A 288,358-nucleotide genomic window follows, 5' to 3' on the forward strand; every position below is an offset into this window, starting at 1 on the left:
AACACTCTGCTGGGCCCCACCCCCAGGACTTCTGATTCAAGGGGGACCCCAAGAATGTGCATTTCTACCAAGTTCCCAGGTGATACTGCTGCTGCAGGTCTGGAGACCACACTTCGAGAAGCACTGACCTAATTTAGCTTCTCCCAACTTTCCGGAGAAGCCAGCCTCCTCGGGGGGGCTTCCCAGTCCTGACTGTCCGTTTCCTTCCTCTCCTCAGAGCTGGAACTCAGCTGACACTTTGGGATGGGCAATACTTAGTAAAATAAGAGACCAAGACACCAGGATCTTGTTAGCTGGATATATTTCTTTTTTTTTGTTTGTTTTTTTGTTTTTGTCACAGAACACTGTTTGCAGTAGAGGAAACTGGCATTGCAGTCTGGTGGTAAAATGGCTTGTTCACATAAACCAGTACATGTTCATCCTTTAGCGCAAAAAGCCCTAATGGCGCGTACCCTATGGAATTTCAGGACATCTCCAATATTTTCTCTCTCTGTTTTTCTTTGTCTTTTTTTTTTTAATAAACATTTTCAAGGTTTGTCCAAAAGAAGGCCATATAGGTTCTTGGCTAGCGGAAGACAATTCAGAACAGTTGTTGCACACTTGGACTGTCACCTTCTCCAGGCTGGCAGTTGATATCTTATTTTTTTTCCAACTCATTTTTATTAAAAAAATAAAAAAATGCTCCAACTATCAGTTTTACAAAATCTCTAAGGGAAACACAAGAGCAAGGTGCTGAGGTAAAAAACACCTGAGGTAGCTTTTTTTTTGTGTGTTTTTCTCGATAAAAAAATCTGTAAATTTAACGCCCTGGGCCAACGACCTCGTGTAAATTGCTATTTTTCTCCGTATTTTTTTTTTAAAAGAAAGAAATCATTTCGCTGAATATTGATGGCTTATACACCAAAATGCAAAAAGACAAAATACGTTCTTTCTTTGCGGAATTTTTCTTTGTTTGGTTGGTTGGTTTGATGGGTTCCTGTTTTCCTCTTCCAAAATGCTAGGACAAGTACCATTGACTCTTGTTCTTTTGAGTAACCAAGTGTAAGTTGAGGCTGGTTTGTGTGTTTCGCTTTTGTTCCTTTTGTGTGATGTGATACTCAGAGCACTGCTTTGCCTGGGGGGTGCGTAGATATGGGGAGTTGAGACAGAGGGATGAGGGAATTAAAAAGAATGGGGATGGAGAAGGGGCAGGGGGAGAGGTGGGGGAGAGATAAACAGAGAGAGACAGAGAATTATATAGCAGTATGCAAAAACCAGTTTAAAACCTGTGAAGCAAAGAGAAATGGGTGTGTGAGCTAGACAGGGATGAAGAGAGAGAGTTTCCTCTTCGGAGAGACGGTATCCCTTCTGTTGACATACACAGGTGATCCAGAACTGCTGTGAGTGTCCTTTTGCCGAGATTTCCCTCCGGGTGAATTTTGTGTGGGTGGCCTTGAAGCTCCTTACTAAACCATTAGACCTCCCAAAGAAAGACTTTATTCTTTAAAGTCTAGAAAAGCCTGCTTTCTCTTTAAAAAAGAAAAAAAATTAATAATTGATTAAAAATTGGAGTTAGTTGAGTTATTTGATATATTATTTCTAAAATATATTAACGCTGCAGGCACCCTGTGTAACCCACAGGCCACATATCTTAACATCTTTCCCCTTCTAATATGTACACACATGTACAGAGACAATTTTCCACAAAAAGAAAAGGGTGTGAATTTTGCTTTGCTTTGAACACGTTCACCTATGTTAGTTCAACTAAAAGGGATAGCGTGGTGGGAGTTAAGGAGAGATCCGAGTGGATGGTGAAGTGGATGGCTGGGAAGCCTGCAGAGGCCCCGGGGGGAGGCAGGAGGCTGGGCGGTGAACAGTCTGCCCTCCCCACCTCCCTCCTGGCCCCGAGGATTCTCAGGGCCTCTGCAGAGCCCCTGGCGCCTCCGCAGACTTCTCATTCCTCAGGATGGTCTTTGGTTTGCTCCCGAGCTGGCTGGCTGTGTTTGGTCTCATTCTGTCAGGTGTTGGAAGGGCTACATTCATCCGTTGTTTTGCTGGTGCCTGTGGGAGCCTCACTTGCTGCGCTGTGAGGCGACTCCCTGAGGATATTTCTGCTCCTGCTGCTTCACCTGTTGTACAATTTCCCTGATCTTGCGCTGTGCAGTCTGCAGCAAGGGAAAGGAGGGGACGGGGGAGAAAAAGGAACCCAGTTCTGAGGATAAGCAGTGGGGGGAGAGGGGCTTGGGGCAGGGAGATGGTAAGCTGAGTAAAGTGTCATCTACCCGCTGAGGCCCTTACTCTGGGGGCCTCTTCTACCTTGAAGTAACGTGGCAGCATCATCCCCCTCCCAGCCCCCCAAAACTGCTGGGTAGAAGATAAGGAGGTGGGACCCCAGAAGCTTCCAGTTAATTACTGGACAGATAGGCTGGGGAGCAGAACCAGGGACCCAGTGACCAGGGGGCCCTGCAGAGGTGAGACAGCATCCTTCCAACTACACACACACCAGCTTCCAAGGCTGCCCCACCCACCTTCCTAGAGTTCCTAGGAAGAACGTTCGTGTGACTGCTGGGAAAGATGGACGTGAATGGGATGGGGATGAAGTGAGGAACAGGCCCAGACACTGTACCCTGAACAACTGGAGAAAACCGAAACCGCGTGGACCCAAACCTGACCCCTCTGCCCACCCCACTGCTCCCCCTGTGCGGAGAACCCTGCAGACTGAACTCCTGCAGGCACCTAGCAGTTCAGACACATCCCCAGGGCACTGGAGGAGCTGGGATGTGAGAGCGGCAGAGCTGGGTGTGGCTGGGGCTGGCGAGGCTCTGACTGTAGGAGGCCCAGGTAGGAATCTCCAAGGTCACAGGGGAGCAGCAGCATGGCAGGTGCCTTTTCCCAGACAGTCAGCGTCCCGGCACAGGCACAAGGCTGGGAAAGCCAGCTGAGCGCTCAGAGAAACCTCAGTGTAAGCTCAGACTGCCTTTGCTGGTTTAGGACAAGGACCTGGACTGCTCCATCCCAAAACCCAACCAAGAAAAGGTATCAAAAAAGAGCCAGGCCACATGATGCCAAGTCACCAGCCCTTCTGAATGAAAGCAGCAGCTGTGTGGAGGTCGTGTGTCCTGATGGGGGGGGTGTCATGGTGAGATGGAGAAGGAGAGGAAAGAGAAATGGGGGCCTCCTGCAATGATCACTTAACCTGTAATGGGGAGATTCTGGCACCCAGGCAGGTTCTCAGAGCCTGGCTGGGGAACCCCAAGGGTGGGCCCTTGCCTGGCATGTGGCTCCCGGCAGAGCAAGGCTGTGACTGAGGCCTGAGTAGGAGAGTGAGGGAAGCGGAGACCTCACACTGTAGCATTTCAGGGGGCTTGAAACAAGCTTGGCTTGACTCCAAAGCTCTACACTCTTCCTCCTCTTCCTCAGGCTCCTCTAGCATGCCTGGGGGAGAGCAGTGGTGAGGAGGTGGGGGACAATTTCCCCTGCCTTGGAGGCAGTCCCTGAAGAGCCAGGGAGGAGTTCTGTCCCTGTGTGGGGTCCGGGTAGGGGGTGTGTATGTGCAGGGCCTCTGGCTACCCGGTGGGCCACCAACAGCTTAAACAGAGAACTGAAAAGATTGTCAGGAGAGACCGGACCTCACAGCACAGGTACCTGGCTAGCAAAGAAATGCCCGATAATTCTGACGATGACTTCCTCATTTTCATCTGGCGTTTGGTCACGAGGCACGATGACTTCTGCACTGGTTAAGTTCTGCAATTCATTCACCTGGAAGGGAGAAAAACAGGTTCAGGAGGAAGCGGGAGAGGGGAGTGGTGGAGGACAAGGAGGCCGATCTCCTTTCCTTCAACCTAAGATACCTCTGGGGACTTGCCTGCCGCTGGTCACATGGGGCCATGTTGGTTTGGGCCCAGCAAGGCTCGATGACAGAGAGCGAGTCCAGCCCCTGACTCTATGGAGCCGTTTCTGGGGCTGAAGTCTCTCATTCTGGAGTTCCTATCAACGCGGTTCCTACACATGGTCACAGACACCCCGGGCTTTCCAGTAATCCAGGGATGAAAGTCACTACCAGACATGCTCTCCTTGATGCCAGTCCTGAACTGGGGACAACGTAAACTTTCCTTTCTAATCAGGCCCTGCTCTGTTCCTGTTTGCTCCAAGTCTTGCTTATGCTGTTCCTACCCCTGGGTTGTCATCTTTTCTCCCTGCCACTTAAGTTGTATCACAGGCCCACCTCCTCTGGGAAGCCTCCAGCCCCTGCTGACCTCCCCTTTCCTGTACTCTGGTGTTCCTCCTCACAGGTCTGCTTCCCAACAAGACCACACTTCCTGGGGGTTGGCCCCTGACGTAGTGCCGAGCACACAGGTGGCGTTGGCAAGTGCTTAGTGGACAGTCTCAGGAGTGCACAGAAGTCAGTGACGGGTTCTAAAATAACCAAATAGGACATGAAGGGCTCAGGATTCCACTCCCTCATCGACTGTCTGCTCTCTTTCCTACTACACTCCAGCTTGCCTAGAACTCGCAGGGTGTGCCCTGGGATGTTGATCACATTCCTGGATACGGGGAATAATCTGCATGCCATGCAGCTTTATTCTTCTGCATAAAAGTGACTCATTCTATCTAGAACTTGGCTTTGATTCCTCTGTAAAAGTTTCCATGTAAAGAAAACAGCAAACACACACACACACACACACACACACTCAGGACTAGAGAGACCCCCAAATTCCTGCCACCCAGCACTGCCCCTTTGCCAGGGTGCACAGGCTCTACTGGAGATTCTCGGGGGTCACGTCCCCGCCAGGTGGTAAGTCATGCTCTAGAACACACCTGTGTCTGACAATCTGCTCATTCCTCCAGGCTTCAGAGCTGATTCTCTGGCACTTTTCAAATCACATTGTGTTACTGCCACCTTCAGGTTGACAACCTTGATTCTTTTTTAAAAATGGTTTCCTTCTCACCCACTACCCTATTGCTGCGCTGTAGCAGATGGCCAAGTATGGGAAACAGCCAGGAGGCAGAGCATGGGAGGGAGAGTTAGGGCCCCTGGAGGCATCTGTCAGGAGAGTTTGAAGAGTCAGAAGAGAGTGAAGGACATCAGACCTCGCCGGCCTCTGAGCAGGAAATTCAGAGATGACGGTGTGCCAGGCAGGTGTACTTGGGGTGGGACTCTCCTCCCTGTGATTTCCTGCCGCTGGGGGTGGGTACACAGCGGGCAGGAGGCAGCCCCCCTGTCTTCAGGGAGGGGAGACCATTTCCCAGCGCGTCGCTGAGATGCAGTGTTCTGGGTGCACGACCCTGGTGTTTGGGGGCCTGGTGAGCACCATCGATTTGGGGCCCTCAGCTCTGGAGGGATGCTAATTAATTACATTTTTGTCCTTGAAGAGCCAACGGGGGTCTGAGGGGAGTCAGGCCAGGCCGGGGCAGGGAATCCAGCTCAGGAGGTGAAGCCAGCTCGGAGCAAACTTACGGTCTTGCCGCCCTTGCCAATCACCCGGCCAGCCGTAGAAGAGGGCACTCGGATGTGGGCTTCCAGCTTCACCTCTTCTTTGGGGTTAAAGAAGTTTTCTTCTTTCAGTTTCCCAAAGATCCGCCCCTGGGCCTGAGGGAGCAAGACATGACTGGTGACTCTGAGTCGGCTGCCAGTCAACCCACTTTAGCAGTGCTGCTCCGGGAACTGGTGAGTCCAGGCAACGCGCTCACTCAGGCCAGATGGAGGGAAGCTGTATGTCCGCCCTGCTTCAGCTGCTCACAGACCTGGCGGGGCGCCGCTCTGGCCCCACCCCAGGACTCCACTTTGCAAAATGTGCACCAGGCACTCCTTTGTCTTCATGGTTGGCACACGAGCGCCTCCTCTAGGAAGCTTTCTGTGTGTTGGGTTGGGGGTGGCGGTGAGGGGGCAGAGCTATATGTCTCACTTCCGTGTCCCTAGCACCTATAAACGTCGAGTTGAATGAATTTGTTCAGGGAATTCTGAGCTTCCCCTCCCCATGGTATGTTCAGACCTCTGGTTGTTAATGCGTGGAGGTGGGGGCGGTGGAGATGGGCTCTGATGAGCCTCATCCTGCTCTTTGATGTCTAACTCCAAAGCCAGTGTAGCCAAGAGGTTATTGTTCTTTTTAAAAAAACTTGAAAAAAAATTGATATATAATCTATATAACCTAAAATTCATCATTTTAAAGTGTACACTTCAGTGGTTTTTAGTATATTCACTATGTTGTGTGAGCATCACCACTTCCAGAACATTTCTATCCCATCCCCCAAATAAAAACCCTGTACCTATTAATAGTCAGTCCCAATTCCTCCCTACCCCCATCCTCTGGCAACCACTGTTCTACTTCCTGTCTCTATGGATTTGCCTGCTCTAGACATTTCATATAAATGGAATCACATAATGTATGTGGCCTTTTGTGTCTGCTTCTTTCACTTGGCGTAATGTTTCCATATGGTGCTGTAGTGTGCATCAGAATCTTTTTATGGCTGAATAATATCCTGTTGTGGGGATATACCACATTTTGTTTATCCATTCATGAATTGAAGGATTATTGTTCTTGATTGGTTCCACATGTGTTAATTTTGTCTTCTCAGGTAAATTTTAAATATTTTAAATGATAAGGATTATATTTCTATAAATAAACATGTTTTTGACTTTTAGAAAACTCAAGTTATAATTTTCCTAGGGGAGAAAAAAAGGCAAAAGCAAAACAAAACAAAACACCGTACGAAACAACTTCCAACAAACTGTACTACTTGCCCTTACACCCCATGTTTATGTCCCCATAGCTTGAAGGGTGTAAATGACCAAATGAGTCTGAGACCTCCATCCTCAGAAGGATGGCTGAGGGTCAGAGACAGCACAGAGGAGGTGCCATTTGAGTTGAGCTACTTTTCCATGGGAGGAGGGAGGGCTCCAAGCAGAGGGCAGGTGGGAGGTGGGGAGACAGGGTGAGTCAGAGTAGCGAGCAGGAGCAGGAAGGGAAATGGAAGAGCCTTGAACATGCCTGTGGGGTGGCTGCCGCCTGTTAAAAGGCCCTCGGCTCCCCAAACAGACTGCCCTGTGCCCAGGGCCTGCACAGCTGAGGTGGCCCTTGGCACTGACCTTGAACTGGGCTTCAGGTGGGCCGGTGATGATGACCATCCTTTCGCTGACGTCTGGGCCTTCCGCTGGGGCAATCTGCAGTTCACAAGGAAAGAGGAAAGTGCTGCTGCTTGCCTGCGTTCCCCAAGCCCCTCTTGTCTAAGTGGATGGCACACACACTAGCAAGACATACAGGGCTTCCGCCTGTGTCCCTGGGGCTGCCTCTGACCCCTGCTGTCTCCACTCTGGGGCTTAGGAAGTCAGGACTGTAGTGCCCACTATCAAGTTTGGGTCTTTGGTCGCCCAGAGAGACCTGGAAGCAGATCCGTAGTTACTGCCTGTCCCTGCCCTGAGCACCAGCAGTGGCGGCCTGCCTTTCACCAAGCCAAGAGAGTCAAGCTCTAGGAAGAGGGAGGTATACCGGCTCCTCCAACCCACCCAGGGCCCAGAGGGCAGAAGGGCTGGTCCACAGAGGCAGTAAATGGGAGCAGGAAAGGTAGCCCTGGTTCTAATGCTCAGCTCCCAGAGGTGGCTGGCTGCAGGTGACAGTTGCACTACAGCAGGTGTGGTGAGGACCAGCTCCTCCATGGCACACCAGTCAAGTGTGCTAGCCCCAGGGCAGGAATGAGGGACCCTGGTTCCAGTGCTGGTTCTGCAAGCCCCTCCCCCCCTCACCTGTGAAATGTGGAGGCTGAACCTGGCCAGCTCAGAACCTCCTTCTAGCTCTCATTCTCTGTGAGTCTGAGTTTTTTGGTAACACAATTCAAATGATGCACCAAGCAAACATTTTTTTGTTAGGAAAATCCTCATTACCTATTTTTTTCTACACACCCTGCCTTATTCCAAAAACCTTTAAAGTACCTTTAGAAACAAATACAAGTTAGCAAAATTAAAGTAAAATGAGTTAGAAGTACACCGGGTATTTAGAATGAGCCAGGAGTGAGGTTAGTACATAAATACATCTTATAAAGTGGGTTTTTTTTTTTGGAAGATTAGCCTGAGCTAACATCTGCTGCCAAGCTTCCTCTTTTTGCTGAGGAAGACTGGCCCTGAGCTAACATCCGTGCCCATCTTCCTCTATTCTATATGTGGGTGACCTGCCAAGCGGTGCCGTGTCCGCACCCGGGATCCGAACCAGCGAACCCCGAGCTGCCAAAGCAGAACGTGTGCACTTAACCACTGAGCCACCGGGGTGGCCCTCATAAAGTCTTATACACCGGCCTCAGGTGGGCCACAGACTGCAATCTATACTTACTAAGCAAGTACAAAACAAGAAACGTGATCAATGACAGGGTCACAGTGTTCCTAAAGCAGAACACCACCAGGGGCTCAGGGGAGGCATCATTCCTGAGACCGAGCCTTCAGAAGTGAGTTATTCAGAGTGAATGTGACTCACCACTGATGGTGCATGTATGCAGTTATCATCTCTGAACCACTGCATCTCACTCTTAGGCTCCCCCAAGAAGACACCCACTGTCACGGGTTTAAGTTAGTTTTCTCTCAGTATATGCCCGGAGCCAGGTTCTACCTGTGGGCCTCAAGGCCCTGTCTCAGCTTTACTGTGAGGACACATCCAAGGTGTGCTCTGACCATGCCCCACTCTGGAAGGAGGGATCCTTCGACAAGATCTCTGAAGAGGTCTCTGGCCTTGATTACTTTGGGGCATGAAGATGAATGTGAGACATGGGGCACCAACGACTGAGCTTATTAGGGGACTTCCCTTTGCTACGGGCAGACCACCTACCAGCCTTCTACTGCAGGGCAATGGCCTCTGCCGAAAAACACATATCGCACTGTGGCCAGGGGACTGAGACCCTCCAGCAGGCCGCACACAGACTGGCCCTTGAGACCACTGGGGAGAACCCTCTCCTCCACTTCTAGATCCATAGCCAGCATTAAATCTGGTCCTTATCTCAAAGAGTAAATAAGAGAGACCGGACCATGGACATGGTGGTTCCTAGCTCTTACCCACCCAAACCAAGAAGGGCTGAATGGTTAATTCACGATTCATGTCGACCACATCAGTTCTGCTGCCGCTGTCCACCTCCTAGTGACTCACGGCTGCCTTGCTTAGATTCTGATAGAAAACCCCCCCTCGCTCTACTGTCCAGCATTCACCAGCCCAGCCCAGAAGCCTGAGAGTCACACAAGCACTCCTGAGTTTTGGAATGGCATTCCACAGCAAACTCCCTCAAGAAGACCAGGAGTGGGGACCCCCTTCTATGATGAAGCAAATGGGACCCAGAGAGATGAGATGACTACCAAGAGCATAGGGTGAGCAGGAGCTGGAGCAAGGATCAGGAACCGAGTGTCCCTGCCTGGCACTGTCAACAGTCACGTGTGGCATCCTGAAGCCTGCTGACCGGACGCTCTGCAGGCAAGGTGAGCGATGGGAGCTCAGCTCTTCCTGGAACCAAAGCATCTCCTGGGGTGCACCTCCCCGACCTCAGCTCCGTGCACCCCCTTCTGGCACTCTGCTCCTGCGGGTTAGTGTTATGCTCTCTCCTGGCCCCGGCAGCATCGAACGTGCCTCTAAGCTGTGGATCCAGAAGGCTGGCAGAGCAGAAATGGGGGCTCTCTGGAGCTAGTGAGATTATCCATCTCCCTTTAGAGACAGATGCTTTCAGAGAGCTGTCAAGAAAAAGGGAATCTGGCAAAAACCAGGTTGATTTTAAAAAGTAGGAAATTTCTCTCACGACTACTTGGCTTCCCTGGTTTTCTCCTCTTTACTGCTCTGGAGAGAGGCAGGGGCTGGGGGAGGAGACGGTCGCCGGAGAAGCAGGTTGTTGGCGCAGCATAAAAAACGTCTGGATATTACCAGCCTGCAGAGCCCATCCTGTCTCCCCAGTCCAGCCCTGCTGTCCTTGCCCATCACAGAGGTCATGAGCAAAGTGACATGCCACCATGCTACCTTGCTGAGACAAAGGGGGTCTATGGGGATGTGTGGGGTGAAGCCCAAGGGGCTGATCTCTCCCTCCTTATTTTCCTAAAGGCCTGCTGGGGCTGATTCTGTCAGGGTACTCAGGTTGCTGCGGTGGAAAAAAACCACTGGATCAGAAATAGGATAGCCTGGCCGAATCTCTGCTCTCACGTTCTTTAGCTTTGTGGCTTTTGACAAGTCAATGGAGCTCTCCAGGCCCCCGTTCCTTATGGGCAACGGTAAATGAAAAGTTACTGCTGCAGTTAGCCCGGGTAGGTGCTCAGCATCCCACAGGTCAGCGGAGTTGACATCGAAGAGCCAGTCCCAGCGCTGTGTGCTTGGCCACATGTGCATTCCTCTCTGAGTCTCACGTTGCTCAGGGAAAAAAGGGAGGATTTCATGAGATGATCCCACAAGTTCCTTTTAGCTGAAATCTGCATGGCACCGCGGAGCACAGGACTGAACCCTGAGACAGGCCCTCAGGGCACAGCCAGCCCAGCGGCCTTCCACACATCACCCGTCCCACCCCGGGGGCAGGGCCTCACCTGCAGCAAGCCTGCTGATGCAAAGGCCCCTGTGTGCTCCCCGTTTGTCCCCCCATACCTCGGGTCTCTCATCCAGTCTGTCCACTTTGTAGGTGACATAAGTGAAGCCTAAGAGGGGAAATGATTTACCTAAATGAAATTCTTCTACGGTCTCACTGCAACCCTTGTTCTGTACTACTCAGAACGTTTTGTTTTTGTTTTTCCCCAGCACACTTGCTGTGGGAGAAATTCCAGCTCTTCTTGGGGAGAAAGTGTAAGCATTCTTTCTCTCCAAGTCATGAGACTTCTCGTTCGGAATTCCGGGTTGTCCCATGGTAGCAAATTATTTTACGTAACAACGGAAACTCTGTTTCCGAAAGTGCTTCACGGGGCTCGGGACGTGCTCAGCATTCTGCCCGTGAGTCAGAGCTGATAGCTGGGCTTGGAGCAGGACCAGGGCCGAATAATCCTTCCCTTTCAGCTTCTCTGACGATTCTTCACATTGTGCTGGAGGAGGCAGGATGTGGGTATGGAACTGCTGCTATGTCTGCACTCGCGACCATTTCCATAAATCAAGGGCCTTCCTTCCTCAGCCTCCTCTGCTCAGACCTAGGGCTGCATATCAGGTTATGTCACCAGCTGCTGTTTACCTATGGTTTTGTCATTGCTTTTCAAAGACTTTTTCATTCAAATTATTTTTTCAAAGTTCCAGGGTTTCTGAAGTGGAGACTAATTAAAGCATCAAAGAACTGGTAACTGCTAAGTATAAATTATCACTCCACTTAAGTCCACTGCCTTGACTTGGGAAAAACCCTCAGCCATTCTTTGCTTTACCTTCTTGAGAAGAGGACAGTGGTAAACCAAAGAGGACCAGGTTGGCTTATCTGTTTTTTCTATTTCATGTATTTTTTTTTCTTTTTTTTTTTTAAAGATTGGCACCTGAGCTAACAACTGTTGCCAATCTTCTTCGTTTTTTTTTTATTCTTCTCCCCAAAGCCCCCCAGTACATAGTTGATTATTCTAGTTGTGAGTGCCTCTGGTTGTGCTACATGGATGCTGCCTCAGCATGGCATGATGAGCGGTGCCATGTCCGCGCCCAGGATCTGAATGGGTGAAACCCTGGGCCGCCGAAGCAGAGCACACGAACTTAACCACTCGGCCATGGGGCCAGCCCCTATTTTTTCTAATTCAGTTGTTAGTTGAACAAAAAAGGAATGAGAGAGATAAAGATGAGAGCAAATGTCCTGGGGGCAAATTTTCCAGGTCCTGTGGGGTTCAGTCCCTGGATGGGACTGACAGAAGGAACAAGGATGGGGGGTGGGGAGGGATGTTGGAAGAGGTGGGATGAAGTGGCTTTACCTTGATGGAGGCACCGGCGAATCTAGCCAGCTGTTTAATGTGTGCCCCCTTCTTCCCGATGATGGCCCCCACAGCCTGGGTTGGTATGAAGAGATTCACAATCTCCTGCTCTGGATACTGTAAGGGCAAGACAAGACAGAAGACATCATTCCCACTGGGGTTGCTCCTTCAAGGCACTCAACAGTTACTGAGCATCTGCCACGAAGCACGTAGTAGGGAGGCCACACTACCCAGGAAATGGCCAAAATGGTGCATGGGATTCTTCTGTGGCCTGGGCTCTGCAGATGTGAAACTTGAGAAAGGAACCTGAACACAGGGAGGATGGCAGGCAATCAAAATGCAAACTCCTCTTGAGCAGCTCTGAATTTGCCGGATACAGAAAGCTGTCTGTTCACAGGTTTTCTGTCATATACAAACGTGATATGTACTTCTCCTGTGTCTTCATCCAAGAAATCAATATAGTAATCAAACACCCAAGGCCTGAGGACGGGGCCCTGAGGCACTTGTTAGAGGGAACGGGAAGCTGCCCACCTGACACTGTAGCCAGGAATGGCATATTCGCGAGAGCGGTGTCATATTCCAAACAAGATGGCCACTAGACCCACCCTGACGAGGCTGCATGGTGACAGCCCAGAGAGACATGGGCAAGGCCACCAGGGGTCCTCGCTATAGGGTTTGTGGGAATGACATGATCCCATTTGCTAGACTTTGTTCAGAGATCTCTAGGAACCCTGTTCTTTAGTCCAACATCACCTCCTACTTTGACCTATGATGGCTCATTTGCACCAGTTTCCTGCCACCTATGGGATTTGTAAGCATCAGCAGGACTGCTGAACGGGACAGCACCAGCACTCTGAACACCTATAGTCCACTTGAATGCTGGGTAGTCTGGTGTGCTTATGCCCTCTGATGTGTCCCTCCTAGGATGACCCAGAACCACAGCACCCAACACTCACACTGTGAACATCCACTGGCCAGTCTGCCAAGGACTATGTGGTGTCAGGCACAGGAGAGGGAAAAGTGGTGGATGGCGCTGAACTGAGGGGCACTTACAGAGTGATGATGCGGGAACGGGCTGAACTGGTGAGGGGGGTACAAGCTGGAGAAGTATCCGGAGTGGGTCTGCAGTATGAGAGAAACAGTCAGTCAGCTGGTGCTCTCAAAGTCATTCACCAACCTCATGGAGGTAAGATTCCCACACGTGACACAGGTCTCTGCACCATCACCTGGCTCCACTGTCGCATCTGCACACCTGTCCCTCTGCAGCTCAGACCTCTGCTCCACTTCCCCTCTGAGCACTGGGCTGGGCTGAATGTTGATCACTTCTGGCTGAGCCATGCTTTAGGTTTCCTAGCATCTCTCCATGGGAGTGATAACCTGCCACACACTCTTTTAACCTGTCCTCAGGTCAAGAGGCAGGACCAGTGGCTTCTATTTTCTGGGGGCATTATGAACCCTGGATACAAAGGAGCAGAGAGTGCTAGGACAATAACCAAGAGTTATTCGGAACAAGCAAATGTGCTCCTGGGAAGTCAGATCAGTGAGCTCCATCAGAGTCTCAGAAGGAACGGAGAGACTGAGAATGGAGAAACTGAAAAAGAGCTTGAGGGGCCGGGCCTGTGGCCGAGTGGTTAAGTTTGCGTGCTCTGCTTCGGCGGCCCAGGGTTTTGCTGGTTTGGATCCTGGGCGCGGACATGGCACCGCTCATCAAGCCATGCTGAGGCAGCATCCCACATAGCACAAATTGAAAATACAACTATGTACTGGAGGGCTTTGGGGAGAAGAAGAAGAAGAAGAAGGAAAAAAGAAGACTGGCAATAGATGTTAGCTCAGGTGCCAATCTTTAAAAAAAAAGAAAAAAGGTGGAGAAGAGAGAAAGAAAATGAATGAATAAATATATTGTGTGTGAGTGTGGGGAGGGGGAGCATGGGACAGGAAGGCAGATGCGGATAGAAGAAAACAGAGCTATTAGAAAAATAACATTTTAAAAGTAGCTGCTTTTGATTGAATACCTACTGTGTACTAGGCACTGTGGTAGAAACTTTCTATCTATTCATAAACTCTTTTCATCCTCACAATAGTCTGCAAGGCAGGAATATGTCTGATTTTATATATTCTTACGGGCAAGCCATTGACCAGTCAGCACAGTCTAGTTAACTGCACTTTACATAAGGCCAAGCAAACGCTGACGTGCCTGTTACGGGAAAAGGGGTTGAACGGCTCTGAGCACCATGGGCCCAACCCCTCAGGTCGACCCTACGACACAGCCTCCCTGGAGGACCGTCCAACAGTGGTCAGACGAGGGTGAGGCTTGGACATACGGGACCTAGCTTTCATTTGAGGGCCCTTTAAAAAGTCTTATGGTGTCCTTCGTCCCCTGAATCTCTAGCTGAAGTCTGAGCTCCAGATCACAACTTCGCCTCGTGACTCATTACGGACAAAATGAAACTGTTTCCCTTTCTGAGCTTGGAGAGTGGACTTCTGGACTTGGGGAAGAAGAGATGTCAACACAGTGGGGAGTGTCCCCCAGGGGTGCTCTAGGTGCCCAGAGCACCTCCGGAGGACAAAGCTCCGCTTGTGGAAGGGAATCATCACTATAGCGCAACCCTTTGTTGCAGTGACACCTCACGCCCACAAGAGGGTGCTATGATATCAGCGTTCTCCTGGCAACCTCTAGTTTCGAAAGGAAGCTGAGTGAAGAGGTTTGGCTTCCTTGGCCCCGTCTCTTTCTTGAAGAGCCTCAACTCTAGACCCTTCTCTGTGTAGATCCCTGTCGTGGGCCATGGGGCCATGGAGTGTGGGGGGAGAATTCCTGCAGCTTTTTCGCTCAAAGCTCTTGGGGAAAGGATGCTTCTGCCCTCCTTGCCTGGAGAGCCTTTCCTACAGCCCTCATAGCAGAAATAATTCTTTTTTTGTGTGTGTGAGGAAGATTCACCCTGAGCTAATATCCACTGCCAATCCTCCTCCTCCTTTGATTGAGGAAGATCAGCCCCGAGCCAACAGCTGTGCCAATCCCCCTCTACCTTGTATGTGGGACGCCTCCACAGCATGGTTGATGAGCAGAGCAGGTCCGCACCTGGGATCCGAACCTGTGAACCTGGGTCACCAAAGCGGAGCATGTAGAACTTTAACCACTTAGCCATGGGGCCAGACCCAGAAATAATTGTTTTGAACTGTGATTTGGCCTCACTTGTGTGAGGCCAAGAATATACTGGCCACAGTGTAGATCTTATTCTGAGTTCAAATACTCCTGACAGAAACACTGTTATCAAATTTAGATCTACCACTTGGGTTAGGGGAGAGAATCAGCTGTAAAAGGATGAAATGGACCAATCCCCACTCCCCTTTTCATTCATGAGTTACAGCTGGGAAATTGTGAGGAAAGAGCCCTGAACTCAGCAATCAGAAGCTCATTTCTGGCTGATTTTCTGCCACTAGACTTTGTGGACATAAGTTGATTTCTGGAGCCAGAAGACTCAGAAGACCAGAGTCTGCATCACTAGCTCTATAGAAGGGAACAATTTATTCAGCCTTCCTGAGCCTCATCCACAAATGGATTTTTAATATCATTATGCGGTTCATTCAATTATTCATTCAAAAGATATGTGAGCATCTACTATGTGTGAAGCACTGTCCTAGGTGCTGGGCACAGAGCTATTGAGACAGAAATGGTCACTGCCACCATGGGACTTAGGTTCTATTGGGGAGGCAGACAGTACTGTGAAAGAGATGAGCAGGACGATGTGGGGAAAGGGAGCTGCAGAGATGAGGGATGGGATGGCGACTTCGGCTGGAGTGGTCAGGGAGGACTCCTGGAGGAGGTGACCTCTGAGTTGGGACCCACAAAGGAGATGGAGCCCTGTGACGGCACTGGGGAGGGAACATTCTAAGCAGGGTTCTTGGAGGTCCAGAGGTAGGAAAGGGGTTGGCCTGTTTGAAAAACAGAAAAGAAGCTGTTGTGGTGAAAGCAGGTAAGAGTATAGCAGGATACCACAACAGGGAGGCAGGCAGGGTAAGACCACGCAGGGCCTTGTGGGCCTTGTTTTGGGCCTGGATTTGACCCTAAGTACAAGGGCTGCCCCTGAAGGATGTTACATAGCATTCAATGAAGTCACGGGAATGGAAGACTCTATCATTGGGCATCATGTGGGCTGAATCAATGCATGTTAAACGAGTACATGTTCATAATGAAGTGTGTGTCTTTTCAGAGCACGCTTTCTTTTTCCCATCCCCCCCAAGCTTACATGGCGTCTACAACCTCCAACGGAAGCGAGAGCTTCCAAACATGCCTAGTCATGATGATTAGAAGAGCTGTTGATGATCTGAACAAATGTTCTCTAACAGGAGCAGGTTGTAGCCATCTGACCAACCAAAAGCCCTGAGAGGAGGAGGTCAGTAGGTAACCCCAACCCCAACATGGCAGTGGGGCTCACTGTCCTAGTTTGAGAGTCCCCAGCTATTTTATGAGGGAGAAGCTACTTTATTTTTGAGTGTTTCAAAAGCATTATGATATTGGGGAGGGAGAGAGGAGGTGTCTGGTGAAGGCACCCCTGCCAGGTGTGCGCCCACCCCCTGCCAACAGTGACGCAGCAAGGTGGGGGGTGGGGGGGTCATTATTATCCCCTGGTTCATTTCAAATTCTCAGTTGGAGGGAAACTGGTATCTGCTTTTCCTCTACACTGACTGCAGGGGTAGGTTGGTGCATACACCAAACTTGTAAAAACTGAAAAGGGAACTCAAACAGTTGGGCCTGCTTTTCCTGGAAGAACTGCCAGATCCTCAGTTCCAAGCTGTTACGTGTGACCATCGATGCATGACTGAGGTAGTACTCTGAAGCATGAAGAAACTGGGGCGGGAGGAGTGAGGGGTGGGAATGGGGTAGTGGAGAGGGCAGGGGTTAAGACTGCAAATTATGCTCAAATACTTAAATAGCTTCAATGTAACGATGCCTTGTTGCAAAGATGGCAGGGGCTCTCCCTAGGAAACAGGGATCTGGGCGTGGGCCTGGACGAGGGCAGTGGACTTGGCCAGAGAAGTCAGTGTCATGGGCAGAGCTTTCCAAGATTCAGAAGGGGCACTGTTCTGCCCCAGCTTTTCCAAGTGCCTCCCCACAGCAGCTGCTTATCCACCTGCGTGCTCTCATAGGACAACCTCCAGAGCTGATGGGGACTAGAAACTGGTGAGGAAGCAAGAGGCAGAGCTAAGATTGGAGCACAGTCTCTGTGTGTGATCCCGCAGCCCAGGATCTTAACCACCACATCCAACACTGCCCTCACCTGGAACATTCCGAATTCACTGGTTCAGGAGGGGCCTATGGCACATGTTATAATAAAGCCCCCCTAAGGATTCTAAAATGCCATCTGTTGAGTGTATTTAAAAGGATGAATGGACAATTAAAATTCATATATGGAGAATGAGCAGCACGAAAGAGGGGAGATTCAAGAGGACAGTGCTTTAATATGTGAGTAGACTGCTATGAGTTAAGACCAATCAGAGAACTAGATTGATCTTGGAGATTAAAAACGTGATCAGTGAAGTAAAACTCAATAAAAGCAGGATACATAGAAGAGACACTCCTGCAAAGTCAACGTGTGCATCAGAAGATTAACCCATGGAAAACAAAAAGAGGGCATTAGAGACATGAAGAGTGGAGGGAACAGATCTTCCATCCATCAAGTGGGACCTCAGGAAGGAAGAAATGAAGTGGAGGGAAGAGAAGTGATACGAAAACTAATTACAGAAGCAAAAGATTTTCCTGAGCCAAAGAAACACTTGAATGATCAGATCAAAGGGCTCAGATTCAGATTTCTGAATTCCAAGGGGGAAGGCAAAAAAACCTTGCAGACAGAAGAAAAAAGAAGTTACCTACAAAAAAAGAGAATCAGGGTGAAAGAGAATCACACTTATCTGGCAAAGGAAACACTACAAGTAATGTTTTCTGAGTTCTGAAGGAACAATGACCCTAGAATTTCTGGACACCCAGTTGAACTTTCCTTCATGTGTGAGGGGAAAAGAAAGCCATTTTCAGAAAAAGAATGGTTTAGAAATTATGTTACTTACATATTATTCCTGAAAAAAAAGTTGTTTGAGGAAGTACTCCAGACAAAAAAAAAACCAATACCTCAAAAAATGAGAGGATATGGAGCACAAGAAACTGTCTGCAGTGAGCAAAGAAACCAGTAAAAGTTTAGTTAATTCTAAGTAACTGTAGATTATGAGACTGTATATTCATAATGAAAGAAAGTTTTATAATTTGGACTAGAATTCCACATTATTTCTAGAATTATATGATCAAAACCCACTAAATAATATCAGTAAACTGCTCTCAAAATTTAGTAAGTCGTATTGATAAAAAATTATATAGAGGATCTGAGCCACCAATTAGAAGCTTGATTTTACAGCTATAAACACAACTTTGAGCCTGTCAGAGAAGGTTATCTTTCCAAATGTCAAGAAACCATTTTGAAAACCAAATGGTTTTCAAAAATTGATGATGCAAAAGGCCACAAAAATCACAAATGTTCCAATAATATTCTCTGAGTACAAAGTACAGGAAATAATTTCAAGATAACAAAAAGAAACCCTCGAGTACTTAGAAATTTAAAAAATAGAAAAATCCCCAGCAAAGTTGATCGAGGAAAAAAAAAGAAAAAACACAAATACATGATGTTAGGAATAAAAGAGAGATATAACCACAGGTTTGGAGATTTAAAAGGGAACAGTCTGCTTTGTACAACTTTATGCCAATACACATGAAAAGAGAGATGAAATGAATACTTTTATAGGAAAATATAAATAACAAAACCAAGTAAAAAACTTATAAGAAATCGAAAAGGTTATAAATGATCTTTCTCCAAACAAAAGGGGCTAAGTCCAGATGTTTTACTGATGGGTTTTATAAAATCTTCAAGGAACCAGAAAATCCCTATCTATTCTTTAATTTTCGCAAGTGTAGTAAAAGTTGGCCTTCTTTCCAATTCATTCTTTGAGAAACAAATAACCCTGCTGTTAAAACTGTTGAAGATAGTATAAAACTACAAGAAGTGCAGTGTAGAGAGATGAATGGAATGGAATAGAGTTCAGGAATATGACTAAGTGGTAACTTAGTGTATGACAAAGCTGGCATTTCAAATTGTTTGATAAAATGGTGCATTATTCAGTAAATGACTTGGGGAAAACTGTGGAAAAAAAATAAAGTTAGATCCCTATCTCAAAGTATAAGTCAAGACAAATTCCCGATTACAGATATAAATATGAAAAACAATCCCCAAAAACCAACAACAAAAAGTTACTATAAGAAAACACGGGAGGGGGCTGGTCAGGTGGTGTAGTGGTTAAGTTCACACGCTCCACTTTGGTGGCCCGGGGTTCACTGTTTCGGATCCTGGGTGCTGACCTACACACCACTCATTAAGCTATGCTGTGGCAGCGTCTCACAGAGAAGAACTAGAAGGACTTACAACTAGGATATACAACTATGCACTGGGACTTTGGGGAGAAAAAAAAAAAAAAGCACAAGACTGGCAACAGATGTTAACTCAGGGCCAATCTTCCTCATAAAAAAGCACAAAAAAAGGGATGTGTCTGTGGTAGCAGGGGTTCTTTAAGAAAACACAGGAGAATACTTTTACAGTCTTGGATGGGAGAAGGCTTATTCCTTAGCATGTCATCAAAGGCCAGAAATCCATAAAGGAAAACGTTAGTTAAATTGGTGGATTTAACTACCTTAATTCTTAAAATTCTCCATGAATTCTGTTGTAGGGAAATCTGTGAAAATTTAAAATGCATGTACCCTTTGACGCAATAATTCCAGTTTTAGAAAGAATCTACTTCCAGACATACACATGTGTGCAAAGACTTATGTATAAGGATATTCGTTTTGACACTATTTGTAGTAGAGGAAACCTGGAAACAATCCAAATGTCTAAAAATGTGCTCAGTAGAAGAATTATAGTAAATTCATACAGTGGAATACTACGTAGCCAGTAAAGAGAATTAGGTCTAGCTATGGAAAGATGCCCATAAGAAGTAAAAAAGAAACTTGTAATTCACTAAGTATAGCATCATTCCATTTGTATTTCTGAATAATATCATTGTACATATGTTAAGAAAACATTTTTTAAAAACTGTGTAGACATAACAGTGCTAAACTTCTGGGGTGTGTTGTCAGGTGAAATCTGGGTAAGAGAAGGAAAGCTGAAGGGAAACATCGATATTTTACTTCATATAATAGTTCGTTTGTTCAAAATATGTCTATTTTAAATTATTATGGCATGGGACATCACAAAATAAAGCAAAGAGAAATGACAAGCCGGTGGAAAATATTTACAATATGATAAATGGTTAACTGCCTTCATATTTACTTAGCTGTTACAAATCACTAAGAAAAAGATGGGGGGGAAAAGACGATAATGGCAGCTAGGATTTACATGGCAATTACTATGTGCAGGTTTTAACGTATTTAATAACTCTCACAACAACCCCGTGGTATGTGTACGATTATTATCCCCATCTTACAGACAGGGATGCTGAGATGCAAAGAGGTTTAGGTGCTTGCACAGGGTTAAAAATAACAAGTGATGATGCAGAGAGTCAAACGCAGGCAGTCTGGCTCCACAACCTATACTGCCTCTCAATAGACTGACGGGCAAGGGATACAGAAAGACAATTTATTAGCAAGGAGATAAGATGGCAAATCAACTCAAAAGTGTTGAGTCTCATAATAACAAAAGAGATGTATATTTTAATGTACTAGATTGCAAGAACTAAGTATATTGGTAGTGAGGATATGGGAGAAAAAAATCCCTCTGTCACATACTCTTGATGGGAATGAAAAGTAGTAAATCCTTTATGTATCAAAATGTATACATTATGTATCAACATTTATATATTTTATAATGATACACTCTATATAAAATGTATACATTATTTGGCTCCAGCAATTCTATTTCCAGGGATTTATTTTGAGGAAATAACTGGATAAGAGAGCCAAGATATATATACAAGGATTTCCACTGTAGACTGAAAATTTGGAATATATATACCATATATATAAACAATTTGTATAGAAATAAATTGTATTACACACACCCACACGTATACATTGAAACAGTGGTTATCTCTAGACTAAGAAAAACCTTGCACTTTCTATATTTCTCTATTATTTACTTCTTAAATACTATGTACGTATTACTTTTGTCACCAGAAAATAATAAAAAATGACTTTTCATACATACACATATGCATTAAAAATTCCAGAGTTTCGAGACCAACCCACGCATGTGTGAGCCAGCTGTAAGGAGGTACACAGAATGCCTGACCCTTGGATGCCAAGAGCAAAAACAGTAAAGTTTTGCGATGTCTAAGTGCAACGAAGAAATACCCTAGTCCTTTGAAATCTGAATGGCTATGTGACAGGAAAACAATATTCTATAAGTATTTAATGTATCCCCACCACCCCACCCTACCCTGTCCTTCTCAGGTGGGCTGGGCCCACCAGGGAAGCCCACTCAGCCCGTAGTGTAGACTCTGCAGGTGTGGCTTTGGGGACCTCTCCCGGTTCCACACAAGTGGGTTGCAATGGCCACCTCCAGGCCTTGGGCCTGCGCTTCTGCAAATGCCTGAAGGGGACGTCTGCAGGAGCCATGTTGTCACAGAGGCTAGGCAACTGCGTGCTCTGGATCAGAATCTAATCTTGATCTACGGGATCAAGATCAGAACTGCATGGCTTTTAGCTTAAATAAGAGATTTTCTTTAAAATCTAATTTATAAAGAACAGACACTATGTTTTAGTAAAATACTACTACTGTTTTAGTTTAAAATACTACTTTTAGTAAAAATCTCAGATGTAAAGGAAGCTTTCCAACTGGCAAAACTTATTGGCGAGTTTAGAAAATAGTCTGCTTTCACATGAAAACTCCTCCTCTTGTTTTAGTTTTGGGGTCTGCAAAGTTTTTCTGTAAAGGGCCAAATAAATATTTTAGGCTCTGAGGGTCAGAGGGTCTCTATCACATCTACTCCACTCTGCCATCATAGCAGGAAAACAAACATTCAATATGTAAACCATTTGGTCATGGGTGTGTTTCAATAAAGCTTAATTTACAAAAGAAGTGGTGGGCTAGACTCGGCCCATGGGCTGTAGCTTGCTCACCTCTATTTTAGATGATCAGTTTTAGATGTGGTCTATTTTATTATACCTTTTTTCTCGCACCACTTATGTTATTTAGGTAGAGAGGGTAGCCTGGCTTTTGATGTTTTCTTCTGTGGGCAGTACATATAGACTTTCTCCCAAGAAATGAGATGTGCCTCAATGCCATTTAATTGTACCAAGCTCGGTCATTCTCAAATCTTACAGGAAATGTATGGGGACGTGCACCTGTCATAGTTGTTCTTGCTCCTTGGAGCAGCCACGTGACCATAACAGCTGCCACGTCCCCAGCTCTCCCCAACACACACACCCCCCCCAAACATACACAGCTCAATATTCGGCCTTATCCTTCAGTTTAAGGGAAAGTGGATGTAACTCTAATGAAATGGCCTGAAGATTTAGAAATGACTCAGAAGAACTGTCTATAAACAAGATTGTATGTTCCTGAGACTAAGGACACGGGTGCCAGTTCACGTCTGTATTTTGTTGGCAGAAAAGCACAGTGGGTTCATTCCAGCTCTCTACAGATAACCCAAGGAGCTCCTAGGAATTCTCACATGGCAATGCCTACACTGGAGACCACCTTTCACAAGAAAGGAGTGGATGAAGTAGAGTTCACCAACCTGATTTTTCCCATTTAAACAGTATAAACATTGGGGGAAAGACAGTTTGCTTCAGAAATAAGCAATATGTGTGGGGAAGAATTAGGAAAGAAAAAAACCAACCTGTTAAGTATCCTGAACCCCAATTTGGTAATGTATTGATCTTGAATAATGCTTGTGAATAGGAGCAACAAGTAGAAAACTCCTGAAAATCGCATTTCTTCTTTTGTTATTAATTGTGACTCAAACAATAAATACTTATTGAGAACCTACTAAATGCCAGGCATTGTGCTAAGTGTTGAGAAACAAACCCTGTATTATTTTCTTTTAAAAACTGCCTACTAATAAAATATAATGCAAGTGACTTGTAGACAGAGGTGGGAATTATACAGATATCTAACTCCCAGAGTCATCCAGATACCTTAATATTTTAATAAATGAACAACACTCAGGAAGGTTCTTATTTGAGCTAATGGTTTTTTCCAATAAATAGGCTTCTAGTTAATGAATGTTCTAGTAGTTTCTTTCTTTCTTAGATATGATATATACTACGTTTAAGAGCACACATTTAGAGGACGGTTTAATAATATTAATCTGTCCATTAGGAAGAAGTCCTAAGAAATGCTGGATTCATTCTATAATCAATTTAATCACGAGCATGGCCTCCAAAGTAAAGCTTTAGCTCTGATCAACACAGCAGAGTAATGCTGCAGCCTGGGGGTGCCCAGCGCACGAGCAAACCTCTGAATGCTGAGCTACTTACAGCGAAAGGGTGGTAGGGGGGAGCGGGGGGAACTCCTCGGGGCCCTGCTGGTGGAGGCAGCATGGACAGTCCTGTTGAAAAGATGCCAAGTGCGCTGAGGTTCAACCCCGGGATCAGATTGGCTTGTTGCTGGGAATAGAAATGGAGAAAAAGATGAGGGGAGGAGACCAGAGAGGCCCAGCTTGCCTGGGTCAACCTCTACCTCTTTCTGGTTGGGACCAGAGTCTCCTAATCAGCTCCCCCCTGGCCCGGTGGACCTCTTCCCCACTGTGCTGCCGGGGTGGGCTCTCCAAACCTCAGCCTGACCACAGTCTTCCTTCAAAGCTTCTCTGGCCACCCTCGAGAGCGTCTACACGTCGTAACACAGCAAACAAGGCTCTTCCTGGGGACTTAGGTGACCTCACCAGCCTCTCTCCTGCTAACCTCTCATCCCCATCCAGCCCAATCCTGCTCCTCTCTCACCTCTGGACCCCTGCACATGTTGTCCACCTTGCAAGGAATGTGCTTCTCCCCCTGCTCACCTGGTTAAGTCCTACTCATCCTGTGGATTTCACATGAGCTCAGGTGTCCCATCATCCAAGAAGCCTTCTCTCACCCCAAAGGTCTCAACTCAAGTGCCTTTTTTGTGTGATCTCAACACTCCTATGTTTCCTTAAAATAGCACTCATCACATGGTATGTGAATCAGCTGTGTTGTTACCGCTTCCCCTTTAAAAGCATAATTTCCTTGTGGATAGAAGCTATCTTACTTAGTATTGTGTGCTCAGCGCCTGGTACATAGTAAGTATTCAATAAATATTTGTTGAATGACTATGTTTAAAACAAACTGGATTAACAGTTTTTTTCCAACTCTATCCAGGGAAAGATCAGACCCCTCACCAGGATACCACATATGTAAACTCCATTACCCGGATTCAGGATTGTTCACAACTTTGGCTTTTTCACCATTTAGTTGCCATCTTCATGATTACCTTGCTTGCTTATTTCACATTTAAACACGGGATGCTTACATAGGCTGGGGGTGAGTTTTAACCACACAGTCCTTCGGAGGCAGAAGGATGGAGCAACCCACCCAGGCCTGTGTCTGACCTGCCCCCACCTTGGTCCCCTGAACACTAAGCAGTTCTCTAACATTTTCTATTCTATCTGTGGCCAGGGTCACCGAGTAACTTGTCTTCTTTTAGAATGTTTGGAATACCAGAGGTGGAATCCTTAACCTTTACCCCATTTGATATATAAGATCTAGTGATTTTGTTACTCATCTGTCAATGCATGACTTCGGTACAGACATGAATGAATCTAAGTATATGTATGTTCAGGTGAAGGTGTGTGGAGCACCCAGACCCTTTTGTAGATTTTTCAGGTGTTCACAGAAAGAGATGTTCATATAAGACATCAAGAGCCCAAAAGAAGAAAACGAGATCACTGGATGATACTTCCACAGCCAAATACACACAAATGGGGGGAGAAGGTCACACTGCAATCTTCTCATCATGTCCCACAATTACGATGTGATGTGGGCTGCTGAGCTGGGGGCCAGGGGAAGGTAGGGGAGAGGACACTGACGTGAGTAAGAGGGTCCTGTGGAACAGGCTACATGAGGGAACTGGGTTTAACCTACATAGCTCTTTGTCAACACTTGTCCCTCTATGAAATGTTACCAGGTCTAGGATTTACTTCAAAGTCATCCAAGGCAGGTGGGGAAGTGGATGAAGGTTCAGATGAAATAAAACAGGTCATGAGTTGATAATGACGGAAGTTGATAACTATATATCTATGAGGGTTTATCATATTATCCTTTCCTCTTTTGTATATGTTAGAAAATCATAATAAAAAATGAAAAAATTTATTCTGAGCTGAGCTGAGCTTGGGTTTTGCTGATGGACAAATATTTTTAAGATTTCTCAATGCCAGACTGGTGTCTCCCCATTATAAAATGGGAACTAGGTAGCAGTAACAGGAAGGACAAACCCAAACCAGTTTGCTGGAAGTATTAGTGAGAACTTAGGTGGTTGACAACATTCATTGTGCAATCTAAAAGAGCAGATCAATAAGCAAGAGATGAAAATCAGAAGTTAATTTTAAAGTATGTATTTTTAAAATTTAAAAAGTAATAGGACAATATTATATAAAGTTTGGAAAGGAGGAAAATAAAATCCCACTTTCCTAACAAAGTAGCTATTTTTATTTTTTGTATGAAGTCTTCCAGTCATTTTGATCCATGCTATTTTACATAATTGTTATCCTAGTTATATACACTTTTACATATTCTTTTCTTAATTAACATTACATCATAAGCAATTCCTCATTCTTCAAAGTTATGATTTTATTATGAGTTATGGCTTCATCCTATTTTGTCCAGTGCATTTATCATAATTTACCTGGTTGGTTTCCTGATTGTTTTAATGCCCTTGCCTCAAAAACACAGGAATAATTCTGCATACCTATTCTAAGGTGCTTCTTTATTAGCTGAATGACAATTACTCTTAAAGAAGCTTGGGTCCTGCCTGAAAACACACGTGAAAACCAGCAGAGAAGAAAGCATCAGGCACTTACATTAACAGCCAGCATATCATTTTCAAAGGCCTCACGCAGCTTCTTCATAATCTCTATCTCAGCATTTGCACAGGCCTCAACTGTGCCCTTCACAGTGATGGTTCTTTCAGGGTTGTATATGCTCAAATCCTGCAAGCTGGCCACCGGGGAAAAAAGAGAAATTTCCTTTTTTCAAAAGGAAAAATAAAATCTCAGAAAGATCGCAAATAAGTCTTGGTGGAGGAGGTGAGATTCCCTCACTGCACACTGTGGTACGGAATACCTGCCTTCTTATCTCAAATCACAGTAGTGACTTAGATCTTATCCACAGTAGAAAAGGTTTGACTGGTAACTATTTATGTACTTGTTTTGATGGTCTGGGAGATAATTACATCACTTATATATTCCCATTTTATGGAAAAGCAGATGAATGAGTTGGGCATATTAAAATGCTTAAATTCTCTATTATTGGGCACAATTAATCTGATGGGTAGCTTACGATGAGATTGTTATCTTGGTCCCTGTCTCATGTTCAATTTTCTTCAAATTTCTGCCTTCTTTTCCAATCAGTCTTCCAACCAAGCCATTGTGGGCCAAGATTTTCAGAGGAATCTCTTCAGCTCTAAAAGAGACAAAGAACAATTTAACACTTAAGGTGGGCACAGTGGTTGCCTCCCAAAAGCTATTACCCTGCTTTTTTCTCACAGATGGAAGACTTTTTTCGGGTACCAATAGCCATGGGCTTTCGGAGAGGCTCAATCCCTCACCTATCTCAGAGCATGAATTCTGATTAACATAAGCCAAATCATGGTTATTTTACTCTCTTGTTGTGACTGGCTGGAAGTGGGTCCATGAGGCAGACCTGGCCAACGAGGTATGAGGAGAAGTCTGTTGGGTGACTTTAGGAAGGTTTTCCTTGCTCTTAAAAAAGGCACAAGGGAAAACGATATTACCCAGATGGCAGACTAGGAAGCTACAGATCCTCCAACCCCAAAAAGATATCAAGTTAACAACAATGGACAGGCCAGAACACCTCTGTGAAAACTCTAGAGATTGACCAAGAAGCTACAACACCCCCAAGCCATTAGAGAACCCAAGGGATTCCAGCAAAAGGGATCAGAATATTTGTGGCATTTGGCAGGCACGTTTGTGCTCCTTCCGCTATCTAGCATAACAAGGAGCAAGCGGGAGGAAATCTCCCACACCAGGGCTTCTCCCTTGGGATGGAAACAAAAGATTGAACCATGAATTCAACATTCTGGCTTGTCTGGGAGCTGCCTGAGAGATTCGTTTCCGTCTCGCCTGACTCGGAGGGCTGACAGGACTGGTGCCAGAATCTGGAAGCCACGGAAAACAGAGTTGAACAGTATGGCAGAGCTGCAGTTCCAGAATCAGAAGCCAGGTGAGAAAGAGGTCAGAAGTTTGAGAGGTGAAGGTATTCACCCGAACAAAGCCAAGTAGGCAAAGACTGTGAGAGGCGGTTGTTTTTCCAAAGGTCCAACTCCCAAGAAAATATTACAAGGCATACAAAGAAACAAGGAAACATGGCCAAATCAAAGAATCAAAATAAAACTCTAGAAAGCGACCTTAAAGCAACTCAGATCTATGAGCTACCTGACAAAGAATTCAAAATAACTATCATAAGGATACTCAATGACCTAAAAGAGAACACAGACAACTAGGTGAAATCAGAAAAATGATGCAGGAATAAAATGAAAATATCAACAAAGAGAGAGAAACTATAAAAAAAAAAAAAACCTAACAGAAATAACGGAGCTGAAAAAATACAAAAACTGGACGGAAAAGTTCATTAGAAGGGTTCCACAGCAGGCATGATGAGGCAGGAGAAAGAATCAGCAAATTTGAAGATTGGTCATTGGACATCATCAACTCAGAGGAGGAAAAAAAAAGAAAAGAAAAGAAAGGCTAAGAGAGACTTATAAGACACTATCAACTGGGCCAATATACACACCATGGGAATTCCAGAAGGAGGAGAGAGAGAAAGGGCAGGGGGCTTATTCAAAGAAATAGTGGAGGAAAACTTTCCAAATTTGAGGAAGAAACAGACATATAGATTCAAGAAGCTCAAAGATCTCCAACTGGGATAAATCCAAAGAGAATCACACTGAGACACATTATAATCCAAGTGTCTGAAGTCAAAGACAAAGAGAGAATCTTGAAAGCAGCAAGAGAAAAGTGATTAGTAACCTATAAGGGAGTTTCCACAGGATTATAGGCAGATTTCTCAGCAGAAATTTTGCAGGCCAGAAGGGAGTGGAATGATATATTCAAAGTGCTAAAAGAAAAAGCTGTCATCCAAGAATACTGTTCCTGGCAAAACTGTCCTTCAAAAATGGAGGAGAAATTAAGACTTTTCCAGATAAACAAAAGCTGAGGGAGTTCATTACTATTATACCTGCTCTATAAGAAATGCTAAAAGGAGTCTTTTAAGTTGAAATGAATGGACAGTAGACAGAAATACAAAGCTTTATGAAAATATAAGGTTCTCTAATAAAAAGAAATACAAATACAGTAACCTGCACTATAGCAATCTGATGGATAAAATTTAAATGACAAAAACATTAAAAAAGACAAATCTGTGTTAATAGATATACCATATATAAAGAGTAACTTGTGACATCAGCATAAGGGGGAGTGGAGTTGTAAAGGAGTAGAGTTTTTGAATGCAACTGAAGTTAAGCTGCTATTAGTTTAAAATAGAATGCTATAACTTTAACATGTTTTATGTAATTGCAATGGTAACCACAAAGAAAATATCTACAGAATATACCCAAAAGGAAATGAGAAGGGAATCAAGGCATATCACTAATAAAACCAAAAACAACAACAACAACAACACTAAAGGAAGGCAGTAAGAGAGGAAAGTAGAAACAATAAAACTACAAGACCTACAGAAAACAACAAAATGGCAATAGTAAGTCCTTCTCTATTAGTGATTACTTTAAATGTTAAGCAATTTAACTCCCCAATTAAAAGACACTGATTGGCTGAATGGATTTAAAAAAACAGGATGAAAGACTTCAAATCAACAACTTTACACCTCAAGAAATTAGAAAAAGAATAAACCAAACCCAAAGCTAGCATAAGGAAGGAAATAATAAAGATAAGAGCAGAGATAAGCAAAATAGAAAACAAAAAAACAAAAGAAAGGCATCAATGAAAGTGGAAGTTAGTTTTTTTTAAAAGATCAACAAAATTGACAATTCTTAAGCTAGATTAACTAAGGAAAAAACAGAGAACACTCAAATACCTGCTATTAGAAATGAAAGAGGGGACATCACCACTGATGCCACAGAAATAAAAATGATTATAAGAGAATACTATGAAACTGAACAGCAACAAATTGGATAATCTAGAAGAAATGGATAAATTTCTAGAAAGACAACCTACCAAGACTGAATTATGAATAGGAAATCTGAACAGATCAATAATAAGTAAGGAGATTGAAGAAGTCATCAAAAACCTCCCAACAAAGAAAAGCCCAGGACCAGATAGCTTCCCTGGAGAATTATATCAAACAGTTAAAGAAGAATTAACACCAATCCTTCTCCAATTCTTCCAAAAAACTGAAGGGTGAACACTTCCAAGCTCATTTCTATTAGGCCGGCTTTACTCTAACACCAAAGCCAAACAAAGACACTTCAAGAAAAGAAAACTACAGGCCAATATCCCTGTTGAATATTGATGCAAAAATCCTCAACAAAATACTAGCAAACAGAATTATAAAGTACATAAAAAGGATTATACACTATGATCAAGTGGGTTGTATTCCTGGAATGCAGGGATGATTCAACATGAAAATCAATCAGTGTAATATGCCACATTAACAGAATGAAGGACAAATACCAAATGATCACCTCAATTGACACAGAGAAAGCATTTGACAAAATTTAACACCCTTCATGATAAAAAATATTGAGCAATCTAGGAATAGAAGGAAATTATGTCAACATGACAAAGGCCATAGTGAATGTCATATTCAACGGTGAAAGACGGAAAGCTTTTCCTCTAAGATCAGGAACAAGACAAGGATGCCCACTCTCACCACTTGTACATAGTATTGTTAAGTCCTAGCCAGAGCAATTAGCTAAGGAAAAGAAATAAAAAGCATCTAAATTGGAAAGGAAGAAGTAAAATCATCTCTGTTCACAGATGACATGATCTTATATGTAGAAAACCCTAAAGATTCCACAAAAAACTCATTAGAACTAATAAACTAATTCAGCAATGTCGTAGGATACAAAAATGAACACACAAAAATCAGCTGTGTTTCTATACACTAACAACGAACAATCTGAAAAGGCAAGTGAGAAAACAATTCCATTTACAATAGCATCACAAGGAATAAAATACTTAGGAATAAACCTAACCAAGGAAGTAAAAGACTTATACACTGAAAACTACAAAACATTGCTGAAAGAAATTTAAAAAGACAAAAATCAATGGAAAGACATCCTGGACACATGGATTGGAAGATTTAATGTTGTTTAGACATCCATACTACCCAAACTATCTATGGATTCAATGCAATCCTATGAAAATCCCAATGGCATTTTTTTCTATTTTTTAGAAAAAGATTTTCTAAATTTTTTCTAAAATTTTTTTGGAAATCGAAAATTTTTTTCTAAAATTTATATGGAATCTCAAAGGAACTTTGAGAGTCAAAACAATTTCAAAAAAGAGCAAAGTTCGAGGACTCACATCTCCTGATTTCAAAACATATTACAAAGCTACAGTAATCAAAACAGTGTGGTACTGGCATCAAGACAGACAAATAAACCAATGGAATAGAATAGAGAGCCCAGAAATAAACCCATACAAATATGGTAAAATGATCTTTGACAAGGGTGCCAAGGCTACACAATGGGGAAAGGACAGTCTTTTCAACAAATGGTGGTGGGAAAATTGGATATCCACATGCAAAAGAATGAAGTTGGACCCTTATCTTACTCCATATACAAAAATTAACTCAAAATAGATTAAAGACCTAAATGTAAAACCTAGAACTCTAATATTCCTAGAAGAAGACACAGGGGAAAAGCTTCGTGACAATGGACTTGGCAACAGTTTCTTGGATATGACACCAAAACACAACGGCAAAAGCAAAAATAGACAAATGGGAGTCCACCTAACTTAAAAACTTTTATGCATCAAAGGATACAATCAACAGAGTGAAAAGACAACCTATGGAATGGAAGGAAAATATTTGCAAGTCATATATCTGATAAAGGATTAATATGCAAAATATATAAAGAACTCCTACAACTCAACAACAAAAAATCAAATAACTGTTTTAAAAATGTGCCAAGGACTGGAATAGACATTTCTCCCAAGATGACATAAAAAATGCCAGCAATTATATGAAAAGATGCTCAACATCACTAATCATCAGGGAAATGCAAATAAAAACCACAATGACATATTGTGAATACAAAATATTACCTCATATCCATTAGTTTGACTATTAATAACAAAATAACAGAAAATAACAAGTGTTGGTGAGGATGTAGAGAAACTGGCACTCTTGTACACTGTTTGTAGGATTGTAAAATGGTGTAATTGCTATGGAAAACTACTTGGAGGGTCATCAAAAAAATTGAAAGTAGAACTGCCATGTGATCCAGCAATCCCAATTCTGGGTATGTATCCAAAAGAATTGAAAGCAGGGTCTCCAATAGATATTTGCACACCCATGTTCATAACAGCACTGTTCACAATAGCCAAGAGGTAAAAGCAACCCAAATGTCCATGAATGGATGAATAAATAAACAAAATGTGATATATACTACAATGGAATATTATTCAGGACTAAAAAGGAAGAAAATCCTGTCACATGCTATAACATGGATGAATCTTGAGGACATTATGCTAAGTAAAAGCAGCCAGTCACAAAAAGACAAGTACTGTATGATTCCACTTATCTGAGTTGTTCTAAAGTAGTAAAATTCACAGAAACAGAAAGTAGAATGGGAGTTACCAGGGGCTGGAGGGAGAGAGAAAAGGGGAGTTGCTGTTTAATGGGCATAGAGTTTCAGTTTTGCAAAATAGAAAATTCTGGATATTTGTTTCACAACAATATGAATGTACTTAACACTCCTGAACTGTACACTTAAAAATGGTTAAGATGGTAATTATGTTACGTGTTTTTTTTACCACAATAAAAAGTTGAAAAAAAGAACAAGAAAGGATGCCCTCTCTTTCAACTTTTGATTATTTTTCTGTGGAGACACAAGGTCTGAAATCACCACAGCCATCTTGTCATCACCAGGGGATTATCAGACCCCCTGAAGAAGGTAAAGCAGAAAGAAAAGTCGTGGGTCTTTGAGTCTCTGATTCAACTGACCTTGGAGTCATGCTACCTTAGGACTTCTTGTTATGTAACATAATAACTGTTTCTTAGTGCTTAAGCCACTTATATGTTTTCTGTTACTTGAGACCAAAAGCATCTAACAGATGCTCAAGATAAATGAATGCTTGAAGCAGTTCCACTAGAGTGTAACTTTCAGAGGTGAGGGTTTTTTGTTGGCCTTGTTCACTGGCACATAGTAGGTACTCAATAAATATTTGGCAAATGAATAAAAAGGAAGTTTAGGATCCCTCTTCTCCTACATCCTCCACCTACTACTCACCCACCTCAGGGCTCAGCTTAAATGTCACTTACACAGGGAGGTCTTCTCTGAAACGCCCTAATCTCCTCCTGTCCTAAAACCTTGACAAGGGTCTCCAGTTACAGTGTAGCACTTCTCACAGCCTCACTTAGTAACTTACTGGTGTAATTATTTGTTTAGCGAATGTCTCTCCCACTGGATTGTAAGCTCCATGAAAGCAGGAACTGGGTCTTGTTCATGACAGTAGCCTCAGCCCCCAGCAAAGTACTTAGCACACAGTGGCAACACTTAGGAAGATTTTCTTTCAAAGATATTCAAACTCTATCTTGGCTCTACACGAAAACTTAAAAATCCCATCTATAAATTAGGATTTTTTTAAATTATTTGAATATTTTAAGTTGCTTGCACTTGGGTCAAAGGACCAAGGAGGGTGTTATTTATAAAGTTCTCAATAACTTAGATGAGGGAGGGGCTTCTTCCAATTAAGCCATGGCATTCGGGGGTTTCAAAAGCCCCAAGTAGAGTAAATAAAGGTTAGAGCTCCTTAGGAAACTTGAGAAGAGATGTGCAATGTTTTTCTTTTAAGGACTACTTTCACCTTCTTGGTTTTGGAACACTCTTATTTGACATTATTTGCTAAATTAACTTTATATTCAATTCATCCCCCACTGCTTCTCTATAAAACTGCCACTACTGCCCTTAAGCAGATTTTGCCAAACTGACATAAAGCCTTTTTTATTAGATTGTCTATTCTAGTACCATAAATTCATTTATAATACAAAGTCAACCGGTTTAGTAAGAACTGTGTTTGCCATTCAAACTGGTGCAGCTCTCATCAAGCTGTGGAATCCTAAGAAGTATTTTGTAACAGAAAGAGAGAGTGGGAGAGAGAAGAAAAAAGGAAGGGTAAAGCAGCCACTTGGATAGCAGTTTCCACTACTTAAGGAAACGTAATCCAATTTTAAAGGAGAGCAAATAATTTAGGAGGATGGTGGCAAACACCTTCTCCAGAACAGTTAATCATGGTTTTGATGACAACGTACATCCTATACCTGCACCATCCAATACGATAGCCATTAGTCATACATGTGACTATCTAAAGTTGAATCAAAATAAAATAAAATATTCACTTCCTCTATTGCACTAGTCACATATCAAGCACGCAATAGCAACATGTGGCTAGTGGCTATCGTGTTGAACAGTGCAGATACAGAACATTTCCATCATTGCATGACATTGGTCAGCATGGGCCTATGTGTTCCCACCAATAATTATTACCAATGAGTGATGGAAGCATTCAGATCACCAAGAGAAACACATGAGGGGAAAAACAGCCATATTATAAATGTAAAATATCTATTTCTCACTGTATTCTCCTTAGGAACAAATTTCTTAAAAATAATGCCTTCCTGGGGGCTGGCCCCATGGCCTAGTGGTTAAGTTCAGCCTGCACGGCTTTGTTCGCAGCGACCCACATACAAAATAGAGGAAGACTGGCACAGATGTTAGCTCAGGGCAACTCTTCCTCAGCAAACAAAACAAAACAAATAATCCGTTCCCTGCTCCCTTTACTAAGTAACAGATTTACAGCTTCATAAACATTTCTTAGGTTAAATGAATGAGAACCTACTCTTATTCTCTGTTGCGTGATCTGGGCGTTGCATGCAAACTTACAGTTTGGTCTCATCAGCCTCTTTCTGCATGATTTCAAGAATCATGCGGCATGCTTCAGAGGTCCCCTCTGGGGTGGCATGGATGGTGACAGGCTTCTCTGCAGCCCCAGAGTTCTCCTTTCTATGGATGTCTACCCTGTAGGGAAAGAATCAGGAGCCATAGCACGACATCATCTGGGACAGGATCCTAGTCCCAAGAAAGCGTCACACCAGCCAACGTACAGCAAGGACGCAGACAGACAAGGAAGTGTCATTAGCACATATGCAACCAATGCCATTCTCCAAGAAGGCGGCAAGCAGTGCAGGGGGTCTTGTGCCAAACTTGAATTCTTTGCAGCTCCATTTAGAAGGGATTATTTTTTACAGGAGTGCTGTGGGACGAAGGCACCAAGCCCACTTGGTGAGGGAGCCGGTTTGGTAAATGAAGGATTTTGTGTAGTCTTTCAAACGATCGTCGAAGTAAGAGTAAAGTGAGAGGGGTAATACTGCACACTGGCACAGCGCCGGGCTCTGAACTGATTGCAGCTTTTAAAAGCCACGTGTTAATCCAAATCCAAACACCGAATTCAAGCCAACTTTATATATTCGAGTGTGGACAGAAATGGGAGCCATGCCCTCTCTCTGCCGAAGTTTTTGGTTTCCTTGCCACTGGCAGCCTGCCTTCTTCCAGGCTCTTAAAACTACTGTCTCAAAAGCCTGATGACTTTGTCAGACTTCTTTGGGTAGTTGTGGCTCTCCTTGTTTTTGTTAACTTTCACAATCACATAAATTGATTGTATCCCCTTTTACCTTGGCAGTTAGACAGCCCAGGTCCAAGTCTTTGGCCCACTTCTAAAAGAATGGGCACACACTTTGAGAACTAACCTCGCTTCTATTTAAACTTGTTGCATTCTTAAAGCCACTTTAAACAATTTTTGGAACAAGAAGACACATAAATAAACATCACTTTCACCATGAAGCAAACTTGGAGGGGAAAGAGAAAAGGGCTGATTTTTAAAATAAAAGGAACATTAGAGAGTACTTCCCCTCTCTTCTATCTCATCATTTCACTCTTATAATTATGAACTCTGGGACTCACATAAGTGTCTATCATTTGGGAGTAACTCAGACACTTCGAAGAAAATAGCGTTTTCTCTTTTAGGCTACAAGACAATCAATGATCTGAATAAAACGCTCTAGGCATGTAAATAACTAATATTTGTCAGTAATTTGGTGCTCTGCAACTTAAGTGCTTTCATAGTAATTATTTCATCCAATCTCCCTGTCCTAATTCTCATAATGATCCTGGCTTATAGAAGGAGCAACTGATGCTCAGAGAGGTTAAAATTTTTTCCGAGATCATATACCCATTAAGTGGTAAAACTTGAACATGGGTCTTTGTTTTCAAGTCCTGTGCTTTCTTCGTTACATCATGCTATGGTCTGATGAACACACAATAATGACAACCCCACAAGTCACTTTATCCACTATAACTCCTACTACCAATCCAGTCTCCTTAGACAGAAAACTAAACATGGGCTAATGTACTTTATTTCTTGCTCAATATAGCAGTGACTCACCCACCTCCTTTACGCAGCAAAGTGACACCATCTAGGAGGTCTCAAAGAATGACTACCACCCAGGGCTCTGACTCAGGAGGGGAGGTAAGAGCTAAGATATGTGGGTTCTAGGATCCCACAAAGTTCAGCCACATACCTCTGCTGTTTTATAAACAAATGCATTCATAAGCATCAGTCAGCTTATGAGAACAGTTCTTGGCTGTGAAGTTATTAGTACCTTCTTTGTGAACCTGTAGTGTTTCAGGGTATGACCTATAGGCCATTGACACGAAAGCTCATTAAAGCCCCGGCTTTATGTTAGTCTGTTAGTTCTGTTTAAAGAAGCCACCATCCCATACAGCACAGCCCCCCACTGCTGATGCAAGCAATAGCAACCTGAGGATGGCTGGGACCCACCAGCACTCAGGGGACCCCTCAGAAGGAAGCAAAGGAAGCCCCGGAGGCACGTACCGGGACTGGGTCTGCTTAGTGATGTTCTTTATGGTCAAGCCCTCCTTTCCGATGATGGCACCAACAAACTGGGTGGGGACCAGGATCCGCAGCGGGAAATCAATCTGTCTGGCCTGAGAAGAGCCCCCAGGGGCATGGCCTTGCTCCCGGGAAGAGTGGTCCCCACGCTGGGCTCGCTGAGGGGGCGGAGGGGAGCTCACCTCTTCATCCGGGATGTAGGAAATCTTGAAGGAGTAGTTCTCAAACTGATGCCCGCTTAGCTTCTCGATGGCTCTGAAATGCAGCAGGGGTAAGCAAGCTTGGTGAGCTTGGTGAGAAAACAACGTCAGGGAAGACCCTCCGGGTCAGTGGACTGGGCCATTGGCTCTCGGTTCCCAGTTCCTCGGTGAGTGACGTGCTCGGCACTGAGGATACGGTGGTGAGCAGACGCCACCTCTGCTCCCTCAGAGCTCGTGGTTAACAATGAAACAAGTCATCACAATGTATAGGCCTGGTCAGACTTGATGTGCAATTTTGCATTCTGCGTTTCTTCACCACCCAAAGCTGTATTCTCTTCTTCAAAAACTCTTTGTAAATATGGGTATAAAATTATGACTCACTTTAATTATAACTCATAGTTATTACTGAAAATTCAGAAATAGATAAGGATAAATAAGAAAAAAATCCTAGTCTATCCTATATGTTTCTTGTCTTTCTTAAATATAAATATACCTATAAAAATGGATTAATACTATACATACTATTTTCTAAACTTTAGAAAATAGTTAACACTGTAAACATTTTTCCAAGTCATTAAATATCTTGCAATTTAATTTTTACTGGCTATTTAACATTCTATTGATTTACCATAGTTTTGCAACTGATTCTCTATTGTTAAATAGATATATAATGCCCAGTCTTTTACTACGTATTGCATATAGAGTTGCCATGGGCATATTTGCAACTACAACTTTGCACACAAGACAAATTCCTAACGGAATTGCTGGGTCAGAGAGTATGTATAATTCTAACATTATTAAGTATTGCCCGGTGTCCTTCTGGAAAGGTTTCAACATTTACTATCCAATAGCAGTTAAGAGAGCATTTGTTTCCTCATCCTCAAAAGCACAGAGTATTATTTTAAAAGATTTATCAATTTGATAGGGAATAAATGATATTCCACTATTGCATTTTAAAAATTATACATGAAGTACAACAATTTTTTCGCATGTTTTTGGCAGCATTTGAAAACAATAATCGTATTCTCAGGTTACTGTTTAGGGCTTGTACCTAAACATTATAAACCCGAATTTATTACAAAGCAGTGCCTTCTGAATTTAATAAAAGCAACAAAGTAACATCATGTACAGAGGCCCTACCTAACTAGCACCTGGACAAGAACTATAAAGGTGACCTGTTGGTATATATCTTGCTTACATATGCATGCAAATGTCAACAGCAAATGAACTATTACCCTTTTCAATGCAAAATTAACGTTTTGAAAACTAGCAGTATGCGAACAGGTTAAATGTCTTCATGTGTATTGAAACCTTGAAAAAGAAATAAAGCTAGGGCCAGCCCAGTGGTTAAGTTCATGTGTTCCACTTCAGTGGTCTGGGGTTCACTGGTTCAGATCCCAAGTGCAAACCTATGTACCGCTTGTCAAGCCATGCGTGGCAGGTGTCCCACATAAAATAGAGGAAGATGGCATGGATGTTAGCTCAGGGCCAGTCTTCCTCAGCAAAAAGAGGAGGATTGGTGGCAGTTAGCTCAGGGCTAATGTTCTTCAAAGAAAAAAAAAGAAAAAAAAGAGAGAGAGAGAGAGAAATAAAACTATCATGCTGGTATGTCTAACCAAGGTTATGCCACACCCATAAAGCATGACCACATGTGACCATGTGACCACACAGATTATGTGACCATAATTCTAGTTACAATGACTTGACAGGCACTTCAAGGACCTCCTACAAAAAGGAACTTGTTTTTGTTGTCGTTTTTTTAAAAAGTCAATCCCATGTTCCTTAATAGCCAAGCTCAAAATTAAGCATAACTGAAGCAGTATAGTCATGAATGGGGACTAGGAAATAAATGGAAGGAAAAAGAACCCAAGCCAGGTGCTCTTTAATTACCCACTTCCAGACAATTCTCCCTGCTGCTAATGCCACTGAGGTGGATCCCTCTCTTAATATTACACAGAGGAAAAACTGATATTTCAGTATCTCTTCAATGAGTGTGGACAGAAATAGGCTTGTGCTTCTCCCTCATGGTGCACGGAGGAAGCTCCAGATAAAAGTGGCTCCCAGGGGGGGCTGGCCCCATGGCCGAGTGGTTAAGTTCGCTCGCTCCGCTGCAGGTGGCCCAGTGTTTCGTTGGTTCGAATCCTGGGCGCGGACATGACGCTGCTCATCAAACCACACTGAGGCGGCCTCCCACATGCCACAACTAGAAGGACCCACAACGAAGAATATACAACTATGTACCGGGGGGGGGGGGCTTTGGGGAAAATAAGGAAAAAATAAAATCTTTAAAAAAAAAAAAAAAAAAGTGGCTCCCAGGGGTTGGCAAAGCAGAGTCTAGAGGACACAGTGTCACAGAGCTGGTGCCCTCTGTTCCTAACCATGTCAAGACACAGCCCCCACCTCCAGTTTTGATTCCAAGGCTCAACATTTTTCAAGATAAGTCTCTGATACTCAACAAAACAGACATCCTGGTATGAATGCCCTGGAGCTCCACTGATAAGTCAAAGACTTGCATCTTTCCGTAAAAGGTTTACAAACACAGGACTCAATGGAATTCAAAGACAAGCCTCCCACACATTTAAAAGGTAACAAGCTCAAATCCACTTACGTTTTTGCTTCTTCTCTTGTTGTATATGTGACGTTGACAACGGCAGTTTCTGTGTCTGTGTTGACTAGGAAAGAAGCAAAAGCTACATTGTCATAGAAAAAAAAACGCTATCACCCTCTGGCTCAATATAAACAGATTTACTTTAGAGAAAAATGCACAAAAAAACCCATCATCCTAACTCTAGAGTTAGTTGAATCTGTCTTTATTCATATGCACTTACAGTAATTTGTAATCAATTGTATATACACATTTGTAATTAATTCTATATACAACTCAAAGCAAATGTTCACTTATTTTATCAACACTTTTGCATGTATAAATGTATAGTACATTTTCTTTGTATTTTTCACTTTTAATGCCTACATAAAATTGCAGTAAGTAAATGTGCCATGATTTTTGCCTAACCATTCCTCAATTCTTGACAAATGGGTTGTTCCCAGGATTTGCTCTTCTAAACAGTGTTGCCAACAATCACCTTTGCTGCAAACATCATTTGATTTGTGTTCTTCTGAATTACTTTTTTAGGCTAAAATCATAAAAGAAAAATGATCCAATAAAAGACCATAATGCTTTTAAACGCATACTTTCAGAGTACTCTCCTAGAAGATTGTATCAATTTATTGTACCACTTATCAAGGTATGAGTTTTAATTGTTATGATTTGCATTTATTTTTAAATAATTGGATATATGTATAAAATAAGAAAGTATTTTAATTTTAATTCTTCATTCATTGATACAGTTGAACTATTACTGTTTTTCCCTTTGACTGAACTCCTTGACTATGTGAGTTAATCTAGTAACTGTGTACAATAAATAAAGCTGACAATTCCAACTCACTTGGCTGAGGAAAGAACATGTAAACTCTAAGAGTGGCTAATAAAGGATCACTCTTGTGAGTTGGCTTATCTTGGTTCATAATCGCTTGCCTCTTCTTCCAAAGCCGGAAGATAAAAATAAATTCAAAAGGCAAGATAAAACTTTCTCAATCCAAGTCAGTAAATTTAAACCAAAAATACTGGTTTTCCCAAAACAAGTAGACACGGCTAAACCAAATCCTCCCTTTAAAACATTTAAGCTACTGGGAGACAAAGCAACAACAAGAAGTTAAGGATACATCAAGAAAACCACCATAAAGCTGCTTTTTAAAGTAATAATAAAACCCTAGAGGGTAGGGATTCTTAATCTTGGATTCACACTAGAGCTTTAGGAATTCTATAAACTAACCCCCTGTTCCCCACCCCACCAAAGATTCAAATTTATGGACATATGAATTTTTCTGGTTTATAATTTCCATAAGATTCTCAAAAAGGTTAAAGATCACTGTTAAAAATATTGTTTATCCAGGGCCAGCCCAGTGATGTAGTGGTTAAGTTTGTGCACTCTGCTTCAGTGGCCTGGGGTTCACAAGTTCAGATCCCGGGCACAGACTTAGCACCGCTTGTCAAGCCACACTGTGGTAGCATCCCACATAAAACAGAGGAAGACTGGTACAGATGTTAGCTCAGTGACAATCTTCCTCAGCAAAGAGAGGAAGATTGGCAACGGATGTTAGCTCAGAGGCAATCTTCCTCACACACACAAACACACACACAAAACTCTTTATCCAGTAACTTCAAAGTGGCTGCAGCCTTTGCAGAGAGGGGATGTGTAATCCTTAGGAAAGAACGGCTACCGAGATTTTCATGTCACAAACGCTGACCTCAGCCCTGGCCTTTGCAATTGATGATGGCACTTAACAGGGCATGTGTAGTCCCCAGCCTTCCTCTCTCAGTGTTGACACATACAATGCTACAGAGGTTTCATATCTGCTGCTTTCTAGTGCTACAGATGAGGCTGTAGACTCCCAGAAAGGGAGAAAACGGCTAGGTTTGAACCTCCTGAATAAAGCTATCCACTAGGATTCTCGGATTTTGTTCTCACTTCTTAGTCATATTCTCTGTTCTTCAGAGAAGTCTGTCTCCAGGAAATCAGACAGTTCTGTGATTCTAGAAAGAACTGATCTCCATTCAAATAATACATTTCATTGGATAGGAAAGCTCTATAAATCTACTTAAAACTCTACTGAAAATGTTTTCCTGCTGAATCAGGAATCACCTATGAAACAGAACAAAACAAAAGCCCAATACTTGTATCCTGTAGCTATGAGGCAGCTGGACACTGGGCATTCTCCAGGGCACAGGTGCCGTAGGAGCTGTAAACTGCCCCAGGGACTTGGAATAGTTGATCCTTGCGTGGCATTGTCCTGGGTTTATAACATGGTCTTGGCTGGCAGCTTTTACAGGTTCATGTGCGTAAGGCCATCTTGCCTACTACATCCAATGCTTATCTTCTTTTCCATGTTGAGGGAAATAAGAACTGAGAAATAGAATCCTTATAAATCATGTCTTCTTTCTGGGTTCTTTTCCTTCACCTTTGGGCATGGGTAGTCAGCAGCATGAAACTGAATAATAATATTTTTAATATTCATGGAGTGGAGAACATCTGAATAATTACTGCTTTAAAACTACTATATTAATTTTATTGGCAGATAGAACAGATACTGGCATATGAGAAAATGGGTTCTCTGTGGTTTTTCCTAAGTGAACCTTAACAATCCCTTGAGATTATATATGACTTCACTGTCTACAAGTAATTATACAGGTTCTCTTTGGGTGCTACGACTATTCAGCGATATAGGAAGGGTAAAATTATTCTCCCCATTTTACACATATGGAAACTAAGTCAGTGAGGGTAAGTGACTTTTACAAGGGCTCACAGTCAGTAAATGAATTCACATTCTGCTTTCTAGGCCAATGCAAAAATAATCTTTATCACATGTACTGCCTGTCATATCAGGAACTTGGAATCTATTTTTCCAGGACTCTTCAAGAGCTACATAAGATACCAGCTTCAGGGGCGGCCCCACAGCCAAGTGGCTAGGTTCGCGCGCTCCACATCAAGGGCCCGGGGTTTCACTGGTTCGGATCCTGAGCGTGGACATGGCACCACTCGTCAGGCCATGCTGAGGGGGTATCCCACATGCCACAACTAGAAGAACCCACAACTAAAAAGATATATATACAACTATGTACTGGGGGGAAAAAAACCAGGGGGAAAAAAAAGATTGGCAACAGTTGTTAGCTCAGGTGCCAATCTTTAAATAAAAAAAAAAAGATACCAGCTTCAGGTACCTTAAATTTTCTTTTTAAAAGCACAGCATTTCATGTTTGAGAAGATAAAAATGAGGGTGGCAGGAAGAAGAGTATGCATTTTCTGGGTATTTACAACATTGTTCCTAAGACAGAGACTCTCAAATGAGTACATGTAAAAATCACCCGGGGGGGCCTGTTTAAAATATGGATTTATCAGGGGCCGGCCCCATGGCACAGCAGTTAAGTGTGCACATTCCGCTTTGGCAGCCCGGGGTTCACTGGTTCAGATCCCAGGTGAGGACATGGCACCGCTCATCAGGCCATGCTGTGGTAGGTGTCCCACATAATAAAGTAGAGGAAGATGGGCACAGATGTTAGCTCAGGGCCAGTCTTCCTCAGCAAAAAGAGGAGGATTGGCAGATGTTAGCTCAGGGCTGATCTTCCTCAAAAAATAAATACATAAATAAATAAAATTATATATATGGATTTATCAACTCTTCCCCCAAAGAGTCTTTTTTTTTCTATTTTATTTTTTATTGAGGTTGATAGTTTACAACCTTGTGAAATTTCAGTTGTACGTTATTATTTGTCAGTCATATTATAGGTGCACCACTTCACCCTTTGTGGCCATCCCCCGCAAAGAGTCTTATTTGTAGGTCTGTCTGTGGTGAGCCAGGAATCTGCATTTTCATGAGCACTCCAGGGGATTCTGGTGTAGGAGTCCTCCTCCTTGAGAACCACTCAATCCAAGACATTAGTGATCTGTTTTCTTAGCCAGGAAGAGGAAAGTTGTAATAGTGTAAATCCAATTACTTCCAAGCGAATTAAGCTTATCCCAGCTTGACAGCATTTGTCCAGAGCTTGAGCACATTACAGAGTATAAAAAAAACAGCCTGGAAATCATTCCTTGAAGAATAAATCATACAGCTACGGATACATAGATATAGACACCTCTCACACACAGACAGACAAACATACACTCTAGGAAGCTTGCCTCAAAGGAATAGGAACTTATGATTTCTCCTGGGATTTGACCCAGCCTATAAGAAAAAACCAGTAATACTGCTCTCAAAATTCAACAGGCTAATTTCCTCATGTATTACCTTGTTCCACATTCTCCACTGTCCCATATTGAGCCAAAAGTCCATCCAACACCTGAAAAAAGAAAACTTCCATGTCAGAACTTCAGGTCTTCCATAAAAACAGTTAGAACTAAATACGTACATGGGACTTTCAATTGCTTATTGGCTCCTAAGTAATCTGTTCACTGAGGTGACACAGCAGAGTTTCGGAGTCTTACCAACTGTTCACCATCACACTCATCATGATGGTTTGAGCCCACTTACTGCTTTTGAAATGAGAAGCAGAATAAAGTGCAAGGATCACTTCTTCTTCTTGGAAGATTTAACCATTCCTTTAGGATGTACATGTTTGAAATTTTCCATAATAAAAAAATATTTTTTTAAAGTAATGAAAGTGTTAGACAAAACATTCTGTTTCCTTTAAGCCTATTTTGATTTTGTCTGGGTTGGGCAATATGGGGCAGTTTGTTTTTAAATAATGCATAAGGCCACTCCTCATATTCTATCTTATTTTAAGGTAGCGAACTTACAGGAAGTTTTACAACTCCGAAACTATATCTTAACCATTACTCCTAGCAACTAATTGAAAGAGAAACAAAAAACTTGCTCAAAGAACTTCTATTTTTATTGGTTTTTCCATTGATTTTATTTTTTCCAAAATCATAATTTGGAAAAGTAAAAATCTTTTACAAAATCATGGATAAAAATCACAAGCCAAGTAAACATTTGTTTCACAGTTTGTTCGTTGGTGCTTGGTGCTTGAGAAGACAGAATATGAGAGATCAAAGTGCACACCCTACACGATGAAAGGGACAAATGTGACCCCAAACTCACGACAGATCATGCAGATTAGGGTACTGGAAAAGGAAGAGGTAGGACCCACAGGCTTTGTGGGAAAAGTCTGAGGACCTCTAATTCCCAAATATGAAAGGGAACTAAAAAAGAGAGAAAATGTCTTATTAACCCATTAAAAAGTAAAATGAGAAAGAGAGCAGGAAGATAGTAAACACAGAAGTGACAATGCCTACCTCCCACTGCAGGTGAGGAGGGATGTTTCGAATCTGAATTTTCCTGCTCCTGTAAAAATAAAAGTACAGACGGTAACACTCTCCAGCATACAACTTCAGCAAATAACAAAAACAGGCTTCAGACCACAGTTCGAGTTAACTTTCTCACTGTATTCACCAAGGCATCAACAAGAGATTCTGATTGTGAATGAGGAGCATCATGTTTTAAGGTTTTCAGTTACTTTGGGGAAAAAGTAAAGAACAAAACCAAAAAGTCCAAACAAGCTAAACAAATGGTTTAAATGCAGATTTGCCTTTCAATTTCCTACCAAAGTATTTAGAACCTGCCACACAGGTTCTAAGTACAGAATTATCCCTTTCCTCCTCAAAATATAAGGTCCTGCAACTGACCCTACCCCAAAAGGAACCTAGACTCAAACATGATAGTAAAGTCACATAAACAGTAGGATTAAACAAAATCAGATTTAGTTTGCCCCTCATCTAACAATGCAAAACTTGCTTTTAAAAAGTGATTTTTATTTCTGAATAGGTAATAGAGTCATAATTCAAAAATCAGAGCACTGTAAAAAAGTATACTATGAAAAGTGTTACTCCCATCCACCCTCTTCCTTAGCAGAAATAAACACTAGTTGCTTTCAGTTTCTTTATGCAAATAATAGCAAATACAAAGTCTTATCTTTTCCTTTTCTTACAGAAATATTTGTATATTCCACATGCTCATTGTATCTTGTTTTTTTCACATAACAGGAATATCCTGGAGATCTTTCTACGTTGGTAGACAGAAAGCATCCTCATTCTAATTTATACTACCTGGATGCACTGAGGTGCATTTATACCATCCCTATTGATGGATATTTGGGCCTTCTTCTGCCTTTTTATTCAGAGGATTTTTCTGTTTTTCCACATAATTTTGTCTGAGTGATTTAGATTGTTTCTTGTTTTTACTGAAGCATTAAAATTAGATAGAAAAAAGAAGAGAAATATGAGGATAAGAATTTTTCTATCTTTTGAGAACATGTTAGATCCTGGAAAGAAAACACAAATCAGCATTTAAATATAGAGAGGTTATTTTAATAGAAGGGCTTGACATTGAAATCCCATTAATATCCACTTTGGGGGGTTGGAAAAGAAGGGATGTGATGGCCAAAGTGTACCCCCATTACTTTTTCTTTCCTTCTCGTGTGAGAGGTAACAAAGAGCTGGTCGTTTCTCCACGGCTCTAACCTGGGCGAGAGCTCCAGAAAGGAAGGTTACAATTCACGCAGAGAAAAAAAAAGAGACAGAGGGAGAGGTACACAGGTAGAGGAAACGGGGAAACAAATAACAACATAAATGAGGGCCTACAGTTTCCTTTCTATTGAATGAATAGGGGGCCACTCCTCTGTCTAGATCCCATACACTATTTCTGTCTTGTCTTAGTTTTGAAAAATGAGAATGCATTCATGCTTTACCAGGGCTGTTCAAATGACTAAACACGCCAGTCGGTAGAACCTCTAATCTTGTATCAGGATAGGAGAAGGAAAAAGAACTAAGAACTAATTTCTACTATGCTATGAAGGCTCTTTCCTGACACTGCTGTTGGCAAGAGTTCATAATAAAACTGCTGACACCATCCCATACAGTGGCTACACAGAATGCTCCACAGATGATGTCACAAGCCTAACTATTTATAGAAAAGACATCAGAATTTGCAAGAAAAGTGAATATTTCTAAAAAAAATTTTTTTTTATCATCTCCAAGCATAAACACTGACTCCAACTGCTAACCAAGAATTTACTGGTAGAAATCCTCTTGGAAGACACTCATGCATGAACACAAAAATTTGAACAAAGACAGATACAGCAGCAACAAAGATTGCAAACATTCTAAATATCCATTAACAGTAAATCATAGCATAGCTATAATAGGGAACATTATATGGCTTTTAAAAAGTGTGAGGTAGACAGACATGCGTGCTTGGTCATGGGACACTCTCCAAGGCATGTTGTTACAAAAAGAAAGCTAATTACAGATTAGGTTGATCCTGTTTTTTAAGAGCACAAAACGACATGTTATTAAGTGTATGTATGTGTAAATGTATAGAAAAAGGTAGCTACAAACTGATTTGGTTGGTAAAAGGAGACATACACTTTTTATTTTAGCTACTTCCATCGTCTTTGCTTTTTTTAAAAATGAGAATGTATTCACGTCTTACCTTACTTGCTTCTAAAAATTAACAATTAAAACTCCTACTATGGCTGCTTTAATGAATATACAAAATTTATTTTTTTTAAGTATACTGGAACGTAAGTAAAAATAAAAAAAGAAAGAAAAAACCAAACAACTCACTTTTTCCATAATTAGGTTAGGTATTCTTGAAATCTTATTTAGCAGAGTATTAATTTATTTGGCAAACCCCCTTGTTCATAGTGCCTATGCAGTCAGACTCTGCCCAGTCCAGATTGTCCCAAACCCTAACTAGATGGTCTAAAACAACGTTTCCCTGTAATATCTCATGTAAAGAACGCACATGAGGCAATCAGTGCAGTAATTAGAATGTTCGTTAAGCAGGATTCTAGGAGAAATCATCTCTACAAGCTAGTGTGTATGTAGCATCTCTAATCTTAGATCAGGATGGAAAGGAAGAAAAGGAACCCAGAAGTAAAAGAGGGAAATGGAGACCACTACAGTAGAGCCAATTAAATCAGAGCTCAGTCAGGTTATTTGGGAGAATATCCTGAGAGCTCTGTTTCAGGATCTCTGAGATCTGTGAACTCCCACAGCATCACCTGGCCGCCATGCCTTCTTGTCACGGAGCCCAGGATGCCCATCCCTTTCCCCTGGGAGGGACTTCTCCATGCCCTCCAAAATCCAGTTCAAACCTGCAGATATTTCTAGGGCATCTCCAGGCAGAATTGTTTCTTCTGCACTCTTTAGCTTTTATAACAGCTCACGTTTTGGTATAATTATTTATCTGTTAGCACTGTTGTCCCACTAGCCGGTGATTTTCTCAAGGACAGGCTCCTTGTTTATTAGTCTCCTGTCCAGCAAGGGGCCAAGTGCATAGCAGAAAAGGAGAATGTGGAGCCCCAGGGGCTGGGGAAAGCACTCCCGTAGCTGCCTGCAGTCTGTTTATGATGTGGACCCTGACCCCACCCAGGAAGGCAAACTGTCCTTTTCTCCTTTGCCAGGTGGTCAAGAGGAGAGGGAAGGGGGAGTTCTTTTTCCTGTTTCCTTTAGAAAAGAAAGCCAGTGTTTGGCTCAGTCTCGAAAGAGAAATATGGATCTTTTTCCCTTTGAAATCCATAAAAGTGTGCCCTGCTTTAAAACAAACCAAAAGTAGGAAAGTGATTGGTTATACAAAAATTAAAAAAGAATAATTTCACAGTTCCTTTATTCTAAAAAAGAAATCAAGCTTCTCTAAATACATGTAAATGACATCGCTCATCATCAAGGCCACAGAACTATTACCACAGCCTCCTAGCTGGTCTGTCCACCCTCCCCAGTCTTCCTCCTCTCCCATGTATCCCACACTTGGCCACCAGTGACTCTGTAAACCACACATATGACTGGTCACTCTTGCCTTCTTTGAATGACTCCCTGTCACCATGTCCAAATTCCCTCTCACGACCCCGTTACTGCCTCCAGCCCATCGCTCATCTTTAAACCCTCTTGTCCCACCGAACTGCCCACGCTTTGTGCGCTTGCCTCCTCAGCAAAAATGTGTTACACCTGTAGTTTAAATGTGTGCCAGGTCTGAGCCTTCAACATGCTCAGTCTACTTCAAAAACAAGAATAACAGGGCAGCAAGGAGCACAGTCTTGTTTTTTTTCGTTTTCATTTTAACCAAAGCAGAATAAGACCTGTAGTCAGGCAGAGGGCGCCCTTTGATACAGATACACAGGATCTTTCCCTGTGGCTTTGCAATTTAGGAACTCACAATTCCCACTCTCCTATTCAGGTAAGCTAAGCGTTTTGGGTGAGAAAGGGCAAGAAGCTCAGGTTTCACACCACCAGGAAAAGGATAATATAGCCCATAGCCATCTTGCTTGGCTGGGGAACTGGCCACTTTGATTGTGTATTCTGGTTAACTGGTGATGAGCATGCACGTGTAGACTATCAAATCTTCAACAACTACAAAACAAAATATACTTAATTAACCCCAGCTCATCTAACTCTAATTTAGTTGATGGTTTGCAAGGCTTTTCAACATATAAATACCTCAGGGCACTTTTTTTTTTTTTGAGGAAGATTAGCCCTGAGCTAACTGCTGCCAATCCTCCTCTTTTTGCTGAGGAAGACTAGCCCTGAGCTAACATCCATGCCCATCTTCCTCCACTTTATATGGGGGACTCCTACCTCAGCATGGCGTGCCAAGTGGTGCCATGTCCGAAACCGGGATCCAAACCGGCGAACCCCAGGCCGCCGAAGGAAAATGTGCGCACTTAATCGCTGCACCACCTGGTGGCCCCCAGGGCACTTCTAATGAATATATTACTATCTTTGTACTGTAGATGCTCAGAGGAAAGAGAAGGTTCCAACTGAGTGAATTTCAGATAAAACTAGATGTCGTCCATTGTTATGAATTTCAAGGGCCTGGCAGAAATTATTTTGTGTGGTAGAATCTGTTGCTTAAAATAAGTGGGCAATCATCTGGGGAAACAAAATCATATTTAATTGTCAAGGAATCTCTGTGATTCTGAAGAACGATTTCACCTGGATTAAAAAAAACAAAGTAAAATGCCTGCTTGTATGTGAGGAGGGTAAGGCCACAGTTTTCCGGCTTATGGTCACTGAGCCACAAGTTTGATCAGCCACCTTGGAAACTAACCCAAGCCTTGATCTTGCTGGGGCCTTGAAAGTTAACACAAACTGTGGGAAGCCAGCTCAGAGGATCTCAAGTTCCCTTTGAAAATTAGGCCACCTAAGCATCGGAGAATTCCCCAGGTAAACTGGGGAAGAGGGACAACAGAGGGAGCAAAGAGTCCTGAGAGAGAGTCCTTTGGGGTTTAATGAGGGATTCTACTCAACCAGGTCCCATGCATTTCCATAGCAATTCTGAGCTCCATCAGACAACACATGGTCCTCATCTTGGAGGGAAATCAGAGCACCACGGAATGCGCATTATCTGCAAAGAGAGGCTGGTGTGCTAACTGACTCCAGGGACCAAGAGTGAAACCACCAGAGCTCTCACCCCACCACCTCTAGCACCGTATTCAGATTCCACTGCATCCCATGCGCTCATTAGTATGTATTTGAGGCACTTTATCTCTTTCCCATTCCTCACTAGTTGTGAAAGTTCCCCTTAAAACTTCTGGACATTCTGTCCAAGGGACATCCTGTGCTAAATTGAACTAGGACCTAGGGCTGCTGGGGGAAGCAAATGAATCACCGGTGACAGCCCAGTCTAGCTCTCTACCCAACTGTCCCTTAAAGTCCCCGGCCCCTCCTCTCTCTCTCACTCACAGAGGCAGGGCACAGGGAATGATTAAGAGTCAATAAAACAAATTGTTTAGTCACTTTCTTTGTTACAAAATTATTAAGAACAATCGTCTCTGCCTCTATGGAATCTAAAATAAACGTATTACAATAGTTGTTAGAAAAATAAATGACTTCAACATAAAAACTGTTGAAAAATGAACAGAAAGAGGTTTGGCGTTTTCTTAGAGAGAGAAAAGATGTGATCAGAGTAAAGTTCTTGTGAATATTAGCGGTCTGGGCCAAATCACAAAAGGATTAAATCAGATATTACTGTGGTGACCCGCGGCAAGGAGTTTCGAGCCAGAAGAATTGCAGTTATGAACCCAGTAACTTCCCTTTTTCTATAAACTCATGTCCACAAAACCATAAATCCCCCAAGCGGCCCTAACACGCTCATGCTTCCTGAGCATTCAGGAACAGGGGCTCATGGAAGTCCATTGCTTGATTGGACAGAAATCAGTTAATATGATAAGCAACAGTCTGAGACTTTAGAGCCCATTTATTTACCCTCCACCCCCTTCTCGAAGAGTTTACTAGCTCAGAAAAAGGCCGTGACTTTTTAAGAAGTTGCTAAGACAATTCCAGATTTCCTTTCTGAGGAAAACATCAAGGATTCTTAATTGTTGTTGAAAGAAGCTGAAGGGAAAAGAGAAAAGTCAATGGGATGATTAGTTGATAATCAGAGGTTCGTGAGAGACGAGTCAGACTGCTATTTCCTGTGCAAGATGGTGCAGGAATCTCCCTACTGGGAGTACAGTGACTAGAATTTGCATTCAAAGACCATTAAGTTTCATTCCAACTGCAGGATTCTAGGAATCTTCTGGAAAGAGGTGTGAGAGGAAAGTGAAAATCATCTCCCATTAAAAGGAATCAGTATGTTTAACTGTAGCTTGAAACCACCATATGCTGTTCTAGAGAAACTTTCTCAGAGATTCGATATTTCAACTCTTTAGAAATAAAGTCAATACCTAAAATTCTCTCTCTTTTGATTCATATTCAATTTTTAGCAAAAGGGCTTCTTTTACTGGAATAGTGGTAAACAGTAGAACTATTTTAAGGAAGACTAAAAATCTAAATAATTATTTGGGGAAAAGACAATATTTTTCTCTGTCAAAGACTTTTTTAGGAAATTAAAATAAACCAAAACAAAAAAATCCCTGAATACAAAAACTGTGACAACTCTCATGAAGACTTGTGGGCCGGCCCGATGGCACAGCGGTTAAGTGTGCACATTCCTCTTTGGCGGCCCAGGGTTGGCCAGTTCGGATTTCGGGTGCAGACATGGCACCGCTTGGTAAGCCATGCTGTGGTAGGTGTCACACCTATAAAGTAGAGGGCCAGTCTTCCTCAGCAAAAAGAGGAGGATTGGCAGCAGATGTTAGCTCAGGGCTAATCTTCCTCAAAAGAAAAAAAGAAAAAGGCTTTTAAAATGTTACTCTGGGGGACGACCCATGGTCCAGTGGTTAAAGTTTCGTGCACTCTGCTTTGCCAGCCAGGGTTCATGGGTTCAGTTCTGAGCACACACCTCCTCCACTCATCAGCCATGCTATAGAGGCATCCCACATACAAAATAGAGGAAGACTGGTGCACAGATGTTAGCTCAGGGCTAATCTTCCTCAGGCAAAAAAAAACCCCCAGATGTTAGCTTAGGGTGAATCTTCCTCACCAAAAAGACAAAAACAAAACAAAACATAACAGTTAACTCTGGAACTGTCAATTCACCAATAACAAAATTTACATTTCATGGATATACTTCAGTTCAATGAATCCTGGACAAGATGTGGCCCCCTCAGGCGAATACTAGGAAAACGGGTCTTAGGAATAGATTTCTAGCTATTCAGTGTCAACCTCATTACAGACTCTCTGACAAAAATATCTCCTTAGGAAGGGTTATTTTAGAAACTTCACCATAGTGGCCCACTCTTTGCTCCTCAAAAGAATTTACTTAAATATAAATGCCCATTAGAGAGGGTAATAAACGTATTAATAAGGAGCACACTCCTCCACAGGGTCAGTTGACTCCCGGTTGACAGTCAAGCTCTCCTGGCCCATGGCTGGGAGCTGTCCACACCTGCAAGGGCCTGAGGGTGGGACGGGGCACGTGAGAAATCACCTGCTTCCCAGTCTTGCTTATTAATATTGGTTCCAACCAGGGCTGGACAGAGCCTCACGGGGCAACATAAAGTTCAGAACCCTCCCAAAATATGGATTGCTGAACGGAGAAGGGCAGAGCGAGTCCCAGCAGGCAGACGAAGTCCTCAGAAGGCTAGGAGACTCATGTGTGCCTGAGTACGAACAGGCACTTGGATTCAGGAAGGGGAGGTTTTGAGAGGTAAGTCTTTGCAAGCCAAAAATCTGCATGCCAGCTTCCAACTTTTTAAGATCTAAACCAAATAAGAACTGAAAGCATTTTCTCTAATGCTTTTATTCTGCTGTGATGAAGATTCCAGTTAACAAAACCAAACTGTGTTTCTAGAGAAGTGATTAGTCACCCTTCTAAGGCCCGAAACTCATGTGTAATTAGGATGAACCAGGGTAAAAACAAATATTTACACATCATAACTTGAGCCCAGATAAAAAACATACAAAAATACAACGCAACACAAGTTACAATCTGAGTACATAAACGTTTGCCTGGTGTGGCACATGAAATACAAAATCATCTTTGTAAGGGCAGAGGGAGCCACATGCCCAGTCACTAACACCTGTATCCTTTCAGTATCTCTTCATTTTGGAATAATTGTTCTCTTTAGTTCTCCAAACAGCATTCAAATCTATCCCTTTCCTCCTTCCTACCTGTGCCTTTTTCATTTTTTTTCCCTCCTCAGTCTATGAAGCGTCTGGACCAGAGCAGGTGCTCAGCAGTCAGCAAATTCACCAGGACTATCTGTGGCTGACAGCTGGCTTCTTTTTCCTGGCCCACTCCATCCCATAATCTGTCTTCCAACTATAAGAAGAGCACATGCTTACTGAAGACACTGACTGGTCTTCAACCAAGCCAATTTCTTTCATGCCAGTTTATGCTCATCAGCTCGAGGAAACCGGCTGCTGACTAGAAAACGGACGGGAAGACATTTCTTGACCCAGTAGCCACTGCATACATTTCCTGTGATTGGATGTCATGACTCACACGGAGGTGGTGTTCTTAAGACAAGAAGTACAACGGCATGCCTTGACCCACTGAAGAAAGTTTCACAATTAACAAAATCTCAAGCCAGAAGCTGTGAGTCCTCTGTGTCCGGGAATGAGTAATAAGCCAACAGCATTTTACTTCTGAAAAGAGGGAACTACTCCCAGCGGTTATAAAAGACTTTGATCTTATTCATTATAGTCATGATGATGATTAAGGAAAATTAAATCTCTAATATAGTAAGTGAGCAAGGCAAGAGAGGGTTGGCCAAATCACATACGCCTTCCTCACAAAGGAACTTGGTCCCCCTGCCATGCAAATCAAATAGTGTTCACCCTCTCCCACAAGAGTAACATCTCGCCCACGCTGAGGGCTGGGGTGGTGTGAACCATCCAAACCACTCATAATGTTTGGACTGGAGGTTAAATATTGAACATTTTATCTGATTTTGGAAAACAGGATGATTTCTAAGATTGAACTAAAAACTTTCCAAATTCATTTAACAAATGTTCATTCACTAAGCACCTATTCCATGCCAAGCACTCATTTCAGGTTCTGGGTAGACCAGTGAACAAAACAGAAATGTCCTCTCATGCTACTTACATTCTAGGGAGTAAAAAAACTAAAACCCAACATCGACCTCAGCAACCCTTAGAAATCTCTACTTAACTTCAACAAAACAACAGAATGTTCTTAGATGTTAGTCGTTTCCTTGATCCAAAGAAGACTTTAAGGAAAAAGGCTATCCCTGACTTTTCCTAGCTCCTATTTTTAGGTTTTAGCTAGAAGTAAACGGATATACTTAAACACCTATTTTTTATATATACATATTTCTGCACAGTATCCTTATAATGTCACTGCAGCTAGTCAACAGCATCACATGAGCCCTTGTTTCCAAGAGTCGTGGGGAAGTTAAAGTTGGGGCAGGTATTTCGGTGTGTAACAGCAGTGGGGCACCTGTACCACCAAGAGGGGCGTGGGCAAGTTTCCTCCCCACTCAGGGTCTGCTCCTTGGCACTTAACCCCTTGAAGTTTTCTCTCCAACACGAAGGGGCGCTCTGGAGAAGATAAAAAAGATCACACTGGAAAGGACTCAGAAAAATAACTTCTTATACAACACCAATAAAAAAAAAAAAAGCACTTCACAGCACACAAAGAAAAATAAGTTAGTGAACACCCCTGGTATCTCATAAGGTGCTGATGAAAGAAGAAAGGAAAATCACTGGATCTTAGAGTTAACGTTCCATGATTTGAATACAATGAAATTCATTTTTTAAAACTTCAAATAGCCAACTTTAAAAACAGATGAACGGACTGGGGAAAGATGGCATAGAAATTATTCTTATTTTAAAAAAGATTCACTGTCTTAATGGAGATTCATCTTAAGATCCCTTTATATCAATTCTGAAATGAGGCAAATTAGTAGGGAGGTAACTTCAAATATACAAATTTGATTTGTAACCAATTCTAGGAGACTAGACTTTTGCACAGAGAAATTTTACCAGTAGGGCTGAGAGAATTGCAAGATTCATGAACATCCTTTCTGAATATGTACATCCTCTCCCTACCCCTGCACATCCACAGCTTCTAACCTGGTGACACATACACAGCAGTCACTCTGAGTCTGATGAATGAATGAATGTACATGACAGGGTTAACGTCTCTGGCACTTAAACACAGAATTCCTTCCAGCTGCTGATTCACACTCTCTTTTGAGTTCCCTGTCTTACAAAGACAGTAAACAGAGCATCTGTCTCAGTTGGTTCCTGGCTTTTCATCACTTCCTCTCAAGCCAGCAGCATTAGCTGGGTGGCCCCGGCAGGACCCATCAATGGGAAGTTGCATATAGGAGTCAACATCTGACTCGAATAAAGGTGAACCACCTACCTGGCTCAGCAGGTGGCCATAGGAGGTCCTGCAAACACAGCTTCAAATTCTTTTTCCTGTCTCTTTTCCCTTCCCTGGATGCAGTGCCGTGTCGCCCCCTACTTCTAGGACCCTGCTCCTTTGTTTGCTGGGAGCCAGGTCCTCAGCAGTGTGACTGAGGGAAGGAAGAGAGTTCAGGGGGTACCCTTCTCTCAGCTGTTCACAGGGTCCCAGTCTCCTTAGTATTGTGATGAACTCCTGCCCTCTTGTCTCATTTGTCTCTCACCAAATCCCAGGGAATTATGAGAAAGTTCTCCATAAACTGCAGTGTACCCTACACATGTGGACATTAGGATTATTTTGATAGAACAACATTGTCAAACTCCCTTTGCATCCTTCATTCTCAGCTTTGGTCCTGATGTGCCCAGAAGAGTTTGTGCCTGGTTTTCCTATGACATGTGAACGAATCTGATTTCACCTGATGAGTCACAATTAACTAATGAATCAGAAGGCATTGCATGGAGCCAGTACTGAACCAGGAGAGAAGGAACTGAAATTACACAGAATCACCTGTGGATTCAGGCTAAAGACCCATTTCAGGATAATTTCAGAAGCTGAGAAGTACAACAGGCAAACCGATGGATTATGTTTCTCCTTCATTAAGAGTACCTTGATTATCTTGCTGAACTAAGTGTGAGTATTTTTGTTCCTTGGCAGGAAATACAAAATGTAATATTCAGGCATAGATACTTGTGGAAATGCAAACACTTTCATTTGCTAATGTTTATAAGCAAAGCAAAAGGCCTTGATTTCTTAGGGAACAATGATTTAAGAAAAAACAAATTTAAATACATTCCCTGGATTTTCTAACCCCTAATAAAACATTTTATTGTTACCAAAGGCTACCACTATTTCAACACAACTGAGTGGCAGAGTGGGAGCCATGCCGACCTGGGAACTGGAGACCAGGGTCGGAATCCCGGACCCACCTCAGACAAGCTGTCAGACAGAAGTTAGGCTCATCATTTAACCTCTCTGGTTAATGCCTCAAACATGAGGGGGTTAGACAAGATTCCTTCCAAATCTAAGATTCACTTCATTTTGGCAACAAAACCGTCACAAAGAGAAGGAGCAGAAAGTAGAGGTATCACCATGGCCCTTAGGCTACAAATAAAGACTGAACTAAAAAAAAAATCATTTCAACAAATCTTGCAATTTTTGGGGTCAAAATTTTGAACAACCCAATAAATAAGTCACATGACAAAGCCCATGGTATTTTATAACTGGATAGCTTAAAATCCAAACATATTGGCTTTGTGACTCGACTTGCATCACAACCCAACCTACAGCTACAATTTATCCCATTTCTCCCCTTTTCTGCCTCATGGCAGGAAGCTGTTCACACCTTCACCACTGCCAGTGTTACCCTCGTACAATCTCTGGTGTCTGGAGTTTGAAGATGTAATGTTATTTCATGAAATTTACTATGAACAGACAGTACGGCACAGCTAAGTAGGAGCTCGTCCATTTCCTACAGGTAGGTCTTGGCGTGGGACTGTGAACGAGAAGACTATAATTGTCTCCCAGGAATTTCACTGATGTCATAAACCACCGGATCAAAGTTTATGTTTCCACTACATAGAAACAGAGCTCTGGCCCATAATTCAGATGTTGGTTAATTAGTATTGTAGCGATACTCTACTTGTTATTGCAACTTTGATCTAAACACCTCTGTAAAGCCCACATTGATATTTTTAAAATAACACGCTTTAGCAGCAGGTGAGAGAAATTAAGCCATGGCACATTTCTTGGAAAAGCAGCAGTGTTCTGCTTGATTTAGTGGAAACATCGCTAGATAGTTGTCCAAAATCCTTTCCAGCTCCAATGGCCTAGGTAACAGGTGAGTAAGAGAAACTTCAAAGGCAGGGGGACAGAGGGTGGGAGGGTGTAGTGAGACATCAGGATGAAAAGTGTTTATATACATGGAGCTCCTCCTAGTGATTTTTAGATGGTGATTCTGCAGATCTCAGCAAATCTGAACACACATCTACCACTCAACTGGTTTCTTCAAAACAAATTTATTTTTTAAAAATAAACACTACATAGTCTTTGTATAAAGTTCAAAAGATAACAAAGGGTATAGTAGAAAAATTTTCACTGCTACACCTATTATTCAGTCCTCTAGATCTCAATATCAGTTTTTTAAAAATCATTCCAGCACGTTCTATACATAAGCATAATGTAGATATTCTTTTTCCCCCCAAATACAAATGTTAGTGCTCTGTATATGCTTTTTTCACTTGGAAATTGCTTCATATCCATACATATAGAGCTATATTATTCTTTTTGATAGCTGTATAATATTCAGTTTTATGAATATACCAAAATCAATTTAACTGGTCTCTTGCTGACGGACATATGATGTTTCCAATCTTTTGCTATTTCCAAAAAAGTGTTGTAATGAATATCTATCTATCTATCTATCCATCTATCTATCTTAGTTTTGCACACATGTGAGTATATCTTGGAAGACAAGCTCCTAGAAGTGAAATCACTAGGTCAGAGGGCTGTGCATTTGTAATGTTAACACACAAATGCAGTGTTGTTTCCCAGCACGTCTGAAAACACAGTTATCAAATTTTTTTATTTCTGCCCATTCATAGGTGAAAATTATACTATCTTTATTTATGAATGAGGTTGATCGTTTTTCATCAGTTAAAGAACCTACCCATCTCACCCATCCTGGGAAATGCTGCAGAATTCTTCCCTGCTTTTCTTCAGTATTCTGGCAGGTGACTCCTGCTTTGATTAACTTTACTCGTTTCATTTATTTGACGAACTCTTACCGAGTATTTACTATGTTGGACATCAGAGAGCTGGGTGAACAGCCTGTTCCCCACCATGAGGAGCTCATGGTCTCATGGGAAGACAGTCGAGTAAGCGGTCAGTGCACCCCGTGAGCTATGCCACTACAGACGGGCCTGTACCCTGTGGGAGGGTGCCGAGGTGGCCAGGCAGACAGGAGGGGAACCTCGCAAGGCCCCCAGGGAAGATGACGCCACAGCTGAGTTTTGAACAGTAGGAGGCAGGGTGGGCCAGGTGAGCAGAGGTAAGGGAGAGTGTAAAGGGGTCCAGAAAGGCTTCCAAGTTAAGGGAACGAGGTACACAAAGGCACGGTGGTCAGGTCACTTGGTTTGAGAGGATCAGAGACTGCTTCCAGTGCAGGTCAAGAGAACAAGCTGAAGAAGCTGGCAGGAACCAGGAAAGGCAGGAAAGAACTCCTATTTCCTGAACTGAACCATCACCAAGACCCAGAAACAAATCATTACGCCCGTGCAGGGTCAGTGAACAGCAGGTGAAACACTGGGAGACATGTAAACATAGTCATCAGCACTAACTTTCTTTTCAGAAGCTGTCTTCTCCTTACTGACTCCCTTCCTGAGAGAAGAGAGTTTTGTGGCTCTGAAACTTTGGGTGTAAGTATAATCTACCTTTCCTATGGCTGTGTGCCTCCCACCATTGGGGCAGTCTGCTGGTGACTCCTCACTTCTCTGACATGGGGCTGCCAGGTACACTTAACCAACAAATTAAGTGCCTCTTTATATTAAAATAAAAGCATCTCGCCAACTGCCATTATAATACTCTTCTGTTCCCAGCAGCAAACAACTCTCGAGAATGTAACAGATAGATAGATCTATCAAAAATACTAAGAGTGTTTTAGGTTAGTGGAAGGAATGATTAAATAACATGATTGATTTTTTTAAACAAACACACTAGAACTTTTATTTTTTTAATCCACATGAATAATGCCTCCATCAAAGTAATGCCCTTAGAAGACTATTTACTTATTCCAATAATGATTCTTCTGCCCAATATGTTTTTGGAATTCTTTATTGATATTTTCTGCAGCATCTATGCAATAAACATTGATTTAACTGATTTGCCTTTGGTCTGTAACGCAATCTTATGAATATGATCTATGTTGAAACAGAATATGCCAATTTTCCTTCCTCTTCCTCTTTCTATATTCAATAAGAACAAAACAAAACTCAGAGGCCTCTCCTGGTGCCTCTGTTAACAGCAAAGAGCACAGCTCTCTGGGGAGTGGGCTGCCTTATTTTGTAGGCCTCCCTTAGATGCCAAGAATGCTGGTTAGCCACCATACGCAGGCCATCAACCTATTCTCATAAGGCATTCACCTCTTACTTTCCTTTGGGGGGGGGGGGGGGCGGTGGGTGGAGAGAAGCAGAAGTAGTGCCAGGAATAATGCCCTTGTCTGTCTCGAGCTCCCTGGTCTGGTTAAGGAGAGGGTAAACTCAGGGCCATGCTGGTGCATGGGGAAGCCAACCTCATCATTGCTGGCTGATCATCAGAATGACGGAAGGGGAACAGTCTTCATTCCAGGTTGTGTCTGGTTAACATGAGGTGCCAGGATCAAAATTTCACATTAACTGAGGGTCAGCACTCCCACAGCCCTTAGCTAATGCCTTGTTTGTGGCATTCATCAAAACCCTCTGTTTACATCTCTGCTGCCCAGCCAGACTCTGCCCCCTGTAATTTGTTCATCTCACCATCCAGCACTTACATGCTCGAGGGATGATTATACACAAGTAAACAGATAGCAGGTGTGGTTGCCCTTTGAGTCCATGTAAATGGGCCCCTCAATTCAACCCACTTTGCTCAGGCCAGGTCATCTGAATGTAAAGGGGACTCTCTGTCTCTAACCAGGCTCCTTGCAGCCCTTTGATGGCCACAAGGCTCTGAGAGAAAGCTCATTCCCTGACAGCCAGATGACATTGACCTCCCATCTATTGGGAGGTCGCAGGCAGAGAGTTAGACTAGGCATCAGGACTGCTGAGCATGGGGCCACCACCTGGATATGTGACTGTGGCAGGCCAGTTCATTTCTTGGGGCCAGAGGGCCTCTTTCTATGATCTTCCTCAGTGTTAAGGGTTCTCCAGTCCTGCCTGCTGTCTTCCCCAAGGACAGGACAGATGTCTCTTCATCCCATAGAAACATGTACAAGGACTAAGTTACCCAGGCAAAAAAAAAACCTTTGAAGGAAGAACTTCTTCTGTGCTGAGAGTGATTTATTCTGAGACTAGGACTCAGCGAAGTTTTAGAAATCTTCATTCAATGACATAGATAGACAGACTTTAATCTGTGAGCCAAGAAAAATGGTTTGTAAAGGCTAGAAGAAAAGAATCCCATGGCTAAGAACTTGTAAAAACATCTAGAACAAACAAAAGTTCTAAGGGAAAGACCGTGAATCAGCAGGATCTCGGGAGGTAGAGAGTAAGCTTTGAAATGGCAGAGAATTAACTGGCTAAAGGGCAAAGGGTGCAGAACGCGGCTGCAGGAGGTGATGCATGTGGATCCAAGCATCACCTGGAGTCATCAGAAGACAAGCAGACACATTTCATCCCTGGCCTGCACCAATGGGGACAGCCTAGTCCAACACACTCGCATTTCCCAGTTGAGAAGTAGAGACCGCTGAGATTCGCTAGAGTTTCTAAGGCTGAAAACCCCAGTCTTGGGAGATGGAGGAGAGAAGGAAGTGAGAATGACCAGGAATGACATTTTCCATTCCCTCCACTGACAGTTTTGCACTGTGCTAGGTAAATGTCAAGGGGTGATCTAGATAGAAGCCCACCACCACAGTCTCTGCCTTCCAGGAACTCAGTCCAGGAGGCAAGGAAGACAGGACACAAAACCTACCACCCAAGAACAGCCAATGGTAAAACTGATGCAGACTTTACCATTAAAAAGCATTTTTACATGTCATCTCACTTAATCCTCACACTGGTCAGCAGGCCAGAAGAGAATTTAAGTAACTTGCCCAAGGTCTCTCAGCTGTTAAGCAGTAGGACCAACTATAGAAACTTCACAGATACTACTATAAGAACTGTGAGAGATATTTTGAATTTGCAAGGGTTCCGAGGACAACAGTGCCCATCCTAGGGACAGGCACTGTGATGGGGTTTACAAAGACCAACTCTAGTGCCTAAAGGAGCCCCACACTGGTGCCTAGATAGTCAATACCTAACTCCTACTTGCTGCATGAAGGAAGGTGAGGTAAGTATTACCTGTTTCCACTTTGCAGTTGGGGAATCTAAGCTGAAGTCAAAAATCTGAACACAGGTCTAACGCCCAGGTCACTAGTCCTTTCATTCTGGCAGTGTTTTTAGGTGGCACTTGAGACACAGAGCTCCATGCATTGACTGCAGGAAGTGAGCAAATACAGCAATAAACAATGCATCACATTTCATTTATTTTCTAATATTTCTTTTTAAATCAAGGAAAAAGTCTGTTTGCGCTGGACTTCAGCACCTCTCCAATACTAATTCTCTTCCCTCTTTAAAAAAGGAGAAGGCTTTAAGTTTAGAACTTCTCAAGCAAGCAACAGTAGCTAGAATTTAATAACAGCACTTTGTTTCCAGTGTATTTTGTTTTTATGGTTACTTTCTATTTATTGTAAATGGTACCAGTTTTCCATTTACATAAATGATATAAAGTTTCTTTTTGAATTAAACAAGTTTTTAAAAGGGGGATCACTTTGAAAGACACTATTAAGTAGTTAGCACAGATAGCAGAAAAACACGAAAGCAGTACACAGGTAGTTGAAATTTGGGAAATGTTGCTCTATGTCATACTGGCTCAGAACCCCAGTACTTCTGCCCAGTTTTGAATCAGTGCTCCTTTGTAGGTAGAGCAAATGGGACCAGTAATATTCTCTGGAACCCTCAACTCTGAGGCTGCAGGATTCCCAGCTGAGCATGTCCCAGACATGACCTCTTGCAGGGCTACACTAATGAACATCACATATTCAAGCTAGCAGTCAGTTACATGAACAGGCATGAGGAGTGGATATTACCAAGTATTTGACCAGAGCAGGAGTCAGAAAAATATGGCCCCTGGGCTACATCCAGCCCAAAGCCTGTTTTTGCAAATAAAGTTTTATGGAAACACCCATTTGTTTACATACGTATACAGTTGCTTTCCCACTACACTGCAGAGCTGAGCAGTTGTGACAGAGGCCACATGGGCCACAAAGCCTAAAATATTTACTAACTAGCCTTTAACAACAACAAAAAAAATTGCTAACCCTTGGACTAGGGAGGCCAGACATCAAAATTGAGAAGATCAGGGCTAAGGGAGGGTGTATGAGTGTAGTTCAAAGGTCAGAGCAGTAACTCCACCAGAAAGTAAGTCAGAAGCTCCCTCCCAGGAGTGGCAGATGGGTAGGAAGAAATCTGAGTGAAAAACTGAAGCAGGAGGAGGGGAAGAACAAAGTCAGGATCAAAACTTGAGAAGCAGAGATGAACGAGGTGGCAGGATAATACCAGAGATAATGGTCTTCCATCTTTTAGAGTCAAGAAGCACCCCTTTGGGGAGTAGGGAATTGGTCAAAATAGGTGAAGGGGATTAAGAGGTACAAACTTCCAGTTATCAAATAAATAAGTCATGGGGATGTAATATGCAGCATAGGGAATATATTTAATAATATTGTAGTAACTTTGTATAGTGACAAATGGTTACTAGATTCATTGTGGTGGTCATTTCATAATACACATAAACATTAAATCACTATGTTGTACACCTGAAATTAACATAATATTGTATGTCAATAATACTTCACTTAAAAAAAAAAAGAGAGAGAACCACCCCTTTGATGGGCTACTCTGGGCTTCCTAGACCTTCCCAAGGAACTGCCTCTTGTAGCTTAAGGAGCCATGTCCTTGAGAAGGCAGGGACTCAATCATGCCTTGCCAGGTGGTATTTAGTGCGGACCACGATAGGATTGTGATAGTCAGAGATGAGCTTGAGTGGGGAGAAGAAATGACAGATTGTATTTGGGCAAGGGCAAATGGGGTTTACCTAATGGGGGGACAGATGAGTACTAAGTTGGGACAACTGCAGAGGCATCACTCAATGGGGTGAAGAGTTTGTGCTAATACAGTAGGCTATGGGCGATCACAGCAGGTTTTTGGGCAGGGCAGTCATTTGTAATTTCAGTTATTTGTGAGGCAAAGATAGTGCGGTATGACAAAGTTCTACAGAACTGTTGGATACTACCTATTTTTGAGCAACAATAGTATAAAAGACAAAAATGGATTGGGTTTGCTAGAATAAAGGTGCTAATAAGATGGCTATCACTAGCAGTGTGAGAATCTGCTGCAGCCACAGGCTCAAAACATCTATGCCAGCTCTTCTTTCATGGGCTTCATCTCATTTGCACGAACATTTCTATGAGCTAAACAGAAGGAAGGCAGTGATGACCTTGAAGGAGAGTTGATTGGGGAATGAAGGTTGGAGTACAAAAAAGTGGGCCTTGATAGAAACAAACTCAAAGGACAGAAGCAAGCTGCACAGGATCCAAGGGCCACTAATACATACTTACATTTGGCTGGGGGGTTGGAGGGGAGCATTTTCTAGTTGTTGCCAATTTCCATGGTGTAAATACTCTCACCAAAGCTAATTTAAAGCTACTAACATGATGTCACCATTTGGAAGTTGGAAAGAGATGCTCGCAATTGACTCTGGTGAGCTGAGCGAGCCTCCTCCAGCACATCACTAGAAAGCCAGCATTTTGCTCACAGCTGCTCTTACCTGGATGATGTGAGAGGACAGGGCACTGCGAAGTCATGCTGCTGAAGCTACTCCACCCACCCAGTTATTGAGAGACTGACGTCTTTCAGGGGGCATTCTCAAAAGGTTTTTGAAGAACCTCAGTTTTGGATCTCCGAATAACTTCATTTTGCAGATAAGGAAACTGCAGCCCAGGGCTACAGCACTGCTCACCTTGGGCTACATGGCAGGGCTAGGATCATGCTTTGCATGATCAGAAACAAATTCGGAAACCAAACAGGGAGTAACCATAGAGGGAGAAGGTAGTCCACAAATGGTCAAGCCAGATAAAAGTGCAGCTGATACAGGGCTGGCATTTACTCCAAGGGTAGTCCAGTCAAAGAAGAGAAAAGAAAGTCACTTGGATGCCTAGAAGCTGTGTCTAGAAGCACATATACACATGCACATGTGAGTAGGTAGATACCACAAAGCACTCCCAATTGCGACTTTCTATGCACTGTCAATAGAGCAAGACACCCCAGGCGTCTTATTTGAAATTAAAAAAAAAGTAGTGTGTGAATTTTAACCAGTTAATGTCACATGTGAAAGGAGAGGCTCATACTTCCTTCTTCTTCCAAGTGGGTTTTCTTCCTCTCTCTTATTTCTACAGTTAAAACTTCTAATTTTGCTACCTGCTCACTCAGCAAATAAACTACAAATTTTATTGGAAATCAATTCTTCCTCTAAAAACTGTACTTTCATGCTGGTTTTCTTCAGACTAATAAAATGCTGTTTATCAATCCAAACCTCAAGTAGGTCTCTCATGCACCTGTCTTCCTCCTCCTTTCTGTCCATCACCCCCTCCCCTTCATCTGAGAAGACAAGAAAACACCCACCTGGTTAGTTCCCTCTGTCATCAGAACTAACAGACCCCGGCGAAAATTCATCCATGTTAGCTTTCCTCCTGACTCTTCCTGCTTACAAAGAATGCTCCTTTGGCAAGTCAGGGCAGCCTTCTGGTCTGTTTGTGAGGCGCTTTGCTTCTGGGTGGCAGATAATGCCTTCTATTTTACCAACCATTCGCTCACCACTAACCAGCCTCCTTGGCGCCCCTTAGAAACTTCCAGGTGGCAATGTTTGTTTATCCCCATTTTGTAAGGGATGAAACTGAGGCACAAGAAGAGGAAATCATTGTCAGGACATGCCACAGGTGCAAGATACAAGATAAAAGTAATTCACCATCATGGATTATTTTTATTTTAGTTTTTATTTTTGGTGAGGAAAATAAGCCCTGAGCTAACATCTGTGCCAATCTTCCTCCACTTTATATGTGGGTTGCCTCCACAGCATGGCTGATGAGTGGTGTAGGTCCAGATCTGGGATCCGAACCTGCAAACCCGGGCTGCCAGAGCAGAGTGCACAGAACTTAACCACTACAGCACAGGGCTGGCCCTCACCATGGATTATTTTTAAAAACTAAAGAAAGGATTGCAACAAGACCTGAATCACACCTTCATACAGCACTGCCTTCCTTCACCAGCTCCTTCACACTTCCTTCGCCAGCCAACTGTGAAAGGAAACCCTAATGAGGGGCAACACTGACAGATTTAAGTTTTCAATTTTATGTCATTTTGTGCTTTCTGAAGGCAGTATAGTGAGCTTGGAAATAGGTGATGTGGTAGGAGGGTGGAGACAGGGAAGTAAAGTGAGAGGCTTGTACGATCCAGACTGGGATAATCAAACTAAGAGTAATCAATCTGGCAGAGGCTGCACAGAGACTCTAGGAAACAAATCTCAGCTGTACTCATGGCTCACTGGAAAACTGTAGGAATGGCTTCTGTACATCAGGGCTGGTGAGTAGAGCGCTCAGGCTTCATGCCGTATAATTATGTAAATATATGTATCTGTGTGTGTGTGTGTGTGTGTGTGTGTGGAGAGACACACAAAGACACTACGTATACGTATACATATACATAAAACCATATACATTTATATACACATAATTATATACAGTTATGTAATTATAATTGAGTTATAAGAACCTACTATGTTAGGGTGTTTTCAAGATCAGACTTCATTGTAAAGGAAAACTGTCAGCCATAAAAGCATTGTTTTGTCTTGTTCCCAAGGGGTACATCCTTTGTCTTGCTTTTGCTAATTAAGAGTTGAAAATTGTTGGGGCCAGCCTGGTGGCGCAGCGGTTAAGTGCGCACGTTCCTCTTCGGCAGCCTGGGGTTTGCCAGTTTGGATCCTGGGTGTGGACATGGCACCACATGGCAAGCCATGCTGTGGTAGGCGTCCCACATATAAAGTAGAGGAAGATGGGCACAGATGTTAGCTCATGGCCAGTCTTCCTCAGCAAAAAGAGGAGGATTGGCAGATGTTAGCTCAGGGCTAATCTTCCTCGAAAAAAAAAAAGAGTTGAAAATTGTTGAAAGGTTTCTTGTTGGCTAAACTGAAGAGAAGACAACAAAATTCAATGAAGACTTGTAAGTCTTGAGAATTAGGATCCACCAAGGTTTAGGTTTATGTGGGAAGGGGAATGGGTTTGTAGACATGGACACGTTTATGATCCATCAGATCTAGTCAGCCACAGTTCCCCACCAGGGGCACAATCAAAATTGTGCAAATAACTGAATTTCTATCCATAGAAATGATGATATTAGAACTCACTGCTTAGCTCCATGACAGTCTACAGTCAAAAGCTTATCAGATAAAATTATCTTTACAGAGTATTAGCGCTGGAAAGGTCCTTAGGGAAACCTCTTCATTTCTTAAATAAAAAGCATTGCATCCGAAAGAAGCAGTTTGTCCAAAGACACACAATATGTTCTGATTGAGAAGCCACATCTTCTGAGTCTCAAGATCCCTGAATCTTCTTCCCACCCCAATCTCTCTGTTGGCAGCATCCACCCAGACAACCCATTAACAGACATGAACAAGCATTGGTGTTCCAGGCATTGTGCCAGCCACCTCAGGAGGATCTGAGCATCTTTGATATGCCCAGCTCTTAACAGGCACTGAGGGCTCCAAGATGAATGACACACAGTTTCTTCCCTGCTGGAGCTCCCAGGCTAGTGAGGGTCACATGGAACTAAACAACAGATGAGTACAGAATGTGGTGAAAACCATTCTAGAAGAATGTACAAGAAACCACGGGAGATCAGAAGAGGGGCTGTAACCAGCCTTGAGGGAGGGGGACGGGAACCTGACCTGAATCTTGAAGGAAGAGCAGGCACTATCCAGGTAAGGAAGGGGAGCAAAGAACATTCATTCATCCTGCAGAGAAAACAGGTGGGAGGCAACCCCGGGGAAGCAGGTTCAGGATGGACAATCCCAGGGAAACCAGAGCAGCCAAATCCAGCGAGAAGCCAAACTACATGGAGAAAAGTCTCTCTAACTCTAAGAGGGGCTGCAGTGAGCAAGAGGTCAAAGCAAACACACGGTGGTGGCAAGGAGTTTCAAGAGGGCGCCATGACCAGGAAGGAATGAACATACCAGGAGAAAGCAGGAAGAGGAAGCGAGCTTCACAGAGAACACAGGAGCAAAACAGCCTGGCTAAAGCCTGAAGAGGCAAACACAGAGGCAGTCACCGAGATCACTCCCTGGGTGCTTCTTGTCCCCTGGGGCCACATGTGGTCTGAGGACTAAGCTGGCTTGAGCCATCGGCCAACAAGAGTCTTGTTTCCCTAGAGTTGTGAGCCATCCAGGACTGGAACTGGACAAGCGGGGAAGTCAGAGTCTCAACTACAACGAATGCCTAGTAGGGTTTTGCAACTGCTGTTCTTCTCTGCCTCTCTCCTGGCACCTGGGCTTTGGTCCTGATGAAAGTCAAGATAGTAGAGCCTGGAGGTTAACAGTGGAATCAAAGGTTGTACACTCAAACGTCACCCAGCTAATTACTAACTGGATGACCCTTGACAAATCTGCCTCAACCTCCCTGACTCAGTTCCCTCACCATCTAAACTCTCAGAACTGTCGATGAGATGAGGATGCATACGAAGTCTTTCAACACAGTGCCTGGCACCAAGAAAGTGTTCTGTGAGTGGCAAGTGCTCTCCTGTTCTATTTAAAAGGTAAGCTGCGCCATATTTCAAAGGAACTTCCATCAATATGGGAGTCTGAACTTTGTGACGGGCTGTATTTTCCAAAGATGACAGCAAAAAAATCACCCATGTGCTCTTCTTAGGATGTGACTTTGACACTCCTCTCATGGAGAGATGGGGTTCTGTGTCCCCTCCCCTTGAATCTGGTCAGGCTTGTGACCCCGGCGATACTGACAGTGTGTGGCTTCTGAAGCTAGATCATACCCCGCCTCTCTTAGGAATGCTTGCTGTTGGAACCCAGCCACCATGCTGTGAGAAAGCACAAGCAACCACACGGAGAGACCACTGTTCCAGCTGACAGCTCCAGCGGAGGTCCCAGCCGACAGCCAGCATCAAATCGCCAGAGATGTGAGTGAGGAAGCCCTCAGATGTCAAGTCACCCCAGCCTTTGAGTCTTCCCAGCAGAGGCCCCAGACATCACAGAGCAGAGACAAGCTGACCCACTGTGCCCCTTCCAAATTCCTGAACGAGAGAATCTGTGAGTCTAAAAAAAATGGTGATTGTTTTACGCCAGTTACTCTGGCTTTGTTACACAGCAAAAGATAATCACTGCAATTGTTTTAAGGAACAGAAGGCAATGGGAAGGTTTGAGTGTGGTGAAAAAGAGATTTCCAGAAGGCTAACCTGATTGCAGTGGGTTGAGACTGGTGGCAGAGGGACCCAGCAGGAAACCACTGATACAATATGGCAGGCTCTATGTGAGGCAAACCTCAATACTGTGGTGTTTACAGGGGACACACTGGATGTGGGGGTTGAGGAAAAGAGTTCAAATGACTCCAAGGTTTGAAGTCATGGTGGAACCCCTGGCAGAAGTAGGTTCATCCAGAAGGCGGACTAATTTTTTTTCTGGGGGGTGGTGGGGGGATGGGAGAGAAAGTAAATTCCATTCTAAATATATTGAATCTGCATAATGTCAGGACAATCTAAAAAGTGTCAAGCAAGAAGTCACACATTTAGGACTAGAGGTTTTGGTTAAAACCTTGAAAATGGATGAGATGACCTCTGAGATTACGGTGAGAAAATGTCTTAGCCTCAGCCTATATTGAGGGGAACGAAAGATCAGAGGGATCAAGTTTGGTCAATCATGAGGCAGAATTCTGGGACTATAATGTCACAAGCAAGTTTTGGAAAGGTGTGAGGATTATTAGTGCCAAATGCTGCAGAGAGGTCAACAAGACGAAATACTGAGAAAAGGGACCTGAACCAAAAAGGTGTCCAGAAGGGACCCAGGATCAGAGGAGGGCATCTCCACCCCTGACCAAAAGTGGACTCAGACACACAAACTGAAGAGTGAAACAACACAAAGCTGCTGAGTCCGTCAGTCCTTAGTCTCCACTCAGACAGACAGCTTCCTGTGAGTCTGGAAAGGGGACGTGGATAGGAACTGTTAAAGTGAGATGGTGAAACGCACATTTCTAAGGGTATAAAGTAGGTACAGGAACACCTGCCACTTATCCACCTCGCAAAGATCAAGTACAGATTAGATGCCTGTAAAGTGCTTTTGAGTTTTCTGGCATTGTAGTAGATGCGATGTCTATCTTTCCGCCTTTCAGAGGAACAGTTCTTAGCGTTTGTTGAACTCCACCACATTCCTGTGAGGTAGATGTTATCATTGGATGAGGAAACAAAGGCCACACAGCAAGTCAAAAGCCAAGGCCCGATTAGAATGGGGGCAGGGATTAGAATGGGGCCTGCCTGCCGCGTGGGGAAGGTCAGTTGGCTGGATTCCTTTTGTGTCAGTAATACGTTCTTTGATCTGTAACACGGAAGAGGCTTGTTTCTGAGGAGGTTGTGAAAATATTCATTAATGACCATCAAGTTCTCTGAAACTCACTGAGGGGTATATGGAAAAAAAGGTGCTGCCACCCAGATTCTAGAAACAATAAAAGCAATTCCAGGAACAATGGGGATTCTAGGAAGAGCGAGGGAGATGGGGGCAGTGGGGAAGAGTCAGTCAGTCTGGGTGGTAACCAGGAGGGAACAGTTTGGGGAAGGACCTTGGACAGGCAGCTGTGAGCCAGCTGTTCCACACGTATCTTCCTTCTGCCTCTTCACTCGGGGCAGACACAGCATCAAAAGAAAACAAGGGCAGTACCTCGGAGCAGAGGGGGTCTGGACCTGAGCACCTCAGGGGTCCCCAGAAATAGAGAATAGGAGCGGTTACGGTTTGGTGAAATATATTACTTGAAATCCCTGGAGGAGAAGCAGCATCCCAACACTTTCAGTACTACATCCACCTTTTTCTAAAAACTCAATTTCTTTTCCTTTTTTTTTTTTTTAAGGAAGATTAGCCCTGAGCTAACTACTGCCAATCCTCTTCTTTTTGCTGAGGAAGGAAGCCTGGCCCTGAGCTAACATCCATGCCCATCTTCCTCTACTTCATACATGGGATGCCTACCACAGCATGGCATGCCAAGCGGTGCCATGTCTGTACCCAGGATCCGAACCGGTGAACCCCAGGCCGCCAAGAAGCAGAACATGTGAGCTTGACTGCTGGGCCACCGGGCTGGCCCCTAAAAACTCAATTTCTTAATAAAAGTAAAAAAGCAATGAGGACACTGTTTGAATAGTAGTTAGGGCCTTATTATAAATTATCAGTGATGGAGTTTAGATAAATGAAGCTGGCATGGGGAAGGTAATGGGCATTTATTGAGCACCTACCAGGAGCCATCTATCTCATTTCATATTTACAACCCCCTCATGAGGTACTGGCAGGACCATTTTACAGAGATTAAACAGGGGCTTAGAAAGGTTCAATCCTTTGCCCAAGGCCACACAGCTAGTTTATGACAGAGCCAGGATTTGAGTCCTGACAAGCCTCATTGCAGAGCTCATGTTCTTTTCTGTGCACAGCACTGCCTACTTCCCCATAGTCACAAGTTCAACATTAGTCAGGTCTGAACTAACGAGATTTACTGGACTGCCCCAGAGATGACTCCAGGGAGAACTGGAGAATGCGTAGGGAGGGGCACGGTATTATGTATGCCTGAACTATGTCTGCAATTCACAAAAGGGAAAGAAGTGGCCAGGACCAATCGCAACCTATGGGACTCAAAGTAACTGTCATTCCTCCCCTCCTCAGAGAGCCCTCACTCAGCACTTTCCTGCTATGCTCTATCTGTCCAGTGGACCCCTCAATGCTCTGGACCTCCCCCCATCCCTTGTCCCTTCATCAAGCACTGTCCTTCTTCTTCTCCATTCCTTCAGAGCCTTGACTAGTTGGCAAGAGTTGTTAGGTTAATTAGATAAACCAAGCCCTGCTACGTTGTTAGCCAATACATTATCCCTTCTAGGATATGGGTTTTAACTCAGTTACTACGTGCTTTACCACATAAGTGTACAAAAGAGTAATTATAATGGTGGACATTTCAGGCATCCTGGAAGATGGACAGAGGAGCAGTTTCTGGGCAACCCAGCCTTTGGGCATTTCCCCAGATAACCAATCAATCAGGTACTAAGTTTTATCAATACCCACTGATGGGTTAACTATTAGGCAGATTAACTCATTTAATGAGATAGGTTCTATTATTATACGTATTTTACAGAGAGAAAACAGCCACAGAGAGGTTCAATATCCTCCCAAAGCCACACAGCTAATCAGCAGAAGCAGGATTCAAACCCAGGCAATCTAGACTCTGAGTCATGCTCTTAACCACTAACCCACGTGGTTCTCAAAGTGTGATCTGCAGAACCTTGGGATCCCCAAGACTCTTTCAAGGGTTCCACAATGCCAAAACTATTTTCCTAATAATACCAAAATGTTATTTGCCTTTCTCACTGTGTTGATTTTTGCAAAGATGGTGCAGAAGCAATAGTGGGGAAAACCGCCCGAGCCTTAGCGTGAATCAAGGCAAAGGCACCAAACTGTGCTAACAGTCATTATATCCTTGCTGTTACGCAGTCTCAGTAAAGGGGTCCTTGACAAGCAATAAAAATTACTAATTTTTAAAAATCTTGACCCTGGAGTACCAATCTTTTAAAATGTTCCGCGTGACAAAATGCAAAGTACACACAAAGCACTTCTGCATACCGAAGTAAGACGCTATCTCAAGGAAAGGCACTTGTGTGATCGAGTTGTGAGCTGAAATAGCCACTTTCTTCATGGAATACCAATTTTACTTGAAAGAACAACCGCTATGGCTATTCAGAATTGGGTATCTGACATATTCTTAAAAATGAATGAAGTGAGCCTATTACTTCAAGGAAAACAACTGACAGTGTTTGTTGCTAATGACTAAGGATGACCTCTCAAGCAAAAATTAGAATTCTGGGAAACTTGTATTTACCATCATGGGCTTGCAGCTTCCCAATATTTAAAGACCTTGGGGATGAGATTGGTCATGACAGCGATGATTGTGATTTTTTCAGGCTGTATAATGCAACATGTCAACATTTGGAAGATCTGAATAACCCAATGAACCAATATTTTCCAAATGACTAACGTATGACATTACAAAATCCTGCATTAGTAAAAGATTCTAGTGTAACAGAAGATTAAAGTTCATTCATATGGTTTCAGACATTATACAGCAACTAACCTTTAAGAAACAACTACCTGTCAGGTTTTAGCATAGTATCAAAGAAGATCCATAATTATCTGAAAAGCCTATTGAAATGCTCTTCTTTGTTCCAACTACATATCCGGATGAGCCCAGATTTTCTTCATATACTTCAACCAAAATAATATACTACATCAGATTGAACCCAGAAGCAGGTATGCAAATCTATATGCTTTCTCTTAAGCAAGGCATTAAAGAGATCTGCAAATACAAAAAGATAAAACAGTGCCACTATTCTCACTAAGTTTTTTGGCTTTATAAAAATACAGTCATTTTTAATAAAGTATTATCTGTGTTAACATGTAATTGTTTTATTATTGTTATTTTTAAGTGAATTAATAAATACTTTCAAACTTTTTTTTTTGGTGAGGGAGATTGCCCCTGAGCTAACATCTGTGCCAGCCTTTCCTCTACTGTGTATGTGGGTTGCCTCCACAGCGTGGCTTAATGAGTGGTGTGGGTCTGCACCCGAGATCTGAACCAGTGAACCTGGACCCCCTGAGCAGAGCATGCAAACTTAACCACCATGCCACCGGGCCAGCCACCAAACTTTCTTAGTTTTAACTTCAGATATGGTAACTATCTAAAGCTCTTTGGAGTCCTCAATAATTTACAAGAGCATAAAGAGACCCAGAGACCAAAAGTTTGAAAAACCACTGCCAGAGAGCATGGAATCTAGAAGCAGAGAAGCCCAAAGAACAGACCGAACAGGTACATTACTTTCCAGGAGAGAGAGAACCATGACTAGCCTCTACGAATTTCACGGACTTCTCAGCAAGTAAGTTTCAAGGAACCAATTTCTCACCAGGCTTTATGGCTTAATGACAATCAGTATGAAAGATCGTTCTCAACTCCTTGCAATTCCCAGACTACAGTCATTCTCGCTCTTGTCCTGGGACACGCCTATGCTCCTTGAAGGAGGTCACAGTAGGTGCCCACCTCTCCTCTCTGCCTCCAAGCACCCTGCATATCCCTCTTCTATAGCACTAAGCACGTGGCTCTGATATCTGCTTACGTGGCTCTCTGTCGGGAGTGTGAGGCCTTGAAAGCTAGAATTTTGTCTTAATTCCAGCTCTTTGCTCAGTACTTGGCACAGAGAGTAAAACTAAAAATAAAAATCTGTTCAATTAATGTAACCAATGAACTCCCCACCAAGCACCAAGCAATCTTCCAGTGGCAACCTGACCTCTCCAGGGGAAGAGTGCTGGCCAGCCAAGAGGAACAGTGTAGGTTTTTTAGTGCTTCTCAGTAGGTTATTCAACTGACATTTTGACTCACTGTCAAGTCTCTGGTTAGCAGGATTGGTGTGAAATCTTGAACTTGTAAATCTGAGACGCAATGCAAGGCAAGCTCCGCCTGCACCCTCCCGACACTGAAGGGCCCTCCCCATGCAGACACTGGCGTCCCTCTGTGATACCGGTGACACAAGCTCTCTAAAACCAACAGAATGCTCTTAAGCAGCCAGATTTGAAGACGAAAGTTTTAGTAAAATGAAGAGCATATAAAGCCAATTATAAAATCATTGCTGTAGTTTTAACTGCTACATGATCAGGGACTTCATAACTCAATTAGAGAAAAAGATCTTTTTCCCAAATTTAATGTAAGCAATGTGTGGGAATAAAGGATGTTGAGTCAGATAATCCCCTGTGAGCATCACAGACAATACACTGTGTATAAGTTACAGAGAATTTTCACACAGCTCAGGATGTTACAGCTTCTTTCTGGAATGCTGCTACCGTCCTGTTAATCCCCCCCACCCCCAACACAATGATCTCTTATCCTGTTGTTCATCCTGCCTCTTCCCTTCCTTCTGCTCTACCTTGTTCTGTTACTTCCTCCGTCTATTCACGTAGGAACTGAGGGAGGGTAATAATACAGCTGATAGCCATAAGACATGCCACAGCCTCTGCAGGCTCTGCCGAAGAATGGGATCTTATTTCCTTATCCCTACAGAGTAAGAACCTTGGAAATCACCTATTTTCACCCCTCACATTACTAGAGAGAAAATTGAGAAAAACGTTAAGTGACTTAAACATCATACTTCCTCAATTTATTCCTGCATGTTTCAGGAAAACTGATAGCAAGGAAAAGGGGGTGCCCACAGGTAAAAGGGGGAATGGCTGAGGACTGCTTAAGAGGACCGTCAGCACCCACTCAACACCATTTACTAAGCTTCTACCATATGCTGCATGCCAGAGGCCCCCGGTTAGCACAGGCAGACAGAGAAAGCCTGAATTGAGCATTAAAAATTTTTACAGACACTAAATCAGAACCAAAAAAAAAAAAAAAAAAAAAAGAAGTAAAGGCAAAAAGCATGAAGGAAAGCAAAATAATACAGCAGTCTAGGAAAATTAAACACCTAGCAAGGCTCTCTATGAATGCAATAGGAAAGAAATGGAGGAAAACACTACACATTTATTCTGATTGGAGAAAAAAATGTAATATCTCTCACTCTAAGTAAAACTGGGTAAAGACTAAGCAATTTATTCATATGGCATTTAAAGATCTGTTTAGAAAGAGCGTGTACATTCATTACTGGGAAAGGATTTCTGGTGACAATTTCAAAAAACCCACAATAACAACATTCAAGTATTTTTCAGAAAACTCCCTTAGCCCCCTCACTTCGCCACAAGAGGGTGCACACTTCCTTATTAATACAGTAACCAAGGGAAACCCTCTTCCGTTCCTCCAGGCAGCTGCACACCTCTGCTCAAGCACCTCCCTGCCCCACCCCGACTCAGGGGTAATAAGCATCTGCACAGTGTTATGCGAGTTAAACCCCTTTCACATAGATTATCTCACATAATTCTAACAATAGCTCTCTCAGGGTGTCCAGGGTGAAAAGTATCAACCTCATTTCAAAGAAGGGGAAACACACTCAGAGGTGAAGTGACTTGTCCAAGGGCAGAGAGATAATACTGCTAGAGCCCAAACTCAATCTAACATCTTCTGAGTCCCAAATCCTACATACACTTTCCTTATTTTCCTATAAGAGCACAATCAAAACAAACACATACCTCAATCATTCAGTGCCTGTATCCTTCCACTCTACTTTTTCTGAGCAAAGAATCATACACTGGGCAGATCACGCTTTGCGAGCGCCTTTGCAGTATTAAAGCTCTTTTTTAAAAAGTGTGTGTTAAAAACTGGCAATTATTTTTATGGGTTTCCGATGAAGTGAGAAGTGCGCTGACACCTGTCTACAGTATTCTACGGCAACGTTAACATGGACTAGAATTATTTTAAGTGTTGCTTACAACAGGGAAATTAACTGTAAACTCCAGTTTCTTTGGACAGATCTTATGAGATTCAGGCTAAAACATAACTCCAAAGGCCTTCTCTTGGAGAGATGGTATAGCACAGTGGTCAATGATGTGAACTTGGCAGCCAGACTGCATGAGTTCAAATCCAGATTGTGCCATTTACCATGCGACCTTGGCCAATTACTCGACTCCTGCATCTCCGTCTCCGCTCCACAGAACAGAGGGCAGAGTAGCACCTACCTCCTGGTCTAGTACAGAAGACACAGTTCTTACATGAACGAGCATACAGGAAGCTCTCAAGCTCAAAAAGCAGTCCTTTTTCTAAAAGGACAGACAAAATTATTAATTATGGTATTACTAAGGAAAACATTAATTTCCTGTGCTTTATGTGACAGTAGAACTGTATTTTATGACAATATGCACATTTGAAAATACATTTAAATCCCTTCACAATCTATGTGCACAGCAAATTATATCTACCTTAAAGAATTTAGAGCATAAACACAAATTGCTAAGGAGTATACAATTCTCATAACTTTGCTTTTATGTCATTGTTTGTCTTATCTATGGTTAATTTGACGCCATGTCCTTGGTCAGGAAAGAAAAACTAAATTACAGAGTTCCTCTGGGAGGAGATGATAAGCTTTACACAGCAGACGGGAAGGCTCCCTGCCCTAGAAACCTGAAGACCCGGTCACAGCTCTGCCACTGACCAGCATCCCCCTAATCCCACAGCCATAGCTCCTAAGCATCTCTAACAGTCCACCTTTTCCTCTTCAACTCTACCACCATGGTTGTAATTCATATCCTTATCATCGTGGACTCCTAACTGGCCACAGAAGTGGGGCTCAATAAGTTTGCTGAATGAGTGAATAAATGGGGCTGGAAATAGTGACACTAAAGACGACTGCAAAAATGGGATCAGTTTACAAACTATACACATACACTTTGCTAACTCAAGTCCTAGCTCAGCTCTGGCTTGCTAGTGTCACAGGCCCCACAGGAATCCCAGATCACCTTTTTCAGTCCTGTTCAGTTTGCCAGATCAAATTCACCAGATCATTAAGGCTGGCTGCTCCTGCACTTAGCTGAAGCCACTTTGGCACCTCTAGGTCTAAGACAGCACTGAGCCTAGTCTCACTAGAGGTCACGTGGGCTTGGAAGTAGGGTGGTCCACTCTTTCCCAGGTCTGAGTGCCTTCCAGCTGCCTTCCAGCTCCTTTCAAGGGCCCCAACACAGACCTCTGATCCCTTCCCATTCTAAACATCACACTCCTCTTTTTAAGACTGCTCTCTAAATTCTTGTTTAGTTTGGAATAAAAAGTACCAAATACATAGAATAATGTAACCACTACTCCTAATGCATCACCAGATTTGTTAATAATATGTGGAGCAGAGATAAATCTGTAGCTACATCCCAGTGAAAGGTGAACACACCTTTTACAGCTTTGACCTCAGATTTTATCTGAGGTCCCCGTAGGCTCTGGTGCCCCTCCTGAGGACACAACCTCACACACACACTATGTGCAAGATCACGCCCTATCCACGCGATGGCAATGTCTGATTGCATTCAAAGGACGAGGGACTGCATTTCCTCCTAGGTTCCCTCAGGAATGTTCCCACTTGCTTACCCACTGTGGCTGTTAATTTTACAGGTAAGGAGGCTCTTCTGTATCTTGGTCACGACCTGAAATTTCCAGCAGGAGGCACCATGGAGGGAGGAATCAGTCACCTTCTGATGGCAGAGTTAATCAGCTAAACTCTTAGGGTTTCAATTTAGGCTTCACAGACAGTCTGCAAGGTTGGACAGCATGACACTAAGGACGTGCCCAAGTCTGGCTTCTATGAGATTGTAACAAGACTCTTCCTTTTGACCCTGATATGCAAAACTGTGCAATCAGAACTGGGTGGCAAATCCACTCTAGAAAGGGCCATGATCTCAGCCATCAAAATTAGAACTGGAAAAGCCCTCCCCAAATGTAGGCAGGAGAGCTCAGTCGTAAATGCCTCTATATAGGGCTTTTGATACTTCTCTTGGGATTCTAATTCACAAGCTAACAAGTCTCTCCATGAAAACAGCTTTTCTTGATGTTTAACATTAATTTTTATTTCTCTGTATATACTGCTTTGATTGGTTCCAAATCCATTTTCTCTTTCCATGATGTTTACATCCTTCACATTCTTAGGGACTGTTATCATATCCCCTTTAATCATCCTTTGGCCAAGCTATACATATTTAGCTCCTTTCATCTCTCCTATGTCCTTCCTTCCAGCAGTGTTGGCTCCTCTTTAAATTCCTTCTAATCTGTCAACATCTTTCTGGAACTGATGCACACCCTCCCTTAATAAACATTCTAGGTACTCTCTCTTTCCTAAGAGTCCCCCAAAGACTCCTATAGTAAAAAGAATAATGGACCAGAAGTGAGAAGGGGTAGTTGTAGTCCTGGTTCTGTTCCAAGCCTCAGTTGTTCCTTCTATAAAACGGGAGCGATACCTCTCCTGACTTGATCAAGAGAACATAAAATATGAAATAACTTTCCAGATTATAAAATACTGTGCATGAAGGCGATGTGCATATATTACTTGCATAATTTTAAAGGCATAAACAAAGAAAAGCAAGATTGAAACAAGTATGTCAAATAATAGTTGTTAAATCTGGTGGTAGAATTATGAGTTAATGGTTACATTATTCTATGTATTTTGTGCCTTTTATTTCAATTTAAGGAATTATTCATTCATTCACTCACTAAAAGTATTTATTGAAATTGTACTATATGCAAAGCAATGGGCTGGATGATGTGAGAGAACATAAAACAAGAACTTCGAGAAGTTACCATTATTATCCCAAGTTCTTAGGAACTCACTGCTTGGTTTGGATCACATAATATCAGAAAGCTGTTCCTGCTATACCTTTAAAAAGATTTTTTTATTGAGGTATAATTGACATAACTGCTGTACCTGTGATTATGCTTTATGTTATAACATTGGTATTATTTCTTTAGGTTAAAAGAAACAGAATTACTAGGTCAAAGGGTATACTCATATTTAAGCCTCTAATTTCCAACTAGTTTCCCGGAAAGAGTGTGCCAATTTATCCCCTCATTACCAATATATAAGTGTCTCTTAGCAACCATTGCCAACACTGCGTTTTATTTTTTTTCCCATCGAATAGATTGCCTTTAGAAATCATAGACAAAAACATGAGAAAATCTAAAATAAATTCATTTCTACCACACAAAATATCCCTATTTGGTACTTACTTTGGTATTGCCTTTCGGCAGTTGTGTTCAACAGAATCTTTAAGTGCTTATTACTTTCTAGGTAATATACTGGGGGTTAGATCACAAAGATGAAATAGACCCAGACCCTGCCCTCAAAGGGCTCATAATTCAGTGAAAAGATAAACAACAGTAACTATAGAACATTGTGGAAGGGGTCCTCCCTTTGAGAAGTACATGGAAAGTGCAAAAGTAACACAGAAGATGAAGCCAGGTGCAGTCAGGGAGGCTTCAAGGAAGCGGTGACATCTGAGATGGGTTTTGAAGGATGAGCAGGTCTTGACCAGAAAAGAGAGAACAAAGGAGAGTAATCCAGGCCCAGGAACTAGCTGTTGGTCTTTGCAGCCACTACAATCCTCTCCCAGAAAATGTTTTATTATATAACTTTTTAGCAATCTCGATTTAAGCCTCACAGGTAGTTTTATTGTTTTCCTCTCTCTTTATCACTTGCAGTTGCATTTCTGTCCCCAGAAAAAGCAATCAGCAAATCTTCCCGCTACTTCCTGAAGACTACTCCTGGTTTCTTCACAGCAGACGGTGTTTCACAAAAATGGGTAGGAAGCCATTTTGCTGAATACAAACTTTAAAAACTAGACTGTCAAGCTTTAAGAGGATCTTTAATCCTTAAAGATCCTTAAACAGTCTCTCAAGTAAGGTGGGAACGTATATACATGAGATGAATAACTTTCCTTTCCACTCCCAGAAAAACAAATCAATTGGATCTATACAAAATCCAATTTAAAACCAGTAGAATTTATTAATGGCATCAGATCATTTTTAAATAATAAAAGTGCCCTTAAAAGCTGCCCTTTTATGTGTTTTCACATGTCATTAGTGGTAGATATAAATACCACATCTGGGATTTAACTTTTCAGATTTCAGCAGCATACTCTAAAAGGGCGGGGCAGGGAAGGGCGGGGGGGGGGGGGGGGGGGCAAGTGCAACTCTAAGAATTAAAAGCTTCTAACTTATCCCAGAATTTTCAAAGCCCAAAACACCTCTCCAAGTCACTAATCCTCTGGTGTTTAAACTGCAGAGGATTTAAACAGAATTGGCACAAAATCACATACAAAAGGGCCTGTAGTCTTTTATAAATTATTAGAAAATGGCTTTTGAAGGACTTTGTCAATTATTTTCATTTAGACTTAAGCCCTTCAAATTGTGCCCAATTGACTCAAATATCCTCCTAAACATTTTATTATCAAAAGGCAAACAGATGTAAATGACAGCCTGGCTTCCTAGGAATCCTTACCACCTGCAGAAATGCAGGTGAGCTTGTCCAGGAGCAGACATTTATCTCTTATGCTGTGCCCATGATGGGGACAGCTTCTCTGGCCAGGGAGCTCTAGTGGAAGGCTATGACCCCAGAGCCCAGGTAAGCAACCACATGGACTTTTGATTTCTGTCCAGCCCCACATGCTGCCCAGATCCCAGCTCTGAGGCTCTGGGCCATCTGCCACCAGCTCCAGGATTCACAGGTCAAGCTTGTGTTCAGATTTGGAAAGTTATCAGTTATCCCATCTTTGTTAAAAATAAAGATACCACCAGATTTTCGTCTGTTTGTTTTTTTTGTTTTTGTTTTTTTTTGGTAAGGAAGACTCACCCTTAGCTAACATCCATTGGCAAGCTTCCTCTTTTTTTTTTTTGCTTGAGGAAGATTAGCCCTGAGCTAACATCTGTGCCCACCTTCCTCTAATTTGTATGTGGGATGCCTCCACAGCATGGCTGACGAGTGGAGTAGGTGCATGCCCAGGATCCAAACCCGTGACCCTGGGTCACTGAAGTGGAGCGTGGAACTTTAACCACTTGGCCATCTATCTTTTCTTTTTTTTTCAATTGTCAAAAAGTAAAGGGAATCCTCACACACAGAAAACCTCATACACCCAAACAATTTTTATTGGATGAAAAATATATCTTTTAGTTTGTTTTCAAATTTAGAAGGACAGATATGACACAAGGTGAAAAATAAATTATTTACCTATTTATTTGTTCATCATTTAATCAACAAGCCCTACTATGTGCTAGACATTGTGCGGGGCTGAGGACTGTACACAGAGTTCCTGTTCTCAGGACATTCAGTCTAGTATAGGCTAACACCATTTTCTCCTTCGTATTTAATTTCTATCTGCTAGGTTTCCAACAGAACGAGACTAGACTATTTCTTATATTAATCTGATAATATGTTTATTATCAGATTTATTCCCCTTCCAACCTTACAAACATGGTCATTTGAATTCTTTTTTTTCCCCCCATTTTATACTAACAAGCATAACAGTTAAAACTGAATGCCCATTTTGTATTAAACTAACCCATTTTCTGTACATTGTTAAGCATAATTCTTTGAGCTGGCTACTCTTATTGCCTCTTCACAAGTGAGGAAACCAAGCTCAGAACCACAGGTGACTTGCCCAAAGTCACGTAACCTGTAAGAGGTAGAGGGAGGATGTGAACTCAGGGCCGCCCAACCTCAACTTACGCTCTTAACTACCAACGTTTGTGGCCTCCACTCACTTAAGAGACTGTCAAGATTAGCTGCAAATGGAAAGAATTTTTGAATATTTTCTGAGGAATTGTTCCATCAAAGGCACAGGAGCAAAACACTCTAATAGCCTCTCAAAGAGAAGTTCATAAAGTTATTAGTTTGCAAACATCTTACCAGCCCACTGATGATTTTATAAGCCCAACAGTAACATATGGAGAATACCTTGATTGCCAGGAGAAGTTAAATTTTAAAGCTACTTGTTATAAATTTTGATTTTTATTAAACTTCTTCAAGCCCAAGAGCCTGGCCTTTTAGACTCAGCTTTCCTTCTTTCCTGTTCAGGATCCATGGGCTAATGTGTCTGACTGATAAACACATAATGAAAGAATGAACTGGTATCAATAACAAGCAACACCTTGTACCATGGATAACTGCTATTTGTCATTGTCAAAAAACCTGGAATTTACCCTGAACAGAACTCTGGGCCCCATGGGATTACAGATAAGGAGGCGTCATAACCTAGAACAGAAAGCCATGGGAAGGGCGACAACAAGACCCAGTCATCAGGATTGCAAAAATAACAATAGTTAGGGCCAGCTTCAGGGGCATGGCGACCTGTACAGTCACACAGGGCCCTGAACTTGGTTTAATGCTCTCCTGTCACCACATAGGAATTCTTAATAATTTTGTCTCTGAATCTGTTTTGCAACTAAAGTCCAATGGAACAATGGAGCATGGGTGTGAGCAGAGGAGATAAGTGCAATGTGTATGTTGTCATTCCTTGCCACCCCATTTCCATAGAGCATTCAGGATGCCCTATGAACACAGGATTCTGGTGGACCCCCAGTGTGTAGGATTTCAGCAAGACTCGGAGCAAGTACAAGGTAAGCATGTGATTCTATGACTAAGTACAGCCCCAAGTAGGCACTTGGAACCAGAACTTGTTTTGAAAGTAGAAAGAAGGCAATGGCATTCTAAGAAACTGAAACGACCATGGAACCCTATAATATCCCTTCTTACTCATGTTACTTTCCCATGTTAGCCAACCACTTACACTGAAAATGATGACGTATGATGTGAAAGGAAAGGAATACATAGGGCAATCCACAGTTCCTTTTCTGTTAATCTTACTATCAGTAAGGCAAGGATAGAGTTGGTAGAAGACACAAATATTAAGTGAAATGAAAACAGCTGAGTTAGTTTGGTACAGCATTTCCCACTACTATGGTAAGAACAATGTGTGAGTTACAAAATACAAATTGTGTAATTTGGGTGATTTTTGCATATAAGCTAAATGCTCTTATATTTGCATTTTAAACTGGCATTGCACAATATAAAGCTGAATATTAAAATTCATAATAACAATTAAAACTTTTAATTTTACTTAGAATGACATTAAATAGCAAATAAAATATACCATGATGACTTGCAACTAAGATACACAAACTATGTACTGGGGCTTTGGGGAGGGGGAAAAAAACAGGTTTCCTTTAAAAAAAAAATCTCTAGATATACCATGACAAGTCAAGATAAAGAACATGGAAGAAAGTAAAAAGCTTTATATTTTAGTACCTTTAACAACACTTTTCTCCTGTTGTTTTCAACAAGGGATCCCACATTTTCATTCTACACTTGGCCCTACAAATGATGTAGCAGCCTGGAGAACACTAACAGATGAAAGGATTAAATTATGATTAATTCATTGCCTGCTTTTAATCAAACTTCAAATCAAGAGGTGAAAGACTGGATAATTCAATAATAAAACAACAAAAAAATTTTCTGCCTGCAATTCCGACTTTGGTGAAATCAACTTGACACACACACAACCTTCTTCCACCATGTGCAACAACTCAACCCAGGGAATCACGGAAAACCAAGAGTATTCAGCCTGAAATGGAGGAGAGAGGTTTTTACATCAAGTCAGTTGCGCCTCAGGGCTTCCCTACGAGGGAAGAACATGCATTTAGGACAAGAGGTAAAGCTGACACATTTACAGTGCACATCTCTGCATGACACAAGCAGCCTCAGACGTCGGCAATGACTTCTTGCTTTTGTGCACCTGTCATATTTGGCACTTTAAAGGAGAGAGGGAACTCCTTGAATTTGATGGAAGTTCTAAGATTTAATAAGCACAAGCACTTTCATATACCGTTTTACTTTATTCCTACCACAGCCATGTGAGGGACTCAGGAAAAGTAGTTTTTAACAAAATTTTTATTGTCAGTATTCCAGTGATAAAAGTAATAGTTGACTTGGATAGTGGTTACTCGGGTATTCACTTTAGACTCAATCATTAAACTTTATATATGTCTTTTATGTACTCTGTGTATGATATAGTCTGTAGCAAAAAGAACAAAAGGTAACAAATGTTCACTGTAGGAAATTAGAAAAGAAGGTTACAATCTCCCATAATCCCATCAAAGAAACTATTAAGGACTTGATGCTTTCCCTTCTTTGTTTTTAAATTGGAATCATTTTTCCATTTTGCCTCTTTTTCTTCAATGTACCAGCATTAAAAACTAAACATAGTATTTCGTAACAAACATAAACTCCAGTTTATTAACCAATTCCTACTGTTGGATATTTGGGTTGTTTCTAACTTATTTCCACAATGACCAAAGGGCACTTATCTCTCTTTCACGGGAAGGGGAGAGCTCGTGGAGGCTGCTGGCCTTACACTGCAGGGCCAGGAGAGGCTGTGGCTCACTGCGTTTGGAGGTTTGTTTCTCTCCCTCCACTGCTCTGCACTTCCCCTGATCACAAACCAGACAAATTAATGGGGAAAGGAGTGAAAGACAATCCGTCCCTGATCCTTTCCCATGAACTCTCTCTGGCCCTACAAAAGAGCACAGTCCACCACGTTCAGAGTTCAGATCAGGAAGGATGTGTTTCTGCGGGGTCAGGTCTGAGATGAAGGGCACCATCGCTGTCCCTCTGAGGTATAATGCCCGAGTCCAACCAGTTACTTGGGAGGCCAGGGAGGGAGAACAAACTTTTCAAAGGTACAAGGTTGCAGGGTTCGAGGTTAGTAGGGATGTTCTATAAATATTTACTGAACAAAACTCTGCCTGTTAACTGGTGACACAGAGCAAGGTGTGGTTTTCCTTCCCACCCCCGGAGGCGGCTGGGAAAGTTGGTCTGACAAACTAGTGGGAAATGCTGCCCAGCCAAGATGGAACCAAGAGACGCAAGAATGCCTAACATGATTCAGGAAATGAAATGAGTCCAACCATCTTCTGTCTGTCCTCAGCCCCGAGCCCCCACAACTCCCACCCCTAGTCACTAAACCGGAAACCATAGAGGAGAAGACATTCATAAACAAAACACTGGCCACAAAAATGAGAGCCTGGAGTAGCTACCCAAACAAATAGCTCTGGTCGCAGTACACAGCTTAGCTGTTTCTCAACAGGTTGAAATATCACTGGCACCAGTTAATACTGCAAAAGCCACTGGGTGGCAATAAAAATCATGAGCTATGGGCAGGCTGTACATAGAAAAAAAGTCCTAGCCTGCCTCTGGTTTGGTGGGTGGTCTGAAAGTTCTCTTTTTGGCAAGGCACCGTCCATTCCTTTATACTCCTTGCTAACTGAAGCAGCCAAGAGCCTAGGTCTGGGAAGATGACGTTCCTTCAGGTAGAACCATAAATAAACCACTCCAGACTTAAAAGAATCGATCCTATTATCTAAGGACCCCAGAGACAATGATTCCAAAACCCACTGGAAAACACAAAGATGTTTAGCTACAGTTTTACTGGGAAATCCACCCCCAGCCCCGAATCAATTCTAATCAATCCCTGATTCTAGAAAATAAGCCCATTTTTCATATAACAAAATACAGTCTAGGTGGCATGACAAATTTTGCTTGAAGACATCCTGAATCAGTGGGGGGCATTCAAAGGGAGAGGAAACCATGTTCCAGAGCTGCCGAAGCCAAGGTGCATGTGACTGCTCACAGTGGACATCAAACCTGCTGGTTCCACACATCAGCGTTCTCAAGGGCAGATGCTCCCAAAGGCATGCACTGCTCTGCCACGGAGCTGCTTCTTGCATGGACAACTCCATGTCCTTCCAGTAACAGCACGGATTGATCTGCTTAATGATTAATTATTTTCCTGAGCAACACTGGGGAGGCCAGCCAGAGTATCATACAGAAGGACTAGCCACTCTAGCACTGGAACCCTACTTCAAACTGAACGTCTCTCCCTTCTGGATCAAAAAAGTCAGCTCTCATAAACATGGGTATTGAGGCATAATTTGATGTATAAGCTTTGTGGGCCTCTATGAGGAAGACTGTACATGGGGATGGAGCAGAAGTGAGGATAAAGCCAACAAGAAGCATATATTATCTTATGCAAGCAAGATAACCTATTTATTTATAACTTTTCTTTAGATTTTCATTTAAATGATAGATTCTTGAGCTAGGATTCCCGTAGAAATTACTTAAATATTTTACAGGAGAAGAGAAAATACTCCAACATTTGGAAGCAGGACCAGAAAAGAATCTCTTTGATGCTTTAAGTTGAAAAGCTAGGTCTGTAAAGATCTAGGTATTCAAATTTGGTCCTGCTAAATTTGAGTGGGGCTCTTTTTCATTTCTGGACTGCCTTCTTTTAGAAGTATGATTGGGTAAAAATCAAAATCAAAAACAAAAGCAAAAACATAAGACACATAAATATGTCAGATACTTAGAAAACTCCAAAATTAATAATTTCCAAATTACTAGGAGTTAAGGGTGATTACCCAGTTATGTATCAACGGAATCACCATGTTTTAACTTCTAGGATTCTCATGCTTCCAAAATTAATTATCTGCTTGCTTGTAGTTTCTAACTTACAAATTATAAAAAGGTATCCTTTTACTGCATTGAAGAAATTTAGATTTTAAGATGTTAACATATTTAAAAGCTCTGAAACCTAGTCATACCCTGACATCACTTCTTCTCACTATCCTTATGTTTTGGCACAGTTACCATCCCCGGGCTTGGAAGTCTTTGGTATTTACGGTCTAGGTGCTCTGTTCTTACAGGATTTAAAAATATATGGACAATGACTACTTTAGTTTATTTAATAAGTTGCGAATGTCTCAAAGGTAATCATAAAGTTTCCTTCCTATCACTTTTTTAGGGGGTCCTATTCAGCCTGCTCTCAGCAGCAGCAAAAAAGGCAGAGGAATAATGGGTTGGCATAATGGACACACCGTTAGATACATGATGCACTGCCTGCCTGTGCTCAGTGTGTCAGTAAACAAGTCCTATTGCGCCTTAACACCAGAAGCAGCAAACGGAAAAATATGCCACAAAGCCTGCTGCTGTTACTATCGTGGGAAGTCAAACAGCAACCTTTTCAAATATCAATTTTCTTTCCCCTCAATAATAGGTTATACAGAAGCTCTCTTCCAAGTTATAGAATGCATTTCTAAAAATTCCCAACCAGCAAATTCTAGAGCAGCAGTAGGAACTGGTAAGGTACAACATGCAACAATCGTTGGAGGCTGAAATCTCCACCTCTTGATTTAGAATATACCAACCGTCACCCCGACCCCAACCTCCCCACACTGCATGCACTGTGGCAACCCTGTTCCAGAAGGTCTGGCTGTCTCCTACATAATTCAAAAATCAGCCTGATAAGTCCCATTTCGTGAAACCTGCTCCTCAAGTTCTTGACACAAAGAACTCCAATGTCATTGATAACCTCAGAAATTCCATAAGGCCCTCTTACCTCTCTGTGGCCATTAAAATTATTTTAAAATATGTATAGTAATTCAAGAAATTCTTTTTCCTGCTTGATTGTAACAAGAATGGTAACCTAAATACGTACATGGTCAAGACTATCTTATAAAGGATAATTACCTATCAGTTTATACATTAGACTCCTGGTCTTTTTTTTTAGATTTTTTTTAGATTTTCAAATTTTTCCTTTTTCTCCCCAGAGCCCCCTGGTACACAGTTGTGTATTTTCAGTTGTGGGTCCTTCTATTTGTGGCATGTGGGACGCCGCCTCAGCACGGCTTGATGAGCAGTGCCACGTCCATGCCCAGGATCCGAACCGGTAAAACCCTGGGCTGCCAAAGCAGAGCGTGCGCACTTAACCACTTGGCCACAGGGCCAGCCCCAAAAACTCTTGGTCTTAAAAATAAATATCAGGAAGGAAAAAACTGAGAAGGGGTCATCACTTGAAGATTCAACTCACTTAGAGCAATTAAGACACATAGTCAATTACTGATTAGACACTAATGATTATAATGTATGCTGGAGTCCATAATACAAACAAGCAATTAAGGTTGACACAAGAAGTGTAAACAATTAATGAATGGGCTGATTACTCTTCTGAATAAAGACTGGCCTCTATCCCTCACACACCCTCTATGACAGCCTGTGGTAACTCCCTCATCACTTCCTCCCAGGTACACATTGAAAAGTTCTGAAAAGTAGTAATACTCTGAAAACAGGTTTCTCTCTCATGATTATGACTTCTTCCTCCAGGTAATTTTGAGAAAAAACTTCAAGTTGTTTTAGTAACCAGTTGGGGGGGAAAATAGGACTTACAGTCAGACTTGGAATTAGCCAGGATATGCTCTCTCATTGAAAGCAAAGGCACTACTACAATTAGCAAAGTTGAAGCGTGTTAAAAAGGTCCCTGACATCAAGCCAAGAACATGAATTAGCTTGGCTCAGAGAGAAAAGAGCCTGTTCCTGAGATAAATCAGGCAAGCACACATCTTTAACAAAAATTAAAAGTACACCAAAACTACAATAGTACCTAGGCTTTTTTCACTCGTGCTGATCTAGTATGTGGCTATAAACTCTTTAAGAGTGGGGACTATATTCTAGCTCAGCTGTACCCAACTTGAGCTTCCATCAGAACCCCCCGCCGAGGACTTGTTAACAAATAGGTTGCTGGACCCACTGCCAGAGTTTCTGATATAATAATCTAGGGTGGGGCGTGAGAATTTGCCATTTCCAACAAAGTTCCCAGTTGATGCTAAGGGGACAGTTTGAGAGTTGCTGTCCTGGCTTATATAATACATGGGGTATACACAGGTGAGAGGATGCTTACTTTTCTGTGGGGAACATTCTTCAACAGCATTGGAGAGCTGTGCTGTGAAAGGATCCTTCAGGAAATGCCCATATAGGCCCGCACTTTGCCTTTGACATTGGGAATTTATTATCTGTTGATCTTTAATCTACATATTATAAACCTCTCCAGAATTTGAGACTTTCCAAAGCAAAAGAAAGCAATTCCCTCAGCCTAGGAACCATCTCACCTGAGGTAACATGCAACCCATCCCCTAGAGGTACAAGCTCTTGTCAGATGCACCTGGGTTCAATTCTTAACTCTTACTTACTAAACTGTGAGCCCTTGGGAAAGTTACTTAGTCTGAGCACTGTTTCCTCTTCTGTAAAATGAGAATCATAACACCACCACCCACAACTCATAGTGTGGGGTTGTGAGAATTCAATGAAATAATAATATCTCTACAGCTCTTAGCCCAAAGTCTAACTCACAGATGTCAATACTATTATGCCTAGTCTTTGCTGAGCATTTCTAGAATTCTCTACCCAGATCACTTGTAATCCAGGAACTCTTCCTCCACTGACAAGTCCCACCTACCCAGACTTTTCAACAAAATGCCATGATAGGAGAGAGAGCTTTCTCCTGAGAAAACATCATTCACAGTCCTCTTGGATCTCTTGGCCATCCTGTCATCCTTACATCTCTGCTCCAATCCAGACCCTCTGCTCTGTATATGCTGGTGTATGGAGTCTATCTGGTGTACTTTCACTTAAAGTCCTCCAGCCATCCTAAATTCTTTCATCACTGGTCAAAAAAAAGTCTTTTTGAATGAAGGGAAGAAAGGTGTGGGCATCAATTCAGCTAACTAAACATAAGCCAACCATCACACCACCTGAACTCACGTATTTCCTTTGAAATTTATGTAATTCAGAGCACATTCTCTCTTTTTAAAAAATGTTTCATTTTTATTATAAAATAAATATAAAAAGAAATTAGAAAATTAAGACCACTAGTGATTCTATCACAAGATAACCAGTTAATAATTTGATGAATGTTATTACAGTTGTGTACATATTTATAAAAACTGGATCATACAATAGTATTACTGTTACGCAATCTTTCTCACTTAGTATATTGTACAAGTCTTTAATTTTAATGGCTGCAAAAGGTTTCATGGCATGACGGGGCAATAATTTAGTTAACCCCTTGGAGCTTTTTCACTCTCACACAAGCTGTGTATGTTTAGGATCCAGCAGAATGAACACGCGTATTTACAATTGCTGCTCTCCATCACTAGGTCATGTGCAAGAATAGAACTGTTGGATTGATGAAGCTAAAGGAATTATTACCTAATAAACCTGCAGACTGACTCTCTTAATCAGAGAAAAACATTTAAATTAATTAATTAAAAAATACTTCTATGGGGTCGGCCCGGTGGTGTAGTGGTTGAGTTCACACGCTCCACATTTGGCAGCCTGGGGTTCGCAGGTTTGGATCCTAGGCGCGGACCTAGCACTGCTCATCAAGCCACGCTGTGGCAGCATCCCACATAAGACAGAGGAAGACTGGCACAGATGTTAGCTCAGCGACAATCTTCCTCAGGCAAAAAGAGGAAGATTGGCAACTGATGTTAGCTCAGGGCCAGTCTTCCTCACAAAACAAAACAAAACAAAAAAACTTCTATTCATTTTCTGCACATTCTAATGTTGGAGAGCAGGTGGCTCACAAACTCCTTCCCTTTTGTACTCCAATGTAGCTGAAACATTTTTAATTTTGTCAATAAAGTTAAATTAAACCAGAACATATTTTATATACATTCCCTAGGGTCTAAAGACAGTAAGAGAATTTTAAAGTTGTTTTGTTTTTGTTTTTGTTTTTGTTTTTTTTAATAAAAGAGGGAGAAGTAAGACTCATAGGGCCCATGGCATAGTGGTTAAGTTTGGTGTGCTGTGCTTTGGCAGCCTGGGTTTGGTTTCCAGGCGTGGAGCTACACAAGTCATTGGCAGCCATGCTGTAGTGGCAACCCACATACAAAACAGAGGAAGACTGGCACAGATGTTAGCTCAGGGTGAATCTTCCACAGCAAAAAAAAAAAAAAAAAGACATATAAGCTATTTACTGTGCTTCAATGCAGGGGGCTGAGAGTGGTCAGGGAGACAAATCTAAGTCTAACCCTATACGTTTTCATTAGTTAATGCTGTTAAAGAATCAAAGACCACATGTGAAGAAAAGTCTCTTTTTGCACTATGCCTCTCAAAGTGTTCTTATAAAAGTGATGATCGTGAGTGCAGGAATCACCTCTCCAACACGGAGCATTCACCTCAGGCAGCATGTACTAGTCGTGGCCTCCACATCCAGCACTGATACCACTCCCGAGGACTAAGTTCCTGCAGGGTGCACTCTGCTCCAAAGGCACTGTGTGCCCCGTCCACCCAGCCCCTCCAGGTCTGTGCCTTCTGCTTCTCATTTCTCGCTAATTGCTTCAAAGCATACATCTTCCTGCCCATCTTGGGAGGACCAACATTACTAGGAAAGATTATATATATTATCTAGAAAGAATCAACTCACACACTTTTATGAAAAATTAAATTATCCCTTCCCATAACAAGTTATCCTCCAGGGGGACCCGAGGGTCTGCCGGTCTGTTATACGCAGATAAAGCAATTGCCCAATCTGAAGAGACCAGCGGGGCACAGTCATCCTCCCCCACTGCTCAGCAGACATTTCCTCTTGATGTCCCAGTGCCTCAAATTTAAAACTTTATCTCCTCAAACCCACCTTCCTCTTCTGATTCCCACATTACACTTAATAAAACAGGAGCATCATCACCCCTCTCCCAAGATCCTCAGTTCAGGACCACTGGGCCATCTTTGATGACTCCTCTTCCTTACCTTCGCTGGACTTGCATATCCAGTCACTAAGTCACAAGTCCTGTTTCTTCTTTCTTCACAACATCTCTTTCACCTGTCTCTTTCAGCTTCCTCAGCTGATATCCTAGTCCAGGTCCTTACTACCCAAACATCTAAACATATCTGTAGCCTCTTAACCTGCTTCCCCACCCATCAGTCCATTCCATCCATGGCCACTTGTTTTGATCACACCTCTCTGCTGATCAGAAACCCAGGTGGCTACAGAATAAAATCTGAATGTCTTCGTCCAGCACTCAAGACACTCCACGGTTCCAGCTAGATTTCTGGTCTTGTAAAACTGGTCTATTCCATTCCCAGGGCACATCCATAAGCACACTTTTATGTTTCCAAACTACTCTTGACCCCTTTCCCTGCCTTTGGAATGTCCTTTCCACTTTGCCACTCTTCTCCTCTTCCTTCAATTTTATTCCTACTTGAGTGTCCAGCTTAAATCCAACTTCTACAAAGCCATCAAAAAAGCTTCTAATCTCTCTCCTCTGCCTTCTCATTCATTCAAAAAATATTTATCAAGTTCTAATGATATGCCCAGCACTAAGCTAGTTGCCAGGTATGAGGAGGTGAAAAAAAAAACAGAGACATGGTTCCTGTTTTTGTATTTTTCTCTGTGAGTCATATCTACACCAATTAGGTGTAAACCTTTGCGAGGCTGTATCTCACACTTCTTGTTTTTTTTTAATCCTTCAGCACTTCTAGCATAGTGTCAGGTATGTGGCACATGCTCAGTAAATGTTTGCTGATTGATTTTTGATTAGCGCTTATAGATCCAACCTGTCCACACATACACACCCTGACCTGCCTGTGATAGCAGCTATTTATGCATGTAAGCTAACTGGCTTCTATCTGAAGAGGCTAATCTTTATGAACACCATGCTCCAAAACCAACTAGGATAACTGGCCACATGACCAAGAGCAATAATTTTCTTTCCCAGAGAGAATGTGAGCAGTTTGCCTTAGGCACTGAGAGCACTTCGTGATGCAACAGCAAAAGGCACACTTCTGATCGGCAATGGGAGACGGTACAGGTGGTCTCTGCCTTCATACGTCCAGGCAACAAAACACGGCTTTGTTCAAAGATTCCCACTCATATAACGCCTTTGATATTCCCTACAGACTCATAACCATTTCATCTCATATAAATTTAGGAGATATGCAAAAGATCTGTCAAGCATCCAAAATATGCATCAATTCAGCAAATATTTACCAAACACCAAGAACAGGCAATACACTTAGAGGGAAAAGCATGGGCTCTGGAAATAAGAAAACCTGGGTTTGATTCCTAGATTTACCAAACTAGTTGTATGGAAAGACCCCTGACCTTGCTCAGCTTTGGGTTCCTTCTCTGTAAAACAAGGACAGGTCCACCTATCTCACAGAGTTGCTTTGAGGTTTAAATGGGATAATGCATGCAAAGTACGTGGCACAGGTAGCTGTTCAGGAGGTGGTAAGCGGTTGCGATGGCTGAAGGAGAAGAATGGCAGGCAGCAGTAGTGTTCGTAGTTCTGGGCACTGTGCTTAATTAGCACTGCTGCACATCCAACAAGACAAGCTCAAGGGAGACCCTGACCTGGTGAGAGAAATAAGACGAACACATAGAAAACTATCTTATGCCTTGGAACTCCCTGTCCGTCATTAAAGTCTAAATAATGTGGAGATTCAGATGCTTCACTGACATCACAAGCAACATTATCCCAAGGCATTTGTGAGCACTTAGCGCTCTCATCTATTCAAACTGCTTGTGGGGACATAGGTCATAGGTAGAACATTTGATTGCACTTCAAAGTCCTTTTACCTATTTTACCTTGAGCTAAATAGCTTGTAAACTCCTAGAAAGCCATCGTTGTTCCAAAAAACCAAAGCTGGTCCTCCAGGGAGGATAATGCCAGGAATCCAAACCCAGTAAGAATTCAGCTCCTGTGCAGGTCCTTGTAAAGAGGGCACACCTAGCAACAAATGTTTACTGAACATAAGAACGAGCTTCAGTTACAATGAACCTGCACATCCAGTGTAATGGAACACCTGGGATATCAGTGTAATAAATGTTTCTATGAATAAGAGTTCCAATCTTTAGCGTCAGAGAAGGAAATATAAATTCCTAGAACCTCAACCTCTCTTGAGAACAGTGTACCTGAAAAAGGTATTGAAACATAAGCTGGCATTTCACTCATAAACATGTGACACTGTCAACGTTATCCCTTTTTGTCCACAGTCTCAGGGGTGAGTGTGTGCACGTTTTAGTTGCATGGGTTCCAAGTTCATATAGGAAGTTAAGGATAAATGCTATTCTTTAGCATCTTGCTAAAAAATTTAGCTCCCCTCCCAGGAAAACATTAAATTTAGGTACTTTAGCACTCAAATGCCACTAAAGAGCAGGGAGAATTAGGAGTCAAAGAAATGTAAAGGGCAAAATTACCCTTAAAAGATAAGGGCATTCACTGCCTTTCTGAAGAGTGGCAAGTCTTACTTCCATAACTCATGTAGCAGTATCTGAGACTCAGAGGGAAGGCTGAAAAAGCTGTGGATGACCTTACTAGAATTTCATGCTTACTTATACATGTGACTTAGAGCCAGTACCCAGGCTTCCAATCTCTCAGAAGTCACCCATAAATCAGCAAATGAGACAAGTGCTGCAAATAGCAAATTTCTCATGAGCAAGAAGCCTTGCTATGTTGCTAGATTTTTTTTGTTGTTAACAGAGAATAATAAAATCTGTTTTAACATTTTATCATGGAAATTTTCAAATTTACACAATAGAGACATAGTGTAATGAACCCAGCTTTAATAGCTATCAACATATGGCCAATCTTGTTTCATCTATACCCTATCCACTCAATTATCTTCAAGTTAAACCCGGATATCACAGCATTTTATTTAGAAACACTTCAGTGTGGTATCTCTAAAAGAGAAAGACTTTTAAAAAATCATCACAATGCCATTATTATACGTTAACAATGAAAAGTAATTTCTTTACATTATCAAATATGCCATCAGTGTTCAAAAACGACCCAAATGTCTCATAACCTCATTATCTTTTTACAGTTGGTCAAAAATTGAATGTTCACAATGGAAAGAAACTTACGAGACTGCATAGTCCAATTTCCACCCAAGATGACCCAATCCCCTTAAAGCAGTACCTCATCTGTGACACTGCCCCTGAGAAGTGTGCGTCTTATGGAAGACATGAATCTTAGAATCATTAGTTGAGTTTTTTCCAGTATGCTATTTTACCATCTTTTACAATAGCAATTTTTCAATTTTTTAAAAATAAGAGCTTTATTGAGATATAATTCACATACCATAAAATTCTCCCATTTAAAGTGTCCAAGTCAATGGTTTTTAGTATATTCACAAGGTCACACAACCATTACCACTTTCTAACTCTAGAACACTTCCACCACCCCAAAAAGAAACCCCGTATCCATTAACAATCGCTCTCCATCTCCCCTTCCCCAGCCCATGGAGACCACTAGTCTGATTTCTGTCTCTGTTGATTTTGCCTTTTCTGGACATTTTTACTCCACTCTCATGCTCTTTTAAAACTGTCTGGGGGTCTGCTCCCTCCCCTCATCCCACTAAGCAGGAACTGCCCTGGGAGGAGGATACTAGGGGTACCTGACACTCATGGGAACAAGATTCCCCGGCAGGGGGCTCCCCCAGTCTCCCCTAATACAGGAGCAGAGGATCAACTGTTTCTTTTTGCTTTAGCTGTTAGAAAGCTCTGAGTTAAATTCATGGTCCAACTTTCATAACTCTGTAGCATACTATCATATACATTTCTCTGACCAAACTTTCCTTCTGTTCTACTTTAGTATTCTACTTAATTTCCCTTTTGTTTTGTTCGTTTGTTTTTTGCTTATATTTAAAGAATTTTGGGGGCCAGCCCCATGGCCGAAAGGTTAAGTTCGCACGCTTCACTGCGGCGGCCCAGGGTTTTGCTGGTTCGGATCCTGGGTGCTGACACGGCACCACTCGTCTGGCCACGATGAGGCGGCATCCCACATGCCACAACTAGAAGGACCCACAATTAAAAATATACAACTATGGACTGGCGGGCTTTGGGGAGAAAAAAAAAAGATCGGCAACAGTTGTTGGCTCAGGTGTCAATCTAAAAAAAAAAAAGAATTTTTGTACTTTATCTCAAATACTTTTTTGGAACAAGAAAGTATTTAGATGCATAACTTTTCTCTCCAGACATTCTGGTACTATCCTATCATGTCTTCAAAGCCCTAGGAAAATCTCTCCTATTTGGCTATGATTATTTTCTTTTTGATGATGGATGCTTAGGCTGGTAGTCCCAAAAATAGGGTCCCAGGATTCCTACTAAAGGGTATGGATGCATAAAAGGTGACTTGAGTGAGGATATGTGAAGTTTATTCCTGTACACACAAAAAAGAGGTGTACATGTGGGGACAGAATCTGTGAAGAAAAAGTTGGTAATTCAATAGTTTAGAGAACTAAAAATAAGAGGTGATGGTCAGGAAAAATAGAGAGAAAGAGGAAGAGATATGGCAGGTATCACCTGCGATCCCAGGCTGGGACCTTAAAAAAATATTATTGCATTTACTGGGGAGGGGTGTGTGTGTGTGTGTGTCTGGTACCTTAAAAAAATATTATTGCATTTACTGGGGGGGGGGGTGTCTGGTACCTTAAAAAAATATTATTGCATTTACTGGGGGCGGGGGGGTGTGTGTGTGTGTACTTCAGAAAACAAGAACTGCAGCTTTACTGCTAGAAATGTGACTTACTCATCCCCATTCCAAGTGTTGGCTACTTAGCACATTTTACTTGGTGGTATTGGTTGTTTTGCTCTTGCCAAAAGAAAAATATCCTGTACCAAGTAACATTAAAACCTAGTCTTTCCCAAGGAAAGGCTGGCTGGAAAGATCTCACAGGCAGAGGACATTAATCCTGCCCTTGATAGAGTTCAACAAAACTCTTCCGGTGCCCAGGAATGCAGTGATTAATCAACTAATTTCGACCCAGGTTTTGTTTGTACGTTCCCACCGTAAACACTAATTGCTGTATTTCCATTGCAACAAAATCACTTTGGTTTGGATTTAAACACAACTGTTTGACAACATGCAAGCATGTTTGAAAACACCAAAGCACAACTTAGCAAAATAATACTTCCTGGATGAAATGCAAGGGGGCACACAGTGGAAAGCATGTTGCTCTAGGTGCATGTCCTTCACAGCTAGAGCAGGGTACTGGGACTTCCTTTTCCAGGTAATAAGCTGCAGTAGATATTCCACTTGGCCCTACGGTTTTAGAAATGCTTGCATGAAGAAAAATTTGCTTTTTGGTGTCTGTTTTATTTTGTTGTTGATGGGTGGTTAGGTTTTAACATGTGAAAAAGAGACACAAATGTGGGTAATCCCATGTCTGGGAGTAAGCATATTTTTGATAGTATTTGAACAAGGGTCAAACCCCTGGAGGAAGCTTCGATATAATAATAGAGGGGAACGTGATAACATAGCTTGTCCGGGCTGTATCCTATTTCAGTTACTGCTCCAGAAGAAAACAGCCTTTGGGAGGAGTAAAAAGTCTGAGCAATTTGAGATGCACAAATGCTATTTTCTTAATAGAAGCTAACAGATTAATTTTATCCAACTGCTTTAAAGTACATATAACAGAATGATCTGTACCAGCTCTTCTCATCACCACCAGAACTCTCCCATCCTCAAGATGACAACCTCCAGGTTTCTCCAACGTCATAGCAAGACATTTACTTTTTTTTTTTTTCTTTTAAAGGAAGCTTTCTCTGCCTAGATTATGGTTCTCAAGCCTGGATGCAAATTAGAATCACCTGGACAGCTTTTTCAACCAGCTCCCTCATCACCCAAGATTCTAATTTAACTGGTCCGGGATTGAGCCCAGGCATTGGTATTTTTAAAAAACTTCACAGTGATTCCAACGTGGGCCAGGGTTGAGAGTCAAGGGTCCATATAGATGCCTCAAATAAGCATTTCCTTCCTTCAAGGCTCAATCTCCTCCATGTAATGTACCAAAATGGTCCCACCTTAGTAGGACCCTGCTCATTTAACTATTCCAGATACACCTCCAATAATAAAGCTTTCGTATTTTTCCTGTGACTTACTATTTATGGATATATCCAGCATTACATTCATAATGTAACCATCATGTTTGTGTTTGTTACGACGGCTTGTGCTTAAGCTTCATGCTTGTGTTGTCCCCTCATTTGATTTATTAGATGATTTCGGATGGCTTATTACGTGAAAGTCACTACACCCACAGCCTGTGGAGGGTGCAAAGATGAAAAGTCGCTCTGGTAGCTACATCTGCAGTGAAGAAACTTAAAATCCAGCATGGAGATAAAACAACTATGAATAACAACACAATTTAGAATATAAAGTCTATAACAGACATGGAAGATGTGTAGACCACGCCCAGCTGCACAGCTCAAAAATATTTCGGACAGACATATGTCAAAATGTTAACAGAGGTTATCTCTAGGAAGTGGGGTTAAGGATTTTGTTATTTGTGTTTTTCTATGTTTTTCTAAGTCTTTTCCAAGGAGCATGTGATGAAAAATACTCTCTAGAAGAAGGCGAAATCTGTTTGAAGAAAGGAAAATTGATAGGTAGAGAGGGGCATAAACAGAAACAAAGCACCAAATGCGTTTGGCAACGTGAGTAGCTCCATTTTGCTATAACTTGGAGTATGGGGCAAAGAGAGGCAGAGGTGAGGTTGGAGAGACTGGAGCAATATTGCAAAGGCCTTGAATGTTGCGGTAGAGGGATTTATAATCAGCAACTGGGAGACACTGAAGGTTTTTAAACGGTACTTTCTATCATTATAAATATAATGCTTTTCTCAAAAAATAGTAGTATAAGTTTATTGTGAAAACAGTTGGAAAAGACAAAAACCATAAAGCAAATAAAAGTTATCCCCAAGAAGAAACTCATCACCAGGAGAAAACCATTGTTAATATTTTGGGACATTTCCTCCCAATCCTTTCTCTATGTATATAGTTATGGAAGTTTTTGAGCACGATTGTGACATTATCAGGGCAATGCCTAGGCAGGCTGGTTTATGAGATGGCCTGAGGACAAAGTGGACTTTGTGGGAATGGAAGTGACCAGCTGAGGCTTCCTCACACAGATTCATGGCGTCTCCTGCTTACGTTTCTGTACCTGCACAAGCGAGGAGAGAGTCTGGCTATTTGAGGAAGACCCACAAATATGTCGTAAAGGGCAAATGGCACCTGAGGTAGAAGCCTAAGGCCAAAGCCTAGGATAAGCATTCCTAACAATATTCGGCAAAGCCGAAAGACCTCGATGGAGGTGGAGCGAGCAATCTGTAAAACACCAGCAGATTTTCAGGAAGGGAAGTCTCTTCTCGGGAAGGAGATTGTTTCACAGCACTGGAGAAAGCTTTCCTAGAGACCATCCTCACCACGCACGATTCCCAGTAGGGAAATACCTAAAAATAGGCGATTACCACATCTAGAATGTGATAATTATATTACGCTAAAACAGCTCATGGCTATGACAGCTACTGCCTCTTAGTCAGAAATCATGTTGACTCTGAGATCACAGCCCCAAGAAGAGGTTGACCTGTGTCAAAACTCACTAACAGGCTTTACTTGCCAAGTCAGTTCTCACAGCATTGAGCCGTGCCCTCTACTCAGAGACAATGGGGCTCTGTGCAGGAGCAGAGGCCAAAAACTGGAAGGAAATTTGCATGCCTCTTCTACCCCCACGAGGTGTTTATTATTTGCTTCCAAATAGGTTGAGTCCAGTGTCTGATTCCTCCCCCTCCTTCCCTTTGCTAATTTTAACTCAATTTCAAATTAATATTTTTCAAGAGATAACTTAATGCCCAGCCCCTCCTACCGGTTTATGACTTAGGAATGAACGTAAGCACAAAACATCTTGTGATGGCCTCAAAATAGAAAGCAGGTTTAAAGTTTTATTTTTCTGTCCCAAAGCTGCCAAAGCTCTGGCGTGTTTTAACTTCTGCTCTACACACTGTTTTCTCCTTCCCTCCCTCCCACCCAGCTATATTTAGTAAAGCCCAAATAAAAGGGATACAGGCAAAGCAAAATTAAATATAGTTTCTTTGAATCAGTAAACCCCAGAGTTAGTCTAAATGGCAGCGGCTAAGAAAGCGAGTCTCATATGAACACACATATCCTCATGAGATGCTCTGTCCTTCTCCAAAGGCGGCCGGCAGCCTCCTGAGTCACCAAGCGGCAGGTGCATCCAGGAAGACACACACCATCCCCATCCCCTCAATCTCTGACCACCCCTTTCCCTTCTTGCTCCCACATCTCCCCACCCACTACCTTCATTGCCACCGCCATCTCTCTGCCCTCCATTTCTAGATGTCACTGTGTGTGCACCACCCTCTACTCCCTACCTGCACCTAGAAGGAAAAGAGAAAAATTGAGAAGGGTAAATTTAAATGAAAGGAAGCAAGGAGATGTGCTTAGATGACCAAGGAATTCTAAACCAAGCTAGCTCAGGAGCATCACTACATACGTTTTTTACCTCAGTTCATTTATTTAAAACTGATCTTGGGCTTCTGTTGACTGAAGGAAATTCTATGGACTCGAGGACAAAAGAAACACTCTGGTTCTGGTTTTCCAATAGGGATAACGAGCCTACAATGGCAAGAAGTTTTCTGGAGAAAACTTCTTGTCCACAAGGCAGCAAAGCTATAAATCTAAATAGAGAACATTCCAAAGGAAGAAACGGGTGGGTTTGAGGAGCACAGACTGTGGGCATGGAAGAAGGGGAATAACACCAAATGCAACTTTAGCTTTTCCTATAAAAGAAATACCCGATTGCCCCATCTCTTTCCCAAAACCAAAGGCATAGAAGATGACAAGGGAGAAGATGTAGAGATTCTAAGAACCTCATGGCTGGGTACAAACCATTCTTCCCAGAGTATTCTCACCTAAATGCATCCCATATTTCCAGACATGCCCACTAAATTAATTTAATTCCACTATCAAAAGGAAGCTATTATCGGGTCCAATCTGAAGAGCAATAATGATCGTACGCTCTCTATTTTGACAATATCATCAGAAAAAGCCCCAGATGTATTTGCTTCTACATCAAGGCAAAACATCTCTACAGTTTAAAACATTTTAAGTATCATGTTCTATTAACAGGAGTTAACAAACTATGGCCTATTGGCCATATGCAGCCTGCTGCCTGTTTTTGCACAGCCTGCAAGCAAATGTTTTTCACTTTTTTAAATGGTTGAAAAAAATCAAAGAATACCATCCATGACATGTGCAAAGTAGATGAAATTCAAATTTCAGTGTCCATTAATAACATTTTATTGGAACACAGCCACGCTTAGTCACTTACATATTGTCTATGGCTGCTTTTGCAGAGTTAAGTAGGTGTGAAAGAGAGTATATGGCCTAAAAAGACAAAAATATTTACTATCTGGCCCTTTATATAAAGATTTTGCCAACCTCTGGTCTAGAGACAGCTCTGGGATATAAAAAATACCTTTCACTTATTTGACACTTTATAGTCTTTCCAGGTACGTTCATTCATTAATTTTATTTTTTATCTTTACGCCAAGTCTATGAGTAGGATAAGGAGGAATTATTACCCCTTCTTTAGAGATAAGAACACAGAAGCCTGCAAATGGATTTGCCCAAGGTCATAGGGCTGCTAAGTGGCTGGGCCAGGGTGAGACTCCAATTTTCTGACCTACATGCAGAGGTGTTCTCATTACACAACTCTGTCTTCTTGGTCGTCCGCCAACTGTGGCTACCCAGTCTTTTAAACATTCTCTCCATATTTGAGACTTTACCATAGTGTAAAACCCCTCCTTCCTAAAACAGGAGCCAAAACACTACACTTCCCAGCCCCATTTCCTGCTAGGAGAGAGACGCAGGAATGTGGACTCTGTGGTTGCCCATCACGGCAGAGGCAGCTCTGGGGAAAGCTTCCTGCTGGTGGCAGAGGCAGTGGTTCCGTTGGCAGACCAATTCTGTGGAATTCCCGGAAGCTCCACCTGGAGTTTGTTTCTTCAGCCTCCCCAACAATTCTGTACTCTACCTACATACCTCAATACATTCTTTTCAGCTTAATCAAGCCACTGTGGGTTCTATTTTCGAGAACTAAGATCACGAACCAATACAACTTAAGTTCAGAAGAAACCCTTATAATACTATAGTGGTTCCTAAAGATTTCTCCAACAATTTCCTACTACCATCTTCCAAAATACAGTCCTATTTCCATAAGACATTACCAGATGTTACTCTTAAAAAAGGATTCTGTAATTAAATAATAAAATTGGGAAACACCAAGTTAAACAGATTTCTTTATTGTAGGACTTCTCTGAGCTTTAATATGTATGTGTGCTTCATAAATCTCCAAGAAAGGGGCAAGTATGCAACATCTGAAAAATTTACTGGACCATACCACCTTTTTTTTTTTTTTGAGGAAGATTAGCCCTGAGCTAATATCTGTGCCCATCTTCCTACACTTTATATGTGGGATGCCAGCCACAGCATGGCTTGCCAAGCGGTGCCATGTCCACACTCGGGATCCGAACCAGTGAACCCTGGGCCGCTGAAGCAGAACACATGCACTTAACCGCTGCGCCACCAGGCCGGCCACCATTCAACCATTCTTTAATACAATATCTAACCAGGATAGTAATACATTTTGGGAAATATTGATCAACACATCCTCTACCTAGAAAAAATGTTTATAGTTCTAAAATATGAAAAAATTAAGGCTGTCGAAATGTGGAATCCAATTCTGGAGTGTTACAGTGAAAAGAATACTTTCATACACTACTGGAGGGGGTATATTATTAGTGCAACCTTTTTAGAAAGTAATTTGGCAATAATTAGTGAGTATCCTAATATGTATACTCTTTGACTCAGTAATTCTACTTCTAGGAATTTATCCTAAAAAAAATAATCTTAAGTGTGGACAAATGTCAGATCCTTAGTTCTTATGTACACCTGTGTCACTTTATGAGAAAGAAAAACAATATACTCTGACTTGAAAAAAACACAAAAGGGGCTGCTTCATCTTTCTATTCAAGTGATAGAGAAAGGACTTCCTTACGGAGGGAAAAGAGACAAGGGCACTGTTATATTCTTAGTGGCATCATGACACTATATAAACATTTATTTAGCTCTTTACCTTCTGCAGAAAAAGGAAGAAGGAAAGTTGAAAACTTTCCCAAGAATATCTCTATTGTTAATTAAAACATCTTAGGCCAGACACACAGTATCCCCATAAATGAAGCAGGGAGAAGAAACGTGGGTGACATAGATAGACATGTAGTTGGAGGTGCTATGATGCTGGGCTAACCCAAAGGCTGATGACAAACCACAAAGCTTTGAGACAAATTTTTTGACTCCAGGATTCAGGTTGACTGGGTAAAGACCAAGACAATGATGATAAAGAATTATATGTTAGGTATTTTAAGTTAATGTAAATACTTTTTAAAAGATCATTTAATATTACTTAAATACAGTTACTTATCGTATTTTGTATTATTGTATATATTTAACATATATAATGAAATAATAGAAATTTTAAGTGGAGGATGGAAGGGAGCTTCAAATTCAGCAATTTGTAGGCTCAGATCATGTGACTAAGGCAGCAATGCCCCCTAGTGGTGGAGCACCACACTTTCACTTTGAGGCTTTTTGACAGATCAATAAGCATCTTTAAAAGGCTGAATCCACAAAAATGAAGTTATGAAGAGATAGCAAACATTTCTAAGAACCTGTAACTCTTAAATGGTGAAGACCATGACCAGAGAAGGGTATTCAGTTTTAAGGCCATTTCTTGATTTGCTCAAGTCCATTTTACAGATAGAGAAACCAGGGCCTCAAAAGATTAGAAATGATTTCGTCTCAGTCATGAAACCACAAGAGGGCTATGTTTCCACCTAATAGGAAAAAACTACAAACTAAAGACGCAAGAACGATCTTTTGATATTTTACATCTAACAAAGTGCCAAGTGCCTATAGCAGCAGCCACTACATTTTTCTTTCCAGAGTTTAGCCCCTGTGGACCAGAGGCCCACACAGACTGTGTAAGGTCCAGCTTCTCCCAGAAGGGAAATGACTCCCTTCTCCACGTCCCTCAGTAAGTAGAATAGGGAGACTGGTTCCCTTTTAGGCTCAAATGCCAAGAGAATCTGTGTCTCATAAAAAAAGGATGTGGTAGTGGGTGTATAATTGACATCAGAAAATGAAGCCTATATCTTTGTTCTGCAGGAGCACAACCACAGAGTTAGGATTCAGGACTGGTGAAGCAGGACTGGCCAACCCCAGGGAACAGATCTAGTGATTTACAGGAAACTCTCTAGTTCTCTCAGGGAAAATAGGATGTGGTAGGAGAGGCAAAACCAGAGAACAGAGGTCATGATGTTGTGGTGGTGGTGGTTTATATTTGCAGAGTATTTTATACATTGCAAAATATTTTCACAAATATTTCACTTGCTCCTTTGGTTATGATCATGTAGAGAAAGGACCTTTATTCCAAGGTTACAGGTTAAGAAGGGAAGACTCTGAGAAGTTAAGTGGCTTGTTTGTATAACCCAGCAAGCTGGCAGACTCAAGATTCACCCGGAGGTCTACTGTGTTTCCCACAGCACCTGTGACACCCAAGCAAGAGGTGGCTTAATGAGCAGCAAATATAAATTATGAGGGAGGAGTCCTTTAGGCAGTCAGACAGAGCAGCAGAAAGAGACTGGTAACAGATGACACTGTGGAAGGGCTTCTCAAAATCCACGGAACAGTCACAAAGATTAAAAAGCAAAGAAGTCTGAGACCATGTAGAAGAGGTACAAACAGGTCTACAAAACTTGCAAAGAGCTAAGGTAATCACTGTATTATAGTTAAAATATGTTCATGATACTCTATTTAAGAAACAGGAAAGTGAGAAATCCATTTTAGAACGACTGCTACTCCGAACTGCCAAACATTTGCTTAAGCAGGTAAACTTTCCACTTTCCCAAAACCTTCCGGATAACCAAGGTTCTGGCTAAAGTCTCTTCTCAACCATTTCAATCAGTCAATTTTTTTCTCTTCTTTCTGTGCTCTGATTTTTCCTTCTATTTACTTACAGTTTGAATAAGCAGTCTTGTATTTGGAGTTTCTAAGACGGCATATTTAAAATTCCATGAGCTCACCTGCATTGCCGAACTCATCCTTGGTAATGAAAGAAAACAATGGAGCTGGAAAGGTAGAGAGCCTATAACAGACACACTTTGGAGACTTTACGCTATGTCTCACAACCTCAGGAACTACCTCTTGATCCCAGGTGTGGGCTCTTGGAGGCTAAGTTTATATCCTGGAACCCCGTCCCTGTGGCCATTTCTGATTGATCAGGAGGAGACTTCTGTCCCCAACAGAGCCGATCAGAAACTTCCCAAAGCAATTCCTTTTGCTAAAACCAGCTTGATTCTGTTTCTATTATGTGGAAACAAAAGGTTCTAACACCATACATTTTATGTATTTATTTTCTGCTTCCCTACACTACATTGTTCGCTCTAAAAGAGCAGAAACTTTTGTCTGTTTTGTTCACGGTTATATCCCAAGAGCCTACAACACTGCCCGGCCCATAGTAGATATTCAAAAACGTTTGCTGAATAACCAATATTGTGAACCTTTCTTTAGTTTTCCCCACTGTAAGTTTTATTCATTGGATGCATTCCATTTGCTTGAGAGAGGAGGCTCAGCCCTGTAGAGTTTGGTTGTTACCACACTTCCACACAGCACCTGAAAGATTTTCAAATTCACCCTTTCCCAAATATCTATTTAGCATAGCTGGAAGAGTCTCATCTTTCCTTTATACATTAGAGCTTTAGTACAACAACTATTGTACACAGTATACTGTATTATCATCATCATAATGGGATAATCCCTACATCTCCCTTTCTTCCCTTCTCTTTCATCCCTCCAAATGTCTGCTCTCAACAATGTCACTGGCCGGGCCATCTATTAATGAAGACCTCGTTCCGGCTTCACAAGCTCCAGGATTTAAACGATGCCAGAAAAGGAATAAAGAGGTGCTCAGGCAGGCCTGATGACTCTATTACGGTATCAATCAGGTTCCTAAGAGCAGCAAAATGTGTGATTGCTACCCAGGAGGCCAAACAATGTCAATACACCTCCAAATCCTGTCACTGAGGACCAGGGGAGCATACAAACCACAGAAAGACAGCTGGCCAATCTTTACACCGCCTAGATCCTACAGCTGAGCCATTTAACCACTGTGCGTCGATTAGTCGAACAGATCAGTCCTATTTCTCTATGTTGTGAGGAGGTAACAATCACCATTATAATCCCCAGACTACAGAACCTGAGTGTTTGGCTAAGACCAAATGATCCATTAGACTTAAGTAATTTAAAAAGCAGAAGTGCTAAATAAATATAAACTGTTCCTATATAAGGTTCAAGTCCAGATTACACATTCAAATGGAGACATAACGAAGAAGTAGATAATTTTTTTAACTAGAAAACTTCCCCGAATACATGGCTTTAAAATTCAATGTTATGTCTAAAATCACTTAGTTAAAAAAAGCAAAACAAAACAAACTTTGGGGAGGTTTAAATTCCCAACATTAACACCAAGTTAGGGAAATCAAGGAGGGGCTTATCTATAAATTAGAAAGAAACATCACAAATGGATAAATGAGCAACTGGCTTTATCCCCATAGTTTCTTACAATTCCTTTTTTTACCTCATCTTCTCATGCCACATTCTCTTTCTTGTTTTAATTTCTTAATGTAACTCCTTAGGCTTAAATACTTAGAATTTTTTTCATATTGTGGCCATTCATTAGCTCAATCTTACTTTCTCGCCGTCTGAGTGTTCTAAAAACAAGTACTCTAAAGCCCTTGTGTCATACTTGAAGGTCTTGAGCACACTCATGTAAGTGATCTGACAAAGGCAAATACTCTGTCAGTTCCATTCACCATCTCAGAATTCTTCTCACTTTTGGCCCTCCCTTCCAGGAAGTCCTGACTTTGCTGATTAAGGGGAGAAACAAATCTCTTTTGATACGCTGGGGTGAGAGCCGCCTGCCGCTCTCCACCTCTCCTTAATACAGTACTGAACACAGTTTTCTGGAGGAGCTCCAGAATGTGTGCTTTCTAGAAGAACAAAGAATTGTGGTGGCATCCTTACTCCAGTTCACACAGCTGAGGAGAGTGTGGAGGGTCCAGAGCAGAAGGGAGGGAAGCAGAGAGCCTGATACATGAGGCTTACCTGATATCAATGACATTCACCAGGTTTCAAATGCCCTCCTGTTTTTCTCCACTTCTGCAAAATCACAGACTAAGAAAGTAAAAGTGACTTCAAGAAATAAATACTGGGCAAAGCCCTGCCTTCCCACAGATAAACAAGTAAGTCTCACAGACAGTATATGTGATGGTTAAGAAGGAGCCTGGGTTCAAATCTTAGCTCTACCGCTTATCATCTGGGTTAACTCTAGTAAAGTACGTAAGCTCTGTGCCTCAGTTTCTTCATTTGTAAAATAAGGATAATAACACAACTGACCAGAAAGGATTGTGCAGATGTTACATGAGATAAACACGTAAAGCATTTAGAACAGTACCAGGCATGTAAGAGCTCAATAAATCATGGTAGTAATAGCTGTTGATGTGATTACTATTACTAGTGTAGTTTTTCAGAACGTTCCAAGAATTGCAATACCTTCATTTGGCAAATATTTCTAATGAGCACTTACCATGTGCGTCACGTATACGGTGCTAAACACTGGAGATACAGGATCAAAGGTGCAGTCTGGACCCTCAAATAGCATCCAATCAAATGGGACAATATATCACAGAGTGGTAAGATCTATAACAGAGATGTGAACAGGATGTTGAGAAGTAAGAGGCCTGGAGAGGACTGAGAAAGGGAGAATGAGCCGAGTTTTAAAAGGCAGACTGGAACGCACCAAAGGAATAGAAGAAGGAAGACCATTCTAGGCAGTGTTGGGTAACAGCAAAACATAAGACTAATAAGCTTAGCAGAGGCAAGTGTATGAAAGGCCTAACTAATCTGAACGTCAGCCTGAAGATAAACGTAGATCCTTGATTTCAGGGCAAAGGGTCGACGGGAGTAGGGGAATAAAATGGGAAGGTCACTGAGTGGTGATTACTGCAATAACAAAAACCCCAAACTGGGCAAGGACAGATAAAAACCCGAAAGGGTCTTACAGAAAGGATGGAGCAGAAAGAAAAGACCCCTCAAATATTTACAAGTTAAAGTAACAGATCTTAGTTGCTGATTAGATGTGGAGGATTAGAGAATGGGAAATGTAAAAAAGTGAGCACCAAGTTACTAATTGGAGCAGTGAGGTGGATGGTGGAGCAATGGGATCCAGGCAGAGGGGGTTTTGTGGAGAGGATGCTGAGCTTAGTTTTGAACATGTTGAGTTGAGTACCTGTGGGACATTCAGATGGAGCCATCGGTAAGAGAGAAGTCAGAAGGATGGACATGCATCTGTGAATCTGAGTGAGGCTGGAGACAGAGATGAGCCAACACTGCTCAGGATGCAGCCAAAGCCACAGAGAGAAAAAGAGGGGCTGGAGGTGACAAAGACGGATCAGTCAGGGAGACAGTAGGACCAGGGAGAAAAAGAGAGAAGATTCCACAGCCACCAACATTTTCTCAGAACTATGGCACTATTTTCAGCCTCAACAGTCTTGTCATTAACAACTTTTTCAAACATTCCAATGTTCTTTATTTGTATACCATCTGTTTCACAAATATTTAAGGCAGCTTATGGTAAAGACACACAATAACACAGCAAAATAAAAATGAAATGAATAAATCAGAGCAAGAAAATATGCAATTATATTAGGAGGTCAAGACAGAGACAGGTTGGGAGAGAAAATAGGATTAGAACACAATTATGCAGGCCAAAAATGACTACACAGTTGCAACAGTAGAGCTGCAAGTTTGGCTCTGAGCTTCCCAGTGGCCAAAGTAAAAGAGAGAGAGAGAGAGAGAGTCAGTTACCTCCATAAGAAGAAACTATACTCTTCTTCAGGACTAACTGATTTACTCAAGATCACCCAGTTAAAAGGTGAGTGGCTTCTACTCTACCAAGCTGTTTCAACATGCCAAACTCTTCAACATAGTTAAGATTCCCTTTATCAGGATAGAACTGTAGAAAGGGAATTGGACTAGGAATCAGGATACCTAGTTATTACAGTACTAGCTCTTCCGATAATCATGAACCCAACACAGATCATTTAAATTCTTTGTGCCTCATTTCTCAAAGTGAGCCAGAAATCAACCAATACATAGTATTTGTGCTATCATTTTCCAATCCAGCACACCTTGACAGACACTGCTAATTAGTCACAGAACTTTTTTCTGCTGAATCCTGAAAAGACCTCAAAATCCTGCTCAACACGTTCCAGGTAATCACCAATCAATCAACATGGGCGTCTGACCCTTGAGGTTCTCTAAAGGGCCTCCAGCGCCATCATGCTACCATACTCACTATCGTGCTGTGATCACGGTGTGTCTCATTCTGTAGCATCTTCTCTGAATGAGGAAGGCCGAGGGGGATTTGACTGCAGCTGCTGAGGTAGGCAGATATGGAACAAAGCTCTTTTTAAAGTTATTTTTAAACTTCTAAAAATACTTGGATATGTTAAAACTAAAACTCACCTGAGTCAAAATACACTACTAATTAAAATAAAATGCTTCCAAATCACCTACCAGAGGAAATCTAGGAAAGGCATAGCAGCGTGTACCAAGCTGAAAATCTTTAGGAGCAACTCAACTTTCAAGGGATCTTTCTTTTATTTTTAAATTTGTATTATGAGCACTGCTACAAAATGCTCTACAGAAAAGTAGAGTGAACAGTACAATGAACCTATACGCAGCCAGCATCCAGTTTCAACAACCATCGACATTTTGCTATATGTGTTCATGGGATTTAACACTAAAGGTCAAGCCTTCTAGGACTAGAGTTCAAATCCTTAGGGCAAAACACGGCTCCCTCTGGAAACACGCTCCTGTCCATGTGTTAACGCAGACACACACCCCTGAAAACAATAACTCCCAGGCAATCTGCTGCAACAAGCTGGAGGGAGATTTGTTCTCTAGATTCTTGCTACTCAAAGTGTGGCCCCTGATCAGCAGTTATCAGTATCACCTGGGAGTTTGCTAATAATGCAAAATCTTACGCCCCCATTTCAAACTTACTGAATCATACTTTGCATTTAAAAAATCCTCAGGTAATTAGTCTGCACAGTAAGGTCTAAGAAGCACTGGTCTACTCATAACTGTCCTCTGCAAATCCTTCCCTAATTAAGTGGCTCAAGGTAGTCAGGCAAGAAACTGAAGTGTGAAAAATAATGTCCATTTTACTTGGGAGGGCAATTGGCCATTAACTAGTCAAATTTAAAAGTATGTAATTTATGACCTAGCAATTCCACTTCTCAATACCTACACTAGAGAAATATTCACATATATGCTCAAATAGGATATTACAAAGACATCTATCACAGCATTGTTTGGAACTGGAAACAACCTAACTGTCCATCGATGGTGAATGGTGAAACAAACAGTACAGAACAGTAAGCAGAGGTTAAAGTGAATGAGCAGGATCAGGGAAAAGTTCTCCTAGATATGTTGTTGAGTGAAAAAAGGCAAGTTGCCTAATGTTCCACTTAGTATAACAACATTTGTTTAAAACAAAAGAAAAACAAATGCTTCATTAAGTCTTTTCTCTGGAACATATATACATGTGTAAAGGAAGAGAAAAGGTCTGGAAGGGCAGATACCAAAAGGAAACAGTGGTTACATCTGAAAAGGGGTGAAGGGGACTGGGATTAGGGATGGGAAATTAAAGGAGGATTACGTTTTCTCTATTTGCTTATTTATGGAAAGGAAAATGCATTCATTCGTATACCACTTGTGGGACAAATATTTTTTAAGTAGCTAAATAGTTTCTTACACTAAATGAGTTTATGCAGAGAAAATATGGTCAGGTAAAGAAAATATGATGGACCATTTTTTTCTCCCTGTTTTTTTCAACACATGCATTCAGCTGGTACTGTGCATATTTTGCACTACTTAAAAATGTCTTCAAAAGTGGTAATGTTTGTTTTTCTGTGCATTTTTGTATTTCCTTCATTTGTCTATGAGCCACTTGAGAACAAGTTATATCACATGATTGTTTTTATTGTTGCATATTCCAGTTTCTTAGTTCAACAGATGATGCAGCATACTACATAAATGACTAACTCACCAGTCTATGTATAATAATAATAATAATAATAATAATAGCTAAAAAAAAATCCCTAAGAGATAGGCAGAACACACACTGTCCTCATTTTGTAGCTGAAGAAACGGGCTCAGAAAGGTTGGGTGATGTGGCCAAGGACCCTTTAGCTAGTGAGCAGCAAAGTCAGACCTTGGCTCCCGCTTTGTGATTCCGAGTCCCCTGCCCTTTGAATGATACTGCATTTGCCATGCTGCCATATTTACATATGACACTTGCCTACACTTTAGGCAGTTTTTAGATGCTTCAGACTGCAAACTCTCAGGAGAAATACTAGAATGCAAATAACAGATACACTTTTGGGATCTCATATCTAATTATCTGTTTTGAGTTTCTTTTCTTTTCCAATACCTTGCCTTGAACAACCCAAGAAGATGAGACTGAAAAAAATACTACTACCACCCCATTCGCATCATAAAGTAGAAAAAGGATGAACTGTAGCTATTCTGAGTTTTTAATAATGTCTGTTCTAATTGATATGGAAGAAACAATACAAAAGTAGACAGCTACCCATCTCCCAGCTTTAACAATTATCATAATCCATTAGAAAAATCCATGTGACAATATAAATAGTGTTGGGGGGTAGGGCGAAATCTAGTTGTCTGTCCTTAATAAAGGAAAGTGACAAGACACCCGGAAGCTTTTCATGTGAAATATTCTCAGTCTGACTTACAGGCTTTGTGAAGTTAACTGTTTTTTTAAAAAGTTTGGAACGAACAAGGTTAAAAGGTCACACTGGACCTTAGATATCAAGATAATACAACTGACTTCTTGATCCTCTTAAGCACTATGACTAGAGAGGAGCAACTCTGGACACACATGCATGCCTCTATTTATAGCAGCAAGCACCAAGTCTTATGGGAAAAGCTCCTAAACCATTTAAAAATCAAACTATTTTAAGCACCTCACAACTTTCTAAGAATTTTGTTTGTTTGTTTTAACATTGTTCCCAAAAGTTGGGTCATAAATTGTGTGTGTGTGTGGACACGCATGTGTGTGCGTGCTTGTTTTTGGGAAACGTGCAAAATGAGGTTAGTGGGTTTGAAGCATTAAAGGCTCCATGAAGAGCTCTAACCAAGGCTGCATTCGTGGGATAAGGTCCTGGGAGTTCACAGTATGACTAAGAAATGAATTAGCTGCCTTAAAAAAATTTTTTTAGAATTGGGAGGAAGATATATATTGCTTAAAAATATGAATCAAGTACAGCTCATTTCAAATATTAGGCATATTTCCCATAACCATTTGAAACATATATGTAATGACTCTGGGATCCTGCTAAATTTAAACCCTGACTCAGTAGAATAAGACAAGTCCTTCCCTCTTCTTTTGGGGAGGGAAGAGTAGAAGAGAATGCCCCAGCAGAAAGGACTCCTAAAAAGAGCCTCTATGTGCCAGGAACTTTTAAATGATGTAGAGAATTATTAAACTCTCCCCCTTTCTTTTGGATGAGTAAAAACCAGCTGAAGGGGCCAGCCCCATGGCATAGTGGTTACGTTCAGGGCACTCTGCCCTGGCAGCCCAGGGTTTGGGGGTTTGGATCCCGGGCGTGGTCCTACACAATTCATCAGCCATGCTCTGTTGGCAACCCAGATGCAATCAGAGGAAGATTGGCAATAGATGTCAGCTCAGGGCTAATCTTCCTCAGCAAAAAAAATCAAGAGAAAACAACCAGTTGAAGACATTTATAACCTACTTAGGATCACAGCTAATTTGCAACAGTGGTCTATTTGACTCTCAAATCTACCCCTTTCCCTCTCTAACACACTGACTCGTCTAGGCCAGCAGCACCCTATGTTTGCTTCAGAGAGTCTTGAAATAAGTTTTACTGACCATCTCTACTTGGAATTGATCTTTTGATCATGGCTTTCTCTAAAGTACTATGTTTTAAAAGTTCACATTCATTTATAAGGAAGTTATATTCCTGCCCACTAATTTTGAGAGAAGGCTTGAAAAGGGCATTCCATTACACCATGGCACTTAGAAGGTGGCCATCAAAAAAATAGTTATTGCTAGTAATTTTATTCCATCACCAGAAGCTCAGAATGTAAATTAATGGGCACAGCTACACTGGTCTTGTCTGAAAATAGCTGCGTAGCTGCGTGACTAACTGGGTCCATACAGTGACTAGAATAAGTCAAAGTACAAGACATGGGTTGCAGAACTTTTGAGGAGGGGAGCCACCATGAAGGTAGACCAGGATCCCACATTGAGGGCTGGGAGGCAGAAGTCACTAGCTTAGTAACCAAATAGTACCCACTTGAGATTTTTACCAAAAGTCTTGCTGCTGTGATTGTTTTAAGTCCCATCTTAAGGAACACATATGAAGTAGTAGTTATGCAGTAGGGATTAACCACCTGTCAGCTGTGGGCCTTGTGCTATCAAGTTACAGGCTTGATTCAATGAGTAGTTGTAATTAATTACATAATTTTTAGTTCAAGTTTAATTCCACTAAAATGTCATGGTAAGACTGGGCCATTTCTGAAGGTTTACAGATATAAGGATAAGCTTGAAGGTTATCATACATTTGATACAGATTTGAGACACATAAGATACTCGTAAACCAGGAGTGGAACCTCTTGCTCCCTGAACAGCAATAAAAGTAAATGCATCCCTCACATATATAGGTTTCTGAGCATTTGGACTCTCACTGAAAATACACTGATGCCTCTGCTCCGAGAAGGCCATGAATGGCCTATTCCACCCTGGCCCTCAGCAAGGAGAACGTGGTGGGCCCTGCCAGAGCTGCCTGGAGCTTTGCAGACGTGACGGACTTACACTGGTGGGGAGCCCCAGGGCCACTGTGATTGCCAGTCACCAAAAGGCGTTCTCATCCTTGAAGGCAGGAGAAAGGGTTCCCAGAGATTCCAACCCAGCAGTTGATTATAAACTCAGGGACATAAACCAGGGAGAGTCTAAGAGGGCTGTTGCTTTGTCACTCTAACCACAGGCCACTGCCTCTGTACCTGGTTCTTGTTTTTTATCACTTTACCGGAAAACACACCTCAGCTTCCAGGATTTGACTGACCAAAGTTTGTGTTCAACCAACAGGCCGGCTATGCTTCTCCATATACGACGTAAGTCTTCCCAGGGGTTCACAGCGGTGGGCTCAAGGAAAAGGATGAATGTAGCTCACTCTTGTGGAAAATCAATTCCATGTAAAGTTTTAAAATATTTTTAATATTTTTAAATGAAAGCAAACACGTGTACGGTGGAGTACATTTCTAGAAACATACAAATGTTAAGAAAAAATACAACAGGAGACAAGTTTTATGTTCACAGAAGTCACTTTGGTGGATATCTCCTGACTCCCCAGGGGAATTTTTGTAGCAATATTTGAGGAAGACCGGCCTGCTGGATCTCTAGGCAGTTCCCTCAGACCCCCAGGCTAGAATGGAAGATCCATCTCCCCAGACACCACTTCCAGCTCCCAGCCCAGCAGAAGGCATGAATCCTTGGCACTGCCTTTTCCAGTTCCCTCCACCACACTATGCTATATGTCAACAACGGAACAGGACACTACTGCATCAGCACTGGTTATGCCATGAAGACTTTCCCTGTGCAATGAATGCTGTTTGAACAATCACATGCTGTTTGTCCTCATCGAACCCAGCAAGAGTGGTGGAAAGACCAGCTGGCACTGGGGACCAAAGTGAGTCAGGGGAAGTGTTACCTGCAGGAATGGGTCTGTGAGTGAGAGCAAGCTGAGGCAAAGAACAACTGCTGGTAGAAAGAACTCCAGGGTACAACGAGGCATGCACAGAAATGTCAGCAGTACAGCCAGTACCAGAAACACATTTGCTAACCACCTGCCACGTAGGCACTGGGGATACAGGCACCTAAGACACAGTCCTTGCCTGTGAGGTGAGATCTGGAAGACCTAAGTTCCTGACACTTCAGTGACCTGCTGTCAAAATCTGCATATTCTAAATCACATGTTGTTTTCAGGTAAAATAATGATATAACTTGTGTTTTCTTCCCAATTTAGAGTTGACATGACTGTGAGGAGCCTTCCATGGAGCTTTAGGGTTAAAGGTCTTTACACCCCAACACCCCCAACTCATTTTATGGTGTCAATAACAAACGGATGAAAAAATAAGAATAAATAAGAACTCTAGTCTAATAAGTAAGAAGCATCTGTCTATCAGAGAGAGTACTCATTTGACAAACTTTTTAAAGGTTAAAAAGAAGTTTTTAGGGGCCAGCCTGGTGGCACAGTGGTTAAGTTCGTGTGCTCCACTTCGGCGGCCCAGGGTTTACCGGTTCGGTGGACCTACACACTGCTCATCAAGCCATGATGTGGCAGCATTCCACACAGAAGAACTAGAACGACTTACAACTAGGATATACAACTATGCACTGGGGCTTTGGGGAGGGAAAAAAAATAGCAAGATTGGCAACAGATGTTAGCTCAGGGCCAATCTTCCTCACCAAAAAGAAAAAATAAAGAATTTTTAAAAATTTTCAGTGCATAGAGTTTGCTGTGAAAGCAATTTCTAGACTGAATGGGTCATTGAACTAGATCAGGGGTTTCATTTATTCAACTATGCTGTAACAAATTTAATGAAGAACACGTTGTAGATCCTCTGCTAAACGATAGCATATTCAGTGGCTAATAAAACATGGATCCTGGGGCTGGCCCTGTGGCTGAGTGGTTAAGTTCACGCGCTCCGCTGCAGGTGGCCCAGTGTTTCGTTGGTTCGAGTCCTGGGTGCGGACATGGCACTGCTTATCGAGCCACGCTGGGGCGGCATCCCACATGCCACAACTAGAAGGACCCACAACGAAGAATATACAACTATGTACCGGGGGGCTTTGGGGAGAAAAAGGAAAAAATAAAATCTTTAAAAAAAAAAAAAGAACAAAAAACATGGGTCCTGCCTTCCAGAATTCAGTCTTGAGCAGTGTTTCTCAAACTTTTTTCATTATTGCTCCTCTAACGAGCCTAACTAGACCTTTGTTCTAAACACTCCTCCCCTCCCAAGAAATTTTAATACCAGAGATATACTATATATCTGTTTATATACTGTGGCCCTTTGGAAGGCTGCGAATCACTGTAATATCTAAGATTTCTCACCCTCCAAGAACCAATTTCACCCCCTTAGGGGCAACACGGCCCTGTTGAGAATTCATAAGATATGTGGAACAGTACACACACATATGCACACGTTAAATTCTTAAAGGACCCCATGATTCCCTGATCTGGCAAAAAATATATTAGACCCAAGCCTAGAATAGGGGTCAGAAAACTTGTTCTGTAAAGGACCAGATAGTAAAAATTTTAGGTTTTGTGGGCTACATACTGTCTCTGTGGTATATTCTTCATTTTGTTTTGTTTGTTTTTATAACCCCTTAGAAATATAAAAACCTTTCTTAGTTCAAGGACTCTACCAAAACAGGCTACAGGCCAAATTTGGCCTGTGGGCTAGAGTTTGCTGACTCCTGATCTAGAGGGATAATAGCTAACATTTTTTGAGATCTTACCATTTATAAAAAAGTAACTGTTTGTAGAATGGTGGTTGCCACAGGCTGGGTGGAGAGGGGAATGGGGAGTTATTGTTTAATGGGTATAGAGTTTCAGTTTTGCAACATGAAAAGAGTTCTGGAGATGGATGGTGGCGACGGTTGCATAATTATATGAATGTACCTAATACCACTGAAAAGTACATTTAAAAATGGTTAAGATGGTAAATTTTATATTTTACCACAATAAAAAAATTGTTATTAAAAAAAGTAAGTTTCACTTTCATTTAATACTCACCCAAAAACCATATAAAGAAGATATCTTCATTTTATAGCTGAAGAATGTGAAGCTAAAAAGAGCTTTGACAACTTGCCCAAGTTAGAAAGCTAGCAAGTAGGTTGCTGAGATTTGAATCCCGGTCTGTCAGTTTAAAAGATTGAGCTCTTTGTCATTCTTACCACACCAAGAACTCCTTTTATTTATTTTCTCCAACAGATGCCATATTTCAAAAGATTTTATCTGCTAAATAAACATCACTTACTAATAGTTTGTTTTGCTTCTCAAGCAATTATACAAAGATACATACTGACAATCAGAACTTCAGATCCATTCATGGGTCAGCCCATTCTTAAAAGAAAGCTCTAAACTGATAGGATTTCAGCCAAAAATTAAAGAAATTTGACATTCTAGTTAGCCTGTCAAGATCTTTTAGGTAAATGTAAGGTGCATGAGGACAAGGACCTTCCTTACCTGTCTGTTTCACCCACGATCCTCAGTTTCTAGAACAGGGCTCAATATTTAGAAACGCAAAAAAAAAAAAGCTCACCTTGCTTTACCTCTGGGTCCTTCGTATTTAGGAGACAGCATATTATATGTGAAACTTTTGAAAGCAGATGGAATCTTGGATCTCTTTGATCTCTCAAGTTTTATAATTCTGACTCAACATACTTATTCCAGTGGTATTCAGTCACTCAGTCAACCAGAATTCTCCGGAACACACTACAGCAGTGGGTGCTGGTCTGTGTACTTGTGAAAACACAGAGTGAAATGGAAGACGAGCCTAAAGTTTAGCTGGGTATAAAGTCCATAAACTGACAAAAACAACAATAAGACTTTAAAAGGATTAGAGTAAGAATCTTAACTAATTGTTTGAACTGGCTCCCACATGGACTAAAAAAGCAAAAAACGGCTGTGGCTGCTTGCTTATAACAATTCCCTCAGGGCAAGGTCTGTGTGACTTCCCCGGGCACAAGACAGTCGAGCCTATCATATACCTCATCTCCTTGGCTGTATGAACTGTCACGAGCACATGACACAGGCCAGGCCAATTAGAATTCTTCCCTGGGATTTTTCAAACCTAAGCTGAGGAGGAGAGGATTCTGCTTTCTCCCCGATAACAGGCTGCAAAAACATCTATAGTTTGGCACCTTCCATGTAGAGGAACCTTACCTGCCGTTGAGAAAAATGAAGCCAACACTAAAACACAGAGCCAAAAGTGGAGAGAGAGACTGGAGGAGCCCAACAGACATAAACAGCTGCGTTCAAGTCCTGGTTCTGAATATCCTTAAAACCAACTTCATCCAGCTTATCCTGCAGCTTGGTTAAGTAAAAAAAAAAAAAAAGAAAGAAAGAAAAAGTCCCCCCTTTTGCTTAAGCTGGATGAAGTGAGTTTCTGTTACTTGCACCCAAGAATCTTAACACACGAGCTGAGGCGGCTGACCGACCTGGAAGGATAAAGTGCGTCATCCGGAGAAAGCAGGCTAAAGGTAACCAGCTCCTCAGCTCACCCTGGACCAGTTCCTCATCCTTCCTACACCTGGAGTTTTCCTCTGAGAAACTAGGTTAAACCTCTTTGCAACTAGCTATGCTCAAATCCCTTAAACAGGCAGACTTGACATAACGTACTGTTGAAGCATTTTTACTTTAGACAGAGGTGAGCCCCCCGCAAAATCCACAAATAAAATTATGTTTATCTTGAAAGCCCCTTCACATTTTACAGAGCGTCCAGAAACTAGTGTGAAGAAGAGACTGGGGCTTCAGGCTATACATAATAAAGAGCTTTAAGGGAACTCTTAAGAATGTAATCCCTTCAAATAGCTCTGTAAATTATACTAATCTGTGGAAAGAAATCTTGCATCACAAAGAGAATATCAAGAAAAAATTTCACTTTTTCCCAACCCAGCCACCAGCCCAATCACTCTTTATCTTGCTGGTTTTGTATTATCATTTTCTTACCTTTCCTTCTTATGATTTTAATTAGATTTTTTCCCCCATATGAAACTCGATGAAGCTATTCACCATTAAATCTGCTCAATTTCACCTAAGATTGGGGAACTATGAATAGAAACAATATGCAACTAAATTAGTCACAAAGCATAAGGAAAAATGATAGTTTGCCTTAACAGAAACTCAGAAAATTAATAATTTACTAACAGAATAGTTGGGAAAGGTTATTTTTGTATTATCTCCAATTACTATTTTAAGACTCTACTTAAAAAGAAGGTAAATAAGGATTACTCTCTAATCAAAGACTATGTAAAAGCAAACTGCCCACATCATGTTTTTTATTAATTTATTTTTAAGGACAATTCTGAATAATTGTTAAAAGTCACCTTTTCATCATTGATATTTAAGATAAGAAAAGAGATTCTGCCACCAGACACATAGACTAATTCAAAGTCAGTCTAAACATTTCTAAAATAGCAGTTTCTAGAGAACAGTCCCACCCCAGACCCAGTGAGCGCCCTCCTGAGGATGGTCCTTTTTTCCCCACTACAAACTCTAAGAGAGCAGGCAATGGAACTGAACTGTTCCACTGCTATGGTTTTAGCACCTGGTACCGCCTGGCACACCACAGGTCATCAATAAATGGTGAATAAGTAAATAAAGGGGTCAATAAATAAATCCAACTGCACGTCCTACTTCCAGGACTGAGGAGGAGTTCAACTTAGGAAAGTTCTTGAGAAACTGACATGGATGAAAACAGAGAATGTAAAAGTTTCTCTCCCTTAAATTCAATCTAATTCAGCAAGGATCTGGGGACACGTCCTCTATGCCAGACACTGGACTAGTAGCTGCTGAAGCACAGATAAAGATAAGAGAGTCCCTACCCCGCCAGGTACATATCAGGGTGAGCTGACATCTGAACGCCCAACTTCCACAGGACCTATCTGCTCACCAGGAGGTTCATCTTTAGTAGGACTGTAAAAGTGGGAAAAAGTGAGAGAAGACTATGGAAAACTTAATAAAATGGTGATTTTTAAAATGCACTTAAGTATCCTACTGAGCCATTAAAAGCTTACAGTATCATATAACCTATTACTCCCATAACATCATTTCTATAGAAAAATCCATTCTAACAGAAATGTTATAGGTCCAGGAACAAGCCCCCACGTTCCTAATTCCTCTTCTCTCCTCCCTTCAGAGCTTTGCCCAGGCAGAGGAGAAGGGAAAGAAAAGGAATAAAGGGCAGCTTTGACGATGGAGGCTCTCCTACGATGGGAAAATATGAGAAGGAAAGATGGGGGAAGGTGTGATATTCTTTTTTTTTTTTTTGAGGAAGATGAGCCCTGAGCTAACATCTGCTGCCAATCCTCCTCTTTTTGCTGAGGAAGACTGGCCCTGAGCTAACATCCATGCCCACCTTCCTCTGCTTCATATGTGGGATGCCTACCACAGCATGGCTTGCCAAGCGGTGCCATGTCCACACCTGGAATCTGAACCGGCAAATCCCGGGCCGCCAAATCGGAACGTGCACACCTAACTGCCATGCCACCGGGCCAGCCCCAGTGTGATATTCTTATATATGATATAGATCATTCAAGTATTTGAAGATGAGAGTGGCTGCACCTTTAATTTTGAACCTTATTAAACCCATATGCACCTTCTCATACTAAATCCCACTTTACTAAAGATATTACTATTACTGCCATCTGCTTGAACACGTGATCGTAGACAAATCCCTCATCAATTATAGCAAATCCTGTTAAAAAGCATATCATTACTTTATTGGTTTCAGATACCATCAAATAATGACCCTTCCAAACACAGCAGATATAGAGAATAAAAGCATAATTTTGGAATTGAGTATCTGCCTTTCTCCCCAATATCAAAAGTAAAAAAAGAGACTGCATATGTATTCATTTAGCATAGATGCTATCTAAGATATAAACAACGATTCTCTAAAAACTGCAAGGTCTTTCATCTACCCATCCATTCATCCATGGAATACCAATTATGTGTCAGATATCACATTAGCCTTAGGAAAAAACATGGGGAGCAGGGGCGACACACAAAGGGGACACACCCTCAACTAGTAATAGCAAATAATATTCTTTCTATTTCTTATCTTGACTTATTAAATTAGCCTAACTGAATGACTAATGAGTGGACTAGGAAGAGAAGATAAACTCCAAGTCCTATCCCATAATAAATTAGAGTAGAAGTTAAAAATAGATTGAGTAAGAGCCACTATTACTTAGAAATACACAGGTGCAAACAAAACGAGGAGAGTATCTGGTCACACACAAAGCATTCCTAAAAGACACCATAAATAGACCTACGAAGAACTAGTAGCATTAGCCTCCCAGGATAGTTTCTAAACCATCTAAGACCCTCTCCTAAGCAGCCCACAGCTCTTCCTCCTCTATGCTGGCTAGAATATTCTATTGTCCTGACACACAAGGGCACAGAGGAACTGTTCGACTCTTTGGTCATGGTCATCACAAACATGGCTCAAGAGCTACACAACTGTTCACCTCTCAGCATTACAAGGGGAAAAATTACAAACTAGTGATCCCAGTACTGTTTCTTAAATTGGAGAGGATAATTCAGTTCTAAATTCTCAAATAGCATACTTACATGCCTTCCTACATTAAGTGTAGTATAGCAGAAAGACTTCAGGCTTTGCAATCAGAGAGACGTAAATTCGGATCTAAGGTTTGTTGCCTTTCTTGCTGGCGGTCTTGGGAGAGTGGCAATTTCCCTGAACCTCAGTCTCCTCTTCTGAGGAATGAAGTTGCCACCACTTGCCTCACAGGGCTGTTGAGAGACGGGTGATAATCCATATAAAGCAACTAGCCCAGTCAATGGCCTCTATTTATTATGCCAGGCTATCTATACCTCCTCTTACCCAACATATCCACATGCTGCTCATACCTGGCACTCAAGGGTGTGTTGAAGATAAGCTTTAGTCTGTCAATCAGTGGGCATGCTTAATAAAAGTGAACATGAGCCTCCATGAAACCTAAGGGGAAGGATTAACTTGGTACCAAATTATAAGTTCCAAAACCAAAAAGAAACTACTTTTATATAATAGACACACTAGCCCAGATGAGAGAGAACCTTTTCCATGGATTATTGAAAATAAAAACAACTTGGGAGGAACAGTCCCATCCTTGAGGCACATGAGAAAGCAAGTGATTTCTGATGCCACAATCACTCACTCAGGTGCTATGAGAAACAGCCCGTCTCTGGGCCTGGTGTCAAAGCAGGAATGGGACCCTAAAATATAACTCTAGAATCTGACAGCTCAGCGGAGTTCTGGTCCTGCCTAGAGAGCAGAGAGGCAAGATGGACAGACTAAAATGCTTACTCTATTTTCACACATGCTCCAGACAAGCGTTAATCAGAACAAGTTCTGGAGAATTCGTCTGCCCTCATACTGTAGGTGTGTCCCGCTCCTTATCTTCACACAGGCAGTTGTTCCTAAACGAGAATTTCTTTGCTAAGGACTTGTCGACTCACAGAATTCTAGAGCAGGCAAGAAGGTTGAAGATGAACCAGTTGACATTCTCACTTTACTGAAGAGAAAACTAATGGCCCGAGGGGCGGGCCACAAAGCTGAGTAATGACAGAACCAGAACTAGATCCCAGGCTAGTGTTCTTCCCAGCAGACTTCACAGTCTCATTCAAGTACCAGTGAACAGACAAGTTCTCTTCCTATTAGTGTTTTTTTGGAAGTCTTGAGTTTATTTGGAGGTCACTTCTTTTTCTCCTCAACATTTTTTATTATGGTAACATATACATAGCATAAACTCTACCATTTTAACCATTTTTAGTACACAGTTCAGTATTATTACGTATAGTCATACTGTCGTGCATCCACCACCACCAGCCATCTCCAGAACTTTTCATCCTCCCAAACCGAAACTCTGTACCTATTAAAAAATATCTCCTCAGCCCCTAGCAACCACCATTCTATTCTCTGTCTCTATGAATCTGACTACTCTAGGTACCTCATATAAGTAGAATCATACAGTATTTGTCTTTTTTTGACTGGCTTATTTCACTTAGCATATTGTCTTCAAGGTTCATCCATGTTGTAGCACGTTTCTGAATTTCCTTCCTTTTTAAGGTTGAATAATATTCCATTGTAAGGAGATACCACATTTTGTTTATCCATTCATCTGTTGATGTACACCTGAGTTGCTTCCACCTTTTAACTACTGTGAATAATGTTGCCATGAACACAGTTGTACAATACCTGTTCCAGTCCCTGCCTTCAATTATGTTGGGTATATATACCCAGGATTGAAATTGCTAGATCATATGCTCTATCAGTGCTATTATGAAATGTATCCAAAGGAGACAAAGAAGAGACCAAATCATCTTGGCTAGTGAATTCTTTAAGAAAATGAAAAATACTGAACGTTTTGTTCCTGAACTTAATCTTTACTTAAAAACAACAATTTTTATGAGAAATCTTCTAGAGGTTGTATGAGGTAGAGGAAAAAGCACAGCAATGACAGCGAGGAGGAGGATTTTGTATTAATGTCCACCATAACATGGGACACGCTTTTTGACCTCTCTGAGGTCACAGGGAGGAGAAAGTGGTCCAGATAATCTCTGAAGTCTATGGATTCTGTGGGTTCTATGAATCTATGGAAAAACTTACTTAGAGGATTACACTTTTTATTTTCCTTTACTTCTGCTCAAATTACCAAGCATATTAGAGCTTAAAGAACTGTTTCTAGTTAAAGAACTTAGTGTATTCTTGAGACAAGAGTTCCAGGGACAATGAGAAGAATTCCTGAGCTAGAAAAAAAATCACTGAGACTAATTTAATATAATAGGCAATAATTTTCTCTAGTAGTACATTTATTTGATAATTGCCTTCTAGAGTGTCGTACCTGTATAATCTGAGTCACTGCGAACTTGGTTATTTTATAGTAGTTGATATAAAACTATCATATGCACACCCAGCTTAGTGTCAACAGTGCATACCTGCCAAGAAAAGTTTGCTACAAGAGTTTGGTCCAAACAACACTTCAGTTACTGAGCAACATGCCGTCACCAAGATCCCTAACTGACGATGCACTCTGAGTCAAAATGCAGACCTGGCTACAGGTAAGACACCAACAACACACTCCAAACCCCAGCCATTCCTGGGTCTTTCCTAACGACCCAGACTGTGGACATTACTCTCTTTCCCAGGAAGGATCTGCAGGGTGAGCAATACCTCCGACCCTGTTTCCCCCGGCTTCCCAGAACTCTATCTACTTGGCTATCCACCATGAAGCAGGCTTTCTACTCCAGGGACAAGAAAGGCAAGATACAGATAGAATACCTCATGTCTGTTTCACCAATCAATATTTCAACTAGTTTAAGTAACTTTTTTAGAAACCCTCCTATGCTGGGTACAATTATCTGTATTAACTTATTCAATCCTGTGAGTAATCCTGTGAGTTAGGTGCGTTCATGCTCACATTGTAGGAAAGGAGATGTCCTGTCAGGAGCCACAGGGGTGTCAGGAGCAATGCCAGGTTGGGCTGGGTCTTCTGGCCCCAAGTACAGGCTCCTTCTACCTCACCATTTGCCCATACTCTCACAAGCCTATGCCAACTTGGCCACTCCAAAGAGAACATCTGAAGTTCCTCTCTCAAAACATAGACCCTAATGATTTAACAATTAACTTATAGTTTTTCAGTTAAGTGGGAAGTGGACTGATCACACCATTTATTCTCTTACCTTTATTTCTACTGACAGGTAAAACTTTGAAGGAAGTAAGGCTAAGAAGACAAATCTTGGATCAGTTCTTTCATTAAAAAGTGCTTTTCAGGGACAGAAACATCCACATTATCACCACCTCCAACAATGGAAGACATGACTGTGTCCCAGTGTTTTCATCCACTTCCAGGCGTACTCCTGAGAAGACTACTGGAGGAAAGGCATCCAATTCAAGACTTCCTTGGAAATTTTTAGAAAGTTAGGCTATCCAGATCTTCCCTTTCCAAATTCTAAGCATGCAAACAGTGTTAACATTTATTACATATGAGATTCAGAAAATTGTGTTTCCTATGACCTCACACATCTTTCTGCAGGACCTAGACGACTGGGGGAGATATTAGGTTGTGTACTACATTTATGCTGATTTTATTGGACTTGGAACAGAATGTATTATTTTAAATGACTCCAGAGGTTTATAATTATTGTATCGTTGATTTTATGACATGTTATTGGTCTCATCTATGATTTATTCAATGCCAAGGCCTTGATCAGGAAGTTAACACCCAAATATGACATTGTTCCTATGGGAAAATATCACTGGCTTTAAAACATCTGCTTTCGTGGGAGTTTTTATTAATGCAATACCATGAAAAGTTTTGACTACCTGCTTAATAAAACCCTGATTAAGCAAAACATAACTGTAAGTTTTTCTTTATCCAACTTTTAGGAGAAAGGAGCATTATTTTGGATTTATTTTTTTAAGCAAGCTGCAGAGGATAGAGAGGAGTAAGTCCCAAATTTCTGTTCGACTCCATACATCAGTGGTTCTCAACTCTGGCTGCACACTGGTATCACATGGGGGCACTGAAAAAAATAGCTGTGCTAGGTCCCACCCCAGACCAACCGAATCAGAAGTTCTGGAGTTTGGCTCAGGTACTGTATTTTTTTTTTTTTAAAGCTCCCCAATAATTATAACATACATCCAGGGCTCAGAATGGTTACCCTATACCAGAGGCTCTTAAACTTGACAATGCATCCGAATCACCTAAAGGCCTTGTTAAAACACAGACTGTTGGACCCCACCTGGGAATTTCTGATTCAGTAGGTCTGGGTTGGGATGGAAATCTCCATTTCTAACTAGTTGCCAGATGATGCTGATGTTCCCGGGGCCACATTGAGAATCACTGTGCTATACTTTCTCTAGTTGAACAATATTAATAGTTATTCTAAATTAATATTATAAAAATATTTTATATTTTTATAAATAGATACCACTCAATAAGGAGTGGTCTAAGATTTTAGTAAGGCTTTCAACAGTGTGGGTCAACGAGAATGATTTCCTGCTTAACCATCAATTAAAACAGGTAACTTAGTTTTATCAGAATGCACCATTCCCTGAGAATTTTAGTTACTAAAGTTAAACCACTGTAAAATCTGACACGATCCAATTTGACCATTCGTAAGCACCTCCCATGTGATGGCTGGGCACACACCACGAGTAAGTCATTCCTTTCCTCCCAGAGCAGTCAACAGGCTATCGGGCAGGACTGCCCTGCACACAAGTAACTACGTAGTCAGATGGTGACAGCTGAGCCCCTTGAGAGGGAGCGTTCCGGAAGAACCTGGGGGAGTTTCACACAGGACTGGGCCTTCTAGAGGGATCGTCAAGAGGACCACCCAGCTGCCATTTTCCCACTGTCCACAACAAACTTTTCCCCACCCGCGCAGCATTCTCTGCCCCACGAGGGTGCATCTGGACCTTGTCCCCAGGCATTCCAGGAATGATCAGGAACTAGAGGTTAATTTTACTTCCAAACCGAAGGCAGGTTTCGTGGTTTATCTACCTTTGTACTTTTTACAACAATTAGCCCAACGCCTCACACACAGGCGCTGCTGGATACCTGAGAGTAGGTAATGAAAAAATCTAATCTGGAAGGTAAACCTAATGCAGCCCAGGGCTGCACACACGTAGAGAGGGGAGGTCAGGTTCAGACTGCCGGTCTTCTGCTAAGTAGCATCCCCATTCCAGGCTTAACACACCACAGGCATTTAGTGTTCCTGACTAACCAGAAATATGGTAACACATTAAGCTGGTGTAGATTTAGAAAGAAGAGGAGGAGAAGACTCCTAAGAGCCTAGCTCATTAACGTAGGGACTGAGGGCTGGCTTCTTCTGTGCCTTACGCTCTGTGGCCTGTGCCCTATGCCTTGTACCCTACTCTGGCTAAACACGTAGTAGGTACTCAAGTAATGCTCTTCTAAGTTGAAATAACTTGAATTCCTTACTGAGTCTCAAAACCACTTTTAAAATTATTCAGACATTATTTGACATTCAGCAACTGATTTGGCCAAGGTAACTGAGAGCTGGCAGGCACTAGTTTCAAAACCCAAATGCTGGGACTAGCCTCGTGGCGCAGCGGTTAAGTGCGCACATTCCACTTCGGCGGCCCGGGGTTCGCCAGTTCAGATCCCAGGTGCGGACATAGCACCGCTTGGCACGCCATGCTGTGGTAGGCGTCCCACATATAAAGTAGAGGAAGATGGGCATGGATGTGAGCTCAGGGCCAGTCTTCCTCAGCAAAAAGAGGAGGATTGGCAGTAGTTAGCTCTAGGGCTAATCTTCCTCAAAAAAAAAAAAAATTAAAAAAAGAAAAAAAACCCCAAATGCAACATCACCACCTAGGCATAGAATCCCTCTTATACACCCATCAACCAGACTGAAGCACTATCAATGAAGGGTAGATCTCTAAAAACCGCTGACAGAGAAGACATCCAGAAGTAAAAGCTTTGCCCAAGATGAGAACACTCACAAACACTTTTTTGTTGTGAGAAGAACTAAAATAAATGTAGACATTAAACGCTGAAAGGACCCCCTGGAGTGCCAGTGTAGGAGGGGTTAGCAGACTGCAGGCTGTGTACCTCCCACTAGAGCACAGCTCGTAGGTAGCCTCTTCTGCTTAAGAGCTGGATACTGGAGGTTATCATCGTATTTCTGATAAAGTAGCTTGTAGGCGCCATCTTAGAAGTTACCCACAATACTTCTTTTAAACTAAAGTGTAGGGGCTGGCCTCGTGGTCCAGTGGTTAAGTTTGCATGCCCTACTTTGAAGGTTGGGGATTCACCAGATTGGATCCTGGGTGTGGACCAACACACTGCTCATCAAGCCATGCTGTGGCAGCATCCCACATAGAAGAATCAGAATGACTTACAACTAGGATATACAACTATGTACTGGGGCTTTGGGGAGGAAAACAAAAACAAAATCAAACTAAAGAGTACTTAAATTTTACCTTTAAAGGGTAGTACAGAATCAAATGTCAAATGATCAAACATTAAAGCAGCCCCCATGACCCTGTGGCCGAATGGTTGAGTTTGCACCACTCTGCTTTGGTGACCCAGGGTTTCACCGGTTTGGATCCTGGGCACAGACCTAGCACTGTTCATCAAGCCCTGCTGAGGCGGCGTCCCACACGCCCCAACTAGAAGGACCCACAACTAAAACATAGAACTATCTACTGGAGGGCTTTGGGGAGAAGGAGGAAAAATAAAAAATAAAAAATAAACAGCCCCCAAATTAAAGTACTATTGGGGAGCTGGCCCCATGGCCGAGTGGTTAAGTTCACGTGCTCCGCTTTGGCAGCCTAGGGTTTCACTGGTTCGGATCCTGGGCATGGATGTGGCACCACTCATCAGGCCATGCTGAGGCAGCATCCCACATGCCACAACTAGAAGGATCCACAACTGAAAATACACAACTATGTACCAGGGGTCTTTGGGGAGAAAAAGGAAAACTGAAAAATAAAATCCTTAAAGTACTATTGGTTATTAGATTCTTCTTGATGAATATTCCCAAACAAAAGTACTGAAAAAAGACATATTTCCCTTTTATTAAGCTGTGATTATTCTAATCAAAATTGCCTTCATTTTCTGTCAAGTAATACTGGATTGTCATGATTTAAATTGAACTCTCTCTCTTGAACGGACATATTTTTAACCACTTCCTGTCATATGAAAATTAGAAAGGCATTATCCTAAAATCTTCCGGAATAGGAAGGTATCTAGTTATTAACTACTTGCATCTCAAGGGCATTGAAAAGCCAAAAAGAATCAAGATTATAGTTCACTGAATAGAGAAATATCATTAATTCTAACTGTAACAGGACAGAACTGAAATTTACCTTTTCTTCATAAAGGGGGGAAAGGGTGCTTATTCAACAAAGGAATAAATACAAATAAGATCTCAAGAGGGAAATTTAAACTACTCAAGAGAATAAGTTATTTAAACACATTTCAGAAGTATTTATATATAACTGATATGATGAATACAATCCTTTTTCCTATTCAATAAGAAGGTCCAGCAGCACTGCTCTTCAGCAACATTTTGTTAGTTTACTCAGGTTACAATACTTAATTGTAATCTAAATCTTTTAAAAATCTACCCATTCAGATAGTCTACATATTATCACTGATACTCCCATAACCCCAACTAGTCTGAATCAGTCAGGCCTCAGTGTATTTAATTCTAACTATAACCGTAGGTCAAGAATTGAACAGTGTCAACTAAATTCAGAGAAATTGATATTGCTTGTGTTTTCAGAGGAGCATCTGAAGCCTTTGATGATGGAAAATGCCCAACCACATTCACTCTACATTATAAGGCTCCTAGGCTGTTGGACACAACAGTGAATGTCTGAGGTTCAAACATCAATTACACTAGCCTAGAAGCACTTCTGAAAATCTAGGAGAACAGTATGTTTCCAAAGGCTATCCAACCACACACGGAGGGACGCTCAGAGGAATAGCTGTCCTAACTCTGTGGACAGCTCCTGTGATGAGGTGTTTTGTAGACAGATACACTTGTGTGGCTCTGTGAGGAGGCCTGGGAAATGGACTCTGTCAGGTTACCAAGTAGGAAATGTTCTCTTCTACCCCAAATCCTGCATTTCTTTTCTTCTTATTTTTTTTGAGGAAGATCAGCCCTGAGATAACATGCATGCCCGTCTTCCTCTATTTAAATGTGGGATGCCTGCCACAGCATGGCTCAATAAGTGATACATAGGTCCGTGCCTGGGATCTGAACCAGAGAACCACGGGCCGCAGAAGCAGAGAGCATGAACTTTAACTGCTGCGCCACGAGGCTGGCCCCCAAAATGCTGCATTTCTTGACGTGAAAAACAAATCAGTTGGAGGAGCAAACTGAGGAGGAATAACTGAGATTATCTGAGACTAAGCAGGTCAGCTGAGGTGGTTCAGGCCACCAGATGACTTCTGATTTTCCCTGTTATCTTTCCCCCAGGCTGGGATTATAAGAAGAAGAAGAAGTCACTAAGGAAGAATGAGAAAAAATACATTTCTTTGGGTGCATATCTAGAGGCAGTCAAAATATTTTTAAAAAACTACAATAATAAATAAGGTGTAGTTAATTATCACATTGGTCTTTTGAGCTCACAGAATTCCTTATTCATGCTCACCTTTAACTTCCTAACTCTTGAAGATAAAAATGTGAAATAAATCTTAAACTCAGTCTGTTCACTGAAGCCAGTTGAGGAGTTCTCTCTAAAGAAAAAAGAATTCTTTAATATAATCATTTGATTGTTTTGTGGAAAAAAACATCGCATCAAGATTTTTAACTATGGAGAGGTCAACAATTCACTCAAAGAATACAAAAACGGAGAGACGCAGGTGAAGGATAACTCAGGATATACTCTGGCTGACTAGAACATAGAAACTACATAGAAAAGTTAATTTTATATTTACCCCTAGTGTTTTGCTAAACATCTATCTTTCCTAAAGAGCAGGCACTCCTAACAAACTCTAACATTCTATAAGCCTCAGTCCATACGTGTTCAAAAGGAAACAACCAAAATAACTTCTCACTTCACTTAACTCTCATGTTTATCAGGACCTTTAAACAAAAGGCTAAATGGGTTATGGAAATACATAACGCAAGTAAAGTGAGCATGGAGATCCAACAGGAACTTAAAGACATGACCATTGAAATACGTATTTGACTGAAGTCAAAGTAATTTGGGACATTCCATACGCCAAGTTGATAGGTTTACCCGAGTTTGGCAAAATGCTCATACAGAATGAATCATTCAACACTGACATGGACATGTCTGACACCAAAAATAGTATAAAAACACTATCAAATTTCTTCAAGAAACAAATGTATAGTAAAGGTATGCACCAAAGACTTGAGGGCCTGAGGTTTTACATTTTTAGTGGGGGAGAGAATTGGCCTTGTCTGATATCAAAGTGGCCACTGCATTTTCCCTGAAAAAGATTTACTCAGATTTGGTATAGTAAATAGCATATTTCTTAGAAAACCAATGATTTTAAAGAAGAGTAAATATATTTTCCTCTTGTAGACCATGGCTAACCGCAGAATGGCACAATTCTGGAGAAATCAGACCTCACCCAGTTACAAAAATAGCAAAAAGGACTCTTGCTGCTGGCAGAAAAGTGACAAACATCTTCATTGACACTATAAGAACAATGTTTTAAACTCTCCAATTAGGCATAAAAAAAATCAGCTCTTTCAGATATGACTGAAAGGGAACAATTAAATTGTGTTTTATAAAAAGGAGAAGTAATTGACATCAATCTTCAGGGGAAAGAAAAGAAAGAAGTGAAAAAGAAAAAAAAAAAAACTCATGTTGAATGCTAAATATGTGACCCTGTCTAAACACTCTGAATAACCTGGGCCTCAGTCCCTAATCTACGAAATAAGGACAGTAGTATCTGCCTCCCTCACTCTCCAAGGTGTTGTGAAAATTAAATAAGGATTATAAAAGGATTCATTAATCTGTAACTGTTATTATTGTTGTTTTAGAAGGAGTTCCAGTTTTACTCCAAAAGTGGCTAATTATGAATATTAATATAAGGGAATTATTCTTTTCAGTATAAGCTCTCAATCAACCAAGTCTCCCCTTGATTTGCTAACTTTTCCTGATGGATTTACTCAAGCCCTAGAAGACTCCCAATGATCCCCACCTCCTGGTATTCACCTTTTGAGTAATCCTTTCCCATTGAGAGCGGGTTGGACTAGCATCTCACGTCCAAAGAACAAAATAAGGCGGAAGCGATGATGTATAACTGGCAAAAGGCAGTGTGGTGTCATAGTCTCTTGGATTACTTACTCAGGGAAGCCTGTCATGCTGTGAACAGACCTATGGAGAAGCCCTATGTTGTGAGGAACTGAGACCTCCAGCCAATAGCCAGAGAGAAACTGAGGCCTGCCAACAACCATGTGAGTTAGCTTGGTAGGACATCTTCTAGACCCAGCTGAGCCTTCAGATGACTGCAGCCTAAGTTGGCAACTTGACTGCAATCTCATGAAAGACACTGAGCCACAACCACCCAGCTAAACTTTTAGATGCCATATTCCTGACCCTCAGAAAATGTGTGAGAGAATAAATGTTTGTTGTTTTCTTTTCTTTTTTTTTTTTGTGAGGAAGATTAGCCCTGAACTAACATCTGCTGCCAATTTTCTTCTTTTTGCTGAGGAAGACTGGCCCTGAGCTAACATCCATGCCCACCTTCCTCTCCTCCTTTATATGTGGGATGCCTACCACAGCATGGCTTGCAGAGTGGTGCCATGTCCGCACCCAGGATCGGAACCGGAGAACCCTGGGCCACCAAAGCGGAACGTGTGAACTTAACCAGGCTGGCGCCTGTTTGTTGTTTTAAATCGCTAAATTTTGGGGTGATTTGTATGCAGCAATGGATTACTAATACAGGGCATTTGACAGCATCTTGCTTTGCAAATACCATTTAATTTAAGATCACTTTCTTGGTTATGAATTATCTTATCCATTCGTAATTCCTGTCATTTTTACACTTGTTTTTTTCACAATAACTTTTGATGCTGTTTAAACTGATCATATTTGATTTACTATATAAAAACACACTTTAAGTTTGATTCTTATATCCACCTACTATCTTGCAATAAGAGGATAGCTGTTTTTGTTTTTTCAAGTAGGTTTTTCTTCTATGATTCCCAGTAGATTCTTAATGCAATTTGGGTTACAGAGAGAAATATCTACAGGAAAAATTGTATTTTCATGCAACCATACTGAATCTAATAATACTAAAATTAACCTATCCTTGCTTTATTTTTTTTAAAAAAAAAAAAAACCGATTTGCAAAACTATTCTGGTGCCACCAAACCTGAATCTCTGCTTTCCAGTACTTGTTTTGCAGCCCTGTGCAACTGTTCTTTGCAGCTCACCTCATGTTTTAAGGAGCCTTCATACCTAAAATGCCCGTGATGGTTTTACTCCACTTAGGCCAAAGATTCGGTTGAAAGCTTGAAAAACTCGCTCACAAAAGAGCAAAATCTGTGAACTGCTATGTCCCCCACCCCACTTGAAAATAAAGGAGGAGGAAAACAGAAAAAGAGGGAAAGAAATAAAAGTAAATCATTAATGATATCTTATTACAGCTTTTTAAATTTAACTTTAATTTTAAATTTAGTTTTAACTAATTCATTCAAAAATATTTAACAAGCAGCTATTTCCACTATTTAAGGCATTCAAGATGCAACAGTGGAAATAAAAAGTAAGACAAAACCCAGATCTCATGGAACTTCAAATTTTTAAAGTTCAAAAGACCAGTCCAAAAAACAGAGTTGGCTATTTTTGTGGAACTGATGACCATTTAGATCCATCACAAATGAGGGAAGCCAAATGAAATCCTGAATTCCCAGACTCCTGTATGCCACTCTATTATGCCTTACCATACATGACTTGATAACTACCATTCTCCAAGACAAGTGCTTTACCTCACCATTACAGGGATTACTAATGAACTATTTCATTATGCACGTAAGCTACAGAACAAAGATACATTTTTAAAATGCTAATTCCAACTGTCAGAATAGTTTTGTTGTTTTGTTTTTTGGTTTTTGTTTTTTAAAAAAAGGTCCCTTAGGCAACTGGCAGTTTTCATTTAGTTTGGCCTTAATGAGTATTTACTGCACCCAGGGCCCAGAAGCAGAATCCATATGGCCTTCAATTTCCTCAACTTAAACACAAGAAAGTGCGATAGTAACCAAAACACTTTTCAAACATATTTAAAAGCACAATTTTTCACCACTGAATTTTCCTACCGAGTACACTCTATGCTTTTATAACTACCTGCCTTATATCGGATGTTGATTTACAGGCAGAACTCAAGTTCTTTATTGAAAAAGATGTTTGCTGGACATATGAGAATCATATTTTCTTAGGAAATGGTTTAAAACATTATCTATAGTTGGCCCAGTGTTTAATTGGAGAGGGTGTAATTCAGATTGATGTGGAAACACGTTTCTCCAATTATACGAGAATACAGGCTTATTTTTTTTCTCATGAACATGTATCATGAAATACTATATACACAAACTTATCAGATTGTCATATATTCGGCATATGTATGTTCTATATTTACAAAAGGATTTTAGATGGTTTAATAAAAGAGAAAGTAAGATCATTACATAAAGTTAAAACTATGGGGTACTTTATAATGGAGAAAACAATTATTCCACGAAACTAAAGATTGTTGTTGCAACTGAGATCTAATTTTAATTTTGAGCTTCCAAACAGCTATTGTCTTTAGATAAGAGACCTACCAGTTTATCCAGTTTATCAAAAGAAGGACTTTTCCTTCTTACTTATAGATAAGCCTTAAAGGGTGAGACATATCAAACATGTTGGAGAATGTCTTCAACAATATTTTATAGAAGATGCAGATTTTCACGTGGCAGACTGCAAAGTGGCTACCCACCGGCCGCATTCAACCCATGGCTATCTTCCTTGACCCTCACCGCATCTACAAAGATTTTTGCATTGTTAACAACATTTAACAGAAGAACTCTGACTTCTGGCTTCTCTTGAAAAATCAGATTTGGGAATACTGGCTCTACATTTCCACATGGCAGCAGTTGGCTGGAGCAGACTAATAGCTACCCCTCCTGGACTCCACAGAATCCCCCCTTGCCACCATTTATGTCATCTGCAGGCATCTGAGTGTGGACCCCTGCAAATATATGGTGGTCTCTTATAACAGTCTTACTACAAAAACTTGGGTGTATGATATAAAATCATCAGTCTTTGAAAACCAACCCACAGGAAGCAGGCATGATGGAGCACAGGGGTGTGGAGCAGAGCTGAGAAGGGAGCCTCTCTCTCTGGGCATCAGAACCACCCAGAAGGCTCTTGGAAACAATACAGAAGCCAAAGTCCCTCCAAGAGTCCTCGGCCATAGGTTAAGAAATCATTGAGAGAATAATATATATGTTTTGAAGTAATATCCTGTTTTGGAACAAGAATCATGTATGCAGGACGGATACTGAGGACATGTGTGTTAGAGAATAATGGCTCACGTCCTTTCTCATTTGTTGGGCATCCATTCTAACCAGTTGTAAATATTTTGAAGATCACCCCTGTGTTCACAGAACCCCAACATATACAACAACTAAAAGTAGGGATGCTCTGCTAGAAGAAGGGGTAGGAAGGCCAACCTGCCTGGACCGCCTGAAGCAAAAACTTGCTCTCAATGAACGAGCGGGGTTCCATGTCACCAGACCCATCACTCTTCAAAGTCAGTTGACTCTAATGGCTCTGCCAAGAGCTAGAGTGCAATCATTGGTCAAGGAGCTCCCTGGAAAGTTCCTGAAGGGCAAACATTCTGTGCTGTTGATTGTAGAAAAATCCATAGATTTAGTAGTTGGCATGCAGTTGGCAAAGCAAACATTTGTTACTAAAGCGAAAGTGACAGGAGACGGAAGGCCATTCCACAGGAAGTAGATTCAGAAGTAACAAAGACAAGAGCTAAACTTTCCTCAAGAAGAACTTTGGATCTGCTAGAATGCCTGATCAAAGAATGGACTCAAGGCCCAGAATTACATACTAGAGGAATGATACTTTCAAACTGTTTTTTAAAGCAGCAAACCCCTTTTCTAAACTGTACTCTAGATGGAACTTCAATATATGAAACAGCAATGAATGCAGCTGTCTTCTGATTGAGAGAGAGGTAAGAAGCCAGGATCCCCCATGTAGATATGTCCACCCCTTCTTCCCATAAACCTGGCATCTCCTCAGAATCGTAAGGCTCTGTGGAACACACTGTTAAAAGCACTGCCATGGGGAATAAAGTATAAGACTTTGGTCTAGAAATTTTTAAAGCAGGTATCAACACCTTGACCATAATCCTTATAAGTGAGCTAAAGCCACAAGTCATTTTCAATATCAAAACTATTGTTTTGAAACCATTATGGAAATAGGCACGTATAGCAAACCATTAACACAAAAATCAATGAACCAAAAAGCTAACTCTTCCCCAGCAAACCTCTTAACATGTATAAAAAATTATACTGGAATCAACCACCTGTTCCCAGTCTTTTATAAGACTTAAAACAAAATCTCCTTTTAATTTATCTGCTTCATAAACCTAAATCCCTGTCTTCATTTCAAATAATTGAGCCATCAGCACTTTTGTCATCTCAAAGTTTTTGTGAAGAAAAAAAATATATAAAACGAAAAAATAAAAAAATAAAAATATTAAGCAATTAAAAAATTTAAACAATATTAACCAACTAATATTTTGTCCTTTATTCCTTAAAAGGGAGACTAAATCCTATGTTTTAAAATATCTGAGCTTAAAACTTGGTTTCCAAAGATCCTTGATTTCATCATCTTTACCAGCAACACAACTCAGGGAGTTCTGAAAAGCTTAGTTTACAAATTCAGTGTCCATGATTTGAAGACATCAATATCAGTTTGAAGAGAAAGGGAAGAAGAGTACAGCTGGATCCCGGAGAAAGGCCAGATTATTTATGCATCCACAGATTTTTTCTAAAAATGGCTTTAAAAAAAATAGATTTTTTCCCTTTATAAAGAATAAATACAATTGCACTTCAGGGGGAAAAAAAGTAACCTAAACTTTCAGCACTGGGAAATTCCTTCCCAAATTTTCAACCACTCACGAAAGCCTATGACGCGTGACCCCCATAACCATTGAGGAGCGTGTGTCTGTTGCACATTCTGAGTAAGTGTATGCCACAGAACCCATACATTCCAACACATTGAGCAAGCGCACACACGTCTCCCTGTCTTTCCCCAACTCAGCCAACGAAGGGGCACTGGGCTGGAGGCAGGCCTGCACACCAGGCACCTTCCAGCCCTCCTTAGCCATCCCCACGGAAATGCAAAGGGGAAGGAAAGTAAGAGAGAGAGGTGAAGTGGCCAGTGCAGAGCCTCATAGAAAGAAATTCAAAATCTTTTGTGGGGCAGCCCAGCCACATACTCCTAGAGTTTTTAAATGTCAAAGAAAAGAACAAGTAGTGTGAGACTCCCAGTTGTGCTGTCACCAGCGGAGTCACTTACTGTCTTCTACATACTGTCAGTGAGTACCAGCCTTTCCCATGTGCTCTGGAATTAGAAAGAGAGAATGTACAAGCTACATGACATAGTTCAGTCACCTATGTTTCTATGGCTGCCTATATCCTTTCCTCTCTCCTTCCTTCCCTCCCTCCCGCCTCCTTTCCTCCCTTCCTCTTTTCTTTCTTTCTTAATAATTGAAAAGGCTAAACTGCACTTTTTTTCAGTGTTAAACTGTTTCATTATCTACTTCCAACTCTCTCAAATTAAGATGCACAAACACTTTACTCCAAAACCTTATCCACATGAGGATAGAGAAAATATCCATTTTTCCAAATATGCATTGTTAAAATCACAAAGATCATGGGTGACTAAAGTAACAGGTCTCCATGTAATACAAAAACAATGTAGCCTGTCCTCATACGAGCTTTTTTTAAATATCCTGTTTCAAGAATTGGTTTGAGGGTAACCTGTCCACAGAATCACCATTTGATTACATATTTTTCACTTTTTTTTATGAAGAGAAAGAATAAAGAGAATATATAACATGGTAATAAAAATGTCTTTTCTGATAATATTCTAAGCTCTATTAGAGGTTCTTGACTGAGAAAAGTCATTTTTTTTAAAGTCATAATAAATTTCATAAAATTATGTTCTCATCAAAAAAGCATCACCTCTCTATCTGGAATCGAAACTCTTGTATGTCTCATTTCACTGGTAATATAATTGTATCTTAAGCCTTATTTACTAAAAAAAAGTCACGAACGTCTAGTATGCTTAAGCATTGTGTCAAAAAGAACATACGAATCTTTCTACTCCCTGTGTTTTCACTGACATTTTCATGTGTCAAAAAGGTTTAAAACTTTCTGTTAATAAAATAAATCATTTTATAAGAAGTAATTTGCAAGAATCCCATATTTTCCTTCTCTAAACCATAGACATTTTTTTTACATACAGATAAAAATGAAAGGATGCCAAACTCTGGGCAACATTTTAGGTCCTAAACAAAAAAGGCTGAATTTTTTTCAGGATTTAAAAAAATATCTGGGCCAAAGGCATGAATACAGACCCTCCCCCAACACTACATCATATACGTTTTTTACACTTAACTTTCAACCACAATGATTTTTAAAAACATCTGTTTATCTTTATATAATTAAAAATGCCTCTACTCTAGGACTACTTCAAGAAAGTTTCTTCAAGTTATGACTAACACTTTTAGCTGTTTTTCAATTACACTAAATTAAAAATATACTAAACTTTAGTCTCTTCTCCTCAACATATCTGTTGCATACATTTAAATTATATCTCTCATTCTGAGTTAGGAAAAATATACAAAGTTACTCTATAACCTATGTACACAGGATCACAACTTCCTACCTTATTGTTAGGGTGCTGCTACTGTATTCAAATTAGACAGAAAGCAAGAGTAATAACAAGGCCACTGCTTCTTTGAAGCAGGTTTGATCAGGCGAAAGGAGTTGTTCTGGAGTCTGAAGCTCTACAGCCCTATCTGAGAAAGGAATGAAACACAGGCCCCTCCTGACTGTTTTAAGGGTAAAATCACATATGTAGGAGGCCTAGTCCAGTGCCTAGCACACCAGCTACTTGGTATTAGCTATCTTCCCTCTTTTTCCCCATCTTCCAAGTTAGAATTCCACAGAACATGCAATACTCCACTCTGGACTGTACTAAGTTAAAGAAATGAAATGCGTGGGAAGTTGGAAATAACCTTCTTTCACCTTTTTTTTCTTGATAATTCTTTCCTCCCTCCCACCACCACCATAAATCCGATGGTATACAAAAGTTAAAGTAAATGAGAGAACAAATGCAGGACAAGTTTACAATTAAGGGGACTTAGACTGCTTCACGTGCTTAGTTATTTAGTATATGTTTTTGAGTGATTATGTCATTAACGAAGAACTCTGAGAACTTTATGGATGCTATCCTATTAATACTCATTCCATCCCCACAGGAGAGGCCAGAGGCCATATTCTGTACAGAAAGTGAAGCAGAGAGAAACAACAAATCTGGGGAAAGACCTGGCAGCTACCAGGGAAACACTTAAACCAAAACACGGTCCTGGCCTCCAGCAATGGGTTGGCTGAAACCTGTGAAGAACCCACCCAAGTGATTCCTTGTACTAGACGTTCATTTACCACAGGGCACATCATTGACCAGGGCTACGTGCGTAATCTGTGCAGCTCAGATGTTTAAAGAAACGTCTTTCTTGGCAATGTCCTATTTCACAACACAAGGAATGAAACTACTGAAAAAAGCAATATAACAAGACAACAAAATCTAACCTGCTTAGTTAGGCATACCTGCCACTTCTGTCTACAGGAAGCATGGTGAAAGGAGGAGGTAATGCTGCTCATAATTTTAAAATTACCTTTGTTTATTTCTAATTTTTTTTTTTCTAAAAATTGTAACAAAGAACAGATCATGCAAATTGAAGTGAGAATAAGATCACTGCAAAGGCTCATTCCTAAACAAATCTATTTTCACATATTTCTATCACTCTTGAATGTCATCCTTTGAACCTCATAATACTTTTAGTTGACTTCTTTAATTAAAAAGAGTAAATGTAGGTGAAGTACACCAAAACAAGAATCAGAAAACCTGTGTTCTAGCCCTGGCTTTACCATTTAATAGCCATATGGTCTTAGGCAAATTTTTAAATGTCTCTGAGACTGAGTTTCCTCATCTGAAAAAAGGGGACAATATTAATTATCCTATCTTCTTCACATAATTATTATTTGGAATAAATGAAATAACGTGTTGAAGAAGCTGGGACATCATTAGTACTAGATGAATATAAGATGCAGGTGCATAAAAATACCTCTCTCTCTCTCTGAAATAATGCTGCTACCAGTATTTACATATCAACCCATGGAATCATGAAACAACCTTTCTGATCATATTTAAAACAAAAGTTAAAAATCCAAGCTTCCCATTAAGGCAAATTCTCACATGCTAGTACATATTAATTATACGATAATAAGAAAAACTGAAAATAGCATTTTCATTGGAATGGTCCCATACATATTTTCCTGGTCATTATGTACAACATTTCTTACGATTAGGCAAATATTAGAAAGTCTAAAACATGCACCAGAACTCTTAATTTTCATTTATTGGACTTATTAAAATACCTATTTTATGAAATGTTCTTGGTAGTAAACAGAATGGGAAAATTCTAACTAAATCTTCACATTTTATGAAATAAAGTGTAGAACAGATAAATAACTAGGAAACCCAGGAATAAACAAACGCAATGTACCCCCAAAATGCAAGCTTCTTATTTAGTAAGAACCAGAGGCTTGGGGAGGAGACATATGTCTATTAAATGATGGACATCGGGTTAGCTTTTGGACTTGACTGTCTGCTATTAATGCAAAAGCATCCATTTTTCTCCGGTCTACTTATTCCACATCTCAATATGCCATCAAACTCTAAACCAAATTAAAGAAACAGTTATTCATTCCCCCTCCTCTTTGGAAGCCAAAACAACAGGATCTGAATTTTTTTGTAAAAGAAAATAATTTTTCTTCACTATTTTATGGAAAGACCAGACTAAAGTCCATGATCAAAACAGGAAAAGAAAAACCTTAAAAATAATGCTCTGAGCACTCTGCAATTTTGCTGCCCAAAATAGAACCCATACAGTCCATGCCACCAAATGAAAATTACAAGTTTGTAAGCATGAAGTCAAATTATAAAGTAAAAGATTTTTAAAAATATTTTAATGGTGATAAACGGGAGGAAAGACTTATCTTTACTGGTAGGTGTTTGCTGTTTATGTGCTATTATGTTTTCTTCAATGATAGTGTTTTCAGTGACTACTCAAACTAATTTGAACTTGAATTTGACTGCAAAAAGAATAAACCTTGACTGATAAAATTATTTGGACGTGTTTTGTTAAACAGAACTGTCCCATCCTTCAAATTAAGAGGTTAACCATAACTTTTGAGAGATTACACTTTTGACTAAAAATTCTGACTAAAAGTTTTAGAAAACTAGTTTAAAAAATTGGTTTAGCTAAGACCCACCACTCTTCTTTAAAACCAAAAAGAACACTCAAGACACTTTGGTGGTATTTAAACAGAATTTTTTAAAATATATTTTTGAAATTTATAATTCCACTTTTTTAACAGCCTCCAAAGAAACCAGTTCGTTACCATGCTTCTTCTAATAAAATTGATTCGCAACATACTTTTGTTATGCAAAATAATATACTGCCTTCCATAGTATAGGATGTCTAAATGAAAATGCATATTCAAATCTCGAATTTTCTAAGACTTAAAAAATGCCTTTTAGATGATCAAAGCCTTCACAGAATCACTTGGCTAACTCTATTAGTGAGAGGGGACATTCAAGCAAAAAGGGGGGACAGCTTTTGCCCTGGATGGTCCTTCCTGCAGCATGCTCATAGAAGCAGCCATTACAGGTGCCTGTGCCTGGGCTTCCGCAAGGTTAACTACTTACAAGAAGTTATGCATCACTCAAGGCAAATATCATTGCACTTGATTCCCTTTGCCACAAGGTTCAAACACCTAGTGATTTTCATTTCCCTTGCCAGAACTGAGATCCAGAGCAATTTTTGTTCAATTAAAGGTTTTTTTCCCTTGCCTCTTGATATCATCTGTCTGAAACTACCGTCCCCCACAAAGCACACACGTACACACACACACACCCATGTACACACACCCCACTGAATCACAGAGATGATACACTTAGCTCAACTAATATCCTCTAACAACTCTGACCAATTGCTTGTCTACTTTTGAGGATTTCATTAGCAGACTTGGAAGAGTGATTCAGCAGTAGACAGCAAATATTTAGAAAGCTGAAAAGTATCAAATATGTATAACAGTTCCTGTAAAAATCTGATTTTCATCATTTTTTGACTTTTAATAAATGTGCCTAAGTTATTATCCTTTTATGCACATTTCAACATCATTTATATCTTCCCCAGTTGAAAAATTGGAGCAACCTTCATAAAATAAAAACATTTACTCAAAATAATAGTGAAATGTTAATTTTGATTTGCAATTAGTTTTAAATCTTCTAATGTCCTTTAAAATTCTTCTTCTGAAAGAAAATATATTGTCCTTTAGACCATCATGTATCAAAAATGTTGTACAAACACTACTAATTTTCTCTCATCTTCTCTATAGAAATGATAATCTCAGCTTAACAAAATAAAAAAAAAAACTCTGAGACCATCCCTTACTGGTCATCTTATACTCAGCTATAATTACAAGGAAACATTATTATTTTACAAAACAATTTGGCAAATGTATTACATATTACCAAATCAACTTTTAGAATTAATGTTTAGGTGTTTAGTCATTTAATACTTGTAAAAATGGCTACAACACAATTTAAAACTGGTATGAATTTGGAGAAGTGGAAAATCAAGCAGGATATAAAATCTATTTTGATTTGTAGATTTCAGTGTTTTTTAAAATTTAGCTAAATAATGTAAAAACATCAAGTGACCAGTCTTTTAAAAATGTAAAATGGAATTTTAAACCTACATCATCACCTGAATTATCAAGTAATTTTTTTCTTTCTTGCTTCTATTTTAATTCTAATGCTTATGTCTTAAAGGTCACAAAAATGGGTGATTCTCTATGGCATTACCTAGAATCATATGAAAAAATGATTAGCCTTTTTTAAAATGGGAAACTAAATGTCCAACTCAAAGCCAAACCAAAGTAAGTAACCTTACAGTTTGATATATATTTTATACTCATATATATTATAGCCACACATCAAATCTATATAATTAAATCCAGGCATTAATTTCTAATTCAACAAATTCTTGAAATAGGAGGCTACCATATGATTTTAACCTAATAAAGTGTTTTCTGTTGCTACAAAATTAAAAATTGATGCAGCAAAAGCCTTTGTTACAGGGAAGACTTGAGGTTGGTTTTTTTTTTTTTTTTCCTTTTTGGTATTTAATTCAACTATACACAATGTAGTACATACAAGCAAAATACAATTGAGATACTGTTTTCTTTAACATTCCTATAGGAGACCAAATTCATTTGCATTGGAGAGAACACAATTACTGATTTTTAACTCATGAAAGACAAATTCATAGCTTTTTCCTACACTACCTCATAGTATTCACACCATCTCAGTGAAAGCATGTCTAGCATCACTTAGTTACTTCCTAGAAGTGGGCAGAAATTGCATTTTTCAAAGTTTTGTTTCTCACAGAATCATTCAACTTTAGTTACAAAGCACATTCAGGTTAGCGTATGTCTTAGATCAAAACAATTTATGGCAATATGTGTGCTTGTGCGCGCATGTGTGTAGAATCATATATAGATATACATATATTTTTTAAAACTAAACTTTCATCAACATCAAAAATGAAATTCCTATCAAGGAAGTTTCCACCACTTTTAACAGAATTTTAAAGCCCTTAGCAGTTTTTCCTCTTTCAGAAATCTTTGATTCATACATACTACCAAAAAATAAGAATAGAGAAAAAGGATCCAAACATTTTTATTCAACAGAGCCTGAAACCAACTAAGAAAGTAAGAGAAATAGATGGTTTGTACAAGGTTTACATTACAATAATTTGCATTTAATAAGAATGAAACACATGTGGCGAAAAGAAAAAAGAACTTTCTACTTCTGAATGACCTTGAGAAAATAATGGTGTCTAGTCTGTTGCTATAATAGCACATATAAAATGATGCTAGAATGATATTTAACAAAAGACCCAATTGGTAAGCAAATGGCATGCCAATAATTTCATAACTTAAGATAAAAACATCTCCTCCCAAAGTATCATTAGCTTAAAAAAATCTATTTGGAATGTAGATATTAAAACTGATGCTTGAGAACAGAAAGAAATCAGAACAATATAAAGAAAATGAGCACTCAATTGTTGAATGATTTTTTAAGTAAGCAAGCAATGAGGATGAACTGTTTTCTTCACATTTTCACTTCAACTAACACAGAAACCACATATGGAACTGACTTGACCCAGACAAATTTGCTTCTAACTTGTTAATTTTCATGGAAATGCAACAAAAGAACACCAAGATAGTCACCATATAACATAAAAGCTCTGGTTTCAAATGTCACAGTGCCCTGCTTTTTGAAAGCCACCACCGTGGTAGTGCCCTGTCCAGGAGTACAGCTGCCTCATCCCAGGAGTCTGAGCTCAGTACACAACACCAGTCATTAGCTCTCTCGCCCTTAGCCTGCAGTACAAGTAACTAATTTCTGCATTTTAAACTAATAAAGGAAAAAAAAAAGATTAAAACCATCCAATCAGAATTGATGCAACCCTCTAGAGCAGCAGCTTATGCATACATTTGGTATGTCAGACGTCTTCAGTGTAGTGAATCATACCCAGCGCATTTTAATCTACCTCCTAGGTATTTCATATCGCCCACATGTGCAAAGAAACCATGTACTAATAGGACTGTGTAACTCCTATATTGCTCTTTATTTAAGGAACATGAAAAATCTGGGACATGCTTTTGATTCTGAATCCTTATATAAACACAACAAAATTATTTAAATGACACACTAGCTAACAGCAAATAACCACCGTATTTTTAAAAGAAAAAAGTTAAATAGTAGTATATTTGTGGCAAGTTTTAGATGTTAATAACTTTAGATAAACTAGTATTTCATTTATATTGCAACATTAAATAATGAACTTTGCAGCATGAAATGAGACCCCAACTAACCAAAGTTAAAATTATAGTGATTTTTATTAATTATAACCCCAAAAAGGAATCAAAATAGCTGTACAGCCAATAGAATTAGGTATTTATAGAAACATAACCCATCAAATATTTTGGGTGGTTCTTTCAACCTTGTTCAATATATTCACATCTTCAAGTGTTGTAAGATGAGTAATTTAAACTGCCAATAAATACTTAATATATCAGAGAGCTTCAACTTGGATTTCTCAAGAAAAAAATTTTTTATAGGAAGGTATACAAATTTAGAATACTTCACTGAAATAGCAATCAGTTACACATTACATCTTTTCTTAGGGAGAACAACTAGCTTAATAGTACACATGAAACTGCAAATTGTAACTTCTACCTCTTCTTTTAAAAAATGTATTAAGTAGTTTTCTGATATGTCACAGAATCACTTGCAAACAAAAGATACCCTGTTGCTTAGTTAAAATAAAATATATCCAGAAATGTGCACACGTTAAAAAAAAAAAAAAAAAAAAACCTCTTTAACAAAACATCTAAGTAGTTATAAAGTTAAGATAGTTTGTTTCAAAATCTATTCAATACTGACAAAACTTACTGGTTACACTATTGAGTATCACAAATTGTAAAGGTGGTAAATCAAAGACTTCACTTAAGAGTTTCCAATTCAGCTGCTTAATGACTAATGGTGCAGAAATGTATGTGAACGGGATATAAACTAAGTTAGGACACATAGGAGAAAAAAAATCTAAGAATGAGTAATAAAGGGCCCAAATTTAAAGTCCACAATAAACTTTAAACAAAGATGTTCTCCCTCATTCTCTCCTCATAGACAGATATTTCTCATGTAAGCCAACCACTGTGGAGAAACCCAACCTCCACAAAACTTTTCACTCCTTCATTAACAACAGTGCACTTTAATATAACTATGGATTTCACAGTGATATTTGTTCAGCCTCAAATATATCTTCAAAGCAACAACAACAACAAAACGCTCAGAAGCAATATTCAGTAGTTTCAGTGACTAAAAAACTCTGGCTTTTAACTGCCATCCAATCCAAACAACCTACTTCTTTAGAGGGCTGTGCAAAATATGGACCCCTTCCTGAATTATTTTAATATTCAACATTAAGCTATCTAAAAAAGAAAACTAATTAATCGCGAAGTTTAGTTCAGCAATTTAGCTGACACAGTAAATATTTACTCTTAACATCTCACAGGAAGTCTTGACAAGCATTTGTGGCCATTGTCCTGGGGGTAGGGGTGGGAGTGGGGGGTGGGAGGCCAGTTCTGATAAACAAGTTAAACGATCCCAGCGAATTTCACAGAGCTAGTGTCCGCCACCCCCCACCCCAATAAGGCACCAGATATTTTCTAAGTACAGTAAACACCTTATATAATGAAAGTAAAAAATGCAACTTTCCAAACTATGTTATCTCCACGAACAAAACAAACAAAAGCCTTTTTTAAAAAAACTACAAAAGCACATTTTTAAAAATTGAGTGTGTTTTTTTACTTATACGTAAGCCCAATCACAAAATAACTAAGCAAAATATATTTACCTGAGCTTTTTAGAGACTGAGTAATCAACTTCCATGATTTTCCCATGCAATTCCACTTTACCTTTAAAACAGAAATTAAAGCACTCAGAACCTTGCCGCGACCAGCCCCGCGGGGGTCTAGGAGGGGCACGCACAGAACTCCACGCTGCGGCTCCGCCTTCGGGCGCCCTCCAGGGATCTCCTACCCGGCTCGAGCTGGGCAAACTTGGTTCCCAGTGGGAAGGAGGGTGGGCGCCCCGGGTCTTGGGACGAGGAGGGGGGAGGGGGCGAGCCCGGATCCGACCCCAGGTATAGCTGTGGGTGGCATTACCGGAAAAACAAATTTAATAAAGAGCGGCGCCAATTTGAAAGGATGAGCTCATTTGAAACTCAAGCTGCAGGGCTGGCGCGGCCCCGCTCCTCTCCCGGCCCCCACCTCTCCATTCCGCTACCCCGGGTCCCGAAGGCTCCGCCGCGCTGCCCTCCCTGCCCTCTCCTCCCCGTGGCCCCGAGGAGCCGCGCCGAAGCCCCCCGGGTCCGCCGCCGCGAGAGCCCAGGCGCCGCCGGCTGCTGGCTGTCGCTCCGGCCTCGCCGCCGCCCCGCCCCCACCCCGCGCGCCGGTGGGGAAGGGGCTCGGGCCGGCCGGGGTTCGGGGGGCGCGGGCTCCGGGCCTGGGGGCGAGCGCGGCTCCGAGCGGTGCGTGTGCGAGAGGGAGAGTTGGGGAGTGCGCGCGCGCGCGAGTGTGTGTGTGTCGCTCTCCGTCTCCCGTCTGGGCTCCAGCGCTCTCGCGGGCCCCCCGGTCGCCTTTTCCCCCGTTCTAAGCCCGGGCCCCCACCGAGTTGAGACAGGGCACCTCGTAAAAAGGTGCTTCTGGCCGAGCGGGAGGCGGGGGGACAGGCGGCGGAAAGCCCCCAGCCCCGAGTTCTTCTCAATAAAATCGGACAAAAAATTCAGAGAAAAATAGGAGCGCTTGAGAGACGAGCGAGAGGGGACTGAGGTTCGGGAGAGGACCGAGAGAGATGTGCCGTCGTGCAGGGGCTGGGCTTGGGGGAGCCCCGAAACCTCGGAGGGGGTCATCAGGGTGGCGCCGAGGGGGTGCCGAAAGTGGGGGACCGCGGGGCGAGGTGGGGAGGGGGCTTGAAAGGAGAGTGCGGCTCAGGGGACGCCAGAGGGCGAGAGGTCCTGGGCACGAGGCACGGGAAGGGGTAAGGTCCGGTCGAGGGAGAAGGAGATGCAGGATTTGGGGGGGGGTCCCTGACAAAGAGGGTGACCGGAAGGTCAGGGAAGAGGGGGGACGGGGGCTCGCTAAGGATGGGGGCGGGGGAACTCTGCAGAGCAGCTCGGGAAGCCAGGGGAACAGGGGGTGCTCCCCGAGAGCGAGCGAGCCCCGGGGACCCTCGGAGCGGCACGGGGGTCGCCCTAGGGCCGCGGCTCGGAGGGCGAGAGGTGAGTGCGGAGCCGTGGGGGGAGGGGAGCGGGCCGTCCCAGGAGCGGGCCGGCGGCGAGAGTTGAGGGTCTGGTGCGTGGAAGTGAGCGTGCGGGCGCGGGAGCCCCCGCCGGGCGCCGCCCGCAGGGCTCGGCCTCCCTCCGGGCGCCGTCCCGGCCTGAGCAGGGCGAGGCGGGGGGAGGGGGACAGCGCCGACTGCTCACCCGAGAGGGTCTCGATGGCGCGGATGGCCCAGTTCTGGTCGGGGTAGTCCACGAAGGCGTAGCCGGACTTGAGCAGGACCTGTCCCGCCAGGGGCAGCTTCCTGTCCCCGAAGAGCTGCCGGAGGTCGTCGGCGGTGACGGCGGGGCTCAGGTTCCCTATGTAAAGCTTGTTCATCATCCGTCTCTTCCCCGAGAGCCCGCGGCTCCCCCGGCCCGGTACCCGGCGCTCCTCGGCTCCTCCGCTGCCCTCGTCTCTCCTCCTCCTCCTCCGCCCCCCCTCCCCGCCCTCCGCCCGCCCGCCACCCACCCCCACCCTCAGCCTGGCTCCCCCCACCGCGGCCGGCCCGGCCCGCCCGGGGGCAGAGGCGGAGGCGGGGACTCGGCGCGGCTGCCTCCTCGGGGCAGAGTCCCGGGCCGGGCGGCGGCGCGCGGACAAAGCGCTCTCTCTGCCTCCCTCTCTCTCCCTCTCAAGGCGGTGGCGGGAGGAGGAGCAGCGGCGGGCGGCGGCAGCGCACCCCGCGTGTGTCTGTGTGAGAGTTTGTACGGGCGTGTGCGCAGCCGAGAGTGAGCGAGCGAGCGCCCCCTCCCCGCCCCGCGCCGCTGCGCCCCTCGCCTCGCGCCCCCCGCGCTCCGAGCGCTCCGCGCGGCTACCCGGGCTCCTGCCCCGCGCCGGGCGGGCGGAAGCGGCTCGCGGCCCGGGGCTGGGGCTCCCGGGCGCCAGAACCCCGGGCGGGCGCGGCGCAGAGGCCGGGCGAGCAGCGGGGAGGAGACGGCGCGCCCCGGGCGCGGGTGGGAGCGCGCGAGGGGGCGCGGGGGAGCGGCTGCGAGCAGCAGGCGTGGGAGGGAGAGGGGCTGTGGGAGAGCGTGGACGGGGTGTGCGCAAGGTGGACCGGATGTGCGAGCGCGGCTGCCGGGGCGAGCGGGAAGGTGTGTCTCGGAGGTGAGAGGCGAGGGCAGGCTGGGAGACAACAACTTTCGCGGCGAGTTGGCCGAGTCTGGCGCCCTGCGCGTTCCCGGGAGGAGCGCTTGCTCCGAGAGCCGCTCCCCGCCCCGCTCTCCGGGGCGACCGGGCGGCGCGTGTGGTCGAGGGATCGCGGACCGGAGTCGGGACGCTTGGGGTCCGGGACTGGCCGGGCCCTCCCGGACTGTGCACCCCGAGAAAGTTGCTCCCGGCCCCGGGCCTCAGTTTCCCGGCCCGTGACGGGAGACGGAAGGCCAGAGCGGAGTCACGTCCCCTCCGCCCGCACCCTGTGCGCCCGGAACCCCGCGGCGGGCTGCAGCCTGACGTTGGCAGCTGCTCTCTATTCTGGGAAGTGCCGAGGGCTTCCCGAGCGGCCGCTGCGAAGCCAGGTGGCGGGTGGGGAGGCAGCGAGGAGGGGGCAGGGGCTGCGTCCGGGAGCACGAACGCTCGCTGCAAGGCTGCGAGGCCGGCTTCGGTCCCACAGCCAGGGTGGTGGGAGGCGAGGGTGGCTGGAAGCGGAGGTGCTCGGGCTGTGTAGGAGTTCCCCGAGCATTGGGAAGGGCCCGGAGAGGAAAGAGGTCCTTCCCAGCGGAGGAACAACGTGACCGACGGAAGAGGCAGGGTTGGGATGAGAGCAGCCCGAGCCGAGGGGCTAGGGAAGGAGCCAGATACACTGGAGGCCGGTGGCGGGTTCCGGGGCCCGGCTGGAAGTCTGGTGGTTAGAGCCTGGTCCCAGCCAGGAAATGGAATTCTACAGGACAGAAAAAATTAGCAGGATTCAGAGGTGAAGGGGCAGAATAAGATTCCAAGATCTGGACTTCTGGGGGCCTTAGGAGAGGTGATGGTTTGACCGGAGAAATGCGGGGGTTTTGACGGCGTTGGATGTCTGTTGGTGGAGAAGTCACAAATGTGGGGATGGAGCAGGTTCGGGTCTTCTGGCTGGTTTGCGAAGTACTGTCTTGTTGATGAAGAGGATGGCGGGAGCAGGGCTTGTTAGGGAAATACACGTTCCCAGGCCCTTTTGAAGACTGACTCTGTGAGCCTGGATTTTTTTTTTTTTTTTTTCCGCAAGTGCTTCCAGGTGATTGTTGTTCGGTGAAACACTAGCCAGTGGAAGGCCTTTCTGCTTAGGACTCAGACCTTCGTCCTTTCTGCCCCTAGCTGTGTGGCCTGGGATGTTCCAGCGTCTCTGAGCCTGTTTCTTCATTTGTAAAAAGAGGGCAAAACAGAACCGTTGCAGAGCTGTTGTGAGGGCTACATGAAGGATAACTGAGTAGTGTGTCAAGACACAGTGGACACACACTTAATGCTTGTTTCTTTATTTTCCCCCAGAAACTCATGAGCTTTAAAGTACTTTCTTTTGGGGAAGGAGCTCTCCTTAAGTAATTACTTGTCCAGAGGAGAAAATAATATAGTCATTCTCACCTAGATATTTGCACTTACTTGAATTCTGGCTTTGGTCTCAAATATTCACGTATTTCCTCTCTCTAGAAGAGGAATTGGATTTTGCTACTCCTGGAGTTGGGAATGGACTTTGCCATTATTCTCCAAACAAATAGATAAACTAGGAATGGATGCTTCCCTACTAAAAGGTAGTGGAGAATCACAGATGAAAACTCCTGTGTGTGCATAAACCTTAGCACACTGGGAGGTACCGGTCTTCAGATTATTTGCCCAAACGCCCCTAATTGGTATGGTCACCTTCATATTGTAGGACAGCATGTTTGTTTATTTTTTTCCCCAGTAATTCAAAGTTGTATGTTCTAAAAGAGAAGAACGGTGGGGATAATAGGTCGCATTCCTCTCTGAAAGGTTAGTAAAATTGTTTTGTTGTATAGTATTTTCAGACACGTCAATTCCTTGGTCCTACTGCAAAGCTGCAAACATTTTAGCATGGATTCTGTAGTGGATGGCAAACATGTAAGGATTCCTGGCAGACGTGACTTCTGGTGAACTCTTCTACCCTGTTTCACCAGGTCACTTTCAAACTTTTTTCTGAGAAATCACTGCTCTTTGCTGTAATTTGTATCTTTTGTCCTGCTGGTGGTTTGTAAACAGTGGTGATACGGAAGGGTTTGAATGGTAAGAGTGACAGAGGACGCATTTCCACCACACCTCTGCCTTGTAGCACCCACAGTTCCTTATCCTAGAATTCAGAGTTACTCTTTCACATGATAGAGAAGGGAGTTGGGGACAACAGGAGGGGCAGTCTCCCAATGCAAAGCCAGAAATCCAGAGGTCATTGTCCATGTCTAACAAAACTTAATTTTCTACCTGTTTTCTCCTGAGTTCCTCTAACTCACCCCTCCATTTCGGAGATGAAATGGAGATTGATCAGGACTGAATTTAAGCCTGATAAGCCAAGATTTATGAAAGTTTAACTGAGGTCAAATGTTGGAGAAATTCTTGCAGCAAGCATGTTACTTTTAAAAGCGTATACTAACTAACCTTTTCCTCAAAAGTTTCAAAAGCAGTACAGATCCTCATGGTTTCCCAGTGATTTTTGGCGGCAGGATGGTGGTAGGGTAGATGGGAGAAGATTTCTTAATGTCACTTTGCAGGTAGGAAGACTGAGGCCTTGGAAAGTAGAAATATTTCTTCCTGGCCATACAGAGAGTTTGAAGCATGACTGGCAAACACATTTGAGCCTAACAAAGAGCCTGTGAAGTATTAAGGCTTCATCTTGGACTTTCATGACCAAAATGTTTCTGTCCGTGAACAGAGCACCTTCTGATAGCATCACTGTGGTGCTCTTAACTTTCTGAATCAACCAAAGCACCATGGAAATGTTTCTGCTCGACTGATGATGGTAGTCAGTACAGCCAATGTTTCTAGGCAATGTAAAGAGTTGGGAGGGAAAAGGAAGTCTATTTGCTGGAAGGTTGTGGAAAAACATTATTTGGAGATAACTCAGTAGTTGGTAATACAGTACTTGATGGCGACAGCACCTGCCTGCTCATTGGGAATAATTTGGTGGTAAGGTAACCCCCTTTAGACACCTTTTCTTGAGTTGGCAGAAGAGAAGTTGACGTTAGTTGAGTTAATTCACCTCTCTGAACTTCAAATTCCTCATTTGTAAAATAGCCCAACCTAGTTCCTCGCCATAAACTCCAGCTCCCCTGCCCTTTGCGTATTTCCCCAGTACTGGGCCATCTCAGAGCTCTGTACCTTTGCACACATTGCTCCTTTTCCCTGGAATGCATTTTCCTCCCTGCTAAACTCCTGCCTCTTCCTCAGACTTGACCCCAGGACACCCACAGCACTTTATTCATACAAATAAAAAATATCTAGTGGTGATGGTTTCGTGCCTTTGTGAAAATACTAAAAATCACTGAAGTGTATGTTTTAAATGGGTAAATTTTATGGTATGTGAGTTTTTAAAAGTTTAGAAAAATCTTCTCTACTATATGGGTGAATTTCTGGAGAAATGTCTTTTTTATCCTTCAATCAATATCAAACCTGGCACATAATAGCAACTCAGGTAATATTTGTTGATTAAACAATGACTGTCTGAGGTTTGCTCTAGGGATTAAATTAGGATGTATGTGATGGCACCTATTTTGCACAATGCTTGACATGTAGGAGGAGGAATTGTTCGCTTTTCTCCCTTTGTTGAATTCATTCATTCATTCGTGGCATTACACACTGTTAGGCACTGAAGATACAGAAATAGATAAACATCTTGCTCTCAAGGAGTTTATGATCAGTGGGACAGGCAGATGTATAAATAGATTATAGTATGGCATCAGGGGTACCACAAAAGACTTGGTGAGCCCAGAGGAGAGACCATCTCATTCAGCCTAAGGTCAAGGAGGAGATCATCGTGGAAGAACTGATGTTGGAAATGGGTTTTGAAAGATAAGTAGGGATTTGCTAGGATAGGAGAAGGAGTGGGAGAGGAGATGCATCCCAAGCAGAAGGAATAGCATATGCAAAGGCACAGAGACATTAAAAAAGCATCTGCTGCACACCTAAAATCGAATCCAAATGTGGATTCAGAAATAAGTTTCAGAAAAAGAGGAGAGAAAATAATGCAAAAAATTTTTTTTCAGAATTAAAGACATCGATCTCCTGATTAAAGGGGTTTACTGAAGGCCCAACATAAAAGATCCAGAGCAAAAGCACATCATTGTGAAATTTAGAGCTCAATCAAATTATAAAAGCATCTGAAAATAGGTCACAAAAAAGGATTTGGAAAGAACGGGAATGTATCTTTCTAAAACATAAAGGAAGCAGAAGAGAAGTGCCTTCAAAACTGAATGGAAATTATTTTCAATCTAGACTTCTAAACCTAGTTAGACCATCAATTAAAAAGACATGCGAGCATTCAGACATGCCCCCTTTTTGGGGAAGCTGCTGGAGGATAAGTGCCAGCAAAACCATGCAGTAGGAAGACATGGGATTTGAGAAATGGAATCCAACCCAGGAGACTATGAATAGAAGATCCAGAATGCCAGCAATGCAACCATCCAAAGAGCAACCAGCACAGATTGGAACAAGGGGATAGATGACTCAGGAAATGAGGACTTCAAGGAACAAGAAAAATGGAACTTGCGTATGAATGCATAGAAAGTATTTCTGATAGGATGGTAGGCGTGTTGGAGCATTTGGGAAAAATTAATCACAGGTATATGGAAAACTAGGCAAGTGGAAAAACAAGGAAATCATTAACTCTCAGAAAAACACATGGTCATACAAGAAAGGAGCAATGGTCATAGGCTCAACAGTGAAAATATTTGTACAGTCATAATGTAAACACTGATGTATTATCCACACTGCCTAAAGAGAACTTACAAATTGGAAAAAGACAACCGTTAGAAAAATGGGAAAGAATATAAGTGGATTAATTCACAGAAGATGAAACTCAGTGGACAATAAGCTCAACTCATGAGTAACTGGGGAAATTAAAACCATTCACAAACATCAAATTGACAAAAGTTTTAAAATTCTGATGATAGAAGGTATCGGTGAAGTTGTGGAGCTTGGGAACAACTGTCCGCTGCTGGCAGGAGTGTACGCTGGTACAGTTTCTCTGAAGGGCAATTTATCAACGTCTAGTAAAACTGGAGATATAGGCCCTTAGCACTCCCTGGCAATCATTCTCCCGTTCTCCTAGAAGGCCTTTTCTTATCATCTCATCTCTCTTCACACCCTCCAATTGCTCTTCATCCACCTTGGGTGTCAGCTGATAGCCTTGCTTTCTATTTCACAGAGAAAATAAAAGCAATCAGAAGAGCACTTCAACAAATTCCCACTATATCTGCCCACATACCTGCATCTGAGCCCATAGATTCTGCCTCCTCTCCTTTTACTACAGACGATTATGCATGATCCAGAAGAGGGAAAATCTGATGACTCTAGAGAAAGCAAATAAACATGCACACCCTTTGACCTGGTAATTTCTCCTCCAAGAAATTCCACATGTGCACGAGGAAACATACAAGATTCATTGTAGCACTAGGATAGTGAAAAATGGAACCCAGTTGTCCATCAGCAAGAAAATGGATTTAAAGAATTAATTGTGGTGTAGGCATAAATTGAATATTATACACGAAGTCAAAGAGTATGCATGTTATTCATTTTCTCTGGAATCATTAGTTTTTCCCTTTCTCTGGATGAAATAAATGAAATGGGCTACGTGTATCAACGGTAAAAACCAAAACATCGTGCTGAATGAAAAGTTACCTTGTAGAAGGAAGTGTTTGTTATGATACCACTTATAAATTTGAAAATAACTCTATTGCTGATATGGACATATTGGTATGATATAAATGTATAGAAACATGCATGGAGAATGACAAACTTCAAATCTGACATAATGATTATCTCCGGAAAGCTCCAAATTTGGGATAAGGGACCAGGAGATGGAGGGGCACACATGGAATTTCCATTTTAACTGTTTTTTGTTTTTCAGGCTGGGTGGTAGGTAAATGGGTATTTGTTATCATTTTTTAACCTCTTCGGTAACAAAATTTTTATTACTCTATCTGGCAGAGAATGATTCTCAAGCCAGATTAAGCATCATAATCATCAGAAGAACTTTAAAAATAGAGATTCCCAAGATCCACTGCTAGAGCTCCTGAACCAAAAACTTGAGAGCTGGGGCCCTGGAATCTATATTTTTAAAAACTAAAAGTTTTTCGGTTATACATATATGTGTACATATATATATATATATATACATATATATAAACATTATGTTATATATAACATTAGACTGTTAATATATAACATTATTTATATAAACATAAAGTGTTAGACTTACAGGAAGCTTGCAAGAATGGTACAAAGAAGTCATATATACTGTTTACCCAGCTTCCCCAAATGTTAACATTTTACCACATTTGTTTTATCCTTTTCTCTTTCTCTGAACCATTTCAGAGTAAATTGCAGACAGGATGTCCCTTTATGCCTAAATACTTCAGTTTATACCTACTGAAAGAAAAAACAGTCTATACAACCCCAGTACAGTAGTCCCCCGTTATCCACGGTTTTGCTTTCTGCGGTCAACCACAGTCTGAAAATATTAAATGGAAAATTCCAGAAATAATTCATAGTTTTAAATTGTGTGCCTGTTGTGAGTAGTGTGATGAAATCTCACTCTGTCCTGCTCAGTCCCATCTGAGATGTGAATCATCCATTTGTCCAGGTATCCACTCTATGTGCTACCTGCCTGTCATTAGTCATTTGGTATCCTTGGTTATCAGATCAACTTGTTGTGGTATTAAAGTGCTTGTGTTCAAGTAACCCTTATTTTACTTGATAATGGTCCCAAAGTGCAGGAGTACTGATGTGGGCAATTCGGATATACCAAAGAGAAGCCGTAGAGTTCTTCCTGTAAGTGAAAAGGTGAAAGTTTTTTACTTAGTAAAAAAATCGTATGCTGAGATTGTCAAGATCTATAGTAACTTTTGTTACAGCATATTGTTATAATTGTTCTATTTTATTATTAATCTCTTACTGTGTCTAATTTATAAATTAAACTTTATCATAGGTATATTTGTACAGGAAAAAACATAATATGTACTGGATTCAGTACTTTCTGCAGTTTCAGGCATCCCCTGGGGGTTTTGGCATCCTCTGTGGATAAGGGGAGACTACTGTATAAGGATCAAAACCAGGAAATGAACTTTACTACTATTATCTAATCTACAATCCTATTTCAGATTTTGCCAATTTTTTAAATAATTGCTATAGCAAAAGAAAAATCCCAAATCATTTGTTGCATTTGATTGTTTTGTCTCTTAACTCTCCTTTAATATGGACAATTCTTCAGTCTGTGTTTTTCATGACATTGACATTGTTGATAAAAACAGGCTACTGATTTGGTAGAATGCCCCTCAATTTGGATTTGTCTGATGTTTTCTTACGATTAGATTTAGGTTGTAGATTTTTCTTGCTGGAATACCAGATAAGTGATATTGTGCATTATATCAGGAGACACATAATGCTGATTTGTCCCATTACTAACTTTGGTGATAACTTTGCTCACTTGCTGAAGGTGGTGTGTGCCGGGGTTCTCTATTATAAAGTTACTAAGTATCTCTTGGCAAGAAACTTTGAAACTATGTCAATACCCTGTTCACTTCTCAGAATTTCAACCATTAGTTTTAGTATATATTGTTGATTCTTGCCTAGATTAATTATTATTATTATGGTTGCCAAATGTTTATTCTAATTTCATCGTTTCTTTTATATTTATTAGTTGGCTTTCTGCTATATGGAAAAACTTTCCCTTCTCCCCCGTTTATTATATCAGTGTGGACTAATGGATTCGTATTTTATTCTCAGTGTTATACACTTTTACTATCATTAAGCGTTTTGATGCTCAGATTGTCCCAGATTTGGCCAGAGAGCACCCCTTCAAGCTGGCGCATGTGAACTTCTGACATTGTTCCAGGTTTGTCTTTTCTCTGCCTCAGTCCTATAATCAGCCGCTTATGCAAGGAGCCCTGGTGTTCCTTTAGCAGAGAACAGTGTTAGAAACCAAGATCTGCGTGCTAGATATGCTCATTGCTGCTGGAATATTGTTGATTCTAGACCCTCTCAGCAGAAAGAGCTAGGAAATAGATTATGTATATAAATACACACACATGCTCAATATCTGTCTAATTTACCAATCTATTACCAAATTAAAAATGACAAGTTTACACTGATACCTCTGACTTCAGTGAAACACCACAAGGTTCATCCTCTTCTCCTTTCGACTTTTCATATGGCTCCTGTTATCCACAATATATTTACTTATTTACTCAATCCTAGATTACACAGAATTGTTAACTCATGCTTCTTCAAAAAAGAAGGCTATTAACTAGGCTTCTAACTGTTATCTAATATTAGTTTAGAGTTCTTTTGTATTTAGCCTGAGGGTATACAGTCCAAATAGTGTTCAGAAGTTACTTGAGTTTTATTTCCCCCTTCAGTGTTGGCTACCATTTGAAATTTGGTTGGTTCATTCATTTTTTACATTTTAGTTTTTCTCTCCATTTTTGTTGATTTTACTTTTCTCTGTTAGTTGTTGTCGTTGAGTATGTAGGACATTAACAAGGTCCCAAAACTCGAAAGGCATAGTCAAATGATGTCCATCCGCTCCCATTCCTTCTATTCTATCTGACCTACTCCCACCCAATCCATGAGGGTAACCAATCTTATTGGTCTCTGGTGTGTTTTTCCTGTGCTTCTTTTTGCACAAATGAACCTATACGTATGTTTTCTTATTCCCCCTTTTTCCTACAAAAAAGGTAGCATACTGCAGATAATCTTTTGCACTTTGATTTCTTCACTTAATATATCCTGAGAATCACTCTGTATCAGTTCATGGAGATCTTTCTCATTCTTTCTTTCTTTTTTTTTTTTTAATAACTGCATAGTACTCATGTGTCATATATATGTGCATGTCAGTGGTTTCCAGTATTTTTAATTTAACAAACAATGATGCCATGAATAACCTTTATGTATATATTTTGGAACTGTTGGAGGTTTATCTTCAGGGTAAGTTCTTAGAAGTGGGATTGCTAGGTCAAAAAATTATGTGCACACGCACATGTGTTTTAAATATACATTGTGAAATTCTCTGTGAAGGTTATACCAATTTGCATTCCCATCAGCAAGGTAGGAGAGTGCCTGTTTCCCTACAGCCTGCTAACAAGATGTGTGATTATACTTTAATTTTTGCCAAGCTGATAGGTGAGAAATGATATCTCAGTGTAGTTTTAATTTGTATTTCTCTTATGAGTGAGAAGGTCTTATTTTCATATGTTTAAGGATCATCTTTATTTCCTTTTTTGGTACCTTTTCTGTTCATGTCTTTCATCCATTCCTCTGTTGGGTTTTGATCTATTCATCTCCTCAATTTTTATGAATTACTTAAATATCAGGGATGTAAGCCCTTTATCTGTGATACATGTTGCAAATATTTTCTTTCAAGTTTTAATTGTCTTTTGATTTTATTTATGGTGTTTTTTCTCATGCAAAAGTTTTGCTTTTATGTAGTCAAGTTTATCAGTCTTTTCTTTCGTTCCATGTGATTTTGAGTTATAGTTAGAAAGCTTTGCTCTACACCCAGGTTAAAGAGTAATTCACTTACTTTTTAATAGGACCTATGTGGTTTCATTTTTACATTTAGATCCCTGATCTGCGTAGAATTTATTCTTATGTGTGGGTTAAGGTATGGATCTAATTTTACCTTTTTTTGATATAGCTAACTAATCATACCAGTACTATTTATTAAAAAAAAATTTTAGCCCAAGTATTTTGAGATGCCACTTTTCTCACATACTAAATTTTCGTATGTACTTGGTTCTGTTTCTGGACTTGCTTTTCTACTGGTCTGTCTATTCATGTGCCCCTACCCCAGCCACTGTTTAATAATAAAGGCTTTATAGTATGTTTTAATGTCTGGTATGCCTAGTCCCCCTTGTGGCTTTTTTCTTTCTTCTTTTTTTCCTAGTGTTTTCCTTGCTATTCTTTCATGTTTGTTTTTCCATATGAAGTTTAGTACCAGCTTGTCAAGTTCCATAAAAAGTTGTTGGTATTTTATTGAGATCACATACATTATAAATTAACTTAGAGATAACAGACATCTTTATGATGTTGAATCATACTATCTAAGAACAAAGGCTGTCTTTCCATTCACCAGTCTCATTTGACAAAAAACGTTGGGTTCTAACTGTGTTGGAAAGAAGGAGATATCGAAGAGCTAAGAGTCATTGACCTCAATGGGAAGTCAATAGATAATGGCTAAAATTTATAAATCAAGGAATGGTGTAAGCAAATTAGTTAGAAACACATAGATAAATACCAAGGGAAAGAGCTGCAAGAGTGAGAGGAGTTTTTTGTTTGTTTTTTTTTAATGAGGATTTTAGTATATTTATTAGTCAGGGTCCTGGTAGGAAACAGATGGCATGCTCAATCAGAGTGATTGAGAATCTAATAGAAGTACTATCGAGAGATGTGAGTAGGGTTAAAGGATATAAACAAGGGCTGCTGAAGCACCCTGCCACTAGCAGCAACAGGGAGCCATTACCACCACTTGGCCTAAAGAGCGATGGGAGGGAGGGACAATTGAATGGAACCAAGAGAGCTATAGGAGAGGACTGCCCCATAGAAACCTTGGACTTGGGTAGAACACAGTCACTGCTCACTGCAGCATGACAGGTTGAGAGCTGAGGGAATAAATGTCCTCTTACTCTTCTCCCACTCCTGCCACTGCCCCCTAATGGCTGAACCAAAGCAGAAGGCAGAGGGTAAGGGAGCCCACTAGTGCCATTTGTAGCAAGTAGCCTCCAGCACACAATAGGGCAGGGAAGGGTGGACAGTGGATTTGGAAGGGCATATGGAAGACATGCAAACAGTACTATACTACATTTAAGGATGTAAATGTACAACATATAATAAAACAATAAAGTTACAATAGAAAACAACTTTAGTCAATGAATCTATGGTCGAAGGGAGCATGAATCAAATAATTCTAATAAAGGTTGAAAAGCAGTAAATGGCTGAAGAGAGACTGGTGATATTTCCAATAAGAGAATTCTGGCAGATTCTCCAGAGGGGACACAAACGTTCAGTCCAAAACACTCATGTCAGCAGAAACACCAGGAGCCTCTTGTTTTACAATGAAATGTCCATTATTGGTACAGTGGCCTCTCAAACTCAGCGTGAAAGTAACATCTCTCCCTGCCCACAGGCCATGGAAGTTTAGTCTTTAGTTCTTGGTTTCTCCTTTACACTACATTTGGCTCACTTGATAATCTACCCCTTCTCTATGTTCTTTGCCTCCTCCCACTGTATGTTGCTCCTCTGAGACAGGAAAGCCTTGTGGAAAGTGCTGTATTGAAGTCAGCAGACCTAGAATTGAATTCCCTAACTTTCACTTAGTAGCTGTGTGAACTTAATGAAGTTTCTGAGCTTCTCAGCCTTGATCACGTTTTGTAAAAGGAGAATAATAGCTACCTCAAGGAATAGGTATAGGAGTTAGAGATGCTATATGTCAAGTACCTGGCACCAGGCCTGTCACTCCGTAGATGGCAGGTGAGGATATGCAGACTGTGGGGCTTTCCCTCCTCTGGGCTGAGGTTCTTGACTATGAGCACTTTAGCATCACTGCAGTGGAGGTTGTTCTCCTGGCAACTACTAGAAACAAGAAAAATTTCTAGACCAAGTTGGAGAGGACCTTAGCAGTAATCTGATCCATCTTCCAGTGGACACAGGAGATCCTACCACAGGCTTCCTGACAGATGGTCAGGCCAACTCTGCCCATACCAATAGAGAGCTCACTACCTCCTAAAGCTGCCTATTATTGGAAGATTGATTGATTGAAAGACAGCTTTTCCTTGAATTGATGTGAAATCAATTTCCCCACTAATTATAGACTCAAAACCATTTAGAGCTAAAAGAAATCTTCAAGATCTTCAAGCCTGCCAGCTTATTTTATGAATGAAGACTCTGAGGCTTAGGGAGGCAAGGCAATGTGCTGTTCTTTGTGGTAATGCATTATGGAGCTGCACGGGACAGTCTCCTCCCCTGCCCTTCAATGTTATCAATCAGCTTGGCTTCCCAGTTCTTTCACAGCTCCCCCATTCCCTCAACATCCCCCTCATGAACCAAGGTTCACTCTTCACCACTCTGATCACCCACCTTTGCGTATGCAAGTTTGTGATCCCTGGAACTAAACCCGATTCTTATCATGATCTAGCCCCAGCAGAGTGCAATGAAACTATTTGTTAGTCAAATCCAGGGCAAGGGATGGCCATTAGACCTGGAAAGGCCAAGAACTTGAGCAAGACAAAACCAGCAGATCATTTACAGAAATTGAGTTTGTCGTGATTGTTCAATTCTATTCAGGCCCTCTTCACTGGACACTTAGAATTTGTCCTGTGTGCTTTTGAAACATCTGTGCCAGGTCCAGAGAAGATGCTCAGTAATATTTTTAATATAGATTTAATTTTAACTTTTTTTTCTTAGAAATACGAAAGAAGAGAGGGTGGACATAGGGGAAAGTGTCAAAGAAATAGACCTGTTGTCCCCAAGCCAGAGTTGTTAATTAGCGATTTTGCTCAAATGAAGTATTGGACTTATATGATGACTTTAAAATAAACCTAAGCAAAATTTATAGAAGTCTAGCATTGTTGGCATTTTCTGGTAACGTTGAAGAGAAGGCACAATAAAACTACCTGGTAAAAGATGCAATAAAACTGGTGAGTCCTTCTGTTCAGAGCCAGAGAAGTTCTCTCTGGTTCTCACAATGTTTCTGAAAAGAGGAAGGAGGAGGCGTGGCTGCTGTGTCACTCAACTGAATAATCCTCAGAGAGGTGAGATGTTTTTATGAAATTGCTTGCAGTCACCAACATATTTAACAGGATGCCATTTGCTTTGGCAATTTGTTTTAAGAGCAGCCACATCTGGTAATTGGTTTTTGAGATTTTCTTTTCTATATCTTAAAAACCAAAGACCATTGATATTATTAGAATGATAGACTAAATTCTAGTTTTAATGGGAGATATCTATTTTTATATCCCAGGTACCTCTTTTCGTTTTTCGTTTATCTATGTAACTTTTTTCCCATTTTAGATAAATTGGATATTTACCCTCCTGGATAAAGTTTTTTTTAAAAAATCACCCTCTTTTATGTGAACGACATTTTTAGTAATCACACCAGAAGTGGTCCTCAGAAGCAGCTGATCTGATTAGCTAATTACTGTCAAAAAGAACAGCTAAATAAGTACCATGCCAAAACAAAAATTGTTGTTTTTATCAGAAGTTTGTCTTTATTCAGATGGACAGTTTTAAATAACACAAATGCAGCTGCTTATAGGCAATTTTTTTGTGGTTGTTGCTATTTTAAAAAGAACAACTGAGGCCGGCCCAGTGGCTGAGTGGTTAAGTTTGTGAGCTCTGATTCGGCTGCCCAGGGTTCCTCCAGTTCAGACCCTGGGCGCGGACATGGCACTGCTCATCAAGCCATGCTGAGGCGGCATCCCACATGCCACAACTGGAAGGACCCACAACTAAAAATATACAACTATGTACTGGGGGGCTTTGAGGAGAAAAAGGAAAAATAAAATCTTTAAAAAAAAAAAAAAAGAACAACTAACATAGAGCTATTAGCAGCCCCCACTATTCAATGAAGTAAATAAATAGCTAATTCCTGCCACACTCTCTAAGGGAAGTTATCCTGGGCTCAAGCTAGACTCAACAAGGCTAAATGTAGAAGGCAGGCAGGACACCAGTGAGCATCTTTTCGTTATGCTCCAGTCTGAGGAGGGAGAGTTTCTGCAGCTTCATAAAAATATCGATTTGGTTTTGGCTCCATAGAGTAACTGTGCTTTGTGGCTCACTTTGAATTTTTTTTTTTTTTTTTTTTTTTTTTGGTGAGGAAGAGTTGCTCTGAGCTAACATCTGTGCCAGTCTTCCTCTGTTTTGTATGTGGGTCACTGCCACAGCATGGGTTGACGTGTGGTGTAGGTCTGCCCAGGACCTGAAGCCCTGAACCCAGGCCACTGAAGGGAGGCATGCCGGACTTAACCACTGTGCCACTATGCTGGCCCCTGACTTATTTTTTAAAAGACTAGTTTATAAAATCTTATCGCTGTCTTAAATATTATTTATGTTAATAGGCAGAACTTTTTTTTCTGTGATAAGGCGTCATCAAATTAATAATGGAAGTCAGTGGGAAATGTGATTCAATTTTAAAATTAGCATTGTGCCCAACTCTAAACTTTTCACCTGGTCTCTTCTGAGCGAAGAGGAGAAGGTGAGGTAGAGGTGAGTAGTTACTGTATCTGCAAGGTCTGTGACACTATTCAATTAAGCAGTTCTCTGATTTTCTGAATCCAGCAGTAAAGAATTTTGAGTTAGTGGCCGGCCCGAGGCTAGGTGGTTAAGTTCGTGCGCTCCTCTTTGGCGTCCCAGGGTTTCGCCAGTTCAGATGCTGGGTGCGGACATGGCACTGCTCATCAGGCCATGCTGAGGCAGTGTCCCACATGCCACAACTAGAAGGACCCACAGCTAAAATATACAACTAGGTACTGGGGGGATTTGGGGAGAAAAAGCGAAAAAAAAAAAAAAAGAATTTTGAGTTGTCCAACTCAGTTACTCCTAAAAACTGTTGCCAGAAACAAAAGGTGCAAAGAATGGTGACAAAGATGCTACTTTTGATGAGAGACCAAAGCAGGCTTTCTGAAGTAAGTTATTAACTCATATCGGAGACAAAAGAATGGCCGCCATCACGTGGTAAACATAAATTTGACATGGAAAAGTCTCAGCTTCAGGAATAGAAAACCTGGAGTCTAGTCTTCACCACTTCTTCACTCATAGGAACTTGGGGCAATTCCTTTAATCTCTGAATCTCAATTCCTTGCTGAAGGCAGAGTGCTGGATCTAATCATCTTTTAAGGGTGTCTTTCAGCGGTAAGATCTATTAGCAGAATTCTTCTTGGGAAAGTAGCTGTCTTTGTTTCAGGAAATACCATGATAAGCCTCTAGGGCATAAGGGCTGGCTAGGGCTCAGGCAACCAAAAAGAGCCAGAAGGCTGCACTTGCAGAAGCAGGAAATTAATTTTTCTTGGGGGTCAAGATGGGGAGAAGTTGCGCTCTATAGGATGGGGGAGTGAGAAGAGGGTAAAAGCCAGTGAGAAACCTCTAGGAGGAATGTTCAGAATCAGAAAGCCAAAAATGTAATTTTAAGTGCTTTGTGGTATAATGGGCATTGTGACCCTTCCCCGAGACCCCACATCTTAGTGAACTTGAACACACTAATGTGTTGTATGAGTGGGGGTTTGTTTAAAGAGGAGTAAGGAACCATATGGACATGTTGGGGAACAGAGATGATCTCAGAAAAGCTGGAGCTGGCAAGCAGAGAGGCGCTCCGAAACGCATGCCCTTGTGAATCAGCAGAAGGCTTGGTAGGTCTATGGAACTTGGCTGGGCACCACGGGGCTCAGGCCCGTCTGATCTAGACATGAAGGGGCCAGCAGAGCCCAGGTGACGTTTGGGTTACCCTGGTGATGAAGAGTCTGCAGGCTGCCCTCTGAGCACCACTGCCAGCTTCATCTTCAGTGTGTTCATCCTCTTCACATCAGTCTCAGTTTAAGGGGTGATTTCAGAGTCTCATAGGATCACCTCTGTGTGTCTCCAATATATATATATTTTTTGAGGAAGATTAGCCCTGAGCTAACATCCGCTGCCAATCCTCCTCTTTTTGCTGAGGAAGACTGGCCCTGAGCCAACATCTGTGCCCATCTTCCTCCACTTTATATATGGGACGCCTGCCACAGCATGGTTTGATGAGCGGTGGGTAGGTCTGTACCCGGGATCTGAACCGGTGAACCTGGGGCCACCGAAGTGGAGTTTGCAAACTTAACCACTGCGTCACCAGGCTTTCCGCTAATACCATTTTTCCCTTCAATATGTTTCTTAAATCCCACTATATTGTTCTTAAGTTATTTTCCTAGCTTAAGCTCATTTTGTCATTTCGTTTCTTTTCCTCTTCTTAGAAGTGAATCAACAGAGATTCTGGTTTATTTCCTACTCCTCTCTTCCATTTGTCATTCAGATTTTTCTTTACTTGGAAGTCTCCGAAGATTACTTTCAAACCTTCCTTACCCTTCAGGTTGCTTTCTATAAGCACTATTCTATAGGATATCAACTATTAGAATATTTAATGAAAATTAGATCATCTTTCATATCCAAAAATTTTATTGCTTCTTACAACTTCAGTTTTTAAAAGAAATTTAAATTTAAGTGTTCCACATTCCATTCTATTCGGTGACAGTTTTATATTCTCACCCTAAGTGTAAACAATCACTTTGGAGTTCCATTTAAAAACATTAACAGTGCCTTCTAAAGATTATGCTAGTGCGAGAATAAATTGGTGTAACCTTTCTGTCAAGCAATTTGGCAATATAGTACTTATCAAGAGCCTTCAAAATGTTTATACCCTTTGGCTCAGTGATCACACTTCTAGGAATCTTTCCACTGGAAATAATCAGAAATGTGGTCAAAGATTTATATATAATACGTGTATTGCAACATAATTTATTTGAGCTGGGGACAAGTTGGAAATGACCTGAATGCCCAGCAAAAGGAAAATAAATTGGTGCATCCATATGACAAAAATTAGGCAGGGGCCGGCCCTGTGGCCGAGTGGTTAAGTTCGAGTGCTCTGCTTCGCAGGCCCAGGGTTTCACGGGTTCGAATCCTGGGCGTGGACATGGCACCGCTGGTCAGGCCACACTGAGGCGTCCCACATGCCACAGCTAGAGGGACCCACAACTAAAAATACACAACTATGTACCCCGGGGGGGTGGGGGGGGGGGGGCTTTGGGAGAAAAAGGAAAAATAAAATCTTTAAAAAAAAAGAAAAAATTAGGCAGCCATTATAAACTATGCTTTTCTTTAAACCTGGCAATCCATTTAAAATATGTGGATAACCTTTCAGAGTGTTCATGACTTCCAGGATGGAAAGCAGGAGTGTCTTGGGTCCCTTCAGGAATTTAACCCCCTCCATTGACTGAAATCAGCCCATCCTTAAGTGGGAGTGTCTCACCCAGAGGCCCAGCCCCAGGACTTCTCTCTTTGCATGCCTGGGGGCCTCCAGAATCCATATTTTTACCAAGGTTTCCACGTTAATTTTGACATGAGCACAGCCTAAGCCACCCCTCCTGCCACCACCACTGGGGTCTGAACTCTGAGAAGAACTGGTGAGAGGAGCAGAAAAGAATTCTTTCAAAAAATTTTTAACTATCTGGGGAAATACTATTTTGAAGTTAGAATTTTTTTTAAACCATATATTATTCCAGATTTGTGGAGAAAATTAATATATGCTTAGAAAAAATAAACACACCAAAATATTTACAGAGTTTGAATCTGGGTAACGGAATTGTGGATGATTTACGGGGAACCGGAAGGAGCCATGATTCAGAGAGGTGAGGTAATTTGCCCAAGTTCTCATAGCCAGCAAAGTGCTGGAGTAATGATTCAAACCCAAGTCAACTTGACTATAAAGTCTCTGCTCTAACAGCTGCTGAATAGTACTTAAACTGAGGAGCCATGTGCAAAAGAAATACAAATACAGTACCGTAAGTGTGATAGATTGAATTATTGGTCCCAATTATTCACTGCCCTGCAGGAGTATTTTACGTTCACACCCTTGCTATGGATAGAATGTATTCTGTGCACCTTGATTTTGGGCTTGGCCATGTGACTTACCTTGGCCAGTGGGTCGAGAGTGAAAACAATGTAAAGGAAGGCTTAAAATGGGCTAGCACATTTGGGCCTTTTCTGTTATACTCCTGCCTTTTGCCAGGAGAATAATATGCTTTGGGTAACCTTTGGTCCAAGGAGAAGGAGAAATACATGGGGCAAATGTAGACCCAACCTGCAGCGTAAAGCTTAAATCTCAGCCAATCTGAAGACACATGGTGAAAGATAAATGATGATGGTTTTGTCGTTGAGTTATGGAGTGTTATATTTTATATGAAATTATTATGGCTGATTGATATGAAACATAAGATTCTCACATTAACTAACAGAATTGAATCTCTTGCTATGTCAATACGAGTCCAAATTTGGCTGTGCAAATGCTGTGGGATCTACAGATTCTCACCATCCGGGAAAGGAGCGTAACACGGCTTATTATTTAAGGCAAACTGCCTCATTGCTTGATGTGAGACCTAGACCCCAGTGATGAGGGAAATACGTAGAAATGCATCGCATTCTGAGAAAAAAGGACCACAAACCCCAAATCTCTGAAGTCTAGGATTGGGAAAAACAGTGGATGTGGGCCAGGTCCAGAGTAAGGATGAACAATGAGGAAAAGAGAAGAAGTAGGTTGGTCTCGAGTTCATAAGGAAGTCCTTTTCTTTTTGGGGTGTGGAAGTACATTCTGCCGATCATGAGACCACAACAACAGTAGGAATTTAAAGACTAGAAGGTTCTAGGCTCAGCAACCTTTGAGTTTGGAGCTGGAAGGCCCTGAGACCAAGTCACTGTGGGTACCTTGTGTGAGTTTTGGAGAACTATGATTCAGTCTGTGAACCGTACCTTTGGAGTCTGATTGCCAGTCCCACATTTATACTCCCCGCCATGGTTTTTTTTGAAAAATGAGATCATACTTATTTTTCTCAACTATATTTTGCAGTATACCATGAGCTATTTTCCAAATCATTAAATATTCTTCTATAATTTAGTTTTTAATAGCTATAGAATATTCTTTTCTGTGGTATAGCATCCTAGGGCATCTGATTATTTAGAATGAGAATTCAGACAGAAATTTTTCTTTCATATTCTATCCTCCACCATTTAAGAAAATGTTAACATACTTAAAAAAAAAATATGTGGGGGCCGGCCCAATGGCCAAGTGGTTAAGTTCACGCACTCTGCTTCTGTGGCCCAGGGTTTTGCCAACTCGGATCCTGGGCATGGACACGGCATCGCTCACCAGGCCATGCTGAGGCAGTGTCCCACACAGCACAACCAGGAGGACCTACAACTAGAATATACAACTATGCACTGGGGGGCTTTGTGGAAAAGAAAAAAAATATATATGTGAATCTATATTCAAAGCAAACATATGCTAAATGAAACTACCAGAAGGTCAGTTAGTGGAAGGAGAGAAAAATCAAAGAAAAGAAGATAGATAAAAGAAACATTTCAATTAAGACAGTGAAACAAGAAATAAACAAATTTAAATGAGATTCTCTAAATAGTCATTAATATTTAGTAATAAATATCTTCAAGCAAGAAAGCTGTAAAACATAAAATTTTTATACCTTTTTTCAGAAGTCCCAGTCCTGAAAACTTATCCTAAGCATATGACCCAAAACAAGAATAGACCATAGGATGTTTGGTTGAGTAGCTTCTAGAAGACTCTATCTTCCCACAGAGTACTATATACTGGACAAAAATACGAAAGCAAAAAACCTGAAGACATTGGAGAGTAATCAAAAGCAGGCAGATTTTGGAAGGAAACAACAGTCAGGAAAAAAAAGAAACATCACAGGGTAAGTTACCCATTTTTAGAGCTTTTTGCCTGAAGACAAGCCACAGTCGGCACTGTATGGCATAACTAAAGCAGAGAGAACACTTGTTATCTTTCTGGTCTCAACTACCACTGGACAAAGTTCAGGGAAACTCAAGGTGCTGGAGAGGAGAGGGTGGAATCTCAGAAAGGAAAGAGTCATAAAGGGAGGGCCCTAAATTCTGTGTATAATCTCTGTCCACATTTCTGGTTGATCCCTGAACCACATATGCCTTGGATGGACTTGAGCTAAGAACAAAAGCATTGAATTGACATTTGAGCTACCATCCAAGAGATAGAGTTTGCAGTTCAAGTCCAGTCAAATAAACTACTAGTTTAAAAAAATTCCTTAGAGAAACAGAACAAATTCCAGAAACTCTACAACATAGCATTTACAAGGTCCAGGAAAAAATTTGAAGATCCAGGAAAATCTGACCCATTCTCAAGAGAAAAGATAATCAAAAGAGACCAGTGGTGAGAAGACTCAAATGCTGTTATTAGCAGATAAGGATTTAAAGGCTATTACAACCATGTTGAAAGAAGTAAATAAAAATATTCTCACAATGATTGAAAAGATAGGAAATCCAAGGAGGCACATGGAAATTATAAAAAAAAAAAAGAAGAACTAAATGGAAATTCTAGAGCTAAAACATACTATATCTAAAATGAAAAATTCGCTAGATGGATTTAACAGCAAATTTTGGATAACAAAGGAAAGACCAGTGAGCTTGGAATCATCCACTCTGAAGAACAGAGAGAAAAAAAGATTGAAAAACAAATAAGTAAATAGCTCTAAGGAGTGGTGGGACAATATGAAAAGTCCAATATAGGTGTTATCAGATGAATGAGCGAATGAGGTAAAGAAAATATTTTAGGAAATAAAAGCTAAAATTTTTCTATATTTGGTAAAAGATATACATTTACAGATTTAAAAACGTGAAATCCAAGTGGGGTAAATGTAAAAACAATGCTTAGAAACATCATACTCAAACTGCTAAAAAAAAGATAAAGGAGAAATCATGAAAACATTGCATACAGGGGAAAAATAATTCAAGTTACTGCTGACTTTTAGTAGAAACTATGGAGACAGTGAAACAACTTTTTTTTTGTACCTTTTGACAATCTTCACCCATTTTACCCACCCTCTACTCCTGCTCCTGGAAACCACCAATCTGTTTTCTGTATCTGTGAGTTTGTTTGTTAGATTCCACACATAAGTGAGCTTATACAGTATTTTCTTTCTCTGTCTGACTTATTTCACTTAGTATAATGTCCTAAAGTTTCATCCATGTTGTCACAAATGGCAGGATTCCTTCTTTTTTTTTTTCTTTTTAAAGATTTTATTTTTCCTTTTTCTCCCAAAGCCCCCTGGTACATAGCTGTGTATTTTTAGTTGTGGGTCCTTCTAGTTGTGGCATGTGGGACACTGCCACAGTGCGGCTTGATGAGCAGTGCTGTGTCCGTGCCCAGGATCCAAACTGGCCAAACCCCGGGCTGTCGAAGAAGAACGCGTGAACTTAACCACTCAACCACGGGACTGGCTCCAGGATTCCTTCTTTTTAATGGCTGAATAATATTTCACTATATAAATACCACATTTTCTTTATCTGGTCATCCATTGATGGACACTTTGGTTGTTTCCATGTCTTGGCTGTTGTGAATAATGCTGCAGTGAACATGAGAGTGCGGATATCTTTTTGAGGTAGTGATTTAATTTCCTTGAGATAAATACATTCATCCCTTGGTATCTGATGGGGGTTGGTTCTAGGACCACACACCCATACTGAAATCTGAGGATGCTCAAGTCCCTTAGTTAGCCCTCTGTGTCTGTAGCTTCTGTATCTGTGGATTCAACCAACTGCAGATCATAAGCACTGTACACAACTTGCAGTTGGTTGAGTCTACAGATGCAAAACCTGTGGATATGGAAGGCTGACTGTACTCAGAAGTGGAATTGCTGGATCATATGGTAGTTCTATTTTTAATTTTTTTTGAGGAACCTCCATACTGTTTTCCATAGTGGCTGTACCAATTTCCATTCCCACCAACAGTGCACAGGAGTTCCCTTCTCTTCACATTCTTGTCAACACTTTTTTTTTTTTTTGAGGAAGACCAGTCCTGAGCTAACTACTGCCAATCCTCCTCTTTTTGCTGAGGAAGACTGGCCCTGAGGCAACATCCATGCCTATCTTCCTCCACTCTATACGTAGGACGCCCACCACAGCATGGCGTTTGCCAAGCGGTGCCATGTCTGCACCCAGGATCCAAACTGGTGAACCTCAGGCTGCCGAGAAGCGGAACGTGTGCACTTAACCGCTGCACCACCAGGCCGGCCCCTCGTCAACACTTATTATTTCTTGTCTTTTTGACACTAGCCATTCTAATGGTGTGAAGTAGCATCTCATTGTGGTTTTGATTTGCATTTCCCTGATGATTAGGGATGTTGAGCACTTTTTTGTGTGCCTGTTGGCCATTTATGTGTCTTTGGAAATATGTCTATTCAGGTCTTCTGCCCATTTTTATCAGATTGTTTCTTTTCTGTTGAGTTGTATGTGTTCTTTATATATTTTGTATATTAACCCCTTATCAGATATAGGATTTGCAATTATTTGCTCCCATTCCATAGGTTGGCTTTTCATTTAGTTGATGTTTACTTTGCTGTGCAGAAACTTTTTAATTTGATGTAGTCCGTCTTGTTTATTTTTGCTTTTGTTGTCTCTGCTTTGGCTGTCAAATATAAAAAGCATTGCCTGCCAAGACCAATGTCAAAGAGCTTAGCCCTTCTGTTTTCTTACCAAAGTTTTATAGTTTCAGGTCTTACATTCAAGGCTTTAATCCATTTTGAGTTTATTCTCATGTATGGTATAAGATAGGGGTCCAGTTTCATTCTTTTGCATGTGACTATCTAGTTTTCCCAACACCATTATTGAAGAGGCTGTCCTTTCTCCATTGTATATCCTTGGCTCCTTTGTTGTAAATTAATTGACTATCTATACATGGGTCTATTTCTGGGCTCTTTATTCTTTCTGTTGATTTATTTGTTTTTATGCTAGTACCATACTGTTTTGATTACTATAGCTTTGTAATATATTTTGAAGTCAAGAATATGATGCCTCCAGCTTTGTTCTTCTTTTTCATGACTGCTTTGGCTATTTGGGGTCTATTGTGGTTCCATACAAATTTTAGGACTGTCTTTTCTGTTTTTGTGAAAAATGCCATTGGAGCTTTGATAGGGACTGCACTGAATCTGTAGATTGCTTTTGGTAGTATGGACATTTTAACAATGTTAATTCTTCCAATCCATGAGCGTAGAATATCTTTCCATTTATTTGGGTCTTCTTCAATTTCCTACATCAGTGCCTTATAGTTTTCAGTGCACAGGTCTTTTATCTCCTTTGTCAAATTTATTCCTCAGTATGTTATTCTTTTTGATGCAATTATAAATGGGATTGTTTTCTTAATTTCTCTTTCTGATAGTTCATTATTAGTGTATGGAAACACAACTGATTTTTGTATATTGATTTTGTATTCTGCAACTTTGCTGAATCTGTGTATTAGTTATAACATCTTTTTTGTGCAGTCTTTAAGGTTTTCTATGTGTAGGATCATGTCAACTGCAAATAGAAACAGTTTTACTTCTTCCTTTCCAGTTTGGATGCCTTTTATTTCTTTTTCTTGCCTAATTGCTTTGGTTAGGACTTTCAGTACTATATTGAATAAAAGTGGTGAGAATGTGCATCCTTTCTTGTTCCTGATCATAGAGGAAAAGTTTTCACCTTTTTATCATTGAGTACGGTGTGAACTGTGGTGTTGTTGCGGTATTAACTTTCATTTATGGCCTCTATTATATTGAAGTACGTTCCCTGTATACCCACTTTGTTGAGAGTTTTTATCATAAATTGATGTTAAATTTTGTCAAATGCTTTTTCTGCATCTATTGAGATCATCATATGATTTTTATCCTTCATTTTGTTAATGTGGTATATCGCATTGATTAATTTGCAAATATTGAACCATCCTTACATCTCAGGGATAAATCTCACTTGATCATGTTGTATGATCCTTTAATGTATTGTTGAATTCAGTTTGCTAATATTTTGTTGAGGATTTTTGCATCTATATTCATCAGGAATATTGACCTGTAGTTTTCTTTTCTTCTAGTGTGTTTGTCTGGTTTTGGTATCAGGGTAATGCTAGCTTCATAAAATGAGTTTGAAAGTGTTCCTTCCTCTTGCATTTTGGAAGAGTTTGAGAAGGATTCGTATTAATTCTTCTTTAAATGTTTGGTAGAATTTACCAGTGAAGCCATCTGGTCCTAGACTTTTCTTTCTTGGGAAGTTTTTAATTACTGATTCAGTCTCCTCACTGGTAATCAGTCTGTTCAGATGTTCTATTTCTTCATGATTCAGTCTTGGTAAGTTGAATGTTTCTAAGAATTTACCTATTTCTTCTAGTTTGTCCAATTTGTTGTTGTATAATTGTTCATAGTAGAATCAACATTTTTTAAATGCTAAAAAATATTGTCAACCCTGAATGACACATTAAGCAAAAATATTCTTCAATAATAAACATGGCTTTTTTAGATTTAAAAGAACTAAGATAATTTTTACCAGCAGGGTTACACTGCAAGAAATGCTCATGGAAGTTCTTCAGTTTGAGGGGGATACTAAGATGGAAACTCAGCTTTAGGAAGGGATGAAGAGCATTGGAAATGGTAAACATCTGGATAAACATAAGAGACTATTTTTCCCTCTTAATTTCTTTAAAATGAATAAGACTGTTTAACACAATTTCTTGTGGGATTTATAATGTGTATAGAAGTAATACAGATGACAAGTATTGCATAAAGAATAGTGAGGGTGGGTAGGTAAATGGACCTATGTGGTTTCAAGGTTCTACCTTTTATATAAAGTGATACAATATAAACTCTAAATTGTGCTGTGAACACTTAAGGATGCCTACTGTAATCCCTAGAACAGACACTAAAAAATAATGCAGAATATATAGTGAAAAAGTCAATAGATTAAAAGTATTCAAATATCTAAAAGACAGAAAAGGAGGAACAGAGAAATGTGAAACCAAAGGAATTAACACAAAGCAGACCCTTCAGTGGTTTCCCTTTGCCCCCAAGACAATAACCAGGAGGCTTCCAAGGCCTCCTGCCAACTTTGCTAGCCTCATCTCTGCAGTGTGCTAAGCTTTCTCCATATTTATCTTTCTCTTCTTCCCTCCACTCTCCCTCTCCTGTCTCTCCTTCTCTTGTCATTTCCTGTCAAGGACACCTTTCCCGCAGTCTTTTCACTTGAGCAACTCCTCCTCATTCTTCAGGTCTCAGCAAGGTGACACTTCCTTCAGATAGCCTTTCTGGGCCAGGTTCTCCCTCCTGTGTGGTCCATTGTATCCCAAACATCCTTCATCACTTCACTCACCTAGATTCTCTGAAATACTGTGCTTCTGTTCAGTGCGTCTGTTTCCCTGGACTGAGCTTCATGAGGGCAGGAACGGGGCCTATTTTGCTTATCATTCTATGCCATGGCCTGGCACACTGCTCAGCAAATAGTAAGTGCTCAGTAAAAAAATTTTCCAAGTGACTAAATGAATGAGTAGAAAAGAAAGATATTTATTTGTCTGTGTGGGAGAGAGAGTCCCTATGCTGGGGAGATGCTGTCACAAAAAATAGCAGCGAGGTGAGCTGAGGGAACAAGGCTGTCAGAAGCACTAAGGCAGTGCATGCTGGCATGAAAGAAGACCAAGGTGTATCACTGAATGGAAAAAGCACAGACCAGTGTGGGCAGTATGCTGCCATTTGTGTGGTGTAGGTACAGTCCACTTCTTGAAGGACGTACAAGAAATTTGTAACAGTTAGTGACATTGTGGAGGAATGTAAATATTTTCACTTTGTACAGTGTTAATATATGGCTCATTTGAAATAAATACAATTAAAAATGAAAGACTAGATTATGGGCATAAAGACTTTATGTGCATTGCTAGCCATAATTGGAAAAAATTAAAACAACTACATGTTTATATTAGGATTCTCCAGAGAAACAGAACCAATAGTGTGTGTGTGTCTGTATAAAGAGATTTATTATAAGGAATTGGCTCATGCAGTTATGGAGGCTGACAACACATCCCAAGATCTGCAGAGTAAGCTGTTAGGCTGTTAGGCTGGAGACCCAGGAAGAGCCAATGTTTCAGTTTTCGTCTGAAGGGAGGAAAAAGCTGATTTCCTAGTTCAAGGGCAGTCAGGCAGAAGGAATTCTCTCTTACTTAGGGCGGAGTCAGCCTTTTTTGTTCTATTCAGACCCTCGACAGATTGGATGAGGCCCACCCACATTAGAGAGGGCAGTCTGATTTACTCAGTCTACAATTGAAGTGTTAATCTCATCTAAGCACAGTAACATTCAGAGTAATGTTTGACCAAATATCTGGGCACTCCATGGCCTAATCAAGTTGACAGTAAAATTAATAATCACAATGTCCTATAATATAATGAAATTTAAAGCAGCCATTAAAGTATTAACTTTGAAGCCCAGGGAAAATGAGTATGGTAGGAAGCTAAGTGGAAAAATAAAACACAGAATACTAGATTGCACTTAGAATTGCAACTGTAATGTATATGTACACAGGTATAAAGAATGGAAGCGAATAGAAGAAATAAAAATAGCATTTGTGATAAGGTGGTGAGACTATGGGAAAGACTTTCCCTCACATTTTTTTCCTTTAATTTTTTAATAATATAATTGTTAAAAATTCAAGAAACCAGAAATCCTAGGTATAGTGGTTTACAGGAGGATGGAGCAATAATAAGAAACGGTGCCTGATACTTTGTCTGTACTCAATAACTATTGAGTGAATGAATAATAGCTGCTGTCTTCATTGGGTTCCCTGAAAGCAGACCATGTGTTAAGCATTTGAGTTCAAGTAGCTTATTTGGGCTCACTGGTAGGGGAGTGGGGAGGTGAGTCTGGAAAGGGAAAGAAGCCAATACAGGGTGCTTTAATGAGAAGGTTACCACTGGAGACAACTGAGTCACAATCCGTGGGGGACTTCTGCGAGAATATGTAGAATAGGCTTCAGTTTGTCTCACTCAGAGGACAAGAAAGAAGGGTTTTTTTTTTTAATTGAGTTATTGATAGGTTACAATCTTGTGAAATTTCAATTGTACATTAATGTTTGTCAGTCATGTTGTAGGTGCACCACTTCACCCTTTGTGCCCACCCCCCACCCCACCTTTCCCCTGGTATCCACTAAACTGTTCTTAGTCCATAATTTTAAATTCCTCATATGAGTGGAGTCATACACAGATTATCTTTCTCTCCCTGGCTTATTTCACTTAACATAATTCTCTCAAGGTCCATCCATGTTATTGCAAATGGAATGATTTTGTTCTGTTTTGCAGCTGAGTAGTATTCCATTGTATATATGTACCACATCTTCTTTATCCATTCGTTTGTTGCTGGACACTTAGGTTGCTTCCATGTCTTGGCTATTGTAAACAGTGCTGCAATAAACATTGGGGTGCATAGGACTTTTGGGATTGCTGACTTCAAGCTCTTTGGATAAATACCCAGTAGTGGGATGGCTGGATCATATGGTAGTTCTATTTTTAATTTTTTGAGGAATCTCCATACTGTTTTCCATAGTGGCTGCACCAGTTTGCATTCCCACCAGCAGTGTATGAGGGTTCCTTTTTCTCCGCAACCTCTCCAACATTTGTTGCTATTAGTTTTAGATATTTTTGTCATTCTAACGGGTGTAAGGTGATATCTTAGTGTACTTTTGATTTGCATTTCCCTGATGATCAGCGATGATGAGCATCTTTTCATGTGCCTATTGGCCATCAGTATATCTTCTTTGGAGAAATGTCTGTTCATGTCTCCAGCCCATTTTTTGATTGGGTTGTTTGATGTTTTGTGGTTTAGTTGCGAGAGTTCTTTATATATTAAGGATATTAAGCCTTTGTCAGATATATGACTTGCAAATATTTTTTCCCAGTTAGTGGGTTGTTTTTTTGTTTCAATCTTGTTTTCATTTGCCTTGAAGAAGCTCTTTAATCTGATGAAGTCCCATTTGTTTATTCTTTCTATTGTTTCCCTTCTCTGAGAAGGCATGGTATCCGAAAAGATCCTTTTAATACTGATGTCAAAGAGTGTACTGCCTACGTTTTCTTCCAGAAGGCTTATGGTTTCAGGTCTCACCTTTAGGTCTTTAATCCATTTTGAGTTTATTTTGGTGAATGGTGAAAAAGAATGGTCAATTTTCATTCTTTTACATGTGGCTTTCCAGTTTTCCCAACACCATTTGTTGAAAAGACTTTCTTTTCTCCATTGTATGCCCTCAGCTCCTTTGTCAAAGATAAGCTGTCCAGAGATGTGTGGTTTTATTTCTGGGCTTTCAATTCTGTTCCATTGATCTGTGCACCTGTTTTTGTACCAGTACCATGCTGTTTTGATTACTGTAGCTTTGTAGTGTGTTTTGAAGTCAGGGATTGTGATGCCTCCCGTTTTGTTCTTTTTTCTCAGGATTGCTTTAGAAATTCGGGGTCTTTTGTTGCCCCATATGAATTTTAGGATTCTTTGTTCTAATTCTGTAAAGAATGTCATTGGGATTCTGATTGGGATGGCGTTGAATCTCTAGATTGCTTTATGTAGAACGGACATTTTAACTATGTTTATTCTTCCAATCCATGTACATGGAATGTCTTTCCATCTCCTTATGTCGTCATCCAATTCTCTCAGAAAGGCCTTGTAATTTTCATTATATAGGTCCTTCACTTCCTTAGTTAAATTTACCCCAAGGTATTTTATTCTTTTTGTTGCGATTGTGAATGGTATTGTGTTCTTGAGTTCTTTTTCTGTTGGTTCATTACTGGAGTATGGAAATGCTACTGATTTATGCAAATTGATTTTATACCCTGCAACTTTGCTGTAGTTGTTGATTACTTCTAACAGTTTTCCAATGGATTCTTTGGGGTTTTCTATATATAAGATCATGTCGTCTGCAAACAGCGAGAGTTTCACTTCTTCCCTCCCTATTTGGATTCCTTTTATTCCTTTTTCTTGCCTGATTGCTCTGGCCAGGACCTCCAGTACTGTGTTAAATAAGAGTGGTGATAGAGGGCATCCTTGTCTCGTTCCTGTTTTCAGGAGGATGGGGTTCAGTTTTTGCCCATTTGAGTATGATGTTGGCTGTGGGTTTGTCATATATGGTCTTTATTATGTTGAGGTAGTTTCCTAGAAGAAGGGTTTTTTTTGTTTGTTTGTTTTTGAGGAAGATTAGCCCTGAGCTAACATCTGCTGCCAATCCTCCTCTTTTTGCTGAGGAAGACTGGCCCTGAGCTAACATCCGTACCCGTCTTCCTCTACTTTATATGTGGGACGCCTACCACAGCATGGCTTTTGCCAAGCAGTGCCATGTGCGCACCTGGGATCCGAACTGGCAAACCCCAGGCCGCTGAGAAGTGGAATGTGTGCACTTAACTGCTGCACCACTGGCTGGCCCGAAAAAAGGAGTTTTAATCTACCAGCTTCCATTCATCATTGGTTGAGAGGGCTGCCCCTGGGGGCATTAACTTCTTGGTGTTTCCAGTCTTCCCCAAGCAAGGGTTGATCACACTTCTGGGGCTAGAGAAAGCCCTCAGGCAGAGAGGCACAGGCAGTGAGAAGAACAATGAGTGCTGAGGGGTAACGGGTGGGGCTAGAACATCTGCAAAGTTTACTATTATTGAACACCTGCTGTAATTAAGGCACTTAGAGGACATTTTCTTTAGTCCCCACAACAGTTTTACACAGTGAATATTACCAGTTCCACATTCCAGGAGAAGAAACTGAAGCTCAGAGAGGTTGTAACTTGCTCAAAGTCATTCACGGCAAGGTACAAATTCAAGAACTTGAACTACAAGCCTAAGATTTTTTTTCGCTTCCTCTTGCCACCTCCCAGTAAACTCAGCACTGGAAACTTCCTAGATAAATTCACCCAAAAAGTAAAATGGTGACATTTGAAAAAATTCAGTAAGATCAGCTTCAAAACAGCACAACTACCCGGGTCCAGTCATGCCATCAATAAAAATTGAAATCTCTAAGAGAAAGAGAATGTCAGCATGGGAAAGGGGTGTCTACCATGGCAGGAGCACCACTACCAGCTGAGACAGGCAGAGTCAGTAAGCCCACACTTACGACTTTCCAAGAGATTGAAGAAGAAATCACGATTGTGGAAGGAAATTTGTAGGTGCTATTCAAAAAGCAAAGCTGCTTTGTCACACCCTCCCTCCAAATCCTTCAATGGCTCCCAGTTCCCTTCTGTATAATTCCCTTAGTAGAGCATACCAGTGCTTCATGATTTGGCCCCTGCCAGTCTCTCCATGCTCATCATCACTCACAGCACATAAAACCATTTGCAGTTGTCAAACGAGCCCAGCTCTGTCACACCCCTGGGCACGTGTAATGGCCATTCTACTACCTAGAATTCCCTTTTCCACCTGGCTAATTCCTACTTATTATTGGAGGCTTAGTCATTAATTGTTTTTTTTTAAATTTTCAATCTGTGCTTTTTATTTTTTATTTATTTGTATATATATTTATTATTTATTCATGTATTTATTTATTTTTGGTGAGGAAGATTGACCCTGAGCTAAGATCTGTTGCCAATCTTCCTCTTTTTTTTTTTTTTCTCTCCAAAGCCCTGGTACACAGTTGTATATCATAATTGTAAGTCCTTCTAGTTCTTTTATGTGGGATGCTACCACAGCATGACCTGATGAGTGGTGTGTAGGTCCACACCCAGGATCCAAACTGGCAAACCCCAGGCCGCTGAAGTGGAGCGAGTGAACTTAACCGCTATGTGACTGGGCTGGCCCCTATTTATTTTATTTATTTATTTTTTGCTGAGGAAGATTCACTCTGAGTTATGAGCTAACATCATTTGTCAATCTTCCTCTTTTTGCTGAGGAAAATTCACCCTGATGTAACTGTTGCCAATCTTTCCTCTGTTTTGTATGTGAGCTGCTGTCACAGCATGGCCACTGATGGACGAGTGGTGTAGGTCTACGCCTGGGAACTGAACCTGGGCTGCCTAAGTGGGGTGTGCCAAACTCAACCACTAGGCCACCAGGGCTGGCCCATTCTTGGTTATTAAAGTGCAGTTTCTCCATCTTTTATAAACCATACCCCTGGGGCCAGCCCCGTGGCCGAGTTATTAAGTTCGCATGCTCTGATTCGGTGGCCCAGGGTTTCACTGGTTTGGATCCTGGGCTCGGACATGGCACCGCTCATCAGGCCATGCTGAGGCGGTGTCCCGCATGGCACAACCAGAGGCACTCACGACTAGAATATACAACTATGTACTGGGGGGCTTTAGGGAGAATAAAACAAAATAACCATAGCCCTAAGTGATGTATCTAAACTTCTCATACCAACCTTCCCCTGAGACTCTAATTATTCCCCTTGGAGAATTGCCGACATACAGAATATATCACCTATCTTCTGAATATCTCCAACATCTGGGGTGATTTTGTATTTGCTTTTTATAGTTTGAATTATGAAAACAACAGTTTTTTCACTTCTCCAAATATAAAATTGTCTTATAATATTGAATATATTTTTTCAGTCTTTGTCCTTCTATTTAAAGATTCCTCCTCAGTGGCTTCTGTATTTCTTCCCCACACCTACCCCAAAATGAGAATATAAACATTTTATAGTAATATAAAGTAATATAACCATTATATTAACCCTGTCACATTGTTTTGAAAATGCTGATTTAATTGTTAATTTTCCACTGAGTTCTGTATTTAAACGAAATAAACGTGTCTGAAGGCTCCACCAAGTTCCAGGTACTGTCTTAGTTATGTGAGTAGTCTTACCATTGTCGGGAAGAAAAGAGGACAAGAGGCTGTGGGATTTATCAACCAAGGTTCCACTTAGTAAGCGATGAAGCTGCACTTCTGAGTGTGATTTGCCTGACATCAGAGTCTACGCTCCTTCAGTGCATTTCCTGTCTGACGTGGAAACTGTGTCGGAGCTCCATACCCATGTGTTAGCACAGTGTCTGAAACAAGTAGGCCTATAGTAGTTTGTGGGTGAATAAATGAGTCAAAGACATCAAGAAAAGTGATAAAAATCTGAATGGATGTCACTGAACAAATAAGTGATTAAGAAGAAACATCAACCCAGAGACCTAAATCTTAGGGCATTTACAGAAAAAAGATAAAAACAAAAAACAGTGCAAGAAAAATGAAAAGACCTAGAACATAGCTTAGAAAAGTTCAGGTGAAAACCATAGGGAGTCCGTAGGAAACAGAGAGGGCTAACAATGTGGACATCACCATCAGGGAAATAAGTAATAAAATGTAGCTGAATAGAAAAATATTATAGCATTCTTTGTGTGATTGTTTACTCTATGTCCCTTTTGAGACAGTCAGCTCCATGAGGGTAGGGATCATATCTCTGTTGTTTCTCATTGTATCTTTAGTGCTTAACTCAGTGCCTGACATAAGATGGAGGTTCAATCAATATTTTGTTGAATGAGTAAAAGAAAGCTAAGCATGGATAATGAGAATATATGTAAAACCCCCTTCAAAACTCATCCCAGACAGATACCTGTAATGGTTCTGACATTGCTCCAGGAGGTAGAGTTCATGCTCTTGAAACTGGGGAGGGTTTGTGAGCTCTTCAATCACAGAGTCTGACAGAGGGATGCTCTGTAACTTCTAAGGCTAGGTCAGAAAGCCGACAGAGCTTTCACCTGGTTGTCTCAGCATGCTCACTCTCCAGATGCTTCCTCTCAGAACCCAGTCATCACACTGTGGGGAACCTGTACCATATGGAGAGGCCACATGTAAGCACTCCAGTTGACGGAGCCCACAGAGCCCAGCCTCAGGTCATCCCTGCCGGGTACCAGCAGGCGTGGTTGTGGGTGATCCATCTTTCAGCCATGTGAGTCTCCTTTTGCTGAGGCCCCAGACTTTGTGAAATAGCCACAAGCCAGCTCTGCTGTGCCCTCTCTGAATTACCCATGGAACTCATAAGCATAATAAAATGATTGTGGTTTTATGCCATCAAGCTTGGGATGATTTGTCATGTAGCAATGAGATAATCAGAACAATATCCATCCACATCTTTTCAAGATATCTCTTGTCAGGTGTTTAAATTTTAAAAAACTTTATTTTTCCTTTTTTCTCCGCAAAGTCCCCCGGTACATAGCTGTATATTTTTAGTTGTGGGTCATTCTAGTTGTGGCATGTGGGATGCCGCCTCAGCGTGGCCTAATGAGCAGTGCCATGTCTGCGCCCAGGATCCAAACTGGTGAAACCCTGGGCTGCTGAAGCGGAGCGGGCAAACTTAACCACTCGGCCATGGGGCTGGCCTCAGGTGTTTAAATTTTAAAAACAAAGGTAGGATTTTATGAGTTGCAAATAGAAAAGAGAAAATAACTTTTAGAGACCCAAGGATAAGAGTGATTTTAAGACCTGTCCCTGAGATGCTGGATAAGTGGAAGACTTAAGAGGAAATCTAAGAGAACTGAGTTATTGTCTAGTCAGGTTGACTTTTCTCCTTGAAGGCAGAAAGAAACCATGTCATGAGCTATGAAATCACCCACACTCACAATTTCCTCATATCCCTGAACTATAAAGATCACTGTACGAGCAGTGGAAATGAAAAAGCACATACATGGAGAATAAAAATAAAGAAAGAGAGAGAGACTCAAAAGACTTAAGTGAATTTAAACGTTAACAAGGAGGGAATTTTAATATTGGAAATGTAACCCAGCCTAGGGCAGTCTTTTTCAAATTGCAGGTCACAATCCATTAGTAGGTCATGAAATCAAGTTAGTGGCTCTCAACCAGCTTTTTATTTTTAAATGAAATAGAACATACTAGAATGTAATGGAATAGAAAGCACCGGCGTTCATCATAAAGATGCTTAGCAAAAACTGTGCATATTGCACCAATCTTCTGCCCAATTGCAATGAGTGGAGAAAGAGAGAGGGACGAACTGCTTAGGACTGGGTCATTTGCTCTTTTGTTCCCTGGTGTACGAATGTTAATCTGACCATCACCATAGAAAGAGGGTTAACGTTGTATAGTTGCAGCTAAGATTGAAGCAAAGTTTAGTATAATTTTATTTGCTATTGGCAAAATTGTTGAGACTTTCTAATGAATTTCAGATAACTTTCCCTATGTTTTTCAGAAAAGGCATTCATATCAATGCAACGTATTTTGAGTTTGTGTTCAGTTAATATTTTAATTGAATTTGTACAAAATGCTTTAAAATTGATTAATAGTAAAAAATGATGAAGTGAAAAATATAGAGACAAGTGCAAGTTTAACTGCTGGACATAATGGTTAATGGACTAGAGTTATGTGCATGTCTGTCAAGAACTGTGTTCTTGACAAGAACCTAGTGTTTCTGCAGATCACCCACATCATCAAGTTTGGGGGCTTGGAGTTGGTCAGAGACCAACATGGGTTCCAGTGAGAGACAGACATGGTTCCAGCTTGTTCTTACTCTTCCTAATTGTCAGCCTCTCTGACTTCAGGGCCAACACCAGGTGGAGGGGCAACTGACGTATGTAGACTCCTTCCCCAGCTCTCCCAAGTGTGTCAGGTCTAAGTCTTATAATAAATCCCATATATCACCCAAAGTGGTTCTGCTTTCCTGATTGAACCCTAACTGATAGCTCTCCCCTGTTTCTTTTCTTTTTCTTTTCCCTAGCAATTCATTTATCCTGTAGAGTTGCCCACAGTCTGGATTTTGTATTTTGCTGTCTGTGTCTCTGCAGTGTTGCTTAACCTGTTCCTCTGTCCCCTTTATTTCCTGTAGATTGGTAGTTAGATTGGGAGGCTTGATCAGATTGAGATTTGATTTGGAGGAAGAGAAGGACAGAATATAAATAGCAGTTGTGTATTTCTATCAGGAGTTATATATTTCTATCAGGGGTGGTATATATCTGTATATATTTCCATATAATGTCTAGTTGTCTCTCTTCATGTGGTGTTAGCAGTCATTGGTGATTAATACCAAGATCCATTATTTCATTATTGTTTGAAAAAATGGCAATATTATATCATTCTTCTTCATTTATTAGCTGGATGACTTCTATAAAGAGAAACTTCTTATCAACTGTTTACTTTGAGTTACAATTCATATAGGAAAAATAGAATAAATGCTTGCTCCCTGCCCACCCCCCCCCCCCACCCAGATTTCAAAATAATGATTTGGTTCCCTAACCTCTTCCAAAGGTGACCAATAAATTTTGTTGGGTTTTTTTTTCAGTATCATTATGAACTCATGAACATATTTGAGGTATTTCAAATAATTGATTTGATTCTTATAGGGCATTTTGGGGCATTTGTCCCATTGCGGGGCAGTGGATGCCTCTGCACACCCTCAGTAGCCTTTAATGGCTTTCTTTTTTTTCCAGACATGTTTTAGGCTCAATCTGCATATTTTCTGCCCCAGATATGGAATAAATCATTTCTCCAAAGAGCTCTGGTTTCTTTAAGTGTGAGATGGACTTTGCATACCACAGTCTGGGAATGTCCTTCACTGACGCTTGATTGGCCTTATTTCTAGGCTTTTTCAATGGATATAGCTAGGAAATACTCTTTTTTAAAAAAATAGTAAAATACCTCATGAGTTTATGGTGATTCTTCCAATTCAAATTCAGGACTACGGGATTTTTACTTAACCACATCAATCTTAATCTATTTCTCCTTTTTTCCTTACACTGAAAAACCAACATAATCCCTCTTTTGGTTTATCCCACATGTACACACAACAGTCTTAGAATAACAATACTGACACTAAAACAAACATTATGATCACTGAAAACAGTTTAAGATTATTTTTTTCAGTTTTTTTGTCTTTAGGGTATATCTCACTAAGAATATGCTGTCAAATTACAGTGTTTTAAACTCATTTGAAATAATTTATATTTGTATGGTTATACCACCAACACAATATATAGTTAGGTTTTTTTATTTCATTTGCTTTTGATTTTTAGGGATTCCTATTTATATTTTATAATTATGTTAAAAAATTATATTATGATTCCATATGTATCAAACAAGATATATTCAGAGAGGTTTAGCTTCTATCTCTGTTTCCTCTAGCTTTCCCTTCCCCCTAGCATACCATACACACTGTTTTTGGTTGCTTTTTTTTTTTTTTTCCTGAGCAAGATTCACCCTGAGCTAACATCTGTGTCAGTCTTCCTCCGTTTTGTATATGGGACACCACTACAACCTGGCTGCCAATGAGTGGTGTAGGTCTGTGCCCAGGAACCAAACCTGGCCTGCCAAAGCAGAGCCCGCTGAACTTAACCACTAGGCCACAGGGCCCGCTCCTTTTGGTTGCTTTTTTCATTTACTAACATGTCCAGGGTATCATTCTATAGTGGTATATAAATGTGGTCCTCATTTCTTTTTATATTTGCATGGTATTCCATTGTACCTATATACTAGAGTTAACCCCACAAGTTCTCTCTTAATGGATATTTGAATTATTTCTAGACTTTTGTTATTATAAATAATTAGATAACCGACCTTTAAAAATAATTGCTCAAATATTGGAGCTAGCTGTAACCAAGTCTGTTGATTGTCTTCAGGGAAAGTACTAAGCAGGTTGTATGAACCTAGAAATGAGATACACATTTTTCAAGTCTCAATCTTTCCCAGTTTTTGTTTTTGCATTATTTGTTTGAAATTTCTCTATATTGTATTTAAATATTAATAATATTGAATAGAAACTTTGTTATTTTTTCTTTATCATACATAGCAAGAATATATATTCTTTTGTGAAATTTTTGTTTCTTAAAATACATTTGTATTAGGTCCCAATATTAAAATATATTTATTATTGTGAATCACAATCAAAAGAGTGTGGAGGGGCCAGCCCCATGGCCAAGTGGTTAAGTTTGCACGCTCTGCTTCGGCAGCCTGGGGTTTCGCCAGTTTGGATCCAGGGTGCAGACATGGCACCGCTCATCAGGCCATGCTGAGGTGGCATCCCACATGCCACAACTAGAAGGATCCACAGCTAAAAATATACAACTATGTACTGGGGGGAGGCTTTGGGAGAAAAAAGAAAAATAAAATCTTTCAAAAAAAAAGAAGATGGAATATCCATAAATATTGATAATTGTTTTTCGGGTTTTTTAAATTCTTCAACCTCAGCTTTTCTAAAGCTAGAGGCATCGACCTTCCCACTCCAAGAGGTCTTGTTCTCTGCTCTGGTCCAGGCTTGGTATCCTGGTGTCAGCCCTTCCAGCCTGCACAGTCTTGTGCTCTTCTCCCTACCCTGCACTCTGATAGCCTGGCTGCTGCAGCCTCTTAACATCACTACTCTTGTCACTCACGTCATTCCTGTAGCTGATAAAGTGGAGGAAGGCCCCCTCCCACAAGATTTAAAACCTTTTAAAGGGACAATAAGACACCACGATCTTACCCCTTTGTTTCTTTCAGCATGCTGACAGTTACAACTCTGTTTATTAAACCATTCACCTCTGCTATCCTTAAAAATATTCTCTGTCAAAGACATTTTCCACTAGCTACCGCCATATCATTCTCTTGCCCGTGACAGCCAAATTTCATTATCTCTACCTCTTCACACCCCATTCATTTGACAGCGCACTGCAGTGGCTTCTGCTTCCACCATTCCACCTTAATGAGCACTTGCCATGATCACCAAAGACTTCATAGTTGGCAAATTCTATAGTGCTTTTGAGTTGTCATCCAACTTGAATGCTCTCCGCGGCACTTGACATTGTTAACCACCCCTGTTCTGTGAAGTTCTCTCTTGCTTTGGCTTCCAGAATAACATTCTCCTTTTCTCTGGCAATTCTTTCTCAGTCTCCTTTTCATACCACTTACATGCGAGTGTGTCCCATTTAATATAGCTTATTGGATTTTCCTTTCAAACTATAATAGGAATACACGCTCATTGAAACAGTCAATAAACACAAAAGTGTACAAAGAAAAAGCCACCTATATCCTTTTCTGTATTTAGAGCTAATTTAGGATTCTAAAACTAAAAATTTTAATTTTTTTAAGTTTAAAGATTGATCTGAGTTCAAATAAGCCCTGATTCTGTGACTTAAATGAAAGTATGTATATCTTGCAGAGACACCAATTAGAAGGCTGTCACTGTGTATCCAGGTGAGAGGGCATGGTGGCTTGTGCAGGGCATTGGCAGTGGAGGTAGTGAAATAGATCCATCCACTAGATATTTAGAAGATGGAATCAGTAAGACTGAATGATTGATGGGATAAGGGAGGTGAGGGAGAGGAGGAGGTGGGGATGCCTTCCAAGTTTCCAGTTAAAACACGTGGGAGCATGAGGGTGACACAAACTGAAATAGAATGTGGGAGGAGGAGGCTGTTGGGGGAAGAAATTGGTAACTCAGTTTAAGCATATTGAATTTTAAATGCCGGGGAGGCATCCAGGGAGAAAAGTCCTGTGGCCGCCTAGGTACATGAACCTGCAGTTGGCGATTCAGAGCAGGGAGTTATCTGCTTATTGTGACCATGGGAACCATGGTCACAAATGAGCTTGCGTCAGGAGAGAGTATACAGAGAGAAGAGAAAACGGCCCAGGATAGAACCCTGAGGGGCCTCTCATTTACATGTGGACAGAGGAAGGCGAATCCTGCTAGAGCAACCACCATTGCTCTCTCTTGTCACCATCTGCTGCTCCCCATCCCAATTATCTGGTTCTGGCTGCTTATAATGGCCTAGAATGCACTGTGCTAAGTGCTGAAGATAGTAAGACAAATTAACTATACTAAACTGTTTTTTTTCCCTGCAGATTAGCAGAGGAAGATGAGATGTCAATAAATAAGTGCATGCTTAAGTAGAGTTATGAACCCTAGCCTGTGGGATGTATTAATCATGCCTTTTTATTCTTTATATTTCTGATGCTTTTCCATCTAGGGCCTTGGTGACTCTGAAGAGACTGCTCCTCCCAGGGCTAGCCAATTCCTAGAGATAGTAAAGGGCTTGGGGCAGACAGTCCCATGACTGTCCTCCCGCCTGTGCCCCTCACGAGTGACCAGGGATTGGAGTTGGTATCACCAGGAATCTAGCACCTCGCTCATATAATACTTGGATTCGCTGTTTAGGGTCAGTGGAGTTGGTGCCTGAGTACAGAGAGGAGGTGGTTTCTTGAGGGGCTGGGCAGAGCAGGAACTGGGACAAGAAAGGAGTAGACATGCCCAGAGGGGAGAGTGGGAACCTGAAGGTTGATGTGACTATGTGTCATGGGGCTAAGGGCTGGAATCCCGAGTCATGGTCCCACAAGTAATCTGGCCTATTTATAGTATAGTCACTGAGGTTCCCAAGAAGTAAGACCACACAGTTAGGTTTCTCTCCAGTCTAGCTTCCAGCAAGAAGCAAACATACAGTGGTGTAGTGGGCCGCTACCAACCCAGTCGCACGTGGCGCCTGCAGAGGTCACCCAAGACTGCCACTTGGCGGGTGGAACCACTAAACAGGTTGGGGCCAAAGTAGTTCCTGAGCAGTAGGAGGCTGGGTTTAGAAGAACAGCCGAGTGTCCCTTATCCCCCACCAGCCAGGAACCCAAAAATGTTATTTCTCAGATGTCTCCACAAACCTGATCTTACATTTCTACAGATAACGAAATCTTCAGATGAAAACAAAACACAAAACAAGGCCGTCTAGAGGAACCTTCAGGTAGTTGTCTGTCAGGGGAAAATGCGGCATTTGTGGGAAAAGCGTATCTAGCTGCCCTTCCACCTCCATCAGCCACACACAAGGTGCTCCCCTGACCCCCAACCCTTCCCTCCTGGCCAGAAAGTCCTGATTGGTCCAAAGAATTGCGCCTGATTCTCCTCTCTGTCAGATTCTCTTCCTCTGTAAAGAGGATCAAAGATGGGTTGTGGGGATGGTGTTCCTGAGCACCAAAAAATATAGTGAGAGAGAAATAAAGGGAGAGCGAATAAAATGGATCTCAGAGTGAAAACTGTTTAGGTAAAGGAACTGCTTATATTAAAAATTATATGGAAGGATAAACCATAACACTTCTGTTTTAAAAATTTTTATTTATTTATTTATTTTTCCTTCTTCTCCCCAAAGCCCCCCAGTACCTAGTTGTGGGACCTTCTAGTTGTGGCATGTGGGGCGCCGCCTCAGCATGGCTTGATGAACGGTGCCAGTGCCCAAGATCCAAACCAGCAAAACCCTGGGCTGCTGAAGCGGAGCGCAGGAACTTAACCACTCAGCCACGGGGCTGGCCGCAACCATAACATTTCTTGAAAGGTTACCTGTCAAAGGAGGGAAGAATAGAGTGGAGAGGAGAGGAATAGAGGCTAGACTTGTTTGTAGATTTGACTTAGCAACTACATAAATATTTTATATAATTATAAAACAGAATTAAGATTTAAAAACAATCTCTTAAAAAATTGAAAGTAAAATAAAACAAATGAACCTAACTGTAAATCAAGTAAGTGGCTAAGACAACAGAGGGGGCCTATTTCAAGTGAATTTAAAACATAGTAATTTGATTGCTTATCCCAGTGGGATATACTCTGAGGACAAAAGAGCTGCTTAAAGAATTTTAAACTGTTTATGGCAATCATGTTGGCAGCAGTGTTGATATTGTTATTCTGAGATTGTTGAATGTATATTATGGGGTGAAAAACTGAGTAATTATGTGATATTCTGGTATCAGTCCCAGTATCCCTGAGAACCAGGACTCTCAACATGGGAAAAAGAAAATACAAATGTAAGATAGGAGTTAAGAATAAACCCTGAATTTGAATCAGAATTATCATTATTTATGTATATATGTATTTTCTAGTATATTCTAGTTCTATCCATTTAAAAGGCCTAAACAGCAGTGACCAATCAGTAAAAATGAGCACATTGTACACAAATTGTGATCTTAAAATACTGTTTCCCACTTAAAAGGAACTAGGATTCCTTGAAGAAATGGGTGATTCCGTGTCTGGGGCAGCCTGAAACATCAAACAGGAAGAAAATGATCAAAGACCACTAAAGCCTTGTTGAAAGGCTAAGAAGCCAAATTTAAAAGCCTCCCACTGGCCAAAGATGGCGTAATTTGTGCATTACCTCAATATGTTTAAATCAACACTGGTTCATAATAATACTAAAAATTAATTGGTTGCTGTTGGAAGATGCAAGTGAACAATTCATTATTTTGAGAACTACTAAATAAAGGGAAAGAATTATGATGTATTTTATGAAGTGTACCATTGAATAACCAAATAGTAGATAAGAGGGTTTCTTTATAAAAGTATTTCAACTAGTAAATGAAAAAGGCATAATAGATTTTGAATATCACCATTTGGAAGTCCTAACGAATTAATGGATCTAGTTATCAATGTTCAATAGCTGCTAATGTCACAAAAAGAGACAACCAGACATCATGTGCTTCCTAAGGGAAAACCACAACACTACCCAGGAAGCTGTGCCCCCAAAATTGAACCTGAATGCAGCCAGGCTTCTACATTCAATTTCCAATTTACAGGGAAAAAAAAGAACAGAGGATAGAGAAATATGTTAAATGGCACCATGGGAATGTAGTCAGCAAAATACAGATTGTGGGAAACTCTTCAGGACAAATGAGCCGTTTTCTTAAATAAATTTCAAGGAAAAAAAGAGATGGAGTGGATCCTAGACTAAAAGAGAATTAAGAGATATATCAGCAAATCACAATGTAGTGGTCTTTTTTGATCATGATTCAAGCAAATTGTAAAACTGACATGTACACACAAACATTTATAAAATTTGAGACAATTGCAAACTGAACAAATTTTTTAAAAAACAAGTCTTAAAATTTAGTAATGCATACTAAGTAGTTATAAATAAAATATTTGGGAATTTCTCTAAAATAATATGGGAAGGGAGCAAGTAACTGGAAGAAGAGATGACAAGCGTGGCTATGAGTTGATTATTGTTGGGGTATTTTTTTAGGAAAGCTGAGATAATGCTTCCAAAAAATCTTCCTTTCGTATGTGTGTGTGGAGAAATAATAACTTTTTTAATAACTTTTTTTTCGAATCATTAAGGTCTAGTCTCTTAGCAAGTTTGATGATTATAATACAATATTGTTTATATTCACTATAGTGTACATTAGATCTCTAGGGCATATTTACTACTTGTTGTAAGTTTGTACCCTTAAACAACATCTGTTCTATCCCCCCATCTTCCCATCCCCTGGTAACCACAATTTTACTTTCTGTTTTTATAAGTTTGGCTTTTTTAGATTCTATGTATAAGTGCTATCATACAGTACTTGTCTTTGTCTGACTTATCTCACTTAGCATAATATGCTCAAGGTCCATCCGTGTTTGCACAAATGGCAGGATATCCTTCTTTTTCATGGCTGAATAATATTCCATTGTGTATATATACCACATCTTCTTTATTCATTCATCCATTGATGGGCACTTAGGTTATTTCCATATCTTGGTTATTGTGAATAATGCTGCAATAAACATGGGAGTGCAGATACCTCTTCAATAGCCTGTTTTTATTTCCTTTGGTTATACATCCAGAAGAGGAATTAATGGATCATATAGTAGATCTATTTTTAATTTTTTGAGGAACCTCCATACTGTTTTCCATAGTTCAAATTGGTCCATGTTGAACCAATTTACATTCCCACCAACAGTGCATGAGGGTTCCTTTTTCTCCACATCCTCACCAATACTTGTTATCTCTTGTCTTCTTTATGATAGCCGTACTAATGGGTGTGAGGTGATATCATTGTGGTTTTGATTTGCATTTCCCTGATGATTAGTGATGTTTAGCATCTCTACATGTACCTGTTGACCATTTGGATGCCTTCTTTGGGAAAATGTCTATTTAGGTTTCTCTGCCCAATTTTTAATCAAATTGTTTGGTTTATTTTGTTATTGAATTGTACGAATTCTTTATATATTTTGGATATTAACCCCTTATTTGATATATGGTTTGCAATAAAGTTCTCCCATTCTGCAGGTTGCCTTTTTATTTTGTTGATTGTTTCTTTTGCCGTGCAGAAGATGAGTTGATCATTGTTAAAGATAGTAATGAACATTTGGAATTCATCATACTATTGTGTCTCCATTTATATAGGTTTAAAATTTCCTATAATAAAAAGTTAAATAAAAGAAAAAAAGGAGTTGCCAACATTGTAAAATTCTACAGAGAGGTCACATAAGATGTAAACTAAGATTTCATTCATTTTGGCAATTAAGGTGTCATTGTTGGCTTTTTCAGAACAGTTTCGATGGAATAGTGGGACAGAAGACAGTTTGCAGCAGGTTAAAAAGTAAATGATTTAGAATACCTTCGTGCCTTGGGGTTAGCAGAGAATTTTTTCCTCTCTCTCTTTGTAAATTTGTAAAATTCCAAACCAAAAATAAAGAGAGGATAGAATAATGAACCTCCATGTACCTATTATCCAGCTTCAATAATACCAACATTTTGCCAGTGTTGCTTCATCTGCACACCTCCACCATTTTTTGGTGAACCAGTTTAAAGCAAATCCCAGTTATCATTTAATTTCACTTGTAAATAAGCTAGTATTCATTTCTAATTGGTAAGGATCTTTTTCTAATTAACATAAAACCATTAGCACACCTAACAAAATTTAAAATAATTTAAAGAAGTGTTTTTTAACAAGATATAAAAAGCGCAAGGGCCAGCCCCTGGCCGAGTGGTTAAGTTTGCACACTCTGTTTCAGCGGCCCAGGGTTTCGCCCGTTGGAATCCTGGGCGCGGACATGGCACCACTCATCAGGCCATGCTGAGGCAGCGTCCCACATGCCACAACTAGAAGGACCCACAACTAGAATATACAACTATGTACTGGGGGGCTTTGGGCAGAAGAAGAAAAAGAATTTAAAAAGCACAAGTCACAAAGAGAAAGTTTATATATTTATTAACGTTTAAGATTTAAAAATTAGGGGCCAGCCTGGTGGCACAGTGGTTAAGTGCCCACGTTCTGCTTTGGCAGCCCAGGGTTCGCTGGTTCGGATCCCGGGTGCGGATATGGCACTGCTTGAGATGCCATGCTGTGGTAGGCGTCCCACATATAAAGTAGAGGAAGATAGGCACGGATGTTAGCTCAGGGCAAGTTTTCCTCAGCAAAAAGAGGAGGATTGGCCGCAGTTAGCTCAGGGCTAATCTTCCTCAAAAAAAAAAAAAAAGATTTAAAAATTCTGCTTAACAAAGATCATTACAAAAAAGGGAAAAGAGACTTAAAAAATATAAATGCATATAACAGACAACAATTAAAGAGCCACAACAAATGAATAACAAAGGCAATCCAATAGAAAAAAGGTCAAAGAATAACAGAAAATAGGAAATTTAAAGTGCCAACAAACGTGAAAAAGTGCTGACATCCCTAGTAATCAGGAAGAGGCAAATTAAAACCACATTGAGGGGCCGGCCTTGTGGCGCAGCGGATAAGTGCGCACATTCCACTTCGGTGGCCCGGGGTTCGCCGGTTTGGATCCCGCGTGCAGACATGGCACTGCTTGGCAAGCCATGCTGTGGTACTCGTCCCACACATAAAGTAGAGGAAGATGGGCACGGATGTTAGCTCAGGGCCAGTCTTCCTCAGCAAAAAGAGGAGGGTTGGCAGCAGATGTTAGCTCAGGGCTAGTCTTCCTCAAAAAAAAAGAAAATTCAAGGGAAAAAAACCCACAATGAGATACCATTTTACGTGTCTTATATAGACAAAATTTAATCTGATAAAACTATATGTTACCAAAGATGTAGACAAATGGGAATTCTCAGGTATTGTTAGTGGGAGTAAAAATTGAACAGCTGTTGAAGAGAAATTTGGAAACATCTACCGAAGTTGAAAAAGAGTATATACCTGATGACCCAGCAATTCCCCTCCTAGGTGTAGGGCCCATAAAACCCTTGCATAAGCAACAACATATGAGAATGTTTATTGCAGCATTGTGTGCAATAGAAAAAAATGGGAATAACCTAAATGTCCAACAATAGGGGGATAGATAAATTATGATTTATTCATATACTAGGATACTAAATAGATTAAAATAGAATATGTATCAACATCAAAAAATATGTATTGAGTGAAGAGCACAAAATGTAGGAAAAATATATCACATCATTTATATAAAGTTTGTAAATTACAAAATAATGGCATACGTTGTTTATGAATACATATACAGATAAAATAATAGTATATAAACATGTATGGGAATGATGGATGCCAATTTCAGGATACTAGTTACCCCTGTGAAAAAAGAAATGAACACAAGGGGCTTCAACTGTATCTGTAATATTTTATTTTTTTAAAAGACCTAAGATTGAAACCCAAAAAAGATCTCAAAGAGTAAGAGCTAACTGGGCACATAAATGCTTATTTTTTCCCTATATTTTTCTATATGCTTGAATATTGCTAAAAGGAAAAAAAGTGAATAGGGAGATGAGGAAGTGGAAACAGTGAGGATCTTGGCTCTGAAGTCCAAGAGAGAGGATGGTAGCTAGAAAAGGAAGTAGGGCCAAACTCCTAATGGAGCCACAAGTTTTGAAATGCTGGCGGGTTAAAGGCCAAGCCATGCCTTTTCATTTTTTATTATCCCGCTCCAGTTTGACAAATAATACTTGGCAAATAAGTAAGCACTCTATGACTTTTGCTGAATGGATGAATGGAGTTAATAGCCAGAATTGCTTCCAAAGAAACAGTTGGCATCAATAAGATATATAGTTGAACATTCCTTTTTAACAAGGTGGCTCAGAATTTCCTGAATAGATTCCTGGGGGGACAATTGCTTCCCACTCTGAAAAAGCCATATCCTCTGACTAAATGGGGATTTCTGCCATGCTTGCTAACACTGATTACAATTCAGCATCCTTTCTTGATTAAAACCCTAACATAATTGGTTTTTTTTAAACAGCTTTATTGAAGTATAATTTATAACCATAAAATTTAGCCATTGTAAGGGTATAATTCAATGACTTTTAATAAATTTATAGAGTTGTACAACTATCACCACACTCCACTTTTGGAATATTTCCATTACCCAAAAAAATAACCCCATGCTTATTTGCAGTTAATCTCTCCTCCCACCCCCAGCTTCAGACTACCACTGATTTTCCATCTGTTTCTATAAATTTGCCTCTTCTGGACATTTCATATAAATGGAATCATGTGATAGTGTTTGTGTCTGGCTTCTTTTACTTCACATAATGTTTTTAGGGTTCATCCATGTTGAAGCGTGTATTAGAATTACAATCCTTTTTATTGCCAAATAGTATTTGATTGTATGGATATACTACATTTTGTTTATGCATTGATCAAGTGATGGACATTTAGGTGGTTTGTAGTTTTTGATAGTTATGAAGAATGCTGCCATGAACATTTACATACGTGTTTTCTGTGAGGATATACATTTTCATTTCTCTTGGGTAGATCCTAGGAGTGGAATGGCTGGGTTGTATGGCAAGTTTATCTTTTTAAGAAACTGTTCAACCTTTTTCCAAAGTGGCTGTACAATTTTGCATTCCTGTCAGCAATGTATGAGGATTCTGGTTTTTCCACTTCCTCACCAACACTTGTTATTGTCTTTATAATTATAGCTATTCTAGTGGATGTGAAGTAGTATCTCATTGTGGTTTTAATTTTCATCTCCCTAGTGACTAATGGTGTTGAGCATATTTTTATGTTTTTATTAGCCATTTTCCTGTGTTTTTTGGTGAAATGTTTATTCAAATCTTTTGGCCATGTTTCAAGTTGAGTGTTTATCTTTTTATTATTAAAACGTAAGAGTTCTTTATATATTCTGAATACAAGTCATTTATCAGATATATGATTTACAAATATTTTCTCCCAGTCCATGGCTTGTTTTTTCATTTTTCTTAATGGTATCTTTTGATATTACAGAAGTCAACCTAAGTGACTAGAGCTGTTTAAAATTTAAATGGAAGCCAAATTTCACAGTATAAGATAAAAATTCATTATATTTTTCTGCCCTATATTTGTACAGCTAGAAATGCAGTATAAACAGCTTATATTTACAATAGTAATACAATTTTATTGATTTGACTTGGAATCAAAGTGATTTAGTCAAAGAAAACAACAAAACTCCAGTGAGGTAAATAAAGACAGGTGTGAACGTAGAAGAGAGAAATTTTGCTTGAGAAGGATCAATATAGTAAATAGGATGTATTTTCAAAGTGAACATATAGCTTCAATTCAACAAACATTCTTTGTACCTCTTATGTGTTAATCATTATATCTGATGATAGAACAAAATATGAATTGGACATAATCTTCTATATTAAGAAATTTGCAAGTATTAAGACATTGGAGTCACTGTGTGGAAAAGCATTAGCTTGGATTCCTACCTCACGTCATACACTGTAATAAGCCCCAGGTAATATTCAACTTATTTACTCTGTTTGGGTTATCTGTTACTGCATAACAAACCATTCCAAAACTTAGTGGTGTAAAACAATAATTTATTTTGCTTTCAGCTTTTCACTGTTGAGTATGATGTTTGCTTTGGATTTTTCATATATGGCTTTTATTATGTTGAAGTGATTTCCTTCTAGTCCTAGTTCGTTGAGTGTTTTTATCATGAAAGAATGTTGAATTTTGTCCAATGATTTTTCTGCATCAAAGGCTTTTTCTGATCATGTGGGGTTTTTTTCCCCATTCTGTTAATATGATGTATTACATTGATCGATATTAGATATTGAACCATCCTTGTATTCCAAGAATAAATCCCACTTGGCTAATCCTTTTAATATACTGCTGAATTCAGTTTGCTGGTATTTTATTGAGGATTCTTGCATCAATGTTCACAAGGGATATTGGTCTGTAGCTTTTTGTTTCTTGAAAGTCTTTGTCTGGGTTTGGTATCAGGGTAATGCCAGCCTCATAAAATGAGTTTGGAAGTCTTCCCTCCTCTTCAGTTTTTTGGAAAAGTTTGAGACGGATTACTGTCATAAGAAGATCAATTTTGTCTTTTAAAGAAGTGTGGAGTATCGTGTTGGACTGCTTTGAATATATAAAACTGAAAGAAAGGGAATAAAACACCTCTTAGGCAATCAAGTGTGCCTTGTTCTTCCCAGTCTTTCCTGTTCCACTGTAAATGGGCCAGGCACAAGTTAGGACAACACTGTCACTCCCAGGGCATCATGGTTGAGAGTATTCTCTTCCTCACTCCTCTTTAGAAATCAACTCCAATTTCATTCCTTCACCTTGTTTTGAACAAAAAGTTAACTTTTACGTTAATCATCCACCTTGCCTCAGACTGGACAATGAAGGGCTTTGGTCATTTCCAAATTTCAAATTTAATTTTAAAGATGAAAAATAGCGTCTTTGAAAAAACTTTGAGAGAAAATTCAAAACAAGATTTCCAGAAATGATCAGAACTATGGGTTATTTCTAAATGTCCCTGGGTTATGTAAGATGTCCCTAAAGAGTTATCATAAACTCCCCCTACACTTGGTTGAGTTAGCTGGAGTTGGGTTTCGGTTAGTTGCAACAGCAAGTAGCCAATACACTGTAGTTAAATTTGCTGAGACCTGATATTGGCTGTGGCATGGCTCAGTGCACTTACGACCTTGTGTACATATTTAGAAAAGCTTGGCTATGGCTCTCCCTTCCTGTTGACTTTTCTTTTTTTTAATAATAGCTTTATTGAGACATAATTCATATGCCATACAATTCATCCCTTTAAAGTGTAAATTCAGTGGGTTTTTGTATATTCAGAAAGTAATGTGATCCTAACCAGAATCAATCAATTTTAGAATATTTCCATCACCCCAGAAAGAAACCCCATACCTTTTATTTATAACCTGTAATCTTCCCCCATCTCTAGGCAACTGCTAATCTACTTTTTGTCTTTATAGATTTGTCTATTTTGGATATTTGGAACCATGTAATGTGTGGTACTTTTAATAATGTTTTAAAGGCTCATCAATGTGTTCTAACATCTATCAGTACTTCATTCATTTTTATTGCTAAATAATATTCCATGGTATGGATATACCACACTTTACCCATTCCTTTGTTGATGGATGGTTGGATTGTTTTGATTTTTTTCACTATTACGAATAATGCTGCTATGAACTTTCATGATCAAGATTTTATGTACACATATGTTTTGAATTCTTTAGCATATACACATAAGAATGAAATTGCTGAGTGTTGAATTGTTCTTGTCCTCCAGTCCTGCCTGCCTCTGTTCTTACTCCATATTCCTGGCTTTGGTAACAGAACTTGTCTTGCTGAACTTATGACCTTGGCCCAGAGTCTGTAGCTTGTTTTAGAGTTTCCTTTTTCCCACAAAGGACACAGAGTTCCTCAGTTACTCTAGTTCCCCATCTCAGACTTACCTACCTCCACAGCTCCCAACAGCTCAGCCCTGGTCTACTTGCCCACTCAGCCCTGTCCCAGTTCCCATACTCCATGCTTTGGAGTATGACAATCCTCAGTTTGAATCCTGACTCAACCACTTAATAGCTCTGGGTAATCCTACCATTTCTTGAGGTCTTACCATCTGCCAGGCATTAGGCCAAGTGATTTACATACATGATCTCATTTAATCCTAATACTTCAGTGTTTTGACTGTTAGTATCATGACTATTTTTCAGATAAGTAAACTGAGACTCAGTTTAAATGACATGCTTGAGGTCAAGCAGCCATGGGCTCCACTGAAGCCTGCCCACCTTTCTAGAGCTGGGATATTGTCTTGTTCTCTTCCTATGAAAACTTGCTGGACCTATGGCTAACAAATATAGATGAAAAATGTTCAACAGCACTAGTAATAAAAAATTCAGAGTAAAATACAAAAGAGATATTTGTCCCCTAGCAAATTGTCAAAGATTTTAAGAGTCTTTGGTGCGGATGAAGGGAAGCAGACACTGGTGGACATGTACATTGATACAGTCATTTTTAGAGATCAGTTGCATTATATGTATTAAAAACCTTAATGATGTACTTATATTTTACTTCTGGAATTCCAAGTCAAAAATTTTATTCTAAGGAAATCTATGTGGACAAAGAATTAGCAATATCAATACGAAATGTATCTTTGAGCTTACAAAATATATAGATTCCACATTTATTTTTTAAAAAAAGGAAAGAAAAATAGATACAGTATGTGTAAATGTACACAAAAATACGCAGTAAAGCCACTAGAAGAGAATATACCAAAATACTGACTGTGGGTGTCTCTAACTGGTGGGATGAAGAATGCTTCTTTATTTTCTTCCTTTGCTTCTCTAAATTAAAAAATTTTAATAAGTATTACAATTTTGGAAAAAATATAATGCTATAGAGATAAATTTATCTTCTTTGCAACTGAAACAAGAATTCCTTTGTAGAGAGATGTCTAATTCTGTTGGAGAATCAGAGACACAGTCACTGACTAGTCTTCCCGAAACACTAGCCCAGGTGGACAAGTTGGACCTTGTCAGGAAATCCAAGAAGCCAAGCATGACCAGCCATTGAAGTGAAACTGTGGGGAGGGAGAGTTCTGTGAAATGTTGCTATTGCTACTGCATCTGTGGGTCTGCAGCGAAGCATCAGTGATAGGTCTGGGGCTGCTGTTGGTCAGCGGGCAGCATTTGGGAAGATGAGTTGTACATGAAATGGAGAAGAATGAGGACAAACAGGAACCTCGCAGGACCTCTGTATATGTCCTTCACTGTCTCTAATCCCTGTGTCTCATCAGTGATAAGTGGCTGCTAATTCATCTCCACCTACCAAATATTGTGCAGTTTCCTCTTTGGGTCAATTCTAACTGGGAACCATACGGGGAAGGGAATTCTAAGAATCATAGTTCCTAGTTTAATCATGTTGATAATAGCAGAATCTAGCACAGATTCATAGTCAATGTATAAAGAACACCTACAAAATAATAAGAAAACTGTAATACAACCCAGTTTAAAAATAAATGATGGGGGGGCTGGCCCCGTGGTCGAGTGGTTAAGTTCGCGTGCTCCGTTGCAGGTGGCCCAGTGTTTCGTTGGTTCGAATCCTGGGCGCGGACATGGCACTGCTCATCAAACCATGCTGAGGCAGCGTCCCTCATACCACAACTAGAAGGACCCACAACTAGAAGGACCCACAACGAAGAATATACAACTGTGTACCAGGGGGGCTTTGGGGAGAAAAAGGAAAAAATAAAATCTTTAAAAAATAAAAAAAATAATAATAATAAATGATGGGGCTGGCCTGATGGCACAGTGGTTAAGTGCACACGTTCTGCTTCAGCAGCCCGGGGTTCACCAGTTCAGATCCAGGTGCTGACCTACACACTACTCGTCAAGCCACACTGTGGCAGACATCCCATATATAAAGTGGAGGAAGATGGGCACGGATGTTAGCTCAGGGCCAGTCTTCCTCAGCAAAAAAGAGGAGGCTTGGTGGTGGACGTTAGCTCAGGGCTAATCTTCCTCAAAAAATAAAATAAAATAAAATAAAAATCTGGCAATGTTATTTTTTTAAAAAAAGAATGAAACATTGAAACAGACACTCTCAAAATGAGATATCCAAATGCCCAATAAGCATCAGGGGAATACAAATTGAAACCACAGTGGTCTACCACTATACACCCATTATAATACCAAATGTTGGTGAAAATATGGAGTAACTGGAATTCATGCCTTGCTAGTGGGAATGTACATTGGTTCAACTCTTTGGAAAACTGTTTTGTAAGACCTACTAAAGCTAAATACATGCATGTCTTATAACCCAATAAATCAATTCCTGCTTTTATACCCAAGTGAAATAAGTGCAAATGTCCACCAAAACACATATTCAAGAATGTTCTTTTTTTTAAAAAAAAGATTTTATTTTTCCTTCTTCTCCCGAAAGCCCCCCAGTACCTAGTTGTATATTTTTAGTTGTGGGTCCTTCTAGTTGTGGCAGGTGGGATGCTGCCTCAGTGTGGCCTAATGAGTGGTGCCCTGTCCGCACCCAAGATCCAAACCGGCGCAACCCTGGGCCACTGAAGCAGAACGCACGAACTTAACCACTTGGCTGGCCCCTCAAGAATATTCTTTGCAGCATTCATGATAGCTTCAAACCAGTAACAACTCACATATCCATCAAGAAGAGAATAGACAAATAAATTGTGGTGTAATAGATAAAATGGAATACTACACAGTAATGAAAAAGAATGAACTACAGTACATGCAACACCACCAATAAAATGAGCCAAAGAAGACAGATTCAGAGTACAAAAACGTGAAAACTAATCTATAGTAATGAGAGTGAGAATAGTGATAACCTCTGTGTTGAATAGGGAGAATCGTGGAGCCTTCCGGAGTGCAGGAAATGTTCTACATTGATCTAGATAGTAGTTACATGAGAGTGTACAAATGCACAAATTCATTGAAGTGTATACACTGAAGCTAAGTGTACTGTATGTTCTCTACGGTATGTATTTTATACCCAATAAAAAATAAAAAGGAATCTTTATCGGTAAAACATTCTAGGCAGCCACTACGAAGGGAACTGCCATCCTGGGCTAAGTTGGATTGTGGCTATGGGAGGAAGATGGAACTGTGTTGGAGTCCATCAAGATTTTCTATTAGGAAGATGTGTGGGGTTGGAGCAGGTAGAGTGAGTGAACTTTCAGGTGCTGGCAAGTGCTGTGATTATTTAGAGGGTGTTGTGTTGAATGTGGGTGCAGCGGGTATCCCCATGTCCACTCAGGGTTTGGATGGTCTGAAGTGTCTACTTGAATAATACCATTGCAGAACCCAACATAAAGGTGAGCTTACCCTGAGAAGACCACAGCTAGTTGTTCTGGTGGAACAGGCTACCCTGTTCTTGGTAGCTTTAGGAGCAGGCACCAGGCAGCTTTGGACTTTCGCAGGTGCACCTCCATCCCATGTCTGCTGGTTGTACTTTCTCGCTTAACCTAGAAGGCTAAAGTTGAAGGAGGATGGCTGCAAAGTTCCTGAACAGGGGCATTCTTGGGATAGGGTAGCTTATGCTTCCCCAAACTCTAACATAGATAGCATCTTCACTGAGGATGACAGCACTGGTGGTATTTATTGACTGCTATGTGGAGGGTGTGGAAGCAAACCTATCAAAGAAGAGGGCCCACCTAGGCTGCCAAGCTGAAGCCTCCAGGTTTATCACAGCTGCTCTAGGCAACAATATGCAGACTCTCCAGGACAGACAGTACTGGGCTCCCTGATATTATCTTTCCACACCTGTGAGGCATCCTTGATAATCAGCAATTCCTATTCCCTCTTGGGGCAAGTTGACTTTAGCTAAACCTGAGAAGAAACATGAGTGAGGCACCCAGGCTGGGATCTTTTTGTTCAGGATGAACATTAGTGTTGAGAGTATAAACTTGTCCTCAAGGAAGCTTGTTTGGTCAGATAGGGCAAAGATCCAGGTGGAAGTAAATTGACTCTTTTGTTTGTTTTAGTTCCTAAAACACTGTGACCAATCTTATATAAATGTCTTTCCTCTCCTGAAAGTTAGTGGGAGGTGGTTAGGATAGTGAGATTTTGGCAAAACTACAATCAGTAGCAGGAAACTTGGGCTCTATTTATGGCTTTAAATCCTGTGTTTTTCACTTAACTTTGTATTGTAAACATTTCCAACATTCTTCCAAAAAACCCTTTTGAATGGCTGCATAATCATCCATCATGAATGTGTAGCGCTTATTCAAACATGCCTCTATTATTGGATATTTTCATTGTTTCCAAATTTTTGGTATTATAAATAATTCTGTAATGAAAACCTTCTGATTTGGTAAAGGCAAATCTGTATTTGGGATTGATTCATAAGACAAATGGCCTCGTCAAAGGGTATGAGCATTTTAAATGTCTTGATACTGATTGCTTATCAAAAATGATGTGCCAATTTACCATCTGGGACAGATCATAAAGGGGCTGAGCCATTGTACCCTGGGCATTGGTGGCCTTCTGTGTCCTCCTATTAGGACAAAAGTTTTGAGCTGGAGCCCAGTGAGCATGACTGGGCTACTGACCTCGTTTCTCTTACCAGCTCCTTTACACAGGTCTGACCCTCTTCTGCATACCTTTAACTGCTGCCTCAAGTTTGGTTCTAACCCCGTGAATCTCCTGTAACCGTGGTACTCTACCCTCTACTCTAAGTATCCATCCTCATTGCCAAGATTCCTGCTTCTACACCCCAATGCCACATGGGATCATTGTATTTGATGGACCTACAATTCCAGTTATCCCACCTTCCTGGATATAGCAATTTGTACAGATGACTAACCATGTGCAAGCCAGACTCTCCCTCAGGTAAGTCCCTCCCTGCTAAAGCCCTGCTTATTTCCAGCTAATTTTTTAATTATTATTTATTTTTTTCCAGCTGATTTTTAAGAGCAAAGGTTATGGCATCAGATAGGTCTCAGTTCAAATGTATACTTTTCCAAGTCCTGGATATATGTCCTTGAATTTCATTTTCCTCATCCGTAAGCAGGGATAATAAGATGTAGTGATCTTTATTAGCTTTTTTGTATTTTTTTGCTAAAACAAGTATGTACAGGTACATCCATAGAAAAATGAAAACTGTTTTCAAAATAATATCTTTGCTTTAAATGAGGCCACAAAAGCCAACTAAAAAGTCAAGTCCTCTTGCTTTTTGCCTGTAGCAGTGTCAACTTAATTGGAATCATCCTGCTGATAAAAAAATTCTGATTGGCAGTTAAATATCTCTGATAAAAATAATTGGAAAAGAAAATTACTTAATATTTTGTTAGGTATTTGGTAGGTAAAAATAATTTTTACAGTATAAGCTCCATAGTAGAAAATAATAAAATTTAAAACTACCCTTGGTCTGTGTAAATCCAGTATTCCTCCAAGGCCCAGGATAAACTCCGTCGTACCCCTGAGATATTCTTAGGCAACATCTTACTTAATCATGTCTTGCATTGTTTTCTCATGTGTTTTGTGCATTCACATCTTGTGTCCCCAAGGTCATAAGCCATCTGTATTTATTACCCAAAGCCTAGGGACAGACTCAAAGCAGGTGCTCAGTTATTGAGCAGTGATAGCAGATAGCATAGTGCCAAACAGGCCCTTAATGCTCAATGTGCATGATGCTGGTGAGTTTACATTTATAGGAAAGGAGTAGGACGTTTGGGGAGAATTGACGTCCTCAGTATATTTAGCCTTCTAGTCCATGAACATAGGATGTTTCTCTATTTATTTAGGTTTTAAAAAATTTCTTTCATTAGCATTTTGTAATTTTTCTGTTATTAATTTTTATTTTAATTCCATTATGGTCAGAAAACGTCTCTTGTATGATTTCAATTCTTTTATGGTAGTTGATGGTGTTTGTAAGTTATAGGTTCTTGACGATTTTCTGTCTAATTATTCTGCTGATTATTGAGAGAGGAGTGTTGAAGGTTCCAACTATAATTATGGATTTGTCCACATCTTCTTTCTTTCTTTTTTTTTTTTGTGAGGAAGACTAGCCCTGAGCTAAATACTGCCAATCCTCCTCTTTTTGCTGAGGAAGACTGGCCCTGAGCTAACAGCCATGCCCATCTTCCTCTACTTTATATGTAGGATGCCTACCACAGCATCGCGTGCCAAGTGGTGCCATGTCCACACCTGGGATCCAAACTGGCAAACCCTGGGCCACCAAGAAGTGGAATGTGCAAACTTAACCGCTGTGTCACCAGGCTGGCCCCAGTCCACATCTTTTTTCAATTCTCTCAGTTTTCGCTTCTTTTATTTTGAAGCTGTCATTAAGTACATACACCTTTAGGATTGTCATGTCTTCTTGGTGAATTGGCTCATTTATTATTATGTAACATCCCTCTTTATTCCTAGCAAGTTTTGTTACTTTGAAGTATATTTTGTCTGATATTAAGGCAACCACTCCAGCTTTCTTTTGACTGCATTTGCATGGTACATCTTTTTCCATCCTTTTACTATTAATCTATCCATATCATTTCACTTGAAGTAAATTTACTTAAAGTAAATTTCTTGTACACAGCAAATAGTTGGGTCTTGTTATTTTGTTCAATCTGACAATCTCTGTCTTTTAATGAGTTTGTTTAGTTCCTTTACATATAGTATAGTTATTGATATATTTGGGTTTAGGGCTACCATTTTACTGCTTATTTTCTGTTTCTGCCCTCTTCTGTTCTTCTGTTTTCCCTTTCCTGCCTTTTCTTTTGTCTTTTTTTTTTTTTAAGGATTCCATTTTAATTTAATCCATTGGGTTTTTGGCCACATCCCTTGGTACAGTTTTTTTTTTAGTAGCTGCTCTAGGGATTATAATATACATACCTAACTTTTCACAATGTTCTTAAAATTAATATTTACCACTTCAAGCAGAATGGAGAAACTTTACTATCATATAAATCTTTATACTCTCCCCACTTTATGTTGTAGTTGTCATATTTAATACATTGAAAACCGACCAGACAATATTATAATTTTGATTTCAACTATCATCCATCCTTTAACAAAGAGGAGAAAATAGTCTACTATATCTACCCAGACTTACCATTTCTATCATTCTTCCTCCATTCCTCAAGTTTCAGATTTCCATCTAGTATCATATGCCTTACACCTGAAGAACTTTTGTTGGCATTTCTTTTAGAGAAAGTCTGCTGGAAAATTAGTTTCCTAAACTCTTAATTTTCTTTCACTAATAGATGGCTCTATTTCACCTTCATTCCCGAAGGGTATTTTGACTAGATATAGAATTATAGGTTGACAATTATTTTCTTTCAGCACATTAAATCTTTGTTCCAGTGTCTTCTGACCTCCATTGTTCCTGATAAGAAATCTGAAGTTATTCTAATCCTTATTTTCCTATATGTAATTCATTCTTTTTCTCTAGAAGCTTTCAAGATTTTTAATTTGTATCTTCCTTTCAAGAGTTTTATTATAATGTATCTGGGCATGAATATCTTTGAGTTTACCCTTCTGGGGTTGGTAGAGTTTCTTGAATCTGTACATATACGCTTTTCACCAAATTTGGTAAGTTTCTAGCCACTATTTCCTCAAATTTACTCTTGCAACTCAGTCTTTCTCCTCTCCTTCTGAGACACCAGTGATGCAAATGTTAGAAGTTTTTTGTGTTCTCCCACAGGTTCCCTGAGACTCTATTTATTTACACATCTTACCCAATGTTTTGTTTCTTTGTTGTTCAGGTTGCATAATTTCTACTGATCAAGTTCATTGACTCTTTCCTCTGTCATCTCCATTTTACTGTTGAACCCATCTGATGAATTTTTAATTTTGGTTATTGTATTTTTCAGTTCTGCAATTTCCATTGGGCTCTTTTTTTTTTTTTTGAGGAAGATTAGCCCTGAGCTAATGTCTGCTGCCAATCCTCCTCTTTTTGCTGAGGAAGACTGGCCCTGAGCTAACATCCATGCCTGTCTTCCTCTACTTTATATGTGGGACACCTGCCACAGCGTGGCTTGCCAAGTGATGCCATGTCCACACCTGGGATCCAAACTGGCGAACCCTGGGCCACTGAAGTGGAACATGAGAACTTAACCACTGCGCCACTGGGCTGGCCCCTGGGCTCATTTTTATAGCTTCTATTTCTCTGCTGAGATTTTCCATCCTTCCATTCATTTCAATAATGTTCATCTTACTCCTTGGAGCATGGTTATAATAGTTGCTTGAAAGCATTTATGTGATTCTAATAATATCTAGGTCATCTCAGAGTTGACTTTTATTGATTGTCTTTTCCCTGGTGAATTATTGAGATTCTCCTGATTCTTCTATTTTGAATAACCTTGGATTGTGTCCTATTTTTTAAAATTTTGTTTATTTATTTTTTATTGCAGTAACATTGGTTTGTAAAATTATATAAATTTCAGGTGTACATCAGTATATTTCGATTTCTGTGTAGATTACATCATGTTCAGCACCCAAAGTCTAATTACAGTCCATCACCACATACATGTACCTAATCACTCCTTTCACCCTCCTCCCTTCCCCCTTCTCTTCTGGTAACCACCAATCCAATCTGTTTGTTATTTGTTGTGTTTGTTTGTAGTTGTTTTTATCTTCTACTTATGAGTGAGAGCATACAGTATTTGACTTTCTTCCTCTGACTTTCGCTTTGCATAATACCCTCAAGGTCCATCAATGTTGTCAGAAATGGTTGGATCTCATTGTTTCTTATGGCTGAGTTGTATTCCATTGTGTATATATACCACATCTTTATCTCTTCCTCCCTTGATGGGGACCAAGGTTGCTTCCAAGTCCTGGCAATTGTGAATAATGCTGGAATGAACATAAGGGTGCATGTATCTTTACGCATTAGTGCTTTTGTGTTCTTTGGATAAACACCCAGCAGTGGAATAGCTGGATCATATGGTAGTTCTATTCTTAATTTTTTGAGGCATCTCCACACTGTTTTCCATAGTGATTGCACCAGTTTGTATTCCTACCAGCAGTGTATGAAAGTTCCCTTCTCTCAACACTCGCTCCAACACTTGTTGTTTCCTGTATTGTTAATTGTAGCCATTCTGACTGGAGTGAGGTGATAGCTCATTGTAGTTTTGATTTGCATTTCCCTGATAGTTAATGATGCTGAATATCCTTTCATGTGCCTGTTGACTATCAGTATGTCTTCTTTGGAGAAATGTCTGTTCAGATCTTTTGCCCCCTTTTTAATTGGGTTGTTAGGTTTTTTGCTGTTGAGATCTGTGAGTTCTTTATGTATTTTGGATATTAATCCCATATCAGATATATGGTTTGTAAATATTTTCTCCCAATTGTTATGTTGTCTTTTCATTTTGTTGATGGTTTCCTTTGCTGTGCAGAAGCTTTTTAATTTGATGTAGTCCCATTTGTTTATTTTTTCTATTGTTTTGCTTGCCCAGTGAGACAAGGTACTTGAAAATATGCTGATAAGACTGATGTCAAAGAGCATACTTGCCTATATTTTCTTCTAGAAGTTTCATGGTTTCAGGTCTTTTTTTTTTTTAAAGATTTTATTTTTCCTTTTTCTCCCCAAAGCCCCCTGGTACATAGTTGTGTATTTTTAGTTCTAAGTCCTTCTAGTTGTGGCATGTGGGATGCCGCCTCAGCATGGCTTGATGAGCAGTACCGTGTCTGCGCCCAGGATCCCTGGGCTGCCGAAGTAGAGTGTGTGAACTTAACCACTTGGCCACCGGGCTCACCCTCAAGGTATCAGGTCTTATCTTCAAGTCTTTAATCCATTTTGAGTTAATTTTTGTGCATAGTGTAAGATACTGGTCTAATTTCATTCTTCTGCATGTGGCTGTCCAATTTTCCCAACACCATTTATTGAAGAGACTTTCCTTTTTCCATTATTTGTTCTTGGCTCCTTTGTCAAAAATTAGCTGTCCATAGATGTGTGGGTTTATTTCTGGGCTCTCAATTCTGTTCCATTGATCTGTGTGTCTGTGTTCATGCCAGTAACATGCTGTTTTTGTTACTATTGCTTTGTAGTATATTTGGAAATCAGGGAGTGTGATACCTCCAGCTTTATTCTTTTTTCTCAGGATTCCTTTGGTATTCGGGGTCTTTTGTTGTTCCATATAAGTTTTAGGATTCTTTGTTCTATTTCTGTGAAAAATGTCATTGGAACTTTGATTGGAATTTCATTGAATCTGTGGATTGCTTTAGGAAGGATGGACATTTTAACTATGTTAATTCTTCCAATCCAAAAGCACGGAATATCTTTCCATTTCTTTGTGTCTTCTTCAGTTTCTTTCAACAATGTTTTATATTTTTCAGTATACGGATCTTTTACGTCTTTGGCTAAGTTTATTCCTAGGTATTTTATTCTTTTTGTTGCAATTGTAAATGGGGTTGTATTCTTAATTTCTCTTTCTGCTACTTTGTTGTTGGTGTATAAAAATGCAACAGATTTTTGTATGTTGATTTTGTATCCTGCAGCATTACTGTATTCATTTATTATTTCTAAAAGTTTTTTTAGTGGATTCTTTAAGAGATTTCTCTATATAAAATCATGTCATCTGCAAATAGTGACAGTTTCACTTCTTCTTTTCCAATTTGGACTCCTTTTATTTCTTTTTCTTTTCTGATTGCTCTGGCTAGGACTTCCAAGGCTATGTTAAATAAGAGTGGTGAAAGTGGGCATCCTTATCTGGTTCCTGTTCTTAGGAGGGTAGCTTTCAGTTTTTCTCCACTGAGAATATATTAGCTGTGGATTTGTCATATATGGCCCTTATTATGTTGAGGCACTTTCCTTCTATACCCATTTTATTCACAGTTTTTATCATAAATGGATGCTGTATCTTGTCAGATGCTTTCTTTACATGTACTGAGATGATCAAGTGATTTTTATTCTTCATTTTGTTAACGTGGTGTATCACGTTGATTGATTTGCGAATGTTGAACCATCCCTCCATCCCTGGAATAAATCTCACTTGATCATGATGTATGATCTTCTTAATGAATTATTGTATTCAATTTGCTAGTATCTTGTTGAGGATTTTTGCATCGATGTTCATCAGTGATATTGGCCTGTAATTTTCTTTTTTTGTGTTGTTCTTTTCTGGTTTTGGTATAAGGGTAATGTTCACTTCATAGAATGAGTGAAGCTTATTATTATTATTATTATTAGGAAGCTTCTCCTCCTCTTCAATTTTTTGGAAGAGTTTGAGAAGGATAGGTATTAAGACTTCTTTCAATGTTTGGTAGAATTCACCAGGGAAGCTGTCTCATCCTGGACTTCTATTTTTTGGGAGATTTTTTTATTAGTTTCAATCTCCTTACTGGTGATTGATCTATTCAAATTCTCTATTTCTTCTTGATTCAGTTTTGGAAGGTTGTATGATTCTAAGAATTTATCCATTTCTTCTAGATTATCCATTTTATTGGCATATAGCTTTTCATAGTCTCCTCTTATAATCTTTTGTATTTCTGAGGTGTCCATGTAATTTCACCTCTTTCATTTCTGATTTTATTTATTTGAACCTTCTCTTTTTCTTGGTGAGTCTAGCTAAAGGTTTGTCAATTTTGTTTATCTTTTCAAAGAACCAGCTCTTGGTTTCATTTATTTTTTCTATTGTTTTTTAGTCTCTATTTCATTTATTTCTCCTCTGATTTTTGTTATTTCCTTCCTTCTACTGATTTTTGGCTTTGTTTGTTCTTCTTTTTCCAGTTTCTTTAAGTGGACTGTTATATTGTTTATTTGAGATTTTTCTTGTTTGTTGAGGTAGGCCTATGTTGCTATAAACTTCCCTCTCAGAACTGCATTTGCTGTATCCCATAAATTTTGGCATGTCATATTTTCATTTTCATTTGTCTCCAGATATATTTTTGATTTCTCCTTTGATTTCTTCATTGACCCAATCAATGTTCAGTAGCATTTTGTTTAATCTCCACATATTTGTGGCTTTTCTGATTTTATTCCTGTAGTTGATTTCTAGTTTCATACCACTGTGGTCAGAAAAGATGCTTGGTATTATTTCAGTCTTCTTAAACTTATTGAGATTTGTTTTGTGGCCCAATATGTGATCAATCCTGGAGACTGTTCCATGTGAATTTGAAAAGAATGTGTATTCTGCAGTTTTTGGATGGAATGTTTTGTATGTATCTACTAAGTCTTCTGGTCTGTGTTGTTTAAGGCCAGTGTCTTCTTATTGATCTTCTGTTTGGATGATCTATCCATTGGTGTAAGTGGAGTGTTAAAGTCCCCTACTATTATTGTGTTACTGTCTATTTCTCCTTTTATGTCTGTTAACAATTGCTTTATATATTTAGGTGCTCCTATGTTGGGTGCATAGATATTTACAAGTGTCATATCCTCTTGTTGGATTGTTCCCTTTATCATTATGTAGTGCCCTTCTTTGTCTCTTGTAGAGTTTTTGTTTTAAAGTCTGTTTTGTCTGATATAAGTGTTGCTACCCCAGCTGTCTTTTCATTGCCATTTACACGGAGTATCTTTTTCCATCCCTTCACTTTCAGTTTTTGAGTGTCTTTAGGTATGAAATATGTCTCTTGTATGCAGCATATATATGGGTCTTGTTTTTTCATCCAATCAGCCACCCTATGCTTTTTGATTGGACCATTTAGTCCATCGACATTTAAAGTAGCTATTGGTAAGTATGTACTTACTGCCATTTTGTTACTTTCTTTCTGGGTGTTTTACTAGTTCTCTGTTTCTTTCTTCTTCTCTTGCTCTCTTCCCTTCTGGTTTAATGGCTCTCTTTAGTATTATGTTTGGGGTCCTTTCCCTTAATTTTTTGTGTATTTATTATCGGTTTCTGGTTTGTGATTACCATGAGGTTGATATTTAATAACCTATGTATATAGCAATCTATATTGAGTTGATAGTCTCTTTAGTTTGCCCTCTTTCTAAAAGCTCTACTCTTTTGCTCCTGTTATATGAATTTTATGTTTTTGATATGTAACCTAACCTCTTTTTGTGTGTGTGTATATCCATTATCCTCTCATCATGTAAATAGGTAACTTTAGTATTTTTGTCTTTGACCTTCATATTCCCTTCATAGGTGCTTGATCTGCTACCTTTGCTATATTTTTTGCCTTAACCAGTGATTTTATTGCTTTTTTTTTTTTTTGATAATTTTCTTATTCTTACAGCTTGGATATAAGCTAAGGAGTTCATGCAGAACTTTTGTTGAGTTTCCTCCTTTGTACATTCTCCCTGCATTCTCTACCTCTCAGGGACCCCTCTTTCTGGTACCCTGACTATAAAGCTGATCCTTTATTCTCCTGGCTCTGTCATCTACTTCCCATAACTGATTTTGCCTCTGGGACAAAGGAATGGGAGGATGAATAGAGAAAAAAGCAACAGAAATTTCTACACTCTCTCTTTCTTCAGACCTTAGTTCCTCCAGATTTTGGTTGTCCCACATGACTCCCACTTCCCTCACTACCACTATCACAGAATTGTAACTCAAGACTGGGGCTTGCCTGAGGGCTTTGGCAGGAAAGAGAGAAAAGAAAAAGAAGGATATTTTCCCTACTCTCTATGACCTGTAGAGGCCCTAATTCCATTCTTTGAACCAGAAAGAGAGGGATTCTCTTAGAGTTCTCTGTCTATACCTGGTGCACAGTTCTGGAATTTAGATTGCCTTTGAATTCAGGCTGGTAGATACAGGAGGAGAAAACCTGGGGAACTTATTGCTAGGTTAGTAGTCCTGGTTTCCTGCCCTAATTTTTTGCTATCCTTCGCTTTTCAGTGCCCTTAGTTACTCTATGCATTCCCTCTGGGGTTTTTAGTTGTATTCAGTGGGAGAGCTGGGAGAGTGTGCTTACCCCATCTTAACCAGAACCCAAAGTTTTATGCTTTCTTCTAGAAGTTTTATAGCTGTATCTTTTACATTATTCTATGATTCAGCTTGAATTAATTTTTGTATTGAAGGGGGTAAAAGTCAAAGTTCAGTTTTGCCATATAGGTAACCAATTGTGCCAGCACCATTTGTTGAAAAGACTTTGGAGTTGGATCGGTAGTGGAGCAGAGATCAGAACTCAGAGAGCCCTGAGCAGCCCCACCAACCCCGCCGGCCTAGTTACCATCACACCCCAGGAAGAGCGCAGCTGCCGCAGCCGGCCCCAATCACCATCACTGCAACTGTGAGCAGCAAGGCCGAGACCCAGCAGCCGCCCGCCGCCCCAGCCCTCAGCGCTGCCAGCACCAAGCCTGGCACCACCGGCAGCAGCGGCGCCTGCCGGCGGGGAGAAGGTGATCGCAAGGAAGGTTTTGGGAACAGTAAAACGGTTCAAGGTAAGAAACGGATATGGTTTCATCCACAGGAATGATACCAAGAAAGATGTATTTGTACACCAGACTGCCATAAAGAAGAATAACCCCAGGAAGTACCTTCGCAGTGTAGGAGATGGAGAGACTGTGGAGTTTGATGTTGTTGAAGGGGAAAAGGGTGTGGAGGCCACAAATGTTACCGGCCCTGGTGAAGTTCCAGGGCAAGGCGGTAAATATGCAGCAGACTGTAACCATTATAGACACTACCCACGTCGCAGGGGTCCTCCACGCAATTACCAGCAGAATTACCAGAATACTGAGAGCAGGGAAAAGAATGAGGGATCCGAGAGCATCCCCGAAGGCCAGGCCCAACAGCACCGGCCCTACCGCAGGCGGCAGTTCCCACCTTACTACACACGGAGACCCTATGGGCTTCGAGCACAGTATTCCAACCCTCCTGTGCAAGGAGAAGTGATGGAGGGTGCTGACAGCCAGGGTGCAGGAGAACAAGGTAGACCAGTGAGGCAGAATACATATCGGGTTTATAGACCACGATTCTGCAGGGGCCCTCCTTGCTAAAGACAGCCTAGAGAGGACAGCAACGAAGAAGATAAGGAAAATCAAGGAGATGAGACCCAAGGTCAGCAGCCACCTCAACGTTGGTACCACCGCAACTTCAATTACGAAGCAGACGCCCAGAAAACCCTAAGCTGCAAGATGGCAAAGAGACAAAGCAGCCTATCCGCTAATTGAAAATTTGTCTGCTCCGGAGGTTGAGCAGGACGGGGCTGAGTAAATGCCTGCTTACCATCTCTACCATCATCCGGTTTAGTCATCCAACAAGAGGAAATGAATATGAAATTCTAGCAGTAAGAAATGGAGCAAAAGATTGGAGCTGAAGACCTTAAGTGTTTGCTTTTTGCCTGTTAGCCAGATAACTAGAACTATCTGCATTATCTATGCAGCGTGGGGTTTTTATTATTTTCACCTAAAGATTCTTTTTGGTAATGACAAATGTGTGTGTGTGTGTGTGTGTGTGTTTAAAAAGCCTGGTTTTTCTCAATACACCTTTAAAGGTTTTTAAATTGTTTCGTATCTGGCCAAGTTGAGATTTTTAAGAACCTCATTTTTAATTTATAATAAAATTTACAACTTGATTTTTTCAATGAAGTCAAACTGCAAGCACCTGTTAATAAAGGTCTTAAATAATTCATTAAAAAAAAAGACTTTGTTTCCCCATTACATTCCTTTGATGCCTTGGTAAAAAACCAGTTGTTCTTGTAAGAGTGGATCTATTTCTGGACTACGTTCTTTCCTACTGACCTTTTTTTTTCTTTAATGTCAATACCACGTTATCAGTGATTACTGCAGTCTCATAGTATATCTTGAAATCAGGAAGAATAAGTCCACTAACTTTGTTCTTCTTTATCAAGATTATATTGGCTACTCTAGGTCCTTTATATTTGCATATAAATTTTAGAATCAAGTTTCCAATTTCTACAAAAAAAACTTTTTCATGGAGAATTGACAACTTAACTTTTGTTCTTTCAATCCATGAACATGGCTAGCTTTTTAGCTATACACATTCTTTGTTTTATATTGTTAGTAGTTACTCTGGGATTTATAGTGTTTAACTTATCATACTCTACCTTAAAATAATACAAATTCACTTATAATTTAAGAAACTTATAATAGTATATTTTCATTCCCCTCCTCCTTTGTGCTCTTGTTTACACACATTTTACTTCTAAATTCATAATAAACCTGGTAATACATTGTTATTTTGTTTCTTCACATAATTATCTTTTCAAGAAATTAGGAAATGAGGAAAACAGTCTTTTATATTTACCACTTCTAGTACTCTTTATTTCTTATTCCTTCATTTATTCATTCATGCTTCAACCTGGCATCATTTTCTTTCCCTGAAGAGCTCTACTTAAAATTTCTTAAAGAGCATGTCTACCGGCAATGAATTCTGAGATTTGTTTATTGGAAATGCCTCTGTTGCAGCTTCGTTTTTGAAGGATATTTTTGCTTGATATAGACTCTAGTTGGACAGCTTTTCTTTTTCTTATACCGTGTTAAATGATTGCTGCATTTTGTTCTGACTTCCATTATTTCTGATGAGAAGCCAGAGATTATTCTTTTTATTATATCTCTATATAATGCATATTTTTTCCTCTGACTGCTTTTAAGATTTTTTTTCCATAAATTTTCAGAAATTTGATTATGATGTTCTTCACTCTGTTTTCCTTTATATTTATCCTTCTTGGGGTTCTTTGAGTTTCTTGATCTGTGGGTTTATATTTTGGAAATTTTGAAAAAATTTTGACGTTGTTCAAGTACCATATTGAAACCATTATTCAAATATTTCTCCCTCAGTCTCTCTCAACTCTCCTTCTGGTGCTTGAATTTCACATATACAAGATGGCCTGATATTGTCCAATAGATCACTGGGCCTTTGTTGACAATTTTCTGGGCTTTTTTCCTCTGTGTGCTTCAATTTAGGTAATTTCTATTGCCATATCCTCATTTTCATTGCTCTTTCTTCTCAGTGTCTCTGACTGTTTTTATACCTATCCAGTAAAATTTTCAATTCATGTATTTTATGTTTGGATTCCAGAATTTTTATTTGATTCTTTTTTTCACTTTCTATTTTTATATTGAGATTTCCTCTTTCTTTCTTGTGTTCATCTTGTTCTTAAAATAGTTTAACATGTTTATAATATTGTTTTAAAGTCCTTGTTGATAATAACATCATTTCCATCATTTTGAGGTGTATTTCTGTTGGCTAATTTTTCTCCCAGTTATGGATCATATTTTCCTGCTTCTTCACATATCTAGGAATTTTTTATTATATGCTGGACATTTTGGATTTTGGATTTTGTTCTGTTAGGGAGTTAATTTACTTGAGAATTAGCTTAACCCTTTTGAGACCTGTTTTTCAGTTTTGTTAGGGTGGGACTAGAGAAATCTTTACTCTAGGGCTAGATTAGACCTTCTAAGATGGGATCTTTCTTTTTTTTTTTTTTTTTTTGGAGGAAGATTAGCCCTCAGCTAACTACTGCCAGTCCTCCTCTTTTTGCTGAGGAAGCCTGGCTCTGAGCTAACATCCGTGCCCATCTTCCTCTAGTTTATACGTGGGACGCCTACCACAGCATGGCTGCCAAGCAGTGCCATGTCCGCACCCGGGATCCGAACCAGCGAACCCCGGGCCGCCGAGAAGCGGAACGTGCGAACTTAACCACTGCGCCACCGGGCCGGCCCCAAGATGGGATCTTTCTGAGGTCTCCATCAAGACATCATTTTTTGTAACATATTTCCACTTTCGCTGGTTTAAACCTGAACATCTCCTAGCCCTGGATGAGATTCCGTTGTTATTTAGGTCACAGCCAACTGATAGTTATTATTTTCCCAGCCTCTTGGAGTCTTGTCCTGTGCATGCACAGTTTAGTATTTGGTGAAAGACTCAAGAGGGTCCCTATGCAGATTTCTAGAGCAGCTCATCTCCTTGGCATTTCTACTTTATCTTTGGTAGTCTGCTCCACAAATTCCAGATAACTAAGTAGCCCTGAACTCTGATTTTTGTCTTGTTTTTTTTTTTTTTTTAAAGATTTTATTTTTTCTTTCTTCTCCCAAAGTCCCCTGGTACATGGTTGTGTATTTTTAGTTGTGGGTTCTTCTAGTTGTGGCATGTGGGATGCCACCTCAGCATGGCTTGATGAGTGGTGCCATGTCCGCACCCAGGATTCGAACTGGTGAAACCCTGGGCTGCCAAAGCAGAGTGTGTGAACTTAACCACTCGGCCACGGGGCTGCCCCCGATTTTTGTCTTGTTAAGTCAGGGAGACTTCTATGCTCTGTTTAGGCTACCCCTCCTTAGACCACAGTCCAGAAATTGACTCCAGATAGAAAGTCAGGGCTTTTGAGGCTCACATTTTTTCCCATTCTCTCAAGAATCACAGTCCCATATTGCCTGTTATGCAACATCTGAAAACAGTTATTTCATGTATTTTGTCTACTTTTATGGTCATTTACAATGAGAAAGCTGTATGAATATCAGTTTCTATCATGGCTAGAAACACAAATCCTTGTGTCTCAGCTGATTTTATATTTTTAATTTTTGGAGGTGATGGAAATGTTCTAAGTCGTGATTTTAGTGATGGTTACATGACTATATACTTGTCACAACTCATTCACACTAGTACACAATGTGTACTAAAAATTGGTAAATTTTATTGTATGTAAAGTGTACCTCAATAAAGCTCATAAAAGGCAAAATAAAGACTTTTGAGACAAAATAATAATAGATATTTCAGGCACACAAATAAGTGTAGAGAATAATATAGGAAATGCCCTTATGGTTATTGCTCAGATTACAAAATAAGACAATACAAACACAACCAGACGCTCCTTGTGTATCTCTCCCTCCCCTGCAGAGCAAACCACTATCTTGAACTTTATGTTTATTATCCTCATGCTTATTTTTATCATCTGCTTTATAGATACATATCATCTTACTTTATTTACATATATGTATCTCAACAAATAGGGTATTGTTTTCCCTGCTTTTAAACTTGACACAAATGTTTCTTCCATCTAGCTGTTTTTAAATGATGTGATAATAAATAGGCAAACCCACAAACATAATTATATTTATATAACTTCTAGCCTTGGGCTTGTACAGAAATGCGCAAAGTTTACCAGACTCTCTACATTTTGAACCAACTACCCTTCCCTCAGGAGAGAAAACCAAGAAAATCGCTGTCATTTATTTCTCTGCCCAGGGGAAAAAAATTAGTGAACACTCCCTCTTGGCAAGTGGCACGAAAGGCAATTTGCAAGCCTGGCTCCATTCCCACAGCTGTAGTAGAAGACTCATGCGCCGAGGGGTGACGAGGGTTTGGCCGTTCCCATTGCCCTGAGTCAGCAGGCTTACTGGTGTGTGGTGTCAGCAGTTTCCGGTCAGAGAGTGACTTGCTGGACACCCTCCTGCTTTCTGCTGGATGCAAGTGTTTCAGGAAAATATATCCCAGCCCTCAGATCCCAGCTGGACCGTTAATTCTGTAAATATTATTAATCCCTAATAAGGGTCAGAAATATCTGTAATTCCTCCCCTATGTGACTCCTTTTTATGGGATCCAGCCCATATGCCCTAAACATCCTCCAAGGCACAGGCTCAAATGGCATCTCCTTCCTCATACCAGCCCTGACCCACTCAACTCAAAATGATAGCTGTTTCTTTTGGCTTTTCTCTGTGCTGCTTTTGTCATTTTCTACATGTGCTGTATTTATTTCAGTACCTGTCTTGTTTCCTCTATTAGAGTCAGGGACCTGCATATGCCAGTTTCTCTTTGTATTCATCCACTTCCCTCTGCCTCTTACTCTCACTCTCAGTATCTGGTAAAATATCTAACACAACAACTGTTTATTGAATAAATCACTTATTTTAATGGATCTTAATTTTTTGTTTCACTTTATCACACAAAATTCAAAACAGAAATACTTTGCTTATGAAACAACTCTGTACACAGCATAACATTTGTATTCTCTAGTTTAATCTACAATTCCACACTTTTAGTTCATGTAACACCTCAAGAATAAGCCAATCACTGCAATCACTAGCAAGACCACAGCTTGTAAACCCAGCCGGATCCTCTAGAATGTGTTTTATTTTCTCTTAACCTTTGCTTATTCTAAGTACAGTTTCATTTTCTTTTCCATTGTTTTTTTTTTTTTTGAACTAGAACAAGCCGCTCCTCTGTCCATTTCTTGATTTCCCAACAGGTCAGTTTTGATCACTCATAGAGTGTTTAAATTTCCTGAAAGCCACACAGCTGAGCCAAAAATTCTAAACAGAAACAAGAAGGACATCAAACAGAAGAGCCTGGTTTCAAAGATCCAAGACCACATGACAGTCAGAAGCATTAACTGACATCTTTGAAGCTTAACGAAAAATTTCATCAGGAAAAGTGATGAAAAGCACGTCTACCTTAGCACACATGCACACACACATTTTTTTACACAGCTTTTTTCTTTTTGCTTCAAGCCAAGCATAATAAATTTCTATATCGTTCAGTGAAATAAGTTCCTTCAATTGGAATGTGTGGAACTCCCACTAATAAGTAAATAAGGGAGGAACAGAATTAATTTGTTTATAATTTATTTTATAAAAGGTATTTTTGTCAAAATAATTTAAAAATCATATGAAACTAAAAACTTATACATAAAAGCACAGGGGACTCTCCCTCACTTCTTTTCTCAGTTCTTTTTCTCAGAGACAACCACCAATGCCTATTCCACCTTTTCTTCTAATATTTTTTCTCATATCTACCTTTATTTGTAAATATTATGCTTATATTATTATTTCTTAACTTTCTTAGTTTTAGACATTATCAGTTTCTTGTTGTGGAAACTGCAATTTAGCACCCTCTACTTGCAAGGCCTCTCTTTTCTTCCTTCCCACCCTCTCAATATGGGTATATCACAGTTCTCAGTGTATTAATATGTGGTGTTTGCCTTATTATGACTATGTCAGTCTTGTTCGCTTCTGAGTCAAGTACTATAGTATTTTATGAATGGATTTTTTTATTGTCCTGGGTTTTTTTCCAGCTTTACTGAGGTATGATTGACAAATAAAAATTGTATATATTTAACGTGTACAATGTGATGTTTTGATATATATATATTCATTGTGAAATCATTACCACAATCAAGCTAATTATCATACCCATCACTTCCTGTAGTTACTTTTGTGTATATGTGGTAAGAACACTTGAGGTATACTCTCTCAGTAATTTTCCAAGATATAGTACGTTATTATTAACTCCAGTCGCCATGCTGTATATTAGGTCTCCAGAACTTTTTCATCTTATAAGTGAAAGTTGGTACCCTTTGACCAACATCTTCCCTTTCCCCTCATCCCCTAGCCGCTGGCAACCACTATTCTACTCTCCATTACTATGTTACTATGAGTTCAACATTTCAGGATTCCACATATAAGTGATACCATGCGGTATTTGTCTTTTTGTGTCTAGCTTATTTCGCTTAGCATAATGTACTTCAAGTTGATGCATGTTGTCGCAAATGGCAGGATTTTCTTCTTGCTTGTGGCTGAATAATACTTCGTTGTATGTATATACACTACATTTCCTTTATCCATTCATCTGTTGTTGGACACTTAGATTGTTTCCATATCTTGGCTACTGTGAATAATGCTGCACTGAATGCGGGAGTGTGGCTATCTCTTCAAGATAGTGATTTTATGTCCTTTGAATACATACCCAGAAGTAGGAATGCTGGATCAGATGGTATCTCTATTTTTAATTTTATAAAAACCTCCAGACTGTTTTCCATGGTGGCTGCCCCAATTCACATTCCCACCAGCAGTGCACAAGTATTCTTTATTTTCCACATCCTCACCAACACTTGTTATTTCTTGACTTTTTGATAACAGTCATCCTAACAGGTGGGAGATGATATCTCATTGTGGTTTTGACTTGCACTTCCCTAATGATTAGTGATATTAAGCATCTTTTCATATACATGTTGGCCATTTGTATATCTTCTTTGTAAAAATGTCTATCCAGGTCCTTTGCTCATTTTTTGATTTTTTTTTTTTTTTTTTTTTTTTTTGGCTATTGAGTTGTGTAAGTTGCTTCTATATTTTGGATATCAACCCCTTATCAGATATATGGCTTGCAAATATTTTCTCCCATTCTGTAGATAGCCTTTTCACTTTGTTGATTGTTTGCTTTACTATACAGAAACTTTAGTTTAATGTAGTCCCACTTGTTGATTTTTTCTTTTGTTACCTGTGCTTTTGGTGTTGAATCCAAAATCTCATTGCCAAGACCAATGAAAAGACGCTTTTCCCCTATGTTTTTTTCAAGAAGTTTTATGGTTTTAGGTCTTATATTTAAGTCTTTAATCCATTTTAAGTTGCATTTGGTGGATGGTTTAAGATAAAGGTCCAGTTTCATTTTTCTGCATGTGGATATCCAGTTTTCCCAGTGTTATTTATTGAGGAAACTATCCTTTCTCTATTGTGTATTCTTGGCACCACTGTTAGTTGACTTGGTATTGTGTATTCTTGGCACCAAGATTAGTTGACTATGTATGTGTAGGTTTATTTCTGGGCTCTCTATTCTGTTCCATTGGTATATGCTTCTCTTTTTATGCCAGCACCATACTATTTTGATTATTGTAGGTTTTTAATATAATGTGAAATAAGGAAATATGATAACTTCAGCTTTATTCTTGCTCAAGATTGCTTTAGCTATTTAGGGTCTTTTGTGGTTCCATATCAATCTTGGATTGTTTTTTCTGTTTCTATGAAAAATCCCATTGGAATTTTCACAGGGATCATTTTAAATCTGTAGATCACTTGGTAGTAGTTTGGGTAGTAAGGATATTTTAACAATATTAATTCTTCTGATCCATGAACATGGGATATCTTTCCATTTGTTTGCATCTTCTTCAGTTTCTTTCACCAAAGTCTTATAATTTTCAATGTACAGATTGTTCACCTCCTTGGATAAATTTATTCTTGGGTATTTTATTTATTTTGATGGTATTGTAAATGGCATGATTTTCTTTATTTCTTTTTCATATAGTTTGTTGTTGGTGTATAGAAACACAACTGATTTTTGTATATGGGTTTTATATCCTACAACTTTACTGAATTCATTTGTTAGTTCTAACAATTCCTCAGTGGAGTCTTTAGGGTTTAGTATACATAATATACCATATCATCTGCAAACACAGACAGTTTTGTCTCTTCCTCTCTGATTTGCATGCATTTATTTCTTTTTCTTGCTTAATTCCTCTGGCTAGGACTCCAATGTGATGTTGAGTAGGAGTAGTGAAAATGGGCACCCTTGTCTTGTTCCTGACCTTAAAGGAAAAGGTTTAACCTTTCACTGCTAAATATGATGTTAACTGGGGGCTTGTCATATGTTACCTTTATTATGTTGAAGTACGTTTCTTCTATACTCATTTTGTTGAGCTTTTTTATCATGAAACGATGGTGAGTATTGTCAAATGCTTTTTCTGTATCTGTTGAGATGATCATATGATTTTTTTCTGCTATGCTTTCAAATTGTGGCTTTTTAAAAATTGAGATATAATTGACTTATAACATTGTGTAAGTTTAAGGTATACAATGTTTAGATTTGATACATTTATATATTGCAATATGATTATCATCATAGCGTTAGCTAACACCTCTATCATGTCGCATAGTTATCATTTTTTTTTGTGGTGGGAACAATTAAGATCTAGTCTTTTAGTGACTTTAAAGTTTATAATACAGTATTGTTGCGTATAATCAGTGTGCTGTACATTAGATCTCCAAGATTTATCTGCTAGTTGTGGGTTTGAACCCTTAAATAACGTATCCCCAATTCCCCCACCCCTCAGCCTCTGATAACCCCCATTCTACTCTCTGTTTTTACGATTTCAGCTTTTTAAGATTCCACGTATAAGTGATATCATATAGTATTTGTGTTTCTCAGTTGACTTATCTCCTTTAGCTTAATGTCTCTAAAGTCTATCCATGTTATCGCAAATGGCAGGATTTTCTTCTTTCTTCTGGCTGAATAATATTCCATTACGTATATATACACATCACATTTTCCTTATCCATTCATCTATTGAGAGACACTTAGATTGTTTCCATACCTTAGCTATTGTGAATAATGCTGCAATAAATATAGGGGTGCAGATATCTCTTCAGTATCTTGCTTTCATTTCCTTTGGATGTATACTCAGAAGTAGAATTGCTGCATAAGATGGTAGTCCTATTTTTAATTTTTTGATGAACCTCCATACCATTTTCCATAGTGGCTGAACCAGTTTACCTTCCCACCAACAGTGTACAAGGGTTCCCTTTTCTCCACATCCTTGCTAACACCTATCTCTCGTCTTTTTGATGACAGTCATTCTAACAAGTATGAGATGATATTTCATTGTGTTTTTTATTTGCATTTCCCTGATGATTAGTGATACTTAACATCTTTTCTTGTACCTGTTGGCTATTTGGATATCTTCTTTGGAAAAATGTCTGTTCACTTCTCTCCCCATTTTTAAATCAGATTGTTTCTTTTTTGTTATTGAGTTGTATGAGTTCTTTATATATTTTGGATGTTAACTCCTTATTGGATTTATGGTTTCCAAATATTTTCTGTCATCCTGTAGGTTGCCTTTTCATTTTTTTGATTGTTTCTTTTGCTGTGCAGAAACTTTTTACTTTGGTGTGGTCACACTTGTTGATTGTTGCTTTTATTACTTGTGCCTTTGGTGTCATATCCAAAAACTCATTGCCCAGACCAATGTCAAGGAGCTTCTCCCCCGTTTTCTTCCAGGAGTTTTATGGTATCAGGTCTTATGTTTAAGTCTTTAACCATTTTGAGTTAATTTTTGTGAATGGCGAAAGACAGAGGCCCAATTTCTGCATGTGGTTATCCAGTTTTCCCAGCACTGTTTGTTGAAGAAGCTATTCTTTCTCCATGGAGTGTTCCTGGCTCCCTTGTCAAATATTAGTTAACCATATATGCAGGGGTTTTTTCTTCTGGGCTCTTTATTCTGTTCCACTGGTCTCTGTGTCTATTTTTATGCCAATACCATATAGTTTTAATTACTGTAGCTTTGTAGTATACTTTGAAGTCAGGAAGTGTGATGCCTCTGGCTTTGTTCATTCCTATGATTGCTTTGGCTATCTGCAATCTTTTATGGTTCCATATACATTTTAGGACTTTTTTCTTTTTCTGTGAAAAATGACACTGGAATTTTGATAGGAATTGTGTTAAATAGATAGTTGGTTTTGGATAGTATGGACATCTTATCAATATTAATTCTTCCAATCCATGAACATGGAATATCTTTCCATTTGTTTGTATCTTCAATTTCTTTCATCAAAGTCTTATCATTTTCATTGTACAGCTCTTTTATTTCCTTGGTTAAATTTATTCCTAAGTATTTTGTTGTTTTTGATGCTGTTGTGAATGGGATTGTTTTCTTTCTTTATTTTGTTGTTAGTGTATAGAAATGCAACTGATTTTTATATGTTGATTTCATATCCTGAAACTTTACTGAGTTCATTTATTAGTTCTAACACTTTTTTTGGTGGAGTCTTTAGGGTTTACTATATATAATACCATATCATCTGCAAACATAGACAATTTTACCTCTTCCTCTCTGATTTGCATGCATTTATTTCTTTTTCTTGCCTAATTGCTCAGGCAAGGACTTCCAGTATAATGTTGAATAGGAGTAGTGATAGTGAGCACCCTTGTCTTGTTCCTGATCTTAGAGGAAGAGCTTTCAATTTTTCACCATTGAGTATGATGTCAACTTGGGGCTTGTCATATATGGCCTTTATTATTTTGATGTATGTTTCTTCTATACCCAATTTGTTGAGAGTTTTTATCATGAAAAGATGTATTTTGTCAAATGCTTTTTCTGCATCTTATGAAATGATTATGTGATTTTTATCTTTCATTCTATAAGTGTGATGTATCTCCTTTATTGATTTACATATGTTGAACCATCCCTGCATCCCAGGGATAAATCCCCCTTGGTCATGGAGTATAATCCTTTTAATGTGTTGTTGGATTCTGTTCAATAATATTTTGAGAATTTTTACATCTATGTTCTTCAGGGATATTGCCCTGTATTTTACTATTCTTCTAGTGTTCTTATCTGGCTTTGTTGTCAGGATAATGCTGGCCTTGTAAAATAAGTTTGTGAGTGTTCTCTCCTTTTGAACTTTTTAGAAGAGTGAGAAGGACCTACATTCCTTAAATTTTTGGTAGAATTCACCAGTGAAACCATCTGGCCCTGGGCTTTTCTTTATTGGGAAGTTTTTGATTACTGATCCAGTCTTCCTACTATTATTGGTCTATTCAGATTTTCTCTTTCTTCATAATTCAGTCTTGGTGGGTTGTTTTGGAATTTTGATAGGAATTTATCCATTTCTTCTAGGTTATTCAATTGTTGGTATATAATTGTTCATAGTAGTCTCTTATGTCCTTTGTATTTCTGTGGTATCAGTTATAACGTCTCCTCTTTCATTTCTGATTTTATTTGTCTTCTTTTTTTCTTATCTTTTCAAAACACCATTCTCTTAGTTTTTTGACCTTCTCTATTATTTCTGTAGTTCTATTTCATTTGTTTCTGCTCTGATCCTTGGTATTTCCTTCCTTCTGCTCACTTTGGACTTAGTTTTCTTCTTTTTCTAGTTCCTTGAGATGTGAAGTTAGGTTGTTTATTTGAGATCTTTCTTTTTTCTTAATGTAGGCATTTACTGCTATAAAGTTCCCTCTTAGAACTGCTTTTGCTGCATCCCATAAATTTTGGTATATCCTTTCCATTTTTGTTTGTTTCAATATATTTTTTGATTTACTTTTGATTTCTTATTTAACCCATTGGTTATTCTGGAGTGTGTTATTTAATTTCTACATATTTTTAAAATTTCCAGTTTTCCTCCTGTTATTGATCTCTAGTTTCATACCATTCTGGTTGGAAAAGATATTTGATATGCTTTCTAATATTATTAAATTTGTTAAGACTTATTTTGTGCCCTAATGTATGATCTATACTGGCGAATGTTCCATGTGCACTTTAGAAGAGTACGTATTGTGGTGCTTTTGCATAGAATTTTCTGTAATGTTCATTTGGTCTAAAGTGTAGTTCAAGTCCAATGTTTCTTTATTGATTTTCTGTCTGGGTGATCTGTCTATTGTTTAAAGTGGGTTATTGAAGTCCTCTACCATTATTCTATTGCTGTCTATTTCTCCCTTCAATTCTGTTAACATTTGTTTTGCTTTACGTATTTAGGTGCTCTGATGTTGGATGCATACATATATATATATATACGCAATTGTTCTATTCTCTTGATGAATTGAATGAATGGTTTTCTTATTTCCTACAGATTTTGCTTTTTACCTGGAGTTGAAAATTATTTTCTTTTTTCTAACTTTTTTTCCTGTGCATATAGCTAATTTTTCCCCAATTATTTGGGAAAATAATAAATCTGTGAAAACCTCTCAATATTTTTCTGAATGCAAAAACACAATTGCTTTTTTCCCCTTGGAGACTTCCCTGTAATGTTGACTTGGGAATCTCTAGGCTAGGCACACAGCTTTCACCCTGGGCTTCCATTCCTTCCATCCTGGACTGCTTTCCTGGCTGTGATCCTCAGTCTCTTGAATTCCATTCCTTCCTCTTTCCTGAGTAATGCCCTAATTTTGCCAAAGCACATCTTCTAGGAGATTCCTTAAAAGTCATATAGGGAAAATATTTTTTTTTAAAGAAGGAGAGTGTTTGCATGCCTGAAAATATCTTTATTCAATCCTCATCTTTGACCTAAGTTTGAATGAGTAGAGAATTTTAGGTTGAAAATAACTTTTCCTCAGAATTTTATAGGCATTTCTTCACTCTTTTCTAGCATCTAGTGTTGCTTTTGAAAAGTTCTACACCATTCTGATTCTGTTATCTGTCTCTTTGAATGGCACCTGTGTTCTATCATATCCCCCTCTGCCCCACTTCACCCTTTTATGATCTTTTCTCTAGTATTTTAAAGTTTCATAACTTGGATTTTTCAGTGGCCTTTTTTTTTTTTTTTTTTTTTTTGCTGAGGAAGGTTAGCCCTGAGCTAACATCTGTGCCAATCTTCCTTTATTTTGTATGTGGGTCACCACCACAGCATGGCTGATGAATGGTGTAGGTCTGTGCCTAGGATCCAAACCTGCAAACCTGGGCCACTGAAGCAGAGTGCACCAATCTTAACCACCATGCCATGGGGCTGGCCCCCTCAGTGGGCTTTTTAAACATGGAGATTTATTCCTTCAGCTCTAGGAAATTTATTTGTACTTGGTCTTAAATAACTTTCTTACCCCCATATTCTCTGGTCTCTCTTTCTGCAACTTCTTTTATTACTAACCTCCTTGAATACTCTTCTCATTTTTCTTATCACCCATAATTTCCACCTCTTTAGTTTTTGTGTTCTATTGTATTTTGTTCTAGTTTTCTTCAACTTTACCTTTCAACCTTTTATTGAACTTCTAGTCCATCTATCATGTTTTTAATTTTGAAGAGTTCTATCTTGTTGTCTGATCTTGGTTTTAGAAGTAATATTCCTGGTTCATAGATGCAATGCTTTATTACTCTGATTCTGTTAATGATAATTTTTAAATATTTTTCTTCTGTTCCCTGTATGGTGCCTCTTTTATACAAATTCCTCCACTTTAGTTTAACTTTTTAGTGGAGATATAACTTACTGAAATATATATGGAATTCAATTATACAGCTTGATGAATTTTACATATGATTACACTCATATAACCACATTCCAATCAAGATATAGAATATTCCAGTAACACAAAAGCCTCCCTCATGACCCTCCCCAGGCAACACAACCCCTAAGAAGTAATCACTCAGGATTTCTATCAACAACAGTTGTTTTGCTTGTTCTTGAACTACATGTCAATGGAATCATATGATATGTGCTCTCCTGTGTCTGGTTTATTTCATTCAACATTATGTCTGTGAGATTCATCCATGTAATCAAATGTAGCAGTTGTTAATTTTTTTATTGCTGTACAGTATTCCAGTGTAAAAATATACTACACTTTATTTACTCATTTCCCGTCAAAAGACCTTTGAGTTGGTTCCAGTTTGGACCTATTATGAATAAAGCTACAATGAACATTCCTGTACATGTTTATTATAGATGTAAGCACTCAGTTTTGTGGGGTATATATATGCAGGAGTGAATTTTTTAGGTCATAGGGCTTATGAATGTTTAGCTTTAGAATATATTTTCAAAATAGTTTTTCAAAGTGGCTGTACCAATTTATACTCCTGCCAGCAATGTATGAAATTTCCAGTTGCTCCACATCCTCATCAACACTTGTTATTGTCAATTTAAAAATTTTAGTAATTCTAGTGGGTATATAGCAATAGTTCATTGCAGCTTTAATTTGAATATCCTTGCTAAGCTTATTAGCTCTTTGCTTGTCCTTTTTAATGTGAAATTTATGTTCAAGACTTTGTCCGTTTTTAGAAAATTGGGTTTGTATTTATTATTTATTCTGAGTAACAAAGTACCTCAAGACATACTGCTTTAAAACACCAACAAACATTTATTATCTCAGTTTCTGTGGGTCAGGAATTCTGGAGTGGCTTAGATGGGTGGTTCTGGCTTGGGGTTTCTCCTGAAGTTGTGGTCAAGAGGTTAACTGGGGCTGCCGTCATCTGTAGGCTTGAGTAAAGCTGGAGGATCCATTTCCAAGATGGTCTATTCACATGGCTGGCAAGTTGGTGCTGGCTGCTGGCAGGAGGCCACAGTTCCTTACCACACGACTCTTCATAGGATGGCTTGACTTGCCTCACAACATAGCTGGCCTTGCCCAGAGCAAGTGATCCAAGAGAAAGCAAGGGAGAAGATTCTGTCTTTTCTGACCTAGCTATCGAAGTTACACTTTGTCATTTCTGTAACAGTATTGGTTGCATGGGTCAGTCTAGTTCAGTATGGCAGGGGACTAACTAAACAAGGATTATAAATACCAGGAAACAAAGATCAATGGGAGCCATTTGGAGAGCTGGCTTCCACAGGTTGCTTGTCCTTTTCTACATATTCTGATTAGAAATTCTCTATCAGATGTGGCAACTCTGTTAGAATGACTTGACTTTTCACTCTCTTAATACGGCCTTTTGAGGACTAGAAGTTCTTAACAGCTTTAGTAAGAGAATATTCATCAATTTAAAGTGTAAAATTCAATACCTTTCATCTTTTCACAAAGTTAGGCAACCATCACCACAATCAACTTTAGAATATTTTCATCATCCTTTAAGGAAACACCATACCTATTACCAGTCACTACCCATTCCTCCTGAAACTCGCGGCCTTAGGAAACCACTAATCTACTTTCTCTCTATATAAAATTGCCTATTTTGCACATTTTGTATAGATTACATCATACAATATATGGTCTTTTTTGATGGGCTCCTTTCATTTAGCAAAGTGTATTTAAGGGTTATCCATGTTTTACCATGTGACAGTATTTCATTCCTTTTTATTGTCAAATAATATTCTACTATATGGATATATCGCATTTTATTTATCCATTTACTGGTTTAGGGCTCATCTGAGTTGCTTCTACATTTTGGCTATTATGAATAATGCTATTATGAACATTCATGTATAAGTTTTTGTATAAACATATCTTTTCAGTTATCTTGGGTAAATACATAGGAGTGGAATTGCTTGGTTGTGTGGTAACTCTATGTTTAATTTTTCTTTAAGAATTTATTTTTTAGGGCAGTTTTAGGTTCACAGCAAAAATGAAAGGAAAACACAGAGATTTCCCATATTCCCCTCTGCCCCTACACATGCGTGGCATCCCCCATTTTCAACATCCCCCACCAGAGTGATACATCCGTTACAACTGATGAACCTACACTGACACATCACAATGACTCAAAGTCTATAATTTACATTACGGTTCACTCTTCATGTTGTACATTCTGTGGGTTTAGAAAAATGTATAATGACAATATATTGGTCACTATAGTGTCATACAGTGGGCCTTCACTGCCCTAAAACTACTTTGTGCTCAGTCTGTTCATCCCTTCCCCACCCCCAACCCCTGGCAATCACTGATCTTTTTACTGTCTCCATAGTTTTGCCTTTTCCAGAATGTCATACAGTTGAAATTATACAGTAGATAGACTTTTCAAACTGGCTTTTTTCACTTGACAACGTGCATTTAAGTTTCCTCCATGTCTTCTCATGGCTTGGTAACTCATTTCTTTTTAGCACTGAATAATAATCCATTGTCTGGATGTACCACAGTTTATTTATACATTCACCCCTTGAAGGACATCTTGATTGCTTCCAAGTTTTGGCAATTATGAATAAAGCTACTATAAATAACCGTGTGTATATTTTTGTGTGGATATAAGTTTTCAGCTTCTTTGGGTAAATACCAAAGACTGCAATTGCTAGATTGTATGGTGAGAGTATGTTTAGTTTTGTAAGAAGCTGCTAAACTGTCTTCCAAAGTGCCTATACCATTTTGCATTCCCACCAACAGTGAATGAGAGTTCCTTTTGCTTCACCTCCTCATCAGCATTTGATATTGTCAATTTTGGCCATTCTAATAGGTGTGTACTGCTAACTTGTTTTAATTTGCACCCCCTGATGACATATAATGTGTAGCATCATTTCATATGCTTATTTACCTCTGTATGTCTTATTTAGTGAAGGTGTCCATTAAAGTCTTTGGCCCATTTTTTAATCAAGTTGTTCATTTTCTTTTTTCTTTCGTTCTTTTTTTCCTGAGGAAGATTTGCCCTGAGCTAACATCCATTGCCCGTCTTCCTCTTTTAGTCCTTTTTTATGTGAGCCACTGCCACAGCATGGCTGCTAACATGAGTGATGTATGTCTGCGCCCAGGATCTGAACCCAGGCCACCAAAGTGGAGCATGTCAAACTTAACCACTAGGCCATTGGGGCTGGTCCAAGTTGTTTATTTTCTTATTGTTGAGTTTTAAGCATTCTTTGTGTATTTTGGGTAAGAGTCCTTTATCAGATATCTTTTGCAAATATTTTCCCCCAGCCTGTAGCTTGTCTTCTCATTCTCCTGACATTATCTTTCACAAAATAGCAGTTTTTAATTTTAGTGAAATCCAGCTTATCAATTATTTCTTTCATGGATTATTTCTTTGGTATCATATCTACAGAGTCATTGCCATATCCAAGGTCATCTAGGTTTTCTTCTCTTATCTTCTAGGAATTTTATAGTTTTGTATTTTACATTTAGGTTTATGATCCATTTGGAGTTAATTTTTGTAAAGGGTGTCAGGTCTGTGTCTACATTCGTTTTTTTGCATGTGGATGTCCAGTTGTTCCAGCAGCATTTGTTGAAAAACCTGTCTTTTCTCCATTGTATTGCCTTTGCTCTTTTGTTAAAGATCAGATCAGTTGACTATGTTTATATGAGTCTATTTCTGAGCTCTCTGTTGTGTTTCATTGATCTAGCTGTCTGTTCTTTCTCCAGTGCCACATTGTCTTGATTACTGTAGCTTTTAGGAAGTCTTAAAGTCAGGTGGTGTTAGTTCTCCAACTTTGTTCTTTTCCTTCAATACTGTGTTGGTCATTCTGGGTCTTTTGCTTCTCCATGTAAACTTTAGAATCAGTTTGTCAGTATCCACAAAATAACTTGCTGGGATTGGGAATGCATTGAATCTATAGATCAATTTGGAAAGAACTGACATCTCAATAATATTGAGTCTTCCTATCAATGAATAGGGAGTCTCTCTCCATTTATTTAGTTGTTCTTGGATTTTGCTCATCAGAGTTTTGTAGTTTTCCTCATATAGTTCTTACACATATTTTGTTAGATTTATACCTAATTATTTCAGTTTTTGCGGTATTAATGTAAATAGTATCATGTTTTAAATTTCAAATTCCACTTGTTAATTGCTGGTATATAGGAAAGTAATGGACTTTTGTCTATTAACCTTGTATCTTACAAACTTGCTATAAATACTTGTTAGTTCTAGGAGTTTTTTGTCAAATCCTTGAGATTTTCTACATAGACAATCATGTCATCTGTGAATAAACACAGTTGTATTTTTTCCTTCTCAATCTGTATACCTTTTATTTCCTTTTCTTGTGTTTTGCCTTAGCTAGGACTTCCAGTGTGGCCAGCCCTGGTGGTCTAGTGATTAAGATTCAGGGCTCTCACTGTTGTGGGCTGGGATTGCTTCCCAGTCAGGGAAACACACCACTCATCTGTTGGTTGTCATACTGTGGCAGCTGCACGTTGCTGTGATGCTGAAGGCTATGCCACCAGTATTTCAAATACTAGCAGGGACACCCATGGTGGACAGGCTTCAGCAGAGCTTCCAGACTAGTTAGACTGGGAAGAAGGACCTGGGCACTCACTTCTGAAAAAATTGGCCATGAAAACCCTATGAATAGCAGCAGAGCATTGTCTGATATAGCTCTAGAAGGTGAAAGATGGTGCAAAAAGACCTGGCAGGGTTTTTCTCTGCTGTACACAGAGTCACTAGGAGTTGGAAGCCATTCAATGGCACTAACAAGGACTTCCAGTATGAAGTTGAATAGGAGTGGTGAGAGGAGACAGCCTTGCCTTGTTCTTGATCTTCGTGAGAAAGCTTCTAGTTTCTCACCATTGTGATGTTAACCATAAGTTTTTTGTAGATATTCTTTATCAAGCTGAGGAAGTTCCCCTCTGTTCTTAGTTTACTGAAAGTTTTTATCATGAATGGGTATTGGGATTTCAGCAAATGCTTTTCCTGCATCTATTGATATGATCATGTAACTTTTTTTCTTTACCCTATCAATGTGGTGGGTTACATTAACTGATTTTTGAAAGTTGAACCAGCCTTGCATAACTAAGATAAATCCAACTGGGTCATGGTGCATAATTCTTTTTATAGATCATTGGATTTGCTCTGGTAATATTTTGTTGAGGATTTTTACAGGTATAAGAGATATTGGTCTGTAGATTTCTTTTCTTGTAATATCTTTGGTTTCGGTATTAGGGTAATGCCATCCTCATAGAATAAATTAGGAAGTATTCCCTCCGCTTCTATCTTCTGAAAGAGACTGAAGCAAATTGGTATAATTTCTTCCTTAAATGTTTCATAGAATCTGCCAGTGACTCCGTCTGGTTCTGGTGCTGTTTTGGAAGGTTATAAATAATTGATTCAACTTTTTTAATAGATCTAAGCCTATTCAAATTGTTTCTTCTTCTGTGAGTTTTGGCAAATTGTCCCTTTCAAGAAATTGGTCCATTTCATCTAAGGTATCAAATTTGTGGGCACACAGTTGTTCATAGTATTCTTTGTTTATCCTTTTAATGTCCATGGGATCTGAGGTAATGTCCCTTCTTTCATTTCTGATATTAGTAATTTGTGTCTTCTTTTTTCTTTAGTTAGCCTCACTAGAGGTTTATCAATCTTTTCAAAGAACTAGCTTTCATTTTTTTGTTTTTTGTTTTTGTTGTTTTTTTTTTGAGGAAGATTAGCCGTGAGCTAACATCTGCTGCCAATCCTCCTCTTTTTGCTGAGGAAGACTGGCCCTGAGCTAAAATCCGTGACCATCTTCGTCTACTTTATACGTGAGATGCCTACCACAGCATAGCTTTTCCCAAGCAGTGCCATGTCTGCACCCGGGATCCGAACCGGCGAACCCCAGGCTGCCGAGAAGCGGAACGTACGAACTTAACTGCTGTGCCATGGGGCCAGTCCCTGTCTTTCTGTTGTTGATTTCTAGTTTAAATCCATTGTGATCTGAGAGCAGATATTTAATGATTTCTATTTTTAAAAATAAGTTTAATTTGTTTTCGGGCCCAAAATATGGTCTATCTAGGTGAATATTCTATGTGAGGCTGGAGAAAACGCATATTCTGCTATTGTTGGACGAAGTAGTCTATAGATAGATGTCCATTACATTCAGTTGATTGATGGACTTGTTGAGTTCACCTAAGTCCATACCAGTTCTCTGCATGCTGGATCTGTCCTTTTCTGATAGAGAGTTCAAGTCTCTATCTACACTAGTGGATTCATCCAATTCTCCTTGCAGTTCTATCAGCTTTTGCCTCATATATTTTGACGCTCTGTTAGGTGCATACGTATTAAGGATTGTTATATCCTCTTGAAGAACTGACCCCTTTATCATTATGTAATGCCTGATAACTTTCCTTTCTCTGAGTCTGCTCTGTCTGAAATTAATATAGCTACTCCTGCTTTCTTTTGATTAGTATTAGCATGGTATATCTTTCTTCATCCATTTACTTTTAATCTATATTTGTCTTTATATTTAAAGTGGGCTTATTGTATCAACAAAATGGAAAGGCAACCTACCGAATGGGAGAATATATCTGCAAATCATATATTCAATAAGCGGATAACATCCAAAATATATCAAGAACTCATACAACTTAATATCAAGAAAACTCAAACAACCCAATTAAAAAATGGGCAGATGACCTGAATAGACATTTTACCAAAGAAGACATTCAGATGGCCAACAGGCACATGAAAAGATGCTCAACATCACTAATCATCAGGGAAATGCAAATCAACACTACAGTGTGATAGCACCTCATACCTATCAGAATGGCTATTATCAAAAAGACAAAACATAACAAGCGTTGGAGAGGATGTGGAGAAAAGGGAACCCTCATGCACTGTTGGTGAGAATGTAAACTGGTGCAGCCACTATGGAAAACAGTATGGCGGTTCCTCAAAAAATTAAAAATAGAATTACCATATGATCCAGCAATTCCACTTCTGGGTATTTACCTGAAGAAAACAAAAACACTAATTTGAAAAGATATTTGCACCCCTATGTGCACTGCAGCATTATTTAGAATAGCCATGATATGGAAGCAACCTAAGTGTCCATCAATAGATGAATGAAGACGATGTGGTATATATATATAATAGAAAGTTAGCCATAAAAAGAATGAAATATTGCCATTTGTGACAACTTGGATGGACTTAGATGGTATTATGCTAAGGAAAATAAGCCAGAGAAAGACAAATACCATATTGTTACACTTGTATGTGGAATCTAAAAAACAAACAAAGCAAAACAGAAACAGACTCATAGGTACAGAGAACAAGCTGGTGGTTGCCAGAGGAGAGGGAGGTGGAGTGATGGGTGAAATAGGTGAAGGGGATCAAAAGGTACAAACTTCCAGTTATAAAATAAGTCATGAGCACAGGAAATATAGTCAATAATACTACCATAACTTTATATAGTGACAGATGGTAACTAGACTTATAATCATTTTGTAATGTATATAAATGTCAAATTGCTATGTTGTACACCTGAAACTGATACATTGTATGTCAATTATACTTCAATAAAAAATAAAGTGGGCTTATTGTAGACAACATATAGTTGGGTTGTTTTTTGATCCACTCTGACAATATCTGGTCTTTTGTGTATTTATACCATTGCCATTGAAAGTGATTATTGATATGGTTGGACTAATATCTACCATATTTGTTACAATTTTCTATATGTTGCCTTTGTTCTTATTTTTGTCTTCCATTCTGTTTCTGCCTTTTGTGGTTTTAATTCAGCATTTTATATAATTCCATTTTCTCTTTTCTTAGCATAAAGTTATACTTTTTCACTTTTTTTAGTGGTTGTCCTAGAGTTTGCAATATACATTTACAAATAATCCAAGTCTACTTTCAAATAATACAACACTGCTTTGCCAATAGTGTACTTTTTATTAACAGTAATTCTACTTCCTCTCTCCCATCCCTTGTATCATTGCTCTCATTCATTTCACTTAAAAGCATGTGTGTGTATGATATACACATAAGCATAATCAACTACATTGTTAATCAAATAGCACTGTTGTTTTTATTGTTTTGAACAAACTGTTATCTGTCAGGTCAATTAAAAATAATAAAATTTTTACTTCATCTTCACTAATCCTTCTTTGATGCTATCCCTTTATGAAGATATTTTTCTGATCTATATTATTTTCCTCCTCTCTAAAGAGTTTCAATTAACATTTCTTGGAGGTAGGTGTACTGGTAACAAATTTTGCTTTGTGAAAGATTACCCTTCCCTTTTGAAGGATAATCAAACAAGGTACAGAATTCTAAATTGGTTTCTTCTCTCAATGCTTAAATATTTCACATCCCTCTCTTCTTGCTTTCATGGGTTTTGAGGAGAAGTCAGATGTAATTCTTATCTTTTCTCCTCCATAGGTAAGATATATTTTTCCTCTGGCTTCTTTCAGGATTTTTTTCTTTGATTATCTGTAATTTGAAAATGATATGCCTAAGTGTAGGGTTTTTTTGGCATTTGTCCCATTTGGTGTTTTCTGACATTCTTGGATCTGTGGTTTTGTGTTTTAGTCTGTTCAAGCTGCTATAACAGAATACCATAAACTAAGTGGCTTATAAAACAGAAATTTATTTCTTATTGTTTTGAAGGCTGGCAAGTCCAAGATCAAGACACTGACGGATTCAGTGTCTGGGTAAGGATCTACTTCCTGATTCATAGACAGTGATCTTTTCACTGTGTGCTCACATGGTGGAAAGAGCAAGGGAGCTCCAGGGGGCCCTTTTATAAGGGTACTAACCTCTCATTTATTAGGGCCCTATCCTCACGACTTAATCACCTCCCAAAGGCCCAACATTCAAGTATCACATTAGGGATTAGGTTTCAACATATGAATTTGGGGGAACACATACAGTCTTTAACAGTCTGACATTAACTTAGGGAAATTCTCAGTTGTCATTGTTCCAGCTATTTCTTCTGTTCCTTTCTCTTTCTTCTTCTTTTGGTATTACCATTACATGTACCTTTTGTAAAAGTTATACCTTTTGTAAATGTTCCATGGTTTTTGGATATTCTGTTCTGGGCGTTATTTTTTTTGGTTGTCTTTTTCCTCTTTGCTTTTCAGTTTTTGCTGTTTCTACTGAGAATTCCTCAAGCTCAGAGAGTCTTTCCTCAGCTATGTCCTATCTAATAATAACCTCATTAAAGGCATTCTTCATTTCTGTTATAGTTCTTCTGATCTCTACCATTTTTTTGTTTCTTAGAATTTCCATCTCTCTGATTACATTGCCCATCTGTTCCTGCATACTGTCTACTTTATCCATTACAGCCCTTAGCATATTAATCATAGTTGTTTTAAATTCCCAGTCTGTTAATTCCAACATCCCTGCCACATCTGAGTCTAGTTCTAATGCTTACTCTGTCTCTTCAAACCGTGGTTTTTGCCTTTTAATATGCCTTGTAATTTTTTCTGGATAGCTGGACATGATGTCCTGGGTAAAAGGAATTGTTGTAAATAGGCTTTTAGTAATGTGATGGTAAGGTGTGGGATTAGGTCTCAGTCTTTTAGTGTGCCTGTGCCTCTGCACTGTAAATCTGAGTCCCACTATCACCACCTGTGGCCCCTTAGGTGGGACAGGACAGCTAGAAGGGGCTAGAGTTGGGTATTTCCCTTCCCCTAGGTCAGTTAGGCTCTGGTTAAATAGTTTCTCCTGGGGGCAGACCTGGTTAAGAAGTCCAGAATCCTCTGGTGAATTTCACAGTGGTTCCTTATCTCCTCACCAACAGAAGCACAAGGGGACTTCTCTCCAACATTCACTGTGAGAAACTAGGTAAGCCCTTGGAGGCAAAACTCACAAATGGGTAAGGATCCTCCTATGACTGGGCCGCTCAGTCTACACCTACACTGAGCCTCCAGCAACTCATCAATTACAGTTTAGGTTTTCCTACCCCAGCCCTGGCTCTTTCAGAGATTTCTGCTTGTCGGTTTCTGCTCCAGTAAGTTGTGATTCTCTGTATCCGCCTGTCTCTCCAATTTTGGGGGCCGTGGTTTGCCCTGTGGCCTCACCTCTCTTATGGATCTAAAAAGAGCTGTTGATTTTTCAGTTTGTTCAGCTTTTCACTTGTTAGGATGGAATGACGACGTCCAAGCTCCTTACATGCAGGACTCGAAACTAGAAGTCACTTGACAACATTTCATTCAAATAACACCTTTAGACTGAAGCAGGGAATTATAACAACATACAAACATAGGTTTAAGATAATCCTCTTTATATTGCCTGAGACAATCTTTTAGGGCCGGAGGAGAAAAGATACAGTATTTATCTTATGAATCTGAGAACTGTTTAGCTTCAATTAAAAAAAATCCATTATATTAAGAAAATAAATCAATTTAAACATAACACAATCAAGGAGACTACAGGCCTTTATAGCTTCAGGAAACTAAATTAAAAATATTTTAGGCCGCTTACATTTTAAAGCATGTTTAAAAACAAATTGTACTGTAATTACAAAGGTCAAGCAGGCAGTGAGAAAAATAAGGATCGGGGGATTGGTCCCAAGACAGATGTACCGTAGTAAGGCAGCCGGTTCCAAGTTCTGTCTCCATCTTGTCTCCTCCTCTCTTCCCTCCTCTTCCCCAAGGGGCGGATTGTTGGAGCTCCAACTCCAGGTTACTAAAGCTGAAGCAGCTCCTGCTTCTAGTATTTAAAGGAAAGTTGCAAGATGAGGTTGAAGAGAGACCTGGTGGGTTGGGAGGTTGACTAGATAATGAAGATCCTTGCAGACCACTAAAAAGAACTGGATTTATATCTAAATGCAAGAGGAAGCCATTGAAGAATTTTAAAGCAAAGAAGTGATGTGACCTGCTTTACCTTTTAAGACATCCACTTTCACTGTCAAGTAGAGAACCAACTGGAGGGGATATGAATTGAGACTAGAGAGATGGCTACCCATTAGGCATCACAAGGATGAGTAGTATTCTATCATGAAGATTCTAAATCTTGATTGTAAAGGATAAAAATCAATGCCAGCTGATTTAAACAGAAAAGCAGTTTTTTTTAAAGATGATGATTTGGCAGTTTGCAAACTCTATAGGAATAGGCTGGGAAGGAAGTTGAACTGCCAAAGTCACACCATAAAGTCAATTCAGTGAGGTCATCACCACTGCCAAACCCTGGACACTACAGCTTGCCCCACTGCTGCCACTGACACCAGAAAAGAAATCTATCTGGCCACCAGAGCTAGAACCATCTCCCAACCATCACCCACCATGCTGCTGACATCTTTGAGGTGCTCTCATCATCCATTCTACTCACTTGAATAGATTTTCTAGTCCCTACTTCTTGGCATTACTGGTTTCTAATTTAAAGTTTGGATGCATCTGATCCACCATGCCTAGGTCACATGCATATGCTCTAGATGCAAAGGAGGCTGGGTAAACAAGTATCTGGGATTTTTGGTATCTATGGTTAGGAGGGCTCTGCCTCCCAGCAAGACTCATTGGGGAATATCCCAAAGGGAGGAGGTCTGCATGCTGGGAAGCTGAGAAAATAGTACGTCCAATACCAGCATGGAAAACTTGGTATGGCGGATTGAATTATGACCCCGCTCTGTGCCCTTTGCCATGTAACTTTGCAATCTTCCTCACTATGTGACTTGTTTTTGTCTATGGGAAGTTAGCAGATGTAATACAAGCAGAGGCTTGAAATGTTCTCGAGTGACTGAAAAGTCTTGTGTTTCTGCCATCATGATGAGAGGAACGTGCTGGCTTGCCCACACTTCGAAGAAGGCTGAGACTCATGGAGCAGACCCACATCTGTAGTGTGAAGCCAACCTGTCTCTGCCACTGCAGTCTAGTTCAGCCAACCCCAGTTGTCCTGCAGGTGAGAGCCTGGCTGAGATCAGCAGCTAAATACTTACTGTTGTATACCTCTGAGTTTTTTTTTTTTTAAGATTGGCACCTGAGCTATCAACTGTGGCCAATTTTTTTCTTCCTGCTTTATCTCCCCAAATCCCCCCTGGTACCTAGTTGTATCTTAGTTGCAGGTCCTTCTAGTTGTGGCATATGGGACACCGCCTCAACGTGGCCTGACGAGCGGTGCCACATCTGCGCCCAGAATCCGAACCAGCGAAACCCTGGGCCACCGCGGCGGAGCGTGCGAACTTAACCACTCGGCCACGGGGCCGACCCCACCTCTGAGTTTTTAGTTGATTATGCAGCAATAGCTAACCAGATACACTTGGAGAGTAGTCTGAGGATCTCCACAAAGGTGATGAAAAGGTTGGCAAGTAAGCATATGAAAGCTTTAGTAATGGGAACAAGGAATGTTCCATAGTGTGGATAAGTCTCAAAAGGACCTGTCTACTACTCTGTGAGTGACCATTTAAGCCTCCATATGGATGGTTTTCAAAATTCTCTTACATTTATATACTGTCTTATGGCTTACAAACACTTTTACAAACATGATCATTAACTCAGCAGCAGTATTGCTGTCATCTCACCCAAGAAGCCTTGCCCAGGGCCCCTCCCCTGGAGTCTCCTAACACCCCTGTGACTATAATAGATCTTCGAACGAAATTACCTCTGTATGTGGTTCTTTCCTGCTAGAGTGAGGTCATTCTTACATTCATTACACATGCTTGGCACTCAACAGTTGAGCCTTCTATGTGATTCTGTCACCCTTCTGCTCAACATTCCCAATGGTTTCCCATCTCATTGCAAGTAAAAGCCAGATCTTCCTTATGATTGCCTAACAAATTACCCTCTGCTTTACCCACCTGGTCTTACCTCCTACTTCTTTTTATTCACACTGGCCTCCCTGGTGGCCTTAGCTTTGAACAAGCCAAGGAACTTCCTATTGGATCTAGAATATTCCTTACCCCCAAATCCATATGGCTCACTCTTTCACGTTTGTTTCTACTCAGATGTCATATTAAATACTTTCTTAACCTTCTCTACCTTTTCTCTATAGTACTTTGTCCACTGCTGTTATCTCTGGGACTTAGAACAGTGTCTGTACCAAAGCTTTTACATGCCAAATACGTAAAAGAAAGTTCAACTGAATACAAGGTTAAAACAGGTGGCATCTGTGTTGACTCAGGGCTCTAGATAAACTCTCATTGTAATCCAGTAGTTTCCCTATGAAATGCCAAAATCTATGGCAATTCCAGCATCCCATTTTATAGTAGAGTTAAGCAACAGTGAGTGGAATGGATAATAGAAGACAGTTGTGCTCCATTCCCAGTGTTGTTTGGATCAAGGGTAAATGAGTAAAGCCCTTCTGGAAAATAACGCTGATATGTATTGGTGCACTCATGAGCCTTAAAAATGTTCATACTTTATAACCTAGTTAAAAGTCCATCTTAAGGGGCCCAGTCCCATGGCCAAGTGGTTGGGTTCATGTGCTCCGCTTTGGCGGCCTGGGGTTGCACGGGTTTGGATCCTGGGCGCGGACGTGGCACAACTCATCAAACTATGCTAAGACAGCATCCCACATAGCACAACCAGAAGGACCTACAAATAGAATACACAACTATGTACCAGGGGACTTTGGGGAGAAGAAAAAAGAGTGGCAACAGATGTTAGCCCAGGTGTCAACCTTTTAAAAAAAAAGTCCATTTTAGGACTTACAAATGGAGAACAGAAATTAACATATGAAGATTACATACATTTCTGGTAATTAGAGCAATCAAAAGGTAGTTTGATAATTTGTAAATATTTTAAAGAAATTCTCATAAATGGGTTTTACTAAAACAGTGTAAACGCAATGTTCACGATCTGAAAAGTAGCAAGAATCTAAAGTGTATGCATAAAAACATGCCTAGGGAACTCCGATGGGAAAACAAGTTGTGTGGTACAGGTATTCGCATTAAAAAAGCAAACCCAGATCCAGAATGTCATTTACAATTAGAACAAACTACTGCCTGTTTCAGAACGGAAGCAACTCAATTTACCTACCTACTGCAGTTATTCCCCTCAAAGTTTATTTCACATTGGAGTCAGGGTTGGTTATTCTTACTGGCAAGTTAGGCTCTCAGTACTGATAGCCACGTTTAGCCTAGATGAATGGACATCCAAATTGAGGGTATATGTTCATTGCTTTTCCTAACACCAACCCTACTATCATGCTACTGGCCAAGCCATTAACCACATATAGTGAGATCTTCAGGCACAGTCCAGGAGATACCCAGAAACTCAGGTTCTCTCTCCCAGACCAAGACAATGTCATATACATTACTTTTAGTTTTCTCTGGGAAGATTTCTTTTACCCATCAGGGTCACCCGAGTGGGTCTTTACATACAGCAGTCTGAATCTGTGATGCTGGCATACTTGGTAGAGAGCTAACTACAAACCAGGCTCAGATAGGATGGTGAGGTGGTTTAGGTACCTGTGGACTAAATTACTCAATAGCAAGCTTTTCCTGTAAAATGTAATTATTTCCAGTTTTGTAGGTTGTACAGTATGTTACAACCGCTGAATGCTAGCATTATATAATGTGAAAGCAATTACATACTATGCATAAATGAATGGGAATGGCTGTGTTCCAAAAAAAACTTACAAGAACAGGAAACATGCCAGGCTTCATCCACAGGGTGCAGCTGGCCTACCTCTGAGAACTCAATTCTGAGGCAAGATGGAAAGGTGAACCACTACCCTTTCCAGATAAATGCATATTGTTTCTGTTAATGTTTATCATCATGGTAGGAAAAACTCATTTTTACATTGACAGCCACATATGAAGTGCCAGGGTCCATATTTGTTCCAATAAAGAAACTTGATTTGAATCAGCACCCATGTTTAAAATCACCACTTAAGATACCATGCATTGGCCAAACTGTCTAAGTGATTGGGAAAGCAGATCATTGCACCTGCCTCTCTCAAGTATTTCTGAGAGCTGGTACTCCTTGCAATCCCCAGGGATGTGATACTTTTATATTACTGTTTTAACAGGAAGGGCTAATGGCTTCCATTTGGCCTTTATCGCAAGGTTATGAGGATTCTCCTCATTGTTGAGGATACTAGTAAAACCACCACAAGATGAATGTGAAGTTCCATCAGGCCTACCACGAAGTAGATTTGGATGAGAATCCTATTCATCTATTTCCCAAAACCCCCATTCTGACTTTTGGTTACAACGGTGTCCTTGGTTCCCATGACCTAGTTTAACTGCAAGCCAGTATCCAGTATTTCTGGGCTTTCTCTAATACACAGCTAATGGGTAAATGATGGTACAATGCCTTGGCAAAACTAGTAAGGCTCAGGACTAGCCTGATGGCACAACGGTTAAGTTGGAATGCTCCACGGGTTCAGATCCCAGGCAAGGACCTATGTACCACTTGTCAAGCCATGCTGCGGCAGGCATCCCACATATAAAATAGAAGATGTGCACAGATTAGCTCAGGGCCAAACTTCATCAGCAAAAATGAGGCTTGGTGGTGGATGTTAGCTCAGGGCTTATCTTCCTTAAAAAAACAAAAACAAAAACAAAAAGCAAATCAACACAAAAACCTAGTAAGGCTCATATACACAGATGGTTCTTGTTTTGGGTTTCTAGTATCTTCTTCAAAGGCTTCAGTTTCTACAAATTCTCTAGTGTCAAGCCTATGTTCACAAGATCCAGAGGTTTTTGGTAATATAATCAAGACAGTCTGTTGGAGAAGCAAAACTACTGGTGTGTATGCAAAAAATAAATCAATCCAGCCCAATCCATCTTCAAAATCCCTTCCTTGTAAAATTTACCAATATTTTGATAATGTAAATAAAATCCTGTTCTTCTGGGTGAAGATCACTCTTTCCTAGTCTAATTCATAATTCCTCACCTTGAGCCTTGCCAAGTTGAAATGCTGATTAATGGGAAATGAGAATTTAGTGTTATCCTGAGGCATACTTTCCTTATGCAAAGGGAAGCAACTTGAGAGCACTTCATAAGGCTTAGGGTTCTCAAAGGCCTCCAAAAAAATATTCATGCCAACTGTTGGGACCCTACTTATTTCATGAATAGTGTGCCTTCATGAGACCACAGTATGATTACAAATTTTAACTATTTTAATTCAGTAATCCTCCAAATTAACTTTGCATTTGGCTTCAGTAATCTCAGTCCTGCAGTTGTAAGCAATATAGTTAGTACTGGCATATAAAAATCCTGGGTCCTTCACCTTGAGGGCAAGAATTTCAACTTTATTAAATTTATCCTATCCCTAAATTATCCAAGGTGCCATTCTCTTCCATGGTTCTGACAGTCTTTGTCCATTTAAAATGGTCTATGGCAGAGTTAACCCAAGGGGCCCCAAAGCTTTCTTTCCATGGAACCAGATAACCACCATCACATCACACGGACTACTACTCACTTCTATCCCAGAACAGGAAAGGCATCTCACCACTCTCCAGCCCATCTCAACCTGCCAAGTTTCAAATTTTCAAGATCTGTTGCCCCAACACACTCCTGGTAACAATTTCTACTTGGTCAAAATTCTTCCAGATCCAAAAGTTGGAAAAACCAACTGACACTAGCTTAAAAAAAGTCTTTTTATTGGCAGGATAACATATGGCTTGCTTGGATTAGTTCAACTGCAAGCCAGCATCTTCTGGGATGCATCTATTAGGCATGGGTGCTTTCCAAAGGAGCTCTAGACCCTGGGCCAATTAGAGGGCTGGAAAATCTACTTCCTACTCCACTCTAAATCCAACAACAAAGAAGTGGGTCTTTGGCTAGGGCAGCTCACTCAGTGAAACCTGCACCAGATGCCCACTGTTCCCCTCCCCACCGCCTTGATGCTAGCCTACCCTTTCCCCTACAGCAAGGCAGCTATAAGAAGTACCATGTTCCTTCATATATACTTTCTAGCACTGCAAAACTTGGTTTCTCAGCCTTTTTTATCCCTTATAAACCACTTCAGGACCACATTCTAAAATGCAATTTGTACAACTACATGAGGTGCCAATTCTTATAGTGTCTATGCTCCATTATCAATGTTTTCAATCATCTGGTTACCCAGATTAGCATCCAAAGGGCACCATGATTAAGAGTACAGATTGTGGATCGAGACTGCGTGGGTTCCAACCCTGGCATGGCCATTTTAAAAGCTATTTGAGACCTAAGGTAAATTAGTCTGCATCATGATTGCTACAGACTAAATGAATTAATATATGCAAAGTGCTTTACAAACTACTTGGAACACACTAAACGATACCTAAGTAGTATTAAAAGCAGGCTAACAAAATTAAATTACCTGCCTATAGCATTTTCCTTAGAATTGGCCATGAAAGCAACCTAACTTCAGAGATACAACACTGAGAACATGCATTTCAGGCACCCTCACAGCAAATACGGAGACTAGTTACTTAATATAACACCATCCTCAAGTGGAGATGATCTCTCTGATACCTAGAGTTAGTCACTCAACGTATTTTCTAGGAATATACAATTTATCCATTAAAAAAAACAGCAAAGAATACATCTCAGTCCAAGGGATACTGCATGAAGGACTAAAAACTAAAAAAGAACTCTAATAAGTAACAATGTTACAACAAACAAAATCTTCTTTGTGAACTGAGATGTACCAGCCTTTTTACTCTTTTCATTTGCATTTATTTAAACAGTTCTCAAAACATTTGAGTGAAATTGGGGCTCCTTTGGTAAGCAAAGGACCTGAAAATAATATTTAAAAAATGAACAGGCAAAGTCTTCGGTTCATCCACAACACAGGTGTAGTGTTCCCTTTTCTTTTCCCGAACTCTGAAGCACCCAGTTTTTTCATAGAGTCTAAGAGCTAGAAGAACAAGAGTACATTTGTGGTGGAATGTATTGTCACTTGCTGATAACTAGTTGAAATACCATTACCCCCTTTGTAACAGCTTTAAGAAATAGCCTTTTGAAGGCATACATTGTGTAACTCTTTTTCTTATTCCTTGTGATATATAATACAGATTACATAAAGGCTGACAAATCCACATTTATATAAGCATTAAGCATTTGCTGTATTGAAAGATCTTTAGTTCTAATACTAGCAGTACAGAGTTACAAAGCATAATTTTTAACACTTAGTTGCAGGTATATTAAATATGTTATGTTTTATGGACTGGAGGAAAATGGGCATTTTTGTCTTGAAATTTACTACCGACAACCTAATCTGAACAGTTCTGCTAAGCACTGATATGTTAGAAAGAAAAGTAAAAATCAAACTTTATTGTTGCTTTTTGCCATTTGGTAGCATTTTACACACAGGCTTCGATCTTCAGAATACCCTGGATTCAGTAGAAAAACCTTTTAAATGAAGTTTTGTACAATAGAAACTTCTCAGCAGTCAAAATTTAGACTGTAAAAAAATACATGCAAAACATACTTTTCTGAAAACACTTAACTTTGAACAAAGCACCGAACTACACAAATGCAGAATGAAAACAGCATTTCAACTCCACCAAAAGTAGTCATCATAAAAGGTGTAAAAGTCACCTAACTTCACTAGGCACTGTTCACTTTTTAAACAGGAGACAATAAAAAATATTGTCCACAAACAATATCCCAACTCTAGGGCAAGTTTCAGAAAGTCTTCCACTTCATGCTTTAATAGCGACCTGGGAAGGAAAAAAAAAATATGCTTCACTACTGAGAGAAATGATTATCAAGCACATACTAATGTTGAGAATTTTAGACTGCTCTGCCATTAGGGAATTCCTATCTATCAGATTCTCTCCTGTGAAAATACAGGAAGACCTTAACATAAGGGTCCCACTAGAAATGAGAGACCAGTGTTAATAAACAAGAGAAAGAGCTGGAAAGTATAATAATCCAAGAGTTATGGTTTTTAGTCACTCAAATCTCTCCAAGCTGTACAAAAATTCCAAGGACAATAGTGACAAAATATACTACACACTTACTATTTTAATTAGCAACAAAGGTAAGATTCCAAGAGTTGTTTTTACACTTTCTTGAACCCTACACATAAAAATTGTGTGTGGGTGGGTAATAATAGAGATAAATTAGCTAGCTGAATCAACCCAGTGGCAATCCACACTGTTAAAATATATAAACAAAATCACATCAAGACAAAAACTTACGAGGCGAGTATGATCGAGATCTGGAACGTGATCTGTATCCTCCACGACTATAGTAAGGAGAAGGTGACCGCCTTCTGTAAACAAAAGGCAAGACAGTCTACGACTTCACAGATCACAATTAGCCCAAATACATAAAAGGTTATACATGATCCCTTTATCAGTTTCTAAAACCAGAAGACCCTCATTGACCTTCAAATTTGCATTAGTCATGGGATTTCAAGGTCTGTTTTAAGTCGTGAGAATGAAGCACAGTATCAGGTATTATGACCAGTACCAAATAAACTACCAGAGGTTGAACACTCCTTGCTATATTTGATCCATCGATAATTTGCTAATCCATTTTATATTCTAACATTAAGTACAATGTTAGAGAAGGAAAAAAGAATTCTTTTATCACTAAGTCCAACCACACACCAAGCAGAGAAAATGGATTTCACTAGTGCTAAAAGTAGTTTAGTTTTGTGTTAAAGACTGACTTGAACATTCACTTGCTTAATCTGAGAGGCTTATAAAAAGCTAACAAAGAAAATTTAAGAGTACAAGAAGATAGCTATCAAGAATAAAGACTTAAAAATACAGGTTCCCATCAATTTTCACTAAAGTACAAAATGGTACAACTAATTACCTAGTACAAGCCCAGTTAGTTTCTGTACACACAAAAAAAGCCATGTACACTGTCATTTGGCTTCAGTTAACGGTATTTTTACCAATTTCATGCAATCTAATTTTGTGCAATGCCACTTATAATTTAACTACCAAAATACTAGTAACTAAGTGTTTTTATTGTGAGCCATTCTATTACAGCAGTATTTTAAATACTCTCCTGGCATACCTGTAAATTTGATCTCTGTCTTGAGCAGCTCTCCATCCTCCTCCTCCCCCACCACCTCCTCTGTGAAGGCAGAAAGGCAACATACATTCATTTTTGTAAGCTTTAAAAATATACGATTCAGGCAGTAAAATCACAACTCCCAGAGCAGAAGTCAAAGCTGGTTTCTTGTAAGTTAAGTGATAAAGAGCTAACTGTGCCACCCTTTGCACAAACTGGCACAGAGCTCTCTATGACTAAAATGAGTATCATTAAGAAGAGAGAACACTTCTAAGAAAATGCTCAAGTGAATTAAAATAAAAATCAAACCTAAGACTTTGTTCTTCTCAGCCTCCACAAATCCCTCAAGTGGCGGTTAACACAAAAATGATTTGGGAAAAAAACTTTGTCAGTGACAAAATGTTGAACAAGAAAGTCAGGAGGACCCTTGAGGATTCACTTCCAGAGAAAGTGTTACGTTGACCATGAAACTGTCAACTTCTACAACTTCTTAAAACATTACCCAATAGTGTGCAAAAGGACATCCAAACCTCAACACTCCAAAATAAGGTATCAAGGGTAACTGCTGTGTTCAATACTTATTATGAGACAAATTATGTTTTAACAAGCAAGACAGGGCCTAAATTACTTGCTGCCTGGGAGGCCAGCCCTGTGGCCGAGTGGTTAAATTCCTGCGCTCTGCTTCAGCAGCCCAGGGTTTGGATCCTGGGTGCAGACATGGCACCACTCATTAGCCCATGTTGAGGCAGCGTCCCACATGCCACAGCTAGAAGGACCCACAACTAAAATGCACAACTATGCACTGGGGGGATTTGGGGAGAGAAAAAAAAATTACTTGCTGCTAAAATAAGAGAGACTTTTACTTCATTTTTATCTTTCCAAGTATTCTCAAAGAAATCTATTATTTTTTAAGTATCATGGGACCTTCCCTACCAAACCCCTAAAAATGCGATCAATTTTTTGGTAATAAAACTCTTAGCATTGTTATACTATTGTCCTTAAATAATTACTTCTGTGGACTCTTCCAAGAACCAGTTTCCCCTCCCCTCCAGTACATGATACATTAGATACCAAAAAATCGCTTTATAAATCAATGACTTTCAAAATACAGCTTATGAAACTTGCTTTGAAAATAAAGCGAACAAAAGGGAAAAAACTGAAATAGGACTATGATTTTATTTCCATTGTCATGCTTGAAAAGAGGGATTTCTACTGGTTTACGCTTGATGTTTAAAAAAGAAATATACATATTAAGTTAAATTAAAAAGACACATAACCTTAAAATCTGGTTTGAACTCTAGCTCTGGATTTCTTACTATGATTAACTCACCTGTATGATCTGCTATAATAGTCCCGATCATCATAGCCTCGATCATATCCTCTGTCGTAGTAATCCCGACGGCGTGAGCTGCCACTACGAATAATAATAATAATACATCTTTAGAAAATACCGAGTGGTTTTTCCTATCTTCCTAGACATGACTTTTACTGTCAGCAGCAGCAAAGGAATGCTATGTAGCATGGCTCATTTGGGTCTTAGGGGTAATATATAACCCACACAGCCACGCTCTATGAAAATGACTAGACAACTGCTTCAAGTGTAACCTCTTTATTTTCTTCTTCTGGGCAAAAATGGAGAGATCTATTAACAACTAATTATTAATTCATAGGCAGGCCTTTTCTGATACTGGAAAATGAGTATTATTCTCAATTGAATTCTCACTGATACTGGATAAATACTGCCCTTTCTCTCCCCTTGGTAACAATGTACATAAATATATATTAAAAATCTTTTAACTTGCTTTCAACTAAAAGCCAGTCAATTTGCTAATCACACGTGTTCCCTCTAGAGAAAAGGAAAATAAAATCATACATGAAGAATGTTGTTTTTAGAAGTGGGAAAATGTCCAGCCCATTAAAGAGAATATAGGGATCATTACAATTCTCTGCCCTATCTAAGAAAACGACATTTAAATTTAAAAATTAATCCAATTTAGAGCTTTTGGTCAATAACATACACACTTGTGAAAAACACAAAGGAGAGAAGTATCCTATCAGAATACAGTACAAAAACTGAAGAGTTGGTGTTTTCCACTCTGCTTAAGGAAATAAAAACCAGAAAATGCACTTGAGTCTGATTTATATAAACCTGATTTTACCTATAATGCTTAAGTTTCCATCACGGGAAAAATGGTCTAATCAGGAACATTTAATTATCCAGCAAAGCCAAACATATGGCATTTCTTTATGATAAAGTGGAATGTAACCAATTTAATGGTGTCAATCAAAATTTTTGGCACAAATAGAATGTTTCCATTGAATATAGTTTTAGCCCAGTTAAAAAAAAAAAAAAAGGAAAATTGATTTATACTGTGGCAGGATTAGATGAAATGCCAAAGATTTGCCCCAGTACATGTATTTCTTGGGGGAAGTGAACAAACTGAACTGTCAATTTTTTACCTTGAAAATAAACTTACTAGGTAGGTCTCCCCATGTAAATTCCTGGTGTAGGGGTATGTGGTCTTTTTGTTATAGAGAAATCAACTCTGATCCTACGTCCATCAAGCTCCATTCCATTGGCACGCTCTTTTGCCTTCAAAAGATATGTGAATTGTTATATGCAACCTGGACAATGCCACAAACTATCCAATAGCTACAAATACAGTCTGACTGGATGTTGCAGTTAGGTGCATTAAATTCTTTTAATGTTGGCCAGAACGTTATGGCCTACAACTTTTTAATAGGCAGTTCCTCCTATTAAATATTTATTTGTAAAAGCTAGCCATAAAAACTCAGAAAAGTTTATCTAAAAAGTCACAGTACCAATTTAACTCATGAGATACTTAATTATCATACGTAACTACAAATTTGACAGTGCTTCTGGTTCTAAAGCAGTGCACAGCTGACAAACTATGGCGCATGAGCTAAGAATCTAAATGGTTGGAAAAAAAATTCCTAAGATAACAATTACATGAAATTCAAATCTTCAGTGACCATACATGTTTTATTGGGACACAGCACTACTCACTAATTTACGGTTTATCACTGCTTTTGCATTACAATGTCAGAGTTGATAAGTTGTGACTGAGATCCTATGGCTCACAAAGCCCAAAATATTTACTGCCTAATTCTTTACAGTAAAGTTTATGGATCCCTGCTACAGAAACAAAAAGGTGGGATGAAGAAACTTAATTACACATAGTCCTTTCATCTAGAATATACACTAAGTGAAACAGTGTTCTCTTAAAAGCAAAAACCAAACAAAAAAAAAACCCATTCCAAAGACTTAGCAGTTTGTTGTCTATTTAAAGAAACCCCCAACATCTAAGTAAAATTTAAATATCTAATCCCAATTATGCTATTTTCTAGTTTGACTGTTTAAGCCTCAGAACACAGTTTCTGGCACTACTAATTCAGATACAAAATATGCTATTTTCCAGAAAGTTAACTGTGGTCCTGCAGCAAAAAAATCAGGGAAATCAGGCCTATACTGTTCGTAACCTTGGGCAAATCCTATTTATGTCTTTTGGCATCAACTATTACTAAAATGAAACAATGATATTTTAAAGCATCCCTTCAAATCTCTTAAATTCCATAATAAAGTCACCCACTATAATTACTTGCATTCAGCTTTCAATTCCTCCTTTAATAGATCAGGTTACTCTATTTTAACAGTAGTTTCTAAGTGTACTAATTCAAAAATTAGTCTAATTTTCATAAAGAACTATATAATTTTTATCAATATTGAAGGAATTGAACTCATTTCCTAACCAACATTGACCTCAGATGGTTTGTCAGTGTTTCCCAAGCTTTTACTTCCCTTGAAGATGACCTCAACTTCATCCTTATGCATCTAAAGCCCAAATTTCTTAAATGTGGCCCAGATTCACACTCTGAACTTTCAGTCTACATATTAAAAATCTTTACTTCCTAATTTCTGCCTAAAGTCAAATTAACATCTAAATAGGAAATCACTTTGTCAATATATACTCAAAAACCAGCTCCTTCTTCCAGATCGTAACTTCATCACTTTTTACATTCTAGAAAATAGCTTAATATAACCAGTGATTAACTATCTTAAATAAGAGTATTAATATTCATGTATTTTAGATTTTCTCCATCTAGATATATGTCACATCTAGAAACACTCAGGTATAAAGTGCTATGTTTGGATTTACTTGAAAATGTGTTGGGTGAGATGGCCTGTGGGGCAGACCACAAGTTGGTCAGTACCGAAGAGGGGTGACAGAATCACTTGCCCCAAGTCTTACTTCTCTCTTTTACTCTGTATATATTGAAAATATTCCATAACAAAAGGTTGAGAAAGTAGTTTAAAGTATTACTGACTTCAATATCTGTTCCCAGAAGAATACATTTCCTTTAACTCAAGGTACTTTCACACATCCCATTTACAATATGAAAGCAAAAACTGTCCTTATCCAAGTACTTGGAGTTCAGCAGAACTGGTCTTCTACAAAGGTACAGGTAGACTTTTACTTACTTCCTTGGCATCATCTACATTTTCAAAATATACAAAGGCAAATCCTCTTGAACGTCTAGACTGCTGGTCATATACAATAGACACATCAGCAATCGGGCCATATTTAGAGAACACTTCTCTTAGATCTCTTTCTGTAGTGTACAAGCTCAATCCAAATACTCCAAGACAACAGTTGGGATCAGGATTTGCCTAGAAACAGGAAAATGGATTGTAACCCTTAAAAAAAAATTGTCATTAATCAAAGTTAAAAAAAAAAAAAACCCATAAACAAACTAGCCAAAAGTATCACTAATAAAAGTAATTAACAGACTAAACACTACTTTAAAATTATCACATTACAACAAGTGCTATAAGAACGTTTAAGAGCGAGCAGTTGAGTCTGCAAAAGGAATAATTTCAACCTTAGAATTATCGGGGGTTGGGGGGCAGGCGTGATAGGGGCACAAACTCTTGAAAAGGCTTTTTTTGTGGGGGAGACTGGAAGGCAACTTGCCCAAGGAATTCACTTTTCGGGAATCTGAGTAATGTCCACACATTCACAATACGCATGCATAAAGATAATCAGAATAGCATCATGTCTGTAAGCCAGAGGAAAAAAAAGGTAAACTATTAAAATACTGAATTCTACCCTTACAATGAATGATGTGAATTGCCAAACATACAGAAGGGCAACACGTTCAGCTTGATTCTATTTTTCTTTTGTTTTTGCTGAGGAAGATTAGCCCTGAGCTAACAACTGTGACAATCTTCCTCCACTTTATATGTGGATTGCTGCCAGAGCATGGCTGACGAATGGTGTAGGTCCCACCCAGGATCAGAACCCGAAACCCGGGTCACTGAAGCAGAGCATGCCAAACTTAACCACTATGCCACAGGGTTGGCCCCTTGATTCTATTTTTATAGAAATATTATACATTAAGTTTTGATATATACACATAAATGAAGCTAAAGAAGATGTACCAAACCATTTTAACATGTATTAAGCAGCTTGCAATTTTAACAATAAAGAAAAATAATGAACCCACACATTGCTGACATTCCAGTTGTCAAAATGAATTTACCTAAAAGTTTCATTTACTTCACATATTCATTTACTACAAATTCCATGCTACTTTCAAAAATAAACACACAACAAAACCACTTGGATTATATAACGAAATCACAACATAAACAAACTAAATGCCCTATCATTGGGAACCTCTCATGGAAAATAAAAAAAGCCTTAATACCTAACAGAAACTTGCTTACAATTAAAATGGGAAAGTCAGGAGAACATTCTGTAAAAAGTATGTTAAGACAAACAGAAAACTTGAGTAACAGCATGAAATATATATATAACATGTTATACTATCTAAGGTACTAACGTAATAACAGTTATGCACAATGATTTTTTATTTAATGGGCTAAGTTACACCAATGTAACAGTATTCTGCTTGAATATTATAGCCCAAATGTAGACCATTACACAAGAGATACCTCTGAAAAAGAGAATAATGGCAACTCATGTATTCACTGCTAACACTCCACTGTCTAACAAAAAGTTTTAACTTCAAGAAAACAACAAAGAGAGGAAAGGAGGCTGGCCCCACGGCTAAGTGGTTAAGTTCACGTACTCTGCTTCAGTGGCCCAGGGTTTGCCAGTTCAGATCCTGGGCATGGACCTAGCATCACTCATGAAGCCATGCTGAGGTGGCATCCCACACAGAAGAACTAGAAAGACCTACAACTGAGATATACAACTATGTACTACTGGGGGGCTTCGGGGAGAAGATGTCGATGACGACTGGCAACAGATGTTAGCTCAGAGCAAATCTTAAAAGGAGAGGAATGTATTTTAAAGTGGCTTTAGATAGTTCAATGCTTCAAAAACATAGGATTTCTTTCATCTTACCCGATTCCCGACATGACGCCTTCGAGTAGACATGGGAGAATGACTGTGGCTATGCCGTCTTCGATAATCTCGACTGTAGGATCTGCTACGGGATCGTCTATGAGAGCGGGATCGAGATCGTGACCTTGTGTAATGCCTTCGAGAACTTCTTCTGGATCTAGACCTGCAAAACAAAGGCTTCAAGGTTATAACTCAACAACCAACAATAAGACATGGCTTTCAATTCTTTTAATACTCTATTGTATACTTAACTCCAAAAGATGGAACACAATCCAGGCATTTACTAACATGGTACCAATTAAGTGGGATCAATACCGTTCTTCTGTATCTAGTCATTTCAACTCTGCTAGGAAGAGTTCCAAAACCTCTACTACCTCTTCCAACATTTCTTAAAGTAGTTAAGAAAAGTCAGAGATTAAGATTAACACACGCAATCTTGCAAAAATCATAAAACATGCATTTCATGCTAGCTTGATTTATGCCTGCCTTTCCCCCTCAGAATACCACTCTCTATTTTTCTGCTTCTTTCATTACGCCCACCATTCACGGAAGATAAAAGCACCGTCACAGTAGTTTTCTCCAGCAATGTTGTAAAAAAAAATCAACCAGTTGCTCTTAACTAGAGTGCTCATATGAATTGTCATCTAAACCAGGTAGAAGTCGTTGTAACAGAGAAAAGGGGTGCTGTTAATTATGCCTGCCAACAGGCATAAACTGGGGCTGTCCTGGACTTAACCATGACATAGAGCCCACTCTTAACCAACATTAAAAAAAAAAAGTGCATTGTCGTAAGATATTATTTTTGTTTTATACATACATGTATAAAATACTAGACTATACCTTCTGACCAAGAATTTCAATTACTGAAAGCCAATATTCTGCAGTACATTTCCCATACTAATAAGCAGTTTACTTAAACTCACAGTGAATCCTCACAACAATTCTGAAGAACTGGTACTACTACTAACTCTCCTTTTATAGATAAGAAAGCTAAGGTGGAAAAAGGTTAAGTAATCTGCCCAAGCCAGAAAAAAACAGAGATAAGATTTGAACCCTAACTCAAAAAGCCCAGGCTCTTAACCACTTAAGTCTTCCGTCTCCCAGAACTTATGATTAAGTTCATTTCTAGGACCAATATTAAATAGGCCAACAAATGATCTAATCCTCTCTGTCTTCCTAGTTTACAAAGCACACACCAATTTCAAAGCTAAGAGTAACAGAAGAAAATCCCAAGACAGTCTTTCTTACCTAGATTCAGATCTGGACCTGGACTTTGATCTGGAACGCCTGGAATCTTCCTTGGAGCGAGACCTTGCAGGGGTATGCCTTGCAGATTTCCCAGATCCATGAGCACTTCCACTTCTGGAAGCAGAACGGGATTCCTACACGTAGATGTCAAAAGTTTAATTTGTATACTTTCTGGGCAACTTTAAAAACAAATAAGCTGCTGTGAGGTAAATGGTGAGGGAAAGCAATCCCCTTCCAAGATAAGAAAACAGGTAAGGGCAGAACTGAATATACCTGGTATACTAGTTACATTGCTCCAACTGACACAAGTCAATTAACTTGAACTGCCACCATTTTTGGTGCAGGCTTAAGAGTTAACTGACCCCACTCTCTTCAGAAAGGGGTGCCAAAGCCAAGCAGTTAAGGGAACTGTCCAAGGATTGTGTTTAGGGAAAGTTACTCCATAAAGACTAGGGTCAAAAAGAACCTTATTAACTATGACACCTGTACTTTACGCCTATTTCAATCAAGTTGCCATCAATAAACAAAATCCTATGAAATCCATAAAACTTACTTCAAAAATGCTTTTTTCCACAAGACCTCAACTTTCCCAGTCATATTTATTGTTGAATGGGAAAAGATACAAGGATGATCTGTTTAATGTCCCAGAGAAAGGTAGATACCCAGTGGAAAGCAAGGACCAGCTTGAAAGACACTAAACCCTCTAAGACCCTGTGTTTCCATCTAACCATGGGGGGAGACCTGTGAAATTCTCAAAGCAACCAGATGGAGGTAGAGCACAAAGGCAGTGAACTGTGCAGAGGTAAGAGTAGAGAGAGTACCAGAGATCTACAGCTTTCTCAGCTACATGGAGATGAGTCAGCGCAAACTGATAGGAAACGGGAAATAAGGCAAGCTAGAAAAAGTATGTAAAGGACATATTAAAACCAGAACAGATCAAATCAGGGGCTCCTAATCTAGACTCAAGAGGGAGGTAGTTCAGGAACTGTATGCAAAAACAAGTCTAGGTATATAGTATATACCCATAGCTTTCCCAATCAAAGCCGGGACGAGCTAGTAGGCAAGTGGCACAAAAAGGAAGACCTCTAAAGAAACTAACAAGGGAATGAATATACAGGACAACTAGATCCTTGATAAACCAAAGGCACACACATGTAGTAAGTAATGGAACAAGGGAAACGTTCTGCCAAGGCACCAAAACAGAAACAGTGGGGAGAGAGGAAAAAGCAGAGAGAAAGGCAAGGGGGGGTGGGGAGGGAAGAGAATCCAGTCAGTCTGATAGCTAACGTATTATTAGCAAGCAAAACAAACTTTATTTCAGGTTAACTACCTTAGGCAAATTAAAAGGCATAAGGTCCAGTGAGTCCTTCCACCCAAGACAGAACAGAAATGGCCAGACTCAAAAGGAACCAACATTACAAGTTCCCTCTAAGGGTAAGAATCAATGTTGAAGCTGCTGGATAAAACCTACCACTAGAGACCTCCCTCTGTGGTAGACCTTCAGAATAGTGAGGCTATCCTTGAAAGGACAGAAAACAGAAAATTATTTTAAATTACAGCCTGAAACATTTTAGATTATGTTCTGTGATTTACAGCATAGTAGATAAAATTTGGAAGATCCTTCTATGATGCTCAGGGAAAAAATGAGTAACTCAGCTGATAAAATGAGTTGGGGTCTCTAGGCCCAAAACAACTCTAGAAAGTTCCAATAAGATTTAGAAGTCATTAGAAGACATGGTGTGAAGTAACATGAAATGTGACACCCTCCTCTCATTCCCCTCATGAATGAGTGTAAAGAGATTCAAAGAAAAAGATGGTACTCTTTATTATCGTAAGAATATCTACTTTTAACCAAAGACTGGTTAAAAGATATACTATGGCTTTGAAGACCCCAATTAACAATCCCTTGGCTTTCTGTGGCAAATACTCTAAACACTGAGACATTTAAAAGCACAGTTCACCTCCCTTCTCTCTCAGGACAAAGAAGTTGTTCTAAAAACTGGGGGTGTAGTTTCTGTCATCTTTACCACAGGCAAAAGCTAATCTAGAAGACAAAATAGAAATAGGGACTCCAAAATTACAAATGCCTTTATCACAATAATGCTAACAACATTACTCGATGGAATGATGGTAAGCTTTAATAGGAACCAAAGAAAACAATTTGCTCTCAAAGGGAGAGCAGAATATGAGTTCCTCACACTACAAGTTAAAAGATTACCAATAAAGTAATTGTAGTTAACAGAAATCAGTCAGCCTAGGGATCTGAGTATTAAAAAAAGTCAACAAAGATCCCCTTTTAAGCCACCTGCTTCATTAAACAGAAAAGCCTTATTCCAAATTAAGATGCTTTAGCAGTCTACCCACTAAGATGTAAGAGAGAGTACTTCTAGCCTAGGACATAGGCCTCAATGAGGTTTTCCCATGAAATTCTAGCAGAACAAGCATCAAAGATACAATATCTGTGAAATTATCATAAGACTTCTCAGTCAGCCTGTAAAACTAACTAGCTGTATGAAGATATATTTCATGAGGAATGAAAGACCAGGAATAGGGGAAACACCAGAATGCAAAGAGTTTTTCCCTTCAATGCTGACAGTCTAGCACTTAAACAATGCCTCCACCTCCTACCTTTCTTGTCAGGGATATTCTTAAAGAAGTTAAACCCTTTTGCAGGTATGTTGGACGTTAAGTGGTCTGGAAATAGAAGCAAAGAAATTTAACCTGTCTAGAAGAAATGAGATCTAAGATTATTAGCCAAACCTAAAAGCATAAGATTAACTTTAAACCTTAACCCACAGGCAAATCTGTAATAAAAGGAAAAAGCCCCTACAAACAAGGAAAATTCAAAGTCCACTTGCAGGTTTGACAAAACTGTGTCAACACATCAAAACCCTATCAAAAGAAGCACTACTCTGGACATGAAAACCTCAAGGAAAAGGATCATAAACTTAAAGTTACCATGAATAAAATAAAGCCAAAAATTCCCTGAAAATTGCTCAAGGAATTAAAGTTCTTACAGAACGGCTCTTACTCATATACTAATATACAACCTACAAGAAACACAACAGAAAAAAACAAAACTCAGCCTGCCAATAAAATACCTTAATCTGCATATTCCTATTCTAAGAATGGTACTACCTTAGAAAAACTTTTTAGAAAGAGATGACAGAAATGGGAATTACCATCTACTTGCCAGGTTTCTCCTCTATTATTTTAAAAACTGGATGCACTAAATCAGATTTAGAGCAGTGGCTCTTAAACAGAGGTATGCAGAAAACCTACGTAGCGTTTTAAAAATACAGGTCACTATACTAGAGCTTATTTTAGTAGATCTGGAGTTGGGCGACTACATTTATTAAAAGCACCATACATGCTTGCGATGCCAGTTAAGTCTCACTGATTTGGTCAATTTCAGAAGCTTTCTGCTCACTACCTATCTGATTTTTCTTGGCAAAGGCATCTTCCTGGAACCTCTTCCTGTCCTCTCTGCCCCACCTTCCCCTGGCATTAGTGGGCCCTCCTGTAGCCTGAGTCTTACTGCATGCCCCAGGACAAGAGGCCTATCTCCCCTTACCTCTCCAATGCCAGGTGTGGGAGGAGGCACTGAGATGTTTTGGCCAAATGGAAAAAACACCCTGAATGGATGAGATGGTCCACTAGCATCAATGTTTATTTTTGCCTCACATCTATCTAGTCTGGGCCATATAATCAAATTTCAAACTCCTTTCTTCCCCTTACAGGGTTAACAGGTCTTTTTCTGTTTTGGGCCCCAAACACCTTTCAGGTCTTTTGTTAAAGAATTCATGGGTTTAAACACAAATATATCAACTATTAACATAATTTTTACCTCAGCTTTCTGCCTAATCTATAAATAATTCAGAAGGCAAAATTAACTATTATTTCCATGTTATTATTAATTGTACATGGCAAGAAATTTTACAAAGCGATAAGTGGGGCAAAACAAATGCTGGAAACTGTCTCCTATAAATGGGAATAATTTTCTCCTGCTTGCAAGATACAAATGTAAGTAATATTAAAAAGCACAAGCCTCACACTGACAGTGGGCCCTAAAACCTCAGAAAATGAATCCTTCTAGAAATCTCATTTAAACCACTTTTTCTAAAAGTTGTAAGATCTCACAACTCTCAGAAAAAGATTTTGTTAGGTTCTCTTCATTTCAGGAAAAAGCGAGACCCTTGGCTTTTCCAATAGGGTAAAGACAGCTACTTCTTTCTGGTTATTGTTTTGACACACGTACTTGTCTCAACTGAAAGTAACAACATCACACCAATCATCTGACTCTTCTATTCAGCTAAAACAAAACAAAACACACAGAAAAGGAAATGACAACTTTTGGGCTTATTTTCCTAGTAAGTGGTGGGAGTGGGTAACCAGAATAAAACTACTTCATAATCTATACCTCTCACATTGTTATAACAGCGAAGTGTTAACAGCACAAAACAAGAAAAGGAAATACAGCTGACTTTTGAATTAAGCACTCGCTAGTATTATCACTTGGAATCAGATATTTTGTTCACTTGTGCGACCCACCTTATTCTAAGGGAAGCCACTAATTTTTAGCAGTAACCCCAATCATTCAGGTAGAATAGGCATTAAACAGAAAAAAATTAAGAATCATCCTTATGAATTCAGCATACATGCATCTTAAAGTTAGGGCCTAAGTGGTCCTAGTGTTCCACTATTGCCATCCGGAAAGAAAATGTTTTCATAAACGCCAAAAGGAACTATCCTGTTCAATGCTTTGCTTGGATTTTGGGGGTTTGGTTCTATAACCATCCCAGAGACATTCTTTGGGAAAACTCTGACAAACTTAGTAAACATTCTACAATACATTGCTCGGGGTCACTGCATTTTGACAGTCCAGAGGAGTGGCACAGACCACCAGTTCCAACTCTGGAGGCACTCAGTCTCGTCCCAGGACCCGCAGAGCTAGACAAAAAAAACTAGAGGGGACAACATGAAGCCAACTGTTACCCATGCTGGAAAGCTCATTCCTGCCTGGCATTTGACTACAAAGGGTTATTTTTTTAAATTGCATTTCAATCATTTGACTAAAAAGTTAAAATTAGAATTACCTAATTTAAACGTTTCCCCTGGAAGGCACTTCTTTACCCTGTATATATGTTCTTCTATTAAACAAATAATGCATGCATGTTTAGCAAAATATACAGGGACACATAAACAGACTAGTAATTACTTAGCGTAGTGCTTTCTGATTCCAGATTACTTCTTATCTTAACTTCATTTTTATTTCTTTTCTTCATTCTTCCGTTTCAAATTCTGACTTCTTTCATCTTCCCCACTTCACACAAATTGCTCAATATTCTACAAGTGGGACTTCTGGTCTGATAATTAGCATGCATTCTTTCTTTTATTTTTTCAAATTTCAGCTTCACTTATTCCTGAGCTTCAAATACTCATTTATAAAACTTGTCAAATGACGACTTCCGCATTTTCCTTCTTCAACATTAACCTTAATAGAAAAAGAACAGGATGAAGAATATTTTAAAACTCCAGGATAAAATCCAGTGCCAAAACTGAAACTAGAAAAAAAAAAATCCCTTTTGTTGTTTTGGATTTAAAAAAAAACTAGAATACGCAGCTCAAAAAACTGACACTAGTTTCCGATTGGTTCTAAAATATATATTTAATCATTCTCACTTGTCTACTCCAAATAGATTTATCATGCTTAAGTTGAATGTGAAGTGCGCGACTGAACATTTACTGTTCATCTAACATATTAAAAACTCTAATTACATTTCACACTTCTTACTTATTGTATTCATCAACAGAAAATGTTAAGTGTCAAAAGCACATCTCTAGTCAAAAAGTGACACATTAATACAAAAGTGCAAGAAAGGAAAGCACGGACAATTCATTTGTACAATGATGACAAGGCTCAGGGTTGAAGAGGTTTACAAATTGTGACTTGTCTAGGTAAATTCTAGAAAGGTACTTAATGTCACACATTTTTGTACTGCATATTTAAACAGCTGTGTAGGAAGACAACGTCAGGGAATCTGACTATAGTGTTGGACTATAGTGTTCAACCCACCCCTAGAAAGCTGCTCTAGTGAGATTTTAAAATATGAATGGTCCCACTACTAAATTTAGAACTAAAACCACAAAAAGACAAAATCAAGTCAACCAACTGCTATATGCAAGTAGCTACGAAGGAAAGCAGAACAAATTTGAATCCAACAGTGTGTTTTCAAAGAATTTTTTTGGTAAATGTTTTCCCCTCAATGAACAAAGTACTGAAATCTTCTGCAGTCCAAAGGAGAAATCCTACTTTTAAAGGTGGCAATACTAGCAGAAAATTATAGCTCACCTCCTGAATTTATTAAAAACACTTGTCATTTAACAGATCAGTAATGTATAATAGTGTCTCTTGAACACCCTAAACAAAATAAATATTGCCCTCATAAAACATCCTAGTTTTCCTGGTTATTCTGCATTTCACCTTATGATCTTTCATTTCACTGTCAATAATTTCCTCTCTCAGCTTTATTTTCTTTCTGGAAAAAAAAAATTAAAGTTTCAAAAAAATAAAGGTTAAGTCTTTATCCTATCTGGGCATAAAGACGACCATGGCTATCATGGGAAGTATAGTGATGTCTTTTCTAAGAAAGTAAACAATTTTCTGTCTAGTTTTTCAAAGTCAATTATTGTTTACTTGATCCAGGAAAAAAGTCAAATGGCCTTTTATTTAAGGGACTCACAGTAATTGGTTTTCTTTCAATATCCATCACTAAAATGTAATGGGAAATGTTTGCTGGCAGCACAAATGTAATCGTGGAATCAGAATGCCCAAGCAGGTTTCCTCTTAGGGCCTCCTAAAGATTATGTACAAATACAGGGCTTAGATGCAGAAGATACTGGAATGGAGGCCAAAGCTCCAGATAGCGTAGCTTTTCAATATGGACCCTTTCCTGCTGTTATTTCATTACCTCTTCCCAACCTTCTTCCTTTTTTCATACTCAAACAACAAAAATATATTAGATAATTTAAGTATTAGCTTTATTTCAACTCATCTACAAAAGTCAAGTGGCCACTTTATAAAACCAGAAGACCAACTATCTGGCCAATGTTGTTATACACATTTCGTTAAGAGATCTTACTTATAAATAAACAGAAACTTGTCCCAGCAACATAATTTTTGTCAAAATGATTCTAGGGATTACAACGGGAATTTGTGTATCATTAAGAACACATGCAAACTTAAGTTGATTGACAGGGTACTATTTTAAAAATTGTGAGGGGACAAAGAAAAACTTGCTTACCCTGTTATAAAGGTCAATGCTGCTATTGATATAAGGACTATTCTATTTTTTTTCTGCAGCCAAACTCTACCAAAAGGTTGAGTGGACAGAAAAATCCTCAAAGACTGAGAATAGTCCCTGAGAAAAACCATCATCTGACATGCATAAATCAGTCGAAAGCCCATGCTTTTGAGAGATCCCTTGCAAAAACAGACTCTGTATTTAACATTCATAAGACATTCAGTACTTCCCAACAAAACCAAGTTTTAAGTATGCTTTTTACTTTTTCAGATGGCTACCGTTTAATCAAAGCACAAAAATCAATGCAAAAAAGGGGGCCTCATCCATGCTGTCATATTCGACCATCTATGTTAATAAAACTAACAAGCTGAAAATAACCTCCAAAACCCAATTCAAAGCAAAGATTTTTGGGAATCTGAAGACTAATTTGCTACAGTGATGCACTTTTTTGGGGGCTTGAAGCTTAAAAACAAGAGAGAACAATATCTAATTCTATGTGACCTACTCCCCAAAAAACTAAACTGGGTAAAACACTTAAAATTCTTAAATATCTATCACCATCCAATCACTGTACCTTGTAAGAAAATAATACAATTAAATGTAAAAACTGATCAACATAACAAGACAATGCTAAGGCTCAGAAGATGTACACAATTGTAGCTTTGTCCTTTTCTTGGGCAAAATGTAAACAACTATGAGTAGTATTAATATTTATCACGGGTTTTGCGTTTTATTGGAGATGAGGGGAAAAAGGTGTACAAGGTGAATTCCACTTAATACATCTCTCACCATCTGAATTCTTCTTCAGTCTTTTGACAAAACTTGCAGTACTTACCTTGTAATTTCAGTTTGAAAATGTCACCTTCTAGTTCCAATGTCCACAATATTAAAGCATTCTTAGTTAAAATCAAGAAAAATATTCTTCAACCTGGTTCTTCAAGAGACTCATACCTAACCAGACTCACAGTGAAACAAAACAATGCAAACTATTTCCTCCCACTTGACATTAATTCAATCCTTTATTAAAGGAATTTATTGTGATGGCTACAATTCTTTAGAAGACATAGCTGCAGATGTTTCAGTTTTGAAAATTAGTATTTACAGAGTTAGGGGCTACAAAGAACACAGAAAGACAACCCAAGATTAAGCAGAAGAGGAGAAAACTGCAGAAATCTGAAAGGCAGTTTGATGGGATGGCATCCAGATGCTATTCATATCTATAGAGAATAAGACTAAAGATAATATATCTATCTTGCAAACACATTACTTCTACAAAAAATAGCCAATATTCTATCAGAATACTTTCTTAAACTGATTGCTATCGTAATCTTGATAGTTTGATAGAAATTAAAACCATCTAGCTATACAACAGTGTTTCCTTAGTTTCTGGATTTTCTAGATAAAGACTCATTTGTAGAAGTTCAAGAAACCATTAGGAGGATACAGCATTAAACCAGGGCCAAGACCAAAGATACAAACCTCACATACCCTAAACACGATGAACATTACTGGGCCTTAAACATTTACTACCCGTCAATATTACATCTCTCAACTTGCTACCGACCCTTTTATCATGTCCTTATTCTTCCAGATTGTGACATAACTGCAAAGAGTGCCTCTTTTTGCAAAGGTGCTAGTCAACCTCTGCAAAAAAACGTTTGCAGGCAAGTTTTGGAAATTACTGGAAGAGACTCGAATTTGGAGACAAAAAATATTTAACTTTTGCATAGGTTTGCCCAGATCAGGAAAGTCAACTCTAATTACATAGATTTTAACTTAAATCAACTTAGGAAAAACCTCAGATAAAGGTAAAAAGTAGAGTCCACCAAAACTAAGTGTGACATGAACCACAAAAATTAAAGAATGCACCCTAGCTACGCGTTTAAAACGAGACAAGGGGATACACTGAACCACAGCTCTAAGGGTCAGTATATTCACCCAATAAGTAAATGTGAGAGACCAAACTGAGGATTATCGCACACACACCACCAGTCTGATCAGAAAAGGAACGACTTCTACGAGAGTGGGGAAAAAAACAGTTCTAGTTAGTTGGGGGGAAGTGTATGGGAGTGTCTGGATCAGAGGTTTAGACAAATGAGGGGGGAGATTGCAGCTGAACTGAAGAGATTTGTACTAGTGATAATAGTTACTGATTAAACTTGTATTACTGATTTATATTAACAGTTCTGAATGTTTGAGAGCCTAGAGTGGAATTAAAGTAATTTTTCAGGCTCCAAAGAAGTCAGTCATACCGAGGACGAGAACGTTCAAGATTATCCTGAATGCAACTTTTTCAGAGCTTTCGGGCACTTTCAAAAGGAAGTTTTTAGCCAATCAAATCCAACTGTTCTACCTAGCCCTTTTTATAGCATTACATTTAAACAATTCATTGAGCTTTATGGTTTTGCCAGGCATTTTTGGGATTCCAAACGTGTTTGATTTAGGTCTATTCTAACTACTTCAAGTTCCAAAGCACCAACTGGAAAGCAATCAACATACAGAAGAAATGCCAAACAAAACCTCCACTTCAAAGTTTAGAAATCTCTTCCAGGAAGTCAAGACTCTTACATAAGAAAAATAACCCAATTTCTACATGTAGCTTTATTTTGTAACTTTCTCTCCCATAATTTGCTGAGTATTCTATGTAAAAGAATAATGAAAAACACTAGGATGTATATTCTACTAGTGGAAAGGAAATACAACCAATTCAAAAATTTCTAATTAATGGGATGACGTCTCGAACTGTCTCAAAACAGGGCCTACTTCCTATAAATGTTTCCTCCTTTATGTAAACTATACTAACATTTTTCTTTAGGCATTTTTTTTTTATCTTCACAAGCACACCATCACAAGTAAGTTCACTCAGGTATATGCAACTGAAAGCTCCTCTACTCAGAAACCAGTCATTCTGTAATCCCTCAACAGTAGAAAAGTACCCAATAATTGTTTTAACAACTGAAGACTTAAAATCATTTGCTTTCCAAACCAAACACGGAGTAGTTACACCGTACACTCAACTGGCAGAAACGAGAAGCTAAAGCTTTAACAACTTGTGAGCCTTAACCCAAAGTTTCTTACCCCAAGAATTCAAAAATAATCGCACACACTAGTGACACTGGAATCAATCGTCTTAGAGGAAAAAAAAATAAGCCAATATTCATTTGAATGTATAAAAACGATGCCCGAGTAGTCCAAACCAAATTAGTCGGATTTCGCTCCGAAGTTACACAGTAAGTTCACTAACATACCAGAAACTGATAAGAAGCTTCTTTCTAAAAATATCGTCCTAATGAACCACCCAAAAAGTTTTGTATGAGTTTCCTATAAGGTATTTGAATAGCTTTGAAAAGCTTTATCTGACAATTACTACTAACATATTAAGGTAGCTCTACCAGAAACGGAAAATTTAACATGTAACCAACTGCAGAAACACCCTTTCTCCTATCAAGTTAAAAAATCAAGTTCTATGGTGCTTTCTATTACCTTTCTAACAAATTCTCCTTAACCTCCAAGTACGCAAGTTTCTGGCAAGCCTTGTATTTTTCCATCTTCATTAGGACTCACAGCCTGGCAACCAAACTTTACACCACGCTATTTAAATCAGAAACTCTCCTGTTCCTGCAATCTCATCAGCCCTCCCCTAACCCCATCTCTGGGAGAGACCAAAAAACTGTACAACAGAGGTTGTGGGTCATAGAATGCCTCAAAACAAAGGAAATAACGGCGCCATGAATTCTTGCCCGCCAATTTCTCCTACACGATCCCGTGGAGAAATATCTACTCCACAAAACAAGACAATCCCAGAAATCTCGTGGTCTAGTCTATTTGGATACTCTGATTACGATTTTTGGTTTGAAAGCCCTCTCGGTATTGGAAAAAAGCACTCGGTTTAGGCCGAACACAAAGCCCGCGCGCAATCCCCTCAAACTAACGGGCACAGGACTCCGTCTATCTCACGTCAGTTTCCCCATCCTAAAACAGGCCCCACGAACACCCACCTTTCGGTGCCCATAAAACCATCCTTCCTTAACCTAAGTAGTGGCCGGAAGCCCCTAAACGACGCCGCCTTTGTCCGTCCACCGCCGTGCAGCGCGGAACCTCGGAGGGCGGCCGGCGCCGACGCGCGGCTCCTCCGCCATTTTGTGCCCCTGGCAGCGCGCCCAGCCCGCCAGCCCAAGATGGCTGCGGGAGGCTTCACAGGAGAGCAACGGCGAAATAAGACGCCGCTCCCCACCCCCAACGCCGAGGGGACGCAGCGGCCATTTTTAATCCTTCCCTCCCCCCCATAACGGAAAAAACCGCCGACTCGGCTACGAAGTCACATAAACCCGCCGGTGGCCTTCTTCACGACTGAATACATTATCCTTAAGGGCTCTCTAACCCGACTCCCATCCTTCGCGGCCTCAGATTTCGGAGCCTAAATGGCCCCTCTCTCCCGGGCCGAGGCCGACAGGCCTGGAAAGAGATGCAGAAGCTGGGCCCACACAGCCGCCCCCTGCACCACCTCGACGTACCCGCTCGCCGTAGTTCTGCTCGCCGCTGTCGCTCATGACTCCCAGCTGCTGTCGCCGCTCGATGGGCTTCAACCGAAGCTGCCAACCTCCCGCGCCTTCTATATAGAGGCTCCGCCGCAGCCTCGCAGAACGAACTGAGTCCCGAGCCGCCGAGAGCCGAAGCGCTCCGCACCGCCTCCGCACGGGCTCTGAGTCTGCCGGACGTGACGCGGCGCTCCTTAACCCGGCTCCTCCCCCTCCCAGAACGCGCGCTTTCTTGGCTCCGCCCCTCCGCGCTCGCCTTTCCCTTTCCAGCAGTGGCGCGTTCTGAACCGGTCGTGACGTAAGCCCCGCCCCTCGCGCTGCCCTACCCCGGTCTACGGATCTCTATGAGGCGGGAAAGTAAGCGCGCCCGGTGGCCTCTGCGGTGGTCGCCGCGGGGCCCAGTGATGTCACCCGCCGCGCCTGAATCCCTTGTGGAAGGATTCAGGGAAACCGTCGTGACGGGGGGAAGGGAGGGAAGAGATGCCCTCCGTTTCTCCCATCCTTCGTTCCTTGCTTCCGCTTTATTAGTTTCTTTTTTTGTGCCTTCCTTCGGTTGGAGAGGGCGGATATCCGTATACGTACTGGGTTCCGTGCTTTACTTTGCGTTTATTTAGCTTCAGTTGTAGATCTTTCCTTCCTGAATAAACCTTCATTTGAGCACCTATTAATGCCAAAGCACTTTACCCGATCGAGATGCACTGAAATCAGACACAGTCTGTATTCTGAAGAAGTTAGTGGTCTAATTTAAAGGTAGAACCGTTAAACCCACATTTGCCAACTATGATATTAAGTGCCGGAGGCATGTACAACTATAGTGGTGTCGCAAGGAGGAAGATTAATTCTGCTGTCACCCAACAGCGTGTTATGGTGGAAACAGTCCAAACATGGAAGTCGAGACCTTACCCTTTGCACCGTTTCCCCGCCCATTATGGTACCGAACTAGAGACGTACTTTGATAGTTATGAAGGGCCGTTTGATTTTTTAAACACCTTTATAGAGTTATAATTCACATACCATGCAATACTCCCATTTAAAGTGTACAATTCAAATGGTTTTTAGTATATGGAATTGTGCAAGCGTCACCCTAATTTTAGAACAGTTTCATCACCCCAAAAAAGAAACCTATTCTCATTAATTACTCATTATCCATCTCCCTCGCCACTCTCCGCTGCAACCCTCCCAGCTCTAAGGACTCTCAAATCTACCTTGTCTCTCTAGTGTTGCCCATTCTGGACATTTCATATAAATGGAATCATAACATAAAGTCCTGTGTGATTAGCTTCTTTAACTTAGCTCACTGGTTTCGAGGTTGATCTGTGTTGCTGCATATATCAGTATTTCATTCCTTAATAATATTCCATTGTATAAATATATCATATTTTATTTATCCATTCATTAGTTGATAGCTTTTGGGTGGTTTCCACTTTTTAGCTCTTATGAACAATGCTGCTATGAACATTCATGTACAAAATTTTGTGTAAACATACATTTTCAATTCTTTTGGGAATATACCTAAGAGTGGAATTGCTGGGTTGTATGATAACTCTATGTTTAACTTTTTGAGGAACTACATTTTAACTATAGCCATCCTAGTGGGTGTGAAGTGGAATCTCATTGTAGCTTTGATTTTCATTTCCCTGATAAAGATGTAGAGCATCTTTTCATGTGTTTATTGGAGAAATGTCTCTTCTTTGGAGAACTGTCTGTTCAGATAACTTGCCCATTTTTTGATGGATTATTAATCTTTTTATTATTGAGTTGTAGGAATTAGCAGTTTGATTCTTGCTTGGTTTAAAATAATGGTCTGGAACAGCTTCAGTATTTAAGGTCTCTGAGACTCAGAGATTTGGTGATGACCTAAGGTGACAATTTGTCCTCTCTTTTTACATACTCTCCAGAACCAACCTCATTTGCTTTCATGGTGTCAGTCAGGGAACTATATGCTTACTGTTTCCAAATCTATATTTATTGCCTTAAACACCCTTCTCAGTTCCATGCTTACATACCAGTTGCCTACTGGAATATTTACCTGGATACTTCAGAGGCTTATAAATATTAACATGTCCAAAATTAAAATAATAATTTTAATAATCTACCCCTCCTCTGCCCTCTAAACTTCTCTGCTAAAACTTTCTTATCTCTTCTTATTATTATTTAATTAGTTAACACGTCAATTCTACTTCCTATATGTTTTTAAAATTTATCTTTTCCTCTCCATCCTCCCTGCCACCATTTATCAGGGCCTTGTCAACTCACTTATCTGGAGAATTGCAAATTATCCTAGAAACTAAATTAGTGTTTTTGGAGTTTTTACAGCTTTAAGCACCTTATTTTAAGTTCTTATAAGAGGAAATAGGGCTATAAAAAGATTCAAACCATTACCTTAGAGCTGGAGTCATAGTGCACAAAGATGGAATGGAGTAGGGTGTACCTGAGAAAACAACTCTAGTACGCTTTTCCCCAATAATTGTGTTTGGAATTTTGCAGTGATCCCTTGTGCTTTTGTACGTTTATTACTTTATAATCATTATATCAGCTAGGCCGTACCATTTCTAAACTTTCTTGTATTCTCTCTGGGAAGAAGAGCTTAAATTTATTTCCTCTTTTTTAACACCTATTCACTTGTCAATGTGATTTAGTTTAATAAGTCATGAGCAAAATATTAATTGTAAAATCTATGTGAGTCTACAATATGGGTGTTCATTGTACAATTGTCTCCACTCCACTTGAACATTTTCTTTTCTTTTTATTTTCTTTTAAAGATTGGCACCTGAGCTAACAACTGTGGCCACTTTTTTTTTTTCTTAAAGATTGGCATCTGAGCTAACAACTGTGGCCAATCTTCTTTTTCTTCCTGCTTTATCTCCCCAAACCCCCACTGGTACATAGTTGTATATCTTAGTTGCAGGTCCTTCTAGTTGTGGCATGTGGGACGCAGTCTCAACGTGGCCTGAGGAGCGGTGCCATGTCCGTGCCCAGGATCTGAGCCCGGGAAACCCTGGGCCGTTGCAGCGGAGCACGTGAACTTAAGCACTCGGCCACGGGGCCGGACCCTGAACATTTTCATCATAAAATGTTGAGGGAAAAAAACACAAGTCAGGTCATGGTACCACATGCTCTGAAACCATCAATGGCTTCTTAAAACTTTTAGGACAAAGTCCTCAATATAATTTGCAATTCTCTTTTCCTTATCTGCCACTCTCCTCATTGTTCACTATGCTATAGGGACACAGTTTCTCACGCTCCAAATATCCTCAACCCTGGAGCTTTGAATGAGCTGTTCCCTCTTCCTGGGATGTTCAACAACCACCCCTCCCCCCAACACACACCTAAACCTGGGCTTCTACTCAGATCTCAGGCCTTGCCTTGCTTCCTGTCTTAGATTGGATTAGGTCTCTTGTTTCCACACCCTTGTAAGCACCCCTCATATCATTCATAACAACTGTAATTAAACAATAGTAATTGTATAATTATTTCTGTGATTTTGGCTTTTATGTTTGTCCTCCCCGCTAGACTAAGTTCCGTGAGGACAAGGCCCATGCCTATTTTGTCCGCTGCTTTATGCGTAGTACCAGTGCCTGGCATGTAGTAAGGCCTCAGTAACACTTGTTGAGTGAATGAAAGAAAGCAAAGCACGAATTTGGAATTGATTGGGTAGGCAACAGGGTGACTGTATAGGCCCCTGGCACCACATCAGGTCGTTGTTTAAGTGTGACACTGCCTCATGAATAGCTTTCCCTGGGGCTCTAAGAGGGAAGATTTCTATTAAGTTCTGCCCACATGGCACCTCAGTGACTTCGCTGTCATCCAGTGAGCCACGGCTATGCTCTCTTCAACAAGGTCTAGACCTCAGCTCTTGAGGGGAGGGAGGTCTCTCTTGGGGACAAACCGAGGGGTAGGGCTTCTCCTTATATCTGCTATCTTATGTTCTTTAGAGATCTCTTTACTTCTTACCTGTTAATCTCTCATTACCCCATCCCCAGTTATAGTTAATAATTCTTTATATTAACCTTTCTTTGTTTATATTACTGTGTGGTTTATCTCTCCTGATCGGACCCTGACTGATTCAGAATTGCTTCCAGAAGTGATCTCCCAAAATATTGCTGGAGTATAGAAGTGAAGGAGAGAGAAAAGTAGACCAACTTCTAGGTTCTGCCTTGGATGACCAGGAGGAGGGACAACGGTGCCATTAATGAGGAAGGAAAATGAAGGCAAGTCGGGTAGAATGATGAGTTCACTTTGGGACATGTAGAATTTGTGGTGTTGCTGGGACATGCAAATGAAGATGTCCAGTGAATACTGGTTATAGTAATCTGGGGCTCAGGGGAGATCTAGGTGGAATATACGGAGCTGGAATTAGTGTACAGAGATGGGCAAGGAAACCTTACATTGGATAAACAAGATCCTTAAAGGAGTGATGTGGGGTGTCCTCAAAAAACTGATAGCAGATAAAGTGACTGAACACTCATTCCTTGCTTGGGAACATGAATATGGAAGTCAAATCTTGGAAACTTAGTTAAGGCAGATTTTCATGAACCAATTTAGAAGTGAGAGGAAATTAAGAAAACAGTATGATGACTATGGCTTATAACATAAATAATTGTGGTTAAACAATCAATCACTTTGGAGTCTCCTGAGCATTAAAGAAAAGCTCAGCTTAAAAAAAAAAAAAAAAGAAGGGGACGGCCACATGGCATAGTGTTTAAAGTTCCATGTGCTCTGCTGCGGCGGCCTGGGTTCAGGGGTTCAGATCCCAGGTGAGCCTACACTACTTGTCAAGCCATGCTGTGGCAGTGACACACATACAAGACAGAGGAAGATTGGCATAGATGTTAGCTTAGGGCTAATCTTCCTCAAGCAAAAATAGAGGAAGATTGGCCACAGACATTAGCTCAGGGCCAGTCTTCCTCAGGAAAAAAAAACAACCAAAGAATTAAATTAGAGACTTTCTCCAGCTATCTAGAGAAATCTGAGGAAATGATAAGGTTGCAAAATAACAATAGCAAAATAATACAATTTAGAGCTCAGACATTTCACATATAAAGAAAATGTTTGTCTTAGAATTATTATTACATTACTAATATAGGCCAGGGATAAAAAAAATTCAGATAATGTGTGCAGTGTAAAAAGTAAAATCCTCTTCTCTATTCTCCTTTCTTCCCCAGTCTCACTCCTCAGAGGTTACTCCAGTTAAAAATTTAGCATATAAACTTCTAGACCTTTGACAGACAAATAAATTTTTTTTTTTACGAAACACATGGAATCATGCTAGACATATTCTTTTATCGTAACATGTTATTCTACGACTTGCTTTTTTCACTTAGCAATCTAAAATATCCTGAATATTTTTCCATATTAGTACACATAGGTTTAACTCATGTTTTAAAAACAACTGCATTGTATTCTGTTGTAAATATGTGCCATGGTGTATTTTACCATTCCCTTTTTATGAAGATGAGAAGCCAGCTGTTTAAAGAGCAGGGAAAACTGTTTCTGGGAGGTAATCAGCCAGGACACAAAGCCACTGAGGTGAGAACGATTGACAGGTCCCAGGAGCCTTGAGACCAACCCATGGGATCCCAGTGAGTACAGCCAAGTACCGGAGGGGCCTTGTGGAGCTGAGAGCACAGTCTGGACTGCCTGGTATTGAACTCTGCTCTCCCTGGGACCAACTGAGAGACCCAGTAGGCAAGTTTAACCTCTGTGCCTCATTTGCTTCATCTGTAAATTAGGAATTATAAGAATACCTGTCTCATAGGCGTGTTGTGAGGATTCCATGAGTTGGTAATAGAAAGCGTTTACAACAATTGTCTAAACCATAAGTTAGCAATTATTATAGAAAGGGTGTCAAATGTCATTTAAATGCAGTGGGAAGCTGTTGAAATGTTTTCAGCAGGGGAATGGCTTGACTCTATTTTTATTTTTATAAGATCACACTCCTCATTGGATGGAGAATGGGTTGGAAGGAATTGAAAACTAGGAGACCAGTTAAGAAGCTATTGCTTGGTCCAGCAGAGAGATCATTGTAATAGGGTGGTAGCAAAGGAAAGGGGGAACAATGGACAGATTTTAGATCTATTTTGGAGATAGAATTGAGTGGACTTGTAGGAGGGTGAGAGGATAGAGACTTCAAGAAGGATTCAAGAAAGGCTGTGGTCTTCCAGACTGAGATGGGGAAGTGAAAGAGGAGTTCAGGGAAGTGGAGGGGTAAGTGTTTGGTTCTAAACTCAGTAAGTTTGAGATGCTAGGAAACGTGAAAGTGGAAGTTGTCAAGTAGGCAGTAAGATGTACAAATACAAGATTGGATATACTTTAAAATCTTATAATACATCTGGAATTTATAAATCTTATATGTTTTCAATCATGAATTTTTATTCAACAAGTAGTAATTAAGCAACAAATTATGCACTCAGCATTAAAATATTTTCTTGGCAATGGAACATTTTAATTGGATTCTTTTCTCTCATTATAAAAGTGATGTTTTATCTTACATGTATATTATAGATTGTATAATATTGTACCATATGGCTGTATATAATTTATTTAATTTTTTTGTTTTTTCTTATTTTTCAATATTTCAAATATACTTCAATGAATATTTTTGGAGATAAATCTATACCTGAGTTAATTTTTCTATTTAGGATAGATTCCTAGGAGGTTCTTTGTCAACAAGTACGATATTTTGGGAGACTTTTTTTTTAATAGCTCACTATTATTGTCTTTATTATACTGTGCATTAGACCTTTATTTTTTTAGGACTTTTGAAACATATTGTCAACTTCCTTTCCAGAAAAGTTCTATTAATTTACATTCCTAGTAGCAATCCATGAATGTTCAGCATACCATTGCAATCAAAATTGAAGACTTGGTTCGTCTAATAGGTCAAACAAGACATCTGGCAGTTGTTTAATTTGCATTTCTTTAACACCAGGGAGAGGGATTATCTCTGACAATCTTCTATCGTTTTCACACTGACTAATGGCTGTGGTTCTCCTGGCCTGCAGCGCTCTCTCCGCCCAGACTATCCCTTTCACCTGGTGAATTCCTACCCAGTTCTTGCCGTTCGTCTCCAGTGACACGCCCTCAGTACTGACTGCTCTCCTCCCTGCCTCTAGTATATGTCTATTTTCTCTGATATATATTCTCGTACACCCATGTTCCTCTCCTTCAGAAAATTTATTTCTGCTTGTAATTATATATTTATTAATGAGAGTGTTTGATTAATGCTTATTTCCCCCAAAACTCTAAGCTTCAAGAGGGCAGGAACATTTCGCTCATCACTGAATTCTCACTTAATAAACAGTTGTGGAATGAATGAATAGATGAAAACAGAATAGGAAGTGGGAGGAGAGAGGTATTATGATTGGCTAGCCTGCGTCATGTGCCAACCCCGATGCTGGGAGGCAGGTCTATTACTGGGAAAAGAAGTAACACAAATATGGTCAATGGAAAATCACTGTGAGCTGGGCAACTATCCCAATTTGTGTCCACCACAAGAAATTCTAAATTTTCATGTAGTCAGAACTACAGATTATCTTTGTTAGGAATTTCTTTATTACATTTAGCCTGAGAAAGCCCTTTCTCATCCTGTGATAAGATATATATATACCCTTACATTTTCCTCTAGGTTTTGTCTTTTTATGGTTTCCTTTAAACATTTGACAGCAGTTGACTTTTCATTATGAAAGCATAAGAGAAAACACACAAAACAGAGTTTGGCATGCAGGAACAAATTTTCTGAACTGGACAGAAGTAAAAGAGAGGGCAAAATTTTCTTTATCTTCTGATATTTATCATATCTGAACAATCTAATATGAAAGATTTTCTTTTGCTGATTTGCTATGGGAAAATGGAATGTCTTAATGTTAATATTGTCCTCACCAGAATATTTATAGGGCCATCCACATTAAAAGAAGACTCAAAGAGTGGACTGAGTTGTTTTTTGTTTTTTGTTTTTCTTGAGGAAGATTAGCCCTGAGCTAACACCTGCTGCCAATCCTCTTTTTGCTGAGGAAGACTGGCCCTGAGCTAGCATCCGTGTCCATCTTCCTCTACTTTATATGTGGGACGCCTACCACAGCATGGCTTGCCAAGCGGTGCCATGTCTACACCTGGGATGCGAACCGGCAAACGCTGGGCCGCCGAAGCGGAACGTGCGAACTTGACTGCTGCACCACTGGGCCGGCCCCTGTGGACTGAGTTTTTTAAAAATGTAAAATAAATCTTCTCAGACCACATCAGCATGGCAAGGTGAGAGACTGAATGACCAATTATGAAACAGCCTTAGATGCTCAACCAGCTAAATCTCTGGGACCCTCCCTCCCATCCCCAGTCAGTCTTAATCCCTCCTGATTAGTCTAAGAAGTCCCTAGGGAGGTGTTTCTCAATTACTTCCTCCTTGTGGGTTTCTCTACCACTCCCAGCCAGTACCGTGGGAGTTGGGGGCTCTGATTTAGACTGCATGGCTTGCCTCTCAGTGTCTTATGGAGACTCTGGTGCTATAGCTCTTTTGATACCCTCCCTATTAAGCTCCTAAACTGGCTACCAGTGTCCCGAGATATTTTGTTTATGAAGTCTTTCCTTGCCCATATATTACAAAGACGCTCTATACTTTCTTCTATTTACTGTTTTCATTCATTACATAAGTTAAATCTCTTCTAGAGTCCACTTTTTTTTTTCTCCCTAAAACCCCAGTACATAGTTGTATATCCTAGTGGTAAGTCCTTCCAGTTCTTCTGTGTGGGATGCCACCACAGCATGGCTTGAAGAGTGGTGTGTAGGTCTGCGCCCAGGATCCAAACTGACGAAACCCAGGCATCTGAAGTGGTGTGCATGAACTTAACCGCTACGCCACTGGGCCGGCCCCTAGAGTCTGCTTTTGTGTATGGTGTGAGAGATATAGATCATTTTATTTTCTCCCATGTAGATATCACCAGTTTTCCCAACATTGGGTATTAAATAGCTTGTCCTTTCCTATGTGGTACTGCTTTTATCGTATATTAAGTTCCCATATATATATTTACACATGTTTATCTTGAAGCTGTCTGTTCCATGGGTCTATCTGACTATGCTTGCATCAATATTGCTCTTTAAAAAAATTTTATTACTAGGGCTTCATAGTACATCTTTAAAACTGGTAGGACTGGGGCTGGCCCTGTGGCCGAGTGGTTGAGTTCACCGGCTTCGCTTTGGCTGCCCCGGGTTTCTCCAGTTCGGATCCTGGGCGAGGACGTGACACTGCTCATCAGGCCATGTTGAGGCGGCATCCCGCATGCCACAACTAGAAGGACCCACAACTAAAAAAAATGTATACAGCTATGTACGGGGGGGGGGGGGGGGGCGGTTGGGGGAGAAAAAGCAGAAAAAAAAAACCTGGTAGAACAAGTCCTCCTTTGTGATAGTCTTTTTGATGTATCATCTTGGCTGGTTATTCAATCAAAACTAATCTAGGTGTTGTTGTGAAGGTATTTTGCAGATGTGATTAAAGTCCACAAATCTGTTGACTTTAAGTGAAGAAAATGATCTCAGATAAACTGGGTGGGCCTGATTCAATCAGTTTAAAGGCCCTGAGACCAGAGCTGGGGCTTCTCTGAAGAAGAAATTCGTCTTGTGGACTGACGCTTCAGGCCGTGCCTGCGAGTCTCAGCCTGCCCTTCCTAACAGCCCACCCTGTGGATTTCAGACTTGCCCAGGTAACCCCGACAATCGTGTGAGTTAGTTTGTTGCAATAAATTTCTTAATATACATCTCCTACTGTTCCTGTTTCTCTGGTTTAAGCCTGACCGATACATCCTCTTTATACATTTGTTTTTAAAGATTGACTTAGTTATCAGTAAAACTTTATTCTTTTAAATAAATTGTAGAGATTGAGTTTCTCAAAAAAATCCATGTGAAATTTTGATTTTTGATTGCATCATATTAACTGGTTAACTTGGGGAGAATTGACATCTTTATAATATTGTCATCTGTTCCAAGAGCATGACTGTCTCTGCATTTATTCAGATCAAATTCTACATCCTTCATAAAAGTTTTAAAGTTTTTTTTCACAAGACATCTTAAGTAGTCTTCATCACTGTCCAAATACCTTATGTCTTTTTGGTTATTGTGAGTGTGTTTTATTTTTAATTATACCTTCTAGTTGGTTATTGATGGTGTGAGAAATGCTATCGGTTTTTGTAGGTTAATTTTATATATGGAAAACTTACTGAACTTTCTTATTAGTTCTAATAGTTTGTATCCAGATTCTATTGCTGTTTCTAGGTAAGTGATACATTCATTTACAAATAATGATAGTTTTATCTTTTCTTTTCCAATTTTTGCACCTTCATTTCTTGTCGTTACTTGGTATAAAGTAGAAGGAGGAATCTAAAGATTTAAAGAAATGGGACCCTTGTAGTGGATTTCTCTTTTGCAATCTGTTCACCTACCTTCTAGCTCTGTCCTGAAAGAACCCAGAAGATACTTCTTTCACTAAAGCACTGAGAAATACTTTCATGAAATGAGCATCAACTTTTAAAAATTGAGCTATAATGACTGCTCTTTGTCAGTAGAAAGCTTCTGTGGATAATATGAGGTAAAGGATAACCCAATATTCCTAATTTGGACCAAAAAAACAAACGCCAACTAGTTAAGACATTTCTGGAATTATCGTAGTTGTTCTGGAAGTCCTGGCCATCTGCAGAACTCAGAATCACCCCATCAACATCTAAACCAGAATAAGTCATTTCCACCAGGTGGTGCCAAACCTCAACCCAGAGTGGATAATGCTTGGAAAGCACTGGATCCAGATCTCTGGATTTATACTAGTTCAGCTCACTCCAATCATTTCATTAGCTTCTCAATAACGTGTTCCTCCATTTTTGGCAATTGATATTTTAAAATCCACTTATTGTATTTTGTTGGAGTTTTACCATCAGAATTTTGCCATATTTAGCAAGTGGCATAATCCCTGTATTGGCTTTCTGACTTATAGACTAAGAGTAATTATGGTAGGAGGAGCCAAGTGGAAGCCCCTGGAACTCTCCCTTCCGATCAAAATAGTGAAAATTTGTAGAATTGCAGACGTTAGTACTAACCTCAAAGGTTTCTGAGACAACAGAGGTGGTGATTCCTATGTTAGACCCATTTAACTCACCAGTTTGACAGTGAAAAAGGCAGATGAGTCTTAGAGAATGACAGGGGATTATATTAAACTTAATCAGGTGATGACCTCAACTGCATTTGGGAGCTTCTTTTTGTGAAAAAGCAACGTAAGTCCTGGTGACTGGTATAAAACTATTGATCTAGCAAATTATGTTTATTCTTGATTCCAATAAACCAAGGATATCTTTAACCTAGAAGGGACAGTAATACACCTTCATTGTCTCCCATCAAGGTTAGGTCAACTCTCTGGTTCTGTGCTACAGGAACCTTTATTGTTTCTTCAGTCTACAGGCCCTTGCACACTAGTCCACTACATTAATGACATTAGGCTGCAATGACGTATAGAACTGGAAGCATTTACCCTAGATGTCTTTGTGAAAAACAAGTATGCCAGAGCGTGGGAGAAAAAATGTTGTCTCTGTCAAGTTTCTGGGGATCAGGTTGTTTCTTTCCAAATGGAAGCACTAATCGTTCCACTGTTAAGAAAGAGGCACAATTCTTGGCAGGTTGTTGACCAGTATTGCCATGTCTAGTGGTAAAAGTTCATGGAAAACTACAGTAACCTTACATAGGTAGATGTAATTCCAAGATGTAATTTAATTCCACTAAGATTTCAAGTCTCTATGGAATAAAGGTTTGATCAGCTCAGGTACTGCTGGCTACAGACAAAGATAACAATGGGTAGTTGAGAAGGCAAGTTATAAATACCAACTTTGGCCTGGGATTCAGTTGGAAAAATGAAGACTTTAACATCTACCGGTGTTTTCACATACATACTTATATATTTTAGACTAGTTTTTATCTTTGTTCTCCCTTTCCCCCAATATTTTATATAGAAAAAGATGCCTGTTAATTTTATAAATTAAAGAATAGTGGACAAATTTTCAAGATGGATTCTAAGAGAATTAAAAAAGAGATGAGCATCATCCCGAGATCCTGGATCCTGAGTGCAATAACTGAGATTCTGGTTTAACCACTTTTAGGAGAGGTTAAAGATATAAGAGGTAGTTGCATTATGTCAGATATTATGGTTTTAAAAGAAGTGTAAATGTGGGAAGAAACATATATGTTGATTTTGGGGAGCGAAAGGGGTAGACTGTGGTGGAAATCCGTCTCTCTTTGTGGTCACTTAGCATTTGAATTCCTTCCCTATTTTGGAGGAATCTCCACACGCAGCAGGGTCTGCCTCCCTATACAGAAGCCATGGCTTTCCCAGGTTTCCCTGCAGCTAGCTACCACCCCAGTCTTGGAATCAGAAGTTAGTGAGATTGTAGAGAATACATTCCGGAAATGGTAGCAATCACAGCAGCTACATGCAGTTGCCAGAGCTGGCAGTGTAGCAGTTGTAGTTGTAGGCTTCAGTATGCAGGGTCAGTAGAGTTGGTGGTTATAAGCTGTGGTGGCTGTGCTCAGTGGCAGCAGCGATGGTATCTTTGCCAGACGAGTCCTACAGTATCATTTTGAAGTATGGCCTGGCTGCTCAGCCTCTGAGCTTTGTTCTTGGCACTTCTGAAGATTCTAAAATTGACCAATGTTGTTTGAATAATTTCCAGAATCAGAGTCCATTGTTTGCAAATAAGAATCTTGACTAATAAAGTCTTGCATATGCTAACATGTTTTCTTTCTTTTCTTTTTTTTTTAAAGGTTGGCACCTGAGCTAACATCTGTTGCCAATCTTTTTTTTTTCTTCTCCCCAAAGCCCCCCAGTACATAGTTGTATATTCCAATTGTGAGTGCCTCTGGTTCTGCAACGTGGGATGCCACCTCAGCATGGGCTGATGAGCAGTGCCATGTCCGTGCCCAGGATCCAAACCCTAGGCCAATGAAGCGGAGTGCGCGAACTTAACCACTTGGCCATGTTTTTATTATGTTTTGTATGTTCATTTGTTAATCTTTATTTTACTCCTCAGTAAATACCAAATTGTGCATAAAGAATGATCTCAATTAACATAAAGAAAAAAATACATAAAAAAATTGGGACTGGGCTGGCCCGGTGGTGTAGTGATTAAGTTCGCATGCTCTGCTTCAGCCGCCTGGGGTTCATGGGTTCGGATCCCAGGTACAGACCTACACACTGCTCATCAAGCCATGCCGTAGCGGTGTCCCATATACAAAATTAGAGGAAGATTGGTACAGATGTTAGCTCAGGAACAATCCTCCTCAAGCAAAAAGAGGAAGATTGGCAACAGGTTTTAGTTAGGGTCGATCTTCCTCACCAAAAAAAAAAAAAAAAAAGGGACGAAATATGCTATGTGTGGTTCCCTCAGGGTAGTCATATTATGAGAAAAATGTTCCTAATTTACATGCACTGGAATTTTCCAAATTTTCTTCATGGGAATGCATTATTTGATAAATAAGAAAAATCAATTAAAATCTGAGAAATGAAAACAAAACAAAGAGCTTCATCTACACTGTTTTTTTGCTTAAAGCAGTCACAGACTTTTAAAGCTGTAGAATCCTCATTTTTATCTAAGCTAGAGCACCATGCCTTTCGTCAGCACTTCCCTTGATTTTGTCCCTTTACCCAGCTTCTCTCCAAGTGATAAGTGATTTTTCCCTTTTCAGAACACCAATAATTTAGCTTAAATTTGCTATAATAACATTGAGAAATTATTGAACAGTTACCACATTTCTCTTATGTAAAAAGGGAGGCAGTGTACTTATTGGAAAGAGCAGGAGCTTTGCAGCTAGACAGAAAGAACTGGATTCTAATCCTGGCTCTGCCACTTGTTACTTGTATGTGCCTTTTGACCATTGTAATCTCTTTGTAACTTGGTTTCCTCATCTGAAAAATGAAGGTAGTAATCCCTAAGTTTCAGGGTTATTGCAAGTAGATGTTTTGTTAAGCATCTAACATAGTGACTGGGACAGAGGAGGCATGCAATCTGCGACAGCTTTGAATAAAGCAGTCCACAGTCTCAGCTGAGTAGACCAGGGTGGGTACTTTACCCAAGTTAGGCCAATCTGATTCTCTCCCCTGAGAATTTGTCTCCCTTCTCAGGGGAGAGAAAACACACACACACACACACACACACACACACACACACACACACACGCGCGCGCGCGCTGCTCTCTCTCTCTCTCTCTTTCTCTCTCTCTGCTGCTTTGGGAAAGGCAGGCACGCCAAGGCCCAGGCCGCTTCAAAAGGAGCCAGCAGAATGAAGGATTCCTGCGCCAGGCTCCTGTAGAAAGGGTATTATCTAGTTTAAAAGAAAATTAAACAAATGTATTTTTTTTTTTTTTTTTTTTTTTTTTTTTTTGCCAGAGAGCGCAGCGGCTCGCTTGAGTAAAATCTAAGAATCTTAGATGCTCGGGAGTCCTTCACTCGCTGGACCCTTGTTTCACCCTAATCCTAGCCTTGTTGGATCCTGTCTTTATTTAAAATTTTGATACATTTTTTTCATCATGGATTTCTTGGGATTAATTTTTATTTAAAAATTATTGCATTGAAATGTTTATCTTGATCATGGAGTTTTTTGGCAACCCCTTAAATTTTGCACCGAAGTGGGCACTTCACTTGCCTCACCCTAGTCCTGGCCTGTCAGTACAGCCTCTCCGGATCCCTAAGCTTCTCTGTTTTCTTGGATGGTATATTGAGACTTGAGGAAAAGGGTAGAGTCAAGGTGGTATTCTTATAAGGGAAACTGCAGTGGAGAGTGGGAGTATGTGAGCCCTCACACTGGACTAACCACTGGATCCTTTCCATTTGGGCTTGAATGTGCTTCATGTCTCCCCCACCCCCAGGCAGACTTATTTTCATATTTCTCTTTTTAATAAGCTAATTGCTGTTCTTTGAGTACATCTCAGTTTAGTGCAGTGGGAGAAGATGAATCGTGATGTGGAATGAGAGGTTGGCTGGCAGGAGGAAACTAGCCGGATAGTGAAAAATGTGTTGAGAAATAGCAACAGTTCGTTTCTTTTGAATGTACCAAATAGATTAAGTGGTTTCATTTAATTTGATTGTCACTACACCTATCTGAGGTAGATACTATCATTACCCCTCATTGCATTGATGAGGAAATTGAGTTGAGGGGACTTTTAAAACTTGTCTAAGATCACACAGCTACCAAGGGATGGAACTGGGTATTAAATGCAGGACAGTCGTACTCCACAGCTTTAATCAGTATGTTATGCAGCTTTCTGGTTGAAAGTTGACTGGGTGGAGTTCAGTACACTTGGAAGTGTCAGACAAACGTTGGCAAGGGTGTGCACAGCTAAATGTGAGGAGCAGAGAATCCTTCCCATTCTTGTCTCTGGAGGGACTGAAAGAGCAGACTCCTTTCATCAAGGGGACCCTAAATAATTGGTCCAACGTCAGCTCAAGATGCCTTCAAACAACAAAGAAAAGGGTGTCATTGACTATTCCCCGCGAGCACATAATCTTCTGAATGGGTCGCTACTTGCCCTGGTAGAAAGGGCAGGTTAATTTGCTTAGTTAAAGAGCCACACCTTTTGTTTCCACCCATTGTAAATGTTAACAGGCTGGTACCTGCCCATTTTAGCTTTTCCTGTTCGGTCACTTAAACTTCTTATTTTTCCTTAAAGATTATTTTTAAAGTAAAGTTTTTAATGAAGTATAAGATACAGATAAAATCTTAACTGTACAGTTTGATAAATTTTCACAACATGAACTCACGCATGAGGTCAACACCCAGATCGAGAAATAAAACATTACCAGCCCAGCTGAAGCCCCCGCTTAAGCTCCTTCTAATCACTACCACCCAAAGTAACCACTAGTCTGATGTTTAACACCATAGATCAGTTTTTCCTGCTTTTGAATTTTATGTAAATTGAATCATATGCTAGGTATTCCTTTATTCTTTTGCTCAACATTTTATTTGTGAGACTTTTCCAGGTTGTCGCGTGCTGCAATAGTTCATTCATTCTTGTTCCTGTACAGTATGTCGTTGTATGAATATGCTGCTCTTTGCCATTCTACTCTTGATGGACATTTGGGTTGTTTCCAACTTTTGGCTACCATAAACAGTGCTGCTATGTACTCATAAACTTCTTGTTATTGTTGAGGTAATATTGGTTTATAACATTATATAAATTTCATATGTACATCATTATATTCCAATTTCTATGTAGACTACGGCATGTTCACTACCCAAAGAATAATTACCATCTATTCACCATACACATGTACCCTATCACCCCCATCAACCTTCACCCTCCCCCTTCCCCTCTGGTAACCACCAATCTAATCTCTGTAGCTATGTGATTTGATTTTTTTCAGTCGACTCTTAGAATGTGCAAGTCGTAGTACTATGCCGTAATCAAAGTGTGAAAGCAATAATGTCATGTCATGCCCAGTCCTCTGGATCTACCACCAACATACTGCAGAAAGTCACTCAACTACTCTTAGGCTACATATGTGTGTGTGCATATGTGTGTGTGTGTATACATTTTTTCCTTTACAACCTGGAATCACACTATATATGCAGTTCTCTATTCTGCTCATTTCATACAACTTTATATTGTGAGCATTTTCCCATATTATGAAAATTCTTAGAAAATGTAATTTTTTGTTTTATCTTATTGAGGTCATAATAGTTTATAACATTGTGAAATTTCAGCTGTACATTATTATTTGTCAGTCACCATATAAATGTGCCCCTTCACCCCTTATGCCCACTCCCCAACCCCCTTCCCCTCTGGTAACCACTAAATTGTTCCCTTGTCTGTGTGTTAATTTATCTTCCACATATGAGTGAAATCATATGGTGTTTGTCTTTCTCTGTCTGGCTTATTTCACTTAACATAATACCCTCAAGGTCCATCTATGTTGTTGCGAATGGGATGATTTTGTCTTTTTTAATGGTTGAGTAATATTCCGTTGTATATATATAGCACATCTTCTTTATCCACTCATCAGTTGATGGGTACTTGGATTGCTTCCATGTCTTGGCTATTGTGAATAATGCTGCAATGAATGTAGGGGTGCATAAGTCTCTTTGGATTGTTGATTTCGAGTTCTTTGGATAAATACCCAGTAGTGGGACAGCTGGGTTGTATGATATTTCTATTTTTAAATTTTTGAGAAATCTCCATACTATTTTCCATAGTGGCTATACCAGTTTGCATTCCTACCAGCAGTGTATGAGGGTTCTCTTTTGTCTTTCCAACATTTGTTATTTTTTGTCTTGGTGATTATAGCCATTCTAACAGGTGTAAGGTGGTATCTTAGTGTAGTTTGGATTTTGGATTTTCCTGATGGATAGTGATGTTAAACATCTTTTCATGTGCCTATTGACCATCTGTATGTCTTCTTTGGAAAAACGTCTGTTCATATCCTCTGCCCATTTTTTGATCAGGTTGTTCTTTTGTTGTTGTTGAGTTGTTTGAGTTCTTTATATATTTTGGAGATTAATCAGTTGTTGGATTTATGATTTGTGAATATTTTCTGCCAGTTGGTGGGTTGTCTTTTTGTTTTGTTCCTGGTTTCCTTTGACTTGCAGAAACTCTTTAGTCTGATAAAGTCCCACTTGTTAATTTTTTCTTTTGTTCCCTTGTCCAGGTAGACATGGTATTCAAAAAGATCCTTCTAAGACTGATGTCAAAGAGTGTACTGCCTATATTTTCTTCTAGTAGTTTTATGGTTTCAGGTTTTACCTTCAAGTCTTTGATCCATTTTGAGTTAATTTTGGTGGATGGTGAAAGATAATGGTCTACTTTCATTCTTTTGCATGTGGCTGTCCAGTTTTCCCAACACCATTTACTGAAGAGACTTTCCTTTCTCCATTGTATGTTCTTAGCTCCTTTGTTGAAGATTAGCTGTCCACAGATGTGTGGTTTTATTTCTGGACTTTCAATTCTGTTCCATTGATCTGTGTGTCTGTTTTTGTGCCAGTACCATGCCATTTTGATTACTATAGCTTGGTAGTATATTTTGAAGTCAGGGATTATGACGCCTCCAGCTTTGTTCTTTTTTGTCAGGGTTGCTTTAACTTTTTTGGGTCTTTTGTTGCCCCATATGAATTTTAGGATTCTTTGTTCTATTTCTGTGAAGAATGTCATTGGAATTCTATTGGGATTGCATTGAATCTGTAGATTGCTTTGGGTAGTAGGTACATTTTAACTACATTTATTCTTCTGATCCGTGTGCATGGAATATCTTTCCATTTCTTTATGTCATCATTGATTTCTTTCAAAAATGTCCTGTAGTTTTCATTGTAGGTCCTTCACCTCCTTGGTTAAATTTATTACTAGATATTTTATTCTTTTTATTGGGATTGTATTCTTGAGTTCTCTTTCTGTTAGTTCATTATTAGAGTATAGAAATGCCACTGATTTTTGTAAGTTGATTTTGTACCCTGAAACTTTGCTATAGTTGTTGATTATGTCGAATAGTTTTCCAATGGATTCTTTAGGGGTTTTCTATATATAAAATCATGTCATCTGCAAGCAGCAAGAATTTCACTTCTTCCTTGCCAATTTGGATTTCTTTTATTTCTTTTTCTTGCCTAATTGCTCTGGCCAAAACCTCCAGTACTATGCTGAATAAGAGTGGCAAGAGTGGGCACCCTTGTCTTGCTCCTGTTCTCGCCTCAGGGGGATGGCTTTCAGGTTTTCCCTGTTGAGTATGATGTTGGCTGTGAATTTGTCATATATAGCCTTTATTATGTTGAGGTACTTTCCTTCTATACCCATTTATTGAGAGTTTTTACCATAAATGGATGTTGGATCTTGTCAAATGCTTTCTCTGCATCTGTTGAGATGATCTTGGGATTTTTATTCCTCATTTTGTTAACGTGGTGTATCACATTTATTGATTTGCGGATGTTGAACTATCCCTGCATCCCTGGTATAAATCCCACTTGATCATGGTGTGTGATCTTTTTAATGTGTTGCTGTATTCAGTTTGCTAATATTTTGTTGACAATTTTTGTATCTATGTTCATCAGTAATATTGGCCTGTAAATTTTATTCTTTGTGTTGTCCTTGTCTGGCCTTGGGATAAAGGTGATGTTTGCCTTGTAAAATGTGTTAGCAAGTGTTCTCTCTTCAACTTTTTGGAATAGTTTGAGAAAGATAGGTATTAAATCTTCTTTGAATGTTTGGTAGAATTCTCCAGAGAGGCCATCTGGTCCTGTACTTTTATTTTTTGGGAGGTTTTTGATTACTGTTTCACTCTCTTGTGATTGGTCTATTCAGATGCTCTATTTCTTTTTGATTCAGTTTTGGGAGGTTGTATGAGTCTAAGAATTTATCCATTTCTTCTAGATTATCTAATTGGTTGACATATAGTTTTTCATAGTCTTCTCTTATAATCCTTTGTATTTCTGTGGTATCCAATGTCATTTCTCCTCTTTCATTTCTAATTTTACTTATTTGAGTCCTCTCTCTTTTTTTCTCAGTCAGGCTAAGGGTTTGTCAACTTTGTTTATCTTCTCAAAGACCAGCTCTTTGTTTCATTGATCCTTTCTACTGTTGTTTTGGTTTCAGTTTTATTTATTTATGCTCTGATTTTTATTATTTCCCTCCTTCTGCTGACTCTGGGCTTTGTTTGTTCTTCTTTTTCTAATTCTGTTAGGTGTAGTTTAAGATTGCTTATTGGGATTTTTCTTGTTTGTTAAGGCGAGCCTGTATTGCTATGAATTTCCCTCTTAGGACCACTTTTGCTGTATCCCATATGAGTTGGTATGGTGTATTTTCATTTTAATTTGTCTCCAGTTATTTTTTGATTTCTCCTTTAATTTCTCAATGATCCATTGGTTATTCAGTACCATGTTGCTTAGTCTCCACAGTTTTGTTCCTTTCCCAGTTTTTTTCTTGTAGTTGATTTCTAATTTCACAGCATTATGGTCAGAAAAGATGCTTGATATGATTTCAATCTTCTTAAATTTATTGAAGCTTGCCTTGCTTTCCAACATATGCTTTATCCTTAGAAATGTTCCACACACACTTAAGAATGTTTATTCTGCTGTTTTTGGATGGAATGTTCTATATATATCTATTAAGTCCATCTGGTCTAGTTTTTTGTTTAAGTCCACTATTTCCTTGTTGACTTTCTGTCTGGATGATCTATCCATTGATGTGAGTGGGGTGTTAAGGTCCCCTACTCTTATTGTGCTGTTGTTAATATCTCCTTTTAGGTTTTATATATATATATATATATTAAAAAAATTTTTTTGTAAATGATTTTATTTTTCCTTTTTCTCCCAAAGCCCCCCAGTACATGGTTGTGTATTTTTAGTTGTGGGTCCTTCTAGTTGTGGCATGTGGGATGCCACCTCAGCATGGTTTGACAAGTGGTGCCACGTCCACACCGAGGATTTGAACCGGCAAAACCCTGGGCTGCCAAATCAGAGTGTGCGAACTTAACCACTCAGCCATGGGGCCGGCCACAGTGCATATATATTTTTAAGTGTTATGTCTTCTTGGTGGAGTATCCCTTTTGTCATTATATATTGCCCCTTTGTCTTTCAATGCCTGTTTTATTTTGAAGTCTACATTGTCTGATATAAGTATGGCAACTCTTGCTTTCTTTTGTTTGCCATTAGTTTGGAGTATTGTCTTCCATCACTGAGACCGTGTTTGTCTTTGGAGCTGAGATGTGCTTCCTGGAGGCAGCATATTGTTTGGTCTTGATTTTTTAATCCACCCTGCCACTCTGTGTCTTTTTATTGGAGAATTCAATCCATTTACATTTAGAGTGATTATTGATATATGAGGGCTTAATGCTGCAATTTTATCACTCATTTTCCAGTTGTTCGGTATTTCCCTCATTTCTCATTTTGGACTATCAATTCAGTTTGATAGTTCTCTATGATGGTTTTCTCAGTTTTCTATTTATTTATCATTTGTTTCTCTGTTCTGATTATTTGTTTACAGGTTACCATGTAGTTTGTATAAAAAAATTTCATAGATGAGATAGTCCATTTTCTGATAGCCTCTTATTTCCTTAGACTAAGCTGATTCCCCCCTTTCCTCTTCCTCTTCTAAGTTATTGTTGTCACAATTTATTCCATCTTGTGTTGTGAGTTTGTTGTTAAAATGACAAGATTATATTTATTTTTGATGTTTTCCTTCCCTTTATCTTAAATGTTATAATTTAGTGTTTGCCAACCTGTTCTGATAGAGAGCTGCAATTTTCTGATTTTGTCTGCCTGTTTATCTCCTTGCTCAAGGCTTTGTAAACCCTTTCCTTTTTTTTTTTTTTTTCAGCTATTAAGGCCTTCTCGAGCATTTCTTGTGTGTGTGTGTGTGGGGGGGGGGGCATCTTGTGGCAATGAATTCCCTTAGCTTTTGTTTATGTGGGAAAGTTTTTATTTCTCCATCATATCTGAAGAATATTTTCACTGGATAGAGAATTCTTTGCTGAAAGTTTTTGTCCTTCAGAATTTTGTGTATATCATTCCACTCTCTCATAGCTGTAAGGTTTCTGCTGAGAAATCTTCTAAAAGCCTGATAGGGGTTCATTTGTAGGTTATTTTCTTCTGCCTTGCTGCTCTTAATATTTTTTCTTTGTCATGGACTTTTGCCAATTTTTCTACTATATGCCTTGGAAGGTCTTTTTACATTGATATAATTAGGAGTTATATTAGCTTGTTTTACTTGTATTTCTAGCTCCTTCCCCAAGTTTAAGAAGTTCTCAGCTATTATTTCTTTGAAGAAGCTTTCTGCTCCATTCTCCTTCTCTTCTCCCTCTGGAATACCTATAATCCTTATCTTGCATTTTCTAATTGAGCTGGATATTTCTTGGAGACTTGCTTCATTTCCTTTTAGTCTTAATTCTCTCTCCTCCTCTATCTAAAGCATTTCTATATTTCTGTCCTCCAGGCTGCTAATTCTCTCCTCTATAATATCAGCTCTGTTATTCAAGGAGTCCAGATTTTTCTTTATCTCATTCATTGTGTTTTTCATCTCCAACATTTCTGATTGATTTTTCTTTATAGTTTCAATCTCTTTCATGAAGAATTCCCTATGTTCATTAATTTTGTTCCTGATTTCATTGACTGTCTATCTGTATTTTCTTATAATGCATATAGTTTTATTTTTGAGCTAACTATTTTGAATTCTCTTTCATTTAGATTATAAATTTCTGTGCCTCCAGGGTTGATTTCTGGGTGCATGTAATTTCCTTCTGGTATGAAGTATTAATATATTTCTTCATATTATTTGATGATATGAATGTGCCTTTGCATAGTGATTGTATCTGTTCACAGCTTCCAGCTGCCACCACTGCTGGGGGGTGGGGAGGGTGGTCAAGAGCTGTGTATTCTGAGCCCACCACATCCCCTGGCATCTGCGCATGTCTTTTGAAATCTATGCTGACAGGTCCCGTCTACAGTTGCCGATTCACTTGCTCACAGCTGCTTCTTTTCTAACCTATGCTTGGGTGCTCTGGCCAACCGGCTCAGCTTGAGTGCCAGGTGGGAGGAGGGGTAATTTCTCTCACCTTTGTGATCCAGGGGGCATTCTCATTCTACCCTCGCTAACTGCTGTCTTGGGGTGCTGGCTTGATGAAGACATCCCTGCAATAGCTTAGCCAGTTCTGTGTGGGGCTTCCCCATGGGCTGTGAGGGAACTTGGAGAGTGAAGGTGTTCCTGTGGAGAGCTGTCCCTACCCCCTCTTTTCTCAGAGCCGTGCATGGTCCTGAGCCCTGGGTCACTGCTGTTTGAGAGGGAGAGGAGATCCCCTTATCTCCACCCCCTTCCTCTGGGAGGTCCAGCACCTCCAACTTCAGATGTATGTCTGCATGGGTCTCTCAGACATCTTCTGTGTTGTGTGAATATCCTCTGTCAGTTTATGAATGTCCTTTTCATTGTATCTTAGGGAGAGAGTCTAAGGGAAAAGCTCACTCCACCATGATGCTGACACCCTAAAATGTAATTTTTAATGGAGGTATACCATTCTGTCTTATGGCTATACCGTAATTTATTTAACTACTCCCCTAGTGGTGAACATTTAGATTGTTTCCGCTTCTTTTCAATACAAATTATGCTATGGATAGACTGCCTGGAATATAAATCTTTGTCTCCTCTGCATGTCTGCTTGGAATAGTACTGAGGATTCTCCATATGGCTAGTGTAGGGTTGTGTATAGTTTAATGTAGCAGAAGTGCAGTTTAGCTTTCTTGTGACGTATCTGACTTTATTCCATTAGTATCTTTATCTTATAAATGAGAACATACAGTTTCCTGTTTACTGGACCTTCTGGATTTAGCTTGTCCAGCTTAGCCTCTGCACATTTGCCCTCAAGAAATGAGCAGGTGTGCATGACCACTTCTTCCAATCTGTAACAACTCTGGAGTTTATCTCTCAGTTTCATTGTGGGTTGCACTGTAGAGAGGAGCAGTTAGGAGAATTGCTTCCTCTTGCAAGGATAATTAGGAAACAACAAGTGATATGAGTGGGAGAGTGGAGGGAAAGTCAAGGGGCAGATGGGCTGCAGACCCATAATCTACTCCCTGTCCTGGATCTGTCTTCATATCTGTTTGGCAAAGGGTCCAATGTATCTCTGCAGTGCCTGCTATTTTCAGCACTCCTTCATCCATGCTG

At 40.1% G+C, this 288,358-nt stretch overlaps 2 protein-coding genes and 1 pseudogene across 12 annotated transcripts; 1 reads left to right on the forward strand and 2 right to left on the reverse strand.

The window, feature by feature from the left end:
- Positions 1 to 284: 284 nt before the first annotated feature.
- On the reverse strand, positions 285 to 147,142 carry IGF2BP2 (insulin like growth factor 2 mRNA binding protein 2). 4 transcript variants are annotated; one of them, XM_070582474.1, is made up of 17 exons: positions 146,867 to 147,098; positions 145,238 to 145,298; positions 120,519 to 120,698; positions 44,274 to 44,322; positions 43,267 to 43,318; positions 39,032 to 39,095; positions 36,206 to 36,478; positions 34,198 to 34,332; positions 26,394 to 26,516; positions 25,916 to 26,051; positions 23,361 to 23,489; positions 12,902 to 12,970; positions 11,849 to 11,965; positions 7,067 to 7,141; positions 5,438 to 5,569; positions 3,625 to 3,738; positions 285 to 2,144 (listed from the first exon to the last, which is right to left on the reverse strand). In XM_070582474.1, coding segments are annotated over exons 3-17 (1,563 nt in total). In that variant the 5' UTR covers positions 120,521 to 120,698; positions 145,238 to 145,298; positions 146,867 to 147,098; the 3' UTR covers positions 285 to 2,051. The 4 variants fall into 4 exon arrangements, with proteins under 4 accessions (XP_070438575.1, XP_070438573.1, XP_070438577.1 ...); XM_070582472.1 differs by lacking the exon at positions 120,519 to 120,698 and having other exon boundaries at positions 146,867 to 147,142; XM_070582476.1 differs by lacking the exon at positions 23,361 to 23,489.
- A 54,424-nt stretch (positions 147,143 to 201,566) lies between these two features.
- Positions 201,567 to 211,984, forward strand: LOC139077073 (Y-box-binding protein 1 pseudogene; annotated as a pseudogene).
- Positions 211,985 to 243,496: 31,512 nt separating this feature from the next.
- On the reverse strand, positions 243,497 to 265,260 carry TRA2B (transformer 2 beta homolog). Of its 8 annotated transcripts, none has more exons than XM_008532353.2 (10): positions 264,686 to 265,258; positions 258,086 to 258,361; positions 252,868 to 253,001; positions 251,620 to 251,782; positions 249,729 to 249,917; positions 247,705 to 247,820; positions 246,558 to 246,641; positions 245,231 to 245,290; positions 244,399 to 244,472; positions 243,497 to 243,915 (listed from the first exon to the last, which is right to left on the reverse strand). In XM_008532353.2, the coding sequence occupies exons 4-10, from the start codon at positions 251,650 to 251,652 to the stop codon at positions 243,905 to 243,907; spliced, it is 567 nt and encodes a 188-aa protein (XP_008530575.1). In that variant the 5' UTR covers positions 251,653 to 251,782; positions 252,868 to 253,001; positions 258,086 to 258,361; positions 264,686 to 265,258; the 3' UTR covers positions 243,497 to 243,904. The 8 variants fall into 8 exon arrangements, with proteins under 8 accessions (XP_008530575.1, XP_070438582.1, XP_070438583.1 ...); XM_070582481.1 differs by having other exon boundaries at positions 257,964 to 258,361; positions 264,686 to 264,888; XM_070582482.1 differs by lacking the exon at positions 264,686 to 265,258 and adding an exon at positions 264,170 to 264,362.
- Between the last annotated feature and the right edge of the window lie 23,098 nt (positions 265,261 to 288,358).

The sequence above is a fragment of the Equus przewalskii genome, chromosome 18, assembly GCF_037783145.1.
Source record: "Equus przewalskii isolate Varuska chromosome 18, EquPr2, whole genome shotgun sequence".
Classification (NCBI taxonomy): domain Eukaryota; kingdom Metazoa; phylum Chordata; class Mammalia; order Perissodactyla; family Equidae; genus Equus; species Equus przewalskii.

Bases quoted from the DNA above. Each gene is read 5' to 3' on its own strand.
- TRA2B (XM_008532351.2), bottom strand. From the start codon at position 264,721: ATGAGCGACAGCGGCGAGCAGAACTACGGCGAGCGG. The intron at 251,783-252,867 runs GTAAGAAAGACT...TTTGTTTTGCAG, and splicing joins AGGTCCAGATCTGAATCTAG to GTCTAGATCCAGAAGAAGTT. The intron at 244,473-245,230 runs GTATGCCAGGAG...TTTTGTTTACAG, and splicing joins GACAGAGATCAAATTTACAG to AAGGCGGTCACCTTCTCCTT.
- IGF2BP2 (XM_070582472.1), bottom strand. From the start codon at position 147,044: ATGATGAACAAGCTTTACATAGGGAACCTGAGCCCCGCCGTCACCGCC. The intron at 7,142-11,848 runs GTAAAGCCACTT...TGTGAACTGCAG, and splicing joins TCGCCGGTGCCTCCATCAAG to ATTGCCCCAGCGGAAGGCCC. The intron at 5,570-7,066 runs GTCAGTGCCAAG...TTGCTCCCTCAG, and splicing joins CACCTGAAGCCCAGTTCAAG to GCCCAGGGGCGGATCTTTGG.